A 224,974-nucleotide genomic window follows, 5' to 3' on the forward strand; every position below is an offset into this window, starting at 1 on the left:
GACATATTTGAACTTTAAAGAGCTTTCCTAAATTCATTGCACCTCATAGTTTTGGGCGCACTGTTATACGACATTTATGTGGATCGTTCACCACCACAGAGGCCACCATCCAGGCACCAACAAAAATACTGATAGCAAAATGCCTACAATGCACCATAGTAGCTGACAATGACCTCCAGTTTAATTCCAAAATACTTCTAGAATTCTGCTCCCGGAATCGCATATAGCACATCAAAATGGTTCAAATGGCTCTGAGTACTATGGGAGTTAACATCTGAGGTCATCAGTCCCCCTAGACTTAAACTACTTAAACCTAACCTAACCTAAGGATATCACACACATCCATGCCCGAGGCAGGATCCAAACCTGCGACCGTAGCAGCAGCGCGGTTCCGGACTGAAGTGCCTAGATCCACTAGGTCACAGCGGCCGGCTATCGCACATCACATCGGCACCTTTCCGCCCGGCGTCTAATAGCGCTGCAGAAAGAATGGCTGAAACAACAAGTCCGCAGCTCGTGGTCGTGCGGTAGCGTTCTCGCTTCCCACGCCCGGGTTCCCGGGTTCGATTCCCGGCGGGGTCAGGGATTTTCTCTGCCTAGTGATGACTGGGTGTTGTGTAATGTCCTTAGGTTTGTTAGGTTTAAGTAGTTCTAAGTTCTAGGGGACTGATGACCATAGAAGTTAAGTCCCATAGTGCTCAGAGCCATTTGAACCATTTTTTGAAACAACAATCATCAAAGGCCATATGAGAACGTAAATAGAGGCAGGGCTAACCTCATTTCTTTGGCAGTTACAGGATGACGCCAGTCAATAATCGCAGTGTGAGGCACTCCGTAGGAGACAACCACTCACCCTCCCGCTCGTGCTCTCGCAACCCCATTGTCAGCCGCAAGGACGCACTCCACACCTCCGGGCTAACACACGATGGCCCAGATGTAGTGCGGCACATGTGAATGCATCGCAGGTGGGCTTTGTCGTCTCCATGAAGGGCGGCGAGGTGATGAGGCACCGCGAAGCAACACCAGCCTCCCCAGGGCTTGTACGCCACAAAGAGAGAGCTCCTCCCTTTCCACTTGGACGTCACCAGGAACTGACACTACTTACTCTGCCGGCAGCCCCTCAACCACCACCATAGGTAGCGCAGAGACCACTATTCAAGTTGGAAGTTGGACGTCTATGATTCTGCTGTGTGTATACACAGTCTCTGAGCCTGAGGTATTGCCACCGCGTGTAGCAGCGAGCGAATAGTTGCCGAGGGGAGTGGGAAGCGATCGGACGCAGCGTGCGGTGGAGAGCAGCCGCGCGACATGAGAGGTCTCAGCCTGCCGTGATCGTACTAATAGCGCCGGAGGAGACGTTGGAATTAATTGATGATTTTTTGGTAATTTGCCTTTTCGCTGCACGAAGTTGTTTGCTTGCGCACTGGATGGATTTTGTCAGATTTGCGTACGCATACATTTCGAGTAATATTCGTATCTTTGTTGTGGCCTGAAATGTGTTCACTGAGTATAGACATTGTGGAATAGTTAAAAGTCTGTGTAAAGTTTTTCAACGTTTAAATAATATGTTGCAAATATAATAGACTATACACTTTATTGGCTTCTTTCATTTTTATTTACATCTAAGGCTAGTTGGCCAAACACCTCCTGATCATTAAATTTCTATGTATTAAAAAACACGGCAGTAATTGTTGCAACTAGTCCATGCATTGCAATGTGCAAGGATTGCACTATTGCTTTTGAAATATTTTAGCATGTTGCTGATCACGCAGCTGCAGCGTCAAGACGAGGTAAGTTGTCTGTTGCGTACAGGAGCATTGCAGAACAGTTGTTAGGAGACGTTAGAGAATTATTTTAAAACTCGCAGTCAGATAGCTGAGAGTTGATTTATTTATAATTCGTAGATTTTTCTTTTTGTTGTCAATCTAAATTCCATTGTTGTAAAGACACATTCCTCTCCATCTTAATAAGTAATTGCCAAATTAGCTTCAAAGTTTTCTCTGTTTAGCAAGAAGTACAAGAAATGGATTACCTGAGCGGTACGCGCAAGAATTTCGTTTCCAGCAGTAACAGTGCTGAGTATCAAAGGACAATATTCAGTACGCTCTAACGCGAAGAATGGAAAAGACCAGCTGTGTCTCGACAGCCATGTTAGAAAACTGCTACGAAACCAAAGAAAGCTTCACTGCAAATTTAAATGTATCCAAAGCCTCAAAGAAACACAAAAATTAAATTAAGTAAAAATCAGCATTCAACGAATTCGAAAGTAAAATTCTGCCTATCTACTTGACAGAAAATCCTAAGAAGTAAACTGATCTCAGATATCTGTCCAGACACTCTATGACTATAAAGGCAGTGAAGCGGAGGACGTCACAGAAACAGTCGGAATACTGAACTCCCTATCCCAAAACTGTTAGACAGAGAAAGATCGCTTTGTAGTGTATCTTTCAAATCGCCGCACAATTGAGAAAATGGGCGATATTGAGATAAGTGACCATGGAATAGGAAAGCAACTGAAATCGCTGGACAGTGGTAAGGCCACTGGACTTGACGGGGTACCAGTTCGATTCTGTACATAGTATGCGAAAGAGCTTGCCCGTCATCTAGCAGTAGAGTACCGCAGGTTAAAGGATTGAAGTATTTCTGATGATTGGAAAAAAGCCCAGGTGCTCCCCGTTTTCAAGAGTGCCCGACGAACAGACGCACAAACCTGACGTCGGTCAGTTGCAGAATTTTGGTACTTTTTATACGCTTGCGTATTATGACATTTCTGGAGGCCGAAAATCTTCTATGTAGTTATTAACATGGGTTCCGAAAAGAATGACCATGTAAAACGCAGCTCGCTCTATTCTTCCATCAGACCCGTCTCCGGCCATCCTGATTTAGGTTTTCCGTGATTTCCCTAAATCGCTTCAGGCAAATGCCGGGATGGTTCCTTTGAAAGGGCACGGCCGATTTCCTTCCCCATCCTTCCCTCACCCGAGCTTGCGCTCCGTCTCTAATGACCTCGTTGTCGACGGGACGTTAAACACTAATATCCTCCTCCTCCTCTTCCATCAGACCAAGAAAGCAGTAGATACAGACGCCCAGGTAGATGCGCGAAGGGCATTCGGTACAGTTCCGCACTGCCGCCCAATGAACAAATCACGGGCGTACGGTATGTTAGACCAAATGTGTGATGAGACTGAAGAGTCTGTGGAAAATAGAACGCAGCATGTCTTTCTGAAAGGAGAGGTGTCTTCAGATATGAAATTAACTTTTGTCATGTCCCAGGGGAGTGTTATAGGATCATTGGTTTTCATAATATATGTGAACAACCTAGTAGATAACGTCGGAATTCCTATGAGACTTTTCGCGGTTGATGCTATTGTTACAGAGGAGTCGTGACGCAAGAAAATTGTAGCTCAATGCAGAAAAACCAGCGCTTGGTACAGGGACCCTCAACATAAACAAATGCAACGTATCGCGCACACATAGAAAGACCCATTATTGTATGATTACACGGTATCAGAAAAGTCCCTGGAAGTAGTCACATCCACAAAGTATCTAGAAGTATGCGTACGGCGCGATTTAAAGAGGAAAAAGCACATAAAGCTAATCACGGCTAAGTCCGCTGCCAGAATGAGCAGAAATTGTATTCCACACAGATACGAGGTAACTTACAAAATTCTTGTTCGACCGGCTTGCATGCTGATCGCCTGTACCAGATAGGATTGATAGAGGAAATGGAGAAAATCCAAAGAAGAGCAGAGCGTTTTGTTACGGGTTCACTTATTGAGCAAAGAGAGTCACAGAGATGATGAAGCAGCTCCAATGGCAAACGCTGCAAAAAAGGCGCTGTTGAATAGCGGTGTGGTATATTGTTAGTGTTCCGAGAGCGTACATTCCTAGAAGAGGCAGCAAAAACAGGGTGGTTAAATTAAACTTTTCCTATTTAACACGTTATAACATGGAAACTAATTGCGGTACGGGTACCAAACTTAGTAGCATTAATGTCCAGACTATGGGGTGCATGATTTCCATACGTCACAGCACCACTGTCCAGTTCCAACTTTGGCCATCAGGTGCCGTGATCTGTCATCGCGCTTCATAGTCTCACATACCTGACCAATCGCAGTACACTTGTTGACGCGTCAACATGAGCTTTGACAAAAGGAGCAGGGCATTATTGGTGAAGCTCTATTATCAAAACAACAGTAATGACGGAGCTGCACTTCGAGAATATCGCCGGCTGAAAGAATTACGGAAAGTTCCTTTCTCCACCTGCTGTGGAAGGCTTGATGAAGAAGTTCGAATACTCTGAAGAACTGGGGATAGCTCTAGGAAGAGTCCAATGACCTTTTGCCCCACAGGTTGTCGATGAAGTCGCTGTTGCTATGGCGGACAACGCTGCGCACAAAAAATGGTTCAAATGGCTCTGAGCACTATGCGACTTAGCTTCTGAGGTCATCAGTCGCCTAGGACTTAGAACTAATTAAACCTAACTAACCTAAGGACATGACACACATCCATACCCGAGGCAGGATTCGAGCCTGCGACCTGAGCGGTCGCTCGGCTCCAGACTGTAGCGCCTAGAACCGCACGGCCACTCCGGCCGGCGCTGCGCACAATTCCCGGTCTTCAGGCAGTGCGCCTGCTGTGTAACGACAGTTTAACGTCCCGCGGTCCACTGTACGGAATGTGCTTCGAACCATACTCAAATGGTATCCGTACAAGATCCATATCGTACTGCAGCTTGCACCATAGGACGCACAACGACGCGTTGACTTATTTCTCTACTTTCTCACTAGGATTGAAGTTGACGAGGACTAGCCCTGGACCATTCTATGAATAGACGAAGCTCATTTTTCTCTGACGGGTGAGGTGAACACACAGAATTGGCGAGTGTGGGGCTCTTTACCTCCAATCACTGTGCATGAAGTTCCTCTGTATGGTTAACGTGTCACGGCTACGTTCATCACTGGCGCATCCTTTTTCAACAGGTTGGCGCTCAAGGACGAAAGACACTTAGTCTGACTGGCATTTGTTACTGCGATATGCTTCGCCAGCATCTCATACCCGCCCTAGAAGAGAGAGGCGCATTTAACTCAACAGTTTTCATGCCAGATGAGGCCTCACCGTACATCGCTCGTGAAGTTCACCTGCTTCTCCGAAACACATTTACAAACGATCGAATTATCAGCCGATCGTTTGCAAATGCTTGGCCAGCACGGTCACTTGATCTCACTCCCTGTGGTTTCTGTCTGTGGGCCTATCTGAAGGACAGGTTTTACCGGGGGAACATTCACACCTGGACTGATCTGAAGCGCCGCATATCGAGATAGGTAGCCAGCATTCCTACAGATATGCTTCATTCTGCTTTGCAGAATGCAATCCTCCGCTTTGATACTTTTCTGGACACTGACGGGAGCCATATTGGGCCCCTTTTGTAGCAGTAATGGTACCGGTATGTAATGGTATGAAGTACCGTAGCAGCGCGTTAAAAGTGTTTCAACTGAATTGATTCTTCATCATTTCTCTTCCCCGTGTCCTTGACATTAAAGCTACCAAGTCTGGTACTCGTACAGCAGTTGGTTTTCATGTTATAACGTGTTAAATAGGGAAAGTTTAACTATAACCACCCGGTGTATTGCTTCCTCCTACAGATATTCACGAAAAGATCACGAAGATAGAATTAGAGACTAGAGCACGCACAGTAATCAGGTGCTCTGCATCGCGGTGTGGTTTACTGTTAATGTTCCGAGAGCGTACGTTCCTAGAAGAATCAAGAATTATATTGCTTCTTCCTATGTATATCTCGCGTAAAGACCATGAAGATAAAATCAGAGAGACTCGAGCACGCACGGAGGCTTACCAGCAATCGTTCTTCCCGCGATCTAATCGCTACAGGAAAAGGGAAAGAACGGAGTGGCAGGGGTACACAAAGTACCCTCCTAGAAACACCGCAGAGTGTCTTGCGGAGTACAGATGTAGATGTACTGTTGGAACCAACGCAGGTCCAATTCCCGACAACACGGACTACCCGTCCAAAATGAACAACAGCTATGCATCCGCAAGACCCGTATTCTGGAACTCCTCCAACAACCAAGGAGATGCCGACCGGGATACCAGTAACTTCTGCCGCTTCCCAACGGCACAGGTACCAGGCTGGAAATTACTGGCCATATGCACCAGTTAAAGCAGTGAAGCAGAGGACGTAACTGTGGAGACAAACCACAATAACAGAGAGGGCACCACCGAGGCAGGCGTTCAGCCATTACACGTAAACATCGAACCGGCACTAATTCCCGCACTGAGGGAACGTAGCCGAGCGGCACCGTTGACCTTCACGTGATCTCCAGGCCACGTTGGCGGCGCTCTATGACTTGGAGGGCTTCGCTCATCCAGTGCTGTATATAAGGCCAAACTGAATCAACTACAGGCACTTCATGTTTGACACTCATCGTGCTTCGTCTGCCTCAACTTTTGTAGACTGTCGTTGGCGTCACAGTGACCTGGGCTGTGCTTAGGCCAGTATTACACTGTCATATTTATTTGACAAATATGATCAAATATTCGTCAAATTTCTTTGACAAAGATCTTTGACGTGGCGTTTAAAAGGAATATTACACTGTCATCATATTGTTCGTCAAAGTTCAAGATGGCGAACAACATCAACGTGTTATTATGCGCTGCAGTTGTCTGTACCACATTGCATGCGCATTTGGAAGAGAAACAGCGGAAAAAAGGAAACACGCTTGAGTAAAGCCGTCGGTTTTATGTCGAGATAATAAAAGCATTCAGCAAAATATGTCACGAGAGCTGCTAGATAAGAGCGGATTTCAGTGTTTGCTCAGTAAAGTGGCTCCTCATAATACAAAAAAGAATACTCACTTGAGAAATGCTGTATGTGTAGAAGACAGGCTCACCGTAACATTGCAATTTCTTGATACGCAAGAGAACTACTCTTATTTTACAATGCGGAACTCGAATACCACAGTGCACACTAACCAAAATGATTCCAGAAACGTGTGAAGCAATTTATAAAGCACTGAAGCAGAAGCAGCTGAAGGTAAATAAATGTTTATTACACTGTATGGGAAATAAGAACTATTTTTACTTTTGAGTAATTTAATTATTAGAAATAGTGTTCCAATAACTTCAAAATTAATGAAAAGTACGAAAACAGACGAAGCACTTTTTAACTTGTGGCATCATGAGCTCAAAAATGGATAAAGTAGAATGAAAACGTAAGATTTTTTTGTTTTTGTTTTAGAGTGTGATATCCTCCTCTCATCCAAGTCGAAGCAAGGTCATTAAAAATAGTCAAAATACCAAACCGACTAAGTTTTGAAGCCATTTTACAAACACACTACAGAGACGTAAAATAGCTGTAGCATCGTCGGCGTGCCAAGCGGGTACGTTTTACATTGCAGTGAACAGAAAACGAATGTCTCTTATGACCAAATCTACGGCGAGGCTCTAGATTCGATCATGTTTCTTTGATGAAAGGCGAGATTTGACAAAGTTCTCTATGACACTGTCAAATTTTCTTGACAGAAGTATTTGACACATAAACTTTGACAAAGAAATATGATAGTGTAATGCCGGCCTTGTGGATTAACCTTCGCACCAATGAGTGCTGGCCCAGCACCCTATTGTAGATTATTGCCGCACTCTGTATGTGATTGTGCTGAGTACTGTCGTGAGTGTGCAATAAATACTCGTTCAAATAGTTAAATTATACACATGGCAGAGGCTCTTCTAGCGATTACTTTGGGGTACCCAGTTCAGTTTCTACTTTCTGGTTAACATGCTGTATTTTAGTTCCGGAGGTGAACAGATGGAAGACTGAACATTGTGGATAGATTGATGGGCGAGCAAGCGTCCGGTGCTCAGTAACCATCCTCTTTGCGTCCCCAGGGAGAAGTAATAACATCGCAGAACTGCCGTTCAGGCCCGAAACACGAGCCGCGGTCACTGTAACCACTAAATCCACATGAGAATCCGAAAGAACAGTCACATCACTTGGAGTCTGGCAAATAAGAGGAAAGATTACGGTTTTACTTTCCGTAGAAAATTTAGAATCTGTTAAGTGGCCATCAATTTGGCTTTCGGAAAGGATTAAATGGTTCAAATGGCTCTGAGCACTATGGGACTCAACTGCTGTGGTCATAAGTCCCCTAGAACTTAGAACTACTTAAACGTAACTAACCTGAGGACATCACACACATCTATGCCCGAGGCAGGACTCGAACCTGCGACCGTAGCGCTCGCGCGGTTCCAGACTGTAGCGCGTAGAACCGCTCGGCCACCCCGGCCGGCTTCGGAAAGGTAAAGGCACCACAGGGCACTCGTGAAGCTGCACTGGATAATGGAAATAAGATTTAAGAAAAACCAGGACATGTTCATAGGATTTATCGACCTGGAGAAAGCATTCGACAACGTAAAATGGTGCTTCTTGTTCTAAATTCTGAGAAAAATAGAAGTAAGCTACAGGGAAAGAAGCGTAATATGCTATTTGTACAAAAACCGAGAAGGACGGTAAGAACGGCAATCAAGAACGAAGTGCTCTGATTAAAAAGGGTGTAACATAGAGATAGAGTCTTCCGGCATAGCTGTTCATTCTGTACAACAAATAAGCAATGACGGAAACAAAAGAAAAAGTCAAGAGTGTGATTAAATTCACGGTGAACGGATACCGATGATAAGATTGTCTGATGACATTGCTACCCTCAGCGAAAGTGAGTAACAATTACAGGATATGCTGAATGGAATGAACGGTCCAATGAGTACAGAATATGAATTGGCGATAAGTCGAAGAATGACGAAAGTAATGAGGAGTATCGGAAATGAGACGAGCGACAAGCTTAACATCAAAATTGGAAATTGAAGACCAAGAAGTTGACCTACTACCTTCGAAACAAAATAAAACATAAGGGACAAAGCTAGGAGAATATAAAAAGCAAACTAGCACAAGCAAACGGGGCATTCAAAGGCCAAGAGAACTCTACTAGTAGCAAATATTAGCCTTAATTTCAGTAAGAATTTTTTGAAAATGTGCTTTTTTCAGTACAGCACTGTAGTTCCTTCCCTAGATTGTCGCACAGATGACAAAATGGTAGATATCGAAATAGAAGACAGAGGGATAGAAAAACAATTGAAATCGCTCGAAAGGCCGCTGGACCTGATGGGATACCAGTTCGATTTTACACAGAGTACGCGAAGGAACTTGCCCCCCTTCTTGCAGCGGTGTACCGTAGGTCTCTAGAAGAGCGTAGCGTTCCAAAAAAATTGGAAAAGGGCACAGGTCATCCCCGTTTTCAAGAAGGGATGTCGAAAAGATGTGCAGAACTATAGACCTATATGTCTAATGTTGATCAATTGTAGAATTTCGGAACACATATTATGTTCGAGTTTAATGACTTTTCTGGAGACTAGAAATCTACTCTGTAGGAATCATCATGCGTTTCGAAAAAGACGATTGTGTGAAACCCAGCTCGCACTATTCGTCCACGAGACTCAGAGGGCCATAGACACGGGTTCCCAGGTAGATTCCGTGTTTCTTTACTTCCGCAAGGCGTTTGATACAGTTCCCCACAGTCGTTTAATGAACAACGTAAGAGCAAATGGTTCAAATGGCTCTGAACACTGGGACTTAACTTCTGAGGTCATCAGTCCCCTAGAACTTAGAACTACTTAAACCTAACTAACCTAAGGACAGCACACACATCCATGCCCGAGGCAGGATTCGAACCTGCGACCGTAGCGGACGCGCGGTTCCAGACTATAGCGCCTAGAACCACTCGGCCACATCGGCCGGCAAGTAAGAGCATATGGACTTTCAGACCAATTGTGTAATTGGATTGAAGAGTTCCTAGATACCAGAACGCAGCATGTCCTTCTCAATGGGGAGAAGTCTTCCGAAGTAAGAGAGATTTCCGGTGTGCCGCAGGGGAGTGTCTTAGGACAGTTGCTATTCATAATATATGTAAATGACCTTGTGGATAACATGGGAAGTTCACTGAGGCTTCTTGCATATGATGCTGTAGTATATAGAGAGGTTGTAACAATGTAAAACTGTACTGAAATGCAGGAGGATCTGCAGCGAATTGAAGCATGGTGCAGGGAATGGCAATTGAGTCTCAATGTAGACAAGCGTAATGTGCTGCGAATACATAGAAAGAAAGATCCTTTATTAATTAGCTACAATATAGCAGGTCAGCAACTGGAAGCAATTCCATAAATTATCTGAGAGTAGGCATTAGGAGTGATATAAAATGTAATGACCATATAAAATAAATCGTCGGTAAAGCAGATGCCAGACTGAGATTCATAGGAAGAATCCTAAGGAAATGCAGTCAGAAAACAAAGGAAGTAGGTTACAGTACACTTGTTCGCCCACTGCTTGAATACTGCTCACCGGTGTGGGATCCATACCAGATAGGGTCGATAGAAGAGATAGAGAAGATCCAACGGAGAGCAGCGCGCTTCGTTACAGGGTTATTTAGTAATCGCGAGAGCGTTACGGAGATGATAGATAAACTCCAGTGGAGAACTCTGCAAGAGAGACGCTCAGTAGCTCGGTACAGGGTTTTGTTGAAGTTTCGAGAACATACCTTCACCGAGGAGTCAAGAAGTATATTGCTCCCTCCTACGTATATCTCGCGAAGAGACCACAAGGATAAAATCAGAGAGATTAGAGCCCACACAGATGCATACCGACAATCTTTCTTTCCACGAACAATACGAGACTGGAATAGAAGGGAGAACTGATAGAGGTACTCAAGGTACCCTCCGCCACACACCGTCAGGTGACTTGCGGAGTATGAATGTAGATGTAGATGTAGATATGATAGTGAATCATACACTGTGGGAAAACAAGAAAAGAAGACAACGAAAGGCTCTGAAATGTAGTCGAATAGAAGGACGTTTAATATTAGGTGGGATAAGAAATGGCATGGAGAGTTGCATCAAACCAGTCTCAGGACTGAAGACCACAACAACAACAACAATAAGAAATGGGGAGGTTCTCCGCAAAGTCGGTGAAGTAAGGGACGTATGAAAAACACTGACAAGGAGAAGGGACAGGATGATAGGACACGTGTTAAAGCGTCGAGGAATAGTTTTTCATCGTACTAGAAGCAGTTGCAGAGGATAAAAACTGAGAGGTCAGGGGTTGGAACACTTCAATAAATAATTCAGAAAGTTGGGTGCATGTGCTACACTGGGATGAAGGGGTTGACACTGGAGAGGAATTCGTGGCGGGCCGGAGCAAGGCAGTCAGAAGACTGAGGACTCGAAAGGAAGTAAAAGACGTCTTGGTCATCAGCACTGGCTCAAAGGAACGAGGGCAAAGTAATAGTGTAAAGTTGTCTTCATTATCCTTTTCTCCCTTTTTATAAAGCGGCTTTACTACTACTTTAATCGTTCAGGAAACTGACCATTCCTAAAGGATAAATTACAAATATGACTAAATACAGAGCTAATATTTCCAGCACAGTACTTTAATATTCTGCTAGGCACTCCATCATATCCATGAGAGTTCTTAGTCTTCAATTATTTAATTATTGAGCCAATCTCCCCCTAATCTGTATCACAGAGGAGTATTTCAGACATCAATCTCGGAAAGACATTTGCGATGAAAGTTATATGATTCCGTGTAGAAACTAAATTTGTATTTCATTCACCAGCAATACTCATAAAGTGATTGTTAAATGTTGTACATATATCTGATTTATCAGTAACAGAAATATTTTTACTGCGAACTGACTTCATGTCATCGACGTTGTGCTACTGACCAGACACTTCGTTCACAACTGACCATATGGCTTTAATTTTATCTTGTGAATTAGCTATTCTATTTGTGTGCCACATACTCTTTGCCTTCCCACTATCATTTTTAAGCATTTTCGAATACTCTTTGTAATGGGTTACTGTAGCTTGATTGTGACTACTTCTAACAATTTGATATAATTACCGCTTTGTTCTACATGATATTCTTATGTCTCTAGTCAGCCAACCGGGCTGCCTATTACTGCTAATATCCCATTTAGAACGTTCTGATGGAAAGCAACTCTCAAAGAGCATGAGAAATGTGTTAAGGAGAGCATTATATTTATCATCTATGTTATCGGAACTATAAACATCCTGCCACTCTTGTTCCTTGACAAGATTTAAAAAACTCTCTATTGCTGCTGGATTAACTTTCCTACATAGTTTGTAATTATATGTGACATTTGTTTGAGTACAGAAGTGTAATATCTCTTTATATTCGATGAATTATTCAGATACAATTCTACCCTTGAATGACGTTTACTAATTTTCTACCTTCATACTCGCAGAATCCATGCGAAAAGTAGTTCATACAATAGCTATGCCATGAGCGCATAAGTATTCTTTGTAGTACTCTCTCTGGTGGTTGTTAGAAAAAAAAGAAAGGGCGCTTCGGAGGAAAGGGCGCTTCGGAGATTGTCTTCGTGCCGATTAGCGTGAGCTTGGTTTGGAAGAACTGTAATCTGATTATTGAGATTTATCACAGAAGATAACTGATACGAACTGTACGATTAAAAGGATATATATATATATATATATATATATATATATATATATATATTGATGCTTCAAATAAAAGGTGTGTATTTGAAATTTGAGAATTAATGATATTTATCGATATATTGCGTAGTTGTTAATCAGTAGGGAACTTCCGAAAGACTGGATACGAACCTGCATTTAATAATCCAAGAGCTCCATTACTTCTTCGGAAGGTTAAACTTGATCCGCTTGATATGAGGTTTCCCGACTGATTATACAACGCTCCCAAAATTACGAGGCATTTTATTTGTACAGATTAGCAGACTGCCTCAAAGCACGAGCCTGCAGAGAACAAGAATCATCGCCTGATTTCATTCTAACAAGTAAAATTTCTGAATCATTTTTAGTGACTGAGCTATGACTGTGTTTCCTATCATGAATGATTGATTGCTCGAACGAATTGAGAACTACAGAATTGCGTAGAAAAGATAGGAGGAAAAATTACAGTGGATTGTTATATAAATAACGTATTTTTTTGTTTCATGAAAACCAACGAGAACGAGAGGTAACTAATCTGAAGAGAGATTCGGTGCCCATAGTAAAAGATTGCTGATACCAAGAAACGATTTCAACTATTGGACAACACCGAGACTACAGAACAAGGCCAGAGAAATCTAATTTTTTTATCCTGTAGTTAAAATAGTTTAAAATCAATTTAGAAAGAACTTTTTTCCAGATAGTAGTTAGATTGTAGAACTGTATATTGTGTGATTTTCGTATCTGAACATTGAACTTTATACCATCTGTGAAGTAATTTGAAAGTTAAGTGTGTCTACGACAGTAAATTTGAAACTGTATTTAGTGACTGGAACCTGATATTGACAGTTATTTAATGGTATTGACTAGAGCAGCATTTAAAATGTCATTGAATCAGCAACGAGAAGTGCAACAGCCTTCAGCTGTTTGCGCAGGAGCAGAGGCCACGGATAGCAATTCTGAGACTGTTGTGGCTAGCGGTAGCAATATAAATAATCCCGCTGGTTCAGAAAACATTCATACAACAGCTGATCAGACTGTTGTTGACACATTGGTTGTTATTATGCAACAGTTGTCTCTATTAGCCGAAGGCCAAGCGGAGGTAAAACGAGACTTATCCGTTATACAAAATGAACTCCAAAATCAATTAGCCGAAAATCAAACAGAATTACAAAATCAGATAAGAGCAACCTTTACCGAATTAGATCAGAGATTAAATACCCGTACACAGGAAATAAAAGAACAGGCAGAAAGGACCGAACAGAATCTTATTGCTCAAATTGAGCAGGTCCGCCAACAATGCCAAGAAAACAATAATAAATTAAAAGCGGAACTAACCGAATATGTATCCGTCAAAATTGACACGATACAAAAACAAGTAGAACTGTTTCCTCAAGTAATACAAGCTCGAGAGGACGTACAGTGTTCCGTAGCTATGATACCAGAAATAACAGAATCCCAAGATAATCTAAAGAAGCAATTTGACGAAGTGAAGGAAAAACAGGAGACAGTGGAACATAGAATGAATGTACTTGCGGGAAAGTTTTCAGAAATGACATTAGAGCGGCAAAATTCTCCTTCGGAAACGATAGAAGAAACTGTGAAAGTAGCTTTACAGTCAATTTTAGAGAGTTCCGAGGATAATTTTTTTAACAAAGGGTTAAAGGAAGTTCGAGAACAACTTGGCGAAGAATTCTCGCGTTGGAAAGAAAATATCGAAAGATCACTAAATCTCTCGCAGGAGGATTTAGAAACACCGAGAAGTAGGAAACAAAACTCTCAATCTGTGCGTGACATTCCGTCCACGTCAAGATCCGATGTAGACAGAACTGGAACGTCACAAGTTAGATTCGATATAACGGATAGCCACAGGGAAGAGTACGAACAGGATGATTTTTGGAATCGTAGTACCGTTGAGGAAAAGATGATTAAACAGAGACAATTTCAAATCTTTAACCCTGACAAAAGGAATGTTCATCCTGTAGTCTTTATTCGAAGTTTCAGAGGTTTGTTTCCACGATCTTGGACAGAATGGCAAAGATTAGTTTTGTATCTGGATATATACAAGGATCAGGAGCACTGTGGGCATCCGAACAAACATCTTCTTGTAAATGTTACAAAGAATTTGAGCAGGCTTTTCTAGCAAAATATTGGTCTGCTGGAGTACAAGAAAGACTTAGACAGGAAGTATTATATCCTGAGCCTTTCTCATTTTCTAGAGGATCTCTAAAGAGATATTTTGAGAAATACATTAATAAATCTTTGTATTGGGATGTACCGATTCCTTTGCCGGATATACTTAGGATACTCAAGTCCAGACTACCCACCAGTATAAGGAATCAACTGTTATATATAAATGATAAGGATATAAACTCATTTATGACTACGCTTGATCATATTGATATAATTGAAGAGGACAATAAAAGGGCAAGAGAAATGTCACATCAAAGAAGAGTAATAGAAGCGAATGCGAGATGCAACGCGAATGGGAATGGCAGTAATGGTAGCAGTAACAATAATCATAACCAACTACACTCTCCGAGGAGACTTAGCAATGGACAAAATGCAAACAATAATTATTACCATAATGGAAACTTTAGTAATGGTGCAGCGAGGGGCTATTTTAGGAACAGTAGGAATTTTAATCGATATAATCCAATGTATGGCAACACAGGACAGTTCTACCAACATCAGTAGAACAACAACAGTAATTACACGAATCAAGCAAGGCAACATAGACAGAATTCACCACAACAACCGATAATCACTGAAGTAGCTGAAGAGACAAATACCAATCAGACCAACAATCAGTCAAACTAAACGTGACCGCATCGTGCCCCGGAGGAGCGGTCAGGGGATCTATTAGGGGCGAAACAGTAAAATTACAATTGTTAAGATATAATGATAGTGAGCTGTTGACTGAAGAGTTAACAAAGGATTTAATAACGTGTCATAATGACAGATCGAGTGTTCCGGTATCGGAAGTATTTGTTGAAATAGAGGAAGTTCCAACGAATGTGATATTGGACACCGCCGCTTCCGCAAATGTCATCTCAGGCGCTCTTTTTCGGAGAATTATTAGGAAGAAGAAGGTACCAATTTTGCCGGTACAGAACTGCAAAATCATCGGAGCTGTTGGAGCACGCTCTCCCAATGTCAAAATACAAACACAATTAGAGATGAAACTGGGAAATGTAGCAATAAAATGGACGTTCCTTGTAGTGGAGAAGTTATTAGTGGACTGTATTCTTGGTATTGGGAGTATGCAGGAGTACGAGTGTCAGATTGATTTTTTGGAAGGAATAGTTAAATTTAGATTAAATGGAGAAGAGATAGCACTGGATTTAAATAGAAAGGAAACTGTGCATGAGAAATATTGTCGCGGTGCCATAATTCAATTAATTGACACTACAAACGGTCGTTGGAAGGAGCTTTCAAAGGATTTGATACAACAAGAGGACTTTAACCAAACAACAATGATAAAGGCTAGTGAATCAAATCAGCCTACCGGAGAACAAAGGCAGCAGCTTCATTATTTGTTAGAGGCATATGAAGAGATTTTTGATGAGAAATCAGGAATTATTAAAGGGTATATTTGTCACCTACAAGTGAAGCCACATCAGACTTACTGTTACACGCACTATCCGATCCCCTGGCGTTTAAAACAATCCGTTCAAAGGGAGATAAATAGAATGTTAGAATGAAACTTGATTGAGCCATCAACTAGTCCATATTGTTCTCCGCTCTTAGTCGTCCCAAAACCTGGAGGTAACGTTAGATTAGTTCTGGATGCGAGAGAGATTAATAAAATAATAGTACCTGTAAGAACTCATCCGGAAAATATAGATGAATTAATTCAAAATTTCCAGGATGTTTCGTACTTAACTAGTGTTGATTTGAGAAGTTCGTACTGGCAGGTCCAAATGGATGAAGAATCTAGGAAATATACCGCATTTATCTATGCTGGGAGAAGTTACCAATTTAGAGTTGTCCCGTTCGGACTTAATATTAGTGCCGGAATATTTATTTCAGAGTTGGATTATGTTCTTGGGCCAGAATTGCGTAGTCGTATAACTGTGTTTGTTGACGACTTATTAATAGCCACGAAAACATGGGAAGAGCATTTGCATATTTTGGAAAGGATTTTTGCTGTTTTCAAGAAAACCGGAATTACAGTAAAGTTACAAAAGTCTCATTTTGCTTTACCACAAATTAAGTTCTTAGGACATATGATAGATGCGAAAGGTATCCAGCCTACCGAGAAGAGGATAAGTGCAATTCGAAATTTTCCATCACCACGGAATAAAAGACAGCTGAAGGGATTTATAGGTATGGCATCGTTCTTCCGTCGTTTCATAAAGACGCAAGCCATGAATTCTGAGGCATTAAACCGGCTTCTGAGGAAGGATGTGCCATGGCAATGGACTGAAGAGTGTGAACTAGCTTTTCGAGACATTAAAGACCAACTCGTTAACGCATCCTTATTATATCACTCTGATATGAATTGTGAGTTCTGTCTGTCCACGGATTCATCGGATGTTGGATTAGGTGCTTGTCTCTTCCCAATTAGGAAAATAAAAGGGGTACCAACATTCTGTCCGATAGCATTTGCTAGTCGAGTGTTATCGCCCTGTGAAAGAGCCTATACGACCACAGAACTTGAAGCACTTACGGTTATCTGGGCATTCAAGAAGTTTAACTATTATTTATATGGTTCGAAAACGATTGTGTATTGTGACCATCAATCACTAACCTTTTTGCAAACATGTAAATTATTACATCCTAGACTGTCACGTTGGAGAATGACACTATAACAGTACCAATTTAAATTTATTCATTTGTCTGGCAAAGAAAATATTATTGCGGATGCACTGTCAATATCCCCAGAAGGTTTAACGCCGGAAATAGAATCAGTAAATACTTCGGATTTTCCAGTATTACTGTTGCAGGACAATATCTACAAGACTTATTATGTACATCTTTGTAGAGATATGGGAAATTTACAACGAAAAGACCCTCGATGGAAGAAGATAATTCAGCTAAAGGAACAACAAAATTCAAGGGCTAGTTTAGATCATTATAAATTAGTAAATGGAGTATTATTCTTCAGATGTGGGAAGGGCAACAATCCACGGTGGTGTGTATGTATACCGAAGGAATATGAGGAAAAATTAATTTGGTTTACCCACTTATCATGGGGACATTTTGGTGTAATTAAATGTGCCAATAAAATAGGAGCATACTGTTATTTTCCGAATATTCGGAGAAAAGTGCACCAAACAATACAAAACTGTTTACTCTATCAAAAGGCAAAACCGGATAATAGAGGTAGTAAGCATGTTCTGCATTCAATTATTCCACGAGAGCCAAGGGCGTTAATTTCGTGTGATATCTGCGGCCCTCTCCCACGATCAAGAGGAGGAGTCAAATTCATTGTTGGATTCTTTGACGTATTTACAAAATATGTAAAACTATATCCATTAAAGTGTGCTACTGCCAGAGCTGTTGTAGTGAGATTGGTGTGTGACTATCTTCCGCATGTAGGTTTACCGAAATCCATAATTACAGATAATGCCAGAATTTTTACTGGATTTAAATGGAAGCAAACATTAACACAACTTGGTATTCGACAAATTTTGACATCATGTTACCATCCACAAGGTAGTCCAATAGAACGAGTTTTCCGAGAATTAAACCGATTTATGCGTACATACTGTCACAGTAAACAAACATCATGGGCTGATTATTTGTCAGAATTTGAACAAATATTTAATAATCTGACACATACCTCAACTAACTTTACTACAACAGAGCTTATGTTTAGTCAGATTGAAAAGAACTTCTGGATAAACCATCTGCCAAAGTATGAAGACCAGAATTTGAAATGGGAGGAAAAGATTCGACTCGCACTTGTCAATTTAACTAAAAAGGCAATACAACGGAAATTGACATATGATAAACGGATTCACCGGATTCAGACGTTTCATCTTGGAGAAAAGGTTGAGGCGACACCTCCATTCCTCGAAACTGATGAAGAACATAAAGAAATCTTATTTATACCGGACCATATGTTATTGTAAATATACCAAATCCTGGATCAAACTTGTTGGCATATCCCGAATCGAAAAAAATAAAGGGATTATTCCCGCATAATGATATTAAGAGATTTTTTGAAGGATCGTAGATTTGTGATACCAAATACGGAGAAGAATTTAGAGTGGAATTTGACTATGAGTCGAATGTGTATATAAATATCAAGAAGTTTATGTTGTCTAGAGGTTAGGAGACAGTGAGATTACTCCTGTGATAGGTTAAGAGACAGTGAGATTACTCCTGTGATAGGTTAAGAGACAGTGAGATTACTCTTGTGGTAGGTTAAGAGACAGTGAGATTACTCCTGTGGTAGGTTAAGAGACAGTGAGATTACTCCTGTGATAGTTTAAGAGACAGTGAGATTACTCCTGTGATAGTTTAGCACAAAAAATTTTAGATAGGTAGAAGAATTTGTTAATTACTAGTGTTTGTAAGTGTGGACTATGAGCAGAAACCACAGTGATATACAATGAAAGTGCATCTACATTTCCTCAAGAGACGCCACTTATGTGAGAATTGCGTGTGAAACTTGAACAGTGTGGGATATTTAGGCAAATACGCTGTTCGCGCAAGAAAACAAATGAACTGTGAAATGAAGCAACAGTCGATAATGTCACTGTTGCAAACAATTGAAGAAACTCTCTGGTTTCGCGAGAGAAAATTATTATAATTTTTAGATTTTTCATTATGCCTTCCTTACCTGGAGAATTAATTTAAGAATTTTAATTAACTTTTTAAGAATAGCAGTTTGTGTGTTTCATATTATGGACATAATTGTTGAAATATATTTCCATAAATGTTCATGAGAGGATGAAGAAGATTCTGCGATTGGATGATTTGTTAAATGAACATACGTCATCATTAATGATATTTATTTGCAAGTGGATCTATAAATCAATTAATTATAAGAATAATGAAAATTTTCAAATTATTCCTTTTGTGGAGTCAGTGTCATATGCCTATGTTTAAAATTTTTCATCAGGTGTAAACTTAAATTTTATCCATAATTTCGTAATTGAAAGCAAACCTCGGACAGATTCAATGCTCTACTTCCACCTGCACTATAACAAATATTTAATAATCTGACACATACCTCAACTAACTTTACTCCAACAGAGCTTATGTTTAGTCAGATTGAAAAGAACTTCTGGATAAACCATCTGCCAAAGTATGAAGACCAGAATTTGAAATGGGAGGAAAAGATTCGACTCGCACTTGTCAATTTAACTAAAAAGGCAATACAACGGAAATTGACATATGATTAATGATATTTATTTGCAAGTGGATCTATAAATCAATTAATTATAAGAATAATGAAAATTTTCAAATTATTCCTTTTGTGGAGTCAGTGTCATATGCCTATGTTTAAAATTTTTCATCAGGTGTAAACTTAAATTTTATCCATAATTTCGTAATTGAAAGCAAACCTCGGACAGATTCAATGCTCTACTTCCACCTGCACTATAACAAACGAAGATTTGATTTAAAAAAATTTTGAGAGGAATACATTCGATATGAGCTACAAGAAAATTTATATGCCCACAGTCTATTTGGCAATGTCTTGGACAATCAGCAGTTGTAATGCAAAACAACTTTGGTATTGAGGACTACAAAAAAAATTCGCGATTGTCAGGACTGATGGATGTTCCAGTCTAGTACAAATGGAAGAATATAAGAATCCACTCCGATTTTGAGTTCAACGATGAAATATGGACTTCGTTGCCTTAATCCACTCTCTTGCAGGGATTTATTCAGTCAGAACCTTTTCTTATTCCACTTTAAACCTGTTTCATGTTCACGTCCCTGACCATCTGTTCCTGAGATCATCTTCCTGTTTCTACGGCACGTTAATCAGAAGGGAACTTCCGAAAGACTGGATACGAACCTGCATTTAATAATCCAAGAGCTCCATTACTTCTTCGGAAGGTTAAACTTCATCAAAGCCAAATATCCGCTTGATATGAGGTTTCCCGACTGATTATACAACGCTCCCAAAATTACGAGGCATTTTATTTGTACAGATTAGCAGACTGCCGCAAAGCACGAGCCTGCAGAGAACAAGAATCATCGCCTGATTTCATTCTAACAAGTAAAATTTCTGAATCATTTTTAGTGACTGAGCTATGACTGTGTTTCCTATCATGAATGATTGATTGCTCGAACGAATTGAGAACTACAGAATTACGTAGAAAAGATAGGAGGAAAAATTACAAAAGCGTTTTAGTGTTAAAAGTTGTGCATCATGGTCTGAAAGGGCATTCATCCTTTTACTAACAGAATGTCCATCCAGTAATGAAGAATGAATAAAAATATTGTCTATGGGTGTACTATTGTTCCCCTGCACCCTAGTTGGGAAAAACACAGTCTGCATCAGATCATATACATTTAGCAGATCTACCAACATCCTCTTTCTTGCACCATCATATACAAAATTTATATTTAAGTCGCCACATACAACTAATTTCTGGTATTTCTACAAAGTGAATCAAGAACCCCCTCTAGCTTGAGCAGTCATATACATTTAGCAGATCTACCAACATCCTCTTTCTTGCACCATCATATACAAAATTTATATTTAAGTCGCCACATACAACTAATTTCTGGTATTTCTACAAAGTGAATCAAGAACCCCCTCTAGCTTGAGCAGAAACGCTCTGAAGTCAGAGTTAGGAGACCTATAAACAACAACAATTAGAGGTTTAGTTTCACTAAATTCAAATCGCCCTGCACAACATTGAAATATCTGTTCAGTGCAGTGCCGTGATACGTCTATGGACTCAAATGGAATACTGTTTTTTATGTACATAGCCACTCCCCCATCCCGCAAAGAACCCCTTGAAAAACAGGCAGCTAATCTGTATCCTGGTAAAGGAAGCCTCTGAATTGTCAAATTATTTAAGTGGTGCTCCGATATACCAATAATTTCAGAGTCAACGTCTATAAGCAGTTCACTTAACTTTATCTCTAATACCTCTTATATTTTGATGAAATATGCTAATTCATTCTCTATTTGGAAACAAGACGTTTGCTGATGGTGTGCCCTTAGGGATTTCCTTTAAGCAAGTATAACTATCAGCTGACTTCATTCTGAAAAAGGTGCAGCTCTAACACCAACTACTACAGCAATTTTTTCATGAGTATTCCCACCACCACCCACTACGCTGCCACCTATAAGCTTTGCCAGCCTCCCCTTCCCATACCTACTGAGGTGCAGGCCATGCCTGATGAAACCCGATCTACTGATAGACCCAACATGTGTCGTCATCGAAAGTTCCTGCTGTCTCTCATTGTTTCATTAACCATTTCCGCTAACTCTTCAGTCCTTTTCGATAAGTGCTCTTTATCCTAACCATTCTGAAGTAGGCAATAGAAAATTTGCTCTCTCCTACGAAGCATTGATTCACTAGTTGTCTCATTACCTACAGGGAATCGACTGTGCGTGTCTGGTGCTTCCACGTTCTGCGCTTTCAGGTTCAGAGCCACTGCTCCTAACTCACGCTCGGCGGCTGTTTTGATGTTGTTCGTAGGTTGGTTGGTTGACTCGGGGGAGGGGACCAAACAGCGATGTCATCGGTCCTGTTCGATTAGGGAAAGATGGGGAAGGAAGACAGTCGTGCCCTTTCAAAGGAACTATCCCGCCATTTACCTGAAGCGATTTAGGGAAATCACAGAAAACCTAAATCAGGATGGCCGGACGCGGGTCTGAACCGTCGCCCTTCCGAATGCGAGTCCAGTGTGTTAACCACTGCACCATCTCGCTTGTTGATGTTGTTCATAATTTCATCTTGTGCACAGATCACAATTAGATGCGAACAATACTCATTCCTGTCCTAAACAATATCATTTGCCAGATACACGAGGCACTTACCAATGGTCATTCACAAATGTGTTTGCAACTGCACTGTACGAGGTCGCCAGTGTCATGAGCTACATATGCAGAAACGTTCAATTCAAAAGATTTGAGGATCCCTGTGAACTGTGCGTCTGGTCCCGGCGGAGATTCGAGTCCTCCCTCGGGCAAGGGTGTGTGTGTTTGTGTTTAGGATAATTTAAGTTAAGTAGTGTGTAAGCTTAGGGACTGATGACCTTAGCAGAGTTCCATAAGATTTCACACACATTTGAACATTTTTTTTGAACCCTGTGAAATGCGTCAGCACTGACAGCCGGTATTTTTCTGAAGTAAATGCAATTTTTTATCAAACAATGATTCTAGTATGGTACAGTCCTGGGGAGAATCTTTGACCACCGATGATGTAAACTTGATTGCCTGCACAGAGGTTTGACCGGGAGAAACAGTGGTGCTGAATACATCTGCCTTGAAACACTCTGATATGGTCCTGTGCGGGACGAAACTAGGAAGTTTATTGTGGGGTCCTGCCCAATCGTCTCTTATAGGGTGCCCAAAGGATTCTCGAACAGCTATACAACAATTCAAGCAAATCACATTAATGGTTTTTGTTACAATAAAGTAGATTACAATACTTAACTTTGGTTTACAAGGTCGTGTCGCAAGCTATTGGCGACATGCAAATAATCAGTGTCTGTCGCTGTATAGAATGTCCCTGCAAGTAATGGATATGGATCACAAGTAACAGCTCTTTTAGTGCTCTTTTCTAGTCCGGGTCTACTAGTGTTCGTCTTCTACCGTCCGGCCGAGGTTCGCATGGGCGGCGCTTATATTCTCTCAGTTACCAAATGTTTTTCTCTCAATTTTAATCATAATTCTATACAGTGGCCTATAAACAAAATTACCGCTACCCCAGATAAATTGCCTGGCCATAGATACTTACAAGGGAACACTCGCAAGTGTCAATATACGATCCTGATTAATCTTGGTGAGTGTGTAGAGGAAGGAAAATAGTGCAATAAGTATTTTTTATTTGTGTAAAACACACCCTGAAAGGTAATTTAGTATTTTGTATCGAGTTGAATGTATTGTTTCTCAAGTGGGCATTGACATCATAATTACTCAACAGAACTAGACCTGAAGCTTCTCACAAAGTTCTACTAACATCGGAAGTTACACGTCCCGAGGCTCTGCATGAGCTGTTGACCCCTTTGGGATCACCAAACCGACAATTTCCTTGTCCTCAGATACGAGTCTCTAAACTGTTCTTTCACAGTGACCACCGCAAGAATCTAACTGTAACACAAATATTTCTCCCTCACTGGGAGAGAAAACATCCTTCAAATATCTTTCGATGACATCAGACGTTTGCTTAACAGTTTTCGATGCTGCTATAACGACATTTGGAGCTTCAAAAAGAGATTCTCGTTCCAAACTAACTATTAGTTTCTTTAAAAACTATGAAAAGGGGGACGGTCAGCGTAAAAAAAAAAAGGTTTTGAGCGACATACCCTAGGACAGGAAACATCTGGTAATCCCAAAGTGCTCGATGGCACAGGTACAGCCGTGGAACATATACGGCTTTCGATGTTTGATGAACTTTGTAAAAAGATTTTCAGATCTTGTTCTGTCGAATGATTACGATGTCAATCTCCACTTGAGAAACATTACAATAGAGTTGCAGTCATTAGTACATAACCCATTCTCTTTGCCAAGGCTTACTAATGTAGTGAAATACGCCTGATACAAATCAGAATATTTAAAGGATCACCAGTGACGATTTGAAATCCTGCTGAACTTTGTTTTATATTGCCCTGTCCTTCGCCGGCCGAAGTGGCCGTGCGGTTAAAGGCGCTGCAGTCTGGAACCGCAGGACCGCTACGGTCGCAGGTTCGAATCCTGCCTCGGGCATGGATGTTTGTGATGTCTTTAGGTTAGTTAGGTTTAACTAGTTCTAAGTTCTAGGGGACTAATGACCTCAGCAGTTGAGTCCCATAGTGCTCAGAGCCATTTGAACCATCTTCTCCTTCGTGTACATTACGTGAGGACGTTTCGTACATTTTATGTGCATGGTGTAAAACGAGTTATGTTTCAAGAATTTCTTTACAGATTATCATTATTGTAATTATTTTCTGTCACAGTAATGGGTTACTTATTATTTTCAAGTAATAAAATACACATACATGAAATAGTAAGCTAAAGAACAAAGAAAACGTGAGTGTAAAACGTAAAATAACAATTTAAAACGTAAAAATAAAATAAATAATTAAAATACTAATGAAGCTTTAGATCTTTTAATTAGGTATGTTCCCTCCGACAGCATATTTTTTACAATTTGTTCCCCAAAAATGGTACTTCAGACACCAGCTTTATTACACAAGGGTGTATGTGGCTTGAAAGTTTCTTTAATTTATCTTGTAATAAAACTGGGTGGGCTATTTTGCAAAATTTCAAATTAGAAAAGTTGGTTATACGGTTTTCAAGAACATTAATTACATAACGTTTATATGAATAACATTTTTATATATATTATCGTTTTGAAGATATTCCCTCTAAACCTAATATGCTCAAATTACATTTCGGGGTGCACGTCATCCCTTATAAGTAAAATTGGGCGCAAAAAAAAAAAACATAAAAATATGGATTGCACTATTTTGACCCCCCCCCCCTCCCAACACACCCAGCAAGTGTCATCAAGGTCGTCAATTCACTTGGGAATATTCCCTTGTTAATGCTACCTGTACGTAGCCGTGGGATCTCTAGTTTTCATATTGACCGTGGACAGTACTGGCCCTGTCACACTGCCTTTAGTCCAGTAGCATCTCCGCTCACATGTTTCACATGTGGATATTTGTTTTTCTTTCCTTTTCTTTCGTTTCGAGGAGATGACGTGTCGAAGGCTTTCTGGATTAGTACCACTGCCGGCTGCCTTCTGGATTTAATGTACGAACCTATATAACAAAATGACAGAATTACCTGGCCCTCTGTCTACTACCGTTCGATGGAAACCTCTTTTCGAAATCTTTAACCGGTCACGAAACAAAACGAGTTGAATATTTTTATGATTAAGCCAAAATACTCGTATATTCAAATTGGTTCAAATGGCTCTGAGCACTATGGGACTTAACAGCTGAGGTCATTAGTCCCCTAGACTTAGAACTACTTAAACCTAAGGATATCACACACACATCCATGCCCGAGGCAGGATTCCGACCTGCGACCGTAACAGTGGCGCGATTCCGGACTGAAGCGCCTAGAACCGCTCGGCCACCACGGCCGGCATGCTCGTATATTGTTTCGAAGCCGTGTATATGCGTTTGTTTATAATCTACGTCGCCCAAAACATAGTCACTTCGGTTTGAACAATGTCATAAACGTTCCCTATTTCCTCGTTAACCATCAACAAATAACCTGAACCACAACTTAAAGGCAACGCCCAACTGACCACGAATTCGCTGAGAGACAACGTAGATAGAACCGGTCACAACCTGCATGCGCACGTAAAAATTTTGTGGAGTCTTTACCGTACTAACGATTGGAATTTTGCCCGCATCAGCACCCACAGACACCCACCGTAGCCCTGACAGGTAACCGGGGCCGCGTGCGTCAAATAGGCACGGCACAGGTGAACACCGCTTGCGGCAACGGCTCTCGGCTTTCCGCGCATGCGCAGACTCGGGGTCGCCAATCCCGCGTCTGGCGCCAGAAGCTCTGTGCGCTGTTGGCTCAGTACGCAGCCAGGCGTCGCCGTGGCAGCGAGCGTTCCCGTTTGCAAAGAGCTCGGGTAAGTCGCTGCGTGCAGTTCAAGTCGTATACAACTGCCTTTGTGTGTGTGTGTGTGACAAAGAATAAGCGCCGAAGCTGTACTGCTTGTGCCAGGAAGACGCTCTGTGGAATATTTATACGCTGGACCTGAGTTAGGAACTGGCGCCGGCTAGTCCAAATCTGAACTGTATGCATTCAGCAGGGAGAGTCCTAAATGATGCACACCATGTTTGGCTAGGGAAGCCCCTTGTCTTACAGTGTTGTCATACAAAGCCGCCAAGGGCACCTACCGTTACATCTGTCGTCTGTGTCCAAGCGGTTCGTGCTTGAGATGTGAAGAGGAGCGAAGCGCAACTATTAACACAACACCCATCCGAGGATGCAAAAGCGAGTCCTTCGGCTAGTAGCAGGACACCGGATAAACGCAGGCTCCCACTCTACATCGAGGATAAACAAACACGATAGAGGCAGACAATGTAGAAATAAGAACGGATGATCTCAAGGTAGCTATAATGGCTATTCTTGACAAAATCGGGAGTGGTAAACCTAACAATGAAGTTCGCCTACTATCTTCCCCAACTCTCTCATTTATTCACTAATGTACATTTCACAGAGCAGCTTCATCTTTAGGACTGCACTTGGCTGTCGAAGGATTTTCATTGTGATGTCAACACCACAGAATTTTGGTGTTGTATCTTGCATATAACATCGCTTATAAGTATCTTCCACGTATTGTTTACATCCATCCACGGCATACACAGTTTTCAAACATGAGCCTTCATAATTTAATACAATGTGTCAAATTTGTGTAAAGTCTGACGGATACGTGGTACAGTGCCTTAGGTAACATCCTGAAAAAAATTCTAAATTCTAGGAAGTTATAGCAATATTTATTCGGAATTCTACTTTACAGAAAAATGAGATATTCAATGATTTTTGCTGTGAAGTAGGATTGTTTGTAGCATTAAGGACAATGTAAACATAAGATAGACACGAAGGGGACGCAGTGTTTAGCGTCACGCGACCGGTTTATACCAGATACGATTCTGTCGCGTGGAAGTTTTTTTTATGCAAGGTCTGTGTCAATACGGGCCGCGTATTGCAGCCGAATGTAATAATCGAAGAAAGCATTTAGATCCAGAGGAGAGGCGCATTCGTTTGAAATAGATGCCCGAATAAACCGGCGAGACTCTTTAGTGTTTTTGTATTCAGTTCTTCTTGCCTTCAGTGTTATCACGCAGAGGGTCGCTGTATGTAGTGTAAACAATTGTCTATTATCACAGTTTCTGTAGTCATAAATTAGTACTTGACAAGCAGCATCTGTTTAGAGGGATTGCTCCAACTAATAATTCAATGGAAATAGCTGCAGATAAGCAGAAGAAAAGATTAAAACGAGGAAAGTGTCATTCAGTGCATGCAAGCAAACATCATGGCAGGTGGGGGAGGGGGGTTGAGAGGAGAGGAACTGGATTACCTGAAACAGAGTACAACTGTAGAAATTAAAGACCCAAACATTCTAGGACAAATTAAAGTAATTGAATGGTTGGCGCAAACAATACTGCATAATATAGAAATCGCTGACAACTGAAGACTGTAGTATGTATGTCCAAAGCCAGCCTAGCGAAACGAGGATACATCCGTCCTAAAACATCTAGTGTCACGGCAGTGAAGACCTGACTATAAAGTATGTGCTCCAGTTTTCAGCGCGCCCTTTTACACGTACTGAAGAACTGTTTCAGGCAATACAGAATGAGCTTGATGTTAAAACATATTGGTTAGAAATCTTGTAATAAGCTTTTTTGTAGTTTACAGTAAGAGTTAACAGAGCAGGAAGCGCTTCTGACACGTGAATAATAATGATAACAGTGTGTGCGTCCTGTGTTCGGCTCGAACCGGTGAACTTTCTCCGAAGTGGCTCTTGCCCTTAATCGCTCCGCCGTGGGCGTTTCTATCATAAGTGGCACATTTACAATACAGGTTGCAATGGCTGTACTAATTGAAATGCAAACTGATGCGGGAGTATGGGAAAAATTACAATCCATGCTCATTCTACTCACTTATAACACGAAATCTGTGCAAGCACTGGACTCCAATTTTGTAACACTATTGTAGGTGATCATGGAACAGGTACTGACGAACGTGTTCCTAGCATTAAAAATTACTGGAGTGAAATTTCGAATGTAGCTTCAGCCTTCAGATTAAGATTTCTTATCCTTTCCGTGTACCACCTCCGTCTACATCTTTGTACTCCTCATGCAAAGAGTCTATTCTCCCTGTTAAGCTCAACGGTAACAGTACAGTACATAACTACACACTCGTTTTTCGGCATCAGACAGAGGTTACACTTCTCAGTTCGTTGAATTGTCACTCTTGCTATTCATAGGATTACTTTTCTGCTAAGGCTTGAGTAGGGTGCTGCGTAAAATACAAACTGTCTTAAACGTCTATAGAGGAGATTGTTTACAAAACAATCGTGCGACCCATCTTAAAATGTTGCCCAAGTGGGCGAATAGAACTAACATGTTGAACGTATACAAAGAAGTGCAGCACCGTCATAGGATTATTTGACTCATTGGGCAGCGTCACAGAGGTATTGAAAAACCAGAACTGACAGACTTAAAAATATGCGCCAGCTATCCCGAGGAAGCATAGTTACAAAGTTGCAGGAACCAGAATTTAATGAGGACTCTAAGAATATACTACAACCGCATACGTACGGCTCCTGTAGGAACCGTGAAGGCAAGACTAGACTAATTATAGCTCGGACGCAGACAGTGAAGCATTCTTACCGCGGCATGCAGTCGCCTGGGTCGGGAAGAGACCCTAATATGTGGTAGAATGTGCAGTACAGTGCGCCACGCACTTCGGTTATTTGCAGACTACAGATGTAGATGTTGACGTCATGGAGATTATACAACTGGGTATGGTTGCAATTACTGAACTAGATCCGTATAATCGGATTGTCTGGAACAACAGTTTCAGTGGTTTGAGCTGCATTCTCCAAATGCAACGCAATTCTATAATTTCACATATATTACGATTCCATAGCGCCCCAAAACTCTATTTCGTAAACCGGTTTCTCAACTCCACTTATGTTTGGTGACATAAACACTCCAATATCTAGTCTAGAAATGCGGTTCTGCCTGCTCTATTTTAGCTTGTACTGGGTTATTAGAATGCTGCTTGCTTTTTAAAATGTTGGTTAATATGAACGAAGTGATGTTTGGAGTGAAAGAAAAGAAGTACAGGACTGACGAAGTTATCAGTTTCCTCTATTTATCTGAAGAGAAGCATTTATTTTCTTTAGAAGATGGAAATAGATGCGTGAATGCCCATATATTTGATGAATGAACGACATCGAACTGCAGGGCAACAATCCTAAATACTTCGCAGCAGGATAGTTTATAAATTATTATACCCACTCTCGCCTTTCGAGGCCAAGTATTCGCTAATTCTATACTTCCGATCAAGAATGGATATTTACTCATTAAAGCTTTGTATTCACTACAAGTCTCCAAAACATTGGAGTTTAATAATGTTCGGACAGTAGCGCATGACATTTTTTTCACAAAGTGTGTGATCTAGTTGGGTGTAATAAAACATTTTCGCACAATTTAATTGGCGTGTATATCGTTTTAAATATCTTTTCTTGGACTTTTTGAAGATCTTTTCTTGAAGAATGCACGTCTCTTCCTAAAGAGTTGACGTAACTCCATAAGAAGACGGTAGTCTCCCTTTGTAAAAAACAAAACACGTGTTGGCCTACTGATAACTCACCTCGTCGTGCTGAAGAAAACATATGAGTTGGATTGTAGACACCTTTCCTTTAAAACACCAGACGCTCTTAATGCCAATATTTCATCGCACTGGCAAAATCAGCTCTGGTATATGTGTGGATAGGACAGCTGAAACCGTTTCGGAAATTTCCGAAAGTTGTGTGTTAAAGATGATGATACTAACACAGACTTGTTGGACATCAATTTTGGGAATGTAGCCCAACGGCTACTACCACGTTTTACCATAGCTTCTCAAGGAACATTTTCGATAACACAGACGGGACCAGATGTCACTACATCATGTCCAGAGCATAGTAGGGAACACGTCTGGAGATCTAAGTGAGCAGGAGTTTGACGGACGTCTTGGAGAGCACGCTGGATCCTGCGATAATTGTGTGCAAGGTCACTGATCTGACGGAACGACTCAGTTCCCCGACGGTCTAGAGAAAACATCTGAATCTGATGATAGTTATCCTGGTTATCTTCTTGACTCAACGAGTGGCAGAGGTGTAAATTCCTTGCAGGCTTGACTCTCCATCACATGAGAAAAAGGTATCGGCAGGAATGCCGCAGCCAGCAGCGGTGGCCGAGCGGTTCTAGGCGATTCAGTCTGGAACCGCGCTGCTGCTACGGTCGCAGGTTCGAATCTTGCCTCAGGCATGGATGTGTGTGATGTCCTTAGGTTAGTTAGGTTTAAGTAGATCTAAGTTCTAGGGGACTGATGACCTCAGATGTTAAGTCCCATAGTGCTCAGAGCCATTTGAACCATTTTAAGGAACGCCGCAGAAAAGTGTGATAGGTCCTCTCTCGTTCTCTACAACACACAAACGATCTGACGAATATGGCGAGCAGCAAGCAGCGACTGTTTTCTGATGAAGCCGTAATATACCGGAATGTATCGTCTTTGAGTGACTGTAAGAGGATACAAGATGTCGCGTATCTAATTTCTATTTGGTGTGATGGATTATAGCTTGCTCTAAATGAGGGAAAATGTAAGTGAAGGCAGATGAATGAGAAAAACAAATCTGCAATAATCAAATAGTAATGGTGTACTGCTTGACACAGTCATGATAATTAAATATGTACACGTAACGTTCCATAGCGACATGAAATGGAACGTGCGTGTAAGGATCATTGTAGGGACAGCCAGTAACTTCTGTTTATAGCGAGGATTTTACGAAAGTGTTGGTCATCAATAAAGGAGATCACGTGGAGAACACTTGAATGACCCATTCTTGATTGCTGTTCGAGTGTTTGGGATCCACACCAGGTCGGATTAAAGGAAGGCATTGAACCAATCCAAAGCCAGCCTGCTAGATTTGTTAACGGGAGGTTCGGTCATTATGCGAATATTACAGAGATGCTTCGTGAACTCAAAAGGTGAATTCCTGGAAGGAAGAAGTTCTTCTCACGAAACACAGTTTCGAAAGCTTAGAGAACCGACATTGGTTCTCCCTTTACGAGCATTCACTGAGGTGATGATAATCATAGGATAGCGATATGCACATAGATAGCGGTGGTATCGCATACACTAAGCATAAAAGGACAGCGCACTGGCTGAGCTGTCATTTGTACTAAAGTAGTACATGTGAAGGCCAACGGCCTTGCAGCAGTGCTAACACCGGTTCCCGTCAGATCACCGAAGATAAGCGCTGTCGGGCTGGGCTTGCACTTGGATGGGTGACCATCCGGTCTGCCGAGCGCTGTTGGCAAGCGGGGTGCACTCAGCCCTTGTGAGGCAAGCTAAGGAGCTATTTGACTGAGAAGTAGCGACTCCGGTCTCGGAAACTGACATACGGTCGGGAGAGCGGTGTGTTGACCACATGACCCTCCATATCCGAATCAAGTGGCGCCTATGGGCTGAAGATGACACGACGGCCGGTCGACACTGTTGGGCCTTCCTGGCCTATTCGGGAGGTGTTTAGTTTTTTGGTACATGTGAAGACCGTACGATGGAAATTAACAGACTTTATAAGCAGAATGATAAATGGAGCTAGAAGCATAGGACACACAGTCGTCAGGGAATTCAATACCCCGAGATTCACAGTGTCAAGAGTGTGTCGAGAAAACCTTATTTCAGGCATTACCTCTAAAACACGGACAACGCAGTGACGACGACCTCCACTTAACGACCGATAGCAGTGCGTAGAGTTGTCAGCTCTAACAGACAAGCAGCACTGCGTGAAATAACCGCAGAAATCAATGTGGGACGTACGATAAATGTATCCGTTAGGACAGTGCAGCGAAATTTGGCATTAATGGGCTATGGCAGCAGACTACCGATGAGAGTGCCTTTGCTAACAGCACGACACTGCTTGCAGCGCCTCACCTGGACTCGTGACCATAACGCTTGGGCACTAGACAACTGGTCAGATGAGTCCCGATTTCAGTCGGTAAGTGCTGATGATAGGGTGCGAGTGTGGTGGGTGCTGATGACCTTGGGCTTAACGTGTAGTCACTTTTAACTCCTTTTTCGTCTTCGTGTTGTACAACCAAAAGCAAAACAAACAAACATACTGGAAATGGGTATGTTTGGCTACTTGGAGACCATTTGCAGCCATTCATGCACTTTATGTTCACAAACAACGCTAGAATTTTTATGGATGGCAGTGCCATGCCACCAGCCCACAATTGTTTGCGAGTGGTTTCAAAAATATGGTGCACAATTCGAGCGAATGGTTTGGTCACCCAGATTGCCCGACATGAATGCCATCGAACATTTATGGGACATAATCGAGAGGTCAATTCATGCGCAAAATCCTGTACTGCCAACACCTTCGTAATTATGGACGGCTATAAAGGCAGCATGGCTCAATATTTCTGCAGGGGACTTCCAACGACTTGTTGAGTCCATGAACCGGCCACGGTGGCCGAGTGGTTCTAGGCGCTTCAGTCCGGAACCGCGCTGCTGCTACGGTCGCAGGTTCGAATCCTGCCTCGGGCATGGATGTGTGTGATGTCCTTAGGTTGGTTAGGTTTAAGTAGTTCTAAGTCTAGATGTTGAGTCCGATAGTGCTTAGAGCCATTTTTTGAGTCCATGACACGTCTATTTGCTGCACTATACTGGGCGAAAGGACATCGGATACGATTTTATGAGATACCCCATGACTTTTGCCACCTTAGTGTAATTTGTTAGCATCACACCATGACCATCCCAACATACACTTGCTCTATAATGGTTGGGTCTTGACCTTTTTCGATGATGGTGAAACCACATGTTTCCACTGGCTGCGTTGCTCCTTTGTCTCGGAGTGATCGTGATACACCCAGCAGCTGTCCATGTTGATCAAGAGACTAAAGAAGTCTCCGGGACTGGCCTGACACAGTTGGAATACTTCCGTTGCCGCCTCCGTTCGGCTGGCTTTTTTGAACGAATCTGAGCAGTCGCGGAACCCAGCGACCTTTGCCATACTCAGAATGGCGCAGTAGATGCTGAAAACTCATCCGTTACTGATTTCCCACTACCGATTAGATTGAGGTATGCTGGCCTTCGAGTACCAGGGCGTCCACCTCTCTTGCAGTCCCGGTTCTTCTTAGAGAAATGGTCTGCCTCTGCGTTCCTCGTTATTCGTGCTTTTTCAACCACACTGGAAGCACCTGCGCCACCTAACTGTTGTGTCATAATTATCATGATCCGTTGTTGCCGCTCACTTCACACAATCCAGCACTGATTGTGGCTGCATTGTTCCCTTCCAAATGCGGAAAACAAATTACCGCATGGAACTTCACTTTATCAGTGGGCTCTGCAATTTTGCTTTACTTCCGTGCGACGATACTGTAGCATGGGGATTTCAATGTATTCCAAAACAGCAGCTGTGTACCTGTAAACAAACAAAAATAATTTACCTATTTTTATTTTTTGACATTGTCATTCTCTCAGAGCCAGCAGAGGACTTGCAAGAGCAGTTTAAGGGAATGGAGGTTTAAGATGAACATTAACAAAAGCAAAACAGGGGCAATGGAATGCAGTCGAATTAACTCAAACGATGCTCAGGGAATTACATTAGGAAACGAGACAATGAAACAGTAGATGCGTTTAGATATTTCGGCAGAAAAATAAGTAATGATTGCCGAAACAGAAAAGATATAAAATGCAGACTGGCAATGGCGAGAAAAGCTTTTTTGAAGAAGGGAAATTTGCTATCACCGAATATACATGTAAGCGTAAGGAGTGCGGCTGGTCCCGGCGGAGGTTCGAGTCCTCCCTCGGGCATGGGTGTGTGTGTTTGTCCTTAGGATAATTTAGGTTAAGCAGTTTGTAAGCTTAGGGACTGGTGACCTTAGCAGTTAAGTCCCATAATATTTCACACACATTTGAACATTTTTTAAGCGTGAGGAAGTCTTTTCTGAAGGTATTTGTGTTGAGTGTAACCTTATAAGGAAGTCAAACGTGGACCATAAACAGTTCAGACAAGGAGAGAATAGAAGCTTTTGAAACGTACCGCTTCAGAAGAATGCTGAAGATCAGCGGGTAGATCGCGTAACTGATGAAGAGATCCTAAATAGAACAGGTGAGAAAAGAAATTTGTGACATAACTTATATAAAAGAAGGCGATCGGTTGATAGGGCACATTCTGAAACCTCCAGAGATCACCAATTTATTTACTGTTGGAGATAAATGTGGTGGACGGAGGAGAGGGGGGGGGGGGGGGAGAGGAATTGTAGAGGGAGAGCAAGATATGAATATAGTAGGCGGGTTCAGAAGGGCGTACGTTGCGGTAGTTATTCGAAGATGAAGAGGCTTGCACAGGATAGAGTAGCGTGGAGAGCTGTAACAAACCAATATTCCGACTAAAGACCACAACAACAACTGAAATTTCACGATCGCTTCTCGTACGTACTTCCTTAATCCTCTTCAGTACAGTGAAAACGCTATCGTCCGTATAAACTGCGAGAAATAACAGTTGTGAGATTTCAATTCCATTGCACAAAGGTCAGAATCTTTTCTGTTGATACAATGAGTAAAAATATCATCGCTGGTTATTCGTTTGTAATGGACGCATAAGAGAGAAGGCATCGGGTTTCATAACGACTTTAGTGAAAGTCGAGGTGATGCCCCGCTGCTCATTTGGCAACATCTGCGAGACACGGGCGTCGAATTCTACAGAACGAGAAACATTAGTCTGACACGCTCGTGTTGGAACGGTCGCGTAATTCTCGTAATGACGAAAACAAGCCATTGCTTGCTGTGGCACAAAGAAAAAAGAAAGAGGAACTGCTCAATTGAATACATAGTAACCCGCAGAGAATCGTTAATGACGCCAAAATGAAATTACATCGGTCAAATTTACTTCGCTCTCCTCAAGAAGACTGTGATGACATACAACTCGTTTAGAATTCCATAACGAAGGATGCTAATGTTCTAAACAGATATATTTGTGGTAAAGCTACACCAATCACAAACTGTCATGAACCAAAGCGTATCACGTCATAGTCGTGAATAATTTGCTGAATGAAATCTGCACCTTGAAATAAACCATGAAATCAGTGCGCAATTTCCTTGCCTGGAACGAATTTCGAAGATTCCATCAGTGCTAGGGGATTTACTTTACTGACAAGTTTCGCTAAACTGCAGTTCAATGCTTTTTTTTCCATACACTGAAAATCTTCATTGATTTGCAAACTAACAAGTTCTTAGTGTGCAACGTTTCAACAGTGGAAAATCTAAGTAAATCGAAGGTGTGTTGTCTACTGACAGATATTCGCAGCTATGTGGATTTGTTCTGGCTATTTTCATGAAATATAAGAAACTATTGGCGAAGTATTAACTTTGACATACGGTGTATATGTAACGTCCCCTTAGAAAAATTTATGAATTACTGTGCTGGGAAACCTCTTACGTTATTTGCTTTTCAAACAGCTGAGCAGAACTGAACGTACTCAGACATTTCTCTCTTTACTTATTCTGATCAACACTAAACTGACACACAATATTTTTAGCGCAACGCAATCTGACTTTCAAAAATCCCTACAAAAGAATGGCCCTGACTAACAATAACCTGTACCTTTCATGAATCACTTACCTCACAAAAATCTTCGTTACTCAAACTACTGCAATACAGCGTGTGCCAATACTGCCAGCTGAATAATAGATTCTAACTACTGAAGGCACTGACTACTGATAGACATAGTTAGCAAATGAAAGATTTTGATAGAGAACAAACAAGGTATTTACCTCAATAGTGTTCAAAAGTCATTATATATATATATATCAGTTCATGATATACAGTATTACAAATTTACTCTTTCTGGCGGACACACGACCAGATCGTCAGCTCTTAAAATTCTGCCATCACTCTCCCCACATCCACCACTGCTGGCGGCTCACCTCCAACTGCACAACGGTATGCGCTGTTAACAGCCAACTGCCCAACACTACAATAGCAAATTCCAGCAATGCAAACCAGCCACAGACTGCACACAGCACAGCCAGTGATTTTCATACAGAGCGGTACGTGGCGTTACCAACATAAAAACCTAAACAGCCTACTTACAGATGTTTCTTCTGAATGTGTCGATTCTCTCGTAATGTAGGTAGAGCACACTTTTTGAGACGCTCTCTGGCTGGCAGACAGCGTGAGAGAACGCCTGCGATTTTCCCAGAATGCCAGAGATCGCTGCCCGATGTGAAGCGAAATGAGCATTGCAACTAAATAGAAATGTTTATTTATGAGTATTACAGAAATAATTTATAAAAAGCTCACTTCAGAACTATGATTTATGGCGGCCAGGGTATTCACTATTAAATTCTTTGATGTTGATTTCTTTTCCAATTACCACGCTTAAAGCGTATCGCTGGAAATAGTCAGTTGTGTTTACATTCTTCTGACATTTAACCTAACACTCAAAGCAACTCCTCATGAAACAGTACGAAATATTATGTGACTCGTGTGAAGTGCGTGTGTGTTCTGTGTGAAGTGCGTGTGCCCTCTGAACCGCAGAAGCTGCGCAGCGTAATTGTCTCAACACAGTGCCTCAGAAGAAGAGCGAGAATTATTTTGTCGTAGTAACTGTATTCCTGGAACGAGTATTTAAAACACAGAAAATTAAGCATTCAGACTGTTAGACATTTGTAAGCACGCTGTAACTACATAAGAACTGCGAACGTGTTAGTTGGCACGACAGAATGTGACCTCAGTCGAGCCGCTGAATCGAGCCAAGTAGATGATACGTCCTCCCGCATACAAACAAGGGCGCTGAGGATGTGATGAAATCAAATGCTTGTAAGTGTAGATGTAGCGGGAAAATCGTTACGTTATTTTTTCGGGTGGATCGGGATGTCCAGTCACACAGTAGCATTCCATCAAGTCAGCTTAAAAATGCAATGACTGTAGTTATGTCAGTATTTCTTCTACAGGCAGTATTGGTATTACAGTAGTTCACTGTGTCTTACGTAACCGATTGCTCAGTACCAGGATTGTTTTGCAGGTGGATGCGTATTCTTCTGTGGGTTGCTAGTCCTACGAATGTGGACGGGGTCATACATTGCGTTCGCATGAAGTAACTCGAGTATTGTTCGAACTTTCAAAAGTCTTGCCAGTGTGCTTCTGAAATGAGCATCGAAATTTTACGGGAATCGACGATCAACTATGCATCTATTTAATACACGACCTACAAATGCGATATGGAAATATTTTATTGTAATATCCGCGATAACTCTGAGAACGAACAGTAGGTTTGCGTGGCGAAAATTTCTCTGAAAGCTTTTGCAAAGACGGCGTCTTTTCCTTGAAAATAGTGATTGACGGAAGACGAGAATTTGATCTGTAGACACACGTTCCATTCATTGCTTAATCAAATGGTTCAAACGGCTCTGAGCACTATGAGACTTAAATTCTGAGGTCATCAGTCCCCTAGACTTAGAACTACTTAAATCTAACAAACCCAAGGACATCACACACATCTATGCCCGAGGCAGGATTCTAACCTGCGACCGTAGCGGTCGCGCCGTTGCAGACTGTAGCGCCTAGAACCGCTCGGCCACGCCCATTCATTGAGTACGAAAAGATTTTTATAGTGAAAAGATCCGTGCTATGGTACATTGACTGGATGTCGTGTTCATCCTTTACCATGGCACATAAATAATTATGGAAACAGAAAATGTATGAGAAAAAAAGTTATATCGCCCAAGGAAGACGTCAGAGCTGTAGCTTACCCCGTAGACTTTGTAATATTTACACAAATGCTATCATTAGAGAATGGAAGCTCAGAGGAAATCCATGAATAAAATTAACGAAAGAACGCACATAAATAAAGTGTGGTTTGCTGATGAGGAATTTATTATTCAACGAACCGAGAATGACCTTCAGACATCTGCGTATGCATTTAACAGATCTGCTCTAAAGACTGGCATTATGGCTTTTACAGGAAAATATGCCGTCCGAATAAAAATATCTACATAGACATAGACACTCCGCAAGCCACCGTACGATGCGTGGCGGAGGGTAATAACTCTAGAGAATAGACCCACTGAACAAGTGTGTTACTTCCCTTCCAATGCCTCGGATGTGACATAATTTATGACGTCGATTACGAACTGAGTAAGTACCAGCCAATACGTGGAAGAGTCCGTGCAATATTGTCTAAGGAAAGGAGAAAAACAAAACGAGAATGAATTTTCTTAGAGTAATGGCTGTGCCATTTTTCGCCTTACATCTCACAGACATGGGTGGCGGACACTGAATACTTTAGTAGGATACAGGAATCAGAAATGAAATTTCTGATAACAGTCACGGCTGCAAGAGACTGGACACATTCAAAAATGCCGATGTACAGAGAAAGCTTAATATTTTTAACGTATAAAATAAAGAAATATGGCTAGAAGGAAGAACAGGAAAGGTAGGTTTATCAAATAGACCAAGCGGTAAAAGAGGCATTGGAAGACCAACGGAACGTTGGCAACAATTCACTGCCGGCCGCTGTGGCCAAGCGGTTCTAGGCGCTTCAGTCTGGAACCGCGCTACTACTACGGTCGCAGGTTCGAATCCTGCCACGGGCATGGATGTGTGTCATGTCCTTAAGTTAGATAGGTTTAAGTAGTTCTAAGTCTAGGGGACTGATGACCTCAGATGTTAAGTCCCATAGTGCTTAGAGTCATTTCAACCATTTGAACAATTCCCTCTGTGACCAGAAGAAGCGAAATGACTACGCCCTGAAAGAAGAGAAGAAAGAAGTTTCCGATTGTCTTTCTTCCGTGACAAATCTATATTACTAAACGACCAACCCAGGACACAGACCCAGTTGCAGGGTGCTTATCTATCGGCTGTCAGCGGCAACAAAAATATTATTTTCAAAATTTCATACATTTATTGGTCGAATTTAAAATTAATAATCTGTCATAATCTATTCATTAAGAGCTATAATCTTTTGTTAAAGGATTACGCAGTGAGTCAAGTGTTACAGTTAGAAAGTATATGCCCGGAGCAGCGCAACTCTCGTCGCGCAAATTACGCAGACTATACTCATACAGTATTTGAATATGAGAGCAGTTAGTGACTTCCAACAAACTTTACACATATCAAACATTTACGAAATTTTTTCTCGCTGACACTCCTCACCAAATAGTGAAAGTAATAAAGTCTATCTATATTTTCGCTGCTAGTGTAGTAAAACTACAGCACCAGGCATAATTTTTTAATTTATTTCTTCTGTAGTATTAACTGTATTCGCAAAAACACTTTGCAGACTGTATCCACATACACCACCGAACGTAGCTGCAAAATTACATTATTATACAACATGCGATTTAGGAGATGTGACGTAATCAACATCGAGATGCGCGAAAAAGTAGTTTTTGCTTAAAATGGAGCGCCAATTACTCACGCTGTATCCACCCAGTGCTTCATAATGAGAGCAGTTTGGGACTTGCAACGAACTGTAAACGTAATTTGAGACCTTTTCTGAACTTTTTCTCATAATACGCTTAACGCCAGTTTTTTAACGTGGTAACTCATTTGTAAAGCAATCAGACGTTTGAAGCTGTTTCGTTCATGGGCGTTCTGATTCTATAAAGGTCGGGGGTTTATTGGTTGGTACCTACGCGGTGAACAAGATACTAGAGGTACTACTATCTGCTACGGTCGCAGGTTCGAATCCTGCCTCGGGCATGGATGTGTGTGATGTCCTAGGTTAGTTAGGTTTAAGTAGTTCTAAGTCTAGGGGACTGATGACCTCAGATGTTAAGTCCCGTAGTGCTTAGAGCCATTTGAACCATTTGAACTACTATCGACAGTGGTAGGATATAGTTATCGATCAGCATTGCCCAAGCTCTGCAGTTCGCGCTCCTTAATGCGAGGCGAGGATAGTCGTAGTTCAGTTTTCGCCCTTAAAATTATGGTTCAAATGGCTCTGAGCACTATGGGACTTAACATCTTAGGTCATCAGTCCCCTAGAACCTAGAACTACTTAAACCTAACTAAGCTAAGGACATCACACAACACCCAGCCATCACGAGGCAGAGAAAATCCCTGACCCCGCCGGGAATCGAACCCGGGAACCCGGGCGTGGGAAGCGAGAACGCTACCGCACGACCACGAGATGCGGGCTTAAAATTATGAACAGTTTGCAGATTAGAAATATGAGTTTGGAAGTTTTCCTTTGAGACGTAGGGCAAAGTGAGTGATTAATCTGTTTATTCACGAAAATTAGACATGAAATCAATGGACAAATCAGTACCGTTATTCTTAACCGGTAGAATCCTTTGGGGGGCTGTAATATTCAAAAATGTGTGTGAAATCTTATGGGACTTAACTGGTAAGGTCATCAGTCCCTAAGCTTACACACTACTTAAGCTAAATTATCCTAAGGCCAAACGCACACACACACACACACACACACACACACACACACACACACATGCCCGAGGGAGGACTCCAACCTCCGCCGGGACCAGCCGCACAGTCCATGACTGCAGACCCCGAGACCGCTCGGCTAATCCCGCGTTGCGCTGTAATATTACTTGAGCAATTATTAAGGAGACAGCGATTTTTAATGTGACAGTTTAATTTGCAAAAACAATATAGCAATGACAAACCTCATTATGAAAGCGGAACTGAATTTAACGGTTGGCCAGCCGGAGTGGCCAAGCGGTTCTAGGCGCTACAGTCTGAAACTGAGCGACCGCTACGGTCGCAGGTTCGAATCCTGCCTCGGGCATGTATGTGTGTGATGTCCTTAGGTTAGTTAGGTTTAATTAGTTCTAAGTTTTAGGTGACTGATGACCTCAGAAGTTAAGTCGCATAGTGCTCAGAGCCATTTGAACCATTTAACTGTTATTGCAAACATGGTTAAATGGTTCAAATGGCTCTGAGCACTATTGGACTTAACATCTATGGTCATCAGTCCCCTAGAACTTAGAACTGATAAAACCTAACTAACCTAAGGACAGCACACAACACCCAGTCATCACGAGGCAGAGAAAATCCCTGACCCCGCCGGGAATCGAACCCGGGAACCAGGGCGCGGGAAGCGAGAACGCTACCGCACGACCACGAACTGCGGAATAACATGGTTAGGTCTAGCCATTGTTCGGAAGGGTCTTACTTACAAACTCAGTAAACGCTGTAAATGATATCAAATGTTGTTCTTTCGCAGTAACCTTTTCGCTTAAATTGAAGAAGGAAGGACTTTAATATTTGTACAAAAAAGGGATATGTCTCCCCTTAGGCAACAAGGTCTAGTTTCGTATGAAGCGCTTTCTCTTTAACTAACGTTAACCAACTCCCATCGCAGCAAGAAAAGTGCAAAACACTAGAAAACTCTGTCGGGTGAACAGATAAACCGTTGTAGGTTGCGTATTACCCGATGCTAACGCTTAGTGAAGAAAAATAGTCAAATAAATCAAATAATATGTAACACATAACGATGTATCTGTACGTTTACTACAACAATCGCTGTGTTCACTGCTGGCGATGCCTGCGTTTGTTAAAAGCATAGCTGATCTGTTTAACACCGTCAAAACAAGGATCTAAGCCTACTTTGACGCTAGGGCTTCCCAACCGGGAAAAATCACAATGATGGGGAAAAGCGACACACCTGCCGAGTTGGAGCAGCTTGTAAGATGGCAGTAGCGCAGATAACATAGCCGGAACTTTTCGGGTATATTTGATGAACATACCAATGAACTTCGTCTTCACTGCACACTAGCTGCCAGTCATCCACTTGGGACGTCTTTGGTAAAGATAATGACCGAACCAAACCGTCTTATTGTACCATCCTATAAAAACTATCTCAAGAAAACACACAGTTTAATTTTTGAATAAAACGTATTAGTTACTTGAAAGGTTTAAATTTTAGTATAATTCAGCATAAAACACAGCAGTTACCTTTGGAAAATAATATCGTACAAATTTCCGCCAAACCTTTGTTAATAAACTTTTACCCGTTAAACAAAATTTCAACGACATTATCGAAAATTTCTGGATCGACTTGCGCAGTGATGCTCGTAATTTCGCCCCTTATTCAAAACATTTTCCTTGTTGTTCGCGTAAAAACGTGACTTCGCATAACGACACAGGAAATAGATGCCTAAGGATCTTGCTGGGCAATTCATTTCTCTATGGCGTGAACGACACAACCCGAAAATTTCTTCTGCAGCAGTATAGGCAATCCGCACGAGGTATGACAGTTGGCACTGTTTTCCCGTAACCATTACGTGCGGAATTCTCCAAAGAATAAGATTCCAGCCATTCCAACCGCCCAAAATCCACACTAAACAGCTGCTTATTGAGCGTCTCCGGCTATTGAAGTGTTACGCGAGGATCTTCGTCGCCCGAAATCCTACAGTTCTGCTTGTTGACGTAGCCGTCCAGTTGACATACGCCAGTCGCTGAAGATTACATTTCTCACAAAACTGTCGTCTACCTTTTGGTTTTCCGCTGCCCAATCGGGGAATTCACGACGCAGCAAATAGTCGGTTGGCTGTAGTTGTTGGGCCAAGTGGACCTTGTAGGGGTGTAGATGGAGATCTTTTCTCAGGTTTCACTGTATGGTTGACTTCCCGTCTCGATATCTGCAGTTCTGGGCAACATTCTCATTTACTGAGGAAATATTTTCAAATTTTCAGCAGACCGGCCAGTATGATGCCACTTTGATGTCGTAAAATCAACAACTGAACCAATTCCCTCAAACTATAATCGGTGAATCTGGTATATTTCGCCGACCGAAAATTGTAGGCAATTTGCGAAGTGTGTCTAAAGGACTTTCCGCGTATTTGTAATACTTTTTGATGATGACAATTTGTCCAACGGTAAAACGATTCATTTTCACTAACCACAATGTCTCAAAATAACCGTCGCCAATATCAAGTGTTGCTAACCTATCTAAACGAAGATTAGGCGCAAAGTAAACAGTGCATTCCTGCTTGGACATCCTGCATACATTATTGCTCCGGTTTCGACTTAAGCAATTACGACACACGAATGGAACATTCCCATGAGGAATTTTGTGCATTTGGATGCGATTTTTTCGTACACTCGCTGAAGGCTCCGATGAATTCCTGCGAAAGCAGTGCAAATCTTCTACTACGCAGTTCGCCACGCGACCGGCTGCGAGTCTATTGATCTTCCTTATCATCAGCGCTCTTAGTGCGCGCTAAGTATATGCTGGGCGAGAAGGGAAAACGGGAGTTTCCTCAGGCGTTTTCCCAGCAGAAAATGACTGCACAACCAAAAGGCCTTTGCAAATGTTGGGATGTCCTACACGTTTTACGTGCTCTCCAGAAAAGAGGAACCACACTTTAATTCAGCCGTCTAGTCCGTGATCGTTGAAAATGAAAGAGAAGATTACATGTAAACCTTCACAAGTTTGGAGAATTCATTTATCCTTTTTAATAATTTTGAACTCCGGAACTGTGTATCGAATTACATGAAGGAATACAACAATCAGCTACCTGATACATGCCCTTCATACATGCCTGTAAGCGTTTCGGGGTCCCATCTGTCTTCAGTTGGCTTAATACGTTAATATCCTCGCTAATACAACGTTTATTACGATTACATTTAAAACACAGCAACAGCCCTTTGTTCCGTAACTTGAAACTCATGTTTCCCGCTTTCTATGCATACTTATATGCATAGAAACACTTCACGTTTCATTGATACACCGCAGCATGCGGCGGAAATAGGTACTACAAGTTGCAGAAAAAATGACAGTTACAGCGCGAGAAATGCAATCGATAAAAAAATTTTTGACGAAGATACGCCAGCCGAAAATGGGTGAAATCCCGAAACGCGTGTTGGCATAGATAAAGCTATGCCGAAAGTACTACATTTATTCAAGTAATTTGGAATAATTTTCATTGCCGATAAACCCTCCTAAACAAATGATTGTAAGATTTCAGAATGTTTCAGTTTATCCATATGAACTAAACATAAAGCGTGACTACTTGTACAAGTCTTATAAATAAAAATATTCCGTTGATCAGACAGCCACTTCACTTATGTCATTGTGCAATGCGTAGACCTACCAGCGTAACAGAAACAAAATTACGTTTATATCAACGCCATACTTGTTTAGTTCGCGGAATTTTCGCCCTACCATCATATTTTCGCTGTTAACGTCAGAAACATTAGGCCCAGCGCATCACTTCCTCTCTAATCGGAAAGTGAACAGGGATCATTTAATGTCTATGCAGGTTTCCATGACAGCAACATTCACAGGCGGTGAACAGCTTTTCCTGCTTGCGGGGATCATCTCAGACAATCAGCAGCACCAATGGCTCCATCTCCACTGACAGTCGTTACTTCAGTTTGGAACGAATCTACCCGGCTGTAAATGCGCAGTGACACGGTCTAAGATGCTTCACGGCAGATTATGGCCGCAGATCCCTGCTTGACGCGCGTCTCCGCAGATTACTCACAAAACTGGTTGTGACACGGATAATAGTTATTAAGCAGTATGTTGACCGACACTACCTGGAAATCCATTGAACGAAAAATAAAGTAAACGCTGTAGCCAGATGACACGGTACTGTGCCGTTCAAAAATCTTCCTTCTTTGGAACACCGTCTCTATACGTGATCCCAGGGAAAAAAGACGCTAGGTGCCATCATGTACCTATGGGATTGAGAGATTCCCCCTAAAATGAAATTTGTCCTCCACACACAAGTCCTAACACATCAGAACGAAAAGGATAGTTTTCGTTATTTCCCTGTCTATTGTACATTTTGCAAATACTTTCTAAGGAAGATTTTATATCTAGAGTTATAAGTGTCGTCTGACGAACTGTGTTAGGTTTATATACACTAGTTTCCACAGATCTTTTAGTATGTCGAGCAACTTTCACGTCATGTACTGGGTAACGCCAAACTCTACAGACAACATTTCGTAAGGAGTTGAGGGGTGCAAGAGCCCTATGATTTCCGGTGGCTGTATAGTACGTTGTCAGAGAAGCGCTCGATAAAACCAAGCTAAACTACAACCGAGATCTGATTACGATAACTTACGAGCGTTCAACTTGTTAGCAGGATATACCAGTAATACACACATCTAAAAAAGTTTTGCATCACCTCGGTTCCGAGAGTTCCGGGACCCGTACAGAAAATTGGAATAGAGATCAACATAAACATCATTTCCACCCTTTTTGTTGCTCATGAAAACCACACATTGCATGTTGTACCACTGTACAGCGACACATTCAAAGGTGGTGGTCCAAATTGCTGTACCTCTAATACACAGAGCAAGTCCTCTTGGATGGATGCATGCCTGTATTCGTCGTGGCATACTATCCACAAGTTCATCAAGGCACTGTTGGTCCCTGTGGTGTCACCGCCAGACACCACACTTGCTAGGTGGTAGCCTTTAAGTCGGCCGCGGTCCGGTAGTATTCGTCGGACCTGTGTGTCGCCACTATGAGTGATTGCAGACCGAGCGCCGCCACACGGCAGGTCTAGAGAGACGTCCTAGCACTCGCCCCAGTTGTACAGCCGACTTTGCTAGCGATGGTTCACTGACAAATTACGCTCTCATTTGCCGAGACGATAGTTAGCATAGCCTTCAGCTACGTCATTTGCTACGACCTAGCAAGGCGCCATTATCATTTGCTATTAATCTTGTGATGCATGTACCGTCAGACCGATGTTCACCAATTATGGGTTAAAGTTAAGTATTCCAGAAGCTACGTACTATTTTTGCTACTATAAAGACCTTGTCATTTTCCAGACCTCACGCCAGCCTGCGTGAGCTAAACGCGTGCCTTTCGGCTACCCGTCACAGTGGATTGGCTGTCTTGCCAGTCCACAACAGTCCCGATTGTCCCACTTCTCAACGGCGATTCGGCGTAGATCCCTCAGAGTGGTTGGTGGGTCATTTCGTCCGTAAACAGCCCTTTTCAATATATCCCAGGCATCTTCAATAAGGTTCATGCCTGGAGAACAAGCTGGCCACTCTAGTCGAGCGATGTCGTTATCCTGAAGGAAGTCATTCACAAGATGTGCACGATGGGGGCGCGAATTGTCGTCCATGAAGACGAATGCCTCGCCAGTATGCTGTCAATGTGGTTGCACTATCGGTCGGAGGATGGCATTCACGTATCGTACAGCCATTACGGCGCCTTCCATGGCCACCAACGGCGTACGTCGGCCCCACATAATGCCACCCCAAAACAGCAGGGAATCTCTACCATGCTGCACTCGCTGGACAGTGTGTCTAAGGCGTTCAGCCTGACCGGGTTGCCTCCAAACATGTCTCCGACGATTGTCAGGCTGGAGGCATATGGGACACTCATCGGTGAAGAGAACGTGATGCCAATCCTGAGCGGTCCATTCGGCATGTTTTTTGGGCCCATCTGTACCGCGCTGCATGGTGTCGTGGTTGCAAAGATGGACCTCGCCGTGGACGTCGGGAGTAAAGCTGCGCATCATGCAGCCTATTGCGCACAGATTGAGTCGTAACACGACGTCCTGTGGATCCACGAAAAGAATTATTCAACATGGAGACGTTGCTGTCAGAGTTCCTCCGAGCCATAATCCGTAGGTAGCTGTCACCAACTGCAGTAGTAGCCCTTGGGCGGACTGAGCGAGGCCTGATATCGACAGTTCCTGTCTCTCTGTATCTCCTCCATGTCGGAACAACATCGCTTTGGTTCACTCCGAGATGCCTGGACACTTCCCTTGATGAGAGCCCTCCCGGGCACAAAGTAACAATGCGGACGCGACCGAACCGCGGTATTGACCGTCTAGGCATGGTTGAAATACAGACAACATGACAAATGTACCTCTTTCCTGGTGGAATGACTGGAACTGATCGGCGCTGCTCATGTATGGTTGTTTACATCTTTGGGCGGGTTTAGTGACATCTCTGTACAGTCAGAGGGACTGTGTGATAAAATATCCACAGTCAACGTGTATTTCCAGGAGTTCTGGGAACCGGGATGATGCAGAACTTTTTCTGATGTTTGTATATGCAAATACTTGATAACACCAGATACAACTGCCACAATCCTATCTGCTTTCTTAAATGTCACCTTCAGGACCGCCAGTCACGCTGTCCATTCGAAATATTGTCTTAAGTTATTACTTAACTTCTTAGGATCTCTGAGGTTAAAAAACATGAATTCAAATTAACAACATATTTTTTGTAATTTGGAATGCTAAGATAAATCGTGATAAACATTAAAAAATCGGTCCTAGTGATTTCTACTACCATAAAGAGTTATGAACACGAAAGTAAATAAATCATGTTGTGTTGGCAATACGTGATTCAGCGCGTTCGCTCGATGAACCTTTCGATAGCTTGCCTAATTTCTTTAACAAAAATTTAATATTCGGGAAACATGCGACGCTACAAATAGCACAAAGGGAAACAGGAAACAAATTTCGAGAAATAAATAGACACTGCACGAATATTAAGAGCTCAGGTGACAAGAGAGTACTACGAAAAGAAGGGAAAGTCGAACTGTGGAAGGAATATGTAGAAAGGTAAATTAAATTAAGTTTACAACAATAGTATAGAGATGGTAGAGGAAGTAGGTGGTGGTGAAATAGTAGAGATCACACTGCGAGAAGATTTCACAGAGTACTGAAAATGTGAGTCGAAAGCCTGGAGTAAATGACGTTCGTTCAGAGTTATTGAGATCTTTTGGAGAACATATCCTGATAAAACTACTGCACACTGTATGCGAAGTTTGAGAGGTGAAATACTCTCGGATATAAATAAGTAATGTAAAAAAAATGTTCAAATGTGTGTGAAATCATATGGGACTTAACTGCTAAGGTCATCAGTCCCTAAGCTTACACACTACTTAACCTAAATTATCCTAAGGACAAACACACACACACACACACACACACACACACACACACACACACACACACACACACACATGTCCGAGGGAGGACTCGAACCTCCGCCGGGATCAGCCGCGCAGTCCATGACCTTAGCGCCTAAGACCGCTCGGCTAATCCCGCGCGGCAGTAATGTAATAATTGCAATTCCAAAGAAGACAGGTGCTCACAGGTGTGAAATTTGCCGAACTGTGTGCCGGCCGCTGTGGCCGAGCGGTTCTAGGCGCTTCAGTCCGGAAACGCGCTGCTGCTACTGTCGCAGGTTCGAATCCAGTCTCGGGCATAGATGTGTGTGATGCCCTTAGGTTAGTTAGGTTTAAGTAGTTCTAAGTCTAGGGGACTGATGACCCTCAGATGGTAAGTCCCAAAGTGCTCAGAACCGTTTGAACCACTTTTTTTGTCGAACTGTGAGATGAATAAGTCATCGTTGCATCTTAATGACACGAATTACTTACAGAAGAATGGAAAAACTGGTAGAAGCCGACAGGGGGAATGTTTGTTTGGGCTCCACAGATACGTGGGAACACGTGATGTACAACTCACCATACGACTTATCTTAGGTTGAAGAAAGGCACACCTACGTTTATTGCATTTGTAAATTTGGATAAATCTTTAGACAACGTTGACTGGATTAAAATCCTTGAACTCATATGGATCGAAGCGACAAAAAGTTTACATTTGAAATACATTTGTACAAAGTAGGACAGTGTGTCATGTCAAACTGAAGTCAATTACGGCTCCTAACGACAAAATCGCGTCTCGAAAACGGCACGTTTGCGGAGCCATGTTTATTGGAACGTTTTTTTCTTCTCCTGTTATCTTTTCAGTTTCGCTGTTAAGACACACAGTGTATACTGCTGGCAACTTGTGCTGCGTGATGGTCAGGGGCAATACTACATAATGAAACGTGTTGGATTGTCAGCGACTGCAGACCAGCAAAAAGCAAAAACTTGTCGGACAACGTCCGACATTGGAGCGAAAGCGGAAAATCTGTTTGTCTGCGAGAGTTGTTCCACGTGTTTGTGAGCTTATGAGCATCTCAACACGCATTTCAGCATCTCGGCAGTTACAAAAAAAAGGATAGGAATAACCGCTTAAACTGAAAAGCTACCTTAATCCCGCGTTACACGAGCGACTTTCTTTTCTCGAACTACCACCGGTCGCGAGATAGGCTGCATCAGCGCCCCTAGCGTCTTACTGTTCTACTGAGACTCGTCTGTGAGGAGAGCCTATTTTTGTTTACACGACTGTACCACAGTTACCTGTATCTTTAAGGCTGCCTGCTGTGCAATAGACACCTGAGCGGCGCTTTTGACCAAAACTCATATACAGGCTGATTCAAAAGTAACTGTACACATTTTGTGGGTGTAATGTACGCATAAAAAAGGTAAAGTGTTAAATAAAGTTTTGTCAGAAATTACTTTATATCTGAGTTAGGATGCATAATGTTATTTGTAGCAGGCATTGCATAATGGGCCAGTACGGGTTTTTAGCGCGTCCGACTGCATATCGACTGATGTTTTGTACACAGTTCTACACTGCTACGTTGATTCTGGCAAGAAATGGCTGGTTTATTTGACTTCGGTGTGGCCCCTTGTACTGTATGACGCTGTTGTGTAGCGGCACCAGACGAACTGCGTACATTCATTCTGTCAGCACTTCATAGGCTGCAGTAGTTGTGTACGGTACGAAGTCGTGCACAAGCGGTGAATTCGCAGATGTGCACCTCCACTACGAGGTAGCAGAAGGCAATGCACGAGCTGCAAGACGGTTTATGCAAATGTTTCCAAACAGAAGAGTACCAACCCTTCAAACTTTCATAGCTGTGGACAGACGTTTAAGGGAATATGGCATTCGTGATGCACCACGTTATTTCGTCCTCAATTGGATGGAATGGGTGTTGCGAACATCCTGGAAATGGTATGTGAAGATCCGACCGTAAGTACCCGCTGCATAAGTGGCACTAACGGGATTCGGAGACGTCAATTTTACCCGTTTAACTCGCAGAAGGTTCAGGAGCTAACACCTGTAGACCACAATAGTTGTCAGAGTTTCTGACAGTTGTTACTTGCCGGCCATTGTGGCTGAGCGGTTCTAGGCGCTTCAGTCTGGAACCACGCGACCGCTACGGTCGCAGGTTTGAATCCTGCCTCGGGCATGGATGTGTGTGACGTCCTTAGGTTAGTTAGGTTTAAGTAGTTCTAAGTTCTAGGGGATTGATGACCTCAGATGTTAAGTCCCATAGTGCTCAGAGCCATTTGTGCCATGCTGCTTATTTACTGTTCGGTAACATTTACAGCTAAGAACCTCTTTACCCGGGCGGGACAAGTGGACGCTCATAATATGCACATGTGGGCGTGTGAGAATCCTCACATTGGTACATTTTACGGTGTACTGATGATTTTTACTTTATGGGCCGTCTGACTACAACTGAATGAATCACAATTTTCGTGCCATACGCGTTTCACATTTATTTTCTGCAAGGCATCCACAGTGGCCTGGAATATGTACATATTTTTGCTATTTAGTTGAATTTTGGTCAATGTACCTATAGGTTATAAACAGTTCTGGTGGTTGGTTTTTGCTATTATGTAGTAACATTTTGAACTGTACTTACAGGTTGCGTGGGCGATTTTCTACATAATACACTCCTGTTGCATTTTTCGTGCTGTTCCTCCCCTTATAATTGCCAATTTGCGGTTTTTTCCCGACAGGACTTCAAAAGTTGAAGATGCTCACATTAGTACAGCATCGTTTTGCAGTTAAAATGTGGCGTGATATAGTGGACAATGAGATACTCGGACCGCGTGTTATTCCTCAGAATGTACTGATAGTTTTTGGAAGATGAACTGGATGGCCTCTTTCTTGATGCCTCACTCGCCACGCGAACCAGCTTGTGGTTTATGCACGATAGTTTTTGGAGATGAATTGGGTGGTTTGCTTCATGAAGTCCCACTCGCCACACGAACCAGCTTATGGTTTATGCACAATGGTGTTCGCGCACATTTCACTCGGGAGGAAAGATATCTCATTGTTGCTTACCCTGGTAAATTGAGAGGTCGTGCAAGAGCTGTTGCTTGGCTCGCCAGATCTCCGGACCTTAACATCTTGGCTTTCAAATGGCTCTGAGCACAACGGGACTTAACTGCTGTGGTCATCAGTCACCTAGAACTTAGAACTACTTAAACCTAACTAACCTAAGGACATCACACACATCCATGCCCGAGGCTGGATTCGAACCTGCGACCGTAGCGGTCGCGTGGTTCCAGACTGTAGCGCCTAGAACCGCTCGGCCACCCCGGCCGTCTAACATCTTAGAATTCTGCCTTTGGAGCCTTCTCAAGGATCTTGTGTACGGTGTTGCAACTGAGAATATCGAACAACTACAGCAGCGAAATAAAAATGGCTGTGCAACTTTGCAGAATGAAATGAATGGAGCCTTAGAATGTAGCACAACTACAGTAGCAAAATGAAAATGACTGTGCGTCTGTGTGGAATGAGATGAATGACATCTGCAACAATCCGAGTGCGAAAGGACTTCGAGCACGTCACTGTCTTCGTCTATATGGATATAATTTTGAACATCATCTGAGGTAAATGTGTTGAATTTCGGGTCCCCTTCGCGTAGTTGCTTTCTGAGAAGCATTTACTTTGTGTTGTTTGTGTTGCATTTGTGATCTCTCCTGTACTGCGAAACTCTGAAATAAAGCAATTTCAAAAATTGTATTTAACATTTTACGCTCCTTTTGATGCGTACATTGCGTCCACGAAGGGTGTACAGTTACTTTTGAATCACTATGTAGAAACAGGATTAAGGAACTAGCAACAATATTAGTGTTTATTAATGACCAAAGCAGAATTCATAATAGATGTCCTTGACAGGAGTGATATGGTAAATGCTACAAACTGCTGAGAATTCAAAAAATAGGGAAGTGTCGTCTAAATATTTCAAAACATTGATATTTATTTATTCTAGGATATGTATACTTTAATATATCCAACAATTGGTGGTCTATATACGTGTGATATACAACCAGTAGCTTTTTGACTCTGATAAGATCTGTGTACCATTTACTAGATTTCGAGCCACGGCACGATCATTCGGATGAACATGATTTTTCTAGAACATATGCAGCTAGACGCTGTAGTCGTGGTGCTGGCGAAAATAACGAAAATTTAGGCATAAATTAAGAAAATTAGAAAGAAACGAAAAGCTCGTTATGTTTTAGGATACACTGGTGCCAAGTATTACATTTTGCCACATCGCGATCTTTGACATTAGATACATTAAATTACACAACAAAATATTTACAAGCCGAAACAGTGAACGAAAACGAACATTTATACCTGCAGAAATCGGCAATATACGACTCTTGCGTCTAGCTGCACATTATCCAGAAAATGTTGCTGCAATATCTCCATCTGATGATGAGCCTGCAGTGGATCCTAAACTAGTTAATGGTGCAATAAATCGTACTAAATTCAAAATGCGACTGGTTTCATATTAGACCAATATAAATCGCCAATTTTAATTACAGTTGCAATTTGTCACGCACGGTGGATATATATATATATATATATATATATATATATATATATATATATATATATATATATATAAAATCAAACAATACTTAGAGGGCAACAAACAGCGCCTTCTTACTTTACCCCATGTATCTTGTTTTCTTTCTAAGTGCTAAATAACATCAAACATTATTTTTTTCGTTCAATAAATCTATCTTTTTCATTGCTGAAACTTCTTTCATTAAAATCCTCTCATCTGCGTACGTCTTATTTATGGACAATGTAGGCTTTCACTTTGAAGAGTTAATGTAAAACTTAATAGGATAGATTTTTTTACTTGAAGATATTATGGGAGACCACTTTCAAGAAAATATCATGTCCTCGTGCAACCTTTGCAATGAGTGACGAAAACAAGGTAGACAATAAAACAAAGCATGGGATATATTACTATATCGTGAGTGAGAGCAGGGAGAATATGTTAGACTCCCGTAGACGATCAAATGATTTGTGTAACACGTCGTGTCTGTCAAATGATTTGGCAGGTTGCTGCTTTTTTTGCGTGTTTGTTCAAATGGTTCAAATGGCTCTGAGCACTATGGGACTTAACATCTGTGGTCATCAGTCCCCTAGAACTTAGAACTACTTAAACGTAACTAACCTAAGGACATCACACACATCCATGCCCGAGGCAGGATTCGAACCTGCGACCGAAGTGGTCACGCGGTCCCAGACTGAAGCGCCTAGAACCGCACGGCCACACCGGCCGGCTGCGTGTTTGTCAACTGCAGAGTTAGTTTGAGGTGCTTTAGAGAAATTATTTTGGTGGCCGATTTCTCAAACACGTCGAACGATGTACGCTTGCATTTGTCAAGTAAAAGCCAGTTGCTTGTCAGAGTTTGAAATGACAGACCGTGCGAATGTGTTTCGCGGTGCATTTTGAGCGCAAACGACATTTTGTTCCTGTTGATCTCTTTGTATCGTTATTTTCCACGATTTTTGAAACTAAAATCAAAGGATTACTTGGGAAGACACGAAATACCACAAGTCATTACCAAAATGGTAGGGGCGTTGCGTATTTCCCATCCAAATATTGCACAGGAAGACGTAAGGAAAGTAATCATTAGTTTACACATTACATATAAACAAGAGTGGAATAAATTGTTATCTTTTTATACTTAGTTTATTGCGTCGCGGAGCATTCGAAATCTGCTCCAGTTACGGCTGTTTCAAAGTACAGATAATCGCTGAGAAACTGGTCCAGATTTTCGCCTAATTGTGCCTTTTTTAATGTGATTGCGACGTAATTCTAACCGAGTTATTAAAAGTTCGGCTGTCCATTCGGAGGTGACCGTCAGGTTCTGAGCGTAAATATTTCTCTCTAAATTTCTGCCATTCCATGGATCAGCGTCATGTTTCCTTTTCTTCCTTATGCACAGTGCTAAAAATGCTTCAAATTCGTTTTCGTTGGTAGCCATTCCCACTAGTGCCAAAATACTCCGCGACACGATACTTACACTGCGACAGCTGCTTAAAAAATAAGGTTATGTTCGGCTAACTTAGTTGATACACCTATACGCTTGTTTGGCAAACGTGTGGATGGTATTCAGTGCATGTGACAAACAGCTGAAAACTTCTTTTCCACGATTTCAGATTTACCCTAATCTGATATGACAGATCGACCCTTGTCCTGAGTTAGCACAAAAATGTAATGATTTTAGAAAAACAGCTTTTGTCAAAAGAAGTTCTGACAAAAAACAGCCTTTGTCATTTGACATGCGAAAGGGTTAACAACGCAACCGCAATGTTTACTGTCATCGTCGTAGTACTTGTTCAGCTATTTCAGTATGCTATTTGGAAAGTGGCGCTTCAGTGAGGCCCTGTAATAAATTCCGGAGACAGTGTTCGGTGGCGTAAAGAGCAGAAATGTCAAGAAAGAAAGGTCGTAGTAGTAGTATGGTATTCTGCGTTACGGCCGGTCTAGTCACGGGCTAAGCCTCTTCCACTTTTGTCTGTCCATAGCCAGTCTTTTCATTTCTGAATATTTGTGTCCTTTTATATAGTCCAGCATTTGATATCTTCTTTTTCCTCTTCCCCTTTTTCCCTCCACCATTTCTTCTATTTCTTCCTTCAATAACCAGTCCCTCCTCAAACAATGTCCAATCCAGTTCCGTTTTCTCTTTCTGATAACTTTCAGCATGTTTCTTTCTTCTCCAACTCTTCTTAATACTTCTTCATTCCTTACTCGGTCTTCCCATTTCACTTTTTCCATTCTTCTCCGTATCCACATCTCTACTGCCTCCAATTTTCTTTCATCTTCCTTCCTCAATGTCCACGTCTCCGCACCATATGGTGCATCGCTCCAGATGCAACATTTGGCAAGTCTTTTCCTTCGATCTTTGTTTAGTGGTCCACAAAGTAATTTCTGTTTCCTGTTGAATCCTTCTTTTGCCATTGCAATTCTATTCCTAATTTCTGTTGAGCAATACATATCATCCATTTTTACACTTCTCAAGTAATTGAAGTTGTTCACTTGCTCTATTTCCTCTCCCCCTATTTTCATACGGCATTTTCTCCTCTTTACTCCAGTTACCATTCTTTTCGTTTTCTTCTTGTTAATCTTCATTCCGTATTCTTCTAATTTTGTGTTTAGATCATCTAACATTTGTTCCATCTCTCGTGCACTCTCTGCCATCACAACCATGTCGTCTACAAATCTTATACACTCCACTCTCCGAACCCCTATACAAGCTCCTTCCATCAAAATTTCCACTAAAAAATTTCCTCCAGATAGATATTGAACAGTGTTGGTGATAAACAACAACCTTGTCTTACACCTTTTCCCAGTTCAATTTCTTCACTCATCACACCTCCTATTCTTACTCTTGCTCTCTGGTTCAAATATAAATTTCTAATTAGCCATCTATCCCTCCAGTCAACTCCATGTTTCCCATCAGTTCGTCCCATCTGACGCAGTCAAAAGGCTTTTCAAGAAAGAAAGGAGACTGTAATAAAGAAGAAGAAGCTGATGGGCGAGGAACACATGAATTACGTCGGCAAAAAGTATTCCCGCCAAATGGCGTAAAGAAGTGACTTCTTTATTGCTTCATTACTTGAAAAGTAGGCAACACGTGGAGAGTGAATTAGTTCTGGTTTTAGAGGGAAGCTCTAGTCAGAATAAAAATCTTGTCATGTTGTATTTTCTGTATAATTATGCTAGTGCACAGCCTGAAAATATTCAACAGAATAACTTACATTTTTCCCATGACATGTGATTCCTTTTCGTCCAATGAACAAGATTTCTCCTTAATTTCACGTAAGAAACAGAATCAAGCCATTGAGATACTTGATGATAAGTGACACAGTCATTACCTCTTCTCGAAAACATTCAACACCTTTCCGCATCTGCAAAAGTAAACCGGTCAATGATATTCAACATGAAAGAGGCTGTTGACCACAACTTCAAACAATCTACAAAAAGAAAAACAGTTAAATTGAAAGGGCTGAGGATTTACAGAATTGAGACTTGCGCGTGTTACACTTTTGTGCGGGCAGTTATACAGGACCCTGGCGTACGGTTGCACTTCGGAACAATGAAAGCTTCTACTTGTGTTAACTTTCTCAGATTTACAACAATGTACTCAAGATTACAGAGTTGAAAGCTCAACACGCCCAGGTGCTTCTCCTTCGTTTGGCAGCCGAGCGGTTCTAGGCGCTACAGTCTGGAACCGCGCGACCGCTACGGTCGCAGGTTCGAATCCTGCCTCGGGCATGGATGTGTGTGATGTTCTTAGGTTAGTTAGGTTTAAGTAGTTATAAGTTCTAGGGGACTGATGACCTTAGAAGTTAAGTCCCATAGTGCTCAGGACCATTTTAACCATTTTGAACGAGTAACAATCAAATATTTTTCAAAACACTAATTGCCCACGAAGAGGAAGAAGATGGTCTGGACTTGGATCTGATTGAAACTGACGACAGAAGTGGAGAAGACCAGTGAACGTACGTTTGATCAGCTCTGTGTATCTTTAATGTAACTTAACCTTTTGTTCTGTAAAATGTTAGTATAGTTACATTGTCTGACAGAAACAACTAGTTTCAGTGAGGAGAGTCATTTGGGAAAAAAAATCTTAGTAGCTACATTGAAAAGTAAATTAGAACGTGTCATAAAAATGATTTACATATTCCCAAGGCGCCACGTAAAACATATAACTGATGGCGAGATGTTACAGAACTACTGAGAACGTTTCTTAGCTCTCCTGTAAAATGTAAATTTTTGACGGGTTGTTTATGTTATGAAGTCCTTAACTTTGTTTACAGGGCCTTAACTTCCACTGTTAACGGACGACGCCACTACCCCTTTTTCTCCGCGCATGTGCTTGCAGCGTACTCGGGGTCTTAAAGCTGTAACTCGGCACAGTCAATTGGACGACTGACGCCACTGACCCACTCGCGTAGTGGTTGAAAGCTGGTTTACAGAACAGGAGAGCGACGCGCACGCACCACAACTATACTCGATTTTGCCCCGATAGCCGCTCCGTATAAAACGGGCTTGACAGATGTTTGTGGGCTTCCTTTTCGTCCCAGTTTGGATGCGTGTGCAGAGTGACAGATTTAGTGCGATGCTGCACGCAGTGAAAGGCCACGCGCCGCGTTACGAAAGCGGCCCACTTGCAGCGCAGCAGAGCACGCCCGGCCGCCCACACGGGAGCGCAGCGCATCGAGTGTTTACAGGAAGAGCACCTCGGCTCGCTCGCAAAGGTCGCCGACTCCATACTCGCGCTTTCTCCCCTCAAGCCGCAGCTGTCGCAGCCGCAGAGAAAGCACGGCCTTTTCTTCGGCGCGCGCGTAAACAAAGCGCGCAAAGCCGTCTCCAGCGACGCGAGCAGTGTTTGGAAACACACAGAGACACGGAGCCAAACAGGTGTCCAGTGCTGACGGACAAACTCAGTCTTCTCCTACACTATCTGGTAAAAAGTGTCCCGACTACCTGAAGTAACGCGGAATTGGCTACTATAGTTAGTCACGAACGATGACGATAGGGTTTAAGTTTCTTCTGCGCAATTACGTCACGCATACTCCGACACCCAATGAGCTTTCAGTAGTGTTCTGAGTGCTCTGCTCTGAATGCCGTAACTAATGCGATCAGTTGTAGAATTTTGCAACACGTATTATGTTCGACTATAATGACTTTTCTGGAGACTAGAAATCTACTCTGTAGGAATCAGCATGGGTTTCGAAAAAGACGATCGTGTGAAACCCAGCTCGCGCTATTTGTCCACGAGACTCAGAGGGCCATAGACACGGGTTCCCAGGTAGATGCCGCGTTTCTTGACTTCCGCAAGGCATTCGATACAGATCCCCACAGTCGTTTAATGGACAAAGTAAGAGCATATGGACTATTAGACCAATTGTGTGATTGGATTGAACAGTTCCTAGATAACAGAACGCAGCATGTCATTCTCAATGGAGAGAAGTCTTCCGAAGTAAGAGTGATTTCAGGTGTGCCGCAGGGGAGTGTCGTAGGACCGTTGTTATTCACAATATACATAAACGACCTTGTGGATGACATCGGAAGTTCAGAGGCTTTTTGCGGATGATGCTGTGGTATATCGAGAGGTTGCAACAATGGAAAATTGTACTGAAATGCAGGAGGATCTGCAGCGAATTCACGCATGGTTCAAGGAATGGCAATTGAATCTCAATGTAGACAAGTGTAATGTGCTGCGAATACATAGAAAGAAAGATCCCTTATCATTTAGCTACAATATAACAGTCAGCAACTGGAAGCAGTTAATTCCATAAATTATCTGGGAGTACGCATTAGGAGTGATTTAAAATGGAATGATCATATAATGTTGATCGTCGGTAAAGCAGATGCCAGACTGAGATTCACTGGAAGTGTCCTAAGGAAATGCAATCCCAAAACAAAGGAAGTAGGTTACAGTACGCTTGTTCGCCCACTGCTTGAATACTGCTCAGCAGTGTGGGATCCGTACCAGATAGGGTTGATGTAAGAGATAGAGAACATCCAACGGAGAGCAGCGCGCTTCGTTACAGGATCATTTAGTAATCGCGAAAGCGTTACGGAGATGATAGATAAACTCCAGTGGAAGACTCTGCAGGAGAGACGCTCAGTAGCTCGGTACGGGCTTTTGTTGAAGTTTCGAGAACATACCTTCACCGAGGAGTCAGGGAGTACATTGCTCCCTCCTACGTATATCTCGCCAAGAGACCACGAGGATAAAATCAGAGAGATTAGAGCCCACACAGAGGCGTACCGACAATCCTTCTTTCCACGAACAATACGAGACTGGAATAGAAGGGAGAACCGATAGAGGTACTCAATGCACCCTCCACCACACACCGTCAGGTGGCTTGCGGAGTATGGATGTAGATGTAGATTAAACGTGATCGTAGCGAGTTGTTTAGTGAATTTCTATTTGATTTTTAGCGTGTTGTCAACGCTGTTGTGGTAGTAAGTGATAAATTCTACATAAGCGAACGATAGACGTAACTTGCAGAATATACGCTTCCTCCTAGCGGAAAGCACGTGCATGCGCTTACTGAAACTGACGCATGGAATCGTCGATAATGCCATTCCCGTTCGCGCCTCGACATGGGTGAACCGCAATAGTTCGTGGATCGGTCTTGGATGTCACGAGAAGCGGACCCGCCGGTGTAAAAGGAAGCGGAGATTAGGTCTATTGTGTTGTCAGTAAAGACTAAAGAACAGTAGAATGACTCCGTCAGGAGAACTCTGTCTTCGAACGCGGACTGGTCACTGGACGAGGACAACGCGGCAAAGGGCCGCAACCCAAATTCCCAGAAACTTCGCTCGTCGGAAGAGTGGGTCAGGGTCAAATAAAGCGAACATGAGTATCGGATTATGTGTAGATACACTACCGTTTCTGAGAAAACGGTCAGAGTTCTCGAGATAATTCATGCGCTTTTTAGCGAATGACTATTTCAAACGAAACGGTGGTACAGTGGCTAGCTCCTCGGCATCACACTTTCGTGTCCCGTGTTCGAAACCCGACTATTACGTCTACTTTCATTTTTCATTTATCTGTCCATGTCCTTGGAAGATTAGTACAATAAGAATGTTTTAGAGTGTATATTGAAATAACGTTCTCCTTATTGGTCTACTAACTGTATGTCTGGTGAATGAATTTAAAAAATTAATAAATGAGAAAATTATTTGAAATTGTTTTCAGTGAAATTCCTGTAGCTTGAGTTTTCCGCGATGTTATTGCCAACGCTTGATATCTTCAGCAGTGTTAACGGCGTCTCTTTCCATAATGAGGTTCATATGAAGAAATAGCGCTTTAGAAAACTTGCCTTCGCGCGAAGCTCGTGGTGTTGGGAATTTTCATGTTTCGAATGTTTCTACGATCGGTATCATCCAAGGCAACGCGTCAAATCTTCCTGAAGAATAAAATATAAGAATTGAGAACTGATACTCGAATTAAATATAAGTGACATTAAAAAGATTGTAATACCTTATAAACATATCACATAATAAATGCATGATACTTATTGTGAAACCCGGTTGTAATTTCACAATTAACACAACGCCCTTGTATCCCTTAGTTGATAGAAAAAGCATTTGTGTAGTAACCTCCTACGAACATGGGTACATAAATGAAATTAAAATAAGAACAGTAATCGAGTTTCGAAAACGGTATGCGAAAGTGAGAGATGGCGATGCTAACCTCTATACCACCAGTTGGCCTGAACTTATCGTGCGTTAAATGGCTTCTAAAGTACATCCAAAACTTTGACGGTCGTTTTCTCAGAAACTGTCGAGTTTGTGCCGGTAAGCTGAAGAACGTGTTCGCTTATTTTGTCTTTTCTTCCTCTGAACAAAGTTTCTGGGATATCGGTTTATGGCACTTGTCGTGTTCTCCTCGTGAGTAACAAATTCATCGCTGACATTTCAACCTTCCAAAGCCACTCTAGTCGACTGTTTGGTGTTCATGGAGTGGAAACGCGAAGGAGCAGTTGCGCCTAAACCAAAACCAGGTAGGCCTCATGTACTGACGGACAGGGACCGTTCACACTGTTTTTTTTTTTTTTTCGCTCTGATACGGCTTAAGCACTCTGTCTTCACAAGGGATCGGGAAAGGTTCTCCAAGACCAAAAAAAGCTCGTCAGATCAGATCAAATTCAAAGCCAAGCTGATAGTTTCGTTTGACTTTGAATTCGTACAACAGTGACAAACTGTTAATCGATGATACTATCGCGGCGTGTTGCAACGTCTGCGAGAAAATGTGGGAAGGAAACGGCGATATAATTCATGGCTCTCGCATGAGGATGACGCATACGCACATTCACTCTTGTTGGTGCGTGACTATTGCACACAAAGCGAAATCACTATGCTGCCTCGTCCTGGTGGAAGCACTGTTGGAAGGACGAAGATTTGTAACGATAGACGAGGTAAAAGAAAATTCACAGACGGTGCTCCCCGCGATCCAGAAAGAGGCGTATCAAGGCTGCTTCCGGAGGTGGAAACGGCGTTGGGAGCGGTGTATCAATCGTGGAGGAGAGTATTTCGCAGCCGGCCTGAGTGGCCGAGCGGTTCTAGGCGCTACAGTCTGGAACCGCACGACTGCTACGGTCGCAGGTTCGAATCCTGCCTCGGACATGGATGTGTGTGATGTCCTTAGGTTAGTTAGGTTTAAGTAGTTCTAAGTTCTAGGGGACTGATGACCACAGCAGTTAAGTCCCATAGTGCTCAGAGCCATTTTTTGATCCAGTATTTCGCAGGAGACCACGCACAACAAGTAACAGGTAACCACAGAAAAATTTTGTGCGCCAATTTTTCGTAATTTTTTGAGAAGTCCTCGTACGTGCCTGCGGCCTGTCTTTCTCGTGGGCCTCGCTGTTTCCCTAGAGACGTCACAGCAGACAGCCCTGGCTCATGGCATTTCGCGTGGGAAACCAGAGTACACACCATTGACACCCATTGTCACCTTATACCTTGCTCCCACCAGACATGGCAAAGTTTTGAGAAAATCAGCAACCAGTCGCACAAAAGAATCTTTATTTCTTGACCGGTTGCAGGCACCTAGTGCCCTTCTTCAGAAGATTAGCATTATTGCATTATTAGCGAGCATAAAAAATATTCAGGTGCATGTAGCGTATTTTTAACGCTCACTAATAATGCGATACTTCTAATCTTGTGAAGAAGGGCGCTAGGTGCCTGCAACCGGTCAAGAAATAAATTCCTTTTTGTGCAACTGGTTGCTGATTTTTTTTTTTCAACAACTACTCTTACAGTTGCTAAGGATGAATAAAATACTAAACGTGACATAGTGTCAAGTGGCTTAAGTCTCTAAGAGATGATAGGACCGTCGTGGCAGTCCCTTTGCTCACCAAACAGTCTGCGTAGAGGTTGACAATTTCTATTAGGGCATCAGCGCATCGTCCTAACCTGGTAGTCACGAAATGTGTGTCCGACGCCATCTCGTCTGTTTGAAGGCAAACTGTGCAAGTGAAAACATGTTGACTGGCAGGACTGTCTGCCACAAAGAGCACCATCGCGTGATCTTTTGTTGTGTTTTATCTGCTTCCGTTTATCTTCTTTCCATATTTTACTGGTTTTCGAATATTAGAGAGTAGGTGTTTTTACATGTGACAAACATTCACTCAAATTAGTAGAAAAAAATATTCTGTTAACATAAGCAAATCAGTTTAAAGTAACTGCCTAGTCCTTGCGTTAAAAGACCCGTCCTACCACAATCACCATTCTAACCTTCACACTGCCTCTTGTTACTCTTACTGTTTCTAGCTACCTCAGTCGTCGCTTTAACTGCATGTTTTCCTTGCTTTTAGTAGCTCAGCTGTGACCTGAGTAAGGCGCGGGCTTCGATTCACTAGATGATTAAGATCTTAATCGCAGGAATTTTCTGAATATTTGTATTAAAATTCACGATAGCGGAGGCAACTAAATACTAACTAAAATCACTATTTAAAAGAAATACTCACCGCTGTATTAACTGAATAGTACATCGAATTCTCTTCAAAATAGCTGCCTCCTTTGCGGAACTCTTTAAAACAACGTTTAAGCTGTACCAAGGATGGCGTCCTAGAGAGAGAGAGAGAGAGAGAGAGAGAGAGAGAGTTACGAATGCTAGAGGCGGCCGACCGGGAACAGCATCGTCAGTTTCTTTGCCCAAACGGAGCCATCTTACCCGTTTTATCGCTTATGTACGTAATATGTACGAAATGACATAACGTCAGAGCGTAAATATTAATAAAAGAAATTCCGTAGCGAAATGGAAACATTTATGATCCTCAACAGAGAGTTATACAATACACCACACCAGCTTTACTTATAAAAATCATTCTTGCCATACTGGGTGGAGAATATCCATAGAATCTACATCTACATCTACATTTATACTCCGCAAGCCACCCAACGGTGTGTGGCGGAGGGCACTTTACGTGCCACTGTCATTACCTCCCTTTCCTGTTCCAGTCGCGTATGGTTCGCGGGAAGAACGACTGCCGGAAAGCCTCCGTGCGCGCTCGAATCTCTCTAATTTTACATTCGTGATCTCCTCGGGAAGTATAAGTAGGGGGAAGCAATATATTCGATACCTCATCCAGAAACGCACCCTCTCGAAACCTGGACAGCAAGCTACACCGCGATGCAGAGCGCCTCTCTTGCAGAGTCTACCACTCGAGTTTGCTAAACATCTCCGTAACGCTATCACGGTTACCAAATAACCCTGTGACGAAACGTGCCGCTCTTCTTTGGATCTTCTCTATCTCTCCGTCAACCCGATCTGGTACGGATCCCACACTGATGAGCAATACTCTAGTATAGGTCGAACGAGTGTTTTGTAAGCCACCTCCTTTGTTGATGGACTACATTTTCTAAGGACTCTCCCAATGAATCTCAACCTGGTACCCGCCTTATCAACAATTAATTTTATATGATCATTCCACTTCAAATCGTTCCGCACGCATACTCCCAGATATTTTACAGAAGTAACTGCTACCAGTGTTTGTTCCGCTATCGTATAATCATACAATAAAGGATCTTTCTTTCTATGTATTCGCAATACATTGCATTTGTCTATGTTAAGAGTCAGTTGCCACTCCCTGCACCAAGTGCCTATCCGCTGCAGATCTTCCTGCATTTCACTACAATTTTCTAATGCTGCAACTTCTCTGTATACTACAGCATCATCCGCGAAAAGCACCGTGGAACTTCCGACACTATCTACTAGGTCATTTATATATATTGTGAAAAGCAAAAGAATGACGAAGTCCGAAAAAAAAACTAGTGTATTGCTACTTGCTTAAGAGGGGAGAAGGGCGGCAACTGAAAACTCGTTGGGATGTGGTATCAGACTATTCGCTGCTTTCCCCAGTTCTGTCATCATCTACACAAAAGAGCCAAAGAAACTGGTACACCTGCCTAATATCGTGTAGGACCCCCGCCACCACACAGAAGTGCCGCCACACGACGTGCCAAGGACTCGACTAATGTCTGAAGTAGTGCTGAAGGGAATTGACACTATGAATCCTGCAGGGCTGTCCACAAATCCGTAAGAGTACGAGGGGGTGATCTCTTCTGAACTGCACGCTGCAAGGCATCCCAGATATGCTCAATATCGTTTCTTTCTGCGGAGTTTGGCGGTCAGCGGAAGTGTTTAAACTCATAAGAGTGTTCCTGAAGCCACTCTGTATCAATTCTGGAGGTGTGGGGTGTCGCATTGTCCTGCTGGAATTGCCCAAGTCGGTCGGAATGCACTCTGGACACGAATGAACGCAGGTGATCAGACAGGATTCTTACGTACGTGTCACCTGTCAGAGTCGTATCTAGACGTATCAGGGATACCATATCACTCCAACTACGCACGCTCCACATCATTACAGAGCGCTCACCAGTTTGAACAGTCCCCATGGCAGGGTCCACGGATTCATAAGATTGTCTCCATACTCGTACACGTCCATTCGCTTGTTACATATTGAAACGAGACTCGTCCGATTAGGCAACATGGTTCCAGTCATCAAGAGTGCAATGTCGATGTTGACGGGCCCAAGCAAGGCGTAAACCTTTGTGTTGTGCTGTCAACAAAGGTACACGAATGGGCCTTAGGCTCTGAAAGCCCATAACGATGATGTTTCATTGAATGGTTCGCACCCTGACACTAGTGATGGCCCAGCATTGAAATCTGCAGCAATTTGCGGAAGGGTTGCACTTATGTCACTTCGATCGATTCTATTCAGTCGTCGTTGGTCCCGTTCTTGCAGGATCTTTTTCCGGCCGCAGCGATGTCGGAGATTTGGTGTTTTTACCGGATTCCTGTATTCACGGTATAGTAGTGAAATAGTCGTACGGGAAAATCCCCACTTCATCGCTGCCTCGAAGATGCTGTGTCCCATCGCTCGTGCGCCGACTATAACACCACGTCTAAACTCACTTAAATCTTGATAACCTGCCATTGTATCAGCAGTAACCGATTTAACAACTGCGCCTGACTCTTGTTGTTTCATATAGGCGTTGCCGACCGCAGCGCCGTATTCTGCCTGTTTACATTTGAATACGCATGCCTATACCAGTTTCTTTGGCGCTTCAGTGTGCATCATCAAAGTGTTCACAGCACCCTGCGCCCTAGAAGAGGGACCACCGATTGCAACGCTATTCCAATCCAGGAACACGTTCTCACGAGAAACCAGAGCACAACTTTGCAGACTGGACCTCCAAAAACCGAAACACGTTAAGGTCTGACCTCGCAATTTATCCCGTATGCGCCTGAGTGACACGTCCCTGGCCCACTTGGTTTGTTTACGTACGGTGCAGTACCGTCTGTGGTCTTTCGAATGTACCAGCCACCGAGCCAAATTGCTTATAAAGGCAAAAAAAAAAAAAAAAAAAAAAAACAATGGTCGACTATACAGTGTCCGGCTCCACCGCAAACTTGATGCACGGAAAATATATCTAAAGTCAGGAAACGTCTAACAGAAAAAAATACCCCAGTTTTATACAGTTAAATATTGGAAGGATCGACTCGATTCTCTACGCTGCATACCCGTATGGAGAAATCGTACTGACGTCGAACAATCAAGTCTGGGCATTGTCGGTGGTCAGACAGCACAATTACAACAAAGGAACTGTTTTAAACTCCATTGCTGCTTTTTCCAGATGTGGTGCGAGTACCAGGTCACGGAGAGGGTTATCGATAGAAGCTTGTACTTTATCTGCGCTTGTGTAGATGACACTATTTAGGTCACAAGAGGCTCCTATCGTGAAGTCACTTCCAGCATGATGGTGCTTGATGAAGCGTTAAGTTTTACAGTAGGCTGTACATCGCAGTTCGGAAGCAATAAAACATCTAAACTTTATGCCAAGGAAGGAGAAGAAACTAAGATGCCAGCAACAGAATAAAAGTACAGAGGATGCATCCACAGATCCTTAAACTACTGACAAGAACGGGTCGTTAATGACACTGGCTCCTGGCAGTACCTCGTAGTTTTGGTGCCAAAAAGCGCGAAGTATTGCCGCTAGCTGAGTATTGGGCACAGTTTACCGATTGTCAACTTATAACAAGTTAAGGTTATTTTCACAGTTGTAACTCTAACCTCAGTGAGCGTCAAATGTAGTGCTTCAGCTGAACGAAACAAAACAAAAAAATTCTCTGGCAGTAAGGCAGCTTCAGTGCCGAATTCAGAGTTCTATGGCTATTTTTTTATTTATTGGCTTTCGGAACTTGGCCGTGCACTCATCCCAAAACTGGAAACATTATACAACAGTTCGGTTTCGACAATTCGTACATTAGTTTTAAGTCGTACGCTAGTATGAAGCTACATAGGCTTAACAAAAGACAGATTCCGACATAAAACAAATTATCACGTCCACTAAATCGCCGTTGGTACATGTTCCATGGCTTTCGACTTGGTTTCCGAACCTTCCTATTAGTATGACTCACGCATGTGTATAATTCTGAATAGCTATGAGTGTGAAACCATGTAATTCACTCATACACAATAACTCAGTTATTGTACGGGATAATGCTCAACATTGGCGCAGATATAAATTAAAGCAGACGTTATCCACCGGGTCCGATGATCAGGAATGAAAAATGTGAAGAGAGATTACGTTTCGCTTCATCTCCGACTGAGAACACCTTTTAATATTTACAGGAGTAGGAACGAAAAATATGAAAAGGAAGAGATTACGTTTAGACTGATCTCGAACTGAAGACACGTTTTAATATTAGGTAGAAATTATGGCTTCAAATGGCTCTGAGCACTATGGGACTGAACTGCTGAGGTCATCAGTCCCCTAGAAGTTAGAACTACTTAAACCTAACTAACCTGAGGACATCACACACATGCAAGCCCGAGGCAGGATTCGAACCTGCGACCGTAGCTGTCGCGCGGTTCCAGAATGTAGCACCTACAACCGCTCGGCCACCCCGGCCGGCTAGAAATTATGTACGCCGATCAAGAAAACAGTGAACAAAAAAGGAAGCCCGTTTGTCTTACCCGTGACGGAATAAATGATTATGAACTACATGGAGCCAAAAACAAAAAAAAAAATTGTATCTCGTTTGCAGAACCTTTAGGATCTCTTCGTGGAAAGAAAAAAAAGTATTTTAATAACGAAAGCATTCTAACGACTTCACAGTCTTCGATTGGAGGGACTAAAAATAATAAGTTCATCAGACACTGGATTTATATACTAAAGAAGAAGGCTTCATTTCCCTTCTGGTAGTTCACTTTAGGATGGCCGTGGTTTTTCCAACTCACATCACGAAGAAGCCAGGTATATTTCTTCAGCAAGGTCAGAGTCTACTTCCTCCTCGTCCTTGTCCAATACTACATATACTCCGTCACTTACGTCCTCTATGGCGACGGGACAGTAAACTCTAACCTTCGTTCGCTACTTCGTTTCTTTCCGTCCGCTTAGCAAATTCAGACTAGCTGCCGCCTGTCTCGAGTCATTTCTTGCGCTGCACGCGATAAAGACGTCGCCCTTGTTTCACTGCTTGTTTACTCATAACGATGGCTCCGTTTCCTTATGGAGGCAGCTGCTTGTGTGGCCTCGCTAGGTCCGGCTGCAGTCTTTCTAATGAGGACAGCACGCATTAACGAGATGTAAAAAGTGAACCGGAAACGACACGAAGGTGAATGCTGCAATGTTCAACAGTTTCGAAGAAGTGGTTTATCGTATACGCGGAAATAAGAGACTTTACTGTCTGATGAGTGTTTTAATAATACTCATCCTCTAAATTTCTCGATGGTTTTCCCTTTTAATTTCCATTTTTCGGATTTCCGAGTGAGCCACTTTCTGGTACTACAAATAGCATTACCACCAAATTATGCGATATAACGTTTCCCAGGCTTCCGTAAGGTGTTAGATATTGGTCCACATCCTGGACTACTAAACACTTTGCCGGCCGCTGTGGGCGAGCGGTTCTAGGCGCTTCAGTCTGGAATCGCGCGACCGCTACGGTCACAGGTTCGAGTCCTGCCTCGGGCATGGATGTGTGCGATGGCTTTATGTTAGCTAGGTTTAAGGGGGGTAGGACGTCAAACGGGCCGTCTTGGAGCAGGAGAGACACCACAGGACATTTTAATTTCTACTGTCTATACTTTTACGAATAAATTCACAAAACTTTGTCAGCATGACCTGGGAGGATTCAGGTTTCACAATCATAGCAGCCGAAGTTAAAAAACATAAAAAAATAATTTTTTTTACGTGTGGAAGTTCATCATTTTTTCACTTCTATTTGCTACGCTTGTTGCCATAGGTACACATTTCTTCATAAGTAAAAGAGATTCTTTGATGAATTTTGCACAGCATACAAACCATACTTACAGGTGTATGAAACTCTAGAAATTATTTAATTTATGAAAAATGAAAGTGCTGTTATATTTTAAACTTCATGTTTAGAAAAAACTCAAATTTTACAGTTAATTATCTCAATTTTTACCACAGTCTTTAATAGATTTGGAAAATTCTAGAGTTTCAAACACCTGTAAGTATGGTTTGTATGCTGTGCAAAATTCATCGAAGAATCTCCCTTACTTATGAAAAAAAGTCTACCTATAGCAACAAATGCAGCCAATGGTAAGTGAAAAAAAAGTGAAATACAAATGTAAAAAAATAAATTATTTTCTTATATTTTTGAACTTCCACCACTATAAGTGTAAATCCTGAATCCTTTCTGGTCATTCTGACAAAGTTTTATGAATTTATTTTTAAAAGTTTAGACAGTGGAAATTAAAATGTCCTGTAGTGTCTCTCCTGCTCCAAGTCGTCCCGTTTGACGTCCTACCCCCCTCACGTAGTTCTAAGTTCTAGGGGACTGATGACCTCAGATTTTAAGTCCCATAGTGCTCAGAGCCATTTGAACCATACTAACCATTTTAGTCATATGGACTGTCTTCGCAAATAGCTGGTTGGCTCCAGGAACATTTGAATAATGGGTGCCAGCATTTTACACTGGGCTGTGAATGTTCCGTATAAAAGAAAGTAGCGTCATGTGTGCCCCGTGGAAATGTAACACGACGTTCAGTGTTCAGATATACGCTATCTGAAAAATGGTATCCGACACCCCTATGTAATCCGGAACAGACCACTCGTCTGTGCGAATGTAGGTGAGATCGCGACGAATAAATTTATTAGGCTTGATCCTACCTATATCAGCAATCTATTATCTTTCCCGGTGACTGTTAGACACGATAATTAATAAGAGCTTGCACCTACCAGCTCCAGCTTAGGCTTCCCTGGCATAAGTCAAATCAGAGCTGAACATCTAAATCCCAAAAACCATAGGGGAGCCAATTTAGACAATCACTTCGCAGTTCCATTGCTAAAATATAAGTTATTCGGCGGTCCTCGTCTCGTTGAATAGCGGCCATCTCGAAATGATGATATCTCTGGCTCGGACAGTTGATGTCTGCTGCTGCCGGCCGGAGGAGACTCTTAGCCGCAACTTAATCCTCCTGTCCAGCTCGGTCGAAAGCTCGTTTTTCTACAACAGTTTCATACATATAGACTTTAGTTACAGAACATACATACATTTATAACCATTCATCATGTATTTAATAGTTGGCAACCGCTAAGTTAATACGTTAAAGCGTATCAAAGTCTGTGACGGCACCCAAAAACTTTTGTCTCGTCACATATGGTCCCAGTGTTCAGAGTTCTTATCAAGTAGACGTGACAACAGACATCTAACAAAATCATAGACACGCTGCTAGGATCGTAGCAGGACGGTATAGTCTGTACGATAGCTCAACAGTAGTATTCGGAGAACATAAATGGGGTTCTTTGGAAGAAAGACGACGGACTTCTCGCGAAACCCTATTAGGTAAATTTAAGATCTGGTATTTTAAGATGACTGTGCTATCATTATGCTGCCACTGTCACATAGGGATCATGAGAAAAAGATCAGAGGGATTTTGGCGCATAGAGAAGAATTTAGACTCTCATTTTTCCCTCGCTCAAAACACGAATGGAATAGGAGGGATAATAATGCTGGTAGGATGATAATATTGGTAGGATTTACCCTCTGCCATGCACTATACTTATTTACATATTTATATGGATATGGATGTATATTTAACACATGAGCATTAAAAAGCTGGAGATTCTTTGAGATACACACATGATTAATCTTAAGGAGGGACTCCACACTAAAATTTTAATTTTAGTCCAAAAAATTTTAATGACCATGTCATATATTTGGAGTGTTTGGTCTTAGATCCCAAAACGATTTAGTTTTATTCGAATTACAAGAACGTCCAAGAAATATTTGAAATATGGAGTGCGCGAGGAGCCGTGGCAAACTAACATTTGCGACGTGGTCTGGATAGTACCTGTCTATCAGACACTTCCATCTAATGCACTGATGGCAAGACGCAAAATGCAAATGAATGGCTGCATAGTCTCATTTCGTAAGGGGGAAGGGTTTGAGACGCCCCACATTAATGTCCTTTTGATCAGATTGTTAACATAAACGACTTATAAGATAGCGTCAACTACGATGTAAGCTTGCTCGCTTCTACAAGACCCAAAGGTATATCTCCGGTTTCTCAGATCAGTATGTGATGTTTGGATACTGGAGAAAGCAAGAGTCCCAGCATTCCTTTATCACCCCGTCGTAACAAGATATGCTTATCTAGAGATCAACGACAGATCGAGTACTCTACAAGGTGCGGCATAGAGAAGAGAAAGTTACAAGAAAGGCTACCCTTTACTTGAAATTACATCAAGAAGAACCATTACCAAAGCAGGGAGGGAAAATGTATGGCTCTGGCAAATTTTAATGTGTATGTGTCTTGTACTAGCACTCATTTTTTAATAAAATTTTAAAATCGATTTTCCTGTAAGTTACTTTTTCTAAGTTGAAAGCCAGCTTTTTGTCCTAAACATTAACGAATGCCAATAACAGTTTTGCAAGGAGTAGTCTTCAGGTGTTTGCATACTTCCGTGCATTAATGTAACCGAAAATGTAGTATGTCCATTTTATTATCAGATCTATGTACCGATAACTAAAGAAGATTTAAGTTTGAAACTTGGAAAAAAACTGAAAGTAAATTAACAACATTTCTCATGAAGTGAACGTATGCAACTTCTGAACAGTTTCTTGTGGATGTGTCCAAAAAATGTGGAATGTAAAAATTGAGCTCTTACAATTAGTACCAAAAGATGGTTCAGAGAAAACCGTTACGATCATACCAAAAATTCGGAAACCAGTGACTAGACTTCAGAGCTTGGCTGTTTCTACATATCTATGTAATAGACATGAATTTAAAATTCCGTTGAAATCGGAAAAGCAGAAAAAAAGAGTTAAAATGTGGGTGGAGTCTCCACTGAAGTCAGATACGGTGCGTGGACATTTCGGTGAACTGGAAACGGAGAGTTGTAAGGCATGTAAGAAGGAGTAGTGGCGTTATTTTAGATACTTGCCCCAGCGTCCCCATTGCTGTACTTCCGCTTCTGGCTATAACAAACCAGTCTTAGGACTGAAGACCACAACAGCAACAGCGTTGTCGAATATTTCACATACTAATACGTTCAGATGTCATAAATGTTTGTACGCTTGGAACCCTTGTTCCATGTAAGAACGTGCGTGCAGGTCCTAATCTGATAAATAACAAATAATTCGTAATTGTTAGTTACATCACTTTTACTCTCCAGAAAGGCCAGGTAATTACTGAAACAAGCGCACGAAGCGTGTACCTGTAAGCTTTGAAGTTGTTTCGAGCTTGTTGATCTCGCTGCCCACTGCGCAAAGCACAGCAACTCGTTCTCGTCACCTTGGAAAAGATACAGTTAATGTTTCTCCGAAGGCGAAAAGTATTTATTATCATAATTACATTATGCTGTGCGAGCTAGTGAATAAATCAGTGCCACGGCCGCGAACATACGTCAGGACCCATCCTTGGAGGCAACAGCCGCCAGCAGCACGTGATCGCAGAAGGCTGGTCGCTCCTTAACCTAATATGGCTTCTTATGGACCGAGATCGGTGGTACCGCAGGCTAGAGGACTGCAGCTCTTAAGGCAACGCCAAGGAGGGGCAAGGTCAACGCCGGCTGTGGCTGTGGGCGCCTCACCGGCGCCCCTTACGTCCACGGCTGACTGCTCCCGAAGGCTGCACGACCGCGGAGCTCGGCCAAACAAGCCGCGGGCTTCAGTCAGACCTTTTTTGCACACTGCTTCAGATCGCTGTTTATTCGGGATTCCTGAGACAACCGCTGGAAGGAAATAATAACCATCCACATAAGAGCACGATGGTCGCGGTGATATAGTGTAGAATCAGCATGAGGTGGGCATTTCATCGTACACTGCTGACGTACGTCATGGCGATGAAGTACATAGTGTGTGTGTGATAGTGTGTGTGTGTGTGTGTGTGTGTGTGTGTGTGTGTGTGTGTGTGTGTGTGTGCGTGCGTGTGTGGGTGTGTGTGTGTGTCAGTCTGTTGTGAGAGGAATTAGCTGGGAAGATGTGTCGATGTGCAGAAGTGACAAAACAGTTGGAACATATTTGCAAAACTATTGTAGGCTGACGTAGACTATCATAAGTAACTGTAGACTGCGGCAGTTTTCCTAGCGGCCTTGGTCGGTTAAGATTGCGACCGCATTACCTATGTGTTAGGTGTGTTGCATAACGATCAGGCGTTATCTCATTTCGATCGGTTTGTTTGCGTATGCGATTAGTGTCTCAGTAGATTCCCCTACATCTACATTTACATATATACTCAGCTAGCCACCAAGCGGTGTGTGGAGGAGGGCACAGTTCGCACCAAAGTCATACTTCCTCCCCTCTGTTCCACTCACGGATCGCGCGAGGAAAAAATGACTGTCTGAACGCCTCAGTACGAGCTCTTATTTCCCCTATCTTTGAATGATGATCATTACGCGATTTGAAATTTTGTGGTAATAATATATGCTCTACATCCTCGGTGAAGATTGGATTTCGGAATTTAGAGAGCAGCCCCTTAGCGCATCGTCTATCTGCAAGTGTGTCCCACTTCAAACTTTATATGAGATTTGTAACGTTCTCGCGATGGCTAAACGCACCAGTCACGAATCTTGCCGTTCTTCTTTGGACCTTCTCAAACTCTTGAATCAGACCCAACCGGTAAGGGTCCCATGCAGACGAACAATACTCTAAGACTGGACGAACTAATGTATTGTAAGCTATTTCCTTTGTTGAAGGACTGCATCGCTTCAGGATTCTTCCAATAAACCACAATCTAGAGTTCACCTCACCCGTTACTTGTGTAATCTGATCATTCCATTTAGGATAATTTCGAATAGTCACACCCAGACACTTGACTGATGTTACCACTTCCAAAAACTGATCATTTATTTTGTACTCATTCATTAAGGGGGATTCTTGCCTTGTTATACGCAGTAGATTACACTTACTAATATTGAGAGATAATTGCCAGTCATTACACCACGCATTTATTTTCTGCAAATCCCTAGAAACGGAAAACTGTGAACCGTCAAGAAACTGAGGGAGGTTATATACACTGAGATGATAAGTCATGGGACATCGATTTGCCCATATACAGATGGCGGTAGTACAACGTATAAGAGCTATAATAGGGCAGCGCATTGGTGTAGTTGTCATTTTTTATCTCAGGTGAGTCATGTGCATAATTTCCGACTTGATTATAGTGGCACGACGGGAATTAACAGACTCTTAACGCGGAATGGTAGTTGGAGCCAGACGCGTGGGACATTCCATTTCGAAAACCGTTAGCGAATTCAATATACCGAGATCCACAGTGTCAAGAATGTGCCAAGAATACCAAATTTCACGTATTACCTGTCACCACGGACAATGCAGTTGCGAGGAGAAGTCCATACGATGGACATTTGGAGTGGAATAGAAACGTTGCAGCAACTGAATGCAAGCGTGTAGTGATGTCCGGCGAGTCGTGACCTTGTTTTCAAGTGATGCAACGTTTCGATTGCACCGACGAACGAAGGGACGTTTTACCCACAGCATGCGGATGGTATAGTTCAGACTGGTGGTGGTGTTGTGACATTTTTCATCAAATGGTTCGAAGCACTACGAGACTTAACATCTGAGGTCATCAGTCCCCTAGACTTAAAACTACTTAAACCTTACTAACCTAAGAACTTCACACACATCCATGTCCGAGGCAGGATTCGAACCTGCGACCGTAGCATCAGCGCGGTACCGGACTGAAGCGCCCAGAACCGCTCGGCCACAGCGGCCGGCCATTTTTCATCCCATGGCCTGGGACCACTCATTCAGGTCGCCATGAATAGGATTCTGCAATGCAGGATTGCACAGTGAACTTTCACTCTACAGTGGCTAGAGCTGGACTCTACCAAAATTACGGTTCGGTAGCATTGGTACATTACATAAATGACGTAGTAAATGGAAGGATTATCGGTAGCAGTGGTAGGAAAAGAAACATAAATGAATATGTACGGGAGAAACAAGAAACCGACGACATCTTTTTGTTGCTTTCTTTCTTTGTTTGTGTGTTTTGCACATAATTAGAACAACACATCATTTAAGCTTAGTCCATTATGTATTTTACGACCTTACAGAATGTAAATTGCATTTTATAAATAATTAAAATTAGTTGGTGACGTATGTTTTGCGCTTTCATGTAACCAAAGCAATTACTTTTGACACAAATTATAACCTCCATGCACAAACATATATATAAACAACTGTTTATTTTTCACTTAATAGAACAATCTTCTTCACAATGAGAGGCAAGAGTTTCACTTTGTTATTGATAAATGCGAGAGTCGTTTATGAATAACTGAAACATGTTTTATATAGGTACGACGAAGTACTGAAGCGATGTTTGATATATTTTCGTTTGCGATGTTTTTTATTTTACCTTATTGATGAGGAACTTTCGCTATCTAGAGTTTGTTCAAATGGCTCTGAGCACTATGGGACTTAACAGCTGTGGTCATCAGTCCCCTAGAACTTAGAACTATTTAAACCTAACTAACCTAAGGACATCACACACATCCATGCCCGAGGCAGGATTCGAACCTGCGACCGTAGCTCTAGAGTTTTGTCTTCTTTACTTTTACTACAACATCCCTCTGTTCCATGTTACAAATCAAAAATTTTCGAATAAAATCAAACTATAAATTGGCCATTTCAGTTTTGTTATAAATATTGTTTATTTTTAAGTATCAGGTAGGAGGATAACTTCGTATAAAAAAGTGTTCTGTAGGTTATGTGGCCGTTTTTATACATCCCCATTCACTTTCTGGATGATTCACCGCTTAGGGTTTCTAGGGGAGCCTAGTAAGGGACTGATCTCATACCCAAACAAAGCGATCAAAATGAGTTACTACCCGATACGTGTGCAACACACCTAACGTACAGCTAAGGCAGGTATGACCAAAGCTAGTAGGAAAGCTACCGTAATCTATGCTTATGTAAGGTAATCCACGGCAGCCTATGGTAGTTTTACAACTCTGTTCCTGGCAGATTAAAATAGTGAGCTGGACCGGGACATGAATCCGTGACGTTTGCCTGTCGCGAGCGAGTGTTCTACCGACTTAGCTCTTCAAGTACAACTTACGACCTGCTCTCACAACTTAACTTCCGCCAGTACTTTTTCATCTACTTGCAATGTCCTTTCTTCTGACAGTGGTAGTACCGCAAAGAAATCAGGAGAACCTCTGTAAAGTAAGAGAAATCGTATTGGCGGAAGTAAAGGTGCGAGGCTGGGTAGCAAGTCGTGCTTGGATAGTTAAGTGCATGCAGTACTTGCCTGCAAAAGGCAAATGTCTCAGGTTTAAGCCATGGTCCAGCATATACCGGGTGATCAAAAAGTCAGTATAAATTTTAAAACTGAATAAATCACGGAATAATGTAGATAGAGAGGCACAAATTGACAGACATGCTTGGAATGACATGGGGTTTTATTAGAACCAAAAAAATACAAACGTTCAAAAAATGTCCGACAGATGGCACTTCATCTGATTAGAATAGCAATAATTAGCATAACAAAGTAATACAAAGCAAAGATGATGTTCTTTACAGGAAATGCTCAATATGTCCACCATCATTCCTCAACAATACCTGTAGTCGAGGAATAATGTTGTGAACAGCACTGTAAAGCATGCCCGGAGCTATGGTGAGGCATTGGCGTCGGATGTTGTCTTTCAGCATCCCTAGAGATGTCGGTCGATCACAATACACTTGCGACTTCAGGTAACCCCAAAGCCAATAATCGCACGGACTGAGGTCTGGGGACCTGGGAGGCCAAGCACGACGAAAGTGGCGGCTGAGCACACGATCATCACCAAACTACGCGCGCAAGAGATCTTTCACGCGCCTAGCAATATGGGGTGGAGCGCCATCCTGCATAAACATCGTACGTTCCAGCAGGTGTTTATCAGCCAGGCTGGGGATGATGCGATTCTGTAGCATATCGGCGTACCTCTCACCCGTCACGGTAGCAGTTTCGCTGTCCAGCGCCATCTGTCGGACATTTTGTGAACTTTGTTTTTTTTTTTTTGTTCTAACAAAACCCCATGTCATTCCAAGCATGTGTGTCAATTTTTACCTTTCTATCTATATTATTCAGTGGTTTATTAAGTTTTCAAATTTATACTGACTTTTTGATCACCCTGTAGTTTTAATCCGCCAGGAAGTTTATTTTAACATTCTCAGTGGCCAAGTGTTGCTCATTCTTCTACATCTCTATCACTGTATCCCTCAGTAGCGATGTGTAAACTGTAGTGAAACTTCTTGACAAATTAAAAGTTTTCCCCGAATGTTCACCTTTGACAGGCAATACGTTAACCAAATCATCCCTCCGTGTACGTCTTAGGGCCGGACTCAAGGTTATAATTTTTCGTACCTGTCTCCTGCTCCAAACTCTGCAGAAACTACGCCGCTCATGCTGCTCAACTATATCACCCGAGATACAGAACCGGCTTAGTCCCAGCCCGAAGGTAGTATCCAAATCGAACAACTCTCTGAAATTGAGCATATGTTGTACTAAAATTTGCTTCTAGCATAATTTCTGTTTAATGCGTTGCTGTGATATTCTGTCTCTGTCAGCTGTTTGAGTATGTTTAAAATGCTGTATTCGACATTCTTTCAATTCCCATATTCCATATCAACCGCCATAGTCGTGCAGGTGAGATGGATTTAACCCTGAGAGAGATACGGCAGATTGCCTCCTTAAATGATTACTTCTTCTAAGTACTGTTTTCGTCAAATCATCCATCGTTGTAACTTACTCAGTTTGCCTAATGTGATTATGTCTGCGTAAACCAAATAATTAAGGCACGAAACATATGGAACAGTATCCGAAATTCACATACAAATAGCATAAACGAAGTTCCACCTCCGTTCGAATTATGACGACATTGAGTCGGCATCAACACATTTACGCATAGAAATAGAAATCCTAAATGTTGGTCACCAAGCAGTGTACAGATGTATACAACAGACCACACACCAACCCATCGCTCACTATCAGCAAGGCACTATAGTGTAAGCACAACACTTGGCGCGACCAGCGCTCTGTGCCGAAGCATGGGAGCGTATCTCCACGGAAAGGGACGTCCTGCCAGAGTGTTAGGTTTCCGGTCTGTGGCCGCCATCTGACCCAGAGAGCCTGTAATACTGAGAAGCCTAAGCTACCGCAGTACTGGCGAACATTATCTTTACTCGGAGGCAGAATGTAGGGCTGTCAGTAGCTTTAGTGGGGTGAAGACGAGACAGTGCGTTGAAGCGTGTCTGTTGCGCGCCTGTTTTCGGCACGGAGAAGCAATCTGACGTTAGCAGACTTGTTATGTTTGGAATAAAATATTGAAACAGGCTTTTGACATTCACATATATTACATCTTAATATTCATATGGCATTATAACATATAATTCATAAAGATCGCGGATCTTTTACTTACTATTTTAGGCACTCTACTTGTATACTCCACAAGCCACCTTATGGTGCGTGGCCGTTATATTCACGAATAGCATGTGGGGAGAATGATTGTGGGTAAACTGTATTTTTCTGACTTCCTCGCTCTGCTCGTTTCGCGAGGGTATGTGAGAGGAAGATATACACACAGCAAAAACAGTTTTGCATCACCCCGGTTCCCAGAACTCCTGCAGATAGACGTTGGCTTTGTATATTGTATCACAGGCACAGTCCCTTTGCCTGTTCAGAGATGTCATAAAACCCGCCCAAAGATGTAAACAACCATACATGAGCAGCACCTATTAGAAGGAGGGCTCCCGACAGCCGATCAGCTCCAGTCATTCCACCAGAAAGGAGGTACACGGCTCGTGTTGTCTGTAGTTTAACCATGCCTAGACGATCAATACCGCGGTTCGATCGCGTCCGCATGTTACTTTGTGCTAGGAAGGGCTCTCAGTAAGTGAAGTGTCCAGGCGTCTCGGAGTGAACCACAGCGATGTTGTTCGGACATCGAGGAGATGCAGAGAGAGAGGAACTGTCGATGACATGCCTCATTCAGGCCGCCCAAGGGCTACTACTGCAGTGGATGACCGCTACCTACGGATTATGGCTCGGAGGAACCCTGACAGCAACGCCACCATGTTGAATAATGCTTTTTGTGCAGCCACAGGACGTCGTGTTACGACTCAATCTGTGCGCGATAGGCTGCATGACGCGCAATTTCAGTCCCGACGTCCATGGTGAGATCCATCTTTGCAAATACGACATCATGCATCGCGATACAGATGGGCCCAGAAACATGCCGAATGGACCGTTCATGATTGGCATCACGTTCTCTTCACCGACGAGTGTCGCATATGCCTTGAACCAGACAATCGTCGGAGACGTGTTTGGAGACAACCCATTCAGGCTGAACGCCTTAGACTCAAAAAATTGGTTCAAATGGTTCTGAGCACTATGGGACTTAACATCTGTGGTCATCAGTCCACTAGAACTTAGAACAACTTAAACCTAACTAACCTAAGGACATCACACACATCCATGCCCGAGGCAGGATTCGAACCTGCGACCGTAGCAGTCGCGCGGTTCCGGACTGCGCGCCTAGAACCGCTAGACCACCGCGGCCGGCCCTTAGACTCACTGTTCAACGAGTGCAACAAGGTGGAGGTTCCCTGCTGTTTTGGGGTGGAATTATGTGTGGCCGACGTACGCCGCTGGTGGTCATAGAAGGCGTCTTAACGGTTGTACGATACGTGAATGCCACCCTCCGATCGATAGTGCCACCATATCGGCAGCTTATTGGCGAGGCATTCGTCTTCGCGGACGACAATTCGCGCCCCAATCGTGTACATATTGTGAATGCTCTCCTTTAGGATAGCGACATTTCTCGACTAGAGTGGCCAGCATGTTCTTCAGACATGAACCCTATCGAACATGCCTGGGATAGATTGAAAATGGTTGTTTATGGACGACGTGACCAGCCAACCATTCTGAGGGATCTACGCCGAATCGCCGTTGAGGAGGGGGACAGTCTGGATCAACAGTGCCTTGATGAGCTTGTGGATACGTAGAAGACAGGCATGCATCAGTGCAAGAGGGCGTGCTACTGGGTATTAGAGGTACCGGTCTGTACAGTAATTTGGACCACGACCTCTGAAGGTCTCGCTGTATGGTAGTACAACATACAATGTGTTGTTTTCATGAGCAACAGAAAGGTCGGAAATGACGGCCAATCTGATCTCTATTCCAATTTTCTGTACAGGTTCCGGAACTGTCGGAACCGAAGTGATGCAAAACTTTTTTTGATGTGTGTATATCGCCCGACTCTTCATAGAACGTACTCTCTCTCTGAATTTCAGTAATAACCCCCCCCCCTCCCCCCCCCCCCCCACTCCCCCTACCGTGACACACACTGTCTCTCTTGCAGCATCTGCCACTGAAGTTCACTGAACATCTCCCGAACGCTCTCAAGCCTACTAAACAGTCCCTCTTATTTGAATCTTCTTTCTCTCTTCTATTAATCCAGCTTGGCAAGAATCTCAGACTGATGAGCAATACTCAAGAATCGAACAGTATTTTGTGATTCAGTTCATACGTGGACAAATTAAAGTTTTTTTATCCGCACAAGGCGTGACAAAGCCGCTAACCGTCACTGCTGGAGTTAACGCAAACTGTACGAGCCGAAGGTGGCTCGACAGCAAAGCCAGGGCCCGCAGCTCGTGGTCGTGCGGTAGCGTTCTCGCTTCCCACGCCCGGGTTCCCGGGTTCGATTCCCGGCGGGGTCAGGGATTTTCTCTGCCTCGTGATGGCTGGGTGTTGTGTGATGTCCTTAGGTTAGTTAGGTTTAAGTAGTTCTAAGTTCTAGGGGACTGATGACCATAGATGTTCAGTCCCATAGTGCTCAGAGCCATTTTTTTTAGCAAAGCCAGGAGTTGAACCCCGGAAGAGGAAACGAAAGTTGGCTTGCTGGTGAACCTACGGAGGAGCAGAGCGTCCGAATTCCGTGTAGGGACGATCACGGTGATACACAAAAAGCGGCCAACACAAACGACTGTCACTAGCACAAGCAGAGAACGCCACGAGGTGAGGGGCAGGTCCGAGGTAATTGAAATCAGCGTAAGAACTGCCGGGCCAGGCCAGTTTCCGCCGACAGGTAAACACCTGGGTCAGTGACTCTGCCCATTCCATACTTCACATGCATCTTCCGTGACGGCGTTCTGTAATATTCTTACTATTGCGGTGCGATATCCACGCCACCTTATTTGCACCCATCCCAATGTTCGTTGGCGGGGATATTAAAATTTCCTTAAGATTCTCCCAATGAATATCTCAGCGTAGCATTTGCTATTCCTACACTTCGTTTGACGTGATCATTCCGTTTCAGGTTGTCGGAAAGGTTACTCCTAGGTAGTTACTGTTTCCAGTGACTCGTTGCCAATGCTGTATTCGCACAGTAGTGGGTTTCTTCACCTCTTTATCCGCAATACGTTACATTTACTTACGTTGATCCGGCCCAGCCACTGCCACGCAAATGTGGCATAGACTTCCGTTCCTCCCTCGTTCTATCACGCCCTATAGACCCTCGAACGTTATGCAGTCTGTCTAGTCTTTAGAGTCCGCTTACACTACCCCACCCACATTCTCTACCAACTTATAAAATTCCCCATCCTACTTTTTCATCCTGAACACCTGCGAATATCGTACGTTACCTGTAAACTCGGCACTACCCACCCCCTAGTTTCCCTCCTGCTCTCCGCTACTGGTACTCTGCCGCGCCTCTACCACAGAATGCCCCCAGCATTACACTTCCACACTCTCCATTCCTCTCTCAACGAAACATTAATCGCCTTCACTTATCCGACCGCGAAATCCGCCCTGGCATATATACGCGTCCTATTAGACCTAGGAGGTTCCCACCATCACCCCTCGTCAAAGTACCCTTCCCCTCCACTCCATCCACTTCCTAAGTCTTGGTTCGCAGCCGCATCCCTCTTCCCAAATCCCTCCCCCAAACATCCACCCACACCAGCACACTCTTACGCACTACCCTTGAACGCTACGTTTCCCGTGATACCCTTATCCCTGGTAGTCTACGCCCAATACTCATTTCTCTTACTTATCTTTTTTAATCAGTCAACACATGGGCCTTTTACCTTTTAACTCATGTAACTGTCCACCTGTTTTTATACATTCGTGTGCAACATGCATTTTCCATTCATTAATCTATTAATCAACAAATCAGCCTTATCTATTTCATACAGCTGACGATCTGTCTTGTCTTTTTACTGTGCGAAACACTCATTTTTGTCAACTACCATCTCCAGTTTTTATAGTACGATCTAACATTTTTACACTCATGTAGCTGAAGAGCGAGAAATTACACCCGCTGACAGCCTCCGCCCCCCCCTCCCTTCCCGGTATGGGGGGAATTAATAACAACAAAGAAAAAATAATTATGACGTTCTTGGAAAATGAATAGCTCCTCTATAAAAATCAACATGCATTCCGCCAACAGAGATCCTGCGAAACTCAGCTCTCTCTTAATTTTATCCATTGTTTTTCAGTGTTTCGTCCGCGACTGTTTTACTTTCGTAAAATGAAGAACAAACCGCCTTCAGTCACAAGTTGCGTTCATTTACTACACTATGCATTTCGAGCCCTGGAGGCTCATCTTCAGGTGCTTTTTAGTGATTTACATCAGGTTTATTTAGTTGTTTGCCTGTTGATATTACATTTTTGTTTACAACATGGTATATTGTAGATATAAGTTTAACAGCGTCAATAATATGAAACTAACTTACAGTTTAACATTGTATGATGTCTGCTTCTGTTGTGCAGTTGGTATACACATCTTTAATTTTGCAGTACATACTGGGATATACACATAGCCACAGCTCTCTCTGTTCCTCCTTGAGATCCACAGCACACTGGACAACGGCGCTCAGGCTGATGCCGTGTTCCTTGATTTCAGTAAGGCATTTGACACCGTCCCGCTTTGCCGTTTAATGAAAAAAATACGAACTTACGGAGTATTGGAGCAGACCTGCGATTGGATTCAAGACTTTCTTGCAGATGGAACTCAACACATCGGTCTTAATGGAACTAAATCGACAGATGCAACGGTAATATCCGGAGTACCACAGAGAAGTGTGATAGGGCCGTTGCTGTTCACAATATATATAAATGATCTAGTAGAATGCGTCGGAGGATCTTTAAGGATATTCGCAGATGATGCAGTTGTCTATACCAAAATACCAACGCCACAAGATAGTAAGAATTTGCAGAACGACCTGCAGATAACTGATGAATGGTGCAGGCTCTGGCAGTTGACCCTCAACGTAAATAAATGTAACATATTGCGGATACATAAGAAAAGAAATCCATTACTGTACAGCTACACTATTGATGACAAACAGCCGGAGACAGCGTCTGCCCTAAAATATCTAGGCGTAACCATCCAGAGCGACCTTAAGTGGAATGACCATACAAAACAGGTAGTGAGAAAAGCAGACACAAGACTCAGATTCATAGGAAGAATCTTAAGGAAATGTAACTCATCCACGAAAGATGTGGCTTATAGAGCGCTTGTTCGCCCGACTCTTGAGTATTGTTCATCTATCTGGGATCCCTATTAGGTAGGACTGGTAGAGGAGATAGAGAAGATCCAAAGAAGAGCGGCGCGTTTCGTCACGGAGTCGTTTAGCTGCCGAGAGAGACTTACAGAGATACTAAACAAACTCCACTGACAGACGTTACAAGAGAGACGTTGTGCATCGCGGAGAGATTTACTACTGAAATTTCGGGACAACACTTTTCAGGAGGAGCCAGACAACATATTACTTCCCCCACATATATCTCGCGTATTTACCACGAAGAGAAAATTCGAGAAATTAGAGCCAATACTGAGGCTTACCGTCAATCATTCTTCCCACGCACGATTCGCGTGTGGAACAGGGTGGGAGGGATGAGATAGTGATACCGAAAGTACCCTCCGCCACACACCATTAGGTGGGTTGCGGAGTATGATGTGGATGTAGACGTTCAGGGTCAACTGCCGGTTCCTACGCCGATCATCGACATTCTGCAGATTCCCCTGTTATTGACTTCTGGCATTGCAACCTTGTTACAGGCAACCACATCATCTGCAAACAGCGCTATGGAACTTCTTGACATTTCCACTAGTTTAACATTAGTCAGTTGTAGCTTTGTTTCGACATTTAAATCTAATGATGGTGTGACCGACAAATAACTTTTGGCATGGCTTCAGATGGTTCAAATGGCTCTAAGCACTATGGGACTTTACATATGAGGTCATCAGTCCCCTAGACTTAGAACTACTTAAACCCAACTTAGCTAAGGACATCACACACACCCATGCCCGAGGCAGGATTTGAACCTGCGACCGCAGCAGCAGCGCGGTTCCGGACTGAAGCGCCTAGAACCGCTAGACGACATCGGCCGGTCTTGGGCATGGCACTCGCAAACTTGGTTCACATTTAAAACGGACCGATTAAAAGACAGCCGTCGAGGATAATACAGATGCATTAATCTTTATCCGCCATGTATCTCGCAGTGGCACGTTTGCTTCATACCTCACAGGATCAGTTGTACATTCTTGGTTTTGGAAGCAGCCTGCTAACACTGTGCAGCTGTGACCGCGGAAAGCAATGCTCACGATGCTATCTCCGGTCCATTTTTAAACGGCGCAGAATAAATTTTATGAAATGCGTAAATGTAGGGTAAACCGATTTAGTTTCCCAAAAAATTCGATTTTTAGCCTACATCCTTTACTGTTTATGCATCTTCAGCGAGTAGACCGACCTTCCAGTGCTCCGCCCCCCTCCCCCCGCGAGCACGTGTGAGATGCGTTGGGGAGACGTATCGCAGTACGTCCATGAGCGCTAACAACCATCCATCACTTGTCAACTGGCCTGGTGGAGAAACAGACCGCCTTACCACAAGAACTCTATGTCAATCTTGTGATCAACACTGGAGCATGCATTGCCGACTGTGGTTATCACATACCATGTTAAGAACCATCTCCCGTCTTTCGTAACGTCTAGCGGACCATCGTAAATAGCGGTGACATCAGTGTAATTATTGTCTTTGAATAAAAGAGTCATTTCTTCTAGTTAATTTCTGTACTATTCTGTAGCAGTTCTTTCTGTGTGTGGTCCAAGTTTAATCGAGTCATGTTATTTGGCAGTGATACATCACGTAAAAGTTCCTTTCATCCTTAAGTTTTGCACACCGGTGTATTTGAACGTGACAGTTGTTCTCTGCTGCGCGAGGCAGCCGCGCGGTTTTGGGCGCCTTGTCACGGTCCGTGCGGCTTCCCCCGTCGGAGGTTCGAGGCTTCTCTCGGGCATGGGTGTGTGTGTTGTCCATAGCGTAAGTTAGGTTAAATAGTGTGTAGGCTTAGGGACCGATGACGTCTGCAGTTTGGTCCCATAAGACCTTACCACATATTTCCAAACTAGTTCTCTGGAAGACGCAAGGCACATAATTTGCTCAGAACACAGCTCCTAACATCCTGTTTGTCGGCAATGAACAATACTAGTAATGTCGTAGGGAGGAGGTGGTGATGAAGTCCCATAGCGTAGGGGACAATGCGAGAGATCCGCACCGACTGGGCAAGGTCCTACCGGAGGTGGTTTTCCATTTCCTTCCTCCGACCGTAATGGGGATGAATGATGATGATGAAGACGACACAACACCCAGTCATCTCGAGGCAGAGAAAATCCCTAGCCCCACCGGGAATCGAACACGGGACCCCGCGCGCGGGAAGCGAAAACGCTACCGCAAGACCACGAGCTGCGGACCGTAGGAAGGTATTCATCTAAAAGAGCGGCAACAAACAAGACATCGGAAAATATACGGGAGCCGTAGCGTTTTTTAGGTTTGCGTACACAGCCTGCGGAAGGCCTTCGGTTGCCGCGAAGGTCTCCGATTTATTTACTTATACTTTCTATTTCCAGCGCCGCACCAGCGCGCGAGACAGACAGCTTAGCCTTCAGTGCCCGTGTTAAAAAAAGTAGCAAGGTGGGTAAGGCACTGAACTCAGGTCCGCGGCTGCCGTGTTTGCACCCTTCCTGATTTAGGGTCTAGGTCTAGAAAACTGCAGCTGTCACCTACGTGGTCAGCACGGTAAGCTGGAAACCCGATTTGGAGGCAAATATACGTAAACGTTGCAAAATTTTGTAATACATACCTTGTAACATTACCAGAGGAGGATACCCTAAGCAGAGTTCGAAAGATGTCATATAACATATCACTTTCCAACAATAACTAGGGGTCTAAGTTTCTAGCGATCTTGTCACTACTTTTTTCATTACTTGTGCTTTTCAGATTTACAGAATTCATTGTAATCAACGGATTATTTTCTTTTTGTTTTCCTGATGGGAAATGTCCCTTTACTACATCAGGTTTCACATTCGGGAGATAGGAGTTAATTAGTTTTGTGTTCCATAGATCATATGTACACTTAATCGTAGTGTTACTCACCATTTGTATATATGTCTACATGATCACCATTTGCAAGGAATTTTTTATTTTTTTATTGTTTATCATATATATTATTTCTCAAGTGAACATCCTTTTTTCTCATCACATGCTGATCGTAAAGGGATGAATGTGATGTCGTTAGAAAGCTTTTTAAACATTTTTGACGTTGCTTACCGATTTCCGCTAAAACTCAGTATTAGTGGAAAATTTTAACGTAAAAGACGTTTAACTATCAAGGCAGATGGGAATCATGGATTCCCAGCTTCATGCCTGCATTTACTAATCTCCCTCTTCATATTATCCCTTTTCATGCTATCTTACTACAAATGCCATTTTATTTGTTTTAAAGCTGCATATTAACTGGATCAGCATTGTCATCGATAATAAACGTTACCACTGTGGTAGTCCATTATCTCTGCACGTCGTGCAAGCTGGCTTTTCCAAAAGAATATACATTCCGAAACGACAAACATATTTGTCATTGCCGCCTTGAATTGTGATTTACATTTTGCCACTACGACCTAACGTGCTTACTGTAATTGAAAATATTTCTCGAGTTAGTTACAGGTTATGCGACCCTACTAAGAGTCACTGATGTCTGCCCGACGTACAAGCGGAGATAAACATTCCCAATGCGAAACACATTTTTGGACACATGCAAATGTATATACAAGAATGAATCATAAATTCACGATTATTATATCACGTCGTTTGGCTCATGTGTTGTTATTATTGTTCAAAAAGTCTTTGGCTTTTTATCACTACAGTTTTTATTTTACTGTTCAGTTAATATAACTACCATAATTCCACAAACACTTTAACCAGGTATAAGAGTCCATCTCCTTGGTTTCAGTAAAAGATGCATTACATCCCCAATTTCCGCTTCAGAAAATACAATACGCAAACAGTTAAAATACGATCACACATAAAACAGTTTAACAATTCACAGTCAGGTGGTGGATACGACTTTCGTAGGTAACTGACGAGTGGGGCCTCGGAAAGGATATCCACCCACACAATTAAAGGAAATAAATTCGTCAAATCTTTGGTTCAGCTTAGCCCATACTAGAAGGGGTTAACGCTAAATAAAAGAAAAACAATGGAATATTAAAATATGTCTGGTAACGTGAAATGATTAAATTCAAAATTTTGTAATAGTTCTATTCACTTGAACCACTGGTCAAACTACCACAGTAAAAATAAAAATTGACAAAATTTAATGTAAAACAAAGAAAATTAACTAATTAAAGATCATAATAATAGTAAAATGTTGAGATTATGTAAGTTCTATGAGTCAGCATCACAGTGAAACAAAAGAAAATATTGAGAAGAACGTGAATAAAAAGTGAGATTGAAAAAAAGTTATCAAATGGTGAAAAATTGTATATTCCTGTCACTAAGAAAGATTATCGTAATGAACCAGTATTCACAGAAACTGATGAATATAATTTTCGTGTCGTGCGTAGTTCTTCTTACCGTGGATTACAAATAGACTGTAAGAAGAACGTTAAAGCTGAAAATGAAAAACGAACGTCGTCCACCAACATGTCCTACCAAGGCCTCAGAAAACATATGAAACCTAAGCTGCTTTCCAGGAAAGCTAATGAGCTGTATGAAGTTTTAGTGAGGCTGGTTCTAACATGCAACGCTTAAACCTAGGCACTAACGAAATTCTGTGAAAAAGCGACTTCGGATAGTTGAAAGATAGGTACTTAAACAAAATTCTTCATCTGCCGGAAAAAAATAGGAGGAGGAGGAGATTGAACTGTAAATTGTGTAATGATACAGACATTACCAATTGCATTAGGATTAAAGGGCTGGACTGGGCAGGACATGTAATGAAAGCTAATGACAAAATGATTAATAAGGTACTCAAAGCAGTAAAAGAGCCAAGGGTGAAAGACCAAAGCTATGGAGGGACGAAGGTGTCAGAGAAGACATGAGGAAATTGGAATTCGGAACTGGACGAGTTGGCCTTTATACAGAAAAGAATGAAATAATCTTCTACAGAAGAGCAAGACTCTTAAGGGGTCTCTCGTGCCACTGGTGATGTAATGATGAATTTGCTGTGCAACGACCAATTACGACAGCAACTACTGGAATGCAGCAAGAATACAGATAAGTTAAAATTATTTGTAATGCTTGTTGTCCAACATTTTGTAGTAACTGCAAGTAAATTCAGTATCATTTGAATAAAATGCACATAGGAATTATAAATTTCATTGTTAGGTGAAAACAACTGAGTTTTATGACAAAGATTAATCCTGGAGTTGATATTTTTGAGTGATATGATCTAGTTAATAGCTTTTCCTCCATTTTGAGCACTGAAAATCCGATCGACGGAAGTTTTATAGGACAACATATGCAGTCTTTCAGTTCGACAATGTACGCAATCTGCAAGGCGTAATAAGCTACTGTGACATAGTTTCCTGCTTGGTGTCTGATCAGTCTTTGACACCTGTTACGCTTTAGAGGGCCATCGGGAACCATCCTGTTAGCGTTCACAGTGTAGCAGACACACGTTGCAAACTGACACAATTATCCCAGAGGTGTGGTTGCCGATGCTCACTGTGTATTTCCACGCAGTACTTCCTACTGTTTCAGTTTCATGCAAACACACAGTGCCGAAACGACAGAACAACGAGAACCTTGTCTTCTGCTTACAGTGGGTGATCACAGGGCGTTTCAGACAGGTTTTTGTATCTGCGCGTATCACTTCCATTGTGCTAACAAGTGCCGTAGCTGCTTACAATGTACTGCAGCATCTCAAATGCCAAACGGTTTGCTGACTGTGACGTGCCCATGCTGCTCCGGTCCGGTAACTTTATCCTATACCGGACAATAGACTGCCTTAGCGACGGAACAAGCACAGCCTCCTACCATTTCAAAATCCTTGTTGCATGACTGCAATTTTTGTAGCATACATAGCGTAAAAACTGTCCACTAGGCGCAGATCTACAGGTGTCTTTCAGTTTACTAGGCCAGTATGCGACTGAAATGCTCATTAGACGGTAGTTCGTCGTATGTATGGCGCCCGGTAGCAGCTCTTCGCGCTAATCTATCCTGTGGAAGCCGTCTTCGAATAACTACTGCGATCTACATCCATTTGAACGTGTTTATTGTATTCATACCTTGGTCTCCTTCTACAATTTTTACCCCCCTTCCTTCCACTACCAAACTGACCATCCCACGATGCCTCAGGATAATCCTACTAAACAGTCCTTTTTAGTCGGGCTTAAATATCTTTTTCCTTCAAATCAATTCAGTATTTCCTCATTAGTTAATCGATCTACCCGTCTTCAGCATTTTTCTGTAGCACGACATTTCAAAAGTTTGTATTCTTTCTTGTCTGAACTGCATAACGTCCGCGTTTCACTTCTGTGCACTGCTACACAGCAGTCAAATGCCTTCGTAAAATACCTCCTAAAACATAACGTTAACAAATTCCTCTTTTTTTTTAGAAATTACTTTGGCTATGTAGCCAGTCTGTACTTTTTACTCCAGCCATTATCAGTTTCTTTTGCTGCCCAAATAGAGAAATTCATCTACTACTTTTAGAGTCTCATTTCCTAATCTCATTGCCTGAGCACGGCCTGATTTAATTTGACTATTTCCATAACCCTTGTTTTGCTGTCGATGTTCATCTTACATCCTCCTTTCAAGACACTGGCCATTTCGTTCAACTGCTCTTCCAGATCCTTTGCTGTCTCTGGCAGAATTACAATGTCATTGGTAAACCTCAAAGTTTTTATTTCTTCTCCCTGAACTTGAATTCCTACTTCACATTTTTCTATTGTTTCCTTTACTGCATGCTCAGTGTACAAATTCAATAACATTAGCGATAGGCTACATCCCTGTCTCACTCCCTTCTCAATTCCCCTTCCCTTTCATGCCACTTGACTCTTATAACTCCCGTCCGGTTTCTGTGCAAGTCATAAATAGTCTTTCGCTCCCTGTATTTTACCCCTGCTACCTCCAGAATTTCAAAGAGTGTATTCCAGTCAACATTTTCAAAAGCTTTATCTAAGTCTACAAATGCTTTAGATGTAGGTTTACCTTTCCTTGGCCTGTCTTCTAAGGTAAGTCATTGGCTCAGTGTTGCATCGCATGTTCCTACATTCCTCCTGAACACAATCAGACCTTCCTCTAGCTCGGTCTTCTACTAGTTTACCATTCTTCCGTAAATAATTCGTATCAGCGTTTTGCGACGATGACTTATTAAAGTGATAAGTATTCACACCGATCATCACATCCGTGCATTCCAGTAGAAATTATTACATTCTTCTTGAGTCAGTGTTATTCCGCCTCACCCATACATCCTGCACCCAAAGTATAATAGCAGCCCCTCCCAAGAATTTAAATAACTGTATGGGAATGTTCCCCAACTCAGGGGTCTTGTTTCCACCCAGGTCTCTCAGCACACGTTGAATGACGAGTGAACGAACAAGTAGACTGCTCTTTCGCAGCACTCATGGTGTGTTCAGTCACCAGTAGATGCGGATATAAAGGTATATTCCAATTTAAAAGCCCAGTGTACTACCCAAATAGGGATTAGACCAAATTTCGTCGTATGATGCGGGTTAAATGATATTAAGGTGCCCAAAATATAGCGTGCTCACACACTGCAATCATTAGAAACCGCACCATTCTCCCAACTGAACGAGAATATGGGTACCATGTATCCTTCCTCTTATCAGAGTAACCATCCCGATACTGCCCAGAAAATAAAAATGGTGAATGCGTAACGTAATAGGATTGTAATCGTAAAATTTCTGGCTCATGTTCCACTGGTAGCATCTTTTTTCCTTTCATTTGAATTCCATATTTATTAACAAGTAGAAATGTCACTTAACAGTACTGATTCATAATTTTAATAAAAATGAGATCTTTTAGTAATTAGTATAGGTTTGAATATGCGGCTCACCAAATAAAAAATAAAATACTCTTATTTTCTAAAGTTTGAACAATATTATTCATCTATATAATTATTTTTTCATTTAACAAAAAGACACTTCTCATGTCTGTATTAAGCTGTAATTTATTTTCATATGACCAGTACTTAAAAATAAAAACGATATCTTTTATTAAAAATGATGACTCACTAGTTGTTAATTAACATTTCCGTTTTTTAATAAGAATTGAAGTTAAATAAAACTAAATAAATATGATGCTAGCGAGATCCGAAACTATTACTTAATGATTAAAACCCTATTACGGTGTGCATTCACCAGCAGTGAATATACTGATGAATCCATAATGTTTTAATTTAACAGCACTCAGCAGTCTTATAATCCTTAAAGGCGGTTTCTTCGATTTGTTTTGGGAATTACATGGCACTGTTTTAAGAAATTCATCTCTAGACACTTACTTTCATATCATATAAGCATGAAGAATTCCGTGAGATTTCCTTGTAATTTTTGAAGAATTAAGCTATTTATAAAATAATTTTTCAGTTTCGGTCATTTTTATTTAGCAATATTTATTGGCGAGACACGTATCAGAAGCCAGCTGCGTAATCAGGCTCTTAAGAGTCAAATATGCATTAATTTTTATCTATAGATGTCTTTGAAGTGTGATATTATCCTTTTGCTCGGCGTGCCAGTGAGGTTACGTCTCGAAATTTCTAGAAAGATTCATTTATTTCATGTAAATACATAAAACAGCAACCGGTCACTTTTTTGAATAGTTATTTATTATTCCATGAACCGGTTTTCGAATCTTTTCATGTTTGTCTTCAGATGGGTTTCTGGAAGTTACATCACTATTTCTAGTATAATGCCGGGTGCTGGCTTGTAACAGTATGGACGGCTCTTTTAGTTAGTGTCCATCTGTCTACTACCATTTTGATGGCCAGGTATGTGAAGTGATGTACCATCTGGCCCTCAAAATGGTAGCAGACAGATGGACACTAACTAAAAGAGCCGCCCATATTGTTACAAACCAGCACCTGGCATTATACTAGAAATAGTGATGTAACTTCCAGGAAACCATCTGAAGATAAACATGAAAAGATTCGAAAACCGGTTCATGGAATAATAAATAACTATTCAAAAAGTAACCGGATTCAGGTTTATGTATCTACATTCGATTAACAGTCACGGGTTCTAAAATATCCGTAATGGATAAGCTTAATCATTTATTTCATTTTCCATTATTATCTGTGTTATAAGTTTAAGATCCCAGTTATGGCTTTGCTTACAATAATTCCTTATCATGTATAGTTGTCTACATTCCAAAGATTCTTAACTGCTAAGATAAAACTTATTTCAATTGCTAAGACTGTGCATATACTACGAGCACAGACTCTTTTTGTATAAGCACATTTACAAGTATATCATGATACATGTTAAACAGTGCGAGTGTTTAGTATTTGTTGCGATATATATATATATATATATATATATATATATATATATGTGTGTGTGTGTGTGTGTGTGTGTGTGTGTGTGTGTGTGTGTGTGTGTGTGTGTGTGTCATGCGGTCTGCGGAGTTATCTACCTTTGATGTTACTAAGTTAACCGAGCCTCTTTAATGTTAATGAAACAAGCATTCCGCATTAGAGAAATTGTTGAAGTAATTTACATTATTACTTCCGGCCTGTCATTTAGCAACCTGTCACCATGTACTGTGCCATTAATGAAAATTTCTAGCTCTTCGTATTAGTCCCTGTAATGGTCCTTGTTTATTTTATGTAATATATGACGACGATTCGTGATATTGTGGAATGGGTGCCAGTTTCCTTAATGTGGATGCCTATTGCCGAATTAGCATAATTACAATGTTGGTAAATAAAAGTGACTGAAGCTGAAAAAGTAGTTCATTAATTTTTGTCAGTCAAAGACCTCAAGTAATTTCGTAAAACATAGATAAATTTAGGTTTGTAGCTATCAGTCAGCCGAGCCACAGAAAGCCTAATGGTTTTCTTACAACTTTGTTAGGCAACGCAGGTATCACCTGCCGGTAACACAACAACCGTTATCACTAATTTTCAGATAAAACAGCCACAGGCCGCGCACAATCTGATCCGATTTCGTTCGTCGAGTGTAACCATCATCAAATAACAATCATGATCCTGGTTGCAGTAAGCTAGGGGGTTTGAGCTGATAATGTATCGGAGAGAGGAAACCGGTAACAGTGAACCAAATTGTGCGGTATCTGAGGCCATTTTGTCAGAATATTAACTGCATTTGCGTCTGAAGCATTACCCATTCCTGGAGACGGAAAAAATGTGTTTACAGAATTAATCTTTAGTTATGCATCGCAGGCGGGACTTTTATAAAACTGCATTCAGCTGTATCAGCAGGCTGATTGAATAATTAAGACATGACTAATGACACAAATTTGAGTGTGAATCGTGTCTGTATGGTTCAGTTGGTGTCAGATTAAACAGAACGCTGAAATGTCATAAATAAATTTCCATTACTTTTATCAAAGAAAAATCCTTAGACAGCCGTGTGTTTTCAGAAGTTATTTTATTTAGATGACCTGTTTTGGCATCTCCTTAGCACCATCTTCAGGCCCCTATGTACTCCACGTACAGGCAATCAGATACACTATGTGATCAAAAGTATCCGGGCACCCCAAATAATATACTTCTTCATATTAGGTGCATTGCATTGTCACCCACTGGCAGGTACTCCATATCAGCGACCTCAGTAGTCATTAGACATCGCGAGAGAGCAGAATGGGGCGCTCCGCGGAAGTCAAGGACTTTGAACGTGGTCAGGTGATTGGGTGTCAGTTGTGTCATACGTCTGTACGCGAGATTTCCACACTCCTAAACATGCCTAGGACCACTGTTTCCGATGTGATAGTGAAGTGGAACGCGAAGCAACATGTACAGCACAAAACCTTACAGGCAGACCTCGTCTGTTGACTGACAGAGACCGCCGACAGTTGAAGTGGGTCGTAATGTGTAATAGGCAGACATCTATCCAGACCATCACACAGCAATTCCAAACTGCATCAGGATCCACTGCAAGTACTATGACAGTTAGAAAACTTGGATTTCATGGTCGACCGGCTGCTCATAAGCCACACATCACGCAGGTAAATGCCAAATGACGCCTCGCTTGGTGTAAGGAGCGTAAACGTTGGACGACTGAACATTGGATAACAATTGTGTGGAGTGACGTACCGCGGTACACAATGTGGCGTTCCGATCGCATGGTATGGGTATGGCGAATGCCCGGTGAACGTCATCTGCCAGCGTGTGTAGTGCCAACAGTAAAATTCGGAGTCGGTGGTGTAGTGGTGTAGTCGTGTTTTTCATGGAGAGGGCTTGTATCCCTTGTTGTTTTCCGTGGCACTATCACAGCACAAGCCTACACTGATGTTTTAAACACATTCTTGCTTCCCACTGTTGAAGAGCGATTCGGGGATGGCGATTGCATCTTTCAACACGATCGAGCACCTGTTCATAATGCACAACCTGTGGCGGAGAGGTTCCACGACAATAACATTCCTGTAATGGACTGGCCTGGACAGAGTGCTATAGAACACCTTTGGGATGTTTTGGAACGCCGACTTCGTGCCAGGCCTCACCGAGCGACATCGATACCTCTCCTCAGTGCAGCACTCCGTGAAGAATGGGTTGCCATTCCCCAAGAAACCTTCCAGCACCTGATAGAACGTATGCCTACGAGAATGGATGCCATCATCAATTCTAAGGGTGGGCCAACACCGTACTGAATTCCAGCATTACCGATGGAGGGCGCCAAGAGCTTTTAAGTCATTTTCAACCAAGTGTCCGGATAATTTTGATCACATAGTGAATATAGAAGAGCCATCCATATCTGAATTCGGTGAATTTGTTTGTGGAGCGTGTACTTCGAAGACTTGACAAAAACTCCATTGCAGCTAAGAAGGTACAATCGCAAATGAACCTGGTGAGGAAGCTGGCATCTGGAGCAAATGCGTCAGTTCTCCGCGGAGCACTCCTTGCGTTGGTATACCCTGCAGCAGAATATTGTGCACTAGTTTGGCTCCGCTCTTGAGAAGAAATCTGAGGTTCATTTGAATACAGCTGTGAGAACTATTAGTGGCCCAGTCATATTAACACCTTCATGTGGGCTACCAGTACTATCGAACCTGTCCAACTCGCCTTCGTCAAAAGGCAGCTCTCTACAAGCTTAGCCAGCAAGTTTCTACAAAGTCAGTTCCTCTTCTCGAAGACTGGCTCTCGCTGCTTAGGCAAATTCTCAAATCCAAAATACCGGCACGTGAAGGAAGAGTCCAGATGCTCTCCACTGTGTTCAACCAGGACGCTGAATGCAAACGTGTGTGGCACGCCACGAAAACCAGGGAGCACCAACGTATTGGCAACTCAGCTGTTAATGTGCTAGGCTTTTTTCATATCAGAGAAGTATGGGTTCAGCTAATCAAATGCCAGACTGGAGAAATTGTGTGTAAGTACAAAGTGGACAATTGGGTCTTTTGCACTGACAATACGTGTCGCTATGCTGATATTCAAAGAGCCACGCTGTAAATGAAGGCCCTAACAGATATTTCCCTGGTGGTATCAGGGGTCTACATCAAGCATCCAAAGAGGTGCTGTACTATACGAAGTCTTCCAGTATTCATCTATAGTCTGGGCCATTGAATGTTTCTGTAGTGTAAATGGTTTTTATGTATACTTTTTCATGAAATACACTGAAGAGCCAAAGAAAATGGTACACCTGCCTAATATCGTGTAGGGCCCCCGCGTGCACGCAGAAGTGCCGCAACACGACGATGTCTGAAGTAGTTCTGGATGGAATTGACACCGTGAATCCTGCATGGCGGTCTATGGCAACGTGTTTGCAGGCAACATGTTTGCAGTCATCAACAGTCCAATGTCGGTGTTGACGGGCCCAGGCGAGGCGCAAAGCTTTGTGTAGCGCAGTCATCAAGGCTACACGAGTGGGCCTTCGGCTCCGAAATCTCACATCGATGAACGGTTCGCAAGCTGACACTAAAATGTTGATGGCCTAGCACTGAAAATTGGTGCAGTTTGCGGAAGGGTTGCACTTTCGGCACGATGAACGATATTCTTCATTCGTCGTTGGTCCTGTTCTTGCAGGATCGTTTTCCCGCCTCGGCAATGTCGGAGATTTGATGTTTTACCGGATTCCTGATATTCAGGCGACACTCGTGAAGTGGTCGTACGGGAAAATCCCCACTACATCACTACTTCGGAGATGTTGTGTCCCATCGTTCGTGCGCTCACTATAACACCACGTTCAAAATCACTTAATTGTTGATAACTTGCCATTGTAGCAGTAGTAACCGATCTAACATCCTCGCCAGACACTTATACAGGCGTTGCCGACCGCAGTGCCGTATTCTGCCTGTTTATGTGTGTCTGTATTTGAATACGCATTCTTACACCAGTTTCTGTAGTGCTTCAGTGTATGTCTACATCTACATCTACATGGATACTCTGCAAATCACATTTAAGTGCCAGGCAGAGGGTTCATCGAACCACCATCACAATTCTCTATTCTTCCAATTTCGTATAGCGCGCGGGAAGAATGAACACCTACACTCCTGGAAATTGAAATAAGAACACCGTGAATTCATTGTCCCAGGAAGGGGAAACTTTATTGACACATTCCTGGGGTCAGATACATCACATGATCACACTGACAGAACCACAGGCACATAGACACAGGCAACAGAGCATGCACAATGTCGGCACTAGTACAGTGTATATCCACCTTTCGCAGCAATGCAGGCTGCTATTCTCCCATGGAGACGATCGTAGAGATGCTGGATGTAGTCCTGTGGAACGGCTTGCCATGCCATTTCCACCTGGCGCCTCAGTTGGACCAGCGTTCGTGCTGGACGTGCAGACCGCGTGAGACGACGCTTCATCCAGTCCCAAACATGCTCAATGGGGGACAGATCCGGAGATCTTGCTGGCCAGGGTAGTTGACTTACACCTTCTGGAGCACGTTGGGTGGCACGGGATACATGCGGACGTGCATTGTCCTGTTGGAACAGCAAGTTCCCTTGCCGGTCTAGGAATGGTAGAACGATGGGTTCGATGACGGTTTGGATGTACCGTGCACTATTCAGTGTCCCCTCGACGATCACCAGTGGTGTACGGCCAGTGTAGGAGATCGCTCCCCACACCATGATGCCAGGTGTTGGCCCTGTGTGCCTCGGTCGTATGCAGTCCTCATTGTGGCGCTCACCTGCACGGCGCCAAACACGCATACGACCATCATTGGCACCAAGGCAGAAGCGACTCTCATCGCTGAAGACGACACGTCTCCATTCGTCCCTCCATTCACGCCTGTCGCGACACCACTGGAGGCGGGCTGCACGATGTTGGGGCGTGAGCGGAAGACGGCCTAACGGTGTGCGGGACCGTAGCCCAGCTTCATGGAGATAGTTGCGAAAGGTCCTCGCCGATACCCCAGGAGCAACAGTGTCCCTAATTTGCTGGGAAGTGGCGGTGCAGTCCCCTACGGCACTGCGTAGGATCCTACGGTCTTGGCGTGCATCCGTGCGTCGCTGCGGTCCGGTCCCAGGTCGACGGGCACGTGCACCTTCCGCCGACCACTGGTGACAACATCGATGTACTGTGGAGACCTCACGCCCCACGTGTTGAGCAATTCGGCGGTACGTCCACCCGGCCTCCCGCATGCCCACTATACGCCCTCGCTCAAAGTCCGTCAACTGCACATACGGTTCACGTCCACGCTGTCGCGGCATGCTACCAGTGTTAAAGACTGCGATGGAGCTCCGTATGCCACGGCAAACTGGCTGACACTGACGGCGGCGGTGCACAAATGCTGCGCAGCTAGCGCCATTCGACGGCCAACACCGCGGTTCCTGGTGTGTCCGCTGTGCCGTGCGTGTGATCATTGCTTGTACAGCCCTCTCGCAGTGTCCGGAGCAAGTATGGTGGGTCTGACACACCGGTGTCAATGTGTTCTTTTTTCCATTTCCAGAAGTGTACATTCGATTAACAGTCACGGGTTCTAAAATATCCGTAATGGATAAGCTTAATCATTTATTTCATTTTCCATTATTATCTGTGTTATAAGTTTAAGATCCCAGTTATGGCTTTGCTTACAATAATTCCTTATCATGTATAGTTGTCTACATTCCAAAGATTCTTAACTGCTAAGATGAAACTTATTTCAATTGCTAAGACTGTGCATATACTACGAGCACAGACTCTTTTTGTATGAGCACATTTACAAGTATATCATGATACATGTTAAACAGTGTGAGTGTTTAGTATTTGTTGCGATATATATATATATATATATATATATATATATATATGTGTGTGTGTGTGTGTGTGTGTGTGTGTGTGTGTGTGTGTCATGCGGTCTGCAGAGTTATGTACCTTTGATGTTACTAAGTTAACCGAGTCTCTTTAATGTTAATGAAACAAGCATTCCGCATTAGAGAAATTGTTGAAGTAATTTACATTATTACTTCCGGCCTGTCATTTAGCAACCTGTCACCATGTACTGTGCCATTAATGAAAATTTCTAGCTCTTCGTATTAGTCCCTGTAATGGTCCTTGTTTATTTTATGTAATATATGACGACGATTCGTGATATTGTGGAATGGGTGCCAGTTTCCTTAATGTGGATGGCTATTGCCGAATTAGCATAATTACAATATTTGTAAATAAAAGTCTGAAGCTGAAAAAGTAGTTCATTAATTTTTGTCAGTCAAAGACCTCAAGAAATTTCGTAAAACATAGATAAATTTAAGTTTGTAGCTATCAGTCAGCCGGTCCACAGAAAGCCTAATGGTTTTCTTACAACTTTGTTAGGCAACGCAGGTATCACCTGCCGGTAACACAACAAACGTTATCACTAATTTTGCAGATAAAACAGCCACAGGCCGCGCACAATCTGATCCGATTTCGTTCGTCGGGTGTAAACATCATCAAATAACAATCATGATCCTGGTTGCAGTACGCTAGGGGGTTTGAGCTGATAATGTATCGGAGAGAGGAAACCGGTAATAGTGAACCAAATTGTGCGGTATCTGAGGCCATTTTGTCAGAATATTAACTGCATTTGCGTCTGAAGCATTACCCATTCCTGGAGAGGGAAAAAATGTGTTTACAGAATTAATCTTTAGTTATGCATCGCAGGCGGGACTTTTATAAAACTGCATTCAGCTGTATCAGCAGGCTGATTGAATAATTAAGACATGACTAATGACACAAATTTGAGTGTGAATCGTGTCTGTATGGTTCAGTTGGTGTCAGATTAAACAGAACGCTGAAATGTCATAAATAAATTTCCATTACTTTTATCAAAGAAAAATCCTTAGACAACCGCGTGTTTTCAGAAGTTATTTTATTTAGATGACCTGTTTTGGCATCTCCTTAGCACCATCTTCAGGCCCCTATGTACTCCACGTACAGGCAATCAGATACACTATGTGATCAAAAGTATCCGGGCACCCCAAATAATATACTTCTTCATATTAGGTGCATTGCATTGTCACCTACTGGCAGGTACTCCATATCAGCGACCTCAGTAGTCATTAGACATCGCGAGAGAGCAAATGGGGCGCTCCGCGGAAGTCAAGGACTTTGAACGTGGTCAGGTGATTGGGTGTCAGTTGTGTCATACGTCTGTACGCGAGATTTCCACACTCCTAAACATGCCTAGGACCACTGTTTCCGATGTGATAGTGAAGTGGAACGTGAAGCAACATGTACAGCACAAAACCTTACAGGCCGACCTCGTCTGTTGACTGACAGAGACCGCCGACAGTTGAAGTGGGTCGTAATGTGTAATAGGCAGACATCTATCCAGACCATCACACAGCAATTCCAAACTGCATCAGGATCCACTGCAAGTACTATGACAGTTAGAAAACTTGGATTTCATGGTCGACCGGCTGCTCATAAGCCACACATCACGCAGGTAAATCCCAAATGACGCCTCGCTTGGTGTAAGGAGCGTAAACGTTGGACGACTGAACATTGGATAACAATTGTGTGGAGTGACGTACCGCGGTACACAATGTGGCGATCCGATCGCATGGTATGGGTATGGCGAATGCCCGGTGAACGTCATCTGCCAGCGTGTGTAGTGCCAACAGTAAAATTCGGAGCCGGTGGTGTAGTGGTGTAGTCGTGTTTTTCATGGAGAGGGCTTGTATCCCTTGTTGTTTTGCGTGGCACTATCACAGCACAAGCCTACACTGATGTTTTAAACACATTCTTGCTTCCAACTGTTGAAGAGCGATTCGGGGATGGCGATTGTATCTTTCAACACGATCGAGCACCTGTTCATAATGCACAGCCTGTGGCGGAGAGGTTCCACGACAATAACATCCCTGTAATGGACTGGCCTGCACAGAGTCCTAACATGAATGCTATAGAACACCTTTGGGATGTTTCGGAATGCCGACTTCGTGCCAGGCCTCACCGAGCGACATCGATACCTCTCCTCAGTGCAGCACTCCGTGAAGAATGGGGTGCCATTCCCCAAGAAACCTTCCAGCACCTGATAGAACGTATGCCTACGAGAATGGAAGCCGTCATCAATGCTAAGGGTGGGCCAACACCGTACTGAATTCCAGCATTACCGATGGAGGGCGCCAAGAGCTTTTAAGTCATTTTCAACCAAGTGTCCGGATAATTTTGATCACATAGTGAATATAGAAGAGCCATCCACATCTGAATTCGGTGAATTTGTTTGTGGAGCGTGTACTTCGAAGACTTGACAAAAACTCCATTGCAGCTAAGAAGGTACAATCGCGAGTGAACCTGGTGAGGAAGCTGGCATCTGGAGCAAATGCGTCAGTTCTCCGCGGAGCACTCCTTGCGTTGGTATACCCTGCAGCAGAATACTGTGCACTAGTTTGGCTCCGCTCTTGAGGTGAAATCTGAGGTTCATTTGAATACAGCTGTGAGAACTATTAGTGGCCCAGTCATATTAACACCTTCATATGGGCTACCAGTACTATCGAACCTGTCCAACTCACCTTCGTCAAAAGGCAGCTCTCTACAAGCTTAGCCAGCAAGTTTCTACAAATTCAGTTCCTCTTCTCGAAGACTGGCTCTCGCTGCTTAGGCAAATTCTCAAATCCAAAATACCGGCACGTGAAGGAAGAGTCCAGATGCTCTCCACTGTGTTCAACCAGGACGCTGAATGCAAACGTGTGTGGCACGCCACGAAAACCAGGGAGCACCAACGTATTGGCAACTCAGCTGTTAATGTGCTAGGCTTTTTTCATATCAGAGAAGTATGGGTTCAGCTAATCAAATGCCAGACTGGAGAAATTGTGTGTAAGTACAAAGTGGACAATTGGGTCTTTTGCACTGACAATACGTGTCGCTATGCTGATATTCAAAGAGCCACGCTGTAAATGAAGGCCCTAACAGATATTTCCCTGGTGGTATCAGGGGTCTACATCAAGCATCCAAAGAGGTGCTGTACTATACGAAGTCTTCCAGTATTCATCTATAGTCTGGGCCATTGAATGTTTCTGTAGTGTAAATGGTTTTTATGTATACTTTTTCATGAAATACACTGAAGAGCCAAAGAAAATGGTACACCTGCCTAATATCGTGTAGGGCCCCCGCGTGCACGCAGAAGTGCCGCAACACGACGATGTCTGAAGTAGTTCTGGATGGAATTGACACCGTGAATCCTGCATGGCGGTCCATGGCAACGTGTTTGCAGGCAACATGTTTGCAGTCATCAACAGTCCAATGTCGGTGTTGACGGGCCCAGGCGAGGCGCAAAGCTTTGTGTAGCGCAGTCATCAAGGCTACACGAGTGGGCCTTCGGCTCCGAAATCTCACATCGATGAACGGTTCGCAAGCTGACACTAAAATGTTGATGGCCTAGCACTGAAAATTGGTGCAGTTTGCGGAAGGGTTGCACTTTCGGCACGATGAACGATATTCTTCATTCGTCGTTGGTCCTGTTCTTGCAGGATCGTTTTCCCGCCTCGGCAATGTCGGAGATTTGATGTTTTACCGGATTCCTGATATTCAGGCGACACTCGTGAAGTGGTCGTACGGGAAAATCCCCACTACATCACTACTTCGGAGATGTTGTGTCCCATCGTTCGTGCGCTCACTATAACACCACGTTCAAAATCACTTAATTATTGATAACTTGCCATTGTAGCAGTAGTAACCGATCTAACATCCTCGCCAGACACTTATACAGGCGTTGCCGACCGCAGTGCCGTATTCTGCCTGTTTATGTGTGTCTGTATTTGAATACGCATTCTTACACCAGTTTCAGTAGTGCTTCAGTGTATGTCTACATCTACATCTGCATGGATACTCTGCAAATCACATTTAAGTGCCAGGCAGAGGGTTCATCGAACCACCATCACAATTCTCTATTCTTCCAATTTCGTATAGCGCGCGGGAAGAATGAACACCTACACTCCTGGAAATTGAAATAAGAACACCGTGAATTCATTGTCCCAGGAAGGGGAAACTTTATTGACACATTCCTGGGGTCAGATACATCACATGATCACACTGACAGAACCACAGGCACATAGACACAGGCAACAGAGCATGCACAATGTCGGCACTAGTACAGTGTATATCCACCTTTCGCAGCAATGCAGGCTGCTATTCTCCCATGGAGACGATCGTAGAGATGCTGGATGTAGTCCTGTGGAACGGCTTGCCATGCCATTTCCACCTGGCGCCTCAGTTGGACCAGCGTTCGTGCTGGACGTGCAGACCGCGTGAGACGACGCTTCATCCAGTCCCAAACATGCTCAATGGGGGACAGATCCGGAGATCTTGCTGGCCAGGGTAGTTGACTTACACCTTCTGGAGCACGTTGGGTGGCACGGGATACATGCGGACGTGCATTGTCCTGTTGGAACAGCAAGTTCCCTTGCCGGTCTAGGAATGGTAGAACGATGGGTTCGATGACGGTTTGGATGTACCGTGCACTATTCAGTGTCCCCTCGACGATCACCAGTGGTGTACGGCCAGTGTAGGAGATCGCTCCCCACACCATGATGCCAGGTGTTGGCCCTGTGTGCCTCGGTCGTATGCAGTCCTCATTGTGGCGCTCACCTGCACGGCGCCAAACACGCATACGACCATCATTGGCACCAAGGCAGAAGCGACTCTCATCGCTGAAGACGACACGTCTCCATTCGTCCCTCCATTCACGCCTGTCGCGACACCACTGGAGGCGGGCTGCACGATGTTGGGGCGTGAGCGGAAGACGGCCTAACGGTGTGCGGGACCGTAGCCCAGCTTCATGGAGATAGTTGCGAAAGGTCCTCGCCGATACCCCAGGAGCAACAGTGTCCCTAATTTGCTGGGAAGTGGCGGTGCAGTCCCCTACGGCACTGCGTAGGATCCTACGGTCTTGGCGTGCATCCGTGCGTCGCTGCGGTCCGGTCCCAGGTCGACGGGCACGTGCACCTTCCGCCGACCACTGGTGACAACATCGATGTACTGTGGAGACCTCACGCCCCACGTGTTGAGCAATTCGGCGGTACGTCCACCCGGCCTCCCGCATGCCCACTATACGCCCTCGCTCAAAGTCCGTCAACTGCACATACGGTTCACGTCCACGCTGTCGCGGCATGCTACCAGTGTTAAAGACTGCGATGGAGCTCCGTATGCCACGGCAAACTGGCTGACACTGACGGCGGCGGTGCACAAATGCTGCGCAGCTAGCGCCATTCGACGGCCAACACCGCGGTTCCTGGTGTGTCCGCTGTGCCGTGCGTGTGATCATTGCTTGTACAGCCCTCTCGCAGTGTCCGGAGCAAGTATGGTGGGTCTGACACACCGGTGTCAATGTGTTCTTTTTTCCATTTCCAGAAGTGTACATTCGATTAACAGTCACGGGTTCTAAAATATCCGTAATGGATAAGCTTAATCATTTATTTCATTTTCCATTATTATCTCTGTTATAAGTTTAAGATCCCAGTTATGGCTTTGCTTACAATAATTCCTTATCATGTATAGTTGTCTACATTCCAAAGATTCTTAACTGCTAAGATGAAACTTATTTCAATTGCTAAGACTGTGCATATACTACGAGCACAGACTCTTTTTGTATGAGCACATTTACAAGTATATCATGATACATGTTAAACAGTGTGAGTGTTTAGTATTTGTTGCGATATATATATATATATATATATATATATATGTGTGTGTGTGTGTGTGTGTGTGTGTGTGTGTGTGTGTGTGTGTGTGTGTGTGTGTCATGCGGTCTGCAGAGTTATGTACCTTTGATGTTACTAAGTTAACCGAGTCTCTTTAATGTTAATGAAACAAGCATTCCGCATTAGAGAAATTGTTGAAGTAATTTACATTATTACTTCCGGCCTGTCATTTAGCAACCTGTCACCATGTACTGTGCCATTAATGAAAATTTCTAGCTCTTCGTATTAGTCCCTGTAATGGTCCTTGTTTATTTTATGTAATATATGACGACGATTCGTGATATTGTGGAATGGGTGCCAGTTTCCTTAATGTGGATGGCTATTGCCGAATTAGCATAATTACAATATTTGTAAATAAAAGTCTGAAGCTGAAAAAGTAGTTCATTAATTTTTGTCAGTCAAAGACCTCAAGAAATTTCGTAAAACATAGATAAATTTAAGTTTGTAGCTATCAGTCAGCCGGTCCACAGAAAGCCTAATGGTTTTCTTACAACTTTGTTAGGCAACGCAGGTATCACCTGCCGGTAACACAACAAACGTTATCACTAATTTTGCAGATAAAACAGCCACAGGCCGCGCACAATCTGATCCGATTTCGTTCGTCGGGTGTAAACATCATCAAATAACAATCATGATCCTGGTTGCAGTACGCTAGGGGGTTTGAGCTGATAATGTATCGGAGAGAGGAAACCGGTAATAGTGAACCAAATTGTGCGGTATCTGAGGCCATTTTGTCAGAATATTAACTGCATTTGCGTCTGAAGCATTACCCATTCCTGGAGAGGGAAAAAATGTGTTTACAGAATTAATCTTTAGTTATGCATCGCAGGCGGGACTTTTATAAAACTGCATTCAGCTGTATCAGCAGGCTGATTGAATAATTAAGACATGACTAATGACACAAATTTGAGTGTGAATCGTGTCTGTATGGTTCAGTTGGTGTCAGATTAAACAGAACGCTGAAATGTCATAAATAAATTTCCATTACTTTTATCAAAGAAAAATCCTTAGACAACCGCGTGTTTTCAGAAGTTATTTTATTTAGATGACCTGTTTTGGCATCTCCTTAGCACCATCTTCAGGCCCCTATGTACTCCACGTACAGGCAATCAGATACACTATGTGATCAAAAGTATCCGGGCACCCCAAATAATATACTTCTTCATATTAGGTGCATTGCATTGTCACCTACTGGCAGGTACTCCATATCAGCGACCTCAGTAGTCATTAGACATCGCGAGAGAGCAAATGGGGCGCTCCGCGGAAGTCAAGGGCTTTGAACGTGGTCAGGTGATTGGGTGTCAGTTGTGTCATACGTCTGTACGCGAGATTTCCCCACTCCTAAACATGCCTAGGACCACTGTTTCCAATGTGATAATGAAGTGGAACGTGAAGCAACATGTACAGCACAAAACCTTACAGGCCGACCTCGTCTGTTGACTGACAGAGACCGCCGACAGTTGAAGTGGGTCGTAATGTGTAATAGGCAGACATCTATCCAGACCATCACACAGCAATTCCAAACTGCATCAGGATCCACTGCAAGTACTATGACAGTTAGAAAACTTTGATTTCATGGTCGACCGGCTGCTCATAAGCCACACATCACGCAGGTAAATGCCAAATGACGCCTCGCTTGGTGTAAGGAGCGTAAACGTTGGACGACTGAATATTGGATAACAATTGTGTGGAGTGACGTACCGCGGTACACAATGTGGCGATCCGATCGCATGGTATGGGTATGGCGAATGCCCGGTGAACGTCATCTGCCAGCGTGTGTAGTGCCAACAGTAAAATTCGGAGTCGGTGGTGTAGTGGTGTAGTCGTGTTTTTCATGGAGAGGGCTTGTATCCCTTGTTGTTTTGCGTGGCACTATCACAGCACAAGCCTACACTGATGTTTTAAACACATTCTTGCTTCCCATTGTTGAAGAGCGATTCGGGGATGGCGATTGCATCTTTCAACACGATCGAGCACCTGTTCATAATGCACAGCCTGTGGCGGAGAGGTTCCACGACAATAACATCCCTGTAATGGACTGGCCTGCACAGAGTCCTAACCTGAATGCTATAGAACACCTTTGGGATGTTTCGGAATGCCGACTTCGTGCCAGGCCTCACCGAGCGACATCGATACCTCTCCTCAGTGCAGCACTCCGTGAAGAATGGGGTGCCATTCCCCAATAAACATTCCAGCACCTGATAGAACGTATGCCTACGAGAATGGAAGCCATCATCAATGCTAAGGGTGGGCCAACACCATACTGAATTCCAGCATTACCGATGGAGGGCGCCAAGAGCTTTTAAGTCATTTTCAACCAAGTGTCCGGATAATTTTGATCACATAGTGAATATAGAAGAGCCATCCAAATCTGAATTCGGTGAATTTGTTTGTGGAGCGTGTACTTCGAATACTTGACAAAAACTCCATTGCAGCTAAGAAGGTACAATCGCGAGTGAACCTGGTGAGGAAGCTGGCATCTGGAGCAAATGCGTCAGTTCTCCGCGGAGCACTCCTTGCGTTGGTATACCCTGCAGCAGAATATTGTGCACTAGTTTGGCTCCGCTCTTGAGAAGAAATCTGAGGTTCATTTGAATACAGCTGTGAGAACTATTAGTGGCCCAGTCATATTAACACCTTCATGTGGGCTACCAGTACTATCGAACCTCTCCAACTCACCTTCGTCAAAAGGCAGCTCTCTACAAGCTTAGCCAGCAAGTTTCTACAAAGTCAGTTCCTCTTCTCGAAGACTGGCTCTCGCTGCTTAGGCAAATTCTCAAATCCAAAATACCGGCACGTGAAGGAAGAGTCCAGATGCTCTCCACTGTGTTCAACCAGGACGCTGAATGCAAACGTGTGTGGCACGCCACGAAAACCAGGGAGCACCAACGTATTGGCAACTCAGCTGTTAATGTGCTAGGCTTTTTTCATATCAGAGAAGTATGGGTTCAGCTAATCAAATGCCAGACTGGAGAAAATATGTGTAAGTACAAAGTGGACAATTGGGCCTTTTGCACTGACTATACGTGTCGCTATGCTGATAATCAAAGAGCCACGCTGTAAATGGAGGCCCTAACAGATATTTCCCTGGTGGTATCAGGGGTCTAAAAATGGTTCAAATGGCTCTGAGCACTATGGGACTTAACATCTATGGTCATCAGTCCCCTAGAACTTAGAACTACTTAAACCTAACTAACCTAAGGACAGCACACAACACCCAGCCATCACGAGGCAGAGAAAATCCCTGACCCCACCGGGAATCGAACCCGGGAACCCGGGCGTGGGAAGCGAGAACGCTACCGCACGACCACGAGATGCGGGCTATCAGGGGGTCTACATCAAGCATCCAAAGAGGTGCTGTACTATACGGAGTCTTCCAGTATTCATCTATAGTCTGGGCCATTGAATGTTTCTGCAGTGTAAATGGTTTTTATGTATACTTCTTCATGAAATACACTGAAGAGCCAAAGAAACTGGTACACCTGCCTAATATCGTGTAGGGCCCCCGCGTGCACGCAGAAGTGCCGCAACACGACGATGTCTGAAGTAGTTCTGGATGGAATTGACACCGTGAATCCTGCATGGCGGTCCATGGCAACATGTTTGCAGGCAACATGTTTGCAGTCATCAACAGTCCAATGTCGGTGTTAACGGGCCCAGGCGAGGCGTAAAGCTTTGTGTAGCGCAGTCATCAAGGCTACACGAGTGGGCCTTCGGCTCCGAATTCTCACATCGATGAACGGTTCGCAAGCTGACACTAAAATGTTGATGGCCTAGCACTGAAAATTGGTGCAGTTTGCGGAAGGGTTGCACTTTCGGCCCGATGAACGATATTCTTCATTCGTCGTTGGTCCTGTTCTTGCAGGATCGTTTTCCCGCCTCGGCAATGTCGGAGATTTGATGTTTTTCCGGATTCCTGATATTCAGGCGACACTCGTGAAGTGGTCGTACGGGAAAATCCCCACTACATCGCTACTTCGGAGATGTTGTGTCCCATCGTTCGTGCGCTCACTATAACACCAAGTTCAAAATCACTTAATTATTGATAACTTGCCATTGTAGCAGTAGTAACCGATCTAACATCCTCGCCAGACACTTATAAAGGCGTTGCAGACCGCAGTGCCGTATTCTGCCTGTTCATGTGTGTCTGTATTTGAATACGCATTCTTACACCAGTTTCTGTAGTGCTTCAGTGTATGTCTACATCTACATCTACATGGATACTCTGCAAATCACATTTAAGTGCCAGGCAGAGGGTTCATCGAACCACCATCACAATTCTCTATTCTTCCAATTTCGTATAGCGCGCGGGAAGAATGAACACCTACACTCCCGGAAATTGAAATAAGAACACCGTGAATTCATTGTCCCAGGAAGGGGAAACTTTATTGACACATTCCTGGGGTCAGATACATCACATGATCACACTGACAGAACCACAGGCACATAGACACAGGCAACAGAGCATGCACAATGTCGGCACTAGTACAGTGTATATCCACCTTTCGTAGCAATGCAGGCTGCTATTCTCCCATGGAGACGATCGTAGAGATGCTGGATGTAGTCCTGTGGAACGGCTTGCCATGCCATTTCCACCTGGCGCCTCAGTTGGACCAGCGTTCGTGCTGGACGTGCAGACCGCGTGAGACGACGCGTCATCCAGTCCCAAACATGCTCAATGGGGGACAGATCCGGAGATCTTGCTGGCCAGGGTAGTTGACTTACACCTTCTAGAGCACGTTGGGTGGCACGGGATACATGCGGACGTGCATTGTCCTGTTGGAACAGCAAGTTCCCTTGCCGGTCTAGGAATGGTAGAACGATGGGTTCGATGACGGTTTGGATGTACCGTGCACTATTCAGTGTCCCCTCGACGATCACCAGTGGTGTACGGCCAGTGTAGGAGATCGCTCCCCACACCATGATGCCGGGTGTTGGCCCTGTGTGCCTCGGTCGTATGCAGTCCTGATTGTGGCGCTCACCTGCACGGCGCCAAACACGCATACGACCATCATTGGCACCAAGGCAGAAGCGACTCTCATCGCTGAAGACGACACGTCTCCATTCGTCCCTCCATTCACGCCTGTCGCGACACCACTGGAGGCGGGCTGCATGATGTTGGGGCGTGAGCGGAAGACGGCCTAACGGTGTGCGGGACCGTAGCCCAGCTTCATGGAGATGGTTGCGAAAGGTCCTCGCCGATACCCAGGAGCAACAGTGTCCCTAATTTGCTGGGAAGTGGCGGTGCAGTCCCCTACGGCACTACGTAGGATCCTACGGTCTTGGCGTGCATCCGTGCGTCGCTGCGGTCCGGTCCCAGGTCGACGGGCACGTGCACCTTCCGCCGACCACTGGTGACAACATCGATGTACTGTGGAGACCTCACGCCCCACGTGTTGAGCAATTCGGCGGTACGTCCACCCGGCCTCCCGCATGCCCACTATACGCCCTCGCTCAAAGTCCGTCAACTGCACATACGGTTCACGTCCACGCTGTCGCGGCATGCTACCAGTGTTAAAGACTGCGATGGAGCTCCGTATGCCACGGCAAACTGGCTGACACTGACGGCGGCGGTGCACAAATGCTGCGCAGCTAGCGCCATTCGACGGCCAACACCGCGGTTCCTGGTGTGTCCGCTGTGCCGTGCGTGTGATCATTGCTTGTACAGCCCTCTCGCAGTGTCCAGAGCAAGTATGGTGGGTCTCACACACCGGTGTCAATGTGTTCTTTTTTCCATTTCCAGGAGTGTATATCTTTCCGCACGAGCTCTGGTTTCCCTTATTTTATCTTTGTGATCGTTCCTCCCTATATAAGTCGGTGTCAACAAAATATTTTCGCACTCGGAGGAGAAAGTTGGTGATTGGAATTTCGTGAGAAAATTCCGTCGCAACGAAAAACGCCTTTCTTTTAATGATGTCCATCCCAAATCCTGTATCATTTCTGTGACACTCTCTCCCATATTTCGCGATAATACAAAACGTGCTGCCTTTCTTTGAACTTTTTCGATGTACTCCGTCAGTCCTAGCTAGTAAGGATCCCACACCGCGCAACAGTATTCTGAAAGAGGACGGACAAGCGTAGTGTAGGCAGTCTCCTTAGTGGGTCTGTTACATTTTCTAAGTGTCCTGCCAATGAAACGCAGTCTTTGGTTAGCCTTCCCCACAACATTTTCTGTGTGTTCCTTTCAATTTAAATTGTTCGTAAATGTAATTCCTAGGTATTTAGTTGAATTTACGGCTTTTAGATCAGACTGATTTATCGTGTAACCGAAGTTTAACGCGTTCCTTTTAGCACTCATGTGGGTGACCTCATACTTTTCGGTATTTAAGGTCAACTGCCACTTTTCGCACCATTCAGATATCTTTTCTAAATCGTTTTGCAGTTTGTTTTGCTCTTCTGATGACTTTATTAGTCGATAAACGACAGCGTCATATGCAAACAACCGAAGACGGCTGCTCAGATTGTCTCCCGAATCGTTTATATAGATAAGGAACAGCAAAGGGCCTATAACACTACCTTGGGGAACGCGAGAAATCATTTATGTTTTACTCGATGACTTTCCGTCAATTACAACCTCTCTGGCAGGAAATCACAGATCCAGCCACATAACTGAGACGATATTCCATAAGCACGCAATTACACTACGATCCGCGTGTGTGGTACAGTGTCAAAAGCCTTCCGGAAATCCAGAAATATGGAATCGATCTGAAATCCCTTGTCAATAGCACTCAGCACTTCATGTGAATAAAGAGCTAATTGTGTTTCACAAGAACGATGTTTTCTAAACCCATGTTGACTGTGTGTCAATAGAGCGTTTTCTTCGAGGTAATTCGTTACGTTCGAACACAATATATGTTCTAAAATCCTGCTGCATATCGACGTTAACGATATATGCCTGTAATTTAGTGGATTACTCCTACTACCTTTCTTGAATATTGGTGTGACCTGTGCAACTTTCCAGTCTTTGGGGACGGATCTTTCGTCGAGCGAACGGTTGTATATGATTGTTAAGTATGGAGCTAACGCATCAGCATACTCCTAAAGGAGTTGTGATTAATGCTTACGATAATAATGACATTAAGTACAACCGTTAAGTTAAAAGGGAGTCTCTGTATGGTACGGAGGTATACTATATCTGGTCGTTTCATAATTGCGATTCAGCTACGAGGATCACGCCGCGCATGTATGACGTCACGTATGAACTCTGTAGCGAGTTTAATGCTCATGCTTGTGTGAGAGGAGAAGAAAATGAAGCAGTGTATGCTATCAGGCGGGCTAGACACTGGTGAAAGCGGTTTGCCTTGCCTTTCTCTAGTCTTGTGATGAGCTTAGTCCGATGCCACGTGCATACCTAGGGTGTCGCGTGAAATGCACGCCGCGGCGCGGCTGGACAACGTTCGCAGCCTTGGCGCTGGCCGGAGCCGACTATTGCCCCACGGCCAGTTTGGAAACACCGATACCCGCCGAGATCCGAGGAGGGGAAACCCAGACCTCCAGCCAGCCAGAGACCTTAACCGCTTGACCTAACGGCAGTGATGTAACTTGAGGCAGGTTAGCGGCTCTTCGATAACTTATTTTGCATATAGGCAATACAGCCGTTTATTATGCGATGTGTTGCTTTCTCTCGCTCACTGAGCACATTCTTTTTTTTTTATCTGGGGCCACTAGCATAAGCAATGACTTATTGAGAAGTACCTTTAAATGCAGTGCCTCGCGAAACTATTATGGAGCGGGGAGAGATTTCAACAGCAATATTTCAAGTGCTCCAGAATTATAAATTTTGAGTTTCAAAAAAATGGCTCTGAGGTCATCAGTCCCCTACAACTTAGAACTACTTAAACCTAACTAACTTAAGGACATCACACACATCCATGCCCGAGGCAGGATTCGAACCTGCGACCGTAGCGGTCGCGTGGCTCCAGACTGTAGCGCCTCGAACCACTCGGCCACTCTGGCCGGCAAATTTTGAGTTTGTCAGCATATATTACGTATATAGTGCGTTGCAGGAGGAATATTAAGTATTTTAGGGATTGGTAGTATAGATTAATTCAAATAAAACATCCAAATAACACCCGTCCAGTTTGTACTGGTTGCAGAGATACAATTGTCAGAACGTAATTCAAACAAATACTCACAGAATCTGTTTGACTGTTCATTTATTTCACATAATCATGATTTCGGCATTATAGACATTCCCCACCGCATTTTCAACTGAAGATTTATAAAGCTACCATACTGTACAGTGCAGCGCATTGTAACAAGGAGTTATTACGTATCTCAAAATATTATTTGCGTGGTAAATATATCTACCTGTCTGTGACATGGGATAGTCAAAAGCATGTTTATGATCTTACAGACCAGTTGTCATATTACGGGATGTCAGTACATACAGAAGATACATAATATGGCTGCCAACCGGGGTGGCCGAGCGGTTCTAGGCGCTACAGTCTGGAACCGCGAGACCGCTACGGTCGCACATTCGAATCCTGCCTCGGGCATGGATGTGTGTGATGTCCTTAGGTTAGTTTAAGTAGTTCTAAGTTCTAGGGGACTGTTGACCTCATAATTTAAGTCCCATAGTGTTCAGAGCCATTCGAACCGTAATATGGCTGGCATTGCGCAAAGTGAAAAAACCATTAACACAGAGTATGGCGTATTAAACTATCAATATACTCCTGTGACCAGCATTCGTCACTGTGTTCATCAGCTAACGTTAAAAGTGTTACAACAGAGGCAAAGAACATAACTAAGCCGCACCACTTTGTAAACCACAAGATCTGCGCATTACCAGAGGCATTATCAGTCAAGGAAAGGTGGATATTTATTTAGCTTAAACGCTTAACATGTCCCTGTAATACGTTCATAACAGCCTCTTACAAGGATACAATGTAATGTTCCGTACTCAGAGTGTGAACGTGACCATTTTAGACGCGAAATAAAATTTTGATCTGAAAACGATACCGTGGCTGCAGTGCTATAAAATCGTAATTCACTTATTCATGGAGACTTACATAAAATACGTCATAACCTGTGCAACAACTAGCGCGACCTACGCGAAATCATGGAAGCTGTTACAAAACTCAGAAACTTAAAGATCTTGAGCTAGAACTACTCAGTGACATTCTCCTTACATTCCTAAAATACGGCAGTCCCCAAAATAGAGCATGACTGTTCAGTGGAGAATGAAATGGGGGGAGAGGGGGAGTCGGTGGATAGTGGAGTGGGAGGTGACATAGTGTGATGTTTGTGGGAGGAAGGTGGGGGAAGAAGAGGGAAGAAGTTGAGAGCGTGTGGGAGGTGTTGGAGTGAGTGAGTAATGGAACAGATTGGGAGGCGGCCTTGGGAGGATGTAGAGGGGGTTGTGGATAGAACATGGTACATCCGTGAGCTATATGATATATCTGGTCATATACTTCAGTATTACATGAACCAAATATAATACTTTCTATATACGTTTCCAAGATGGTACATCAGTATGTTATATTATGTATCTAAACCTTACGCTGCAATATTACACGAAATTATCAATTACATGGCCATATAGTGTTACTTAAAGCTTGTGAAGGTCTGAACGAAATATTATGGGCTCTACAAAGATTTTCAAGATGACATGCCTATATATTCTTTTTATGGATAGCGAAATATGGGGCCCATCAAATATTATTAGCAGTTATTAAAATATTAAAATTAAATAAAATCTGTTGTTGAAAGGTCATATAAAACACACATGGTGGAGGTAGTACGTTAAGACTAACTTAAGCTAAAGACAATCACAGTTCAGTGGTGTCACGAACAGGCAATATGGTGCTGAAATTATAACTCAGTGGTGTACGTAACCCATCTGCCTAAGAAAGATCGCAAATGAATAAGTTCAATGTTGATTTCCACAAATTCCTCCACCAACTTCAGCTTACTTTTGAATTCTCTTGACAAATGACTTGTAGCTCTTTTGCTGCCATCTTCGCGTTCTTTTACGGAGGAAGTACTGTTGTTTATCTGAACAATCAGTTCGTCTCTTGTGTTTACTTTTTCTTTGTACGCAATCTTTCAAACATTCCCACAGGCAAAAACATCTGGGGATGTTGGTGACCATTTGTGCTGATCAATCTTCCGGGAAATGTCAGGCAAGTGAGCGTCGATTTGTGTTTTTCGTCTCAACGTGCTCTTCTCAGAGCGTCGTAAAAGGGACCAAGAGCACTAATTACGATGTGACACCGATTCCAGCAAAACCAGAAGTAAGTTTTGATAAAACTACGTCGGTTTTCGAATCCTTTCGTCAGCATGAACAAAATCTCTTCGGAAGTAACAATGATGATCGGAATTTTAATGCTGCCCCTCTTAAACAGGAGTTGAATGTCGTTGAAAAAGCACCACTTCGATCTGTGTTGATGCTGAGACATGAGGTGATGTGATGCATGCACTATCTTATCATAAGTGTATGGGCACCAAAGAGTGTGTCCATTCTTCGTCTTAATGACTTGAACTCTGCTTAGGATACTTTCAGCGAGGTGTCTGAATGTCTGTGGAGAAATTCGTCAAAAGCCGAAACCAGAGAAGGTAATGATGTTGGGGACTGGGGTCTGGAACAAAGTCACCGTTCTAAAAAAACTCATTCCAAAAGTGTTCTATTTGGTTGAGATCGGGGCTCTGTGCAGGCCAGTCCATTTCAGGAATGCTGCTGTCTACAAACCATCGGCTCACATATGTTGCTTCAGGACATGGTGCACTAACAGGCTGATCCAATAATCGTTTCCCAACTACTCTTCTACTGTACGCAGTACACAATGTTGTCAAATGTATTCATATAAAATGGTTCAAATAGCTCTGGGCACTATGGGACTTAACAGCTGAGGTCATCAGTCCCCTAGAACTTAGAACTACTTAAATCTAACTACCCTAAGGGCATCACACACATCAGTGCCCGAGACGGATTCGAACCTGCGACCGTAGCAGTCGCGCGGTTCCGGACTGAAGCGCCTAGAACCGCTCGGCCACCGCGGCCGGCTGTATTCATATCCTTCTGCCTTTGGTGCAATAACGGGACTACACCCTAACCACGAAAACCACTCCCACAGCGTAACACCATCTCCCCCTTACTTCACTGCTGGTACCACAAATCACGGCAAGTAACGTTCTCCAACCATTCGCCAAGCCTAAACCCTTCCATCAGACTGTCACAGTGTTTATTGTAATTCATCAACCCAAATCATTCGTTTCCAGTCATTCATTGCCCGGTGGTGTCGCTCTTCACATCACGTCAAGCGTCACTTAGTACTGGTTATGGAAACGTGCGCCTTATGAGGAGCTTCTCGAACATTTTACCCCTTTCTTCTTAACTCTCTACACACAGAAACCGTGCTAGCTAGACTGAACTCACGAGTAATTCCTTCTGCTGAATTCATACAATTTCTTGCAACGACTCCCAGCAGTGCTTGTCAGTTCCTGTCTGTCAGTAAATGAGGTCTGCCAAGTGTTGGTTTAGCTACAGTTGTTCCTTCGCGTTTCCATTTCACAATCACATCACCAATCACTTGCTTATCTTCGGTACTGTGAATCACATCTCTTTTACCGAACATGAGCATATAGCTCTTAAGGTGTGCGTTTTACAGTCTAAGTTGACTAGACCTTCTTCTTGTTTTGGTACATACTACCATTACACCTCATTCCTAACAACAACACTACCGGTACATGTATTCCACAGTCAGAGGTATCAGAACGATTTTCACTTATAACTTGCAACTAGGTCGTTTGCTGACCAGGGTCCCTTGCCTAAAATTGAATAATATCAGGGAGAGGCTACAACCCTGTCACACTCTCTTCTCAAACATGGCTCCCCTTCCTTTCATAGAGTGTACTCCATTCTACACTGTCAAAAACTTTCCCTCTATCAACATGTGCCATAAGCGTAAACTTCCCTTTCTTTAACGTATCTTCAAGATGACTAATACTCTTATGAAACAGTCTTACACTCACTGATGCAGTTTATTAGACCTAAAGGGAGTTTTAAAAAAATGTTCAAATGTTTCTGAGCACTATGGGACTTAACATCTGAGGTCATCAGTCCCCTAGAACTTAGAACTACTTAAACCTAACTAACCTAAGGACATCACACACATCCATGCCCGAGGCAGGATTCGAACCTGCGACTGCAGCAGTCGCGCGGTTCCGGACTGAAGCGCCTAGAATCGCTTAGCCACCGCAGCCGGCTTAAAAAAAAAAAAGAAAAAGAAGTATTCCATCTGTTGCGCGATAGTGGTGTGAATGAAACCAAGATAAAATGTCCACCAAAAGGATACCTTAAGATCTATGATCACTAGTTCATCTTCGCTACCCCGCAACACATCTCTTTTACTGAAAGTTCTTCTCTACCACAGGCGACCTACAGAATGCATTAAACAAATGAGGACGCATTTTTGTCAATGCATCAAATTACTTGCCTGTCCTACTAGAGGAGGTACCATTTCTACAACGGTTGCTGATCTGGTTCACGAATGATGGAGCGCCAGCCCTATTTCCCCCAATTGTCCGATAACGCCTCAAACATCATGTAGTGGGCCAAGCATTGGCCAGGAAGGCCCTGTACGTTCCCCCGATCTTAATGCGTTAAATTTTTGTATGTGGCAACACTTGAAATCTTGAGAGTATTCAGGTCCCGTTACCGATGTACAAACACTACAGGAACGCGTCATCAATACCTGACAGAGCGTCTGTGACTTACCTGGAGTTCTTCTGGGAGCGAGCCACTCCCTGAGACGTCGGTCGGAAGCATGCGTTTCTATGAATGGACACCGTATTGAGCGCGTTCTTTAGCAATGACTCACAAGTGCAGGTCTTATGTAATAGCAAGGAGATTACATTAGAAGCTCTAGTGTTCGACAGTAACAATGTGTCCTCAACTGCTTACTCATTTGTTTACTACATTATGTAGGTCGTTCCTAGTAAAGAAAAAAAGAGCTTGCAATAGAAGAGATGTGTTGCACCGGAGCGGAGAGTTCATACCTCTTAAGGTAATCATTTAAAAGCCCATATCTACTGGACTTGCCTTATTGTTTTGGTCCATACAACCAGCTCTCAAAATATGGAATACTTCTTTTAACACTATAGATGTAAAAGGGGCTTTCAATAAGTGATGTAATAGTTCTTTTATCTGCGAAATTCGGGTGAAAAAAAATGCGGAATTTGTTGTGGGACATCGTGGACTATTCCCTTTTCAGCCCTTATAGTTTTATGAAGTCCTGGTAGGTAGCAGCGCTATACCTAATCCCACAAAAGGGCGTCTTTAATGGAGCTGTGTTCCAAACAGAGAGCCGTCATTGAGTTTCTTTTGACAGAACACCAGAGCATAGCAGATATTCATAGGCGCTTGCAGAATGTGTACGGAGGCTTGGCAGTGAACAAAATCTCGGTGAGTCGTTGGGCGAAGTGTCTGTCATCATCGCAACTTGGTCGCGCCAACCTGTCCGATCTGCCGCGTGCCGACCGGCCGCACACATTTGTGACTCCTGCAGTTTTGAAATGTGCGCACACTATCACTCGAGGTGATCTACTGATAGCAGTGAAACACCTCGCCGCTCAAGTGGACCTCTCTGTTGGCAGTGCAGGAACATACGTGTACCAGTTGGAGTAATCAAAGGTTTTTGCCAGCTGGATTCCTCGCCGCCTAACAGAAGACTTCCATGTTTGGCCCAATGAAGGGTGTCCTCTGCGGGAAGTAGTACGCGGATGATGGGGAGGTTATTGATGCAGCAAGATATTGAATCCGACGTCGACCAGTAGAGTTGCACCATGCGGTCATGCACGCCCTCGTAGGACCGTCGCATTGAACGTAAATTATGTTGAAAAATACGATTTTGTAGCCAAGGGAGTAGAGAATAGAATGGTGTATTGGAGTCCTCTACAAAACCAACCTGCTTTCAAAAAAAGTATTGCATTGAAACTTCCTGGCAGATAAAACTGTGTGCCGGACCGAGACTCGAACTGGGGACCTTTGCCTTTCGCGGGCAAGTGCTCTACCGACTGAGCTACCCAAGCACGACTTACGCAAAGGTCCCGAGTTCGTGTCTCCGTCCGGCACACTGTTTTAATCTGCCAGGAAGTTTCATATCAGCGCACACTCCGCTGTAGAGTGAAAGTTTCATTCTAAGGGTTGCATTATTATTGAAGGCCTCTCGTAGGTACAAGGTGCATTTTCGCTGTAAAATCCGGTGCTAAGATTCTACACTTCACGTAAATGGTGGACATATCACCAGGCTGCGTAGCTTCGTTATATCCTCGTTTTTGGCCGAGCCACGCTGCTCTGTTTGTGCGATCTCTTTTGGCCGGCAGCCAAGACCAACTCTGGAGGCAGCGGCAGCGGTGACGGCGCAGTAAATCAGCGCGTTGTTTGCAAGCGGCGGCCTCGCCGTTGCCGGGAGACCGGCGCGCAGGTGTCCTTCGTTAAAGCAGTCGCCGACCCTATGGCTGCCGGAGATACGTGACACCTTGGGCCGCAGCTGATCTTTGTCTCGAACGCGCCGTGCAGAAACACCCCGCCGCGAATCACTGATGCGAGAAATGAGTCGAGTGGCGAAAGGTCATGCCTTGTTTGTTTTTTTTTTTTTTTTTTCCTCTCGATGATTGCCTAGAACTGGAGCTCGGCAGCGACTCCGTCCACGCTCTCTAATGCACATGCTCTAAATACATTTTTTTCCCGTATAAATGTAGAAAACAAGTCCTTAGAAAGTTTCGGTACATTTTTCTGTAGGACTTGAAACGTAAACTCGTGCAATTACTCGTTCTACCGAATTTCCACTATTGTGGCATAATTCAGCACGGGACAAGTTATCAAAATACTAGAATGTTAGAACTATCCATGGAAGCCTATGTGCGCTACATCTGAAACAGTCGTCCATGTGACCATGCGAGTGCATCATACGTCCTAATAGCATAGCCACGCTATTGCCACACACTATGCCTACTTCATCGGCTCCTCAGTCCGCAGGAACCCTATTGCCCCACATATGAGAATACATACCAGTCATCTCATCACAATCAAACAACGTCTCAATTACCTAGTATTCTAGCTGTGCCTATTCATAAAACGTTAACAGACTTCTTACCTATCCGCCCTGGAACAAGCAGACTGCACTCTGCACTCAATTCAGTACCTACTCGCTTTTAAGATGAGGCTGAAGCACTTCCTTCTGTCCCCATAATCTTTCCCCAAAAATTGAAGTGCACTCTAAGACAAAAGGAAACGACGCAGAATGAAAGAATTACCCGAATGAGACGGTAATCATTAGATGTGGTGTACATGTACAGACAAACAAATGATTACAATTTCAGAATAATTGTGTAATTTAGACTGAAGAGCCAAAGAAACTGGTACACCTGCCTAGCATCGCGTAGGGCCCCCGCGAGCAGGCAGAAGTGCCAAAACACGACGTTGCAAGGACTCGACTAACGTCTGAAGTAGTACTGGAGGGAATTGACACCATGAATCCTGCAGGGCTGCCCATAACTCCGTAAGAATACGAGGCGGTGGAGATCTCTTCTGAACAGCATGTTGTAGGGCATCCCAGATGTGCTCAATATGTTCATGTTTGGTGGCCAGCAAAAGTGTTTAAACTCAGAATAGTGTTCCTGGAGCCACGCTGTAGCAATTCTGGACGTGTGGGGTGTCGCACTGTCCTGCTGGAATTGCCCAAGTCCGTCGGAATGCACAATGGACATGAATGGATGCAGGTGGTCCGACGTGTCACCTGTCAGTCGTATCTAGATGTATCAGGGGTGCCATATCACTCGAAGTGTACACGCCACACACCATTATGGAGCCTCAGCTAGCTTGAACAATCCAGCGGCGCGGGATTAGCCGAGCGGTCTAGGGCGCTACAGTCATGGACTGTGTGACTGGTCCCGGCGGAGGTTCGAGTCCTCCCTCGGGCATGGATGTGTGTGTTTGTCCTCAGGATAATTTAGGTTACGTATCGTGTAAGCTTAGGGACTGATGATCTTAGCAGTTAAGTCCCATAAGATTTCACACACATTTGAACATTTGAACAGTCCCCTGCCGACATGCAGGGTCCAAGGATCCATCAGGTTGTCTCCATACACGTACACGTACATCCGCTCGATACAATTTGAAACGAGACTCGTCCGACCAGGCAACATGTTTCCAGCCATCAACAGTCCAATGTCGGTGTTGACGGGCCCAGGCGAAGCGTAAAGCCGTGTGTCATGCAGTCATCAAGGGTACACGGCTCCGAAAGCCCACATCGATGATGTTTCGTCGAATGGTTCGCACTCTGACACTTGTCAGCACTGAAATCTGTAGCAGTTTCCGGAAGGGTTGCTCTTCAGTCGTCTTTGGTCCAGCTCTCCCAGGATCTATTTCCGGCCGCAGTGATGTCGGGGATTTGATGTTTTATCCGGATTCCTGATATTCACGATACACTCGTGAATTGGTCGTACCGGAAAATCCCCACTTCATCGTTACCTGCATCCCGTCGCTCGCGTACCGACTATAACACCTCGTTCAAACTCACTTAAATCTTGTAACCTGCGATTGTAGCAGCAATAACCGATCTAACAACTGCGCCATACACTTGTTATCTTATGTAGGCGTTTCCGACCGCAGCGCATTATTCTGCCTGTTTACATATCTTTGTATTTGAATTCACATACCTATACCAGTGTCTTTGGCGCTTCAGTATGTTTAAGAGTAAGAGCTTCACAAACTGAGCAAGTCAATAACGCTTTGGCCATCTCTCTCTTATGCAAGCAATTATTCGGCTTGGCATTGATTGACAGAGTTTTCTGATGTTCTCCTGGGGGATATCGCTCCAAATTCTGTCCAATTGGCGCGTTAGATGGTCTAAATCCCGAGCTAGTTGGAGGGGCCAGCCGAATAATACTCCGAACGTTCTCAGTTTGGGAGAGATCCGGTGATGTTGCTGGCCAAGGTAGGATCTGAGAAGCACGATGACAAGCAATAGAAACTTTCGCCGTGTGCGGGCGGGAATTATCTTGCTGAAGTGTAAGCCCAGGATGGCTTGCCATGAAGGGCAACAAAACGGGGTGTACAGTATCACTGACGTACCACTGTACTGGAAGGGTTTCGTTAATGACAGCCAAAGGGGTCGTGCTACGAAATGGTACCCCAGTCCATCATCATCCATGGTTGCAGGGCCGTATGGCGGACGACACTCAGGCTAATACCCCACTGCTCTCTGGGACGTTTCCAGACACGTCTTTTCTGGTCATCGGGGCTCGTTTCGAAGTGGAATTCATAAATGAAGACAACTCTACTCAGTCAAGGAGATTCCAAGCCGAAGACCAGTCTCGAGACGCCCTGGAGAGCGGCGGGATACCAACCTGACTGTCAACCGCCATGCGGTGCGACAACCATTTGTGATAGTATAGTCTGCGGTGCCATTTCATGTCATAGCAAGACCCCTTTTGTTGTCATCCGCCACAGTCTTACATCACAGCGATACGTCGACGATATTATATGGGGCGTCTTGTTGCCCCTACGTCAAGTAATCCTCGACTTAAATTTCAGCAAGATAATGTCCGTCCGCACACGGGGAGAGTTTCTACTGCTTGCCTTCATGCTTCTCAGACCCCACCTTGACCAGCAACGGTGCGGGACCTCTCCTCAATTGAGAACGTTTGCAGCATTATGGGCAGGGCCCAGCAATCAGCTCTGGATTTTGAGGCTCAAACGAGCCGATTGGACTGAAGTTGGCACGATATCGCTCAAGAATGAATCTAACATCTCTACCAATACAAAGTCACATAACTGCTTGCATTAGGGCTAGAGGTGGACCAACGCGTTATTGACTTCCTCAGTTTGTGAAGCTTTTTCGACCATCCAATTTATCTGAAATTATAATGTTCTGTTTGTCTGTATATGTACATCACACCGGCCAATTTCCACCCCATTCGTTTAATTCTTTCCTGGTCCGCTTTTCATCTTCTTCTTCTTCTTCGAGTGTATGTGGCCAATATTCCCTCTGTCAAACCTTCTCGCAATTACGCTTTCCTGCCTCTATGAGTCATGCCACTTTCTTTTGCCTCACAGTCATTAGCTGTATGTTACCAAGTTTTGCTTTCTCTCCCTCTTTCATCACTTTCTCTTGTGCCCATTGCTGCTAGCGCTCATAGTTACATCTACCTTCCCGTAATTTCTGTTTGTGCTTGCACTTATCACGTACGAACATAAATTATGTTTAATCTGTATTACTCCAATTTTTAATTTCTAAATATAGTGTAATGTGGCTATTGTAATCTCTGTACGGTAAAATATGTAGAATACCTGGCTAGATATAAGAGAGGGCCCGATAGTCCTAATCTTGTCAGGCTCAATAATAAATAAATAAATAAAACTAAATTTCACTTGAAACTTCTGGGCCGAGAGGCCGTGATCGATATTTCCTGACGTTTCGTCTCGGGCCTCAGGATACATCTTAGCACGTAAATGGGCAACTAGATCAAGGGCTCGCTCTTTTAGAAGTTGTTCATCGTAGGTCACTGGTGCAACGAAGGTCGCTTAGCGCCTGGAAAAAACAGCAGGCCACACCCATTCTCAAGAAGGCTCGTAATATGGATACACGTTATTGTAGGCCTCTATCATTGATGTCAGTTTGTTGCTGAATTATGGAATTATGGAACGTGTTTCATGCACACGTATTATGAGTTTTTTTCGGAACGAAAATCTCCTCTGTAAACATCAACATGGATGCAGCCAACTGAGATCCTGCGAAACAGCTCGCTTTGTTCATCCATGAGATTCAGAGGTCCCTTCGGGTGAATTTACAGAGCTTTGTAGAAGGCGCCACCATTCGTCATGTAACAGTGAATGCTTAATTATCCTGTACGTCATCATAGTTTTCGATCAATAGTAATCAGTTGTGATTCTGTAGATGCAAAGTTGGGATCCATATTTTATTTAACTCCCTCTTCTGTGCTGTTGAACTTATTATGGTGTTCATAAATTTCTATCGCCACTGTTTATATGCGCCCATGGTAATGCATTGTCTTTGCTAATACCTAAGTCTCACTGAATTTTGTTTCATGGTTTCATCTCTGAATGCACGTTCCGGTGCAGCCGATTTGCTAGTTTGTTCCAGCAGGTGTTTTCTTTTGTGCTCACCTATACCGATGTTACCAGTTGTTTTGTGATTCTAATGTGTACTTGCCCACAACTCCACAGAACTTGTATACCCTATCTCTTGCCGTTGTTAAGTATTCTTTCATTTTCTTGGCGAGTCTAAGGATCATTCCAACCCTATAAGTAACCAACACTTTCCCGACGCGATCGATGATTCTATGACGTAACGAAATAGTTTTATACATACGGAACGAAGTCGAAAGTTAGGAGATGAGGTACTGGCTGATCTAAAGCTGTGAGCACTGGTCCTGAGTCGTCCTTGGGTATGTCAGCCGGTAGAGCACTTGGTAGCGAAAGCCATAGGTCCCGAGGTCTAGTGTCGGTCACGCACACACAGATTTAATCTGTCAAGAAGTTTCATTGAATAAATAATATAAATAAAACATTTACAAGACTTCAAGAACGAGATTTTCCCTCTGTAGCGGAGTGTGCGCTGATATGAAACTTCCTGGCAGATTAAAACTGTGTGCCGGACCGAGACTCGAACTCGGGACCTTTGCCTTTCGCGAGCAAGTGCCGAGTTCGAGTCTTGGTCCGGCACACAGTTTTAATCTGCCAGGAAGTTTCATTTATAAGACTGACGCGAAAATGACCCTTGTTAACATAAACAGGAGAAAATGCTGGAATCCGTGATGTCGATGGGTCAATCGCGTGACATGTCTGCGCACGCTCATCTCCCGCATGCTTTGTCCTAAGTACTTACGTTTAACCCTTTGCGTACCTGTCGTTTCTGCCTGAAACCGTATTTCATTAATATTTTTTTGAAGTACCAGTACCTTTCGCATGAAATCACTGATGCTATTGCAAAACAGAGACATCTAGAGGTAAACTGATGTACTTCTACGAATGTAGTGCATTATAGCAGTTACTTAAAAGCGTTCAAAGCAACTGTCGGCGCGCATATTGTGCTACTTGACTGTAGGAGATTGTGACATATGGTTTTTCTTATTTTGATCATACTGAGAAGTTCACTGGCAGTGAAAATAAGTATATCTATAATGTAAATTTGAGTTTGTCCAACTACTTGTATGAGTGGTTTCGAAATGAAACCACTGGAGAAGTACTTAATTTTGACATTAATCTATTAAATTTTTGGTCCATTTTTGCTTGTTATTGAGGACTATAATTTATTTTAGGCATTATAAGTTCATGGAAGTTTTGAGATGTGTGATTGTACCTAGGAAAAATGAGAAATTGCTTTCAAACATATCTCGTCATATGATGGTTGCTTGAAAATTGTATGTCTCAGTGGTTACAAAGTTAAACCAACTCTTTAAAACCGTTTATTGTTTACTTTTTGTCAATGCCTTCTTGTACTCGTTGCTTACCATGATAATAAAGGTTAATTTTGTGAAAATTTTTAAAATTATTTTTTTACGCTGTTCGGAATCATCAAAGGGTTGATTGAGAGGAGCAGACGTGTTTAGTTACCAGTTGAATGCAACACAAAAAGGTGCTCAGGATAAGAAAACAGGTTTTTTTCGTCGAGTGTTGTGCCAAGCACAATTCGTGGAATTGTTTCCAGAAGACTGGAAATGTTTTGGCAAAACTACCTGTAAAGTATGCAATGCAAAACTTAGTGGTAAATTGGCACTAAACTGACTCTGTGGCGAATAAAAACGTTAACTATCCGCAGCAAGAGTGTATCCCGCATCCGTCTACTTATAAGTATTTTCCGGGCCAATTTCACATTGCCCGTACTGCATACAGACAACGGCTTCTCAGCCCAGATATTTTAACTGAAGTAAACAATGGCCTCGTAATACTACATTGTATGATGTGGTATGCATTGTTTCCTTCTGAGTAATTAGTGTCACTTAGATACTTTAATCATCAAAAACAACGAATCACATAAAAAGCATAAGAACGATTAAGATATAACGTCCCCTCGACAGCTAAGTCCTTAGAGACGAAGCACAAGCTCGGACTGACCAAGTATGGAGAAAAACTTGGCCGTTTTCAAAGGAGCCATCCCAGCATTCGCGGTAACCGATTTTGGGTATCAATGGGAAACCTAAATCTATCTGGTCCTCTCTATCATGAATTCTGCACCTAAACCACTGAGCCACCTTTCTCGTTCCATCAGAAAATGGCATAATGAAGGGAACCATCCCATCTTCCACTTGCGCATGTGATACGTCCTCTCCTGGTTTAGTCAAGGCGTCATGGCCTTTTACTAACATGACTGCAAAAATACTTCATTTCAGTGGTTATGACGATAAAGTATTTGTAATCACGACGGACATAACTTTAAGGCAGGTAATAGTCTAACAGTTGCAATACGATTATCTTTTTCAGGAACCGTTTGTGTTGTTGGACGAAATAATTATTAAAAGCAGCTTTAACACGCAAAGTGCTGCGTTGTCTGAGCAGGACTAACCTTCTGTGATATTTACGTACATCTGAGAATTCGTTTTTTAACCGAGAGTTTTTATCGATCTTAATCGTCCATTGTTCTTGCCTAGCGCCTAGGCGGACAGCAGAATGTTAGTACGAGGTCTGTTGAGAAAATAAACGAACTTCATTTTTTACCCTTTCTATTAATTTTACAGATTACTGGTTCTTGTCCCGTTCAAAGTACTCCGCTTCCCCCATTCACATAATTTTCCCAGCGGTGTTTGCATTTCGCGAAGCAATCCCAGATAGCTTCAATTGAGATGGCATTTAATGCCTCCAATAAATTTGCTTTTATGTCGTCAATACCCTGAAAATGGTGTCCTTGCAGCACTGATTTAAATTTCGGGAATAAGAAGAAATCGCAAGGAGCAAGGCCTGGCGAGTAAGGATTCTGTGGGAGGAAAGTCATCTGACTGCTGGCGAATTGATATAGCCAAATGTGCGAGCAATTATGTCGTGGTGCAAGAACAACGAGTTGTCTCGCCACACTTCTAGTGTCTTTTTGCGGATTTTTTCACATAAGCGTTGTGTAAAATAGTCAATCGGGGATATGAAAGCAGCAGACCGTCGAGTTTCTGAATGTGTGTGTCATCAGTTGAAGTGGAAGGCCTTCCTGCTCAAGATCATCTTCAATTGACTGACGATCATTTTAGATCGTGAAAACCGTTTGTAACATTGCGTACGATCCAGAGCATCATCTCCATATGCTTGTTTCCAAAGCTGAAACGTATCTGTAAAAGTTTTTCCCAGTTTCAGGCAAATTTTACATTACGTCGCCGCTCAAAAAATCGCACTTTTCACAAATCGCCACTAACGCTTAAACACATTGTATTCAAATGACGATCTCACAGAAAATAAAACTTCAAAAACAGGTGGCTACAAAGGAGGTAATCCGCAAGACAGTGCTGGTAACCGCATATCAGTAAACATCTCCGTTGACACGTACTTCAAAATGTTCGGCTATATTCTGCCCTGACCTCGTATTTGAATAACTTGCATCTGCACGCTTATTGGATCATAAATAGCTGGTGCCAGCTTCCATGGCACTCTTTCAAAGTGATATCGTGACAAACGATAAGGGTCCCCAGACTCGCTGGTTCTTGAACTGTTGATGGGCGCTAACAGCTTGTCAAGGAGAGCCAAAGTGATATCGATGAAGCTTTTAGCCTATGCCACCTCTGGTTCATGACCACTCGCTCTGACGCAGTTCTCAGCTATTGGCCAAGACACCACTTGCACAGTACTGTAGAGGCGACCAACAGCCAGATAGCCTGGTAGGAAGGAGCTTACGGACGCTCAGCGCCGACCTTATCATCGGAAGCGACTGATATATGGCCATATTTTTATACGCAGGGCATACATCAACACCGGACGACGTCTACTGGTATGTATAGTTAGTATTATTATCGAATCGCGAATTTATGAAGTAGTATACACTGAAGCGACAAAAGTCATGGGATACCTCCTAGTATCGTATCGGACCACCTTTTGCCCCGTGTAGTGCAGCAGCCGGCCGCTGTAACCGAGCGTTTCCAGGCGCTTCAGTCCGGAGCCACGCGGCTGCTACGGTCGCAGGTTCGAATCCTGCTTCGGACATGGATGCGTGTGATGTCCTTAGTTTAGTTAGGTTTACATAGTTCTAAGTCTAGGGGACTCATGACCTCAGATGTTAAGTCCCATAGTGCTTAGAGCCAAAAAAAACAAGTCCCTAAGCTTACACACTACTTAACCTAAATTATCCTAAGGACAAACACACACACCCATGCCCGAGGGGACCAGCCGCACAGTCCATGACTGCAGCGCCCTAGACCGCTCGGCTAACCCCGCGCCGCCTCTTAGAACCATTTGAACTTTTTTTTTTTTTTTTAGTGCAGCAACTTTACGTGGCGTGGACTCCACAAGTCGTTGGAAGTCTACTGCAGAAATATCGAGTCACACTGCCTCTATAGCTGTCCATAATTACGAAAGAGTTGCCGGTATAGATTTCTGTACACGAACAAGCTGTTTTTATTTACCATAAATGTTTGATAGGATCATGTCGGACGATCTGGATGGCCAAATCATTCACTCGAATTGTCCAGAATGGCCTTGAAACCATTAGCGAACAGTTGTGGCCTGATGAAATGGCGCATTGCCAGCCATATAAATTTCATCGTTATTTGGGAACTTGAGTGGCTGCAGATGCTCTCCATGTGGCTCAGCATAACAATTTCCAGTCGGTTGAGCTGAACCAGAGTACGCAGTCCATTGCATGTAAATACAGCCCACAGCATTATGTACCCACCAACAGCTTACACAGCGCCTTGTCGATAACTTAGGTGGGGACTGCGCCACACTCGAACCCTGCAACCAGCTGTTTCCAACTGAAATCGGGACTCATCTGACCAGCACACTGTTTTCCAGTGGTGTAGGGTCCAACCGATACGGTCACGAGCCCGCGAGAGAAGCTGCCGGCGATGACGTGCTGTTAGCAAAGGCACTCGCGGCGGTCGTCTGCTTCCGTAGCCCAATAAGGCTAAATTTCGCCACACTGTACTAACAGATACGGTCGTCATACGACCCGCGTTGATTTGTGCGGCTATTTCATGCAGTGTTGCTCGTGTGACAACTCCACGTAAATGACGCTGCTCTCGGGCGTTAAGTGAAGGCTGTCGGCCACTGAGTTGTTCGTTGTGAGAGGTAATGCCCGAAATTTGGTATTCTCGGCACACTCTTCACACTGTGAATTTGGGACTATTGAATTCCCTAACTATTTCCGAAATGAAGGAACTTGCCTCCCTTCTTGCAGCGGTGTACCGTAGGTCTCTAGAAGAGCGTAGCGTTCCAAAAGATTGGAAAAGAGCGCAGGTCATCCCCGTTTTCAAGAAGGGACGTCCAAAACATGTGCAAAACTATAGATCTATATCTCTAACGTCGATCAGTTGTAGAATTTTGGAACACATATTATGCTCGAGTATAATGACTTTTCTGGAGACTAGAAATCTACTCTGTAGGAATCAGCATGGGTTTCGAAAAAGACGATCGTGTGAAACCCAGCTCGCGCTATTCGCCAACAGGACTCAGAGGGCCATAGACACGGGTTCCCAGGTGGATGCCGTGTTTCTTGACTTCCGCAAGGCGTTTGATACAGTTCCCCATAGTCGTTTAATAAACAAAGTAAGAGCATATGGACTATCAGACCAACTGTGTGATTGGATTGAAGAGTTACTAAACAACAGAACGCAGCATGTCATTCTTCCGATGTTAGAGTGATTTCACGTGTGCCGCAGGGGAGTGTCGTAGGACCGTTGCTATTCACAATATATATAAATGACCTTGTGGATAACATCGGAAGTTCAGTGAGGCTTTTTGCGGATGATGTTGTAGTACATCGAGAGGTTGTAACAACGGAAAATTGTATTGAAATGCAGGATGATCTGTAACGAATTGACGCATGGTGCAGGGAATGGCAATTGGATCTCAATGTAGACAAGTGTAATGTGCTGCGAATACATAGAAAGAAAGATCCTTTATCATTTACCTACAATATAGCAGGTCGCTAACTGGAAGCAGTTAATTCCATAAAGTATCTGGGGGTAGGCATTAGGAGTGATTTAAAATGGAATGACCATATAAAATTAATCGTCGGTAAAGCAGATGCCAGACAGAGATTCATTGGAAGAATCCTAAGGAAATGCAGTCCGAAAACAAAGGAAGTAGGTTATATTACACTTGTTCGCCCACTGCTTGAATACTGCTCACTGGTGTGGGATCCGTACCAGATAGGGTTGATAGAAGAGAGAGAAGATCCAACGGAGAGCAGCGCGCTTCGTTACAGGATCATTTAGTAATCGCGAAAGCGTTACGGAGATGATAGATAAAATCCAGTGGAAGACTCTGCAGGAGAGACGCTCAGTAGCTCGGTACGGGTTTTTGTTGAAGTTTCGAGAACATACCTTCACCGAGGAGTCAAGCAGTATATTGCTCCCTCCTACGTATATCTCGCGAAGAGACCATGAGGATAAAATCAGAGATTAGAGTCCAAACAGAGGCATACCGACAGTCTTTCTTTCCACGAATAATACAAGACTGGAATAGAGAGGAGAACCGATAGAGGTGCTCAATGCACCCTCCGCCACACACCATCGGGTGGCTTGCGGAGTATGGATGTAGATGTAGATGTAGATGTAGATGGGTCTAGGTCCAACTACCATCCCGCCTTCAGAGTCTATTAATTTCCGTGGTGCGGCCATTATTACGTCGGAAACCTTTACACACGTATCACTAGAGTACAAATTACAGCTCCGCCAATGTACAGCTCTTTCATACCTCGTGTGCGCAATGATATCGCCGTCTTTATATGTGCATATTGCCATCCCATAAGTTTCGTCACATCAGTGTATACTGTACCAGCGTGTACTGCAACTTCATACTTAATAACATATCGGAAAAAAATAAGACAATATTAACATGTAATTGTTGATTGGTTACGTTTATTTAGCCACTTAATCTCCACCATCAAAACTAAGGTTACACCTTTGACTGTCGAAAATGCCACTAATTTACTTTCTTTATCTTTTGCCTTAATAGATTCTCATTTTGTGTCAAATTTTTTTTCGGTAGTTCTGCAAGAAACACACGTATGCAAGACTCTCCACTGAACCATCCTTTTCATTTTATATCCTGTTTATCTCTTTATCTCTTCGCATTTTGATTGGACTTTATTCTCTCCCTGACTGCCGCATCAGGACATCATCTGTAGACCTAGAGCGTAAGATACCTCGAGCCTCGTTGTTCCAGTGCCCCCATTTCCTGCCAAAATGGGTAAGTGTGTGCGCACCAGACCCAAACGAATGTTGGGGCAGCAGCAGTTCGTTACTCAGCAGTGAAGTGTAGCAGCCGGCCGAAGTGGCCGTGCGGTTAAAGGCGCTGCAGTCTGGAACCGCAAGACCGCTATGGTCGCAGGTTCGAATCCTGCCTCGGGCATGGATGTTTGTGATGTCCTTAGGTTAGTTAGGTTTAACTAGTTCTAAGTTCTAGGGGACTGATGACCTCAGCAGTTGAGTCCCATAGTGCTCAGAGCCATTTGAACCATTTGAAGTGTAGCATATTATGAACTGAATAAGCTGCTAAAAATAGCAGTAAACGTTAAGAGAGCAGTTGTGTGCCAACAGAACATGACCTCTGCCAGTCGCGAGATTAAGTGCCGTCTGTTGGTGTTGCGGACACGTGAGACGGTAAAGGAAATAAAGCGAAGCTGAGACAAATGGGGAATCGTTCTAGCGGCGACACGGGTCGCAAATGGGGAAATCCCCTGACATTAATGACTCTGACAAAGGGCAGACTGTTTATGGCACGGCGCCTGGGGACGAACATCTAGAAAACGGCGAGTAGGCGGGAAGGTGTTGGACGTTCGCGCCTCATCGCGAAACGTGGAGGTCGAAGGATTTCCCACTCTGTAAAGTACGACAGACGGCTATCTGTTACAGGTCTTTTTTTATCTCCAGTTTAACTTGGCTGTTAAAACCGCTCAAAATAACCGTTTCTGAAATAACCGATGTTCGGTATTTTATTGCTGTTATTTCCATAAATAAACGTAGATTTCGAACAATGATTAAAAGATTCTAAGACTCGCTGAGACATTTGCTTTATATACAAAGAATCAAAACACGAAATAAAAAAGTAAATACAAGAAAAATCAGTCCGTCCACCGTTTGCCCATTGTCTAGAAAGTACTGAGGGGTTGAATACCACAAAAGGATCTCCAGTGTCCTCCTACTGATTCTATTTTTTTTACGTCCCTGCTCACACAGCATGTTGTAATCTACGGCGATATCACTGACAGGACTTTATGAATAGTCAGTGCTAAAGAGTGAAAAATTTTTCGTCTGAAGTTTGCCATTTCTAAGGGCTACAGGCAGATAAAGGCATATTACGTCGACACAGACAGCATATCATCGACATTCTATTTTTAGTGTATACTGTGAATGAATTGTGAAGTTTCTAATTGATTACTGTTATCTTCCCTTCTCTTTTATTATTTCGTAGAAATAACAGACAAACAGTAAGCTCTTGTGTAAAATTTCTAGCGTTCTTTTTCTTTAATTCTTTCGCATGAAGAAATCGTTTGTAGTCATATATATATATATATGTAGTCATATATATATATATGACTACAAACGATTTCTTCATGCGAAAGAATTAAAGAAAAAGAACGCTAGAAATTTTACACAAAAGCTTACTGTTTGTCTGTTATTTCTACGAAATAATAAAAGAGAAGGGAAGGTAACAGTAATCAATTAGAAACTTCACAAAACGTGTGCCGACAGCAGGTATATATATATATATATATATATATATATATATATATATATTACTTTTTAATGCAAATTTGGATAAGATTGATTTCGTACTGACAAAACGAAATATACACTTTCATGAAATTCAAATGAACAATTTAGAGAGTAGACAAAATATAGCATTTACCAGGAACAATTACATGACAATAGTTAAAATTTCAATAATGATTCAACACAATGGACAACATTTATTGTCCAATCTATTCATAAATAATCCTATAAACAATGTGTTGATCTCTAGGTTGACTCCTTTCATCAGTATCATTCAGAGACAATGCCTGTCTTTCAGAAACAACAGAACTTCTTACCAAACTCATTTTAAAAACAGTTTTATTTAAAAAGGAAAATTTTAGCACCACTGCTACGGGAAATGGATGTATCGGTTTTGTACCCAGTTAGCTGAAAAAATAAAAATACTTATTATAATCCAGACCAAACAAATACCAAAAAATACCAGTTGTTCATAACTATAATACCGGTATCAGTTTTAACCGGCGGGTTTTCCCATCCCTGCTGTCGGCACACGTTTTGAACATGGGACTCCACAGGAGACGTCGCCCACATGTTCCCATGTTGGCACAGTGACGTCGTCAATTAAGATTGCAGTGGGCATGGGGTTAACGAGACTGGAACGTGGATCAATGCAAACGTGTCGTCTGGATGAATTAATCACGCTAATTGTTACACCAAGGCTTTGGCCGTGTCCGGTTACGCCGTCATCTATATGAACGCCTGCGCCACGGACGTAGAGCAATGGTGGCAGTATTATGCTATTCGGTAGATTTACGTGAGCTGTAGTGGGACCTGCGGTGGTAGTTGAAAGCACCATGACGGCTATGGACTACATGAACATTATTACGGCCCACCTGCATCGCTCTATGCTTGATATATTCCCAACCGACGATGGTATTTTGCAGCGGGAACTGTCTGTTGATCCTTGACGTAAATAAATGTAACGCATAGCAAATAAGTAGACGATGAGATTCGTAAATCACTGGAGCAGTAAACCCGTAAAATACCTAGAAGGTATCGTCCGAAGCGACCCAAAAGTGGAATGTCCACATAAAACGAATTGTAAGAAAAGCAGCTGCCAGAGTGATTCACTGGGAGAATCTTAAGGGAAAATAGGACGGTTGCCCAGAAAGTAATGCACTTTTTTTTTTCTTCAGCAATCCTTTATTGAACATAATGAGAATTACACTTGATATATTCCCAGCCGACGATGGTATTTTTCAGCAAGAACTGTCTGTTGATCCTTGACGTAAATAAATGTAACGCATAGCGAATAAGTAGGCGATGAGATTCGTAAATCACTGGAGCAGTAAACCCGTAAAATACCTAGAAGTTATCGTCCGAAGCGACCCAAAAGTGGAATGTCCTCATAAAACGAATTGGAAGAAAAGCAGGTGCCAGAGTGATTCATTGGGAGAATCTTAAGGGAAAATAGGAGGGTTGCCCAGAAAGTAATGCACTTTTCTTTTTTCTTCAACAATTCTTTATTGAACATAATGAGAATTACACACTCGAAAGAATTGTGTTTTATCTACACATCCTATATTTCCACGTTACCTCCATCCCGTTCTATGGCCTTCCACCACCGCGAAACAAGGGCGTGTATGCCCTGTCGGTACCAATTATGGTGGCGGAGCCAGTACTTCCCTGTGTAAATCATCTCCTCATCGTTCTCAAAATGTCTTCCACGAATGACATTCTTTAATGGCCCAATCAAGTGGAAGTCCGTGAATGACAACATCAGTTCGCTGCAACCTGTCAGGTGTGATAGTCTCCCTGACCGCTGCAAATCGTGGAGCTCCGCCGAACCGCCTTCTGATGACCTCACCCTTAGTACCCAGGGAGTAAATGTACTTCTGTTGGTAGCAGATACTCTGTAGACTTTGCACAAGCGCTTGTGAATATTCCCCACACTTTCTTTCTCTGCAGTGAGAAATTCAATGAGAGCACGTTGCTTGTAATGTACATCACTTAAAAAGACGTCATTTTGAAACTGTTCTGCAGCTACGCTATGTGTCGGAAGTGACAGAAACTTGACGCGCTCTCTTAGGAGACTTCAAATAATACTTACGCAACGTTTGTAGCATTGTTTTCGGCTGAGAGGGGAAAAAAATCAGTGCATTACTTTCTGGGCAACCCTCGTAATTCAGCCACGAAAAGAAGTGGCTAAAGAAACTCTCATTTGATGGATTCATGAGTGTTGTTGAGAGCTGAATTACTAGAAGAGATGAAGGAGATCCAGCAAACAGATGCGCATTATGTCGCGGGGTCATTTAGTCGGTGCGAGAGCGTTACTGCCTCCCTCAAGAAACGGCAGTGGCAGACGCTACAAGAGTGGCGTTGTGCTTCAGGGAGACATGTACTATTGAAATTTAGAGAGCTTATGTTCTAAGGAGATTCGGGCAACAATTTCTTCCGCCAACATACGTCCCACGAAATGGCCACGAAGAGAAAATCAGAAATTAGGGCTATTGCAGAGGTTTGTCGACTGTCGTTCTTTCGGCGTACCTTTCATGTATGGAACAGTGAACGGGGAAGAGGGAAAGGTGCCAGAAGTACGTTCCATCACATCCCGTAAGACAGCTTGCTGAATATAGATGTAGATAGAGGACTAGCAAAGCGTTTAAGTCAGCGACATAAAAGACGAACCCCTGGCGTTTGTCGAGATGGGTTATTCAGATCATTCTGTTACCGTTCAGGGAGATGCCTTCTCTGTGTAGGACAACACCAGTGTGACTTCCAAGATGATGTATGTTGACCAGCTACTTCGGCTGGCCCATCACCTGACCAGTTCCCATTAAACATGAGTGGAGCATGATGTGAAGGCACCTGGTGCGGTCTACATTATCGGTGGACGTCCTGGTAAATTGCGTCGAATCTATATGATAATCTCTTCATCTGGCTGCTGGACTGTACTGCATATAGAGGATGCAATGTAAGTTACTGAAATTGTTGTCCAAGACGATCTGTCCATAGGCATGTGATCCTGCCATTATGAGCACAGTGTACAACACGAATAAAAAATGACACGTGCGTCCACTGTTTCAGGATGACTGACTAAACAGAATCTACAGAAAATCACTGAAGGATTTGTTCAGGTCTAAGACTGGCTTGCCACGAATCTAAGTTCAGTGACCTTCGAAGCGTTCCACCTGTTGTTTTTATGTCTCTCCTCTTTCATACCTGCGGCGCATATCTCGCTCTATCCAGCTCTGCGCAAACAGGATGTGCGAAAGTGAAGCAATACCGCCACAAGCGCCAAACCTGGTTAGACGGGAAGGTGTAACATATTAAGCAAGACTGACCTTGCACTGTCCTTCTGCGGTCACCTGCGTATCAAGGACTCGTGCTGCTAATTTTACATTCTACTTTCTGAACTGTCGCGAAACTTTTTACTGCACATACAAGAATGGGATTTTGTCGTTGTAACTCGGCGGTTAAGAGCCAACCAGAAAACCACAAAAGTCTCGGATTCGATCACCGGTCAATCCTAAAGTTTTTACCTATCACTTTCCACTTCTTTCACGTCTGGCAATGTCTGTTAATGTGAAAAATGGCGAGTTGTACCGTGGTTCGGAATCCACGTTTAAGTGTGGCCCCCCTATAACTGACTGGGTAAGTTAGTTCAAAGGTTGGAGGAAGGCAACGGCAAACTATCTCCACCACCTCCAACAGGACCACGACCAGCAAAGCGCTGTTGTGTTCAAAACAGTATTCGGAGTGATGGTTGGTTTACTTACTATAAGGAGGGTACCAGATTCCCCTCACCCATATGATTCATATAGACAGGATGTGTAGGGCACGACTAGGACTTACATACGTAAGCAGGAAGACGCAACTCTCAACCGTCTTCGAGAAAATTTTAGTGGTGCCTATATAGTTTCACCTTTCGCAATTATAATTAACATGCAAGGAGGCCGCAGCCAAGCGACTAACGCTTAGTTTCATTGCGCCAAATCTCTGAATCGAATCTCACTGCCCGAAGAACTTTTTAATTTGGTGAGCTGTCTGCACCGATATCCGATGATACGCTTCGGTATGCGCGGTACGCCGCAAAATTGTGAGACGACCGAGAACCGTATATGCATGTAAACCAAGTTTGTTTTGCAACAGACACATTGAAATAACCATGCAAATGCAAAAATTCTGGATTCATTACATGTGCTGTATGTCGCAATAATTATTGTCTCCAATGTTTCTACGAACATTATCATCCTGATTCGTGCAGTGCACCGTAGGTTACACATTATAATTGCCATAAAGGACTATAGTGATCTGATTGAAAGCTCAAGTGTATACTTTTTTGTTTCCAATCTCTCTAAGAATAAACCTTTTCCTTTTTCACCATAGAGACTAGCAAAATAATAATGAATTACTGAATACTGATAATTTGCGACGTCATAATAAATTTTTTGTTGAAATTACGTGAGAATAGAGAAAATGTATCGACAGCGAGATTCTATCCAGAGACCTCGCGTTTATAAAAGTAAGAGCTTACACGCTGGGCTGCGGGCTCTTTGAACACAAGCGGCTGTACAAAATATAGAAGCCTACAACATTCAAACTCGATTTTCTTGAAAACGGCCCAAAGTTGTGTCTTCCGTTTTACATACGTTAAAGTCGTGGTCGTGCGCTACACACCCCGTCAGTGTGAATCATATCGGTGAGGGGAAATTCGTACTATCTCCTTGTTAGTATATTTGGGATATAAATAATTTACGAGGCTTAATTTCTTTCAGATACTAAGTGTGTAGTATTCATCAAATACTACGATAAAGTTCACTGGCTTATGGACCAGCATTGTTAACTGTCCCTTTCTCTGCCTCGTGATGACTGGGTGTTGTGTGATGTCCTTAGGTTAGTTAGGTTTAAGTAGTTCTAAGTTCTAGAGGACTGATGACGATAGATGTTAAGTCCCATAGTGCTCGGAGCCATTTTGTTAACAGTCCTCTCTTGATCTGTTTTCTATCTCTCCAGCGTTTAGTAGCTCTTCATCTAAGCAAAAGAGATTAATTAGGCATGATGATATGAGGCCGGCGCCACACTGCGGCAGTTGGTGACTGTCCATCAAATGTCTGTAGACGCAGTACTTGGCGAGTTGTTCGCAGAGCGGCAAGCTTGCTCATACAGCATGTGCCTACGTGCCAAGTCTTAACTATACGCCAGTAGCGGCGTGGGACGGAAGAATCCCAGATTCAGAAAACGAGAAAAGTTACAGAAATTCTCGTTGCAGCTTATCTAATTACGATGCTTTAATTCAACCAAAGCAAAAAGTTATCGGGAACTCAAAAAAATTCAAAAGACTTCACGCTTTATTTTCCGTCATTAAATCTGATAAGGCGTCGAATTTTCTTTTTAAATAGAAAGAACCACCTTTGCCTCATGTTTCTCGAATCAACTTCCACTTCCTGTGCTATTTGTTTTTGTTTCTATGCACATCATCATCATCTTGGTCACCGTTCCACATTTTACATCGACTGCTGATTAAAGGCTACCTCTAGACTTTTCCATACCTAATGGTTTCCAGAAATACGCATCCATGCTGCTGCTGCAGCGTATTTTACAACGTTATCTACCGACGTTCAGTTGGTCGTTCTCTTGTTGTTTTCTCGTCGTACAGAAATCAGTAAAGAACTTCTTTAGTCTATGTATCATCCATTCACTCGGTTCGCGTCACGCCATCCTCCATTTCATTTTCATTACACTCGTAATTACGTCTATCGGTACTGTCTGTTTCCTTATTTATTGCCGGCCGAAGTGGCCGTGCGGTTAAAGGCGCTGCAGTCTGGAACCGCAAGACCGCTACGGTCGCAGGTTCGAATCCTGCCTCGGGCATGGATGTGTGTGATGTCCTTAGGTTAGTTAGGTTTAACTAGTTCTAAGTTCTAGGGGACTAATGACCTCAGCAGTTGAGTCCCATAGTGCTCAGAGCCATTTGAACCATTTTGAACCTTATTTATTTGTTTTTTTTTCCTTCTCCCTGTGGAAACAACACGCTCATATCTCCATTATGTACTGTACAACTTTGTTGTTTTTCAATAGTTTGGCATTCAAAGTCTATATCTATGTCTCATTGCTCATGAAGTTTCCGAAATTATCCACTAGATCACTTAATTTTGTTGTTAGAATTATATTAATACCTTCAGTTGCTGACGGGCCTTGATATATATCAACGGGGAAAGGTGAAAATGTGTGCCCCAACCGGGACTCAAACCTGGGATCGTCTGCTTACGTGGCAGACGCTCTATCCATCTGAGCCACCGACAGCGACTGCAGAGACTATCTCGCGCACGCCTCCCGCGAGACCCACTTTCTCACCTTGTATGTCCACACACTACATTGTAGTGTCCCACCCCAACACACTCATTACTCGTGGAAGACATTCTTACCAAGTCCTGTAAGAGTTCGGGGAATATGTGTGCATCCGCACAGAAGAAGGAGGTCATGGCCGGTATTGCCAGAACTATATACTTATATGGTGTCTTCGTATATGTATGTAATTTTGTTGTGGTCTTCAGTCTGAAAATTTATTTGATGCATCTGTCAGCGGCAATTATCCTGTGGAAGCCTCGTTGTGTCTGCATAAGAACTGCAACCTACATGTACGTAAACCTATTTACTGTCGTTAGTCTTTACCCCCCCCCCCACCCCTCTACGATTTTTACACCACTCACTTCCCTAAATTTCCAAATTACTGGAGGATTCCTCAATGAACCGATCCCCTGTTTTAGTCCAGAAGCACAATTAATTTCTTTATTTCCCCAATCTGTTTCGATACCTCCGCATTAGTTATTCAATCTACCCCTCTAATCTTCAGCATTCTTCAGCGGCATGTCACATATAAATGCAAAGAGTATAAGTGCAGTTATTTTTATGTATGGAGCTTTAATAAGTACTCACGTCGGTGTGTTGATTGTTTCTTCCCCTTCGTCGAACAGTCTTCTCACAAACACAGCATAAACTTTACAAATGGTTCAAATGGCTCTGAGCACTATGGGACTCAACTGCTGTGGTCATCAGTCCCCTAGAACTTAGAACTACTTAAACCTAACTAACCTAAGGACATCACACACATCCATGCCCGAGGCAGGATTCGAACCTGCGACCGTAGCAGTCGCACGGTTCCTGACTGCACGCCTAGAACCGCGAGACCACCGCGGCCGGCTAAACTTTACAACCTGGTGTTTTCTGCACAGTTACAACTACGTCATTAAGTGGACTACATCCCTTTGTATAGACCAACTGGGTTACGTCCACGCATTCACATTTCACTGCCAGACGTGCTGCCCAGGGGAGAATAAGTATTAATGGCTTGCTATTGCCACATGTTCTTGGAGGTAGCAACCAAGGTAAAAACATACCACTCCTAACAGCTGTAATTATAGTATATCACTGAAATAAGTACCGATCTGTTCAACAGACCACCCTCAGTCACCCGTAGAAATATCTGAACTTCTATCCCTAATAGCCTGTGTATTACGTAATAACCACATGTGTAATAGTGTGTCGATCCACCTTTGGAACTCAATGCAACAATGATTCTGCATGCCGTGGATCCGACCAATCCTTGGAAGGTTTCGGGACGTATGTGGCACAAAATGTCTACTCGCAGGTTAAACTTCTTATAAATTACGGGTCGATAGTTTTTGGATGCGGAGCTGGCACCCAATATCGTCCCAGATATGTTCTGTTGGGTTCAGATCAGGCGAATCTGAAGGCAAAGATGATAATGTAAGACCACTGTCATGGTCCTCGAACCAACTTTGCACACTCCTGGAATTGTGATATGGACAGTTATCCTTCTGGAAGATGCCATCGCTGTCGGGGAAGACATCAAGCTTGAAGGACCGCAATAATGTTCACGTAGTCCACAGCGGTCGTGGTGCCGTCGGTCGCTGCCACAGGACCCATGCAAGCTCAGGTAAATGTCCCACATAACAAACCACGGCCCCCGCCGTCCTGCATCCATAGCAAGGTGCATGTTCCGAGGAGTCTTTCACCAGAATGACGACATACCCGAACACAACTGGTACCGGTATGACGATGTTATTGGACAAACGTGTGAACACGTAGGGGTCGTCCGTTGCGGAGCCCCATGGTCAACAATTTGCACCGAACGGTGTTCCCTGAAACCCTTGAGAGTGCACCGCCATTGTACTGTGTACTGATCTTCGTCTACCCTCTTTTACAGAGCGGCAAGCCTCCTACATCCACTTTCCGTGGTGAGACATGGACATCCAACGCTCTGTCGGCTATTCGTAATCTCACCGTTCGTCACACACTCCGTAGATCCTGAAGGTGGTAGCATGCGAACAGGTGACCAGTTTCGCTATTTCCTGCATGCTCGTTCCTAGGTTCCCGGTCGTAACAATCTTCCCTCCGTCAAAGCTGTTTATTTCAGTGGAATTCCCCACCTGCGACACGTATCGTCGCTGGAACAATTCCGTATTCTTGTCTACTCCGGTTATGCAGGGCGGCCAGAAACAGTCTTAAAAGCTTATAAGGGTATTGCAGGGGGCGGTTGTGCTGAGAAATAACTGTTAAGGAAAAATCGATACATTTCACCGTTTCAGAGCTATTTAGCACTGAAATAGCCAATCAGGTCGTCGTGCAAATTCAAGCAACCTGGCAGAGAGTGTGTCACCAAACGTGTTCTTCTTTTGGTTTTCACAAACGGAAGAAATGTAGCTTTTGCCCACCTAGCTTAAATTTATCACTTCCGAAAAACGCACATTTTAACAGGCAATGAGCATTTGGGCAGGTGGTAAGTCGCTGAACCACAAATATCTGTGCATTATTGCATGTTAGCGCCTGCAAGTGCCCGAATTTCCGCCCGCAACGACCTGATCGTCTGACTTCAACGCTAAATAACTCGGAAACGGCCAACGTATCGAATTTTTGTCTTAACGATTATTTTTCAGGGCAACCTACACTGCAACACCCTTACAAGCTTGTCAGTCTTTTTCTGACCACCCGGTATAGTTCTGCAACAGGCTGCATTGGATCTTGCTGTGCCAGTAGTCATGTTTTGACTCGCCAGTTTGTGTGTGTGTGTGTGTGTGTGTGTGTGTGTGTGTGTGTGTGTGTGTGTGTGTCTATCTATACAGTAACGCCTCTTAATATTCTCTTTGGGTAAGCTGGAATGTGCGCCCTCCTTTCCCACCTCCCAAGCTGTCGAAACGCACGGTGGATCGGCATGCGCTGCTTCTGTCTTCAAGGAACTCCTGAATCCAGTGACAAAACCGGTTCGACACTCGACAAGCTCATATTTCGTTCACTTAACAAGAGAGCGACATTATATTGAATGCCTCCCAGCTGTCAAGGAACACAGCACAACCTCAGTGGCGTTGTTTACAGTGCTCTGAATCTCATGGACGAACAAGGCGAACAGAGTTTCGCAAGATGCCTCTTTACGGTATCCATTTTGAATCCTACGGAGTAGCTCCTCCTTCTCCATAAAGGTCATAATGCGTGACAAATAAATCTGTTCCGTAATTGTACAACGTATTGACATCTCCGATACAGAGCATCTGCCCAGTGACGCTTTTTGAAAAAAATGGCAATGAGCTGCGCTTGTTTTTCCCACTCGCCTGGCACCCCTTTTTGCTCCAGCGATATCTACTAGACTGGTGTGAGTTAGCCGCGGGCGGCATTCCTCAAGGTGAGGAGCCAGGTGGCAGTCACCTGCGGAGGCCGGATACCAGCGTGTAAACAGAGCGGGCTCTGTGTAGAAACCGACGGGGTGGGCGTAGAGGATAGAATCGTCGGTTCGCAGCTCGTCTCATTTGTTTGCACGCGCGTGCGTAAACACGGAACACAAATAGCGAGCCTGCCTCTTACGATGAATGTGTATGTGGTATGTGGAGAAGGGAGTGGGGGTGGCGATGAAGGGGGGGGGGGGGGGTTGGCACTAGGCAGCTATGCGCAGCCTGGCGGCAGGCGGTAGACATCGGCCCTCGTGAGCGCCACGTATCACGGAAAGAAAGCGCCTACAACCAAATTTAACTAGGGACTATTCATAAGATTTCCCTTATTTTCTACCTGAATATTTTGTCACTGTCACAACTGCTTCCACATTGACATCTATAATTGCAGGGTGGACAAAATAACTGTCCCAGATAGTACACTGCCGGGAAAAAAAGTTAGTATACATTTTTAGAGGTTTCCACTTCACTCAAGATTCATTGATGCAACGGTGCATATGAAGTGCATGAAGTGATCACATTTACAGATAAATAGCACAAGCAGTTCTGAGGTAGCATATATCAACCCATGCTGGGTCTCCCATATCAGTACATGGTATAGCCTCCACGGTCGCTGACTCTGGCATTCAGTCGACCCCACAGATGGCGAATACTGTCCTGGGATACGTTATGCCACGCCTGCTCGACCTGCTCACATAGGTCAGTAAGAGTCGTTGGCTGACGAGTCGCACGACTCACTTCTCGTCCCATCATGTCCCAAACGTGCTCGATTGGAGACAAGTGCGGAGATCGTGTTGGCCAGGGAAGTTGCTGTACGTCTTTCAGAGCACGAGTTTCATGGTGATCACTATCCTGTTGGAAAAACGCATCCCCTTCCTGTTGCAAGAACGTCAAAAGAACAAGCCTAACAACATTCTGCACGTACCGAGCGCTACTTAGAGTCCTCTCCAGAACCACAAAAGGTGAACGAGATTTGTAGCACACCGCATCTCAGGCCATAACGTCCGGGATGCGGCCAGTGCGACTTGCACCAATGCAGTGTATGAGACAGTAGTCTATGTTGTGCGCACAAACGACCACCAGTTGCGTCCAGACAGAATCTACTTTCATTGGCGAACACCACGGCGCGCCGTTCCATCTTCCAAATGGTCCTCTGAGGCCACCAGTCGAAGCGTGCACGCCGGTGGAAGTGAAAGACGGACTAGAGGTGTGCATGCCCATAATCTCTTTGCTAATAAACAGTTGGTAACATTGCATGTTGATACGTCTGGGCTCATAATCCCTCTCATCTGAGCTGTAGTAGCTGTACGATCTGCCACTGCTCCCCTTACAATACGACGATCCCGGCGTGCATCTGTGCTGTGCGGTCGTCCAGAATCTCCTCTACGGGTTTAATCAGTGATACCAGCATCGTTATACAACTGACGCAGCACGTTCCACTTGTGTGGCATTTCTCCGAAAGGACCATCCCGCCACTCGGAAGGCCACATATTGACCGCTTTCAAACGGGCTTAGTTGGCTGAAAAAAGCACGAATGCGTCTCGTGGCGTGGTTGCCTCCGTGGTTCTCACTTTTGTACCACTCAGAGCCTTCTGGCTATGAGCATTCCATATCAAAGGGGAGACACTGATGGAGCTCTGGAAGCTAAACCACCACGCCATCTGTTGGCGCACGACACCAGAACCATCAGTACACTACTACCCCTACGTGATGTATGCCGTCTTCTGGTCAAAATCGACGTCGTCTTCCCAGGTGTAATAATTTTTCTTCCGGCAGTGTATTTGATGCACCATAAGATACCCAAACCAGTTTACAATGTCAGGCCCAGGTGGAAATAATGTACGAGGCTAATCCCAAAAGTAAGGTCTCCTATTTTTTTATAAGTACATAGACCTGTTTATTTCTACAGTACTTTCCGTCAGTTTACACCTTGAGCATCTAGCTATTTTTCGAGATAATCACCATTTTTGTAGACGCTGTGGCAGTTTTTGTATGCCCATGTCATACCAGCTCGCCGCCATGCTGTTCAGAAAGTTATAAACCTCTTCTTTCATCTCGTCGTCGGAGCTGAATCGCTTTCCGGCCAAATGTTCTTTTAACTTAGGGAACAGGTGGCGGTCACTGGGCACCAAGTCAGGACTATAGTGCGGGTGGGTGATTATGTTCCACTGAAACAGTTGCAGGAGTGCAACGGTTTGCCGAGCGATGTGTGGGCGAGCGTTGTCATGGAGAATGTGTACGCCCTTGCTAAACATTCCTCTTCTCTGGTTCTGAATTGCCCGTTTGAGTTTTTTCAGAGTCACACTGTACCTGTCAGCGTTAATTGTGGTCCCAGTGGGCATAAAGTCGACCAACAATACCCCTTTCCGATCCCAAAAAACGGTTGTCATGACTTTACCGGCAAATTGTGTTTGTTTGAATTTCCGCGGCTTTGGCGAAGAAGGATGCCGCCACTGGCGCGATTGTTGCTTGGTCTCGGGTGTAAAGTAGTACGCCCAGGTTTCTTCACACGCGACAATTGAGTCCAGAAAGTTGACCTGTTCAGCTGCAAGGCGGTGAAGAAATGCGCGGGAAGCATCAACTCGTTGCCGCATGTGGTCCTCAATCAGCATGCGTGCCACCCTTCGTGCGCACAGCTTCCGGTAGTTCAATGTTTCCGTTAAAATTCTGTGAGCGGTGCTTCGGGACACCTCAGGAAACAACGTGCAGAGATCATCCAGGGTGATCCGCCCATCTTCACGCATTCTTTGCTCAACCTTCAACACTGTTTCCTCAAAAACTGACGGTCTCCCGCTCCTCTGTTCGTCGTGAATTTCGGTCCGACCAGCTGCAAACTCTCTACACCGCTTACGAACATTTTTGACATCCATGCACGAATCGCGATACACTTCCGTCAATTGGCAATGGATTTCAATCGGTGCAGTGCCCTTTGCGTTCAAAAACCGAATAAATGCGCGGTAACATCCAACGGTAGCTCCATTCCGAACGGCTGCCAAGCCAAGGCTGAGCGCCTCAGCGCGGCGTGCGCGTGTTTACACTCAGCGCGTGAAGCACTCTTCATAATAACGTGACCAACTGTCACACAGAGTTCTGTACTTATAAAAAAATAGGAGACCTTACTTTTGGGATTACCCTCGTATGAAGGGTTCAGGTGAATGATAAATTTTCCGGACTCCTTGTATTTTGCCCACCCAGTACCAAGTGTCTTTCCCATGGGTCGTCAATCGATTTTTCTGTGATGTTTCAGGAGATATTTGCATTTTCGTTTTCGCGAAGTGTAACTGGAGTCAGCCCAAACAAATACCGCTCTTTACGTGTCTCGTGCGACACCCAGCTTCGACAGAAATCACCGGTTTGCTTCTTATTACAAACGAAATTATTTTGAGATCGGAATTTTACATTCGCATTCAACAGCGCGCCTCAAAATTAGTCTAATGCGATATTTAATTTATCTTTATGTATTATCAGGGACAGTAAAACACGAAGAATAACGTGGTACTCCAGCAGCAACTGAGCATCGCTTCTGCATGGCGGTAGCAGTTAGCGCGGGCCAGGACGGTGCTGTCTCTGGTGGAGTTCTGGTTTGATTTTGCCCACCCAGTGATTTACTGTTCCTGATAATACATGTCGATAAAATGAATATCGCCCTAGACCAATTTGGGAGCTCTGTGTAGAAAGGGCAAGTAAAATTTCGATTTAAAAATCATTTTGTTTTTAATGGGTCACAGGCATGTTTATGCTGACTCCGGCTGCACTTCGCCATAAAGGCCCTGCACACTACAGAAAACGCGCCTGGCGGCTCTTCGTAGAGATACGCTGTATATGACTACTCTGCAAGTCAAAGCGTTTGCCAGATCGCCGGCCGGGGTGGCCGAGCGGTTCTAGGCGCTACAGTCTGGAACCGCGCTATCGCTAGGGTCGCAGGTTCGAATCCTGCCTCGGGCATGGGTGTGTGTGATGTCCTTCGGTTAGTTAGGTTTAAGTATTTCTAAGTTCTAGGGGACTGATGACCTCCGAAGTTGAGTCCCATAGGGCTCAGAGCCATTTGAACCATTTTTCGTTTGGCAGATCTTTCATCAAAACAACTTGCAGACTATTTCTCGATCGCTCCACTATCGAATAGGAAGTGGGATCAATAAACACCTAAATATTTCTGTGTGAGCCCTGATTTCTCTCGTCTTATTATAATGGCCATCTCGCTATGAGTGGGCGTCAACAAAATGTTTTAGCATTTGGAGGAGAAATTTGTTGTATGAAAAGATCTCGCCAGAACGAAAAATGTTTTTGTTTTAATGAGTGACACCCCAACTCGTTCATCATATACGTGACACTCTCTCCCGGTTTCGAGACAATACAAAACGAGCTGTCCTTCCTTAAACTTTTTAGTGTCCTCAGTCAATCCTGTTTCGTAAGGATCCCACACCATGCAGCAATATTCCAGAAGAGGATCGACAAGGACCGTATAGGCAGACTCTTTGGTAGGTTTGCTGCATATTCTAACTCTTCTGCCAGTAAGTAGCAGTATTTGGTACGCCCTCACCATATTTTATATGTGATGGTTCCGATTGAAATTGTTCGTAACTGCAATATTGCTTTCCTTACAATCGGGCATGGTTTTGTTTTTGCAACACCGTCCCATTCTGCTTAGTATACAACGTGGAATCCGTTTTGTCTTTTATTATTATATTTTGTATAAAATTTACTTTTGGTGCCTTACATAGTCAGCATGAAAAGGATGTCTCTCTTGGAAAGGCTTCAATCTAATTTTTAATCTGCTTTTTTACATACGTAGATGTATTTTCTTTTATTCTTGATGACTTTGGATATTACGGTATATAGCCTCGCTACAAGGACTTTATGAACGTTAGTACCTGTATCCGCCATAATGCTATTTGCTCAGGACCTTTTGTCACTGAGAGGTCTAGCATGTTATCGCAACCATTTACACTTCATGTGATTTACTGAAGTTACTGCTCAAAACCATTTTCGCAGAAAGCATTAATACCATTTTGGACGACGTTTTGTATCTACCACCGACTTGAACCATGTAATTCCGCTAACATATGAAGGGTATATTGAAGTCACCAGCAGTTTTTAGTGTGTGAGCACCTATTTCAAATGAAACGAGTTTTCCATGAACCTCTCAGCAACTATATCATCTGAATGGTCAGACCTGTGGAGGAACCAATTATTAATTTATTCCGGTATTCGAGTATAACTTCTTCCCATGTACTAGTTCACTGCAACACAATCTACTTCAATTTCAGTACAAGATAAACTACTGGTCACAACCAACAAACACGCTACCACCAATTGAACTTAATCTGTCCTTTCAGAAGGCCGTTAGATCCTTCGTAAGAACTGAACTTATTTTCGGCTTCAGCCAGCTTTAAGCACCTACAACTATTTTTGATTCAGTGCTTCCTATGAGCACTTGGAGCTCTGGTTCTTTCCCAACACAGGCACGACAATTTACAACTGTCATACCCATGTTTCCTACACCTACTCTCGTCCTGTTGTTCGGCACGTCAGTTGAAAATGGGAATGGCATTATCAGGCATATTTATCATATTATACTTTCCAACACGCGCTTTAGGGGATTATATTCCCATCAGGTGGATTTAGGTCACTTAATTAAGGAAGGATGTACTGCATGAGGGTTGTGTGTTAAATCTGGTAAATTTCCATGAAAGGACGGAGAATTCTTGTTGCGCCTTCATGGTTTGTAACAATGATTATTCCCAGAATTGAATAAAAAATTTCAACAATGTTCAGCTTACGGTTTATTGTTGACAGCCGTGTGAATCGGTCAGTGCGTCGACTGCGACTGAAAATGCAGAAAACAGAGTTTCGTGCTGTTACTTAATATTTTCATTTGAAGGGATGGACTGGCGCACACATCAAAACTGAACTGAATGGAGTTGGCACGGACTCTACACCATCACTGATGACCATTTACTTCTGGGTTAATGAATTAAAACGCGGTCGGACAAGCACCGTAAACGAAGCGAGCTCCGGCCGATCGATTGAGGTCACCACAAAGGAAACCATTGACAAAATCCGTAATGTGGCAATGCAAGAACTCGAAATAAAGACTCGTGACACTGCTGAGACTTTAGGCATCTCAACTGAGCGAGCGCATAATATCGGCGCGATTGCTCACAGTCGACCAAAAGCGCATCTGGCACAACATTTCAACACAATGTCTGGCCATGATTAACCGCAATCCGCAAGACTTTTTGCACCGATTTGTGACAGTTGATAAATGCTGAACCCATTATTACACACCAGAGGCAGTCTAAACGTGGACAAAGGCAAGTGAAAGTATACCGAAGAAGACAAGGACCATTTTCTCAGCTAGTAGGGTGATGGCCACTGTTCTCTGGGATTCCCAAGGAGTAATCCTCATAGATTAATTGAAAACAGGCAGAGTCACAACTGGACTCTATTGTGCTTCATTGTTGGACCATTTGAAACTTGCTTTGGCTGAAAGAAGACAAAGGTCGGCACGCAAGAAAGTGCTCTTTCAGCAGGATAATGCACCATCCCACACATGAGCGATAACAATGGCGCAGTTGCATGAATTCTGCTTTGAATTGCTTCCTCATCCACTCGGCTCAGCAGAGTTAGCCCACAGGCGACTTCTTCCTGTTCCCTAACTTGAAACTTTGGCTTGCTGGGAAGTAATTTTCATTAAATGACGAAGTGATAGTTCCAGTCGATGAGAATTTTGCAGGGTTTGAAAGAACCAATTTTTCCGAAAGCTGGAGAATCACCGGACCAATGCTTCTCTCTCAAAGAAAACTCTGTCGAGAAGTAAAGTGAGTTGTTTACGAAACAAATATTTTTCTTGCTTTTTTATCTGACTTATGAAACCACCCTTCTTGTGCTACACTACTGGCCATTGAAATTGCTACACCACGAAGATGACGTGCTACAGACGCGAAATTTAACCGACAGGAAGAAGATGTTGTGATATGCAAATGATTAGCTTTTCAGAGCATTCACACAAGGTTGGCGCCGGTGGCGACACCTACAACGTGCTGACAAGAGGATCGTTTCCAACCGATTTCTCATACACAAACAGCAGTTGACCGGCGTTGCCTGGTGAAACATAGTTGTGATGCCTCGTGTAAGGTGGAGAAATGCGTACAATCACGTTTCCGACTTTGATAAAGGTCGGATTGTAGCCTATCGCGATTGCGGTTTATCGTATCGCGACATTGCTGCTCGCGTTGGTCGAGATCCAATGACTGTTAGCAGAATATGGAATCGGTGGGTTCAGGAGGGTAATACGGAACGCCGTGCTGGATCCCAACGGCCTCGTATCACTAGCAGTCGAGATGACAGGCATCTTATCCGCATGGCTGTAACGGATCCTGCAGCCACGTCTCGATCCCTGAATCAACAGATGGGGACGTTTAAAACACAACAACCACCTGCACGAACAGTTCGACGACGTTTGCAGCAGCACGCACTATCAGCTCGGAGACCATGGCTGCGGTTACCCTTGACGCTGCATCACAGACAGGAGCGCCTGTGGTGGTGTACTCAACGACGAACCTGGGTGAACGAATGGCAAAACGTCATTTTTTCGGATGAATCCAGGTTCTGTTTACAGCATCGTGATGGTCGCATCAGTGTTGGCGACATCGCGATGAACGCACATTGGAAGCGTGTATTCGTCATCGCGATACTGGCGTACCACCCGGCGTGATGGTATGGGGTGCCATTGGTTACACGTCTCGGTCACCTCTTGTTCGCGTTGACGGCACTTTGAACAGTGGACGTTACATTTCAGATGTCCTGTACGGGCCTTTCTGGATACAGAAAATATTCGACTGCTGCCCTGGCCAGCACATTCTCCAGATCTCTCACCAACTGAAAACGACTGTTCAATGGTGGCCGAGCAACTGGCTCGTCACAATAAGCCAGTCACTACTCTTGATGAACTGTGGTATCGTATTGAAGCTGCATGGGTAGCTGTACCTGCACACGCCATCCAAGCTCTGTTTCACTTAATGCCCAGGCGTATCAAGGCCGTTATTACGGCCAGAGGTAGTTGTTCTGGGTACTGATTTCTCAGGATCTATGCACCCAAATTGCGTGAAAATGTAATCACATGTCGGTTCTAGTATAATATATTTGTCCAATGAATACCCGTTTATCGCCTGCATTTCTTCTTGGTTAAGCAATTTTAATGGGCAGTAGTGTACTTTTGGGTAACCCGTGGCACTCTCTGGCAGGGGAGTACACAAAAGCTCTTTTTGTACAGAACTGAGAATGATATGTTACAACCTTGCCTGCTTCTCCTTCAGAGCGAGATAAAGAAAACCACACCTGTGCTGACAGGTCACATTGTTGCAGTGAGCCAACGCTCGCTCAGAACTGCGTATTCAGTGGGAGTAAATGATGTCAGCTTACTGCAAACCGGCCGCGACACTGACTCGTCAGCACTAAATGCTTGCCAGCAGCCGCTTGTCAGCGTGAGATGCCCCAGCCGCCTTCCCGTCTGGCGTCTGGCGCCGGTACCACCGCTGAGACGGCTGCCTGGCTCCCCGCCAGCTGTGCCTGCCCTCGCACTGTGCGTAGTGTTTGTGCGGCCGCACGCAGCACGCCACACGCGCGTCGCATGCTCACAGCTTGCTCAGCAGGCCTGCCAACGTCTCACAATGCGGCTGGTTTCCATTTTAGACGTGCTTCCAATATCTGGGTCGCCACTGATGGAGCAAGTCCGATGCTCAGTTAGCCAGCCGAGGCGAGAAGCCAATGTCTAGGCTAGAGGCTCAGACCTACGGTATCGGACGTCAGGTTTCAATCCTGATGTAGAGATATGTACGATATTGCAGTGCGTATTTTGTTCCGAATCACGATGCAATGTCGCTCTCGACATGCATGCATGGCCTAAGGATCACGTACTGCAGCGACTAAGCCGTTACGAAATACGTGAAATGTTTATTATTTTCGGCCATAATGGCTATGTTTGTGAACCGTGACTCTGTGGGATAATTATTTAAAAGTGGCTCTGAGCACCATGGGACTGAACATCTATGGTCATCAGGCCCCTAGAACTTAGAACTACGTAGACCTAACTAACCTAAGGACATCACACAACACCCAGTCATCACGAGACAGAGAAAATCCCTGACCCCGCCGGGAATCGAACCGGGGAACCCGGGCGCGGGAAGCGAGAACGCTACCGCACGACCACGAGCTGTGGACAGATAATTATTTATTTCAAGTTTCTGCTACCAGTCACTTTTTTATTTTATGCTTAATCTAACATAATGCAACGCGTTTCGAACATGTTCTGTTCATCTTCAGGCGTTCATACATACATACATAGAGAAATGTTACTTAAAAATAAACAGTCTTAAACTAGATCACTCTAGAACACTTTGTCCATTGTTGTTTACTGTAGCTGCTGGTGTGGCATTTGGGGGGAAGGAGGGCGGCAGTGTATGGCTAGAAATCGAAATCAGTGATATCTTCTGCTGGTTTTCTTCTTTGTGGTTCACTATGTATATCACAGTAATTTCATCGTCTTGTTGCTTCACTTGCATCACTGGTGTAATGGCGGAGCTATTTGACATTACACTATTGCACTTTATATTTTGTCACTGATTTCCAACGTAATTCACTGCACAAATTGTGTTGTGTGTATAACATCGAAGCTACAATCTGGAACCGCGTGACCGCTACGGTCGCAGGTTCGAATCCTGCCTCGGGCATGGTTGTGTGTGATATCCTTAGGTTAGTTAGGTTTAAGTAGTTCTAGGTTCTAGGGGGCTGATGACCACAGATGTTAAGTCCCATAGTGCTCAGAGCCATTTGAACCATTTTTTGAAATAACGTGAAATGTTTTCGCAGTAGGAATATGGACAACCACCAGCTGTGTAATGTAATGACGAAAATGAAAATCTGTGCCGGTCCGGGACTCGAACCCGGATCTCCCGCTTGTAGCGAACGGGCGTCTTTCCATTGGGCTATCCGCGCACTTTTCAAGACCAGACCCACGCTTCCTTATGTTGTCAACCATGTGTCGACAACCGGCACTCGTGCATCCGTTGTTTATATTCCCGTACAGGGGAGACATTTTAATTGAACACGGTGTTATAAGATATTTACAATATTGCAGTGCTTCTTGACCCGATATACGCTGCAAGGTTCCTTCGGACTGTAATATCATATTTATCCGCCTACACCGGACAAGCCACTTTCAAGTAAAATGTCTTCCATGTATGAGAATTTTCCTAATGGTTATACGAATACAGGTTGTAGACACATGCTTGACGACATATGGAAATTTGGGTTTGACCGTGAGTGGTGCTAGAATAGCCAAATAGTAAGGCGACCGTTCACAATGAGCGGGAAATCCAGGTTCAAATCCCAGTTCGGCACACGTTTCCATTGTCGTCTTTCCATTACACAGCTGATGCCTGTCCATATTTGTAACTTTGAATACGGTCCAGATAAAAATAAACACTACCAATTTTTATGTTTCTATATTTTTTAAATGTAGGTGGTGGTGCTAGACTACTCTGTAACATAGCCTGAACTTTGATTTGGAAGATGTCTGTTTGTTAAAATAAGAATTGATGGAATAAGACTGTTGTAGCATGAAACATTTAGCTTTAAGCTTTAGAGAAAGTTCTTGACGCTGTTGACCTGAATACCCTCTGTAGACAGCAGGGATAAAATACAGGGAACGAAAGGTTATACACTGAAGAGCCAAAGAAACTGGTACACCTGTCTGATGTCGTGTAGGGCCCGCGCGAGCACGCAGAAGTGCCGCAACACGACGTGGCATGGACTCGACTAATGTCTGAAGTAGTGCTGGAGGCAATTGACACCATGAATCCTGCAGGGCTGTCCATAAATCCATAAGAGTACGAGGGGGTGGAGACCTCTTCTGCACAGCTCGTTGCAAGGCATCCAATATACGCTCAATAATGTCATGTCTGGGGGGTTTGGTAGCCAGTGGAAGTGTTCAAACTTAGAAGAGTCTTCCTGGAGCCATTCTGTAGCAATTCTGGACGTGTGGGGTGTCGCAACGCGTTCACGTCCATCCGTTCGATACAATTTGACCGGCCGCTGTGGTCGAGCGGTTCTTGGCGCTTCAGTCCAGAACCACGCGGCTGCTACGGTCGCAGGTTCGAATCCTGCCTCGGCCATGGATGTGTGTGATGTCCTTATCTTAGTTAGGTTTAAGTAGTTCTAAGTCTAGGGGATTGATGACCTCAGATGTTAAGTCCCACAGCGCTTGTAGCCATTTGAATTTTCGATACAATTTGAAACGAGACTCGTCTGACCAGGCAACATGTTTCCAGTCATCAACAGTCCAATGTCGTTGTTGACGGACCCAGGCGAGGCGTGTCGTGCAGCCATCAAGGGCACACGAGCGCGCCTTCGGCTCCGAAAGACAATATCGATGACGTTTCGTTGAATGGTTTGCACTCTGTCACTTGTTGATGGCCTAGCATTGAAATCTGCAGCAATTTGCGGAACGACTGCACTTCTGTCACGTTGAACGATTCTCTTCAGTCGTCATTGGTCCCGTTCTTGTAGGATCTTTTTCTGGCTGTAGTGATGTCGGAGATTTGATGTTTTACCGGATTCCTGATATTCACGGTACACCTGTGAAATGGTCGTACTGGAAAATCTCCACTTCATCGCTACCTCGGAGATGCTGTGTCCCATCACTCATGCGCCGACTATAGCACCACGTTCAAACTGATTTAAATCTTTATAACCTGCCATTGAAGCAGCAGTAACCGATCTAACAACTGCGCGAGACACGTACAGGGTTGTAGCCTATCCCCGATGTTATTCTGTCCAAGTCATCATTGCGAGAAACGACACGCTTAGGGAATCTCTCTCGTAACAGTTCTACTGCTGAAATCAGTGTGTGGAAGGTTTGTTTTCTTATTAAAACCAAACGTCTTCAGTATTCACACGATACAGTTCAGACAAAAAAAAACTCTCTTAACATACTCGTATTGGAGCAGCGTTTTCCGCGCACCGTTAATGCGTTTCCAATGCCAAATACGCCCTCAGCCCAAATGTCGCAGCACATAGTAGCTCGTTGTCGATGTCAAGGGTTCTCCATTATTACTAGAGGGTTTTATGTGTCGCAAATCCTGCAATTTTGCTTGTTGAGGAAGCCATTCAATCAGTGAACACTCTTTTCGTAATGAAATCTTTGTCCGCTCTTTGTGTCGAGAGCACCATTGCAGAAATGCTAGGCGCTTCTGGTGATCGTTTGGCTTCTGTTCTTGTGTCAGTTGGATTTTAGAGGCAGTTTTTTTTTTAATAATTCACTGCATGCCGAGCCTGGGAATATCAAATAGTTGCGAACGTCGGCAGACAGATTTCGCTGGACTTAACAGAAACATTATCACTCACAGTGTCGATGTTTGCCTCGAGAATTTAATGTTGACATCTGAACCGGTTTTCTCAAATTTAGCGACCATTGTCATCACAGTCGACTTTTTGGTGCATTACGTTGATAAAACATTCCACGGATTTCACGAACAGTCTCTGTACATCATTCAACACACTTGTAACATGGTTTCGCTCCGACAACACGCTGTGAAGCGCTCAATTACTAACCACAAGGGAAACAGATGTAAATCGGGCAACGTTCAATGCTGCCAACTTACTCGAACCAAAATGGAGGGCATCTCAGAAGTTGCATTCTTTATGTGTTCCCTTGAGAATACGAAAGAGATTAGAACATATGAAACGAATTAGTGACGAAGTTGAGTAAAAGTGCTCGTATCAAACGAATATAATGAATCTAGACAGAAAACAATGGCGACCTGCGACAGACCAGCCACAAGACTGGTGACCTTATATATGACATTTTCATATATATTGATATACAGCACATTAGCACACAAGACACGGAGGCGCGCCAGACCCGGATCAAATTCACGTGACTGATTAATATCCTTTGGTTTGGTATAATAGCCACCTTGAATGTCATTTTTTTATCGGTTTTCGGTGTTCGTTTAGGGAAATTGGAATTGTCCTCAACCTGCTGCTTAGAAAATACGATGTACAAAGATTTAAATACGTTAACATTCAGGTCATAGTTTAAACGATTACAGACAAATGGCACACACGACTTCCCTCCATTAGATTAACTGACGACTTCGTTCATAGGTGAGGTATCCCGTCACTCAAGCGATATGGAAACCAACCTAGGGAGTGCCATAAATAGTATTTGCGTAAAGGTAAATCAGAATGCGGCGGTGGCAACTCCATGGGTCGTTGCAAACATTATTGCTTTCAAGTTCACATTCAGTGCTGCTCAGTTCTGTCTAGGATTTTGTTTACCGGTAATGTTAGTTGTGCGTTAACAGTGGTACACAACAGTACTATGGATATGTTTGCTGATGAAATGATGGCCAATATACACCTTACGTGTAAGAGCAGCACAACGATCGTATGCTTAGCTGCTCTGCCATCGACAGCAATCACATCACAGCACTTTTGTATCTGTCTGAGGATTGTTGCATTACTTTTTTTGTGTTGTACATTTGGTTAGTGCATATTGCAGGCTTTTTCTCAGCTAAGTACACTGAAGCGCCAAAGAAACTGGTATATGCATGCGTATTCAAATATAGAGATATGTGAACAGGCAGAATACGTCGCTGCAGGAGGCAACGCGTATGTAAGACAACAAGGGCTTGCTAACAAGCTGAATAAATCATAATTACATTGTTACTTTGTAACGATCCGTCGGAGACCGTGTGTGCCTTATAGCAAAATACTCAGAAGTATCCCTGTACAACTTCTGAAAGTTTGTCGGTTGGGTTCTGGTTCGCCCTGTATTATTTACCTCTTAACCCTTTGAGCACCAATTTCATTTCAAAAACATCAAGGTATGGTTATTTTAATTAATGTCTTATTCAGAATTAACAATAGGAAAAGAATATTTCGCCTTTCGTTTTACAAGGGATTGGGAGGGTGGGGGGTAAGATATACAGGACTGTTTACATGTACCTCAATGATTTCAAAAAACGACCGCGCAAAAACTACAAGACACATTGACAACAAACACACGTTAGTGGACGGGGCATCTCTTCAAGTTTGCAACTCACACTAAAGGTGCTCAAAATGGGCTTGGTTTGTAAAATGACAAGCATTAGTTCGTGGGTGCAAGTCGTTGACACGTGTCCTGGAAGGCTCGAAGGCAGGTCGCTTTGCGAGTCTGGTAACCGGGTTGCCTATCTGCAAACGCGAACCAATTCAAATTCAAATGGTTCCAAGCACTTTGGGACTTAACATCTGAGGTCATCAGTCTCCTAGACTTAGAACTACTTAAACCTAACTAACCTAAGGACATCACACACATCCATGCCCGAGGCAGGATTCGAACCCGTTACCGTAGCAGCAGCGCGGTTCCAGTCTGAAGCGCCTAGAACCGCTCGGCCACGGCGACACTTCGGTGACGAGGGTTAACAATATGTCTTGAAGACAGCTCAACCTACAGATATAATCTGGAATTATAAAAATTCTGATAACCATTAGCAGGCTTCCCTTTACCAGTGGGACATTGATACATAGCAATAATATCCAACAAAAAAACCAATTGGTTCTCTGATAACCTTTCGTGGGACACGTGTGTCCCAATGCGAGCCATTACCAGGCTCCCCTTCACCAGTGGAACATTTATATATAGCAATAACATGCAGCAAATTCCAACTGGTTCTCTCATAATCTGTCGTGGGACACATGCGTCCCGATGACAGTCAAGGGGTTAAAAGAACACAATGGTCGCTTTGGAGCACTGTAGATCCTACAGAACTAGTACCAGGTTGGCATGTGACTCCTCTCCAATTACGTGTCTCGGCACTGAAGAGGCGCTTATGTGTTAGTCGGGTGTCTGTAATCAGTGCATTAAGCTGGGTCGACTTGGAGACATGACAGATTGACAGCAAGGAGCGCTATCGTGTTTGGATGTGCCCACGACCACACAGTGAATTAAGTTGCCTCAATTTTCGTGTATCAACACGAGCTTTCCGGTGTGTCTACAAGGAATGGTGTACCGCACGCAACCATGTAACACAGTGCGACAACAGTAGTCACAAAGCGATGCTAACCGACAGAAACTGGGTGGTTGTCAGAGCTACAATGACATATGCTGAATGCCTTTTTTCTTCTTCTTCTACACTTCATGGGTTAGGCATTGAGCGTGTTCTGTCTTCGCAAATTGTCTGTCCATCTCTGCCTATATCTTCCTACGTCTCTCTCCTAGTCGGTTTGTAAGCTGTGGCTAGTTTGGGCAGTCGTTTACTGTGCATTCTTCGTACATGTTCGTATCAGGTGTTCCAGCATTTGTTTATACTGCTTTCAATTGGCTCTACTTTTAGTAGTTCTAGTCGATCTGTTTCGTTTTTTGAGTAACCTTTCCTTTCTCTTAGAAATTTCATTTCCCCTCTTTGTATTTTCCTTTATGTTCTTTTAATAGGTACCCAGCATTCACTCCCCTGATGAAATGTTGGAAGAGACATAGTTTTATAAACTTTTACTCTCCTTTCTTAACTTATTTCTAAATGCATTATGAAAGGTGCCTCATATACTTCCAAATATAGACAATTTTACATTTAGTTATTTATTGCTGTCTAGATCAATTTGACAGCCGAAATTAGTGAAGGATAACACTTGTTCTAAAATCATATTATCTGCAATGATTTTGAGTTGAGCCGGATATTTGCCCCAGAAAGCCATAATTTCAGTATTCGTTTTAGAAATCTCAACATTTCATTTATCACAAAGGTAACTCAGGTTGTACAGTGCACATTGTAAGTCGCTTTTTTAGTGCAATATCAAGACATCATCTGCATAAAGTAGAAGATTTAACATGAAATCTTTTGATATTTTAATACGGTTTTTGTATTATTGCCTCCAACCGATAATGTGCATGATGGAGTAATTAATAAAAAGTTCTTAAATCGGTAGATGATTCCACTTCGTGAAGGTAGCACGATGTAAAGGTGGAGGGCACATGAAAAATCCTCCGTAGTGTGTTATTCTGAAGAGTTTGCAGCCGGTAAAGGTGGGATTTCGCTGCATTACTCCAGACAACACAAGCATAATTCATCAAGGGTCGCAGGAAGAGCATGTAGATCGTGAGGCCATAACGGACAAAGAGCAGAGACCTTTCAATGAGTAGGGGGTGCCCCTAGTCACTCTGACATTTTACTACAAAATTTTTGGAAGTGTCTCTCCCAGGTGAGTCTAGTGTCGAGAATCAAGACTAAGTATTTGACCGACGTGGTCCACTGGATTGGTTCGCCGAAAAGTTCCTCTTCTGAGATGTATGGTCGATGTTTCTTAGATAATATCAGTGCCAGGCTTTTGGTAGCATTAAACCCAAAGCACCATTTCGTCGCCCAGGTATCAAAGGCAACTCAGGCTTCTGGGAGGCAAAGGTGTATCGCAGATGACCATCGACTTCTCGTTAGCAGCACCGTACCGCCCGCATAGATGGCTCTAGTGAGCTCCAGTTCGTCGGTAGGTCTGACGTATACAGGGAATAAAGTACTGGTCCCAGTATCGATCCCTGCACGCCGCAAGCCCGCACATCACGCATGGCTGATCGACGCGGACAACGAACGTGCGTCCCAGAGGCTATGTAGACTGTAGCACGACGTAGGAGGCGAGAAGCCCAACTGAAAGAGCTTGAACAACAGCCCCTCATGCTAGACGCTGTAGGAGGCACGAACGACGTCTAAATATACTGCACTGCAGAACTCCTTGTCGCTGAACGCTGTGGTCGCCTCATCCACGACACGAAAAAGTTGTGTCGTAGACTGCCCCTGGCGGAAGCCAAACTGCTCTAACAGCTTAACTTCAACAGTAGAAGACGCACGAATACTTTGCTCAGAACAGGCAGGAGGTTGGCCGGATTATAATTCTTCTGCTTGATTCTTGCTGGTTTTGGGCACAGCAGTGACGATGGCATGCTTCCACGGTCATGGAAATTGCTTCGTGTGGAGAATCTGGTTCAAGACTGAGGCTGCGAGGTCGTCGGCCTACCGCGGAAGTTACTGACTGAGTGAACGTGTGCGCCCGCTTTTATCTGTGATCGGCGGATGAATCGTCATGTGCGCCCAGTTTGGCGGATTCAGGATGTATGCCCTGGTGTCAATTTTCTCCGTGGCGTAAGACATAACTGTCGATAGATAGACAGGACTATTTCAATATATTGTGGCAGAAGCATAATAAGGTAATTGATATGTGCATACTGTATGTGGCGACTTATCGCAACTTGTGGCACCACGGCTGGACGCTGCCTGGCTGTTGAAGGCCTACCTGCGTAAAGCTGTGTACTGCGTATGACAGTGGACACCACACCTCTATAATACTCGTATTTACAGTCTTTCAGGCCACCTTCCTTGAACATAGATTTACTTCTGCTATTTCGCAAGACTGAGGTAGTTGACTTGCCTGCCAGCATTGGTTGCATGTTGGTAACAGCCTCCGCAGTAGCTGTCAATCTTTAAGTACCAGGGGCAATCAATAACAATGCTACACATTTTTGTCTCGGCCGGTTTTGACAGAAAAAATGCGGAATTTGATGTGGGACATCGGGGAATATTCACGCTTCAGCGCCTTAGGTTCATGAAGTTCCGATGGGTGACAGCACTTTACGTATCCTCCAGAGTGTCTTCTGTAACAGAGCTGCGTCCCGAGCTGACGGCTGTCATTGAATTTCTTTTGGCGGAAAACCAGAGCATCGCAGATATTCATAGGCACTTGCAGAATATCTACAGAGACCTGGTAGCGAGCAAAAGCACGGTGGGTCGTCGGGCAAAGCATCTGTCATCATCGCAACAAAACTTCTATTGGACTGTTGTTCCTCATCCACCCTACAGCTCGGATCTCGCACCTTTCGACATCCACCAGTTGCAGTAATGAAGGATGCAGTACATGGATGATTGGAAGTTTACTGATGTAGCAGGTCATTGGCACCGATGTCGGCCAGTAGAGTGGTACCACGTGGGCATACAGGCCCTCCCAGTAAGGTGGCGTAACGCCGTCGCATTTAACGTAGATTATGTTGAAAAACAGGACTTTATAACGAAAAAAGCGATAAATTACGCTAAAGAGCCAAAGAAACACGTACAGTTGCCTAATATCGTGTAAGGCCTCCGCAAGCATGCAGAATTGCCACAACATGACGTGGCATGGACTCGACTAATGTCTGAAGTAGTGCTGGAGGGAACTGACACCATGAATACTGCAGGGCTGTCCTTAAATCCGTAAGTGTACGAAGGGGTGCACACGTTGCAAGGCATCCAAGATATGCTCGATAATGTTCATGTATGGGGAGTGTGGTGGCCAGCGGAGGTGGAGTGTTCCTGGAGCCGCTCTGTAGCATATCTGGACGTGTGGGGTGTCCCATTTTCCTGCTTAAATTGCCAAGTGCAGGTGATCTGATAGGAATCTTACGTACATGTGGCTGTCATAGTCGTATCTAGCCGGATCAGGGGTCCCATATCATTCCAACTGCACACGCCCCACGCCATTACAGAGCGTCCACCAGCATGAACAATCGCCTGCTCACATGCAGGGTCCATGAATTCATGAGCTTGTAGATTGCCTCCATAACAGTATACATCCATCCGCTTGATACAATTTGAAATGAGGCTAGGTGTCAAGCTTTTCGTCGTGAAGTCATCAAGGGTAGACGAATGGGCCTTTGGCTCCGAAAGCCCATATCGATGATGTTTCGTTGATTGGGACACGTGCTGAAACTTGTTGATGGTTCAAATGGCTCTGAGCACTATGGGACTCAACTTCTGAGGTCATTAGTCCCCTAGAACTTAGAACTAGTTAAACCTAACTAACCTAAGGACATCACAAACATCCATGCCCGAGGCAGGATTCGAACCTGCTACCGTAGCGGTCTTGCGGTTCCAGACTGCAGCGCCTTTAACCGCACGGCCACTTCGGCCGGCACTTGTTGATGGCCCAGCATTCAAATCTGCAGCAATTTGTAGAAGGGTTGCACTTCTGTCATGGTGAACGATTCTCTTCAGTCGTCGTTGGTCTCGTTCTTACAGGATCCTTTTCCGGCCTCAGCGACATTGGGGATTTGATGTTTTACTGTACTCCTGATATTCACAGTGCACTCTTGAAATACACTACTGGCCATTAAAATTGCTACACCAAGAAGAAATGCAGATGATAAACGGGTACTCATTGGACAAACATATTATACTAGAACTGACATTTGGTTACATTTTCACGCAATTTGGGTGCATAGATTCTGAAAAATCAGTACCCAGAACAGCCACCACTGGCCGTAATAACGGCCTTGATACGCCTGGGCATTGAGTCAAACAGAGCTTGGATGACGTGTACAGGTACAGCTATCCATGCAGCTTCAACACGATACCACAGTTCATCAAGAGTAGTGGCTGGCGTATTGTGACGAGCCAGTTGCTCGGCCACCATTGAACAGACGTTTTCAATTGGTGAGAGATCTGGAGAATGTGCTGGCCAGGGCAGCAGTCGAACATTTTCTGTATCCAGAAAGGCCTGTACAGGACCTGCAACATGCGGTCGTGCATTATTCTGCTGAAATGTACGGTTTCGCAGGGATCGAATGAAGGGTAGAGCCATGGGTCGTAACACATCTGAAATGTAACGTCCACTGTTCAAAGTGCCGTCAATGCGAACAAGAGGTGACCGAGAAGTGTAACCAATGGCACCCCATACCATCACGTCAGGTGATATGCCAGTATGGCGATGACGAATACACGCTTCCAATGTGCGTTGACCGCGATGTCGCCAAACACGGATGCGACCATCATGATGCTGTAAACATAACCTGGATTCATCCGAAAAACTAACGGTTTGCCATTCGTGCATCCAGGTTCGTCGTTGAGTACACCATCACAGGCGCTCCTTTGTGTGATGCAGCGTCAAGGGTAACCGCAACAATGGTCTACGAGTTGATAGTCCATGCTGCTGCAAATGTCGTCGAACTGTTCGTGCAGATGGTTGTCGTCTTGGAAACGTCCGCATCTGTTGACTCAGGGATCGAGACGTGGCTGCACGATCCGTTACAGCCATGTGGGTAAGATGCCTGTCATCTCGACTGCTAGCGATACGAGGCCGTTGGGATCCAGCACGGCGTTCCGTATTAACCTCCTGAACCCATCGATTCCATATTCTGCTAGCAGTCATAGGATCTCGACCAACGCGAGCAGCAGTGTTGCTGTACGATAAACGGCAATCGCGATAGGCTACAATACGACCTTAATCAAAGTCGGAAACGTGATGGTACGCATTTCTCCTCCTTACACGAAGCATCACAACAACGTTTTACCAGGCCACGTCGGTCAACTGCTGTTTGTGTATGAGCAATCGGTTGGAAACTTTCCTCATGTCGGCACATTGTAGGTGTCACCACCGGCGCCAACCTTGTGTGAATGCTCTGAAAAGCTAATGATTTGCATATCACAGCATCTTCTTGCTCCCCCCTGCGGGTTCGGGGGTAAGAATAGGCCCGCGGTAGTCCTGCCTGTCGTAAGAGGCGACTAAAAGGAGTCTCAAACGTTTCGGCCTTATGTGATGGTCCCCTCTCGGGTTTGACCTCCATCTATCTAAATTATTCCGAAGAGCGAGCCAATTGGGGAAGGGCACCTTACATGGTGCACTGTATCCTTCGTGCAATTAGACCTATAGCCGTCTTTCTCGTCGTTGCAATGGTGTCCCGCTCGTTTTCGATCTCTTGGGCGATTACCACGCTGCACTCTGCAGTGTTTCTTTTAAGTGTGACGACGACCTTGGCCATTTTTGCACCTAAGATCCAGCACGGTAGCCAGTCCGTTGTGGTGGGGTCGCCATGTACCCTCTTGGTTGTAGCCCCCTGACAACACAGGGATCGCTCTACTGATGCCTGCGCCGTTCACTCCCCACGTATGCCAAGGAGTAGATGCCCATCTCCCTGGGGCATCAGGACTCCCGGCAATGGCCATCCTGCCAGGTGGCCTTTGCTGTGGCTGGGTGGCGCCCGTGGGGAGGGCCCTTGGTCGGAGTAGGTGGCATCAGGGCGGATGACCCGCAATGAAGCGTGGTACATCATCTATCGCTGGTGGGCCTCCACCAGCAGTCTCTAAGCGATCGAGGTCTAACCTCAACGTGAAGAAATTGGATCAGAGATCGTTTCCCTCCCTAGCTACTCCATGGGAGGAACGACTTGCTAAAGACGGCAGTGGAGAATATTCACCCCGGTACCTCGTGTGTACGCGGGTTGATGGAGAATCTTTCATGTCGACCAAGCCCCAGTTTTTTGTGGAGCATTTAGAGGACAAGTTCGGGGAGGTGGAGGGCCTGTCCAAGATGCGCTCTGGTTCTGTGCTCATCAAAACGGCATCCTCTGCCCAGTCACGGAGGTTGCTCAATTGTGACAAGTTGGGGGATGTTTCCGTTCGCATCACGCCGCATAAGAGTCTCAACATGGTCCAGGGTATTATATTCCACAGGGATCTTCTTCTGCAGTCCGACGATGAATTACGCGCCAACCTCGAACGACGAGGTGTTCACTTCGTCCGGCGCGTCCATCGGGGTCCGAGGGATAATCAGGTAGCCACCGGTGCCTTCATCTTGGCCTTTGAGGGTGATGTCTTACCCGAAAAGGTTAAGGTGATGGTTTACCGTTGTGATGTGAAACCATATATCCCTCCTCCGATGCGGTGTTTTAAATGCTGGAAGTTCGGGCACATGTCATCTCGCTGTACTTCCAGCATCACGTGTCGGGATTGCGGACGTCCTTCGCATCCTGATACTCCATGTGCTCCGCCTCCCATTTGTGTTAACTGTGGAGAACACCATTCCCCCTGCTCACCGGACTGTCGGATCTTCCAGAAGGAAAGGAAGATAATGGTATATAAGACCCTGGACCGCCTGACCTACACCGAGGCAAGGCGGAAATATGAGCGGCTACATCCCGTGCCCATGACATCCACCTATGCCGCTGCTGCACAAGCAGTCCGATCCTCTCCTGTGTCGTCACGTACTGCTGCCTCTCAGCTATGTCTCAATGCACCGGCCCCCTTGGTTGTTGGGGGCACTTCGCCCACTGTTGCTCCATCTACTCCAGGAGCAACACCACCCCACCCATCGGGGACATTCGTCCCCCCTTCCCAGCCGGAGAAGCGTAGGGCTTCTTCGGCCACTCCAGCCAGGAAGGGGTCCCTTGGGGCCCTCCCTTCCCAGGCTTTGCCCAGTGTCAAAGCGGACCCACGAAAAGTTTTGAAACAACAACCGGTCGCTGGTCATAGGGCTTCACGGTCGTCGTCCGTCCCTGAGACTGACCCAGTGGGGCCCTCCCAGCCAGACCCTCCCAAGGCACAGCGTGCGAAGCCGTTGAAGAAAAAGGCTCCCAAGCAACCTGACATTGCGGTGGCACCTGTCCCACCGCCACCCTCAAACTCTGCATCTGAGGACGAGGTGGAGATCCTGGCGTCCGCTGAGGACCTCGATCTCGCCAGTCCCTCCGGCGCCATGGAAAGCACTGGCGCAGGTGCTCACTTGGAGGCAGCAGGTGACCCAGCGGCGTAATCTGCCTTCCCAGTCCCGTCACGCCTTTCCCAGCCATGGACAACACCATCCTCCAGTGGAACTGCAGCGGTTTCTTCCACCATCTAGCTGAGCTCCGCCAACTTATCAGCCTTCACCCTTTCTTCTGCATTGCTCTCCAGGAAACTTGGTTTCCAGCAATGCGAACCCCCGCCCTCCGTGGCTATCGGGGTTATTACAAGAACCGAGCAGCTTATGAAAGGGTGTCTGGTGGCGTCTGCATATATGTTCTTCACACTCTGCACAGCGAGTCTGTCCCTCTCCAGACGCCTTTAGAGGCTGTCGCTGTACGCGTGTGGACGCCACAGGCTGTTACCGTCTGCAGTCTTTACATTCCACCGGATGGTGATGTCTCGCAGCATGTCCTGGCTGCACTGGTCGCCCAATTGCCGCCACCTTTCTTGCTATTGGGCGACTTCAACGCCCATAACCCTCTGTGGGGTGGGTCCGTGGCAACAGGTCGAGGCGCCATCGTTGAGCATTTATTGTCGCAGCTCGATCTCTCGCTGTTAAATGATGGTGCCTTCACACACTTCAGTGTGGCGCATGGCACCTACTCCGCCATTGACCTTTCAATCTGTAGCCATAGCCTCTTACCATCTGTCCAATGGAGTGTGCATGACGACCTGTGTGGTAGTGACCACTTTCCGATCTTTTTGTCACTACCACAGCGCCACTCTTCTGGGCGCCCTAGCAGATGGGCTATGAATAAGGCTGACTGGGACTTGTTCTCCTCCACTGCCGCTTTTGAGCCTCTCTCTACCGATGACATTGATGCGGTGGTTCAATCGGTCACCACCGGCATCGTTACTGCCGCCGAGTCTGCCATTCCCCATTCCTGTGGGTCCCCTCGGCGGAAGGCTGTGCCTTGGTGGTCGCCTGAGATCGCTGAAGCGATTAAAGATCGCCGGCGGGCGCTCCAGCGTCACAAGCGACATCCCTCCTTAGCGCACCTTATCGCCTTCAAACGGCTGCGTGCGCGGGCCCGCCTCCTTATCCGCCAAGGCAAGAAGGAGTGCTGGGAGCGGTATGTGTCCACCATTGGCCTCCATGTTACTCCCTCGCAGGTCTGGGCCAAGATTCGACGCGTCTACGGCTATCGGACCCCTGCCAGCGTCCCTGCGCTCTCACTGAATGGAGCCGTTTGTACCGACTCCGACGTCATTGCAAATCGCTTAGCAGAGCATTTTGCTACGAGTTCCGCTTCTGCGAATTACCCCCAGGCCTTCCGCTCCATTAAAGAGCGGCTGGAACGTCGGAGCCTTTCGTTTCGCACCAACCACCCGGAATCTTACAATGCTCCATTCAGTGAGTGGGAATTTCGCAGTGCCCTGGCTGCTTGCCCTGATACCGCTCCTGGGCCAGATGGCATCCACTGTCAGATGCTGAAACACCTTTCAGTGGACTGCCAGCGGCGCCTTCTCGATCTTTACAACCGTCTTTGGGTCGAGGGGGAGTTTCCGTCGCAATGGCGGGAAGGCATTGTCATCCCCGTTTTGAAACCTGGGAAGACCCCTCTGGAGGTGGACAGCTACCGTCCCATTAGCCTCACCAACGTTCTTTGTAAGTTGCTTGAACGGATGGTGAGCCAGCGCTTGCATTGGGTACTGGAGTCTCGGGGCCTTCTGGCTCCGTCTCAGGGTGGGTTCCGTAAAGGCCGCTCCGCCACCGACAATCTGGTGAGTCTGGAGTCGGCCATCCGTACTGCTTTTGCCCGCCGTCAGCACCTGGTCGCTGTCTTTTTCGACATGCGGAAGGCGTACGATACGACATGGCGTCATCACATTCTTTCTACGCTTCATGGATGGGGTCTTCGGGGTCCTCTGCCGATTTTTATCCGCAATTTTCTGTCGTGTCGTACCTTCCGCGTGCAAGTCGCGGCCTCGTATAGTTCCTCCCACGTCCAGGAGAACGGTGTGCCACAGGGCTCTTTTCTAAGTGTCTGTCTGTTTTTAATAGCCATTAACGGGCTTGCTGCGGCGGTGGGAAATTCTGTCTCCGCTTCCCTGTATGCTGACGACTTCTGCCTTTATTACAGCTCTACTGGCATTGCGGCTGTTGAACGTCAGCTACAGGGCGCTATCCGTAAGGCGCAGTCTTGGGCTGTAGTGCATGGTTTTCAGTTTTCGGCAGCCAAGACCTGCGTTATGCATTTCTGCCGGCGCCGAACAGTCCATCCTGAGCCGCGGCTTTATCTTGCCGACGAACTCCTTGCTGTGGTGGAGACCCACAGGTTTTTGGGGGTGGTTTTCGATGCCCGGTTGACTTGGCTGCCTCATCTCCGGCAGCTGAAACAGACGTGTTGGCGGCATCTAAACGCTCTGAGATGCTTGAGCAACACCCGCTGGGGCGCCGACCGCTCTACACTGTTGCGGCTCTACCAGGCGTTAATCCAGTCCCGTCTGGATTATGGGAGCCTGGCTTATGGCTCAGCATCCCCATCTGCGTTATGGGTGCTGGACCCGATTCTCCACAGTGGGATACGCCTTGCCACTGGTGCTTTCCGCACCAGCCCTGTGGACAGCGTACTAGTGGAGGCAGGTGTACCTCTACTGCGGTTCCGACGCCAACATTTGCTGGCCGCTTATGCTGCCCATGTTCTCAGCTCGCCCGGGCATCCAAACTATCGCCTCCTGTTCCCGCGGTCGGTCGTCCGTATGCCAGAACGTCGGCCCCGGTCTGGTTGTACAATAGCGGTCCGCGTCAAAGAGCTTCTCTCTAGGCTCCAGGGTTTCACTGTTCCACCTCCTTTCCGGGCTACTTTGCATACACCCCCATGGTGTGTTCGTCGCCCTAGCCTTCGGCTCGACTTGGCACAGGGCCCTAAGGACTCAGTCCCTCCAGAGGCCTTCCGGCGCCGCTTTTATTCCATCCTGGCCACGTATCAGGGCTCTGGTGTTGTTTACACTGACGGTTCGATGGTTGCTGGTCGTGTCGGATATGCGCTCACTCTAGGGGACCTTTCCGAACAACGTTCCTTGCCGGATGGCTGCAGCGTTTACACTGCTGAACTGGTCGCCATCTTTCGTGCCCTAGAGTATATCCGCTCCTGCTCAGGTGAGTCCTTCGTTATCTGTAGCGATTCCCTGAGCGGTTTACGAGCTCTCGACCAGTGTTTCCCTCGTTCTCGTCTGGTGATGGCTATCCACGAGTCTCTGCATACTCTCGCCTGTTGCGGCCGCTCTGTGGTCTTTGTGTGGACCCCCGGTCATGTCGGTATCCCGGGTAACGAATATGTTGACCGCCTGGCGAAAGAGGCCACCAGCAAGCCATCTCTGGACGTTGGCCTCCCAGAGACTGATTTGCGGGCAGTCTTCCGCCGCAAAATCTTGGCGCTATGGGACGATGAATGGCGCGAACTGACAATGCGCAATAAACTCCGTGCTATCAAGGAGACGACGGCTGTGTGGCGGTCATCCCTGCGAGCCACTCGCAGGGACTCAGTAGTTCTTTGCCGGCTCCGCATTGGCCACTCCCGGCTGACACACAGTTATTTACTGCGCCGGGAGGACCCTCCTCTATGTCGCTGTGGGGCAGCTTTGACAGTGGCCCACATTTTGCTGGCCTGCCCCCTTTTAGCTGTGGTCCGGCAGACATTTGCGCTGCCTGCTACGCTCCCTGCCCTTTTAACAGACGACTCCACTATGGCTGACTTAGTTTTACGTTTTATTCGGGCAGGGGGATTTTATCATTTACTCTGAGTGTTTCTGTTTTCTTATATTGTTATGTGTTGATTCTGGCCTTTAGCCTATGCTTTTACACTGATTTTTTAATGTGTTTCTAAGTGGTTGGCCTTTCCTTTTTTATGTCTATGGTCGGCCAACCACCGTCACACTCTGTGTGGTTTTCGTTTGTTTTGTCTTGTCTTTGTCTCAGTATCTCTTGTTCTGTCTCGTCTGTGATCTCTTCTGTTCCTTGTTTTTATTCTCTGTGGGTGTTCTTTGTCTTTGGAAAAAGGGACCGATGACCATAGCAGTCTGGTCCCTTTAATCCCCCAAACCAACCAACCGACCATCTTCTTGCTGTTGGTTAAATTTTGCGTCTGTAGCACGTCATCTTCGTGATGTAGCAATTTTAATGGCCAGTAGTGTAGTTGTATGGGAAAATCCCCACTTCATCGCTGCCTCGGAGATGCTGTATCCCACCGCTCGTGCGCCGTCTATGACACCATGTTCAAACTCTCTTTAATCTTGACAACCTGCCATTGTAGCAGCAGCAACCTATCTAGCAAATGCGCTAGACAAGTGGTGTGTCATACAGACGTTGTCGACTGCAGCGCCGTATGCTGCCAGTTTACGTATCTTTGTATTTGAATACGTGTGCCTATACCAGTTTCTTTGGCGCTTCAGTGCATATGGTGTATTGCAATCCTGAATAATATCAACCTGCTTTCAGGGACACCCTTTTAATTTTGACCAGCGTGTAGTAAGTTTCGGGCTACGAAAAGCCACAGTGGACTGTAAGTGCTGCGGTGTGGTGTTGCAGCGCAATGGCGAGGCAGCGCGAGCCGGCGTCGCTGCAGGCCCTGTGCGTGCGGCAGGTGTCGGGCGCGCTGGCGGCGGTGTGCCGGCGGCTGCAGGACTCGCAGGCGCTGCCCGCGGCGCTGGCCGAGGCGCGCCGGCTGCGCGGCTGGCTGTGCGCGCAGCTGGCCGGCCCGGTGCGCACGCTGCTGCTCGAGGACACGGTGCGCCAGCTGGCCGAGCCGCTGCTCGCCGTCGCGCTGCTGCTCGGGCCCGACGTGCCGCGCCTGCGCGCCCACCTCTGCTGCTACTACGGCTGCCGCGGCCAGAGCGAGCTGCTGCGACTGCTCGCCGAGCGCGGCGCCGGACTCCGCGAGCTCGAGGTACCGCTCCACTCGCTGTAGCTTGCCGCTACGGATTACAAGCTGTTTCCGATGCTCTCGGACCAGAAGACACAACTGTTCTTGCAAAACACTAAATTCAATAACTTTCCATACCACGTGTCCTCGGAATCTTCAGCGGCGGCATTTCTGAATAAAATCTTCTCAGTTTGCAAGCTGCGTACATTCGAATAAAATTCTCGAGTATTCGATGGCTGTCGGCCGAGGCACGTAACCGTCTCCGTGCCCTCAGACTCCTCTCTGGTCGAATGTGGGGATTAGACCCTTCCACTATCCTACATACATATAAGTCCCTCATCCGCCCCATCCTATGTCATGCCCACCCCACTTGGATCTCCGCCCCCCCCCCTCACCCACTACAAATCCCTCCAAATCCGTGAGCCCCGTGTACTCCGCCTCAGTTATCCCATCTGTCTCCTGTTCCCCATGTGGATCCTTTATGATCTGATTCCCTTCCCCCATCTCCTCCTGTTCCTAGAACGAATATGGATCCTTTATGTCTCCCAAAAACTGGAGCCCCCATCCTTTGGTTTCCCCCGTCCTCTCCCACCCTAGCCCACTGCCGCACCTGTACCACAGTTTCCCGCCTGGTCTCAATCTCCACACGCTCCGTACATCTATATCTACATCTACATATACATCTACATATACATACATACTCCGCAATCCACCATACGGTGCGTGGCGGAGGGTACCTCGTACCACAACTAACATCTTCTCTCCCTGTTCCTCTCCCAAACAGAACGAGGTAAAAATTACTGCCTATATGCCTCTGTATGAGCCCTAATCTCTCTTATCTTATCATTGTGGTCTTTCTGCGAAATGTAAGTTGGTGGCAGTAAAATTGTACTGCAGTCAGCCTCAAATGCTGGTTCTCTAAATTTCCTCAGCAGCGATTCACGAAAAGAACGCCTCCTTTCCCCTAGAGACTCCCACCCGAGTTCCTGAAGTATTTCCGTAACTTTCTCGTAATGATCAAACCTACCAGTAACAAATCTAGCAGCCCGCCTCTGAATTGCTTCTATGTCCTCCCTCAATCCGACCTGATAGGGATCCCAAACGCTCAAGCAGTACTCAAGAATAGGTCGTATTAGTCCTTTATAAGTGGTCTCCTTTCCAGATGAACCACATCTTCCCAAAATTCTACCAATGAACCGAAGACGACTATCCGCCTTCCCCACAACTGCCATTACATGCTTGTCCCACTTCATATCGCTCTGCAATTTTACGCCCAAATATTTAATCGATGTGACTGTGTCAAGCGCTACACTACTAATGGAGTATTCAAACATTACAGGATTCTTTTTCCTATTCGTCTGCATTAATTTACATTTATCTATATTTATAGTTAGCTGCCATTCTTTACACCAATCACAAATCCTGTCCAAGTCATCTTGTATCCTCCTACAGTCACTCAACGACGACACCTTCCCGTACACCACAGCATCATCAGCAAACAACCCCACATTGCTATCCACCCTATATAAAAGATCATTTATACAGACAGAAAACAACAGCGGACCTACCACACTTCCCTGAGACACTCCAGATGATACCCTCACCTCCGATGAACACTCACCATCGAGGACAACGTACTGGGTTCTATTACTTAAGAAGTCTTCGAGCCCCTCACATACTTGGGAACCAATCCCATATGCTCGTACCTTAGTTACGAGTCTGCAGTGGGGCACCGAGTCACACTTTCCAGAAGTCAAGGAATATGGCATCTCATCCAAGGTGGCTTCCGCCAACTCCTCCTCCCAGATGATGTCCTCGTGCCTTCCATCTACCCCTCCTACCAGCCCTCCACTGCCCCCCTCCTGGTTTCCCCCCTACTGTCTCTCCCCCCATTTCTTCCCCCCCCCCCTTCCTCCCTTCACCAGGTGGTAGGTCCCCTTCGGTGCAGTGATTTTTAACGTTTTCGTTGTGCTGTCAGTGTTACTCCAGTGCCGTGTGCAGTGCTACGTTCCACCAGCACCAGCAGTGTCGCCAGTATCATTCATTTGTATTCCCACTGTGGTGTTTCTTTGTCTTCCTGTCGACTCACAGTGTTCATTCTCTGCATGGGTGTGTGGCTCTCGTCTATGTTGTTTTTAAATCTACCGTTTATACTCATCTCTTTTTGTTCTTGTTTATTCATCACTTTATACCATTCTATGTTAAGTGTTACTTTCTCATTTGACCATGTTTCTTCTGTATCTCTCTTGGCTGAAGAGCGGCATATTGTGCTGCTGCCAGCCTGCCCCATTTTGGGGAGTGAAATAACAATTTAAAAAATGGCTATCTCTACTGTCATCGTGAGGAGTAAAACCACTGACTGCCAGGACTTACACGGCTTTCTTCCTATATAGCCATGAGTGCGGCCTCTGGCACCAATCAGATAGGGCTGAAATGATCCGTGCACGAAATGTGCGTTGGGTGGTCATAGCAGCTACAGCCCACTGCAGAACTGAGTGGCGTCATGTGCCGGGAGGGGCCAGCGTCACATGTGAAACTGTCTCTCTTGCTTCCCTGCCAGTGTCAAGCATCTGTCCTTGCTTCCTTTTGATATCCAAATTCCTCCCTACTAAATGTGTACCCCATGTCTGTGCTAAAGTTGTTGCTGTTGATCCTAATCTATCCTGTCTCTTGTACTGGCTGGTTATAACTAAACTTATCGTATTTAACATGTTATAACACAGAAACTAATTACCATGCAAATACCTAATGAGGTAACATTAATGTCCAGCGAACGAGGTACATGATTTCCAGGCATCACAGTGCCACCGTCCAGTTCCAACTATGGCCACCAGGTGCTGTGATCAGTCATCGTGATTCACAGCCTCGCAAACCTGGCCAGTCGCAGTGCACTTGTTAATGTGTCAACATGAGCTTGGGCAAAAGGAGCAGGGCATTATTGGTGAACCTCTATTATCAAAACAACAATAATGTTGCAGCTGCACTTCGAGAATATCGCCAGCTGAAAGGATTGTGGAAGGGTCCTCTTTCTCTACCTGCTGTGCAGAGCATGATGTAGAAGTTAAGATCAACTGGAGAACTGGGCGTCACTCTGGGAAGAGACTGACAACTGGTTACACCACAAGTGGTTGATGAAATCGCTGTTGCTGTGACATACAACACTGTGCGCAATTCCTGATTGTCAGACAGTGCACATTCTGTATCACAACAGCACAGTTGAACATCCTGTGGTCCACTGTACCCAAGGTGCTTCGAACCATTCTCAAATTATATCCATACAAGTGCCATCTCATACAGCAGCTTGCACCGCAGGATGCACAACGATATGTTGAATTCTTTCTCACAGGGATTGAAGTTGACGTTGGCTGTTCTGGACCAGCCTATGGATGGACAAAGTTCATTTTTCTCTGATGGGTGAGGTGAACATGCAGAATTGCCGCGTGTGGGGATTCTCACCTCCATTCACTGTGCATGAAGTTCCTGTGTATGGTGAAGTTGTCACCGTATGGTGTAGCTTCGTGGCTACGTTCATCATTGGCCCATTCCTTTTTGGACAAGTTGGCGCTCAAGGACCAAAGACGTGCAGTGTGACTTGCCAGTGCTACTGTGATATGCTTTGCAACTTATATGTTGATGAAGATGAGATTAAATGATTAGAACAACACAACACTCAGTCCCCGAGTGAAAAAAATCTCCAGTCCACCTGGGAACTGAGATAAGGACTCCATGATCTAGACGCAGTGGCCCTAAAACTTGACTGCAGGCTGAAGACTATTGACTTAACACTGGGGCAATGTTATGTACTATAGACTGTTGAGTGTATGGCAGTTGCTGCGTGATAAAGCTGTACTACAGTCACACCTAGAGGTGTTTACTAACAGGGAGGAGAGTGTCTGAGTAAGGGGAAAGTGCAGTGTGTGCATGCACAGCACAGATTATGAAATCCTTGCAGCAAACATCTTCCTGTTGTTGGAGCTTGCACTAACATGGCACTGGCAGGGACATTCTCATCACGAGCTGTTACCTGCTGATGTGTACACTTTGAGTTTACTCGTTGCTATCTTCATACTACATATCATGGGACCGTAATCTTCATGCACCATAGCTTCAGGGAATGCTCTTTATAATCAGGCATATGTGATTACATGCAGTGCCATTATATTCGTGTTGGAAGACGCAAATGAGAAATCAAGAATATTATTAGAAGTTTTCTTGAGAAGGTTGCAGGAATTGCTAGTTATAGAAATAGTGCAAGTTACAAATGCTTCCCAAGACTTCTCTCTTCAGGAAAGATGGGGAAGGAAGATAACAAAATGTTGTATTTAGGTAACATTGATGAACAGGCTGTCACGGGAAGCACAAAATCCATGTGAGGCTTGTTATTTATTTCGAATTGTCAGTACTGCAGAAAGTGACATTGCCAGCTATGCTACATTTTTTTTACACCTGTCCTTCTGACAGTGCACTGTCAGGCTTGTTTCGCTTTGGTTGATCCTTTGTTTATGTGGCTATATGTTTACTGGTACTCTAGTGAGAACCTACTGACTTTGTGAATGTCTGCATTTGTCGAATTATCATCGATCATATTGACATAACTTGTTAATGTAACTGCTCGCAGACTCACTAGCTGTAGCTTACAACTTACACATTTGTGCATGGGCTTCAGCTGTCGAACTGCACCTCCCATACAGTGATCGTACACAATGGAGCCCCCACTACTACTGTTATTGCCTCCCCTATTGCACCATCTGTGCACGTGTGGGCCAAGTTACACTGTAGAGCCAAAGAAACTGGTACACCTGCCTAATATCATGTAGAGCCCCCGTGAACACGATGAAGTGCCACAACATGATGTAGCATGGAATCGTCTAAGGTTTGAAGTAGTGCTGGAGGGAACTGACACCACAAATCCTTCAGGGTTGTTCATAAATCCGTAAGAGTATGAGGGGATGGAGATCTCTTCCTTATAGTATGTTGCAAGGCATCCCAGATATGCTCAGGGTCTGGGAAATTTGGTGGCCAGCAGAAGTGTTCAAACTGAGAAGAGAATTCCTAGGGCCACTCTATAGCAGTTCTGAGATGTCGCGTTGTCCTGCTGCTATAGCCCAAGTCCATCGGAATGCACAATGGACTCAAATGGATGCAGGTGATCAGACACGATTCTTACATACGTGTGACCTGTCACAGTTGTATCTAGATGTATCAGCAGCCCCATATCACTCCAACTGCCCACAGATGCCCCACACCATTACAGAGCCTCCACCAGCTTGAACAGTCCACTGCTGAAATGCAGGGTCCATGGATTCATGAGATTGTCTCCATATCCGTACATGCCCATCCACTCGATACAACTTGAAACGAGACTCCTCTGACCAGGCAGCATGTTTCCATTCATCAACAGTCCAATGTTGGTGTTGACAGGCCTAGGCGAGGTGTAAAGCTTTGTGTCATGAAGTCATCAAGGGTATATGAGTGGGCCTTCAGCTCTGAAAGCCCATATCGATGATGTTTTGTTGAATGGTATGCACCCTGACACTTGTTGATGGCACAGCATTGAAACCTGCAGCAATTTGCGGCAGGGTTGCACTATTCTCATGTTGAATGATTCTCTTCAGTCATCATTGGTCACGTTCTTGCAGGATCTTTTTCCGACTGCAGTGATGTCAGAGATTTAATATTTGCCAGATTCCAGGTATTCAAGGTACACTCGTGACATGGTCATATGGGAATATTCCCACTTCATTGCTATTTCAGAGATACTGTGTGCCATTGCTCGTGCACAGACTACAACACCACATTGAAATCACTTAAATCTTCATAACGTGCCATTGTAGCAGCAGTAACCGATCTAACAACTGTGCCAGACATTTGTTGTCTTATACATGGTGGTTCACTGATCGTGACTGGGCCAAATCTCTCACGAAATAAGCGTCAAACGAAAAAACTACAAAGAACGAAACTTGTCTAGCTTGAAGGGGGAAACCAGATGGCGCTATGGTTGGCCCGCTAGATGGCGCTGCCATAGGTCAAACGGATACCAACTGCGTTTTTTTTTAAATAGGAACCACCATTTTTATTACATATTTGTGTAGTACATAAAGAAATATGAATGTTTTAGTTGAACCACTTTTTTTGCTTTGTGGTAGATGGTGCTGTAATAGTCACAAACATATGGCTCACAATTTTAGACGAATGTCTGGTAACAGGTAGGATCTTTAAATTAAAATACAGAATGTAGGTACGTTTGAACATTTTATTTTGGTTGTTCTAATGTGATACATGTACCTTTATGAACTTATCATTTCTGAGAATGCATGCTGTTACAGCATGATTAGCTGTAAATACCACATTAATGCAATAAATTCTAAAAATGATTTCTGTCAACCTCAATGCATTTGACAATACGTGTAACGACATTCCTTTCAACAGCGAGTAGTTCACCTTCCTTAATGTTCGCACATGCACTGACAATGCGCTGACGCATGCTGTCAGGCATTGTCGGTAGATCACGTTAGCAAATATCCTTCAACTTTCCCTACAGAAAGAAATCCGGGGACGTCAGATCCGGTGAAAGTGCGGTCCATGGTATGGTGCTTCGAAGACCAATCCACCTGTCATGAAATATGCTAATCAATACCACTTCAACTGCACGCGAGCTATGTGCCAGACATCCATCATGTTCGAAGTACATCGCCATTCTGTCATGCAGTGAAACATCTTGTAGTAACATCGGTAGAACATTACGTAGGAAATCAGCATACATTGGACCATTTGGATTGCCACCGATAAAATGGGAGCCAATTATCTTCCTTCCGTAACGCCGCACCATACATTAACCTGTCAAGGTCGCTGATGTTCCACTTGTTGCAGCCATCATGGATTTTCCGTTCCCCAATAATGCATATTACGCCGGTTTATGTTACCACTGTTGGTGAATGACGCTTTGTCGCTAAATAGAACGCATGCAAAAAATCTGTCATCGTCCCATAATTTCTCTTGTGCCCCGTGGCAGAACTGTACACGACATTCAAAGTCGTCGCCATGCAATTCCTGGTGCATAGAAATATGGTACAGGTGCAACTGATGTCGATGTAGCATTCTCAACACACGTTTTTGAGATCATGATTCTCGCCGAATCTGTCTGCTACTGATGTGTGGATTAACTGTGACAGCAGCTGAAACACCTACTTGGGCATCATCATTTGTTGCAGGTCGTGGATGACATTTCACATGTGGCTGAACACTTCCTGTTTCCTTAAATAACGTAACTATCCAGCGAACAGTCCGGACACTTGGATGATGTCGTCCAGGATACTGAGCAGCATACACAGCACACGCCCGTTGGGCAATTTGATGACAATAGCCATACATCAACACGATATCGACCTTTTCCACACTTGGTAAACGGTCCATTTTAACAGGGGTAATGTATCACGAAGTAAATACCGTCCGCACTGGAGGAATGTTATGTGATACCACGTACTTATACATTTGTGACTATTACAGTGCCATCTATCACAAAGCGAAAAAAGTGGTCCAACTAAAACATTCATATTTCTTTACGTACTACACGAATATGTAATAAAAAATGGGGGTTCCTATTTTTTAAAAATGCAGTTAACATCCGGTTGACCTATGGCAGCGCCATCTAGCGGGCCAACCATAGCGCCATCTGGTTACCCACTTCAAGCTTGACGAGTTTCGTTCTTTGTAGTTTTTTTTCGTTTGATGCTTATTTCGTGAGATATTTGGCCCAGTCAATATCACTGGACCACCCTGTACAGGCGTTGCCAACCGCAGCGCCACATTCTGCCTCTTTACTGTGGTGTGCGTACTGTAAGACCTTCAGTATACACACCATCAGATTAATTGACTTGTCACTCTAACGAAGTAGGTGAGTGTCAGCAATATGTCTCGTGGTCTCATTGTGGCGTGTTTATCTTCTGCCATTAGGTCAGACGATAGAAATGCCAGTTGCACACTTAGAGTAACAGATTGACGGTGACCAACTTTAAACAGAACTTGATCAATTTTCACACACATTTATTAAAATAATAACAAGCGTAAAAATTACTTAACTTGGTTTTGGGTGCTATTTACACTCCTGGAAATTGAAATAAGAACACCGTGAATTCATTGTCCCAGGAAGGGGAAACTTTATTGACACATTCCTGGGGTCAGATACATCACATGATCACACTGACAGAACCACAGGCACATAGACAAAGGCAACAGAGCATGCACAATGTCGGCACTAGTACAGTGTATATCCACCTTTCGCAGCAATGCAGGCTGCTATTCTCCCATGGAGACGATCGTAGAGATGCTGGATGTAGTCCTGTGGAACGGCTTGCCATGCCATTTCCACCTGGCGCCTCAGTTGGACGAGCGTTCGTGCTGGACGTGCAGACCGCGTGAGACGACGCTTCATCCAGTCCCAAACATGCTCAATGGGAGACAAAACCGAAGATCTTGCTGGCCAGGGTAGTTGACTTACACCTTCTAGAGCACGTTGGGTGGCACGGGATACATGCGGACGTGCATTGTCCTGTTGGAACAGCAAGTTCCCTTGCCGGTCTAGGAATGGTAGAACGATGGGTTCGATGACGGTTTGGATGTACCGTGCACTATTCAGTGTCCCCTCGACGATCACCAGTGGTGTACGGCCAGTGTAGGAGATCGCTCCCCACACCACGATGCCGGGTGTTGGCCCTGTGTGCCTCGGTCGTATGCAGTCCTGATTGTGGCGCTCACCTGCACGGCGCCAAACACGCATACGACCATCATTGGCACCAAGGCAGAAGCGACTCTCATCGCTGAAGACGACACGTCTCCATTCGTCCCTCCATTCACGCCTGTCGCGACACCACTGGAGGCGGGCTGCACGATGTTGGGGCGTGAGCGGAAGACGGCCTAACGGTGTGCGGGACCGTAGCCCAGCTTCATGGAGACGGTTGCGAATGGTCCTCGCCGATACCCCAGGAGCAACAGTGTCCCTAATTTGCTGGGAAGTGGCGGTGCGGTCCCCTACGGCACTGCGTAGGATCCTACGGTCTTGGCGTGCATCCGTGCGTCGCTGCGGTCCGGTCCCAGGTCGACGGGCACGTGCACCTTCCCCCGACCACTGGCGACAACATCGATGTACTGTGGAGACCTCACGCCCCACGTGTTGAGCAATTCGGCGGTACGTCCACCCGGCCTCCCGCATGCCCACTATACGCCCTCGCTCAAAGTCCGTCAACTGCACATACGGTTCACGTCCACGCTGTCGCGGCATGCTACCAGTGTTAAAGACTGCGATGGAGCTCCGTATGCCATGGCAAACTGGCTGACACTGACGGCGGCGGTGCACAAATGCTGCGCAGCTAGCGCCATTCGACGGCCAACACCGCGGTTCCTGGTGTGTCCGCTGTGCCGTGCGTGTGATCATTGCTTGTACAGCCCTCTCGCAATGTCCGGAGCAAGTATGGTGGGTCTGACACACCGGTGTCAATGTGTTCTTTTTTCCATTTCCAGGAGTGTACAATTGACAGTCTGAAGTTCCTTTGGTATTGGTACGTTAATCTTATTCTCACATATCTCTCTGATACTTGACAAAAGTGTCTATACAATTATCTTCATGGCAATGTACAGGAATATGGTAATCTTATTAGGTGCAGACTGACACTTGACTATAGACTGGTACAGACAAATGTAGAAGTCGTACAGACTGGTACAGACTAACGCAGACTGGTACAGACTGATGTAGACTGGCTAATCGGAGGTCTGTACACTCATTATAATACCTCGCGCGTTCATGTATCACTGCGCGAGTGTGATCCGCGAGGTGAAAAGGTTCTACGTTAGCAGCAATCTCATTGGCTGCGTTACATATTAATACACGGATTGGCGGAAGCAGAATTTGGTCCGTCTCTATGGCAGCACCATCTCGTAGTGCGGAGACGGACGAGCGCTGCGCCTGCGCTGTTGTGCTCAGTGGGGCGCACTCTAGTGGGAAAGTTGTGTACACGCTGACTACGCGGAGCTATGTACACAACATTTACTTGTCTCTGTATTTGAATATGGATTCCTATACCAGTTTCTTTGGCGTTTCAGTGTATTTTATGTGCACTGTACGGCGTTGGTAGTTCGTACTGCAGTGTGCGGTGAGTTGTGCTGGCTGCGCGCAGACTCACTAGTGTGCTTGTTGCCTGCGGCCAGCTGACGCGGCCGTCGCTGCTGCGGCTCGACCTGGCGCGGCTGACCGCGGCGCTGGGCCAGATGTCGCGGCTGCGCGAGCTGCGGCTCGCCAAGGTGGCGTGCGACGGCGTGCTGGAGGCGGTGGGCGGCTCGTGCCCGCTGCTCGCGCTGCTCGACGTGCGCGGCTCGCGCCTCGTCACCGACGCGGGCGTGCGCTCGCTGCTCGTGCAGCGCGCCCACATCACCGACAAGCTCATCTGCGACGACTTCCCGCCCAAGGCCAAAGGTACTGCGCGCGCACGGCACGCGGCACTCTGACCAGCGGCGAGTTACCACTCTACCGAACAAACGGCAAAATGAGATTATAATTATTATTACGCGTGCAGAGGCATTCGAGCAGTCTTCTTCTTGCACTCTGCAAACGAATAGAACACGAAGAATCCCTAGTGTGTGGTAGAATGGGAAGTAGCCTCTCCTGCACACTTCATAGTTATGCACAGTACACGAGTACAGGGCGGCAATAAAAAAAAAAACGTAAATTAGTTACAAACTACAGCGTGCACACACTTTATTCAACATCTAAACGTTACTAGAGATATTCGTATTTAGGTTATGACAACGTAAAATGCTATATATACTTTCACTAATGAAACATTAAATGCTCTGAGTAACCGGAAGTCACCCGTTGGGATGTTTTGTGATCTATCGATGGCTTTTGATTGTGTAAATCGTGGAATACTTCTAGATAAGCTCAAGTACTGTGGTATGAATGGGACAGTGCTCAAATGGTTTAGATCATACCTAACTGGAAGAGTGCAGAAAGTTGAAATAAACACTTCACATAATATTCAAAAAACTGGTGATTTCTCAAACTGGGGAACAATCAAGAAAGGGGTGCCACAAGGTTCGGTCTTGGGTCCTCTGCTGTTCTTAATATATATTCATGACTTGCCATTCTATATTCACGAAGATGCAAAGCTAGTACTTTTTGCTGATGATACAAGTATAGCTATCACACCCGACAGACAAGAATTAACTGGTGAAATTGTAAACGATGTTTTTCAGAAAATCATTAAGCGTTTCTCTGCAAATGGGCTCTCATTAAACTTTCACAAAACACAGTATATACAGTTCCACACAGTAAATGGAATGACACCATTAATAAATATAGACTTCGATCAGAAATCGGTGGCTAAGATAGAATATTCAAAATTTCTAGGTGTGTGCATTAATGAGGGGTTGAACTGGAAAAACGCACTGAGGACCTGCTGAAACGTTTGAGTTCAGCTACTTATGCTATTAGTGTCATTGCAAATTTTGGCGATATACATCTGCGTAAATTAGCTTACCACGCCTATTTTCATTCTCTGCTTTCGTATGGTATCATATTCTGGGGTAACTCATCATTGAGTAAAAGAGTATTCATTGCACAAAAGCGTTTAATCAGAATAATTGCTGGAGCTCATTCAAGATCATCCTGCAGACACTTATTTAAAGAGCTAGAAATCTTCACTTTAGGCTCACAATATATATATTCACTTATGAAATTTGTTATTAACAATCCAAATGAATTCAAAAGTAATAGCAGTGTACATGGCTACACTAGGAGAAAGGATGATTTTCACTACTCAAGGTTAAATCTAACTTTGGCTCAGAAGGGGGTAAATTATGCTGCCACAAAAGTCTTTCGTCACTTACCTAATAGCGTCAAAAGTCTGACAGATAGCCATATAGCATTTAAAAGGAAATTAAAAGAATTTCTTAATGGTAACTCTTTCTACTCATTAGATGAATTTTCGATATAGTGAGTGGGTAATTTCCCAACCCCCACTAAAAATAAAAAAAAAATACAAAATACAAAAAAAAATTAAAATATTGAGTGTCATGTAATATTTTGTCTAATGTAATATCTTGTATAGACACCTTTTATTAACCTGACACTTCCGTATCATTACAAAGTGTCGTATTCATGATCTATGGAACAAGTACTAATCTAATCTAATCTGACATGTCCGATATGCCTGCCATCATTGGCGATGACATGGCACACACTAATAGCGAAATTCTGCGTGACCCACTGAAGTGTCGCAACATTGGTGCTGTCTAAGACGTCCTGAATGGCTGTTTTCAGCTCATCAATTGTTTTGGGGTTATTGTTGCTCACTTCATCTGTAATACAGCTGTACAAATCGGGGTCACATGTTTTCAGACCTGGAAAATATGGTGGCCAATCGAAGCCTGTGCCAGCGGCCTCTGGGTACCCCAGAGCCAGAATATTATCCCCAAAGTGCTCCTATAGGACATCAAACACTCTCCTGCTTCGACGGGGTCGAGCTCCACCTTGTGTGAACCATGTCTTGTTGAAATCAGGGTCACTTTGGATAATGTGGATGAAATCATCTGGCAAAAGCTTCACGTACCATTTGGTAGTCACTGTGACACCGAGGAATATCGCACCGATTATTCTGTGACTGGACATTGCACACGACACAGTCACCCGTTGAGGTTGAAGAGACTGCTCGATCATGAAATGCGGATTCAGTGTCCCCCAAATGGGCTTCATCACCAAACCAAACCATGATGCGCATGCTAATCCCCATCATGCCCCACAGTCAACTGTGCAGTTTTAACGTTCTAACGCAAATCGTTCAGAAGTTAGGACGATTTTATTTTATATATAGTTCAATAATTGTCACCCTATAGGTGTAGACATTGGCAGAATGTGCTACTCGGAGATGAAGAGACTGTCACAGAAGAGTAAACTGTGTCAAACTGGAATGAACCACGTGGAAGGCTTGTAACCCAAGCCAAACATAGTGTGTTAAAAATAAAGTATTCCATATCTTGAGAGATGGTATGAGTGGAAATCCTGTATGAACTGGAATTGTTTTGTGTAAAGTTCATTATACCAACCAAAACAAAAATTACATCCACTTCAGATTTCTACATAGGATCTTGAGTTTGCTGCACAATTTTTTTTTCTGTTGAATTGCCAACTTTTTGATGCCATTTCGAAGAAATAAGAGGGACGCGCACACAGCCACTTGCACACAAACTCATCTCCTGCTGCATTTTCAACAAATTGATGTCCTTTAAATTCTTCTTTCAGTATTCTCAGAGCGATAAATCTGGGCTATAAGAAGGATGTTCCAGGGTTGTCCAATGAACATCCTCCAGTTTCTCCCTCGTTAAAGCAGCAGAGTGCCGCCTTGCATTGTTATGCAGAAGAATCATTATCAATGACTGTGGCTTGTGCACTTCCACAGCTTATTCCTACAGCTGAAAGGTTGACATGCTGATCTTTGGCAATAAGGTCCTGTATGGTACTAACATTATTTGGTGTGATGCTAGTCCATGATCATCTTTGGTGGTGTATGTTTTCCACAGCTACCCGTCCTGCCACAAATGTTTTATGCCATTCATAAACTTGGGGCTTTAAAAGGATTCTTACCTCAAACCATCATGGAGCCTACTCATTACCTCAAGTTTGGTGCCAACTTTTGTGCAAAACTTGATGATTATACACTGAGCAACAGACTATACATCTTACTCACACGTGGTGGCCGGACTCTAGTAGTTGCTTCACGCTAACTGCTGCATCACAGTGCTATTCCAGACATCCTCACTAACATCTTGTAAAAGTCTCTCCAGTTTCCATCCACTAACACAGCTGCCAGATTTAAATTCTAGTTCATATTTCACAGCCCTTCGTAGGATGGAACAAAACAAGGAAAAAAGACTAGTAAACAAGAGCTTTAAAAGATATGTCTTAAAAGCTATTAACACATGTTCATTAGTTCTACTATCAAACACATCTGTTCTACTGAAAGCTCTTTGGGTTAGAAACTACCTGCAGAATGCTGTAAATAAATGAGTATTCAAAGCAGAACACAACATTCTGTTGAGCTTATAATATAATCTGCTTGCTATTACATACACCCTGAACTTGTGAATCATCACTAAAGAAAGTGCTCAATAAGGTGTCCTTCCATAGTAAGGCATGCTTTTGTCCAACATCTTAGAGAATCACGCACTCTCTAAAAACTTCAAGTTGGTCATGGATGTGCTGGCAGGCATTGATGACGTGTTCCTGCAGTGTTTGTACATCATTAATGGGTCTTGCATACACCAAAGAGTTCAAGTATCACCACAAACAAAAATTCAAGGGATTAAAATTGGAGGGATGAGCTGTATTGAACCTTCCTGACCAATCTATTGCCCGTTAAATGTTTGTGTGTGAGGCATTCTCGAGCATTTCGGAGGAAACTGGCTGGTGCTCCATCATGCATGAACCATATCTCCTGCTGTTTTTGGAATGGGACCTCCTCTTGCGGGATAGGCAAGTTGTTTGTTATGAATGGACAATACCTTGCACCAGTGAACCTCTTTGGTAGTATGCAAGGTCCTGTTAATCTTTCACCAATAATTTCTGCTGAAGTATTAAATGACAATCAGTGCTGATGTCTCACTTTTTCAGCTGCTTAAGGATTTGCAACAGTATGCACATATTACTTACGAAAATTGAGAGTCCCGTCTGGCATGAAATTAGCCTCATCCATAAACAATCTCTGAGTGAAAAGTGGACCTAACCACGCCTTTGCAATAGCCACTCTCGGAACTGCTTTCTGGCAGGCTGATCTTGTAGCTGAAGGGCTTTGACATGGTGTACATGGTATGTGTAGAGCAACTGTTCATGTAGGATCAACCAGACTAGAAGAGGACTGACCCCAATAGGTGCTGAAATTCTATGAACACTAGTTTCAGGGTCTTCTTACACTTGTTGTAAAACTGTTCCTCCACAATAGTGGTACAAATGGTGTGAGCTCAGCCACGATGTGCCCTGTAGTCTGCTAGTCAATGGGAAAGACATCTGAATAATTATGCAGATAGTATCCAGCATTGTGGATGTTCTTCAGCATACAGGTCACAGGCTCGACAATTGCTTGAATTTGCCAGGTCATCACAGAAAATCATGTCTGCCATTTCCCATGAGGAATAAGAAGTTTCCATTATGCAAAGATAAAACTGCAATGTAAAAACATTTCACAAACTTAACACAGCCTGGTTCCATTAGACAATGCCTCACACTGAACTTCGAATAAGGTTTACAGTAACAAAACTTACAGATGTTTACTGCATGCTGTATCCATAGAGAATAACAAAGTGTGTCCTTTTCTTTTTTTTACTGCATTTTGTAGATTATTCATAATAGCAAAGACCTTGCAGTCAAATGCCATCTTTGAAAATTGTAGAATATTGCATTTATGTTCAATATTTGGGAAATATGGGCTACAAAATCATCCAACAATTTCTAGAAAAGTAGCATTTTCATAAATAAAAAATTACAATACCTAGTTACAGGGCCGTACTTAGGTTCTATAGACCTGTAAGCTGAATATGTAGTGTGCGCTCTATGTTTGTATGAGACTAGTAAAGTTTCCAAAATTGTGTCATTTCATTTGTATAAGTACCTACACCTGGGCATAAGGCTGGATCCCGTGTTTACGTTTGATGCTGAGGTGCTATTCCAGGACATGGAGAGCCTTAGAAATTCTGCTCATGTGTTAGGGGGAATTTAAAGTAGACTGGGGTGGCAGTGAGAATTGGATCGAGGAGGGAGGGGTGCCAGGGTAATCCATGCAGTTGTGTGAACTGCTGTGCCAAGGTGGTTTAGTGGCTATCGCACCTGCCTAGTAAGCTCAGAACCTAGGTTCGATTCCTGACCTTGGTAGAAATTTTCACTTGCTGCTTCAGTCTACACACATAAAAAAATATTTTGCTATACAGTCGCATTTTTCTGGATGCTTTCAATTTGGAGCATTCATTAATCAGAGCCATGGGTCACAGAACAACCCTGTGTTGATTGAGGATAAGTGCTAAAGCTTAACCTGAAAACTGAAAATTCTACCATCAAGATGAGTGCTTCAAATACAGAAATCTTAGATGATCAGTGCTTTATCAAAAGTAATTTCTCCCTCACGGGTAAAATGAAATTTTCTTAGCGTTAAAGTTACGTCAGTTCAGTTGTGGCTGTCATGAAGCTAAATTATTTTTTAAAAGATTATCTCTATTGTCACTATTCGTTACAGTGTAAAATTTGTTAGATATGTAACCAATAATTTCATTTTTTTTCCCAAACACGAGCAAAGAAACTTATGACCTGCCCCCACAGCATTACTTCATTTAACACCTCTTCTCCTACCTTCCAAACATCTCAGAAGTTCTGCTGCATACCTTATGGGACTATCACTCAAGGAAGAAAGGATACTGCAGTGAAGTGGCTTAGTCAGAACCTAGGGGATTGTTTCCAGAATAAATTTTTGCTCTGCAGCAAAGTGTGCGCCAATCTGAAACAGCCTGGTGGGGGAAACTGTGTGCTGGACAGCATCTCATGCCAGGTACCTTTGCTCATTCACAGATAAAAAGTTAGACGTTGTCATCAGAAATAACTTTTATTTGTAATTTTTGTCTGAAATGGGAAATCTAAAAGTAAATACCTATGTTCAAAAACTAGCTTCACTATTTTCACATAGTGATATTCGACCCACTTAAAACTTTTTATACTCTGTCAGGACAACACAGTGAACTCTGTTTTTGATAAAAACAGATGTAATCTGTTCTCTGAAGAGACCAAAAGTGAGACTGCAATGAGGTATGCTGAGGTTTATAATTTTGGAAAATGTATGCTCTCACATGCAATAAACCTGCAACATCATACCACTTCCTCTACAACAATAATGCCAGACACTGAGTGAGATGGAGCAGTGAACTCTTGTTTGAGAGGAGTGAATTTGAAACTCTGGTCAGTTCTGCCTGATTTAGGTTTATCGTGGATTCTTCAAATTACTTCAGGTTGGTGTTGAGATTATTTTTTGACTAGACCACAAGTGCTTCTTACCCTCCAGCATCGAACGCATCTCACTCTCATATCCTAACTACTGTTTCACCTTACTCAGCAATATCCCATTGTGAGTAACCAGTTGAACCTTAAGCTCAATTCCAGAAGAACCCACATATTAATTACACAGCACACCTTCTATCACTCCCAGATGTCTATCTCACTACATTCAGCCATAAGTCTTACTAGCACAGTAAAGTGCCTGGATTAATCGTCAACCCCTAAATATTCATTGAACTCCACCCACTAATCATCCTACATGAACGTGAAATATGGCTACTGAAATGCTATTAAAATAACTGAACATGTGGATGACACCTTCCCATTATCTGATACTTGCAAAAGACCCTTGTGTGTCCCATATTCACCTGTGCACTCGCCACCTAAATATGTTTCCCCTTTCAAATTCTACAATTTTGTCAAAATTCTCGATAGCCATGCACTTCTTTCTGTTTACCATTTACCATTCCTGACACATGTCCTATACAGTTTGAATTTTCTCTTGCAATTTGCTTAAAATACATGAATAGGCAAATGCTCATACAAGTATACGATACTAGTGAACCCAGCAATGCTTCACAATTGCTAAAAATGTGTGAGAATTGGATGATGATGATGATGATGATGATGATGATGATGATGTCGTCCCATACTCCTAGACAGAGCATAGAGGAATGATGCGGGACACCATCACCACCATACTAGGCAAGGTCCTAGTGGAAGTGGTTTGCCATTGCTTTCCTTCGACCGTAATGGAGATGAATGATGATGATGAAGATGCACACCCTAATCTCCATCTCCCCCTTTCTCTGTCCATCACATCCTCCACCCTCTCTGTTAACCTCCCCCCTCTCTTTTCAGTGTCTCTCCCTCCCTCCCTCCCTCACCCTCTCCCTCCTTCCCCCTCTCTCCCTCCTCCCTCTCCCTACCCCCTCTCTCCCCCCTCTCTCTCTGCTCACTTCCTTCCCTCCCCCCTCTCTGTCCACCTCCTGTTCCTTCCCTCTCTGCCTTTGAGCCTTGTTTATTGTTATTGCAAACAAAACCTTGATTGGGAACTGAAGTCACTTCAAATGAATGAGTAACTTGGCTTTGATCATTGGTATCTGGCTGTAAGAGCAGGTGCTCCATCTACTGGATTTGTGAGAATAGTAGTCACAGTCTTTTGTGAATTGATTTTCCCATGGTATCTGTAACAGCCGCAAATGGGACAAGGGCATATTCAGAGAGGTACAATGGAGGGCACCATCCCCCCTTCTCCCCCCTCCCAAATCCCTGTTATAGAAAAAATATTCCCATGCCAGACAGACAGACATATCAATTCAGTATTAAACTGAAGAAAACCAGAATATGTAGTGGGTATTTTCACATAGCACGTACCCAGAGCCATTTGTCATGAAATCTGAATGAAATCTTTTTCATCATTCACAGTGGAACTAATATGAGTTGCTCCTTCACCCCCACTCCTTTTCCCCCACAACTCTGATCCTAAGTACAGTATCGAACTGACACACTGTTAGTTACATACCCAGTTAGCTCCCAGTTCTTTAAAGAATCGAACTCCCATGTATATAAACAGCTTAAAAGTTCTGAATACTTTACAAATGAGTTAAAGCATTCCATATCTGACCTTAGAGATAGAATCGAGAAACAGCTTAGTAAAGATTTTAAATTATGTCTAACGTTTGTTGGAAGTCACTAAGTGCTCACATGATCAAACACTGAATGAGAATAGTCTGGTTGATTTGTGCTCCATTTTAAGCAAAAGCTAGTTTTCCACATATCTCAATGTTTAGAGTGTTATATCTCCTGAACTGTGTGTCATATATTGATATAATTTTGCAGATCCATTCAGTGGTGTATGTTGATACTCTCTGCAAAATCTATTGTTAATAGAGCTGGTAGAAAAGAAGCATTAAATTAAATTGTTATGCCTGATGTTGAACTTTTACTGTGTAAACTGCAAAAAATGTTGGTAAGCAATAAACTATCTTTCTTTAATTTTGTGGGATGTGTCAGCAGGAAAAAATTTTGTATGTGTTTATTATGTCTATGTATCCTAAGGAAACATGGAGTTGACTGGAGGGATAGATGGCTAATTAGAAATTCATATTTGAACCAGAGAGCAAGAGTAAGAACAGGAGGCGTGATGAGTGAAGAAATTGAACTGGGAAGAGGTGTAAGACAAGGTTGTTGTTTATCACCAACACTGTTCAATATCTATCTGGAGCAACATTATTAATGAAAGTTTTGATGGAAGGAGAGGAGTTTGTATAGGTGGTCAGAGAGTGGAGTGTATAAGATCTGCAGACGACATGGTTGTGATGGCAGAGAGTGCAAGAGAGATGGAACAAATGTTAGATGATCTAAACACAAAATTATAAGAATACAGAATGAAGATTAACAAGAAGAAAATGAAAAGCATGGTAATTGGAGGAAAGGGGACAAAAAAGGCTTATGAAAATAGGGGGAGAGGAAATAGAGCACGTGAATAACTTTAATTACTTGAGAAGTGTAATAATGGATGATATGTATTGCTCAACAGAAATTAGGAAAAGAATTGCAATGGCAAAAGAAGAATTCAAACAGGAAACAGAAATTACTTTGTGGACCACTAAACAAAGATCTGAGGAAAAGACATGCCAAATGTTACATCTGGAATGTTGCACTGTATGGTGCGGAGACCTGGACATTGAGGAAGGAAGATGAAAGAAGATTGGAGGCACTAGAGATGTGGATATGGAGAAGAGTGGAAAAAGTGAGATGGGAAGACCGAGTAAGGAATGAAGAAGTATTAAGAAGAGTTAGAGAAGAAAGGAAAATGCTGAAAGTCATCAGAAAGAGAAAACAGAACTGGATTAGACATTGTTTGAGGAGGGACTTTTTATTGGAGGGAGGAACAGAAGGAATGGTGGAGGGAAAAAGGGGAAGAGGAAAAAGAAGATATCAAATGCTGGACAATATCAAAGGAGACAAATATTCAGAAATGAAAAGATTGGCTATGGACAGACAAAAGTGTAAGAGGCTTAACTCATGACAAGACCTGCCGTAAGGGGGAATATCATACTACTACTATTATGTGTAAAGAGTTTTTGGAAGTTGCTAAATGCTCTCATTCTCGAACACTACACAGTTATAGTGTGGGTATTTGTGCAATGTGAGTTCTGCTGCCTTAAGATATATGTACACTGTTTCTATCTGTAAACTTGCCTTACTGCGTTTAACCCTTAAGATAAGACTTTAGATTCTTAATGAGTAGCTTACGACAGCATTTAAAATTTTTAAATTCAGTCAATAATTATGCGAAACATTGAAAAATTAAAATTTTGTTGCATGTGGAGGCCATTAGATCAGCAACTTGCAACTGAGACTGAGTGCCATGAATCATGTTAGCCATTTAGCAATATACAAGGTGACTCAGCTGTCCCTACCAAAGGGCATTAAACAATCCACAACACCTTCAGAAACTGTGTATGAGATTTTTGTATTCTCTTGCTTGCTACACATGGACAAATAGTAATACAGAAAAAAAATAAACACAATCTTTTTGTGGAAAATGCAATGTGGTTAAATTTTGTACTGGGATACGTTTTCAGTCTAGGCCACGGTTATAGAGTTATTCAATAAAAACACATTTGAAGATTCCTTTTGTATGTTTTTCTTGAATAGACTTTGACTATGGCCTCTAACAAAAACATATCCCAGTATAAAATTTAACCACATTAAATTTCCTACAAAAGGGTCCTGTTCATTTTTTCTGTAGAACTAACAGTTTGCACATAGTGAGGGAGAGAATGTGAAAATCTTGTGTGTGGTTTTTGAAGGTATTGTGGGTTGTGTAAAACTCATAAGTAAGGGCAGCTGAATCCCCCTGTAGGTCTGGCATATTTAAAATGAACAGTAATGGGTATCCAGGAAATTTGAGTCACATAGTGCTTCATTGGTATAGTATTATTCCCATTTTCTCTTCATGTGTTTTTATGACACCATTTTGACTATTTTTTGAGTGGGTGGTTATTTACACATGGATTTGTTCTGGATTGCAGGACGCAGTCGAGGCCTCCTGGGCTGGCTGCGCAGAAAGCGCAAGTCGGTGGGTAAAGGCGCAGGCAAGCAGCCGCCGCTGCTGCTGCTGCTGAGGGAGGAGGAGTCGCCGCTTTGTGCCTCACTGCGCCAGCTGCTACTGGACAACACGGCGGTGACAGCCGCTGGCGCTGTCATGGCACTGCGCCATGCACCCCGCCTGCGTTCACTGGGCGCACTGCCACTGCCACTGACGCACGCAGGGCTGCCAACCATGCCGCAGCTACCACTGGCGGTGAGGGACACACTCACATGAAATAACCAAATCAGATAAAAAAATTTGTCACCTCCAATAGAAATCACTCTGACAACATGTGACACTCTCTGTATCTTTGATACATGCCATTTGGCAAGGAAAGGAGTCAGGTATACTAAGTACACGTGACAAATATCAGGCACCCCCCAAGATACATCAGTCTGCCTTGTAGCTGAATGGTCAGTGACTTGACTGCCACACTGAAGACCCGGGTTCGGTTCCTGGTAGTGCCAGGGATTTTTCCTTGCTAGAAGGAATGGGAAGGGTTGCACTAACCGTCATCATGCCAAATGAGGTAGTACTTGACAGAGCAGTTGCAGCTAACTGGACAACATCTGAGAAAGTGCCATGCTGACCCTGTGACCTTTTGTACTGCTTCTCGGTGGCACCATTGGCTAAGGATGACACAGCACTCAGTTGGGTCCAATTGGTTCATTAGTGAGCAGAACAGCAGTGCTGCAGACATTATGCTAATACCTGCCTCTGGCCTTGATAATGGTGTCAGTCCAGCATGGAAGAGAGTCCACAAGTTTCCAGCTGAAGCCACTCATTGATGACAAGATCCCTTACCAGACTGCTGGTACACTGTTATCTAAGTTTCCTGCACTATTCCAATTAGTGCCAGAAATCTTACATGGGGTTAGGTTTGGGTGATTTAGAGGGCCAATCGAGGTGTGATAGGATGCCTGAGGCTTCATCAAACCAGGAACGTATATGTTCTGTCTAGTGAGTACAATTGTTGTTGTCTTAGAACATGGGAATATCCATGTTGGAATGTGATTGCCATTCCCATTATTTTGAAGAGTGTAGATGCACTTTGTGGTGTGAGTGGTGTTGGTGGTGGTGGTGGTTGTGACAGGCTGGAGGACTCAGTGGAAACACTGCTGACAGTAAAGAATGCTTTGTTCAACTTCAGTTCATGATTTGTCACAGCTCAGAAAGGCAAAACATGCCTCACTCTGTTGACCCTGGCTCACACTGAACATATGGGTGGCAGCTTCAATCCTGGTGAGAAGATGCTGTGTAGGTGCGCTACAGTCCTGATGGCCAGCTGTGGTTATCCGGTGGCCTCCGTAGGCCACAGCCATGACATCACCAGCACATTACTACTGTGCTGTGTGGCTTAAACCTCATGCTTAAGGGATTTATGTCTGCCAAACATTTTGGCCGTTCATTGTTAACTGTGACAGAGCTTGCACAGGATTGAATTCCTAGATACTGAAGATGTTCCTTTTTTAAAAACGAAATTAAAAAATGGGAAAAGAAAAAGCCAGAGCACCAAAATATGAATTTTTTTTCTTCACTCTTTGAATTCTAAGGTTAACTATAGCACCAGAATTTTTTTCTCACTGGAGATATAGAGGCACCATCTAGTCCTAACATTTCATGTTTTATTTTTAATTATAAAATTCCAGCCATTGAGCCTTAGCTTCATGATTGTTTAAATGTTGAATCAGCCCAGTTGGGCAAGTTTGTAATGTTCCTGTCAAAAGTAATGGAAAATTGTATTTAACTTACTTCTGCCTGTTCGTGTTTTCCAAAGTTGTGCCCTTTGTTAAAATATATACAGTCTGTGGTTTAAATGATCATAACATTTGGTCATGTTTTGTAGTTAATGATTTCCAGTTTATGAACTTGTCTATAAAAAGTTATAATTTGATAAAAGACACCATCTTTAAACTGTTGTTTGTATCCAAACTGTTGCTCCCTTTTTAATTGCTGTTTGAAGAGAATGTTGCTGATATCAGAAATTGTTTCTCTCGTTCTGACATTTCATACCAATTTTCTTTTAATTCTAAAATTCAGTCTGTTATGCCTTAGCCTTAGTTATTTAAATGTTGAATCAGCTCAGTGGTGCACTGAAATCTAGACACTGCCTCTATATCTCCAGTGAGAAAAACATTCCAACACTGTAGCTAACCTTAGAATTCAATGAGTGAAGAAACAAATTTCATATTTGGGACTGTGGCCCTTTCTTTTCCCCTGCTTTTTTGTAAAAAAAGGAAAATGTTTAGCATCAAAGAATTCTAGCTGTGCTAGATTGGTCAAAGATAGCAATGAATCACCAAAATGTTTGGCAGAGAGAAATCCCCTAAGCACGAGGTTTAAACCACGAAATGCAGATAATACACTTTTTCTCTTACAAGATTGACTGGTAACATCAAAAATAATAAACAGAACCCATCAGATGGATGACCTAGCAATGTAAGGAATATCTAAAAACAATCTGTATGCATCTAGGCATTGTGCCTATGAAATACAGTCAACTGTGACCAAATCAAATACAATGTCCCTAAGGCATGTGCCATTACAGCCCCAAACATTAAAAAGAAAAAAATAGGGACCAGGGACTGCCACATTAAATAAACTACAAACCAAAAGAATGAGGAGTTTATAACAGTAGTATATTCCCATAGTAATTAAAAAAACTTGGTCAAGTTTAAAAATATATTACACTGTTAAAACAAGGGATATCAAACTGGCATAGAATAACTGGTTACTTAGGCCCCTTAGAATGAAGAGAACAGCAGTTATATAAAAGAGCTACTAGATTACAATTACAAAAATTTTTTGGGTGGTGACTTCTACTGATCACTTAGGCCTCTAGAATGAGGAAAACTGCAGTTACATAAAACAGTTAACAGATTACAATTACATAACTTGGCAAGCAGCAGCTCCTCGGTTAATATTGTGCAGGCTGGCATGGCATGTAGAAGTACAGCTGTGAAGGCACTCCAGTCCAAGTGTCCCTTAAGGCAGCATACCACACTGTCTGTCACACTGGAACAGACTAAAGGTGTGTTTAAGTCCGGGACATCACTACATGCTCAATACTGCTGCAGTTACAGTGCTCAGCACAGTAAATATCATGAAAGATGCTAGGAGGATAAAAGAATAAATCCACAAGTACTGCTGAGCATGGACTAAAAGATGTAAACAGACAGAAATTTCCAACTTTGCGTTGCTCCTCTCTGATTTACAAAGGTGCCAGGAACAAGACAGGCAAGGCAGTGAGACACTTACATGCCTGGAACTTGTAAAGGTTCGATCTTCTCTTTCAGAAAAGAAGTGGGATTTTTGGAGTGGGAATTCACACTAGGCAAACAAGCAACAAGGGTGCTTAATTCTGTGGCCATGAATCAGCTTCCAAGCACAACTAGATCACCACATGACAAATTAATCAGTTCTGGAAGACTTGAGTGTCCTCTACACTATGAAAGCTGTTGTACACACACAAACTTCTCAGTGCCAAGAATCAGTATGCCTCACCACAAATTTGAGCCATGTGTCCCCCTTGCCACCGAGAGAGGAGGACGTCACTACCCAAGCATCACCAGTCCCAGCTCACTACTCCTCATGATAGTGCCTCACTTCCCTGATCATGACATCACCACCACCATGCCCACTAGATAAACAGCGCACTCTGTACTGTGGCTCTAAACTCATGCAGGCAATGTGGGCAAAGGGAGCTGACACAGCTCAGAAAGAAATTGCAAGTTATGAGTTTGTTGCACAGTGACAGGCACTAGGTGGCAGTGACTACACAAAGGGTGGACTATGCAAAATATTGAAGGTCCTTGCATAAAGCATAAGTCCATTATAATGCTATGAGAAATCCACCCAGAGAAAATGGCAAACACAGTCCAAGTTCAAAGCATCGGAAATAAACAGAAACATAGCTGGTGCATGTCTGGTAATTACGCAGGGATAAATACAACACTGAGTTGAACGAGCAGCTTTGTTCCATTCCAGAGACCATGGAAACAAGCCACATGACATGATATGGCAAGAAGGAGTCATCTACAGCCCATTGTTGTATTGGTGCAAGTATGTGGAGCAGCAAATACATAGTCTCACTCTCTGAGTTGCTATCTACAGCAGTCCACAGCATCATGAAGATGTAGAAGAAAGGACAACATTTAGTTACTGAGATTGCCAAAATAAATATCCAGATTCATGTATACAGTAACTTGAATGACTGAGCCCTAGTTCATCCTGAACTACACCCTCCACATGGTGCTGTTAAATGCCGCATTGTGCCATCGGCACACTCAGCACTTTTCATATTTGAAAAGGGCAAACTAGTGCCTGTGCTGACCATATTACTCTCCTCCTGTCCAGTTCATATGTTTGAAATGTGCAACTTTATATTCTGCTGTTAGCAATGGCCTTTTGTGAGGCACCTGACTACATATGTCCATTGCATGCAATCCCTCTGTAAGCTGTTACTGTTTGCTGATAATGCTATGGTGTATGGGAAGTTGTGTTGTTGAGTGATTGTAGGAGAATACGAGATTACTTAGACAAAATATATAGCTGGTGTGATGAGTGGCAGGTAGCTCTAAACATAGAAAAATGTTAATGCAGAGGAGTAGGAAAAACAAATCCATAATTTTTGAATACTGCATTAGTAATAGGCTGCTTGACACAGTTACATCATTTAAATATCTGGATGTAATGCTGCAAAGCGATATGAAATGCAACAACCATGTAAGGATTGAAGTAGGGAAGGTGAGTGGTCAACTTTAGTTTATTGAGAGAATTTTAAGAAAGTGTGGTTTGTCCGTAGGACACTAGTGTGACCTGTTCTTGAGTACTGATTGAGTGTTTGGGATCTACACCATGCCAGATTAAAGGAAGACATTGAAGCAATTCAGAGGTGGGCTGCTAGATTTGTTACCAGTAAATTTGAATAACATGCAGATATTAGAGAGATGCTTTGGGAACTCAAATGGGAATCTCTGGAATGTTCTTTTTGAGGAAAACTATTGAGAAAATTTAGAGAACTGGCATTTTAAGCTGACTGAAAAACGATTCAGCTGTTGCCAATGTATATTTAATGTAAGGACCACAAAGATAAGAGAAATTAGGCCTCATATGGAGTCATATAGCCAGTCATTATCTCCGTACTCTTTTTGTGAGTGGAACAGAAAAGGAAATGACTAGGAGTGTACCCTCCGCCATGCACCATATGGTGGCTTGCAGAGTATGTGTGTAGAAGTTGATGTAGAATGTTTGCTTGGATACTGGTGAGGACTGACCTGCCTTCACTGAGAGCTGTAATTTGCTGTCAGAGCTGAAACCAAATGTGATTGAAACGATGTGACAGTCATCTCTGGTCATTGTCAGTTAAACCATGTTACATGGTTGTGAGAGATACACAATTGCTTGAAGATACATCAGATAGTCCATGTTGATACACCAATGAATCAGGCAACAACTATTATAGCATGTCCAACCATGATAACTTCTTTCTTCCGTTCTGTCATGTATCCCTGCCAGTCCATTTTTCTGTGCTACTTCTATTGATTCTATATAACCAACTGGCACATACACACCAGTTTACAGCCAGCAGTTACATCAATGGTGGAGGATCACAACGCATCAATTCTACAGCACCAACAATGCTCTAAAGTGACCAATTTGCTATTTCAAAGTGGTGACTAATATTTTGTACCATGAACTTACATTGTCATGTGAGAGGGAGAGATGCACTAGAGTTTGATTACAAGGTCATGAAAAACCGTAATGACTTCCCTTGGTGCAGACAGACAGTGCTAGCTGGCTGTAAATTTTATGGATAAATGTCTGTGACTTGATTCAATTTTGTATTTTTATTCATCAATACATATTTTGGAGTGAAAGCTTTGTGTTCAGGGTGTACAAGTTTCAATCAAATGTTTTAATCATGGCCTGGAAAAACTGCTGCACCTAAATTTTACCAGAACTGGATTCTGGATTTGTCTATGGTGAAATTCCTCTGTGTTGTTTTATCTTCATTGTATACAACATGTTGATGTGTATATAATAAAATTCAAACAAAATGGAGCAGTTTCATTATGGACCAACAGTTAAGCAAATTCTTGGAAAATTCAGATGTGACTACTTTACCTGGTCATGACAGAAAGCCTCAATTGAAACTTATAAATCCTGAAGATGAAGTTTTCATTCCAATATCTGTGTAGGTAATGGAAAACTGAAATGTTGACAAATGATTGTGTATCATTCATAAAATATTTAACTTATATATTTATTGTTTTTGCAGAAGTACTACAAAATCCTGTACTAATAATAAAAACTTAAACAGTCTCCAGTTTACAAGGCACTGTGAACCATTATTGTTTGGTACTACAACAAGCTGTAAATGTAACATTTGGCATAGCATGGTTAAGTACTTTACTCTTGTGATTAATGTTGCTTTATTTATTTATTTATTGTCACAAAGATCTTAAGTAGCTGCATGTTGTTGTTGTTGTGGTCTTCAGTCCTGAGACTGGTTTGATGCAGCTCTCCATGCTACCCTATCCTGTGCAAGCTTCTTTATCTGCCAGTACTTACTGCAACCCACATCCTTCTGAATCTGCTTAGTGTATTCATCTCTTGGTCTCCCTCTACGATTTTTACCCTCCACGCTGCCCTCCAATGCTAAATTTGTGATCCCTTGATGCCTCAGTACATGTCCTACTAACCGGTCCCTTCTTTTTGTCAAGTTGTGCCACATACTCCTCTTCTCCCCAATTATATTCAATACTTCATCATTAGTTATGTGATCTACCCACCTAATATTCAGCATTCTTCTGTAGCACCACATTTTGAAAGCTTCTATTCTCTTCTTGTCCAAACTATTTATCGTCCATGTGCATGTTACTTAAATTATTTGCCCTTATAGATTTATGATCCAAAGTAGTCATGCCCAAATGAAATGTTTCTGTTCTTTAGCTGACAGAAGCAACACTGGTGAGGCCTTCAATCTCACAGATTGCTGCAGTCACCGATGCTTGCCCACACATACAGAGGTTGCGGTTGGTGCAGCCTCGCATCATGAACACAGCGTCTGCAGATCTCACTCGCGTTCTGTCAAAGCTGCCACTCCATGAGCTGCAGTTACGTTTTTACCACAGCAATGCTGCCATGTCTGATTTTTATACCTACAGGGATCCAACAATTGATGGTAGACGCTGTAAGTAAAACTATTATCTGTCTTTTCCCCCTTTTCCTGTTTCAAAAAAGAAAATTAATAGCAAATGTAATCTATAATAAACATTATGTAAAACAGTTCTTAGAAAATGGAAAATAAAATAGAACAGACTCAAAGACAAACAGTAGGAGACTTATTACAGGGAATTCTGTAACCATATGATGCAAGAAGTCGTGGCCTTTTTTTCTTTTTTTTATGATTATTTCTGTCCTTTCCATCAGGAGTAAAGTTGGCTACTGCTGTTACTGTATGGTCTCCTCAAATACTCACTAGCCCTGTTACTATTGACTATAGCATGTTGACATAGAATGGTGCAATCTGTCCCTGACACAACATTCATTCTCCTCTGGACTACAACAGCTGTGAATTGAGGGAATGAAGACTTTTTCAAAAGCTACCACTTTCATTACATTCAGATCTGTAAAACCCAGCTACTTTGTATCTGGCAAAGTCAACATGCCTGAGATGGCCATTTGATTAGCTTACCCAAGATTAATAATATACTATTCATTTCCAGTCATGAAGCATCATTGTGTTGTAACACACACTTCTGTTGTGACCCATAAACTGCAACAGTGCTTCCATGCCATAACTCTAGATGCATGGAGACTCATTAATGCACTGATGGAAGCAGGTTGGCCAGAGTGAAACCAAGTTAAATGTTTTTACTAGTGTGAGAGACATAGATGAAACATCCATCATCTCATGCCAGCAATGATTTGCTGGTGCTGTGATGTACTCTGAATGTTTTCCATAATAAGACAATGTGCTGTATATACTGTAGTAAAAGAATGTTTCTCTGTGTAATATTCATGAGCCATGTATGTTACATTACAGATATAGTAGGCTGAGACCACGTATTTTTATGACGTTTGTTTTATTAACCTTGTGACTTGTGGAAATGTGAATGCTAAATGCTGTACTTGGTTTCGACTTACTAGTGCCTAATCCCTCTATGTGCACTGAGTGGGCCACTACTTGGTACTGAACTATCCTGTAGCCGGTACCACCCTGATCTGAGTACTTATGTGTTACTGGAGATATGATTCTCTCTGTTGCTCAGAGTCTTTTTCAAACAAAGATAAAATAAATATTGTACTGCACAAGCTATTTGAATGCTTACAAATTCTCTGTAGATGCATTATTGTGCTGGTAAATACATATGGTTTTTAAGATTACTTTTTCGTCTTTCTTTTTGTTTCTACATTTTTTCCTTCAGCAGTTATCCACACAAGTCTAGTAGCCTATGTCACAAGTGACTTAATGCCTCCCACGGTCCTCAGTAAGTCAGTTTGACTTGAACTACAAAAAAGCAAGCCCAAGTTCACATTCAGAGGATGCTGTGTAAATGTCTCTTGCCAGCCTTTTTTTGTGGCATATCAATAGGCATTAAAACACATGTTTTATGCACTGGAAATGACTTTCTATACCTGATCACTCTTCCAAACAGTGATTTTTTCCTATCATTTCTGTCCAATGACTTATGGCTTTCCTGTTAATCTATATTAGCACAATAATTTTTAGCAAAAATGAAATAAAACACCTCAGAGCTGAACAATTTATGTATCGGAACACTGTTTGGAAATAATCATACACACTTCAAGCACACAATTAATTTATATTTTTGTTTATAACTATTGTTAAATTGAGAAAGTATGTATGTATTTATATCTTCCCAAATACATATTGTACTTGGCTTATTGCCTGTTGGTGTCTGTCTTGGAATCTTCACCTAATATTTAACAATTTTCCTGGTGCTTTGCTGGTCTGAGTGGCTGGCTTTGTTAAAGTTTCACCCTCCATTTCTGGTGGCAGAAATTCTCTGGGGTGGAAAAGGAAGAATAAAAAACTAATATTAATTTTATTTTTCAAAATTACCATGAAGAACATTGTTTTTATTTTGTATATATTTTAAGTAAGTTAAAAAGGGGCATCATGTGAAAGTCTTTTGCTTTTGGACAATTTGGTACTCTCGGATAGTACTCACAAAACTGTTTACACAAGGGGTGAATTTTTGCTGCCAGTTACTATCTGATTGTTCCTTGCAAGTAAATGTTTGAAAGTCTTGCAAGAGCAAATGTCAGAAGCATTGACAAACAGCAGGGTGAGTGTTTCTGTTAGAGCTGAGAGACCAGTATTGGTGATCTTTTTCTGTCGTAGATTTGATAACTGGACCCAAAATTGCCAGCCTAAATACTACTGTGAGTAAATTCATTAGTGTTAAAGATAGATTGCTTCTGACACTGATATTTCTAGTATTAGTTATGTTTATTCTCTTCAATATTTAGTAAAGTAACAAGTACGATGATATAATGTTACACCAATTTCATCTTCATTCAAAAGCCAACTAGGGCAGATGGCTTATAAATGAAGTATTTTTGGACATACATTCATCTGAACATTGTAATTATATTGACTTGAGGAACTGCTTGTAAATTTCTGAAGGTCTGTTCTTCAACGCCCAATATAACAATGTAATCAATAAATATCATGTCACCCAGAAACAGTACATCCATAATGCTGGCCTTTCCTCTTAAAAACTAATTAAATGCACAACTTAATCCAGAATCTGCTTCCTGGCAGCATTCTTCATTACTTGTTTTTGCTGGTGCATTGTTGACCTTCACTCGTAGTATGTATCCATCATGGCAGTAGCCTCAACTGTCCCAACAGTGCTGCTACATGTTGATAGACTGACTTGTTGCAGTGTTGATGTGGTGCAGTGAATGATGCATAAGTCTATCATTCACATTTTCCTGTTAAAATAGGATTGATTTTCCTCAGTGTTGTTAATTCTGTGTTGAGGGTTGCTCATCAAAGCTCTCTTGGAAAGAAAATTATGCCAGTATAGTTAGGAACGAGTACTCCATGAATATGTAATATGATGTTGTTATATGTTATTTACTGTGTAGCATTGTTAAATCAGGAACTTTTCAAAATACAGAGTGGTTTGAAAACTTCTCGGAATGGAATAGAAAAAAAGTACTTACATCACTGAAACTTTAGTCTCCTTGTAGATTAATGTATTTGGTCCAACAATGTTCCATTGCCTTGATCCCATCTTGAAAATGAGTTTCCTCCAGACCTGCAAAATAGTTGTCAACTCCAGTTATCAATTCTTCGTTTGAAATGAATCTTCATCCACCAAGAAAAATTTTCAATTTTAGGAAGCAGTTAGCACTTTAGTATTATACGAGGGTTATTCCAAAAGTAAGGTCCGATTCGCCGTAACTATTGAAATTTGGCGCCAATGACAAAACACGCATGCGCGCCGACTCCCGGCAAGCCTTGCGCGTCAAACGCCGCCATTCGCTTTGTTACTGTTGCTGAGTGTAGTTCACAGTGTCACTTTACAATGTTTAAGACAATTGATCAGCCCGCCGATTGTGAAGTAAGGGCAGTGATACGGTTTTTGTCTGCAAGAAACAATTCAGCGGCGGAAATCCATCGGCAGATTACTGAAGTGTACGGTCCTAACATAATGAGCGACAGTAAAGTGCGCAAGTGGGTGCGGCCTTTTAATGAAGGACGGGATAATATGCACGATGAACCACGGTGTGGCCGACCATCAGTGATTTCAGACGATTTGGTCAATGCGGTTGACAAAAAAATTCGTGAAGATCGCCGATTCACTATTACAGACGTAGACATGCATTTTCCGAATGTGAGTAGAACAACTTTGTACAGAATTGTGTCTGAACATTTGAAGTTTCACAAATTGTGTGCCCGTTGGGTTCCCAGGCTGCTTACTGAGCCCCAACGAATGAAAAGAATGGCTTTTGCTCTTGATTTTTTGGAGCGATATCATAAGGAAGGTGACAGTCTTTTAGACAATGTTGTCACAGGGGATGAGACATGGGTTTCTCACATCACTCCAGAGTCTAAACGTCAGTCAATGCAATGGCGTCACACGTCATCGCCAGTCAAGGTCAAGGCAGAGCAGACAATCTCAACACGTAAGGTTATGGCGACTGTGTTCTGGGATAGACGTGGAGTATTGTTAGTCGACTTTATGGAGAGAGGAACAACGATTAATAAAGCCGCCTACTGCGCTACCCTGACTAAACTTCGACGTGCAATCCAGAATAAGCGACGTGGTCTTTTGTCGTCTGGAATCTTGTTGTTGCATGACAATGCCAGACCCCACACTGCAAATGAAACGCAAGCTCTGATCAAGAAATTTGGATGGGAACAGATGGACCATCCTCCTTACAGTCCGGACCTGGCGCCAAGTGATTTCCACCTGTTCCGTTACTTAAAGGAGTTTCTCGGTGGCAAGTGCTTCGACACAGATGATGAAGTGAAAGAAGCAGTTAAGGACTGGTTATCGTCACAGGCGGCCGATTTCTATAACGTGGGCATTCAGAAGCTTGTTGAACGATGTGACAAATGTTTAAATAAGTATGGAAGTTATGTAGAAAAATAGATAAAGATGTAAGGAATGTAAATAAAACAATTGTTTTGAAAAAACATTTTAGTTTTGATTTTTTTTTTTATAACCGGACCTTACTTTTGGAATAACCCTCGTATCTAGTTTTTCTCTTAATTTGTCATTCTCTTTGGAAGTTTTTTCATATGGGTTGTTTCCTTTCTATTTATAGAGAGTTTGTTTTCACTTACATAGTCATTTACACTTACTATGTCTACGGTTGCTCTTATTTTGAAGTCGTGTATTGAGACACTACTTACAATGAGTGCCATATGATCTGCACATATGACTACATTTTCTTCTGTGGTACTGTCGCTGCCATACGATTCACATGCAGTATAAAATATATCAATTCTACATTGTGTTCTCTGTTTTATACAAGTGAGTTTCTAAGACTGGCCATGTGCCCTGATACCATATCTATGTACACTACTGGCCATTAAAATTGCTACAGCAAGAAGAAATGCAGATGATAAATGGGTATTCATTGGACAAATATATTATACTAGAACTGACATGTGATTACATTTTCACGCAATTTGGGTGCATATATCCTGAGAAATCAGTACCCGAACAACCACCTCTGGCCGTAATAGTGGCCTCGATACGTCTGGGCATTGAGTCAAACAGAGCTTGGATGGCATGTACAGGTACAGCTGCCCATGCAGCTTCAACACGATACTTCAGTTCATCAAGAGTAGTGACTGATGTATTGTGATGAGCCAGTTGCTCAGCCACCATTGATCAGACGTTTTCAATTGGTGAGAGATCTGGAGAATGTGCTGGCCAGGGCAGTAATCAAACATTTTCTTTATCCAGAAAGGCCTGTACAGGACCTGCAACATGCGGTCGTGCATTATCCTGCTGAAATGTAGGGTTTTGCAGGGATCGAATGAAGGATAGAGCCACGGGTCGTAACACATCTGAAATATAATGTCCACTGTTCAAAGTGCGGTCAATGTGAACAAGAGGTGACCGAGATGTGTAACCAATGGCACCCCATACCATCACGCCGGGTGATACGCCAGTATGGCGATGACGAATACACGCTTCCTATGTGCGTTCATCGCGATGTCACCAATCACGGATGCGACCATCATGATGCTGTAAACAAAACCTGGATTCATCCGAAACAATGACGTTTTGCCATTCATGCACTCAGGTTCGTCATTGAGTACACCACCCAGGTGCTCCTGTCTGTGATGCAGTGTCAAGGGTAGCCGCAGCCATGGTCTCCGAGCTGATAGTCCATGCTGCTGCAAACATCATCCAACTGTTTGTGCAAATGGTTGTTGTCTTGCAAACGTCCCATCTGCTGACTCAGGGATCGAGACGTGGCTACACGATCCGTTACAGCCATGTGGATAAGATGCCTGTCATCTCGACTGCTAGTGATACGAGGCCATTGGGATCCAGCACGGCGTTCCGTATTAACCTCCTGAACCCACCAATTCCATATTCTGATAACAGTCATTGGATCTCAACCAACGCGAGCAGCAATGTCGCGATAGGCTACAATCTGACCTTTATCAAAGTCGGAAACGTGATGCTACGCATTTTTCCTCCTTGCACGAGGCATCACAACAATGTTTCACCAGGCAATGCCGGTCAACTGCTGTTTGTGTATGAGAAATTGGTTGGAAAATGTCCTCATGTCAGCACATTGTAGGTGTTGCCACCGGCACCAACCTTGTGTGAATGCTCTGAAAAGCTAATCATTTGCATATCACAGCATCTTCTTCTTGTCGGTTAAATTTTGCATCTGTAGCACATCATCTTCGTGGTGTACCAATTTTAATGGCCAGTAGTGTATATCTATGTAGTTTATCAAAGAGAGTAGTGTGACATACACAGCCAATGGCTTTTGAGAAAGCCAGACGTACTCTACATACTTTCTCCTGTTCTTATAATGTTATGATTATGTATGTCATGAAGCTTGCTGTTGCTGCTTTTGTTGACTTTCCTTTCCTTGGATGGGTGTAATCATTATAGGTTAGTACTTTCCAGGATCCCTCTTGTTACTAACTTTATAAGTTGACACTGCTTTAATCTTTTTCAGACATCCTGAAAATAGACTTCTCAGTTACCAAGTTTACTAGGAATGTCAGAGGCTTTGCTAGATGCCATGAGCAATATTTGATTGCTGTTATAGATATTCCATTTATGCACTCTGTTTCTTTGTTTTTCACTGATATAATTATACTTTTTACTTCTGTTTCATCTCTTGGAGAAAGAAACAAGCTTTTTTTTTGTTTCTGGTGAAACTGTACTTTTTTTAAGGCCAAAGTTTCATTCTGTTTCATTAGCTTATGAACTATATTTACATAATACTGCTGTAAAGTGGAACACTCTTCACATTGGTCCATCAGTTCTTTCCCTTGAGCAGTAAGTACTGTTCCCACTGTCTGTCTGCTTTGATTTGTTCCTGTTCTTATTTGTGTGTGACTATCTTTGAAATATCTGACAGGTTTCCAATCTGATGTTAGAGTATTATTTGCTGTAATATCCTGCTGTATTGTTTCTTCTTGTGTCTGCAAGTTCACAGACTGCTTGATTGTTACATTTCTGATATATTTCAAACAAATCTTTTAAGTCTATTCTAACATTAAAGATCTCTGTGGTGATACATTTGTTACTACCTCTTGCATTTATCCTTCTACAGACTTTTCAACAAGCTATGTTTATGTGATGACTTATGGTTGATATGACACTTTTCCAGCTTTCTTCCAGATCATTGTTATATACAACTTTCAGGTCTTCTTATCTGAGTAACATTTCTAATATTTGAGATTTCCAGCATTTGTCAGTGTTTGCTCTACAATTACAGTCCCAGTTTCTGTTTTCTTATTCTGTAGCTCAATTAATTGACTATACTGATCTGAAATGACTTTAATTATGTCTACTTCCAGTTCAATTAAAAAATGTTTGTATTTTTTAAAAAGAAATCACAGCAGGCAATGCTGAAGGAATTGGATTAGGAAATGAGAGTAGATGAGTTTTGCTATTTGGGCAGCAAAATAACTGGTGATGGCTGAAGTAGAGAGGATGTAAAATACAGATTGGCAATAGCAAGAAAATCAGTACTTGGGTAAAGATGTAGCAGAATATGTAGAGAGTTCCACAGGAGTCAAATGGTTAATTGTCTTGTAAATAATGTGAAATGAATATTGTAATTTAAAGATATCATTTATGCTATATTTTTAAGAGAACGGTGTACTCTCCCACTGTTTTTATTGCATGACATTTATTTTAGGTAAGTTCCATTTCTTTCTTAATTATTTTATTAAGATAAAATATGATAGGTAGGCAGTATGAATGAAAAGTGATGCATGCACATCCACTGAATGATAGAGAAATTGCTCATGGTTCAAAAAAAGCTTCCTTTTTTCCTCTGTCTCTCTCTCTCTCTCTCTCTCTCTCTCTCTCTCTCTCTCTCTCTCTCTCTCTCTCTCTGTTCTAATCTATAGATTCTCCCACACCTTCAACTGTTCTCCAATTGCTCAGTTGTTTGTCTTTTGGCAGCTAGTAACCACATACTCTTCTCCAATCATAAAAGTGTTTATTGCTCATTTTTTTCTTTGCTTTTTAATGAAAAATTTTGTATGTTTCTTATTGCAGCTCCATGCCATATTGAAGATCTAGCTGGTGACACTACTGTTCTTGCAGCATCATTAAATGGTGCTCCTGAATTGTATAAGCTGAGTGTACACTTCTCATGGAATGCAGAGCCTCCAGTTGTAGACTTGGCATACATATTTATAACGTGTCCCCTCTTACGAACACTGTGCATTGAAGGTGCATCAGTGCGGTGGACAGATAGTAATAAAAAAGTGCCCCTTTCACTGGACATCATAACAGCACAGCTTGGTTCTGATGTATCAGAAAATGCAGTGTCCCAGCTATTGTTGCATGCATCTCAGCTGCAGTGTCTTCATGCTCATCGCTGCCCTGACCTCAGGCTCACTTCATTGCCACCTGCACCAGCCTTGCGGTGCTTGTTCTTAAATGAAGCACCAAACATTAAAGTCGAAACACTTCAAACAATTTTGTCATCCTGGAGAAACTTGGAGAGGCTTGGAAATATGTCTGGCTTTAAGCTTGACAGGAAGCTGGAAAACAGTTTGAGTATCAAGGCAAAGGATGCTCAAGTTGAAGTCCTTTCAGCACACCACTCAACCAGTGAAGACTGCATTTTCAAGGACTCTACCAATAATTAATTGTTTTACTGCTCCCAAAAATACTTTTATTTATATCAAAATTAATTAAACAAAACAAACTTCATACATTAGAAGAGGTGATTCAGTCACAGATGTCAATCCTGCTTTTCCTGTTTGAATGTAACTGTAAATGGCATTTGCTTAGAATGAAATCATCCAGAATTCCAATAAACTACAACTTATTCTCAGGGGAGTTACCTCTATAAACACAGAAGGCATCTGTATTGTGCTCCATATAAACCAAAACAGAAATAATAAGGCTGTGAATAATGTTGTCTAGTACTGTAACATGTGCCAATGATACTGCATTTTCGATGTTATTCTCGAATAATTAGAATATTACTATCCTAAGTTATTACACAAAACTGTTGCAAGCATCTGTGATACTTTACATTATTGATAAATGATGCATGTGAATATTTCTTTGTACTTAATCAAGTTGGAGAAAATATTTTACTGCAGCAAATATTATGTAGTCATGTGGAAGTGAAAGGTTGAAGGATAACAGTATGTTTACTTACTGTTGTTTTGTTCATCATACAGATGTATGCAGCTATGCTGTTTCATATCTGTTATTATAGTACAAATTATTCATGAATATAAAATGCCAATAAAAGGTTATAATTCTGAGTTGCATTCATTATTTTATAATTAAATTTTCCATATGTTTTTTCTCTGAACTAATTTGTTCATTATCATGCATTTTAAATTTGTGCATGTAAAATAAAGTAAATACTAGAAGGCCATGCTGAAAGGTAATACCTTCAGATTTTGTGTATGAAAATTCTTAAAGCTTTTCAAATAAAGCAAATGTTATTAATATTCTACATTGTTACTCTTCATATCTACATATTTATTTCTCAATGTAGTCACCCTGATGAACACATTCCTCCCAACAACAGAGCAGTTTGTTGATACCATCACTGCAGAATGTCTGACTTTGTTGATGTAGCCACAACCTGACCCCTATTCTCACTATAAAAGTGAATTCCTCAAAGGTGTTCTTTAAGTTTCAAAAACAGAAGAAAATCAGGTGCTACCAATTCTAGACTATATGGAGGATCATTATTGACAGAGAACCCAAGGCATCAGACTGTTGCAGATGTCGCAGCACTCATGTGTGGTTTGGCATTGTCATACTGAAGAAGAGGGTGCTCCATATGTGGACAAACTCTTTGAATTCAAAACTCAGTTCTCATGCACCAACATAGTTCCGTTATTCAGCACCACATTACACACTACAATCTGGAGCCCTCTTGGGGCAGAGGGTTGCAAATAAGCAAACATGAAGAATAAAGATGTAGAATGTTAATCATGTTCATTTTATTTAAAAAGCTTTAAGAGTTTTTACATAAAAAAAATTCAGAGGTATTACTTTTCTGCATGTGCTCATATTATTCTGCATGCTTAAGAAACTGACTTCTATCAGTTATGAAATTAGCTACTGTACTGCCAGTCAAGGACTTCTCTTTAACATCTTCTTTGCACATTTACTGGAACCAGCAACAGATGTATTTTTAAAAGAGTCACTCTCAAAACCATTAAATCTGGCCTTTGGCAAGTGTTGGTCACCCATTAACCTTTATTTTAACTGAACAAATCAGTAATCAATGTCATCTTCCGAAGACAGATTGCTTTACCTTCTGTTTGATCACTTTTTTATATGGAGCCAGTTCATTTATGAAAATGAGCATTAGTTTTGAACATGCCAAATTTAAACTAATGCAAAATCGCCAAGATTGGTGATCTTTTTACAGAAGCTCATAACTTAGCAGGGAAAAGTGAGATGCTTACAATAATTTCCACAATGAAACTTTATCTTGAAATCTAGCAGAGAATCCAAAAAGAGTCTGATCATACATAAAATATTCTAGCAGCAAGACACAGAGAATGCCTTCTCTGTGAGATAGCATTGGGAATACTATCAATCATAGGAGAAAGGATGATCTTCACTACTCAAGGTTAAATCTAACTTTGGCTCGGAAGGGGGTAAATTATGCTGCCACAAAAGTCTTTGGTCACTTACCTAATAGCATCAAAAGTCTGACAGATAGCCATATAGCATTTAAAAGGAAATTAAAAGAATTTCTTAATGGCAACTCCTTCTACTCATTAGATGAATTTTTGGATATAGTAAGTGGGTAATTTCCCAACCTCCACAAAAAAAAAAAAAGAAAAAGAAAAAGAAAAAACCGAGTGTCATGTAATATTTTGTCTAATGTAATATCTTGTATAGACACCTTTTATTAACCGGACACGTTCCACACCATTACGAAGTGTCGTATTCATGATATATGGAACAAGCACTAATCTAATCTAATAGTGCTGTGAAAGCAGAGTTACTAAATTAAGCATTTTGAAATTGCTTCACCAAAAAAGACAAAGTAAATGTTCCAGAATTTGAATCAAGAACAGCTGCCAACATGAATAACTTACAAGTAGATATCCTTGGAGTAGTGAAGCAACTTAAATCACTTATTAAAAGCAAGCCTTCTTGTCCAGACTGTATACCAATTGGGTTCCTTTCAGAGAATGCTGATGCAATAGCTCCATACTTAACAATCATATAAAACTGCTCACTCAACGAAAGATCTGTACCCAAACACTGGAAAGTTGCACAGGTCACACCAGTGTTCAAGGTAGTAGAAGTAGTAGTAGAAGTAATCCATGAAATTACAGGTCCATATCATTAACATCAATATGCAGCAAGATTTTAGAACATATACTGTGTTCAAACATTATGAATTACGTTGAAGAGAATGGTCTACTGACAGAGAGTCAATACGAATTTAGAACACATTGTTCTTGTGAAACACAACTAGCTCTTTACATACACTAATGTTGAGTGCTACTGACAATAGGTTTCAAATTGATTCCATATTTCTAGATTTCCAAAAGACTTTTGAGACTGTACCACACAAGCGGCTTGTAGTGAAATTGCATGCTCATGGAACATTACCTCAGTTATGTGACTGGTTTCAAGATTTCCTGTCAGAGAAGTTACAGTTTGTGGTATTGGTGGAAAGTCATCAAGTAAAACAAAAGTGATTTCTGGCATTCCCCAAGGTAGTGTTATAGGTCCTCTGCTGTTACTTATCTATATAGATGATTTAGGAGACAATCTGAGAAGCCTTCTTAGGTTGTTTGCAGATGATGCTGTCATTTATTGTCTAGTAAAGTCAACAGAAAAATTGCAAAATGATTTAGAAATGATATCTGAATGTCACAAAAATTGGCAATTGATCCTAAATAACGAAAAGTGTGAGGTTGTCCACATGAGTGCTAAAAGGAATCCATTAAACTTTGGTTACACAATAGATCAGTATAATCTAAAGGCCATAAATTGAACTAAATACCTAGGAATTACTATTATGAACCATTTAAATCAGATATAACATGTAGAAATGTTGTGGGGAAGACAAAGCATAGACTGTATTTTATCGGCAGAACACTTAGAAAATGTAACAGATCTACTAAAAAGACTACCTACACTATGCTTGCCCATCCTCTTTTGGAGTACTCCTGTCTGGTCTGGGATCCTTACCAGATAGGATTAATGAAGTAAATTGAGAAATTTCAATCAAGAACAGTACATTTTGTATTTTTGTGACATAGGAGAGGGTGTGTCATGGACATAATACACAATTTGGGATGGACTTGATTAAAACAAAGGTGTTTCTCATTGCAGCAGAACCTTCTCACAAAATTACAGTCACCAACTTTCTCCTTTGAATGCAAAAATATTTTGTTGACACCAACCTACATAGGGAGAAATGGTCATCATAATAAAATAAGGGAAATCAGAGCTAGCACAGAAGGATATAGGTGTTCATTTTTTCAGTGTGCTGTTTGAGAGTGTCAATTTATTTGTCTCCAAATCTCAGCGAGGTAGGAGAGACTATAAGTACTGTAAACAGTTTTGATGAAGAGTGACATAGCTTACCAGCTATCCTTATATTTTGAAGATATCATTAAAAACTTTGCTACAGTAAAAACAAGAAAAGTACCACCAGATTGTTACAAAAAATACAACCCTGAAATCAGTGTGCTTCACTTAATCGTGTTCCCAGTCAGCTAGATGAGTGTTAGTGTTTCAAAAATAAAGTCAATAATATGAAGTACATAATAGAATCTGTTTATTGTTTATCATTCCTAAGGAATTACTTCAGTTAATTTCAGAAATTCTTTTCAGTTTCTGTCATATCTTTCACTCCATTGTTACTATAGGCATATACTATAGGCATATACAAGAAATAAAGTAGACTTCATGTCATGTAAATGTATATCCACTCACCATTTAAAACTGTGTCAAAATTTCACATAAACTGCTGATGACTGACATATTTTTGTGTCAACCCAAACTGCCACAAACTGATGACTCCAAACAAAAAATAACAGTCAGCAAATTCACATGTATTATTAGTACTGTCATCATTATAAAATTGCAATGAACAATTCAATATTCCCAAAATTTTAAGTAAGGTGTTTTCTGGATAAGTAAATGCATATCTGAGGTAAATATTTTTGTTAAGCAGAAAACATTCCAGCAAAATTTTGAAGAGATTATTTTTTAACTATCATTTTTGACATATGTAAATTTCAGATATACAAAATTACTATTTTGGTTGCATACTTTTTCTGACATTTGAGAGCTGAAGTTTTATTATTTCACACAAATAAATGTCTTTATAATCATGTTGAAGATTGTTAGTGTGCAACATGTGTACATTTTTATCAATTGGCTACACGATTTTATAATATTTTCTGGAAACTTCTATTTGAACATTCTACATATTTCATAAGGAAGTTGAATTACAAGAACAAATTACTGTGTCTCGGGATTTGAAACTATTGAAAGGACTGACAAGAGAACCACACACACACACAGTGTTCCAGTTTGCACAGAATCATAACTTTGCATAAGAAATGAGGTGATGAACTTTGTCTTCTGCAGATCATTCAGTTATTTCAAATCATGTTAACGCTCGAGTTGATGCATCTGTGCATAAAGTGTGCCAGTCGCAAATAACATTATTTTGTATTGTTACATTGTTGTTTTACAATTGTGAGCCCATACCTATTCCTTCATTATTGCTCCAGCTAACACAACAACAAACTGTGATGACATATGTCCAAATGAGCAGCAGCAATATAAAATAAACAGCAAGCTTGATGAGAAAAAAAAAAAAAAATTCACGATCCATGCGAGAAAATGATCCAGATTCCAAGCCAGCAGCACACTGCCACAATGAGGCAGTTATCTATGACATAATTAGTAATCAAGTAAGTGGTTGGCAGGGATCTGATGCAACTGCACTGGCTACTGCATTGAGTGAATCACTACTGTGGGGTAACACTTGTATGCGGCAACAGAGTGATATAATAAAAAATTTATTCTATTATTGTTTAAGTAAACAGTGATTTAGTTCATATAATGTTAGTTTGTTTTATCATTGTTTAATGAAACAAAGTTTAAACTGCGATTTTGTTCATACATGTATACCTTGGTAACATAAAGACAAGCTATTCTTTACACTGTAGAAAGTGTGCCGCACACCCACTCATGTTATGATAAACAGTGCGCCAGCTTGAGGGTTAAGTTATGATTAATATTTGTGACAAAAAGAAAAATAATTGTAAATATACATGAATATAATGAAAAATACAGTATAATGTATTTCACTAGTATCATGTATCTGCTTCTACTGCATAAATTTGGTATCAGGTATTTCATTTACCAGCTGTCACAACAGATTAGTTACATCTACGGTGCAACTAGATGGATTATACCACATACACAAGAAACCTTTGAATGTTGCTCTGCAACTGTGTGAATTTATTTATCAGTGGGGTGGCAATCCAAAGGCAGACAACTGGTTTTTCAGTACTGGTTTGACGGAGGATTTGAGAAGGAAACAATCTCTCTTTTAATTGAATGATGAAGAAAAAAAAGTGTGCCATTCCTGAGGAGATCACTACCAGTAAAGGATGGATTGTCGACAGTTTGCTTTCTTCAGCTTCAAGAGAGGCTGTGCTCTAGTTTCCTATGTTCCTAGTTCAAAAAGGGGGGAGGCAAGGGGGATACAGGCATCAGGCATGCACAAGACTAATTAAATAACTATGATGCAGAAGTTAAACAGAAGCCATTTTATGATGACACCAAAAGTGGAGTTAACACAGAAGGTAAACTGACTGCATGGTACAGTCTTATAATATACATGCTCCATTAGTCCATAGTTATACTTTTTGCAATAGTCAAATGACTGGAATCAGTGCTCAAGTAATTTATTTTGACAACAACCAAAATTGTATCAGAAGAAGAAGACTCCTGAAACAACTTTTTCATTTGTTAATTTTGCCACATTTTGTTGCAAGAAGTTTGGATACCTCGGGTATTCATATGGATCTTTAACAGGGACTGAAAAGTTATAGGTCAACACATGAAGAAGAAGCAGAAGAGGTGTGCAGAAAAGAATAAATGGATCTGGGGTTGAGATTACCTATACAGTAAAGAAAAGTCTGTGAAAAATGTGAGGAACCAATCTGTTTTATGTATACTGCAACTTTTTGCTCTGACCTCAGTAAAATTCCTCATTTGTTACCACAGTCAAACAGCTATGATGAAAAATTTGAATGATTAATATTTCTATTGTTGTGCTCAGTGATCCCTATACCATCTGGATGTTGAAATCCAGCCATCTGAATGTGCCAGCCAAAGATACTGGCACATTTTCATTTCTTGTCTAATAACAAAATGGCTGCTATGAAATGTCATGAGAAAGCAAAATGAAAATACTTTTTCGTTTTGCTCTCACATCAGCCTATTCCTCATACATTGATGTAAAGTTCAAAGTCATAAATAAGTAAAGAATTTGCTATCATACACAGAACAGAGAATTTTTTTTGTCTAATTACAACATGATAGACTATACAGATGACAAAAATCTGCAAGCACATTGAAGTTCTGTGTCCTATGATCAGAGATCTGCATCCAGGAAATATAGAGAACACTGCTTGCTGTGTTTGTATGTCATATTTGTCTTTCAGTAAATATATTTGCTATTTGAAACTGTGGATAACAGAAGAAATACTTCAGTTGATCAATGAAAGAAGAAAGTACAAAAATGTTAAGGGAAATTCAAGAACACAGAAATACAAGTCACTAAAGAATGAAATAAATAGGAAGTGCAGGGAAATTAAGATGAAATGTCTGCATGAAAAATTTGAATAAATTGAAAAAGAAATGATTGTTGAAAGGACTGACTCAGCATACAGGAAAGTCAAAACAGCCTTTACTGAAATTAAAAGCAGGGGTGGTAACATAAAGAGTGCAATGGGAATTCCACTGTTAAATGCAGAGGAGGGAGCAGGTAGGTGGAAAGGGTACACTGAAGGCCAATATGAGGGGGGAGGTTTGTCTGATGTAATAGAAGTAACAGGAGTCAATTCAGAAGAGACAGGGGATCCAGTATTAGAATCAGAATTTAAGAGAGCTTTGGAGGACTTAAGACCAAATATGACAGAAGAGATATATAACATTCCATCAGAATTTCTAAAATCATTGGGAGAAGTGGCAACAAATTGACTATTCATGTTGGTGTGTCGAATGTATGAGTTTGGCGACGTACCATCTGACTTTTGGAAAAATCTCATTCACATAACTCTGAAGACTGCAAAGGCTGGCAAGCATGAGAGCTATCACACAATCAGCTTAACAGCTCATGCATCCAAGTTGCTGAAAAGAACAATATATAGAAGAATGGGGAAAAAAATTGGGGATGTGTTGGGTGATGATCAGTTTGGCTTTAGGAACACTAAAGGCACCAAAGAGTCAATTCTGATGTTGCAGCTGATAGTAGAAGCAAGACTAAAGAAAAATGAAGACACAATCACAGGATTTTTCGACCAGGAAGAAGCATTTGACCATGTAAAATGAAGCAAATGTTCGAAATACTGAGAAAAATAGGTGTAAGCTACAGGGAGAGACAGGTAATATACAATATGTACAATAGCCAAGAGGGAATAGTAAGAGTGGATGACCAAGAATGAAGTGAAGTGCTCAGATTAAAAAGGGTATAAAACCGGGATGTAATCTATCACCCATACTGCTCAATCTGTACATTGAAGAAGCAGTGATGGAAATAAAAGGAAGGTCGATGAATGGAATTAAAATTCAAGGTGAAAGGATATCAATAATATGATTCACTGATGATATTGCTATCCTCAGTGCTAGTGAAGAAGAATTACGTGATCTTCTGATAGGAATGAACACTCTAATCAGTATAGGATATGGATTAAGAGTAAATAGAAGAAAGATGAAAGTAATGTGGACTAGTGAAAACAAAAACAGTGAGAAACTTAACATCAGGATTGACAGTCACAAAGCAGATGAAATTAAGGAATTCAGATACCTAGGCAACAAAATAACCAATGACAGATGGAGCAAGGAGGACATCAAAAGCAGACTAACATTGACAAAAAGGGCATCTCTGGCCAAGAGAAGTCTACTAGTATCAAAAATAGGCCTTAATTTGACGAAGAAATTTCTGAGAATGTGCATTTGGAGCACAACATTGTATGGTAGTGAAACATGGACTGTGGGAAAACTGGAACAAAAGAGAACTGAAGCATTTGAGATGTGGTACTACAGAAAAATGTTGAAAATTCAGTGGACTGATAAAGTAAAGAATGTGGAGGTTCTGTGCAGAATCAGAGAGGAAAAGAATTTGTGGAAAACACTGACAAGGAGAAGGGAGAGGATAATAGGACATCCGTTAATACATCAGGGAATGACTTCCATGGTACTAAAGTGATCTACAGAGGACAAAAACTGTAGAGGAAGACAGAGATTGGAATGCACCCAGCAAATAATTGAGGATGTAGGTTGCAAGCGCTACTCTGAGATGAAGGGATTGACACAGGAGAAGAATTCATGGCAGGCCACATCAAACCAGGCAGAAGACTGATGACTTTGAAAAAAAAAGTAAAATTTCATAAAAAAGCAAGTGAATAACTGATGTGACTAATTTGATACATTGCCCTCAATGTTGTTATGCAGCACATGGCAGCCAATAGAAAGTGAAGTATCTGCTGCTGCATGAGCCCTGGGAAACTGTTTAGTGACAAGGTATGTGGAAAAAGTTTTGAGAAGCAATGGATACAAAGAATTGATCACCAAGGAAATAATCACGCAATATTATAGAGAAAGGAAAACACAGTTACCCAAATTTCCAAAGATGCTTTAAAAGTATTTAAAAATCCCTAGCAAAGTCATTGCAAAAACATAGCAGATCTAAAACCACTATTATATTGTAAACTCAGATAATATAAGTAAGACCCTTTGGGAAGATGTCAATGGGGCTCATATGAATTTGTGCAGCTGACTGAAACAAAAATTTAATATGAAAAATGGATAAGTTAACTTTGAACCTGCATTTTTCTACAACCACTGTTAATCTATTGTCATGAATTATGGTAACAGCATATTAGCACAGAATTGCATTAGTCATGTGCAGTTGATATCATCCCAGATTATTTATTGCAAAATATTTCAGTGGAAATTGTCACACACCTATGTAATGTGAGAAACACCTCAACAAGCAGAGGGTATTTCTCAGAAGTACTAAAGACCTCAAAAGTATTTCCAGTCTTCAAGATACAACACAGTCATGATGTAAACTATTACAAACATATTTCAATACTCTCAGTTATTCCTCAGATAACTGAAAAAGTCATGCAAAATCAAATAATGGCCTAAATAAACAACAATAAAGAGGAATCATTGACCATATGCCAGCTTGGATTTAGGAAAAAACATGGTTGTTAATGATACACTTTTCAGTTTGACTGACCAAATCCTATAGCTTTCAATGAAAAGAAACTTTCCCTGGGCTTTTCATTTACCTAAGTGAGGCTTTGGAGCTCTTTAAGGGGATACGGAATCGGATTTTGGGTTAAAAAATCGAATTTTTTTTTATTGGCGTATTATATTCTGCCATGTTTCCTCTTTAAAATGACGTATCATACATAGCTCTACTACAATTATAACTATTTTATTTTTATATATTTGTGAGATCGGGTATTGCGCTTTAGTTATACACGTCTCTCGTGGCTGACCATGAACTTTTTGGCAGTACCTTTAAAGTGACATGAATTCAAATATCCCGGTTTCCAGCGACTATTTATACACTAGTTGCCCGAAAATGTTTCTCTCTGGTTTCCTCAAGTTACTCTTTGACTTTGTGGCGGGACTGTTTTGTAAACAGTGTGATATAAGAAAGTAGTTGTTGTTGAGTTATTTCGTATTTAGTGCTTCATTTTTCGCAGTGAAAATGCCTAGAGCTAAAGCAAAAGTATTTAAAAAGCGTGTGAACTGGCAAAAGAAAAGAAATAATGATTCATTAGCAAAGCAAAGCAGTTCATCATCATCACTGTTGGAAAATGTGAATCCACTTATTACTGATTTGCCGAACGAACTTACACCAAATGAAAACAGTGCTTCTCATAAAAAACTAAGAGATTTGGAAGAGAAATATAATTTACTTGATAGAGGGAATGAAGTTTTTGAACTCATTGATACGAATATATTGTGTGAAGCTCTTGAAAACAGTTTGTGCTGCAAAAAATGTCATGGAAACGTTTCTCTGAAAGTAGAATCCCATGTTGGCCTGGCTGCCCAGTTTAATTTAATATACAGTGTTTGTAAATACAGCTGTAAGTTTCCAAGTTCGGTTTCAGTAACTGTAAATAATGGATACAAGAAAACTGAACTTTATAGTGTAAATATTAGGTTAGTTTATGGATTGCGAGCAATTGGTAAGGGCAAAGCAGCTGGTGATATGCTATGTGGTGTTCTAAATCTTCCAAGTGCACCTTCAAAGTTTGAAGCTTACAATTATGTACTAGGATCTGCAGTTGAAGATGTAGCACAGAAGTCAATGCAGGTTGCTGTGGAAGAAGCAGTGGAAGAAAATGACGGCAGTCGTGACCTCACAGTGGCGTTTGATGGCACGTGGCAGAAAAGGGGCCACACCTCCAACAATGGTGTTGTAACAGCAACTAGTGTTGATACTGGCAAGGTTATTGATGTTGCAATAATGTCTAAATACTGTAGGTGCACAGGCAGGCTGAAAAATGAACACAGTGATGACTGTATTGCTAATTATTATGGTAGTAGTGGTGGCATGGAGGTTGCTGGGGTGAAGAAAATTTTTCATCGCTCTTCACAGTGGTATAATGTTCGCTATGTCAAATATCTGGGAGATGGTGACTCTAAAGCATTCAAAGAAGTTTTGGAAAGCAAACCATATGGGAACAGTGTAAATATAAGCAAACTTGAATGTATAGGACATGTGCAGAAGAGAATGGGTGCCAGGCTGAGAAGGTTAAAATCAGTTATGAAAGGGAAAAAACTAGATGATGGGAAAACCTTGGATGGCAGAGGAAGATTGACTGATTCCATAATAGACCACATTCAGAACTGCTATGGCCTTGCAATCAGGCAAAATACAGGCAATCTTGAAGAAATGAGGAGAGCTATATGGGCTTTATATTTCCACACCGCATCCACGGATGAGCATCCACAACATGGTTTGTGCCCCAAAGGTGAAAACAGCTGGTGTAAATACAATAGGGGACTAACAACAGGAGAGAAATACATTCACCACCACAGTCTACCATCAGCCATCATGGCAGAAATAAAGCCCATTTTCAGAGATCTGGCTGACAGAAGTCTTCTGATGAAATGTCTTCACGGAAAAACGCAGAACCCCAACGAGAGCTTGAATAGTGTGATATGGCATCGTCTCCCAAAAACAGTGTTTGTCGGAATTAATACACTACATTTTGGTGTGTATGATGCTGTGGCAACCTTCAATCTTGGAAATATAACTAAATACCAGGTCCTTCAAAAGTTGGGTATGTGTGTTGGTTCCCGTACGGTACGTGCTATGTTCTTTTTAGATCAGCACAGACTAAGGCATGCTGATAATATAATCAAGACATTAGTGAAAAAAGCAAGACAGGTGCAGAGGGGTGCCAAAAGAAGACTTGAAGATGATTATGAAGACTGTGAAGGGGGTATTAGCTACGGATCAGGAATGTTTTAATCTTCTTTCTCCGTTTCCCGTAAGTTTACTTTTTACTTCATCTAGGAACATTATCTCAGGTACTGGTCAACCTAGAAGTCTGAAATTTTTATGACGTAGTGACATAGGTCCCTATTACATACTGAAACAACGATTTTTTAATTACTTGATTTACAAAAGACTTAGGGGTGATAGTCTAGTAAAAAGCGATGGAAAAAATTTACTTAAAAATAAATGTACAATATCTCTGTAAGAAAATACTTTGACAATAAACTGTTGTTTCAGTATTGTTGTAACATATGAATGCACATACAGTAAAATTTTTACCTCTCTGTCTCCAGTAGTTTGTGAGAAAATGTTCCCTATAGTAGGCATATATTAACATTGCGGGGATAGGTGATTCCGTATCCCCTTAACTACTCACTGTTGCTGGAGAAGTTAGAGTGATAGGGCATCAGAGGTACAACTAATTACTGATTTAAATCTCATCAACTGGAAGCAAATTGTTGAAATGACGAGCCGAGAATCACAAAACAAAATGTACTCTGATAAAGCCGTGGCATCCTACAAAGTTCACTAATAGCCCCTCTCCTCCACTTACTTTCTATCAGTAATCTTCTATTAGACTTCCCAAACACTACCGTCATTTTATTTGCATGTTATACAAATTGTTTCTTCTAATCTGACTCAGCTCTGCAATTGTAATACAATACTGACACAACTGAAAGGCTCCTCTCCTGAAAACATAAGGATGAATTGTTTCCAAACACAAGAAAGACAGATTACTCACTTTTATATCTATCTAGAAATCATCATGCCTACTTGCCACCACTAAAAATTTATTAAAAAGAAACTGAACAGGTAGAACAGACCAATTTTTTGGGAGTGTGGATAGACAGTACATTTCAGCGGGATCACCATAGAAAGAAACTGGTAAGAAAGATGGGCAGCCTCTGCTACATGTTCGGAATCTTTGGGAAATAAGTACTCTAAAAACTGCCTATGGACTTGCTCATTCAATAATTGAATATGGAATCCCTTTCTGGAATGCTGCTTACAGAAAAATTTTCCTTATGCAAAAAAGGCTAATAAAAACAATGAAGAGCATAATACTGCAATCAACCATCAAATTTTTTATTAAAAATCTAAATATATTGTCTGTGCCTTTAAGTACATTCTGGGAATGGTGCCTTTTGTCCAAAAACTTTAGAACTGTTTACAACATATGGAAACATGTACTACTGTGACAGACAAACAAAGGTAAACATTCATCTGATGAGCCGAAGACTGGGCAAGTGAGAAATATGGGCAGCCTAAACTTCAGCCAACTATGCTTGCTCATTAGGGACAAAACAACTACTTTTTTAGAATGTGTAAAGCAGCTACTATTGAAGCACACTCTTTATTGCTATGAGTACCTGAAGTCAACATGGCAGTGACATCATCCTTTCCACAACAAGATTTGAATGTAAAGAAAATATGTTCTAGAAATAGAGGTACACAACAGTCAACAGTCAACTATAGGTATAATTTTTTTTATTCTGATATCTTTTTTGAGCATAATATTCTAGTTGTCCTATATCTTGCACTTTACAAGGCACATGGACAAAATAAGCAAATAAAATAAAAATACTATTTAAGTTCCCCTAGTAGAATTTTATCTGCCCAATCAAAAGCATAGGGGAGATTGTATAAAGTGCTAACAGAGTCATTTCTCTTATTTAGTTATATCAGATGTGGGATCATAAATTGCTTTTTCTGTAGAGATGTCATTGTAGAATTGAAATTGACAATGAGCTGTTTCAAACAATTATTTCCAGAAAGATGGTTCAATACTCTGCTGTATCATAATCTATAAACTTTCTTTGAGAATATAGGAAAGACAGAAATGGGCCAATAATTGGAATATACTCTAATATTCAGTTTTATAAATGGGTAGTACTACTGCATACCTCAGCCCTTCAGGAAAAACATTTTTATTTGTGGTATGATTACAGAGCATACTCAAGTGGGTTGTTACCACATAAGCCCAAGACTGTGGTATTTCAACCATGATACCTAGTAGACTGATTGCTGTTCAGTAACCTAATGGGTAGCGGGATCTCTTTAGTGGTTGCTTTCTAAAAACTGATTTCTTGTACGAGAGTACACAATGCCTGTCTAACTAAGTCTGATGAATCTGATGTGGACGGTACATTTTTCTCCCCTTGTTCTGTGCAGATTTTGTTTCCATCGGCACAATGGCATTGACCAGCAGGACACTGCAACATGTCACAGTGTATGTGCATGGTTTGAAGAGCACCAGGGTGGCTTTATGTACACCCCTGGCCACCAAAACCCCTGGATTAAAACCAAATCAACAATCGACAGGACCACCTTGATTGGGCTGTTTGGGACATGGATCATCAACTGAGAAACCTAGCACAGCTGGCCACAGCACTGGAGTCGGCAAGGCTTCATATTCCTATCTGTACATTCGGGAACCTCAGTGACTCTCTTTCTATGTGTTTCACAGCAGTCTATGCTCCAAAAGGTGGTTGTTCAGTGTAATGGGCTACCCTCTTCTAACATTAACTTTTTTATGGAAATAACCGATACCATGTATGCTATCGATTCTTGTATAGGAGAACATTATATCAGCTGTCTAACTGAATGAACTTCATGTGATTTTGTATACAATATGTTATGCTTCAGGATAAAATATGTAAAAAAAAATTAATTTGTTAGAATTCTGCACGTACAGTTAACATTACTCTTCTTTTAAAAATATTTGAAATTATGAAATTTCTGGCACATTTAAAATTCATATTATTAATTGTACCATTTGACCCAAATTATTAAATTTGTTTCTGGATTCATTTACAAAATAGTGTTATATCTTGGTGATGATTTTTCTTTTGTTGAGAAAGTTGTAAACTCTTTTGTTTTGTAAGCTCTTTGGAATATGGTGAGTAACACAGAATATAGGTAGTGGTAGGCATGCCTCTGCTGGAAGTAGATGAATTTCTAATCTTATCAACAACAATGCGATTTCATGTTCTGAAATGGAATTGTAAAGTCGGTGTGATATAAAAGGATGGGATAAAATAAAAAAAACATTCACAGCAACAGGCAAATCTCCATCAGTTATTCAGTTCAACAGGAACCCACAATGTTATAAGCCCAAGAATGTACCCTAGACACAAGACAACAAGATAATGAAGATAAGTAAAAAGTTTTTCTTTTGTGTATCTTACACCTCTCGAAGCTTTTGGAAACATTGAAGAGACTAAGAGAATTTTAATAGTGATGTGTGGGAGGGTAAAATTATATCAGGCTTTTGGCAGGTTGTTCATTAATGTGACCAGACAGTGTCTGTATGCTGCAAATCAACAACTGTGCTAAGACCCTACAATTAAGGCTAACAGCCCTTATCACTTCTGTCAGTCTTTGGAAACAAGAGAAAATAGTTCCAGACCTCAAACTACAATGTCACAATCTGCAGCAGGCTGCAACCCTCTTTAGCAATGAAATTATTTCACTTGTGGCACTATTTCCCTAAGAAGAGCCTCTACATACCTGATATTCAAATTACCAACAACTAGCTATCTCTTCTTTCCCATTTGTGGCTGGCCATAAGTCTATGAAGCTGAGTCCTCTGTTCAAGTTGAGAAGACATGTCCCACAGGCTTGTGTTATTAGGAGTGAGAGGAAATGCCTGAAATGTATTTATCAGATCTAATCACCTTATGATTAATGGGATGTTAAACCCCTATCTCCCTTCCTGTTTGTCAAAAGTAGAGGAACTGCCAGTTGGCCAGGCATGCTTTTGATTTTTTTCTGATGTAAGGAACTAAAATCTACAGAGTAATAATTTTTATCTTGTATTGTAGTCATGTATGTGGCAGTTAATCTGAAACTGCATTTTATTACTGGCCAAAAATGTCATTTAATAGTAAATGTATTGGTCTGTGAGTCCATAAGTTTCAAATGTCTCTGAGAAAGTTTAATTATCCACTTCAGAAATTTTTATTACTGCTCACTTTCATAGAGGAGTATTTTGTTGAATTTAGCCATATTATTGACAAAGATAATTATAACACTTAATATGCGGTATCAAAAGGAAAATTCAATTAAGGAAACTATAAAATTATGAGTCGGAAAATTCTGGTCAGTACTCTCCTTCAGGTTGTGAAATATTTGGCACTCCTGATAGACATAAGTAAAAGCACACTGTACTATCCTAGCTTTCAAGACTATTATAATAATTCCTTCCTTGTGGATGGCTGAGGGAGGTCAGAAAGGAAGAGCAGACCTCATGATGAGAGGGACTCACCTGTTCTGAGGTTGAGGCGAGACAAAAATCTCTCATCCTCGGATCTGATTTACCTCCATTTCCTTTTAAGCTTCCCTAACATTTCTCTATCCCAATCCAAAGAAGGAACTAGTACCAAAACCTAGAACAGTGTCATGTACTTTTATACATTTCTGTTGACAGTACTAAACATTTCACCTAATGAGGGTGAGTACTAGCCAATAGTTATATCTCATAAGTTTACTCTTACAATAAATTGAGTGTTTTTGTCCAGCTTATCAATGTATTTATTCCTCAGTAATATGTTATGTGTCTGAAAACCAACAAATATTGGACTTGGGGTTTCATTTTGTATGTGGCTGTTTATGGAGTTTCTTGGCCCTGTGTGCCATTCACTATCAACAAAACTTGCATATAGTGAGCTTTTGCAAGGTTTAAACATAAATGTTTTGTTGTTAGTGGTAGAAAAGGTAAGGTTGCGCAGCATGTTTGGCTGGGAGACCCCGAGGAGCAAGTTCAGCCTCCTAATTGGAAAGGTTTTTCCTATCCTCCGTGCACATTAGCACTTTCTTTAATGATGTGTGAGGACAGGTGGACTACCATAAAGAGTGTCACATGCCCTCACTCAATGAGTTGCTATGGAGAGGTCTGGAATTTAATCCAGGACATAAGTGCAAAGTCTGATGATCATGAACTCTATACTACCAACTAACCTCTCCTTTGCTGGAAAAACAAAGGGAAAGCTACCGACAGCATGTGGCATACCTAGGCAATTACCCATCCAAGTACTGGCCATTCCTAGTAGTAATTACATCCCCCAGTTGAGTTATAGCTCTCCTAGAAGCAGCGGCAGTGCATCAGAGTAATGTGAGTTGGCACAGCTTCTCATAAAGAATGACTTACTCTACATTTCGTCAGTATTCTTTAGCTTCAACTCCTACATTTCAGGCCATTTATGAGGACATGTTTAGTATGGGTCGGGGCTGTGATTGCCATGTTCAGATGTGAACTGAGTTGATGACTCTTTGCTCACAGCTCCAGGTGATGTGGACTTCGGTCATGCAGCTTGAGGCTATTGCTAATGGGCATCACTGTGGGAGCCAGACGGAGCAGCCGAAGAGAAGTCCTGCATGTCCCCACACGTCCCCAATCAGTCCACTACTGTGGTCATCCTGGTATTGCCTGTACTGAGGTAGATCCCTTAACGATGGTCAAGTGGGAGGTTTTTCCAAGGTGAGGCTGGTGGTGAAAGACTTTCCAGGGAACCAATTGGAGGTCCTCTCCAGTTCATGTGGTAAATGGTTGCGAAAGCATACTTGACCTCTTAGCAACAAATAATTCTGGACAAATAGGGAGTATCATGGCGAATATGAATTAAATGAAATATAGCGTGTACTTCAATGCGAGATGCTTTTAATAATTTCCACAATGAAACTCTGTCTCAGAATCTAGCAGAAAACCCAGAGAGATTCTGGTCATACATAAAGCACACCAGTGACAAGACGCAATCAATACATTCACTGTGCAGTAACAATGGTGAAGTCACTGATGACAGTGTCTCTAAAGCAGAGTTTTTTTATTTTATTTTTTTTTATCTTACGGCTGAAAACACGTATTTAACATGCATGGGCAATGTTACAGTAATTACATTTAGATTATTGATACACAATATATATAGATTACACGCTATTAAGTAAAAGATCATTTAAGTATATTTAACACAGCACTCCTGAGGTCAATCATGTCGGCATCATACTGTATGGGCACTTCAATATAAGCCATTTTTTTAACTCATTTTTAAAAATTCTACCAGAAAGCTGTTTCAGGTTGTTTGGCAGAGAATTATACAATATTGCTCCCTTAATGAATGGGGTATTTGTTGTTAGATTCAATCACCATATGAAAGTCTAATTTGTGTCTTGTATAGTAATCATGGATTTCCATATTCCTGTTTGTCACTTTTTTGTCTTTTTTCACCAATAATATTGATTGAAACATATATATTGCACAGATAGTCATAATATTAAAATTAAACATTGTTTTCTGAAAATCATTCACCAAAGAAGATGAAGTAAATATTCCTGAATTCAAATCAAGAACAACTGCAAAGATGAGAAACATAGCAGT

The 224,974-nt window shown here is 43.1% G+C and overlaps 1 protein-coding gene and 1 pseudogene across 1 annotated transcript; both read left to right on the plus strand.

Moving 5' to 3' along the window:
* The first annotated feature begins 26,237 nt into the window (after positions 1 to 26,237).
* Positions 26,238 to 207,097, plus strand: LOC126481013 (uncharacterized). Its single transcript, XM_050104469.1, has 6 exons — positions 26,238 to 26,273; positions 169,096 to 169,453; positions 179,630 to 179,894; positions 190,550 to 190,821; positions 197,563 to 197,803; positions 205,869 to 207,097. The coding sequence occupies exons 2-6, from the start codon at positions 169,100 to 169,102 to the stop codon at positions 206,465 to 206,467; spliced, it is 1,731 nt and encodes a 576-aa protein (XP_049960426.1). The 5' UTR covers positions 26,238 to 26,273; positions 169,096 to 169,099; the 3' UTR covers positions 206,468 to 207,097.
* LOC126482411 (5S ribosomal RNA) lies at positions 31,625 to 31,742 on the plus strand (annotated as a pseudogene).
* Positions 207,098 to 224,974: the final 17,877 nt, after the last annotated feature.

Source organism: Schistocerca serialis, chromosome 5 (genome assembly GCF_023864345.2).
Source record: "Schistocerca serialis cubense isolate TAMUIC-IGC-003099 chromosome 5, iqSchSeri2.2, whole genome shotgun sequence".
NCBI lineage: Eukaryota > Metazoa > Arthropoda > Insecta > Orthoptera > Acrididae > Schistocerca > Schistocerca serialis.

What these genes read in the sequence shown, in the direction of transcription:
- LOC126481013 (XM_050104469.1), top strand. Translation starts at nt 169,100, where the DNA reads ATGGCGAGGCAGCGCGAGCCGGCGTCGCTGCAGGCCCTGTGCGTGCGG. An exon ending in TGCCGCAGCTACCACTGGCG is followed by an intron (nt 190,822 to 197,562) that starts GTGAGGGACACA and finishes TCTGTTCTTTAG; the next exon opens with CTGACAGAAGCAACACTGGT. An exon ending in AACAATTGATGGTAGACGCT is followed by an intron (nt 197,804 to 205,868) that starts GTAAGTAAAACT and finishes TTCTTATTGCAG; the next exon opens with CTCCATGCCATATTGAAGAT.